The sequence below is a fragment of the Ursus americanus genome, chromosome 14, assembly GCF_024610735.1.
Source record: "Ursus americanus isolate L20-20 chromosome 14, mUrsAme1.1.p, whole genome shotgun sequence".
Classification (NCBI taxonomy): Eukaryota; Metazoa; Chordata; class Mammalia; order Carnivora; family Ursidae; genus Ursus; species Ursus americanus.
The window spans coordinates 53,112,964-53,385,494 of NC_142140.1; the positions used below are offsets into that span (position 1 = coordinate 53,112,964).

The following is a 272,531-nucleotide window of genomic DNA, read 5'->3' on the forward strand; positions in this document are numbered from 1 at the left end:
GAAGCACGGTTTAAGAAAAACGAATGAAGGGAAGGCTATAATATATCACAGATTGGCAGGCTTGCCATTATAGATATGGTTGGTCATGGTATTGGGCTGTAGATGCAAGCGCAAAGCAAAGAACACGACTTTGCAAGGACAAAGCCGCGCCTCCAAGTGGGAGTGAATTTAACAATTGTAAATACCTATGCACCCAATATCAGAGCACCTAAATATATTAAGCAAATACAAGCAGATATGAAAGGAGAAATAGGCAACAAAATAATACCCCATTTTCTACAATGGATAGATCATCCAGTCAATAAGCAAACACTGGACCTGAAATACACTTTAAACCAAATGGACCTAACAGCCATATACAGAACATTTCATCCAACTGCAACAGAATACATATTCTTCTCAAGCACACATGGAATATTCTCCAGGACAGATCATGTTAGTCACAAAAGAAGTCTTAGCAAAGTCTTAAGTCAAGAAGACTTAAATCATGGGGCGCCTGGGTGGCACAGCGGTTAAGCGTCTGCCTACGGCTCAGGGCGTGATCCCGGTGTTATGGGATCGAGCCCCACATCAGGCTCCCTCCGCTGGGAGCCTGCTTCTTCCTCTCCCACTCCCCCTGCTTGTGTTCTCTCTCTCACTGGCTGTCTCTATCTCTGTCGAATAAATAAATAAAATCTTAAAAAAAAAAAAGAAGACTTAAATCATACCAAGTGTCTTTTCTGACCCCAATGGTACAAAACTAGAAATTACCGGAAGGAGAGCTGGAAAATTCACAAATAAGTGGAACTTGGACAGCACACTCCTGAGCAACCAATGAGTCCAAGAAGTAAACAATAGGGAAACAAAAACAGTCTTTTTATGTAATTAATATATGTTTATTGTAAAAAACAAAGACAAGCAAAAAGAGGGAAGTAACCCAAAATTCCATGGAGTAATAAAACCACTATTAATCATTTTCCTATGCACATATTTTGTAATAAAATAAGGTCATATTATAATGTATTATAATTTGCTTTTCAAACTTAATAACTTACCATATATTTAAATATTTTATGACATCATTATAGAATCCATTATAGTTGCATTGTATTTCTTCACATGAATAAGCTATATTTTAGCTAATGCCTGTCGTTAGAGACTTGCTTCTAATCTTTCTTGTTATTGTTATAATACTATAGTGAATGTTCTTTTTTTAAAATTTTTTATTATGTTATGTTGGTCACCATACAGTACATCATTAGTTCTTGATGTAGTGTTCCATGATTCATTGTCTGTGTATAACACCCAGTGCTCCATGCAATATCTGCCCTCTTTAATACCCATCACCGGCCTATCCCAATCCCCCACCCCCTCCCCTCTGAAACCCTCAGTTTGTTTCCCAGAGTCCATAGTCTCTCGTGGTTCATTCCCCCTTTTGTTTACTCCCCCTTCATTATTCCCTTCCTTCTCCTGCTGATCTCCTTATGTTATTCCTTATGTTCCATAAATGAGTGAAGCCATATGATAGTTGTCTTTCTCTGCTTCACTTATTTCACTCAGCATAATCTTCTCCAGTCCCATACATGTTGCTGCAAATGTTGGGTAATCGTTTTTTCTGATGGCTGAGTAATATTCCATTGTATATATGGGCCATGTCTTCTTCATCCAGTCATCTGTTGAAGGGGATCTCGGCTCCTTCCACAGTTTAGCTATTGTGGACAATGCTGCTATGAACATTGGGGTGCATATGACTGTTCTCTTCACTACAGCTGTATCTTTGGGGCAAATACCCAGTAGTGCAATGGCTGGATCATAGGGTAGCTCTATTTTTAACTTTTTGAGGGACCTCCACACTGTTTTCCAAAGTGGCTGTACCAACTTGCATTTCCACCAACAATGTAGGAGGGATCCCCTTTCTCCACATCCTCTCCAACATTCGTTGTTTCTTGCCTTGTCAATTTTTGCCATTCTAACTGGCGTAAGGTGGTATCTCAATGTCGTTTTGATTTGAATCTCCCTGATGGCTAATAATTTTGAACAATTTTTTCATGTGTCTGTTAGCCATTTGTATGTCTTCATTGGAAAAGTGTCAGTTCATATCTTCTGCCCATTTTTTTATTTGATTATTTATTTCTTGGGTATTGAGTTTGAGAAGTTCTTTGTAGATCTTGGATACCAGTCTTTTATCTGTAGTGTCATTTGCAAATATCTTCTCCCATTCTGTGGGTTGCCTCTTTGTTTTGATGACTGTTTCCTTTGCTGTGCAGAAGCTTGTGATCTTGATGAAGTCCCACAAGTTCATTTTTTCTTTTGTTTCTCTTGTCTTTGGAGACATGTCATGAAAGAAGTTGCTGTGGACGATGTTGAAGAGATTACAGCCTATGTTCTCCTCTATGATTTTGATGGATTCCTGTCTCTCATCGAGGTCTTTCATCCATTTGCAGTTTATCGTTGTGTATGGTGTGAGAGAGTGGGCAAGTTTCATTCTTTTGCATAGAGCTGTCCAATTTTCCCAGCACCATTTATTGAGGAGACTGTCTTTTTTCCACTGGATGTTTTTTCCTGCTTTGTCAAAGATTAGTTGACCATAGAGTTGAGGGTCCATTTCTGGAGTCTCTATTCTGTTCCATTGGTCTATGTGTCTGTTTTTGTGCCAGTACCATGCTGTCTTGGTGATCACAGCTTTGTAGTATAGCTTGAAATCAGGCAACGTGATGCCCCCAGCTTTGTTTTTCTTTTTCAATTTCACCAAGGAAATATATTGAACATTCTTGTAGTTAAATTTTTTACATATCTATTGTATTTTTCCCATAAGATAAATACCTAAAAAGTGCCGTTGCTGGGCCAAAGATATTCACAGTTTAGGATTTTCTTATTTGAATTGCCTCCAAAAAATAGCAATTTATATTGCAGCCAGAAGTATAACCTGGTAATAACAAACCCTAGCTTTACCATATATAAAAAATATCTTGAAACAAAAATGAAAACACAGCCCGCCAAAACTTATGGGATGAAGCAAATGCGGGTATAAGAGGGAATTTTATAGCAATAAATGCCTACATTAAGAAAAAAAGAAAGACCTCAAATCAACAATATTACTTTACATCTCAAGGTACTATGTAAGGAGGAACAAACTAAGCCCAAAGTTAGTAGAAGGAAGGAGATAACAAAAATCAGAGCAGACATAAATGAAATAAAGAAAAGGAAAACAATAGAAAAGATCAATGAAAATAAGAGTTTTTTTTTAAAAGATAAACAAAATTGACAAGTCTTTAGCTAGGCTTACCAAGAAAAAGAGACAGGATTCAAATAAATAAAATTATAAATGAAAGAGGAGACATTACAAGTGACATCACAGAAATACAAAGGCTGGAAGAGATTAATATGAAAAATTATATGCCAATAAATTGGACAACCTAGAAGAAAAGGTTAAATTCTTAGAAACATACAACCTACAAAGACTGAATCATGAAGAAATAGAAATTGTGAACAGACTAGTAATGAATGAGAAATTGAACCAAGAAGCAAACACCTCCCAGCAAAGGAAAGCCCATGACCAGATGGTTTCACAGGTGAATTCTACCAATCATTTACAGAAGAATTAGGGGTGCCTGGCTGGCTCAATTGGTAGAGCATGCAATGCTTGATCTCAGGGTCGTGAGTTCAAGCCCCACATTGGGCAGAGTTTAAATTAAAAAAAAAAAATAAAGAATTAACACTAGTCCTCAAACTTCCAAAAAATTAAAGAAGAGGGGACACTTTCAATTTCTTGTTATGAGGCCAGCATTTTCCCTATACCAGTCAAACAAACAGAACACAGCAGCAAAGGTCAAAGTTCAATCATACCAGCAGGCAATGGTGTCTTCCAGCCCTCCTCTGCCATCTAATGAATCCCTTTAGTAAGCCAACAGCAGTCTAGTGGCATTTCTTTCTCATTTGAAGCCAAACAATCCTGCTCAGTGTCCAGATGTTTTAACCATATTACCTTGAAGGGTGAGGTATAGTGTAGCCAGATGCAGACTGAGAGAGTAACAGAGTTTTAAACTTAATGTTATATTCACAGTTCCCGGGGAAAACAGTACTCCATACGGGGCCACTTAATGTAAATATTAGGGTTGGTCACAAGGCAGAGGAAGGGAATGGAACACCTGGGTAAACACCTGTATTATGGTATCCATGGGAAGGAAGTGAAGCCACCTCGGCCCTTCTTTAGGCTTTAGCAAGCATCCCTAGCCCATGCATTTGATTAACTAACCTTTCTTTGTATATCTGTAGATCAAACATTCTTGCCTAGAAAAGAACAAAGCACTTCTGCACGTCCTAAAACAGAAACCAGACCCCCTTTTACAACCTTCAAGCACCAAGATAATGTCTGTAGCTGGTGCCATCGAGTCTGTGTGTAATCAAGAAATGTTATGGACCACTACACTCTTTTTACTGACTAACTTCCATAAACACCTTTAAAAACTCCGGGGCCAGGCAGAAACCTTGGAGTTGGCCTTTGGACAACAGTCTGCCTTCTTCCCAGGTGACCAATCTTCTGAATAAAGCTCCTATTTCTTTCCATCAAAACTTATCTCTTGAGTATTGGCCTTTCAAGCAATGGGCAGCCAAACTTGGGTTTTGAAATAGAATGAGCAAGGCTGAATAAGCAGGCATAAGATCGGCCAGCTATATTTGAAAGTGGTTCCTCCATGAAATTGATATTAACTGTGACTGTTAGAGATTATGGTTTGGGGCTGTCTAAAGTCTCCAGATGTTTTTGGGTGAGCCAGGGTTTACTTGGGAACAGCTAACAGCTAGTAACTATTTTGTAGCTGTTAAAGCATCAACATGCAGAAATTAAAAGCAGGTTAAAACATTGGTGTGTTTGGACATAGAGACCAATGCAATAGAATTGAGAGGTCAGAATATACCCATGCACGTGTGGCAAATGGATTTTTTTTTTTGTAGTTTCAAGTTTTTATTCAAATTCCAGTTAGTTAACATATAGCATAATATTAGTTTCAAGAGTAGTGATTCATCATTTACGTACAACACGGAGCTCATCACAAATGCCTTCCTTAATACCTATCACCCATGTAATCCATCCCCCTGCCCACCTCCCCTCAAGCAACCCCCAGTTTGTTCTCTAGTTAAGAGTCTGTTTATGGTTTGCTTCTCCCTTTCCCCCACTATGTTCATCTGTTTCGTTTCTTAAATTCCGCATGTGAGTGAAATCATATGGTATTTGTCTTCCTCTGACTGACTTATTTCACTTATTAGCATAATACACTCAAGCTCCATCTATGTTGTTGCAAATGGCAGGTTTTCATTTTGATGGCTGAGTAATATTCCACTATGTGATTTCTTTTTGATGGCTGAGTAATATTCCATTATATATAGTTTCTTTTTTTATGGCTGAGTAATATATTTTATATATATCTTCTTCATCCATTCATCAGTCAATAGACATCTGAGCTCTTTCCACAATTTGGCTATTGTTGATAATACTACTGCTATATACATCGGGGTGCATGTGTCCCTTCAAATCAGTATTTTTATGTCTTTTGTGTAAATACCTAGAAGTGTGATTGCTGGATTGTAGGGTAGCTCTATTTTTAACTTGTCAAATGGATTGTTGATGAGGGTGCCAAGTCCATTTGATGGGGGAAGAATAATCTCTTCAAAAGATGGTGGTGGGACAACAGGATTTTCAAATGCATAAGCATGAATTTGGACCCCTACCTACTACCATATACAGAAATTAACTCAAAATGAATAAAAAACCTAAGTTTAAGAGCTAAAACTATGAAACTCCTAGAAGAAAACATGTGATAAGAGCTTCACAACATTGGATTTGGCAATGATTTCTTCGATAAGGCATCAAAAGGACCGGCAGCAGCAACAAAAAAATAGATAAATTGAATTTCATCAAAGTCACAAACTTTTGTGCGTCAAAGGACAATAACAAGAAAGTGAAAAGACAGCCCGCAGAATGGGAGAAATATTTGCAAATCATATATCTGATAAAGGGCTAACATCCAGAATCTATAAAGAACTCCTACCACTCAACAACAAAAAACAACCATCCAATTCAAAAATGGGGAAAGGACTTAAATAGACATTTCTCCAAAGAAGATATACAGGTAGCCAATAAGTACATGAAAAGATGTTTAACATCAGCAATCACTAGGGAAATGCAAATGAAAACCACAATGAGATACCACTTCACTCCCATGAGAGTGGCTGCTGTCAAAAAAAAATTGAAAATGGTGCAACTGCTGTGGAAACAGCTTGGACGTTCCTCAAATAATTACACAGAGAATTAACCATATGATCCAGCAATTCCACTTCTGGGTATATTTCTAAAGGAACTGAAGTCAGGGATTGAACAGATATTTGCACAGCAGTGTTCACAGCAGCATTAATCACAGTAGTCCACCGGTGCCAAATGCAAATTTTTACACATTCTGTTGTTTTAAACATAGTTCAAACAAGGAGACTTTTTAGCCATTTAGAGCCTGCATGCTTAGTATATGCCACAAAATTATGACCAAATCCAATAGGTGTAGATAAAATAAATCCTGGGGCTATAAAGACCCCAAGCTGCTCCTGCCTTCAGAGCTTTGTGACCCAGAGACTCCGCACTAGCTGCTGAATAACATACCCTAGACACATAAACCCCCTCTGTGACCACCTCCCGTAGTAGGAGTTTGCCTACTCCCCCTTCTGAGTAGTAGCTTTCATGCTATAGCTTCTGTCTTTTTTCATACCGTGAGGGTCTTTCCCCACGTGAAAACCTGTCAAAGTTTTGCCGCAATAAAGCTTTGGCGTGCTATCGCCACCTCACGATATTTCTTTTTCCTGAATCATCCCAGAAATAATTTGAATAGCCTACATAGGTCTATGGCTCGCCACCACAGCACGCGCGCGCGTGCGAACAAACACACACACACACACACACACACACACACACACACACACACACACACACACACATCCCTGATCCATTTGAAGTTTAGTTTTGTGAGTGGTGTGAAGTATATATGTAATTTTATCTTAGCACCACTCATTAAACAGTTCATTTTTGTCCTGGTGATCTGAAATACCCGTTATGAACTAAATTTTTCATGTTTTGGTGTTTATTTCTAGATATTCCATTGAATTAAATTTGTTTCCTATTCATGTGCCAATACCACTGTTTTAATTATAGTGGCTTTATAGTATGTTTTAATGTCAGTAGGGCATCATCACTTGTTTTTCCAGTGTTTTCTCTGACAACATGTTTGTTCTTCCATATAAACGTTAGTATCAATTTGCCTAACTCCATTTTATTTTTATTTTTTAAAAAGATTATGTATGTATTTTAGATAGAGAGGGTGCATGAGTGGGGGAAAGAGAGAAAGGGAGAAAGAGAATCCTTAAGCAGACTCCCCACTGAACAGGGAGACCAATGCAGGGCATAATCCCAGGACCCTGAGATCATGACCTGAGCCAAAATCAAGAGAGGCCACTCAACATACTAAGCCACCTAGGTGCCCCTGCCTAACTCCATTTAAAAAAAGCTTGTTGGCATTTTTAAAAAAAGATTTTATTTATTTATTTGACAGAGAGAGACAGCCAGTGAGAGAGGGAACACAAGCAGGGGGAGTGGGAGAGGAAGAAGCAGGCTCATAGCAGAGGAGCCTGATGTGGGGCTTGATCCCATAACGCCGGGATCACGCCCTGAGCTGAAGGCAGATGCTTAACAACTGCGCCACCCAGGTGCCCCAGCTTGTTGGCATTTTTATTAGAATTATGTTACATTTCTGAATTAGCCTGGGGAGAATTGATATCTTTATGATGTTAAGCATTTTTATCAAAAATGAGGAATGTTTTTCCTTTTGTTCAAGTCTATTTGTGTCTTTCAGGAGTATTTTAAAAGTTCCTTAGATGGGTTTTATACATTGCTTGTTAAGTTTAATCCAAAGGTTTTTTTTTTTCTATTATAGATGAGGTTTTCTCTACCTTACTGGTTATTGGTTGAGTAAATGAAGGCTTTGATTTCTAGACGGCAATTTTTATATCCTGCTAAATTCTTTATTGTTTACCACTAATTTTACCATTAATTCTCTAGAGCTTTCCTTGTATAGTACAGCATCTGTAAAAAGAGATGGTTTTACTTCTTTTGCAATTCTTTTTTTATTTTTTAAGATTTTATTTATTTATTTGACAGAGATAGAGACAGCCAGCAAGAGAGGGAACACAAGCAGGGGGAGTGGGAGAGGAAGAAGCAAGCTCATAGTGGAAGAGCCTGATGTGGGGCTTGATCCCATAACGCCGGGATCACGCCCTGAGCCGAAGGCAGACGCTTAACCGCCGTGCCACCCAGGCGCCCCTTCTTTTGCAATTATTGTGTTTCTTATTAGTTTCTCTTATCTAAATGCATTAACCAAAACCAACAGTACACACCCAGACACACATGTATATACACACACAGAGCTATAAATATAGGCAATCATCTTTTTTAAAAAGATTTTATTTATTTATTTATTTATTTATTTATTTATTTATTTAGAGCATGAGCAGGGAAAGGACAGAGAGAGAGGGAGAGACAGAATCTCAAGCCGACTCCAGGTGGAGCATGGAGCCCAACGCAGGGCTTGATCCCACAACCCTGAAATCATGACCTGAGCCAAAATCAAGAGTCAGACACTTAGCCAACTGAGCCACCCAGGCGCCCCGATATAGGCAATTATCTTAAGATATTCATCAATTTCTATTTTTTGATTGCTTTTATCAGTAATGGGTATTGATTGTCAAAGGCTTCATTGGCATCTATGGAGATAATCATATGACTTGTTTTCTTGTATTGATATGGTATATTATTTAATAGATTTCCTAATAACTAAACAAACCTTGAGCTTCTGGAGTAAATTCCACTTGCTCAAGGTTATTATTTTCTTAATGTGGTTTCATATTCTTTTTTAAAAGATTTTATTTATTCATTTGAGAGAGAGAGCACAAGTAAGGGGAGCAGCAGAGAGAGAGCAGGGAGCCTGACGTGGGGCTTGATCCCAGGACCCTGAGATCATGACCTGAGCCGAAGGCAGATGCGCAACTGGGTGAACCACCCAGGCCTCCCTCATATATATATATATTTTAAAGATTTATTCATTTTGGGGGGGGCAGAGCGAGAGGGAGAGAGAATCTTAAGCAGACTCCGAGCTTAGCCCAGAGCCCAATGTGGGGCTTGATCCCACGACCCTGAGATCATGACCTGAGCCAAAACCAAGAATCAGATGCTTAAAAGACTGCACCACCCAGCCACCCTTGTGGTTTCATATTCTTTTTGCTAATATTTAACATAGCTCATTTGAATCAATAATCATAAGTTATATGGCTTTGTAATTTTCTATTTTTGTATTCTATTGGTTTTAAATGAATGTTATCTTCATAAAAGGAATTAGGAAGTTTTTCTTCATTCTCATTGGTCTTTTTTTTTTTTTTTTTAAGATTTTATTTATTTATTTGACAGAGAGACAACCAGCGAGAGAGGGAACACAAGCAGGGGGAGTGGGAGAGGAAGAAGCAGGCTCCCATCCGAGGAGCCTGATGTGGGGCTCAATTCCAGAACGCTGGGATCACGCCCTGAGCCGAAGGCAGACGCTTAACGACTGAGCCACCTAGGCGCCCCCATTCTCATTGGTCTTAAACAACTTATAGAGTAGTACAAGTATCTGAACTTTGAAGGTATAGTTCTCCTAACTAAAACACCTGGGCTCACAATTATGGTCCAGTGATGCTCGGCGAGGGTGCCAAAACAATTTAGTAGGGGAACAAATAGTCTTTTCAACAAATGGTGCTGGGACAACTGTATATCTGTACACCAAAGAATGAAGCTGTATGTCTACCTCACACCATATTTGAAAATTACTCAAAGTGGATCAAAGAACTAAATGTAAGAGCTAAAAGCATAAAACTCTTAGGAGAAAACATAGTGGTAAATCTTCAGTGATCTTGGATTTGACAGTGGTTCTTAAATTTCACACTAAAAGCATAAGCAAATGAAGAAAAAAATAGACAAGTTGAAACTTCACCAAAATCTAATTGTTTTATACTTCAGAGGATACCATAAAGAAGTGAAAAGAGAATTGGGAGAGAATATTGGGAAAGTCTGTATCTGAAAAGGGGCTGACATCTTGAATACATAAAGAACTCTTGGAGTCCAATAATAAAATGGTAAATAACACAATTAAAACAGTCAAGGATTTGAATGGACAATTCTCCCAATAAGACAAAAATGGCCAATAAGTACATGCAAAGATACTCAATACCCACTAGTCATCAGGGAAATTAAAATGAAAACTACAATGAAATACTACTTCACATCAACCAGGATGGCTACAATAGTTTTAAAAAAACAAAACCAAACAACACTAAATATTGTAAAGGTTGAGGAGAAATTGGAACCCTCAGACATTGCAGGTGAGATTGTAAAGTGGTACAGCCACTTTGGAAAACAGGAAGTTCCTTTAAAGCTTAAACATAGTGTTACAATATGACCCAGCCGTTCCAGTCCCAGGCATGTATCTAAAAGAAATGAAAACATGTCCACATAAAAACTTGTACGACAGTATTTCATAGCATTATTCACAATGGCCAAAGACCGAAAACAACCCATATGTCCACCAACTGATAGGAATATTATTCATCAATTAAAAAGAATATTATACTAGGGCATCTGGCTGGCTCAGAAGAGCATGCAACTCTTGATCTTAGGGTCGTGAGTTTTGAGCTCCACATTGGGTGTAGAGATTACTTAAAGAAACTTAAAAAAAGAATAGAGTACTGATAAGTGCTACAATATAGATTAACCTTGAAAAGTTTATGCTATGTGAAAGAAAGCAGTCACAAAAGACCACATAATACTTTTGTTTAAACTTACATGAAATTGTCAGAATAGGCAAATCTACAGAGACAATAGATTATTAGCTGCTTAGGGTTGGGGTGGGATGGGGAGTGGGGGTGGTACAATTGTTCTAAAACTGATTGCGGTAATGGTTTCACAACTCTATGAATATAATAACCACTGAATGTACACTTTAAATGGGGGAACTGTATGTGAATTATGTCTCAGTAAAGCTGTTACCACCCCCACTCAGCCAAAAACCAATCCATGTAGGCTTGAAGCTCTTCTGTAGTGTTAAGTTCCTATATAACTTTCTATGGTGGTTTGCAATGATATTCTATTTCTACGTTTTTTTGTTTTTAGCTTGATATATATTATTATCTCATTTTTCAGGATAAAAACATTTAAGAATATGAATTTTCCTCTGATCACTGTTCAAAAAATATCCCATATTATTTATAATAGTCAAAAAAAGGGGAAGTAACCCAATGTCCATCAACGAATGAATGGATAAATTGTGATACACCCATACAGTGGAATTTCATTCAGTAAGAAAAAGAAATGAAGTACTGGTACATGCTACAACATGGGTGAACCTTGAAAACGTTATGTAAGTCAAAGCAGCCAGACACAAAGACCACATGTTGTAATATTTTGTTTACATGAAATGTGAGACTAGGTAAATTCCTAGAGACAAAAAGTAGATTAGTTGTTGCCTTGGGCTTGGGGTGAGGTGGATTTTATAGCCAAGAGGGTACTGGGTTTCCTTTTGTGATTATGAAAACGTACTAAAATGGATTGTGGTGATGGATACACAGCTCTGACTATACTAAAAGCCACTGTATGGTGCATTTTAAATGGGCTCGTTATGTGCAATGAGAATTCTATACCAAACAAGACTAAAGATCCAAAAAGAGGACTGAATGAGCGAGGAGTTCATTTTAGGGACTAGCAGGATTATCTTTATAAATATGCATGGTGCTACGTGCAGCGGAACCAACAAGGAGAAAGACCTGTAGAAAAGCACTTGCTGAGCTTCCTTGTCCCGGAACCCGGAGGCAAACCCCGCTCACCGCGTCTGTCCCTCTTCCAACTCGGTCCCCTGCGCTCCGCTCGGCTCTCCGGCCCGGTTGGTGAGGAAAGCCTGCTGCGGATGCAGGTGGAACCTCCTCCCCGGAGGTCTGGAAAAAGCGGCGGCCACCCGCAACCTGACCTAGATGCTCCTGAGCCTCCGCCCCTTACGCTGACCTCGTGGCGGAAACCGGAAGCGGAAGTGCTCGTCGGATAACAGCTCACTTCCCGCTCCGCCCTGCGTGGGAGGTAGGTTTTGCACCCCGTTGGCCTTCAGCCCGGCGCTCAGCCCCGGGGGTTTCGAACTTCCCGGGCTGGTCGGGGATCGCGGCGCCTCCTCCCCGCCGGTACACTGCGCCGGAGGAACTGCGGACGCCCCGGTCCCTCCGAGAGCCTCTGTCGGCTCCGCCCGCGCGGGTGGGGGTTGGGGCTGTGGCTCAGGGGCCCCGGTGGAGGCAGGGTCTTTTCTCAGTCCGGTGTGTGCCTCTCTTCAGAAGCTGCCGGAACAAACACTGCTCTTTCTCCAGAGGAGAAACGTGTACGCAGTGGTGGAAAACGGCCGCAGTGCCCTCTTCTCACTGACCTGGTGATTGCGGGCCGCTCTGGTGAGCATTGGACGGAAATGCTCTGGCTGTGGGCAGCCGTTATTGAAGGTTGATGAATTATTCGGGTTGTTACCTTGTTGCACATTGACCGTTAGTATTTTGCATGCGTAGTGTATCTCTTTCTACATCTCTGTCCATGTGTATAGTGAAATGTTTATGATGAGCTCTTTGAAAGTAAGGAGATTAGAATAATTTGCAGGCATGATATTCGACCTTTAGTACTTGGTTAATTGCCTCACATGTAACGACAAAGGAGTTACGTAATAACTCCTACAAATTAATACCCAAAGTGAGAAATGAGTAAGAGGTTTGGATAGGCTCTTCAATAAAAGAAAAAAATGCAAATGGACAACAAATATATGAAAAGGTGCTTTATATCATTAGCAACCGGAGGTTTGCAGATAAAAACCTCAGCGTAATACTACTGCACACACAATGTCTACAGGTAAAACTAAAAAGAGTGACGGTGCCAAGTGTGGGTTGAGATGTGCTTACACTGCTAGTGGAAACACATTTTTAAAGTGTATCAACTAACTTACACACCAGTAATACACACACATGTCCACTGTGACGTTTATGAACAGGCACACTATTTGTAACATCATTATTTGAAATATCCCTAAATTGGAAATAACCCAAAGTGAATCAAGGGACGAGTGGATGAACTGTGGCATAGATTTTTTGTGGCATACTGTTTAGCAAAACGAAGGAGCCCAGATGCAACAACTTGGATGAACGTCGCAAACATAATGCCGAATGAAAGAAGCCAGACATAAAAGAATGCGTGCTGTTTGATACTCTTTCTTTAAAACTCAAAAACAGGCAGAATATAGAGTGTTAAATGTCCGGATAGTGGTTGCAGTTGGGAAGCATGGAGTGAGTGATTTGGAAAGGAGACAGGGAATACGTCTGAGGTGCTTGATTTGGATATATTCTATTTCTCAGCCTGAATGATGGTTATATGGAGCTGTTCGTTTCTTAATACCTCATTGAAATTTTTATTCATGATTGCCTCCCTTAGTTGTATGTATGCTGTAATTTAATAAAAGAAGTTCGAGAAATGGAACTAAGCATGCTACTTCATAAGGTTGAGCAAGAAATGTAGAAGTAAAAGAAAATATACTGAAAGGATGAATAAAAATTAATGATGGAAAAAAGTAGAACTAATCAGTAATTTAAAAAGGTGAAAAGATACACGGTATATTTGTAGACTAGTCTTTGTGGTTAACTGTGAGAGAATATGGAAAGCCTTCAGTTTCAACATTAAAATAAAAATGACGACACGATTCAGATGCTGTTGCAGTAGCTAACATGAGAAATGTATTTTGAGTTTTTCTAAAATTAGATATTTCCAGTGTGGATGTCTTTGGGTCAAAATTTGAACACTACTTTTTAAGTAAGTGAGGTATCAATTACCACAGTCCTCTGAAGTGAGTATTTCCCTATTCTGTCTTTATCCTGCCTTTAGCTAGCCTTGTGTCTGCATCAGGAACGTATTTGCGTATGTGCAGTACTCCTTATACTTTAATGGGATTGATTCTTTATACCGCTCATCACCACTGATAATCAGTTATCTGTTTATTACCTGCATTGCCCGATTGAACTGTGAGATACCTAAGAACTGTTCCATCCTCATTGCTTAGTAGCTGGCCTGGCAGAAGGAAGGCCCTTACTAAGTATTTGCTGACTGAATGAAGGAATAAGAGACAGCAGGAGGCAAAGGTTTCAATCCAAGCAAGCTCCAGCAGGGGGCTCAGAGCGACTTCTCCTTTCATAAAACCTTTTGTATTTCTCATCTCCATTATGCCTAGCAGAGGATGTGGATGAATTCTGGTCATGTCAGGAATAACAGCCACCACAGGAGATAAGGCTCTTGCCATACCAGTATGTGTCTGCCTGGCTTACCTTTCCAAACGGGTGATTTGAGACAGTTATTAATACTGTGTGAACCTCCATTTTCTCAGTTATTAAATGATAGTTATTAATACCCAATCTGGAGGGTTATTAGGGCAACTAGAGGAGTTTGTATATGTAGAACTACTAAGAGTGCTCAGTAAATAGAGGTTGGTATTAATATTTGCATGGTAGGATGTTCGAGTTTTTAATGCTGTCACATGTTTCATCTACACAGAGGTGGCTAAGGAGTGATGTCTGATGATTGAGGGAAAATGTCTGTTGCTTAATGATGGATATTGTGAACCAGTTACCCAGACACTCCAGTGTTCAAAGAGAAATTGAGATCAAGCTCTTTTTTTTTTTTTAAAGATTTTATTTATTTATTTGACAGAGAGAGACAGCCAGCGAGAGAGGGAACACAAGCAGGGGGAGTGGGAGAGGAAGAAGCAGGCTCCCAGCAGAGGAGCCCGATGTGGGGCTTGATCCCAGAACACCGGGATCACGCCCTGAGCTGAAGGCAGACGCTTAACGACTGAGCCACCCAGCTGCCCCTGAGGTCAAGCTCTTAATTTAAACTCAAAAGCTTCTCTGAAGTGGTCTTCTTAGCAAGAAATGGGGAATATTCTGGAAACTCTCACTATCCTATTCACAGGATGGCAGCCCTTGATGTGAATCAGGTGTGTGGTGAGTTCTTGTTGATGCTTCTTTTCATATAGTTCCTTCACAAATGGCAGATCCAGTGCTCAGTGGCTGAGTGATCGTACAATGGGCCATATAAGAGCTACTGAAATGAGCCGAGCTTGTCTAAGTCAGGTTCCTGGGATTTGGGAGGCAAAAAGGTGTGTGTGCTTCTTGAGGGGGTAACATATTCATGAATTCTGTTGTGTCAAACAGCTCTGCCTCTCTGTACTGTAATTTGAGTAACTCTAAGATGGAATATTTAACCTGTTCCTCATGCATAGCAAGATCCAGAAAACCATTTTCTTGCTCCAGGTAACTCAGAGTACTTTGCCAGTTTATGGAATTAGTGCATTTGTGGTACGTTCCATGCATGGTGTGGAATAGCTTAGAGGCATGTGATTACTGGAATTGGATTGGCTTCAGAGTTCATGGCATTCTTCTTTCTGAGGTCATCTTTCTTGGGACCCTTTCTGTCTTCATGAGCGGAAAATTGAGGAGGCAAGGATGGTGGCTGGGTTACTGATGGATCCTTCTCAGGTAAGTGGAAAGCTGACCTTTCTTCAGAATAGGCTTATTTGTCAGGTGGCCGTATCTCCTTGTAATGTCCCCAGGCTTCTTACAGCGATTAATGACCCTGCTTAAGCAATGAGTCTCAGGTCAATTTCTTCAGGACTCATGCCATCTCAGAATATATAGGGATTACACTGGGTATGATTCTTTTATCTCAGTATTCATTAATTCTTTCTGATCCTCAGTCTTGCTTGTTGGCTTATCGTTTTGCTAAGTGTTACGATAGATACCGAGGAGTGATATGAAGGTATCTAATCTCATGGAATGTGTGTGTTACTACGGAAATAATTCATCTGTTAGTAGATTTTACAGTGTTGCACTGTGTTCAGTGCTAACTACAGCTTATAAGTAGAGGACGAATAAAGCAAGAAGAGCCCACAGTCAAGTTGTGGTAACATAAATTTAGTCACATGTCAGTGATGCTGGTAAGTCCATGTGACTGGCTGTGATCACCAGGCAGGATCTGTAGCTAGAGAAGAGGTCAGGGCCCAGGAGTATTGTAGGCTTCTGGTCTACCTTCCTCAGTCCCTCATGCATCTTCCTGAGACCCTCAGAGAAGATGATGGTTAGCTGAAGCCAGCATGTATTTGATGGTTTAGCACTTAGTGACCTTCGAGGATGTGGCTGTGAACTTTACCCAGGAGGAGTGGACTTTGTTGGATCAAACACAGAGAGATCTCTACAGAGATGTGATGTTGGAGAACTACCAGAATCTCATTATACTAGGTAAGGCTGGCATCATTTCTTCACTGAGCCCTTTATGAAATGAATGTTTCTTAAGTATCTTTGCTGTCAAATGGGAATACGGTGGTAAACAAGACAGACATAATCCCTGGCCTCAGGGGCCTTACTGTCTAGAGGATTCCCTGTGAGAATAAATGACTTTATTCCTTCTAGGGACTGAAAACCTTAGGACTTTAAATGTATGTAGATGCTGGACATGATTTTCAGGTCTTAGAGCTCTCTAGTCATTTGAGGGCACAGAAAGAATGTACTTACAGTTTTGTCCTTTTAGAATAGTTTTATTGCATCGATTTAAATTTTTGTTGATTATTTTGCTGTTTGTAAAGTGAGACTTCACCCTCTACAGAAACCCTGAAGCTAAAGTGTTGGTTCCAATCAAAGAGCCACGTTTCATGTCTTGCAAGGTCCTCTTTATATGTTTTTCCGTAAGCAGGATACGAATCATGCGGACCTGATCTCAACTCTCCAGTGGGAGGAGCAGAAGAGCTGAGGACAGGAGGGAGAGGAATTCTGCAGGGTAAGTTCATGAATATGGTTTTGGGGCGAACGATGCTAGCCTGGGAAAGGTGCAGTACGTTTGGAAATGCCACTTGGCAAACTTTCAAAGGTATATTCTGAGAAGGCTGAAGCCATTCGGTTTCTCAGTTTGCTTATTAGGAACCTTCAACTCCCTTTACCTTTAAATTTCCATTGATCTCAACCTTTTTCTATTCTCCCAGAAAGATGTGTCTGACTCAATTGAAAATTTCATTATTTTTCAGATAGCTTATTTTACAGTATATGCTGTCTTGTTTTCCTGATTCTATCAGTGTATTTTGTTTACTGTCAGCCTTAGTTTTCCAGAGTATTAAGCTTTGTTAATTGCCTACAATTTTGACACCATACCCTTATCATTGCCAAACTCCTGTGTTGTCCAACTTCCCTTTTGTCTCAACCTTTTGTCTTGTCTCATGCATATTTAGACATACGTATGTGCCATATTTTTTTTAAAGGTAGAATACACAAAAATTAGCCATTTTAGTGAATGTGATTTATTGGTATTGAGTACATTCACAGTGTTGTGCTACCATCAGCTCTTTTGAGTTCCAAAATATTTTCATCACTTGAAAAGGAAAACCTTTAACCATTAAGCAGTCAGCCTCCCCTCAGCTCTACCCCCACTCCCTGCAACCACTAATCTACTTTCAAATCTACAGGTTTGCCTATTCTGTACATATCAGATGGAATCTGTATAGATTCTATACAGATAAGAATTCTGTATAGAATTCAATTTCATGACTGTGACTTACTTAGAAATAGAATTGTGGGGGCATATGGTCATTTTATGTTTAACTTGTTAAGGATTACCAACCTGTTTTACGTAGAGGCTGTACCATATTCCATTCCCTCCAGCATATTCCATTCCCTGCACATCCTTTTCATCACTTCTCCTTTCTTCCTCCCTCGCCCCTTTCCTTTTTTTTTTTTAATAGCGACCATCCCAGCAGTAATGTAGTATCTTACTGTGGTTTTGATTTGCATGTCCCTAAAACAAATGGTGTTGGGCATCTTTTTGTATGCTTTTTGACCATTTCTATGTCTTTGGAGAAATGCCAATTCAAGTTCTTTGCCCATTTTTTTACCTTGGGTTGTTTGTTTTGTTGTTGTTGAAGCATAGGAGTTCTTTCTGTACTCTAATAGTGGACCCGTGTCACGTGGATGATTTGCAGATATTTTCTCCCATTTTGGGGGTTATCCTTTCACTTTTTTGATAGTGTTCTTTGATGTACATTTTTCATTGCGGTGGGGTCCAGTTTATCTTTGTTCTCTTTGGTGCTTTTGATGTCATATCTAAGAAAGAAAGATTGGACACCGTCAAATCCAAGGTTCTGAAGATTTACCCCCTTGTTTTCTTCTAAGACATTTATGGGTTTAGCCTTTACATTAGGTTTTTGATCTGTTTTGAGTGAATTTGTGTATATGGTGTGAAGTAGGGGTCCAGTTTGATTCCTTTGCATAGAAATATCCAGTTATCCTAGGACTGTGTTGAAGAGACCATTCTTTCCCCATTGAATGGTCATGGCGCAATTGTTGAGAATATATTGCTTCTAGATGTGTGGGTTTTTTTCTGGATTCTCTCTTCTATTCGTGTATATGTCTGTCCTTTGGCCTGTACCACACATTTCTGATATTGTACTTTATGGCTCCAGAATTTTGTAAAAAAAAGATTCTATTTATTTACTTGACAGAGACAGCAAAAGCAGGGAGCCTGATGTGGGGGCTTGATCCCAGGACCCTGGGACCATGACCTGAGCTGAAGGCAGACACTTAACTGACTGAGCCATCCAGGTGCCCCTTGGCTCCAGAATTTTATTTGGTTCTGTTTTGTAATTTCTGTCTCTTATTTCACAATCTCTTAAGTGAGACATAATTCTTCTAATTTCCTTTAGTTCTCTGTCCATGGTTTCCGTTAGCTTTTTGGGTATGTTGAAACAGATTGTCTTAAACTTATTAGTAAGTCTGATGCCTTGGCTTTCAGGAACAATTTGTATTAATTTTTTTATTGTTCCTTTGCATACCTCATATGTGTTAGTTGGAAATGTAAATTTTAGGCATCATAATGTGGCGATTTGAGAATCTGATTCACCCCCTCCCTGGGTTTGTTATTGCTGCTTGTTGTGTATTGTTGGTGTTTGTTTAGTGGCATTTATAAATTGTTTTTGTATATTCTGCTTTCTTTTTAGTGCAGTCCCTGAAATCTTTCTGTTAGTTCAGTGGTCACCTTAGAGTGACAGAAATTCCTTAAATACCTGGAGCCAAGAAAAGAAAACCAAAAATATTCTTTTGGTTTTCGTTGATTGGCTATGTGTTGGGCCCCTGTCAGTGTTTAGCTAGGCCATCTACAGCTCTTCCGTAGCCTTCCGTTCCTGGCTGAAGGTCAGCCAGAGGTGAAAGCTTTGGGTCCTCTCCAGCCTTTCTGAGCATGCATCCAGCCCTGGGTGTGCTTGTGGACTTCTTAATTCCCTGGTAAACACTCGAGCTTTTATTTATGTACATATCGACATTCCCAGTCTGTTCCTTCTAAGGCTTTTCAGGCTGTCTTTTGTTTGTTGCCAGTGCTTTCCCTTTCCTTGGACTGCTGTAGACGATACTTTGCCTTTAGACACTTTCATCAGTCGTTGTCTGAGATGCCGCCTTGCTCCTGGGAACTCTCTGGAGTTGGGTGAGATAACGGCACAGCGTTGCAGCAGTGATACTCGAGGAAGCTGCCAGACCGATGGAAACACACAGTGGCAGTTCTTTAACGGAGTCCACAGTGCTCCTCTCAGCGCTTGTAACTTGCTCGGGGATGCATCCTGCTGTGTGCGTGGCTGCAGCTGATCTGCAGAGTGGGGATGGCAGGTGTGTAATTAAAATGCCTCGGCGCACTCTTGGTGAACTATAGCTGCTGCTTCCTTCGAAGTGTTCCGTTGGCGGTTGTTAAGTTTTTGGCTAGATTCCAAAGTTCTGTAATAGTTGATTTGGATAGTTTTTGTAAGCTCGTTAGTTTTCCGGTGGGAAGGAGTCCTGGCGTTCCCTACTTCACTGTAGTTTGTGGTGTCGTTCTCTATGCTGTATGCTTTTACACCACTTTATCCCAGGATTTTTCCCCAAAACTAAATTTGTCTACCTTTTTTCAGAATTGGATTTGCAGCTCAAAACCAAAGGTTCCACACCCCTTCAAGATATTTCTTTGGAAAAAACATCAAATGGAATACAGTTGGTAAGCTCTCCAAAAGTAATTCCTTTCTTCCACACCTGGACCAGAAGTACAAAATCTATGCGAATGATATGAAGTAAATGTCATTTACCCAAAGAAAGCAGAATCTGTGAAGAGATTCTTTGAATATCAAGAATTTGAGGAGCACTCTAAACCTACTTCAAACCCGTTTCTCCTCAGAGGCCTACATAATATAACTCAGATGTCCAGTGCTTGATGTACTGGGATTTAGTCGGAATAATTTAGGTTTGAAATGATTTAGTATGAATAATTACCAGGAGATACTCTGTGAAAGTAGAGTATAATTCAGGGTCCTAGCTTCAGAGTCTGTTTATTCAACTTAAAATAACTCAAAAACAGGGCAGGAACTCCATACACTGAAATGGAAAAAACACTTCAATTATGATGATGTTTCCAATGCATTAAAGTTGTGATGAGGGAGAAATTCTTATAGTGAGGGTGCAGAAGTCTTTACTTATTATTTAAACCTTAATTAACGGGAGAGAAGCAACGCTGGAGCAAAACAGTATGGCTCTAAGTTGTGTGGAAGAGCGTTTAGTGGGTACTCATTTATGACTCACAGTAGACAGAAAACTTCTAAGGGTAATCAGAATGGAAAAGCCTTTAAAAAGAACTTCATTTGTACTTTGCTCAAGGAAATCCCTGTTCAGGAGAAAACTTCTGAGAATGTTCAACATGATAAAGCCTTTGGTCAGCTTTCAGATCTTACTGGGCACAAGAAAACTCAGACACGAGGGAAAGCGTGTGAATGCAAAGACTGTCAGAGAACTTTTGTTAATCAGTCATCCCTTAAGGTACACGTGAGACCCCACACTGGAGAAAAATCATATGCATGTAAAGAATGTGGGAAAGCCTTCACTCATGCCTCATACCTTACCGATCATAGAAGAATTCACAGTGGACAAAAGCCCTATATATGCGTGGAATGTGGGAAAGCCTTTACTCGATCCACAGGACTTATTTTACACATGAGAATTCATACTGGAGAAAAACCATATGAATGTAAGGAATGTGGAAAAGCTTTTATTCACTCTTCATACCTTACAAAACATGTGAGAATTCACAGTGGAGAAAAGCCGTATTTATGTAAGGAGTGTGGGAAAACTTTCACTCGTTCCTCTGGACTTGTCTTACACGTGCGAACACACACTGGAGAGAAACCCTATGTGTGTAAGGAATGTGGGAAAGCCTTTAATAATTCTTCAATGCTGAATCAGCATGTAAGGACACACACTGGAGAGAAGCCATACGAATGCAAGCAATGTGGGAAAGCTTTCACTCAGTCTTCAGGCCTTACCACACATTTAAGAACTCACACTGGGGAGAAGGCCTATGCGTGTAAAGAATGTGGGAAAGCTTTTGCTCGTTCTACAAATCTTAGTATGCACATGCGAACGCATACTGGAGAAAAGCCGTACAAATGTAAAGAATGTGGGAAAGCCTTTAGGTACTCCACGTGCCTTAATATTCACATGCGAACTCACACTGGAGAGAAACCATATGAATGTAAGGAATGTGGGAAAGCCTTCACTCAATCTTCGGCACTTGCTAAACATTTAAGAACTAAGGCATGTGAAAAAACCTGTAAATGTTCTTCAGGCCTTAGTAGTCACATCTAAACTCATCTGGATAAAGTACCTTATGAAAGTAAATAATGTGTGGGAAAGCTTTACTCATTTTTCATCCTTACATGATAGGAACTTCCTGGGGCAGAATTCCCATTCATATAATGTCTGTGGGAGAGCAGTAATTGTCCATACTTTACAGAATGTGTAAGAACTCACATTTGAGAGAACCTTCCAGTTATAAGGTATGTGGAAGAGCCTTTTTGTTGTTGCTCTTACATGAATTTTACACATCTAACATTCCTGTAAAAGTCAGGGGCGCCTGGCTGGCTCAGTTGGTAGAGCAGGCAACTCTTGATCTCAGGGTTGTGAGTCTGAGCCCCACGTTGGGCATAGAGATTACTTATAAGTAAGAAATTGCTATAAAAGTGATGTGAAGGTCAGAATGAGATACAGCCTTAAAATATGACCACATGCTGTGACAGAACATGAAAACTCACACGAGGGATAAATCACCTGTATGTAGGGGATGCAGTAAAATCTTAATGCCCAGGCCTTAATATCCACATGAGACTTCGTACTGGTATAAAACCCCACAAATGTAAAGGACCCAGGAAGACCTACAGTTGTTTTTTTTTTTTTTTTTTTTTTTTGTATCTTTTAAGAACTCAACATTTTAAAAAAACAGTGGAGAGATTTCTAGGCATGTAAGAAACATGGGAAAGCTTCAGGAAAGCTTTTAGAAATTCTTGATTGCTTCGTATGCAAGGAGACTCAGGAATATGAGAAATGTTGAAAATTTTTAGGTGTTAATGAGTAAGTCACAACACAGTGAAGAGAAACCCTATGATGGTAAAGTCTGTGGGAAAACTTGGCCCTGTGTGTTAACATTCTTTGGTAATCTCACAAAGGGAGAAAATGCTATGAATGTTAGAAATCATGAGAATGACTTCGCGCGTGTGTGTGTGCGTGTGTGTGTTTATTTTTTGGCTTTTGACCTTTAGTAAAAATAATCCACACTGGAGAGACAGTGGTTGTAGGAACATGGGAAATGGTGTATCCATCTTACCCGTCTTACTCTACAGCTTCATCTGCTTCATGCTGGAAAGAAGCTGAATGAATATAAAAACATGGGGATGATTTTTGGTAAATACACATCCCTTAAGGGACTCACAAAATACTCACTGGAGGAATGAAGTGTGAATGAGAGGAACTGGGGGAAGCTTTCAGGTACTGCTCTTCACCGACAGTACGCAAGAGAACTCTTGCTGGAGGTCGTAGGAAATAAATGACATAAATGCAGTCGCCTTCCTGTGTGTCTTGTTCTCGAGGAAAGCACCTGGCACTGTGGTTTGCTGTGGTGGTTTTGTATTACAAAGTTTGAGTTGCTTTTAAAGATACTCTAAGTAAAATTTCTGCAGTATTATACTCATTTCATGTAATGGTGTTTTCATTATGGTTCAGATCTAAAGACTTCCCCATATATATATGTCTTCATTGAATTATATGAGATATTTGGAACTTTATTTGGCAATGTAAGAGCATTTTTAAAAAGATTTTAATTATTTGACAGGGCACAGGCAGGGGAAGCAGCAGGGAGAGGGAGAGGGAGAAGCAGGCTCCCCGTGGAGCAGGGAGCCCGATGTGGGGTTCGATCCCAGGACCCTGGGATCATGACCTGAGCTGAAGGCAGACACTTAGCCAACTGAGCCACCCAGGTGCCCCTGTAAGAGCATTTAAAAAAAAAAACAAACTTATTTTGAGAGAGTGTGTGTGTGTGAGCTGGGGGAGGGATGGAGGGAGAGAATCTTTCAAGCAGACTCCAGTGCAGAGCTTGATCTCACGACCCATGAGATCATGACCTGAGCTGAAACCAAGAGTTGGACACTGGACTGACTGAGCCACCCAGGTGCCTTGCAGTGTAAGAGCATTTTATTATGTTTTTAGGTACTGCTTTCTAGTGTATTTGCAAGTGGGTTATAAAATGGGGCTCTTGATATTTGATGATAGGAAAATTCTGGCTCTGTAGGGCAAGTAGTATTTAGTCATCTCAATATGCCTTGTCCTTTACACATAGAATCCAGATTATCTCCAGGCACATAATTTAAAAAAAAAATCGTTCCTACTTCTCAGGTCTCCTTGGGTTCGTGGGAAGGTCATATTTCACAGCCCTGGCTAACAAGAAGTAGGCAGAAGTCGTCAGTGTGGATTCTGGGAAAGCTGTCAAAAGGGACAGTCTCCAACGGCTTTTTCTCTTCAAGGATTGCTCTTACACATCGTGTGCTATGAGGACAAAAACTACAGGCAAATAGGTTATGGCTGAAAAACAGATGCTTTCCGCTCATAGTGCACCACACGGCTTCTGTGTAGACTTTCTGGGACACAAGAACAAGCTTATTAGGCTGAGCACTTCTATTTCAGAATCATCAGTGTATAGGTGGCACTTAAAACCACTCAATTAGATAATTTCGCCTGAGGATCGGCAAGCCCTGGGACTCAACTTTGGCAGTTGGGAGTCATGAGAGGAAATAACGAACGAACGGAGAATAGTGGCCCATGAAATAGGAATAGAATTACACTGGTGTCCATGAATCCAAGGCCAGGAGCAGTGACCGATCAACTATACCAAATGCTGATTTGGGTGAGTTGAATGAGGATGGGATTTAACCGTAAAAGTCACTGGGGACCTTTTTCAAAAGTTGGCTTTATAGAACAGGGTGTGCCAAGGTCTTGGAATAGATTTCTGAGGAATTGTCCATCCTAGTCTACCCTAGCTGTTCTATCCTAAATAAAGACAGCTGCTTCTCTTTGCCCTCACAATCTGTACCTGAAGATTCCAGCTTCACGTTGTTACTAGTTTACTCTTGCTGCTGTAACAAACCACCGGACAGGGTCGTAAGACAGCTAACATTTTACTACCTTGCAGTTTTGGAGTTCAGAACTCTGAAAAGAGTTTCAGTGAACTAAAATCAAGATGTTACTAGGACTGTAGGACTCCCTGGGAGGCTCTAGGGATGAATCCGCTTCCTTTTTCCAGCTTCTAGGATGCCCTTCTGCTTTCCTTTTCTCCTGGATCTTTTTTCCTTCTCGAAGGCCAGCAATGTCAGTCCATCTCACACTACTGTCTCTCTGACTCTTCTGCTTTACCACCTCCTTTTTCTTTTCTTTTCTTTTTTTTTAAAGCTTTTATTTATTTATTTGAGAGCGAGCACAGAGGGAGAGGGAGAGGGAGAAGCAGACTCCCCACTGAGCAGAGAGCCCAACACAGGGCTCCATCCCAGGACCCTGAGATCATGACCTGAGCTGAACGCAGATGTTTAACGGGCTGAGCCACCGAGGCGCCCTCCTCCTCCTCCTTTTTTTTTAAAAGTAAACTCTACTCCCCAACGTGGGGCTCAAACTCAAGACCCTAAGATCAAGAGTTGCATGCTCTCCTGACTGAGCCAGCCAGGCACCCCACCTCTGTTACATTATTTTAATGCTGTTCGGTGATTTTTTTTTTTCCATTCTTAAAAATGTATTTGAGAGAGACAGAGCTTGAGTGGGGGAGAGGGAGAGGGACAAGCAGACTCCTTGCTGAGTGCAGAGCCCAACACAGGGCTTGGTCCCAGGACCTGAGATCATGATCTGAGCAGAAGTCAGATGCTTAACTGACTGAGCCACCCAGGTGTCCCTTTATTCCTCCCATTCTTAAATTTTATAATTCTAGCATACATACAGAAAATAGTGTGAAAATGCGTAAGTGCTGCTAAGAAACTACAAAATAGTGTGTCCATAGGTATCCACCTTCCAGATAAAGAAATGGAAGTTTACCTTACCCATGTGAATCTCTTCCATCTCGAATCACCTTCCATCCAAGAGGAAACCATTGTGTGTGGATGTTGGCTTAACCATTGTATTAATCATGCTTTTAATTTTTTATGTATTATATAGCTTTAACATCTTTAGGGTCTTGCTGCCTGGAGAGACTGCCCCTCCCAGGACTAGCTTTTTTTTTTTTTTTAAACCTAAATTGTTTAATAGGTAAGGATTTTACAGACATTACTTACATTAGCGGTAACAGTGGAGCTGGAGAATATTGTGTCCTCTCCGTTCTGCCTGGTGAGAACCACTAATAATGTGGCGGAACTTGTGACTCTTTCCAAGACCACGGCTCTTGCAGCCTGCCGATGTCAGCTCTCCCACCTCCCTGTGCTTGTGGACCGGTTTAGTGATCCACTGGGTGTCAGATTTCTTCTGATCGCTTTATGGAATGGATCAATGAGGATAACCTCAAAGAATTTGTATGTGGAATCTTCACCATCCCAGTAAAATTCAAGACTCTCAGAGCCCCAGTGGTGTCCAGCTTGCTTCTCTGCAACAGACTGAAGGTATTGGGCAAAGTTTGCTGGCTAACACCATGACGGACAGGCTCGCCATAGGTTGCCCCTTTAGGAACTGGGTATTTGTGGTCACTACATCACACACGAATCCAATATATGTCATAAACTTGCTTGGCCTTGTACCCTAGTCTGCTCACTTTATCAGGCTGGGTTGGGCGGAGGGCCCTGTGAGGTGCAGAGACTGGCGGTACTGCCAGCAGTGCCCCCTGAGAAGAAAGTGCATTAGGTTGGACTGCTTCCTCCTCCATAGCTCCTAGATGTACTTGTAAGTGCCCCTCTTGGCTTGCCTTTCAGCCGATGGCTGCCTCCAAAGGACTAGCTAATTTTTTTTTTTTAGGATTTTATTTATTTATTTGACAGCACACAGAGGGGGAGCGGCAGGGAGAGGGAGAAGCAGGCTCCCCCAGGGAGCCCAATGTGGGCTTGATCCCAGGACCCTGGCATCATGACCTGAGCTGAAGGCAGCCACTTAATCCACTGAGCCACCCAGGTGCCCCTGGACTAGCTAATTCTTAAAGATAGTAAATAACTTCTTTGGAAGCTCACCTTTCATATGCAAACCAACCACTCCAGAGCCCTATTCCAACCACCTCCTTTATCTTAACTCTCACACAATAATCCAGTATTTCTCCTGCCCTAAATCAACCTAGGGCTAGGTAATGGACAACTGCTGTGATCCAGAGCCCACGGGAATTATTCAAGCTCCACAATATTTAGCTATTCCCAGTTCTGCCTTGCCTTTCCTGAAAAAACCCCAACACAGCTCTGACCTATGCTTTCCCCTCACTCCTGTTTTCTGCCTCCTGACTGACCTGGTGCTTCCCTGTTGATCCTGCATTACCTGGTGTGCCCCGTTCTCTTGGAACTGTAGGTAATCAACCTCAAATGGCATTAACCTGTCTGTGTTATCCAGTCACCTTTCTAATTTAGGACCCCAGCACAAATCAGTTGGCACAGGGTGACTCTCTTTGGGGGTGGGGGGCATGCCTCTGGACAGCTCTGGGCTTGCTCACTGTCTGTACCACACAGCAAGCCCTGCCTGAGAGTACTGCCGGCTCCTGGTGCACCTGCACTTTGACCAGTGTTGCCTTGTGCAGTGTCTGCACGTTCTTCTGGGCTTTTCCAATCTAAACTGGTAAGAGATGGACCCCAGATTCTAGCTTTGTATAGTTACTATGATTGGGTGTATGAGAGGTCCCCAGTCGACATTTTATTAAGGAAGTGTTCTACTGGATGGGAAGTCAGGGACGCATCCAGGGATAACTGGCATTTACTAAAAGAGGCACAGTGGAAGCTTCCTGGAAAGCGGGAAGCACAGAATGGTTATCCTCAAGACTGCTGTGAGGGTGCTAAGACTGGTCCACTGGCCTGCCAACACCGTAGAGCACCACCAAGAGCCACCATGGACGGCTCAGGAGCCAAGCTTTTAGTCCCAGGTGCTGTTCCTTCTTTGTGAGAAATCTACTTTGATGGACAAATGAGTCTGGGGTGAGTATGTGTTCCACTGACAGGCCAGTTCCAATGCCATTAAAAACTGTCATTGAATGTTCCTTGGAAAATTGTGACCCTTGGGAAAAACTCATCCATTTGATTTGAAATTTGGACAGGCCCCTCTCAGTCATCAGTTGGGGGGGGGGTCCATCCTATGGGTAATCCTGGCTTCCAGAAATTTAAATGCTGCTTTAAAGGCAAATCCCTTTGTTGATGCTTGCTTTGCTGCTTTGTTCTCTGACCTAGTGGGATGAAGAAGATCCCATCCATGGAGACTGGTGGCCCCATGTCTAATGAAAAGGGAAAGAAGGAAGGAACATTTTGTTTTTGCTTCCCTAACACCTTTGAGGAGGTTTCTCAGCTCCTATGAGGTTGTCAGTCTTGGGTGACACTTGGGCACTCGTGAGTGCTGGTGCCTATCAGCCTGCTAAAAGCATCCTCCTGAAAATCAAATTATCACAAAAACAGGATGCTGCCACTGTTTTTCTCTTGGATTTAAACCTCAGCCCCTCTAACGTTGATAGGGATCCCCTAGAAAGAGAAGGTGATGCTCACAGGAGGGGCCACTTGGGACCACCAGGAGCTTATCAGGTAAATGATTTTTTTTTTTTTTTAAGGGAAACATAATCGAGGTCAGACAGGAGACTAATAAATAAATAAATAAATAAATAAATAAATAAAATAAGGGCTGTGGCTTTTTTGGGAAGCACTCAGAGATAAATAAATAAATAAATAAATAAATAAATAAATAAATAAAAATAAGGGCTGTGGCTTTTTTGGGAAGCACTCCCTCCCCAAAAAGAGAACTTTAAATTTTATGTACCCAGCAAATGTCAGTTATAGAAACCATAGTGCTGCTCTTACATTACTTACTGATTTAAAAACAAGAAATCCCTAGATGCAGGGAGAGAAAATGAAAGGTAGCTAAATTAAAAAAAAAGTATACATAATATTTTAATATAGAACTGAAATTATATAATAAAGATCCATAATTAGATCCAAACTAGAATTCCAAAATTTGTATGTTAAAATTTCATATCCCAAAAACTTACATAACTAAACTTGTAATAATCATATGTATAAAGCTATGTGATAACATTTATATGCTCAAAAATTATGGAAGAAAAAAAGGGACAGTGATTGGCTTTTGTGCGTTTGTGTCTTCAACGTAACTTCTGCGTTAACGTTTGCTAAAATGCACTAATTGAAAAAGCTTCATAGGCTTAATCAATACTGTGTCTCAAATATAGTTACACCTGGGGATCACACCAAATTTAAACATGATATCCTCTATAATCTTTAAAAAGTAATTAAAAATAGGGGTGCCTGGGTGGCTTAGTTGGTTGAGCATATGACACTTGATCTCAGGGTCGTGAGTTCAAGCCCTGCATTGGGTTCCATGCTGGGCATGGCGCCTACTTTGAAAAAAAAAGTAATTAAAAATAAAATAGAGGATAAAGATGTGTGCCTTACTTAAACTGTAGCCTTACCTAAATTTCCCATAGTCCTGGGGCACCTGGGTGGCTCAGTCAGTTAAGCGTCTGCCTTCAACTCAGGTCATGATCCCGGGGTCCTAGGATTGAGCCCCGCATTGGGCTCCATGCTCGGTGGGGAGCCTGCTTCTCTCCCTCCCTCTGCTGCTCCCCCTGCTTGTGCTCGCTCGCTGTCAAATAAGTAAAATCTGTAAAAAAAAAAAAAAAAAAAAAAAAAAAATTCCCATAGTCCTAGTACCTATTGCCCTAAAATATATCATGTTGGGTATGACAACAATAAATAATAAATGATGGTAAGTAATTGGCACTTACAAGTTTTCTTGATAAAATAGGACCCTATGAATCCCTCATTAAAATAATATGGCCCAATGTAAGTTAAAACAGGGTCACCAAGGATTAAAACTTATTATATAAACCCCATTACTAAAGAGGTGATCGTCTCCACTGCTTCAAAGCTAAATAACCCAGTTTTGCCTTTTTTCTGAGAGAGAGAGAGAGTCCAAGTGTGCTCCCGAACAGGGGGAGGAGCAGTGGGAAAGGGAGAGAGAATCTTAAGCAGGTTTTATGCCCAGTGTGGAGCAGATGCGGGGCTCAATCTCATGACCCCAAGATCATGACCTGAGCCCAAAGCAAGAGTTGGATTCTTAACCAACTGAACCACTCAGGTGCCCCCAATTTTGCCTTTTCTTAAGGCTGAAAATAAGTACATAAATGGATAAATAAATCCATCCATCCATCTATCCCTTGGCTACCTGGGGAACCCCTTGGGATTAACTGAGTAAACAGCAATGGGGGTTCATGGACTATATGAACTGCTCTGCCAACCACCCAATGTGATGGAGCACAGTGCAATGTTATTGCTTTCCATCTCTCTCTCTTTTTTTTTTAAAGATTTTATTTATTTATTTGACAGAGATAGAGACAGCTAGCGAGAGAGGGAACACAAGCAGGGGAATTGGGACAGGAAGAAGCAGGCTCCCAGCAGAGGAGCCCGATGTGGGGCTCGATCCCAGAATGCCGGGATCACGCCCTGAGCCGAAGGCAGACGCTTAATGACTGCGCCACCCAGACGCCCCTGCTTTCCATCTCTCTTTTTTTTTTTAAAGATTTTATTTATTTGACAGAGATAGAGACAGCCAGCGAGAGAGGGAACACAAGCAGGGGGAGTGGGAGAGGAAGAAGCAGGCTCATAGCGGAGGAGCCTGATGTGGGGCTCGATTCCGTAACGCCGGGATCACGCCCTGAGCCGAAGGCAGACGCTTAACCGCTGTGCCACCCAGGCGCCCCATCTGCTTTCCATCTCTTAACCAGAATGTTGCTAATAAAAAATAGGACCCCAGGAAACACTACACTTGGCCAAATTTCAGGCAAGCAGTCATTTTGGCTCTGGATGCCCTGGCCAATGAATTGCCCTATTCATGTTTATTATGAACCACTGGGCCATCATCTAAAAATTATCCCCTTCAGGGCCAACAACTCTGAGAATCTCTTGCCTCACAGATACCCAAATTATATATCTCTGATATATACAGAGACCATAATGCAAGGTCTTGTCAGGATACTCCTTAGTCCCTTTGAAGTTATTGATATCACTAATAGTAACCAAGGCACACATTTCATTTCTCAAAATACCTAATTCTAGGCTCTTGGAAAAGGCGTTCATTGAAACTTTTATGTCCCTGATGGATCCCAGACAGCCAGTTTAATTGGGAGAGCAATGAACTGGTCCTTGAATTGTGCAGTTCCTATTTTTCTTTTTATACTCAGTACGTTGTGGGAGATCCATTTAGACACACACACACACACACACACACACACACACACACACATCTATATAAAACACACACACACACACACATATATATATATAACACATATATATAACATATATATTACATATATAAAAAAATATATTTTTTAAGATTTTATTTGACAGCCAGTGAGAGGGAATGCAAGCAGGGGGAGTGGGAGAGGAAGAAGCAGGCTCCCAGTGGAGTTGGAGCAGGGAGCCCGATGCGGGGCTTGATCCCAGGATCCTGGGATCACGCCCTGAGCGGAAGGCAGACACTTAACGACTGAGCCACCCAGGCGCCCCCCATTTATATTTTTGTATCTTTTTTTTTTTTTTTTAAATTTTTGGTTCTCCAAAAATACTTGGTCTACTTTTGATTAGACATTTGCTGAAACTAAATCATTTTTAGAATTGCACTTTTTGCATTTTTTTGTATTGCACTTTCCAATCCAAGACCAAGGTCATCCTCCCTGTTTAAGTCTTCTTCAAAGAGGTCCAATTTTTTATAATTTTCATCCCACAAAAGCTCTGCATGATATTAGATTCACTCTTAAAGCACTTAAAATTTTCTTACCACAATTTTATTACACATGTATCTCATACATTTTAATTTAAATTTCCTGATTGTCAGTATACAAAATGCAGGTGGTCCTTATATATCGAAATTAGCAGCTTTGCTAAATTTTATTTACAATTCTTGTGTTTGTGTTTTCTTCTGGGTTTCCCACATAGGCAATCATATCATTTAAAATAACGACAGTTTTATTTTTCCATTTCAATCCTTAGAACATTTGTATCTTTTTATTGCTTTACTGACTAAATAAAATCACCAGTAAAATAGTGACTAACAGTAATAAAATAAGTATACCTCTTGTTAATATCAATGGGCTACACATTCCATCTTTACCATTTACTTTATTGGTGTTGTAAATTTGATAAGGTTAAGGTTTTTTTCCTACCTTTCATAGTTTAGGGAGGCTTTCTCATGAATGACCACTGAGTTTGTTATGTGCTTTCCTCTGATTGCTTTGAAATGGTGAAATTTGTTCCATTATCTAATTCAGGTCCTTAAAACTGAATATTTGAATGACTGAATGAATAAAAGGACGCTTTTAAAAAATAAATGTGAATTAATTGAATTTCCAAAGTTATAGCAACCTTGTAATTCTAGGAAAACACAACTTGGACCTAAAGAATTACCTTTTTAAATTATTTGAATGTATTTTATATACTGGTATTTTAGATATATTTTTTAAGTATGTTTGATTAATATTAGCCTGTAATGTTCTTTTCTTACTCTATTTTCACCTGTTTTCTCATGTGAAGATAGGAGTATTTCCCGTCTTTTAAAAAAATGTTTAAGTAGTCTCTGTACCCAACGTGGGGCTCAAACTATGACCCCGAGATCAAGAGTCACATGCTCTTCTGACTGAGCCAGCCAGGTGCCCCCCCCTTTTGATAAACTTTAAAAGTATTTCCTATGATAAGAATGGTTTTTTATATGAGGAAAAATTCACTGGTTACATTATCTGCATCGGGATTAGTTGTCACTAGTTACTGCATTTTGTTTTCCTTTTTTGGAATGATTTTAAAGCAAGTATCAAATAGTTCTTAGTTTTTTAGGACGGCTGAGGTGTCCAGTTTCACCTTAAGTCAGTTTGGGCAAGTTGTGTTTTCCAGGCATTTTTCTATTTCAAATTTAGAGTAAAAATTCATAATATTTTCTTATAGTTTATTATTCGTGGGTTTTGTAAATACTGCCATCTGTTTCCACATGCTGTCTAGTCCACCCATTAGAGACCTTAGCGCCTTAGTCACGATATTTCTATTCCAGTTTGATCATTCCAACATTCCTGCCATCTCTGAACCTAGTTTTGATGTTTGTACCATCTCTTCAAAATGTAGTTTTCCCTTTTAGTGTGTTTTATATAATTACATTATAATTAACGAGGCAAATAAAACTGCTGTAAATAAGTAAGTCTAAAGCTATGTGATGATGGTAAGGGAAGCACTGTATACGCCCTACGAGCAGATCTCATTCTTTCAGTGACCCTTTACCTCTGAATTGTGAATTTCTCAGGTGCTCCTCGGTTTTTCTCGCTCTTTGGTGGGACAGGATTGCTGGAGTCGGCTGGAGGTGTTTTCCTCCTCCTGTTCCCATGTGGAGGCTATCTGGGGTGGAGTTGTGTGTCTCCCTTCCTTTAGGTGAGTTAGGCTCCCATAAATCCGCAGCAGGTCAGGCTCTGGTTAAGCAGTCTCTCCTTAGGGCCGACCTTGTGAAGAAGGTGAGAATGCTCTGGCGTTTTTCAGCATGGTTCCTTTTACCTTCACCTTTCCAGAAGTTCGAGGGACTTTTTCTCCAGTTTTCACAGTGAGAACCTGTTTGAGCTCCTACAGGTAAAAGCCACGAATGTGTGGGGGCTCCCAGTGACTGGCCCCCCCTGGAAGTTTTATGCTGCCCTCCATCAACTTGTCAATTGTAGTTCGGTTTTCTCGATCTTGGTGTTTGTTGCCAGAGTTCGTGGGCCCTGGGTTCTATCTAGAGTGTTGTGATTCTCTGTCGTTCTCTCCAGGTGCTATTTGCCCTGAAATGTCCGTGTCTCCACGGGCTCAAGAATTATTGATTTTTCAGGTTGCTCGGTTTTTCATTCCTTGTTGGGACAGAGCGACCACTCCCAGGTTTTTACGGAACAACCCGGGAATTGGCATGTTCTCATTTACTTTTTAAAATGAGAAAGGAGGGGCGCCTGGGTGGCACAGTGGTTGAGCGTCTGCCTTTGGCTCAGGGTGTGATCCCGGCGTTACGGGATCGAGCCCACATCAGGCTCCTCCGCTATGAGCCTGCTTCTTCCTCTCCCACTCCCCTGCTTGTGTTCCCTCTCTCGCTGGCTGTCTCTATCTCTGTCGAATAAATAAAAATAAAATCTTTAAAAAAAATAAATAAATAAAATGAGAAAGGAGTGCTGAGTTTTATCAAATGCTTTTTCAGCTTCCCTTGCAATAATTCAGTTTTCTTTCTACTGTACTAATCAATTGTGTTAAGACAATTTCTGAATATAAGCCACTCTTGCAATCCTGGAATAAACCCGGTTATAGTGCGTTATTCTTTCATGTCACAGATAGATTAGTTTTGCTAGTATTTTATTTAGAATGTTTGCATAGAAATAGGTGTTCTTTTAAAATATCATTAGGTCTGGCTCATTTAAACTAGTGCCCTCACTTGAGATGGTGCATTGTTCTGTGTCAGTCTCAGCGCGTTGATAATGATCTCTCAGCTAGAAATGCCTAGGGGCACCCATCTGGGCCTGTACCACTTGTTGGGTGCCCTGCAACATTCCCCCATGAAGTCAGTGCTGTAGCTGGACCGGCCCTTGTGGTTGTTACGATTGCAAGGTGTACTTAGCAACAACCATCAGAGAACTTTCAAAAAAGAAAAAACAGAAAACAAGGTCCTGGATGGTACAAGGCATGCCCAGGGCCACATACCAAGGTGGGGGCAGGAGGAGAGGGGGAGGGAGAGGACGGGCATGCATGCACACACCTGGGACTCTGTCTTTATTGGTGTCAAGCGTGGGGTGTCTAGGGTTTCATGGATTCACTTTTCCCCCCTGCATTCACTCTTTATTGGTGAATTTAAAACATAACAAGAATTACTCGTGTCAGTTATCTAGATCACCCGGGGCTTTCTGAAAGGGGAACTTCATAGGTGGGATAGCCAGGCTCTTTAGTTGTGCAGCTGGCAATATGTTTATTCAAGATGGATGTCTTTTTTTTTTTTTTTTTTGAGAGAGAGTGCAAGAGAGCCTGGGGGTGGGGGGAGGGACAGAGGGATCAGGAGAGAGAGGGAATCTTAAGCAGGCTCCATGCCCAGTGCAGAGCCTCGATTTCACAACCCTGGGGATCATGACCTGAGCCAAAATCAAGAGTCCGATGCTTAACGAGCTAAGCCACCCAGGCGCCCCAAGATGAATGTCTTTGAATTAGATGCCTCAGCAATTGAAAGCTTAATGTTGTTAACCTTAAAAATAGACACTGCCTGTTCTTTTACCCCCAAAGATGAGTTTATTTGGGAATAAGAGAGAACTACAATCCAGGATAAACAATCTGCAGCAAAACTGTAGGCAAGTCTGGGGAACAAAGGAGAGGCACATTTTTTTAAGGAGAAAATAGTGAAGTTGGGAAGTTTATTATGAACTAAAATCCCCTGTAGTAAACTGGGAGTTTGAAGTGTGGCAGCTTTTCACTGGGGAGCTGTTTTTCTTGGGGGGGGGTGAGGAAAGCGTTTCTTCCTTCTGCGGGAGTAATAGAATAGTATCCATGTGCAAGGTCAAGTCTGTCTCTTCCTGTTGGGTCTGTAATTGACCGTGAGTGGCAGTGTTACTGGCAGTGTTACTGGACGCAGGTCCTTGGACTCAGCAATGGTAGAAACAAGGCTGGACCCAAAGTGTACAAACACAGGCATGGCTTTACTGGGGCAATGTCTGGAGTGTCCAACTGGCTCTCTGAACAATGGCCAGATAAAGTTTTAAAGGGCCTGAGGAAAGGAGGGATGTCTAAGGATGTAGGGGTGGGGCAATAGGATGCACAGGTGCAGCTGACAGAACATGCTTCTTCATACATGGCATGTTTCTCTTGCATATTAAGTCTCCATCTCTGGGTGTGATTTTTAGCATTGTAACGAGGGAAGAAGTCTGTGAAAGGTCCTATTTGGTGGCTGTCTTGGACTCGTCTGAATCAGTCTGGGCTTCCTCCGTGGTCTGTGCTTTGCTGTGCAAGAAAAGGGGTAACAGCCAGCAGGAAGTGCCCAGGGTGCATAGGGGCTTGTTCTTAAGGTCTCTATCTCAGTAGGGCAAGAACTCTCCCTGCCGAAGCCTCCTGACTCCTTTTCTTTTTCTTTTTAAAATATTTATTTGTCAGAGAGCACACACGAGCAAGTACGAGCAAGCACAAGTAGGGGGAGTGGCAGGCAGAGGGAGAAGCAGACTCCCTGCTGAGCAAGGAGCCCCATGCAGGACTTGATCCCAGGATGCTGGAATCGACCTGAGCCAAAGGCAGATGCTTAACCAACTGAGCCACCCAGGTGTCCCACCTCCTGACTCCTTTTTAGTGATGTTTCCCATTACTAATTTTCACAATCTCAAGCACTTATGTTATAATTTTAAAAACTTACTCTCACAGGGGCACCTCAGTGGCTCAGTTAAGTGTCTGACTCTTGATTTAGGCTTAGGTCATGATCTCAGGGTGGTGAGATCCAGCCCTACTTTGGGCTCTGTGCTCATCAGGGAATCTGCTTGGGATTCTCTCTCTCCCTCTCTGCACTCTCCTCCCCTGCTCTCTCTCTCAAGTAATAAATCTTTAAAACAAAAACAAAACCTTACTGTCATGTACTTATACTGCAGTATTGTCACACAGCCCCCTGAAGCTCTGTTTCTCATATAGTGTCTATTTTGGGATTATATTCTGGACATTTTATATATTATGCTAGGACACTCTGGGTCTTTAAATCCTATAAAGAATGCAGGTATTTTTCTTTTACCAGGCAGTTGACCAACTTGGGTTCGTCTCATCAGTTTCAATCAGCATTCTGTGCGTTGTGGTTTCAATGTGAATTTTCACAACATGTGCAATTTTGTGTCTCCACCTAGAAGACCGTCTACTTCGAGGGTCATCTATTTTATATTCCAGTTCTCAAGGTCTATGGTGTGTCTCTCTGCTATCACAAGATCTCCTGAAGCCTGGAGTATAAGTAAATGTGGAAAACAAAAAACTCATATTTATCTTATTGAGCACTGAGAGACTGCCTACCTACTGCTTGTGCCAAGACCAAAGGGCATTTTCTGAAATAATCTCTGCTGTTGCTGATACTTACTTTTGGATTTTCAACTGCATTGAGTCCAGGCCAGGTTATACCAGAGGGAGAAAAATGTAAATTTGCTGCCTGTTCACCTGGGTGGCTCAGTTGGTTAAGCATCTGCCTTCGGCTCAGGTCATGATCCTGGGGTCCTGGGATCAAGCCCCATCTCAGGCTCCTTGCTCAGAGGGAGAGTCTGCTTCTCCCTCTCCCTCTGCCTGCAACTGCTTTCTCTCTCTCTCTCTCTCTCTCCCTCTGACAAATAAATAAAGAAAATCTTAAAAAAAAAAAGACTTAAACAATTTTAAAAAATTGCTGCCTGTTTCGTGATACTTTGAAATCTGGTGTTTTTCATCAGTCTATCTGCAAATATTTATTTTTTGGGTTCCTCAAATAGCTGCTCCAGGCATTGTGTCCAAGCTTTATACCTTCATTCAGTGGGACAGAGTAGATAAATTGTGCTTATTTCATCTTTCCCAAAACTAGTACTAATTTTGCCTGGTTTTGATTTTTTTTCTTACACACAAACCAGTATAGTATGCATTCTTTTATGTCTGGTTTCTTTTACAGCGTGTTTGTGAAATTCATCCATGTTCTTGCATGTACTTGTGTAGTATGCAGAATTTTGAGATGGTCCTTATGATTCCTACCCTCTTGTGTGCCTTTGTTTAATCTCCTTCAGTTGCATGTGGATGGGATATACAACCTCCTTCTCAGCAAGAGAATGGCAGAAATGAGGAGATATCACTCTTGTTGCATTAGTAGGCAAAATATATAAAGGATTTTCGCACACATTTAGTCCATAATCAGCTGAATGTAAGCTCATCAAAAGGGAGTGTCTTGGAGATGGCCTGACCTAATCAAATGGGCTCCTTCAAAGAGGGACTAGAGATCGGAGATTCAAAGCCTCTCTGTAGCTCTCCTTCCTCTTTCTGTTGCTGGCTTTGATTTAAAAAGCTGCCAAGAATTCCACAGCCACAACAGATTAATTCTGCCAACAACTGGAGGAAAATTGGAAGCATATCCTTTATTAATTGAGCCCCCAGATAAGAATGCAGCCTGGCCTACACCCTGGTTTCTGCCTTGCAAAATCCTGAACAGAGACCTGGCTAAGCCACGCCAACACTTCTGACCTACAGATATTGTAAAGTAATAAATGAGAATAGTTTTAAGCCACTTAATTTGTGGCAAGAGTAGAAAGCTAATACAAATGTATAAACTATCACTTTTCTTTGTGGTAGTGTTCCATGAAATAAGCATACCAAATTTATTTTTCCTTTTCTTCTGTTGATGCAAGTTTGGATTTTTTACACTTAAAGGTGTATGTTTTATTTTCTTCAATTTGATTGAGCTGTAACTGACATACAGTACTGTATAAGCTACAGCATAATGATTTGACTTACATACATTGTAAAATTAATTACACAATAAGTTAACATCCATCATCTCCTATAGATAAAAAAGATTAAAAAAAAAAGAAAAATATTTCCTTTGGCATGAGAACTCAGGAATTACTCTTGACAACTTTCAAATAGACCACACAGTGTTAAATACAGTCCCACCTTATTTTTATTTTTGTTGCCTTTGCTTTTGGTGTCAATCCCCCAAAAATTATTGCTAAGACCAATGTCAAGGAACTTACCAGCAATATTTTCTTCTAGGAGTTTTATGGTATCAGGTCTTAAGCTCAAGGCTTTAATCCATTTTGAGCTAATTCTTGTGTATGGTGTAAGAAAGTGATTCAGTTTCCCCAGCACCATTTATTGAAGAGACTGTCCTTTCCCCATAGTATATTAACTCGGTTGTCATAAATTAATTAAAAAAATCTGTGTGTTTATTTCTGGGCTCTCTATTAGGTTCCACTGAAATGTGTGTTTTTATGCCTATAACGTACTTTTCTGATTATGGTAACTTTGTGTAACTTTTGCATAATTTTGATAACACTTTGCAATCAGGAAGTGTGATACCTCCAGCTTCCAGCTTCATCCTTCTGCCTCAGGATTGCTATGGCTCTTCAGGGTCTGTTGTGGTTCCATTCAAATTCTAGGAATGTTTATTTTATTTCTGTGAGAAATTCCATTTAAATTTTGATAGGGATTGCACTGACTCTGTAGACTGCTTTGGGCTCTATGTACATTGTAACAATATTACTTTTTCCAATCCAAGAACATGGAATATCTTTCCATTTATTTAGGTCGTCTTCAATGTCTTTCATCACTGTCTTATAGTTTTCACCATGCAGGTCTTTCACCTGCTTTGTTAAAATTATTTCTAGGTATTTTATTCTTTTTGATGCAATTGTACATGTGATTATTTTCTTAATTGATCTCTCTCTCCTTAAACTAGGCTCCATGCTGGGCATGGAGGGCCCAAACTCATGACCCTGAGATCAAGACCTGAGTTGAGATCAAGAGTTGGATGCTTAAAAGACTAAGCCCCAGGTGCCCTCTTAATTTCTCTAATAGTTCATTATTAGTGTATAGAAACACAATAGACTTTTTTGTATATTGATTTTATATCCTGCAACTTTACTGAATTCATTTATTCTAATAGTTTTTTTCTTTTTGGTGGAGTCTTGATATATATATCATGTCGTCTGCAAATAGTGACAATTTTACCTCTTCAGTTCCAATTTTGATACACTATTTGTTCTTGTTCAGACTAGGACTTCCAACACCATGTTTAATAAAAGTGGTGAGAGTGGGCTTTGCTTCTTTTTCCTGATCTTACAGGAAAAGCTTTCGGATTTTCCCTAGAGTATGATGTTAGCTGTGGGCTTGTCATAAATGGCCTTTAATATGTTGAGGTACATTCCCTCTATATGTACTTTGTTGACAGCTATTATCATGAATTGTAATTTCTTTTTTTTTTTTTTAAAGATTTTATTTATTTATGTGACAGAGAGACAGCCAGCGAGAGAGGGAACACAGCAGGCGAGTGAGAGAGGAAGAAGCAGGCTCCTAGCGGAGGAGCCCGATGTGGGACTCGATCCCAGAACGCCGGGATCACGCCCTGAGCCGAAGGCAGACGCTTTAACGACTGCGCTACCCAGGCGCCCCCATGAATTGTAATTTCTTAAATGATTTTTTTTTTTGCATCTATTAAGATGATCATATGGATTTTTTGGTGTGATTTTTAAGAAAGTCTTTATTTCCAGCTGGTTAATACACAGCATTGTATTAGTTTCAGGTGTACAATATAGTGATTCATATGGTTTCTATGCTTCATTTTGTTAATGTGGTGTATGAGATTCGTAATGTTGAGCCATCCTTGAATCCCTAGAATAAATTCCACTTCATTGTGATGTATGATCCTTTTCATGTATTGTTTTAATGTATCGTCAGTTTGCTAATATTCTGAGTGTTTTGCATCTATATTCATCAGGGATATAGGCTTGGAATTTTTTTAAGTTTATTTATTTTTTAGTAATCTCTACACCCAACATGGGGCTTGACCAGAGATCAAGAGTTGCATGCTCTTCCAACTGAGCCAGTCAGGCACCCTTGGAATCTTCCTGTGGTACCCTTGTTTGGTTTTGGTATCAAGATAATGTCAGTCTTATAAAATGAACTTAGAAGTGGTCCCTCTTCTGTTTTTTTGTAGGCTTAAGAAATGGAATTCAGGGACGCCTGGATGGCTCAGTTCGTTAAACATCTGCCTTTGGCTCAGGTCATGATCCTGGGTTCCTGGGATTGAGCTCTGCATCGGGCTCCCTGCTCAGCGGGGAGTCTGCTTCTTCCTCTCCCTCTGCTGCTCCCCCTGCTCATGCTCTGTCTTTCTTTCTCTCTCAAATAAATAAAATCTTAAAAAAAATCAGAATTCATTCTCCTTTAAGTGTTTGTTAGCATTCACTAGTGAAGTCAGCTGATCCCGTACTCTTGTCTGTTGGGGTGTTTTTGATTCCTGATTCAATCTCCTTACTCAGTATTGTTCTGTTAGATTTTTAAATTCTTTATGATCCAGTTTTGATAGGTCATATGTTTCTAGGAATTCAACCATTTTTTCTAGGTTGTCTAATTTGTTAGTGTATAATTGTTTATAGTAATCTCTTAAGATCTTATGGGTTTGGGGTGCCTAGGTGGCTCAGTTAGTTAACCCACCAACTCTTGGTTTTGGCTCAGGTCATGATCTCAGGGTCACGGGATCAAGCCCCACATCGGGCTCCAAGCTGAGCGCGGAGTCTGTTTGAGATTCTTTCTCCCTCTACCCTTTCCCGCTTGTGCGTGTTCTCACTCTCCCTCAAATAAATAAATAAAATCTTTAAAAAAGAAAGGTCGTTGTCTTTCTATGGTATATATTGTTTTGTCTCTTTTTCATTTCCAATTTGACTCTTCTCTTTGTTTCTTGATGCGTCTAGCTGAAGGTTTGTCAATTTTATCTTTACAAAGAAACAGCTCCTGGTTTCATTGATCATTTCTACTGTCTTTTTAGTCACCATTTCCTTTATTTCTTCTCTGATCTTTGTTATTTCCGTCCTTCTACCACTTGGGCTTCACTTTTCTCTTTTTACTGAGTATAATTAACATACAAAATTATATTAGATTCAGGTGTACAACATTGATTTGCCAATTGTATACATTACTTAATGTGCACAATGAGTATAGTCACCATGTGTTAGCATACCGTGTTATTACAGTATCGACAATATTCCTCATGCTATACTTCATATCTCTGTGACTTATTTATTTTATAACTGGAAGTTTCTATCTCTTAATCTCTTTTATCTGTTTCACCCACCCTCCTTCTACCTCCCCTTGGGCAACCACCTGTTCTCTGTATTTAAGATTTGTTTTTTGTTTGTTTTGTTCTTATATTCCACATATAAGTTAAATCATATGGTATTTCTCTTTCCCTGCCTGACTTACTTCACTTAGCATGATGCCCCCTAGGTCTATCTATGTTGTCACAAATGGCAAGATCTCTCTCTCTTTGTTTTTAACTAATATTCCATTGTGTGTGTGTGTGTGTGTGTATACAGTTCTCTTTAATTCTGAATCTGTTTTTGTTCATTTTTTAAAGATTCTATTAGTAGAATCATGGTATTTGTCTTACTCCGACTTATTTCACTTAGCATTATACAGTCTAGGTCCTCCATGTTGTCTCAAGTGGCATGATCTCATCCCTTTTTTTGGTTGTGTAATATTCCATTTTGTATATATACCACATTTTTCTTATCCATTTGTCTACTTAGGGACACTTAGTTGCTTCCAAATGTCTCAGCTATTGTATATAATGCTGCAATAAACATAGGGGTGCATGTATCTTTTCATTTTCCCTGGGTGGGGAATTCCACCCAATAGTGGAATTATTGGATAATATCATTATTTCTATTTTTAATTTTTTGAGGAGTCTCCATACTGTTTTCCACAGTGGTTGTACTGATTTACATTCCCACCAACAATGCACAAGTGTTCCTTTTTCTCCACATTCTTGCCAACACTTGTTGTTTCTTGCATTTTTTATTTTAGCCATTCTAACAGGTGTGAGGGTATATCTCATTGTGGTTTTGATTTGCATTTCTTTTTTTTTAACATTTTTTTTTTAAAGATTTTATTTATTTATTTGACAGAGACAGAGCCAGCGAGAGAGGGAACACAAGCAGGGGGAGTGGGAGAGGAAGAAGCAGGCTCATAGTGGAGGAGCCTGATGTGGGGCTCGATCCCATAATGCCGGGATCACGCCCTGAGCTGAAGGCAGACGCTTAATGACTGTGCCACCCAGGTGCCCCTGATTTGCATTTCTTTGATTAGTGATGTTGATTAGTGATGTTTTCATGTGTGTATTCACCATCTGTATGTCTTCTTTGGAAAAATGTCTATTCAGGTCCACTGCCCATTTTTTTTAAATCAGATTGGGGTTTTTTGGTGTTGAGTTTTATAAGCTCTTTATGTATTTTCTATGTTAACCCCTTATTGGATATATCATTTACAAATACCTTCTTCCATTTAGTAGGCCGTCTTTGTTTTGTTTATGGCTCCTTTTGCTGTGCAAAACCATTTTATTTTATTGTAGTCCCAATAGTTTATTTTTGCTTTTGTTTTCTTTACCTGAGGATACATATCCATGTCTCCATGACATATCCATGTTGCCAAGGGCAATGTCCAGGAGATTACTGCTTATGTTTTCTTTAGGAGTTTCATGGTTTCAGGTTTCACATTTAGGTCTTTAATCCATTTTCAGTTTATTTTGTGTATGGTGTAAGAAAGTGGTCTAGTTTAATTGTTTTGCATGTAGCTGTCCAGTTTTTCCAGCACCATTTATTGGAAGAGTCTTTTCCCTATTCTGTATTTTTGGCTCCTTTGTCAGATTAATTGATGATATAGGTGTGGGTTTATTTCTGGGTTCTCTGTTATATTGACCTATGTGTCTAATTTTGTGCCAGTACCATATTGTTTGATTACTATAGCTTTGTAGTATATCTTGAAGTCTGGGATTGAGAGATCTCCAGCTTTGTTCTTTTTTTCTCGAGACTGCTTTAGCTATTGAAGGTCTTTTATGGTTGCAAACAAATTTTAGGATTATTTGTTTTAGTTCTGTGAAAAATGCTATTGGTATTTTGATAGGCATTGCACTGAATTTGTAGATTGCTTTGGGTAGTATGGACATTTTAATGATATGAATTCTTCCAATCCATGAGCACGGTATATCTTTCCATTTGTGTTGTCTTAAATTTCTTTCAACAGTGTCTTATAGTTTTTACTGTAGAAGTCTTTCAGTTCCTCGGTTAAATTTATTCCTAGGCATTTTATTCTTTTTGGTGGAATTGAAAATGGGAATGTTTTCTTAATTTCTCATTCTGTTACTTTTTACTAGTGTATAGAAATGCAATAGGTCTCCGTGTATTAATTTCATATCCTGCTACTTTACTGAATTTATCAGATCTAATTTTTTTTTGGTGGAGACTTTAGGGCTTTGTATGTATAGTATCTTGTTATCTGTAAATAGTAACAGTTTTACTTAACAATTCCGTTGCCTCTTTTTCTTTTTCTTGCCTGATTAATGCAGCTAGGAATTCCAATACTGTTTTGAATAACGGTGGTGAGAGTGGACATCCTTGTCTTGTTCCCGATTGTAGAGAAAAAGCTTTCAGTTTTCAGCACCGAATGTGATGTTAGCTGTGGGTTTTTCATATACGGCCTTTATTATGTTGAGGTATGTCCCTTTAACCCCCCCCCCTTTTGAGAGCTTTTTAAAAACTATTTATTTATTTTAGAGAGACAGAGAGAGTGAACACAAGTGCAAGGGGTGCAGAGGGAGAGAGAATCTCCAGCAGACTTTGTGTGTGGAGCCCATCAGGGGGCTTGATCTCACAACCTGAGCCAAAACCAAGAGTCAGACGCTTATTAAGATTGTGCCACCCAGGTACCCCTTGAGACTATCATGAATTGATGTTGGGTTTTGTCAAATGCTTTTTCTTCATCTATTGAGATGATTATATGGTTCTTTTTGAAGAAGTAAATGTTTTTATTAATCACAACATGAACTTGACATGATGTACCATTAGAATTGAACTAGGATAAATAATGCTTTCATAAAATTTATACTTGTATCTTGGTGTGACCCTTGGGTTCATCTTTTTAGGGGCACTCAGTGCTTCTTGGACTTGGATGTCTGTTTTCTTCCCCAGGTCAGGGACCTTTTCAGCTGCCATTTCTTCATATAAGCTGTCTGCCTCCTTCTTTCCTTCTGGGATCCCTATAAATGAATATTATTATGCTTGATGATGATGTTGAGTTCCCTTAACCTATTCTCATTTTTAATGCTTTCTCTATTCAGCTTGGTTGCTTTCCATTACCATGTCTTTCAGATCACTGATCTGCTCTGCAGCCTCTAAGTTGCTGTTGATTCCCTCTGTTGTACTCCTTTCAACTGCTGAATTCTTCAACCCTAACTGGTGGCTACTACTGCTCTTCCTCATCTTCCCCTCTTCCCCCCCCCCCTTGTTCTTAAAGCTTTCTGTCTGTTGAAGTTCTCAGTGAGAACATCCTCTCAAGTATTATGGCCGTGACTTTAAAATTCTTTATCAGGCATATTGCTTATCTGTTTCATTTAGCTCTTTTACTGTGATTTTGTCTTGTTCTTTCATTTGGCACATATTCTTCTGTGTCCTCATTTTGTCGAAATGTTTGCTTCTGTGTATTATGTAGGTAAGCTACATGTCTTGGTCTTGAAAGTAGTAGCCTTCTGTAGAAGTCCTATGGTGCACTGTAGTGCAGTTCTCCCTGGTCTCCAGAATCAGGTGCTCCAGGGTGTCCTGTGTGTGGGCTGCTATTCCCCTACAATTGTGGCTGAGACACAATTGGCTTGAGCCCAGTCAGCTTCAGTGACCCATTTTGCCTGCTATGAGCATACTGGGCAGGGTTTGAAAGGACAGAGGTCGCCATGGACTTGGTGACGGACCAGGCCAGCAGTCAGATTAGGTGCCTTCTCTGCCACAGCTTCAGGTGCCCCAAAGGACAGGGCCTGCTCCCTGGCATCCGAGAGGCTCTCACTGGTGGTCAAGGCCAGCCACCAGATTAGATGTCTGTAATTAGCCTTTCTGCCTCAGTTGCAGGCTCACTGATGCTGAAGTCTTGTTCTCTGCACAGCCAGCTAAGAGGCTGGGCTACTGGACTTTGGGTTTGCTGGTGTGTGAGGCTATCTCCCCCCTTCCCAGGGCAGGAGTCCCTTTGGAGTGGCACTAGTCTCTGCCAGGGTTGCCTGTATAGAATAGCAGGGAAGGAGTTGCTTTGGAGGAACACCTCCTGAGGTGGGTGAGTTGGAAGGGGTGGGTGAGCAGGGCACATGGGGGCAGGGCACACACTGCTAGAAGGTAGATTGAAAGTATTGGTGCTGGCTCCCACAAGCATCTGGGAGAGAAATGGTGTTGACCAGCACTTTTATTCCTGGATAAATCTCCTGAAGACTCCTGCCTTCCAGCACATGCTCTAAGATTAGTCAATACATCTCCTTCACTTACACCCCAAGCACTTTTCAAACTGCTGCTTCTGTGCTGTTTCTTGGGCAGAGTTATTTATTATGCTGGCTCTTTAAGGGCAGGGACCCAAGTTTCCTATCACCCTCTGGCGCTCTCAGCTTTAAGCTTGGTGATTTCTGAGATAGGGATTTTTAAAAAGATTCTATTTTTTAAATCTCTGCACCCAACATGGGGCTTGAACTGACAACCCTGAGATCAAGTGTTGCATGCTCTACTGACTGAGCCAGCCGGGCTCCTCTAAGCCTGCTAATTTTTAAGGCTCCTGGTTTTCAAAGCCAGATATTGTGGGAACCAGTGCAGGTTCCTAGTGCTGCCAGTGCCTCATGTGGGGTCTGGTCTCTTCTCTGTTTGTGGTGCCCCTCCCATTTGTGGTCAGTCCTCCCAGGGTTTTTGTTCTCAACCGTGTCTCTGCCCCTCTTACCATTTTCAATGTAGCCTCCTCTCTTATGATTAACCATGGAAAGTGTGTTGTTGCGAGTTTTCGGGTCATTTCCAGTTCGTTGTATAGATGTAACTGTTATCTCAGTGTGTCCATGGGATGAGGTAAGCCCTTACTCCTCCATCTTCCAAGAGTCTCCTTCATTTACTTATCGAATTCCTTTGGGAGTAAACTTAGGTTCTTTATTTGAAACTTTTCTTCTTTCTTGATGTGGCATTTGTTTGCTGTTGCTTTTGCTACATACCGTATGTTTTGGTATATTTTCATATTCATTTGTCAAGATATTTTTAATTTTTAATTTTTAGTTTAACCCCTTTGTTATTCAGTAGCTATTATTTCATCACCACAAATTTGTGAATTTTCCAGTTTTCTTCTTGTAATTGACTTCCAGTTTCATATCACTGTGATTGGAAAAGATGCTTGATAGGATTTCAACATACTTATATTTATTGACTTGTTTGGGGACTTAAGATGTGTTCTATCCTGGAGAATGTTCCATGTGCAGTTAAGAATACATATTCTGTTGCTTTCGGATGAAATGTCTGTTAAGCCCATCTGGTCTAATGTGTCAACTATGACTAATGTGTCCTTTTTGATTTTGTGTCTGGATGATCTATCCATTGATGAAAAGTGGATATTAAAGAACCCTTCTATATTGCTATTTCTCTCTTTAGGGTCGTTAATATTTGCTTTATATATTTAGGTACTCCTATGTTAGGTGTGTAAATACTAATGTTGCATCTACTTGTTTGACCCTTTTATCATTAGTGCTGTCCTTTGTCTCTTCTTACAGTCTGTTTTTAAGTCTGTTTTGTCTAAGTAAAGATAAGCCAGCTTTCTTTTGGTTTCCATTTACATGGAGTATCTTTTCCCATCCTTTCACTTTCAGTCTGTGTGTATCCTTGTATCTGAAGCGAATCTCTTTTAGTCAGCGTATAGATGTGTGGACTATGTCTATTTTCATGCCAACATCATACTGTTTCTATTACTCTGGCTTTGTAGTATGGTTTGAAATCAGGAAGTATAATTGCCTCCGGCTTTCTTCTTTTTACTCAAGATTGCATTAGCTCTTTTGGGTCTTTTGTGATTACATACAAATTTTAGGGTTGTTTTTCCTATTTCTCTGAAGAATACTATTGGTATTTTGATGAAGATTGCATTAAATCTATCGATCGCTTTGGCTAGTATCGATCACTTTAACTATTATTTCTTCCAGTCCATGAACATGGGATGTCTTTCCATTTGTTTGGGTTTTCTTTGATTTCTTTAGCTAAGTCTTACAGTTTTCATCACACGGGTCTTTCACTTCTTTGGTTAAATTTATTCCTAGGTATTTTTTGTTTTTGATGTTGTGAATGGAATTATGTTCACTCTTCTTCAGATGTTTTATGATTAGTGTATAAAAATGCAACTGAGTTTTGTATGTTGCATTTATATCCTGAAACGTTACTAAAATCATCGATTAGTTCCAACACTTTTTGGTTTTGGTTGAGTCTGGGATTCCTTATATAAAAAATTCATATGATTTGCAGATAGCAAGTATTTCTTTTCAAATTTAGATGACTTCGATTTCTTTGTTTTGCCTAATTGCCCTAGCCAGGACTTCCAGGATTATATTGAATAGGAGTCCTGAGAGTGGGTAGCCCCGTTGTTCAGAATCTTAGAGGAAAACCTTTTTCTCTGTGGAGTCTAATGTTAGCTGTAGGTTTGTCACTTATGGCCTTTATTATGATGATGTATGTTCCTTTCATACCCAAGCTTTCAAGGCTTTTTAAAATAATATTGTATTTCCTCAATACCTTTTCTACATTAAGATGGTATTTTAATGTTTCATTAATGTGACATTGCATTTACTGATTTGTGTATATTGAACCATCCTTGCATCTCAGGGAAAAAATCTCAACTGGTCATAGTGTATAATCCTTTTAATGTATTTTTGAACTTGGTTTGCTAATATTTTGTTGAATTCTTGAGTCTATATTCATCATGGTATTGGAATATAACTTTCTTGTAATGTCCTTACCTGGCTTTGGGTATTAGGGTAATGCTGGTAGATGCCTTACAGAATGCATTTCAAAGTGTTCCTCATCTTTAATTTTTCTTGAAAGAGTTTGAGGAGGATTGGCATTAATTTAAGTGTTTGGTAGAATTAGCTAATAAAGCCATATAGTCCTGGGGTTTTGTGTGTTGGGAGGTTTGTGATTACTGATTCAATCTCATTAGTAATTGGTCTGTTCAGATATTCTATTTCTTCATGTTTCATTGATTTGTTTCTAAGATTATCACATTTCTTTTTAGGTTATCCAGTTTTTTGGCATATAGTTGTTCATAGTAGTCTCTTATCCTTTCTATCAGTTATAATGTCTACATTTTCATTTATAATTTTGTCAATTTGGGTCTTTTTTCATTGGTTAAGTCCAGCAAAAGATTTGTCAATTATGTTTATTTTTTTAACAGAATGAACACTTACTTTTATCTTTTCTATTGTTTCCCCTTTTCTATTTCTCTCTCTCCTCTAGGCCTTCTATCTTTCCTTCTGGTAACTTTGGGCAGTTTGTTTTGTTCTTTTTCTAGTTCCTAAAGGGTTGTTAGGTTACTTGATTTTTTTTTTTTTAAAGATCTTTCTTGTTACTTAATGTAAGCATTTATTGTTAGGAACATTCTTATTAGAAATCTTTTTGCTGCACCCTGTAGGTTTTCATATGCTGTGTTCCCCTTTTTGTCTTAAGATACTATTTTATTTCCCCCTTATTTAACTCATTGTTTATTCAGTAGAGGGTTTAATTTTGAAGTGGTTTTGAACTTTCTAGTTTTCTTCCTGTTTTACCTTTTCTTTTCATGCCATTGTGGTCAGAGAAAATTCTTGGTATAATTTCAATCTTTAAATTTGGTAGGATTTTTTTTTTTTTTTTGGTGGCCTAACATATGGTCTTAGATAATATTCTAGGAGTGCTTAAGTAAAATTTGTATTTTATTGTCAGATAGAATGTTCTGTATATGTCTGTTAGGTCCATTTGGTTTGTGGTTTTGTTAAAATCTATTTCCTTACTGACTCTGTCTGATCTATCCATTGTTGAGAGTGGGGTATTAAAGTCTCCCAATATTAATGCATTTCTGCTTTTAGCTCTGTTAGTTTTTGCTTTGTGTATTTGGAGGCTCTGATGTTGGATGCATACTTACATTAGTTATATCTTCTTGAATGATTAATCCCTTTATCATTAATGTAATAACCTTGTCTCTTTTTACCATTTTCAGGTTAAAATGTATTGTCTGCTACAAGTGTACTTAACCCTGCTTTTTTCTTTTTTGGTTACCATTTGCTGAGTATCTTTTTCAATCCCTCCACTGTTAGTCTGTGTGTATCTTTATGGCTAAAGTGAGTCTCCTGTATGAAGCATATTGACAGATCTTGTTGTCTTAGCCATTCAGCCATTCTACGTTTTTTGATTGGAGAATTCAATCCATTTATATTTAAAGTTATTGATAGGTAAGGACTCACTATTGCCACTTTGTTCATCGTTTTCTGTCTTACCCTTTAATCCTTGTTTTTATCCTGCTCTTGGGTTGTTGTTTTTCTCTGCTATCTTTTGGTATCAGTTTCTGACTTATCAATGTGGGGCTTGAACTTATGAACCCGAGGTCAAGAGTTGCATGCTCTACCAACTGAGCCAGGCAGGTGCCCCTATTTACTTTTACTACAGGTTCCACCCCCCCATAGGGTTAATTGAGACTTACATAAAATATCTTAAAATTTTAACACCCTGTTAAAACTGGTAACAACTTCAGTGGCATTTCTAAATTCTTTACTTTTACTTCTCCCTCTCACGTTTCAGGTTAATGAAGGTACAGCTTACATATTTTTAAAACATATTGTGTACAGAACAAATTATTATACTTATGGATATTTTTACTGTATTTGTTTTCTAACTTTTATATTGGGGTTGTAAGTGAATCATGCACCACCATTACCATATTACAGAATCCAACTTTGAGTATTTACTGTTACCAGTGAGTTTTACACTACCTTCTTATGTTTTTATGATGTTAATCAGTGTCCTTTTACTTCCACTCAAAGAACTCCCCTTAGCATTTCTTATAAAGCAGGTGTAGTGGTGATGAATTTCCACAGCTTTTGATTGGTCAAAAGAGTCTTTCTCTCTCTTTCCTTTTTGAAAGGCAGCTTTGCCCAGTATAGAAGTCTTGGTTGACACTTTAGTTCTTTCAATATTCTGAATATATCATTCCATTCACTCCTGGCCTGAAAAATTTCTATTGAGAAATCCACCCATCATGGGAGCTCCCTTATATATATCAATTATCTCTTTTCTCTTGCCACTTTCAAAATTCTTTGTCTTTGACTTCTGACAATTATGTGTCTTGCTGCAGCCCTATTCATGTTCAGCCTAGTGGGGGTCCTATGGGTCTCATGGATCTGGATGTCCATTTCTCTCTGGGTCTGAGAAGTTTTAAGCCCTCCGTGATTTAAATCTTCTTCTTCTGGATTTCCCATAGTGCAGATATTGTTTCTTTTCATTATGTTCTTTTTCTTTTTGCTGCTCCGATAGTACTTTCAACTGTCTAGTCTTCTAGGACACTGATTCATTCTTCTGCATGGTCAAATCTGCTTTTCAAGCTTTCTATTGAATTCTTCAGTTCATTAATTGTATTCTTCATTTCTAGGATTTGTTTTCTTTTTTTCTTTTTCTTTCTTTTCTTTTCTTTCTTTTTTTTTTTTTAAGTTTAAGTAATTGCTATACCCAGTGCATGGCTCAAACTCATGACCCTGAGATCAAGAGTTGCATGCTCTGCCAACTGAGCCAGCCTGGCACCCCTCTGTTTGACAAAGAAATAGAAACCATCAAAAACAACCAAACTTCTCATCTTCTCCATGCATTGTTTTTCTAATTTTATTTAGTTATACATCAGTGTGTTCTTCTAGTTCACTAAATTCGTTAAGTGGAATATTTTGACATTTTATAGATTTCCATTTTTTAGGGTAAGTTATCAGAACTTTCTTAATTTCCTTTGTCAGTATCACATTTACCTGGTTTTTCATGATCCTTGATTACTTACATGGGTATCTGCAAATTTTGATTAAGTGGTCTCCTCTTTCAGGATTTACAGGTTCACTTTGGCAGAGACAGTCCTTTACCAGTCAGGTCAGTTTAGCTTTCTGGACTGTTTGCTGGTAGTGTCCTTGGGCAGATGGGACTGCTAACAATGGTATAGGAATGCTAGCTTAGTTACCTGCCCAAGCAAGGCTGTAGGATGGACTCTTAGTTGCCTGGGTTCCCCAGTCAGGCTTACTAGCTGGTAAGGACTGGGTATTATACTCAAGAGGAAGGCAGGGTTATGAATTATCTTCTCTGTCTTGGTTGGGCAGCCAGACAGACTTCAGTGCCTACATGGCTCATTGTTTGAGGACCCAAATCAGGCAAGACTAGGCACTGAATTTTCTGGGCACTTAAAGCTACTCAAATCAAGTTCCTATGAGTAACCTTTTACATTATGTTGATGGTCACATTTCGTTGGATAGGGTGTACCTATGTTACAATTCAGTAGAAAATGCCAAATGGATTTTCCAAATATATTGTTCAAGAAAACACACAAGGTCAGCCAATGAACAGCGGGGGAGGATACAGAAACATCACCTTAATGGAAAGAAGTACAAATAATCTGGAGCCATTCTTCATATATCACAGTATGTATCTGGGCTTCAATGTCTGCATCTAGGGGACTGTCCATTATGTTTGCCTATTTATCAGTTTGTTTCCTAGTAGTTGTGTCCACAGGTTTGTGGTTACTATTATATTTTATCTTGTGTGATTCTGGACTTGTCTGTAAGTACTGTATCTAGGTATAATTCAGAAGGTAATTGATTAAAATGACTGTATGCAAAATTCTTTGTATGCTTTATGAGAGAGGAAAGATACCGATTAAAACTTTTAACTTTTTTTTTCTTATCTCTACACCCAATATGGGGTTCGAATTCACTACCCCAAGATCAAGAGTTGCATGCCCTAGTGACTGAGCCAGCCAGGTGCCCCTAATTAAGACCTTAAACTACAAAGCTTTCAGTGTAATACAGTGTATACATTTTAGACATCAAGAGAAAAAATAAGTGAGGAAAAAATGGAATTCAAAGAAAGAAAAACAAAAATAAGACAAATGAAAAGCATAAAATTAGATAACTGAATTAAATCCAAATATTAGTAAATATATTACAAATAAATGGACTAAATGCTTCCATTAAATGAGATTGTTATTGTGGATTTAAAAACTATCAATATTGGTGCAACGTGTGATTCTGAATGCACCCTGGCCCAAAAAACAGGCCAAATAAAGTTTGAATAAGGTTTGTAGATTAGTTGATAATATCTTATCAATGTTAATTTCCTAGTTTCATAATTATACTATGGTTACCTAAGAAGTTAACCTTCAGGAGACGTGGGTGAAAGATCTACAGGAACATAGGTCCTATTTTTACCTCTCTGAATGCCTGAATTTATTTCAAAATGAGAACTTTATTTAGAGTTTTTAAATGACAGTTATGTTTTTAAAAAGTCATCTAAAACGTTTAAAAAACCAGGTTGAGAAATACAGGAGAAACAATATGATAAAGATACATAAAAGTTGACAAGAGATTTTAATAAAATGGGCATTTATAGAGATAAAGGGTTACTCGTAATATTTAAAAGTTAATTCACCAAGAAGCTACAGCAATTCCAAAATGGAATATAACACAGCTTTCAAAAACAGAAAACAAAAATGGACCAAATAAACAGAGAATTATAAAAGATACCATCAGAGTAGAACATTTTTTATACACCCCTCTCTGGAATAGAATAGAGGAACATTCAATAACCACAAAGGCTAGAGCAAAACAATTAATGAACTGGACCCAGAGACACAGAGCACTGCTGGCTGCAAACATTCTTTTCAAGCTTGCATGGAATACTTCTGAAAATTGACCATATACAAGGCCAGAAAGCATATCTCAAACATTTCAAAAGATTAATATAATTCTGTAAAGACAATGAAACTTGGTTATAACCAGTAACAAAAACATTAAAAATACAACATATGGTGGAATAGGCACATTTTGAAACAATGTCAAACGGTACACCACAGTGCAAATTAAATATTTATAACTGAAAAGTAACAAAATTACTAATCATCCAAACTTTGTTAGAGATTCACCTCTAGAAATACAGAGATAGCCAAAAATTCAAATGCTTACATAATAGAAGAAAGTCTGAAGAATGGGCTATGTATTTGATTTGAGGTAGGAAAAGAATAATAAACACAGAAGCACCTGGGTGGCTCAGTTGGTAAAGTGTCCAACTCTTGATCTCAGCTTAGGTCTTGATCTCAAGGTTGGGAAATCAAGCCCCGCACTGGGTTCCATGCTGGGTGTGGAGCCTATTTAAAAATACATACTCGGGGCGCCTGGGTGGCTCAGTTGTTAAGTGTCTGCCTTCGGCTCGGCGTGATCCCAGAATCCTGGGATGGAGCCCCGCACTGGGCTCCCTGCTCCCCTGGGAGCCTGCTTCTTCCTCTCCCACTCCCCCTGCTTGTGTTCCCTCTCTCGCTGGCTGTCTCTCTGTCAAATAAATAAAATATTAAAAAAAAAAACACACATACATATAAAGAAAGTAGAATGGCCTAACTACAACGCTGCTTATTGACAGGCCAAGACTGGCATAAAACAGATGGAAAAAGATGTTCTATGCAAAAAGAAACCAAAAGAAAGCTGGGATAGCAAAATCAGACAAAACAGACTTTAATACAAAGACTGTAACAAGAAACAAAGGTGTGGAGTTATTCTTAGAAAATATATTGTAAGCCCTAAGGGGTGATCGTGGAAGCAGCTGAAACGTCAGCAGCATTCCTGTTCTCAGGTTATTGAATGCAATGGCCCAGTGGTCGCAGGATCCCATGATCTCCAGGGGCAGGGCACAGGTTAGGAGCTATGGAAGAATGTAACCCTCAGTGCCCCCCTTTTCGCACCTGGCGATTGCTAGCCCAAATATCCCTCTCCTCCCTTATCCCGTGACTGCCTCCCTGCATGCCTATGCGTAGGGGAGAATGCAAGCCTGCTTTATGGCTTCAGGATATTTGCCATCTCTTTGAACTCCTTTGCCACACTTTGAGGCATCTGTCCTTGCTTTTCTGATAAAATAAAAGCTGTGTGCAGGATTCAGCTGCTGCTACTCTCCCTCGCAGAGGCAGCCCTGCATGGCCGCTCAGATTGGTGTCTGAGAACTTTATTTCAGTGCACGACGAAAAAAAGGTGACTACAAAATGCTAAAAGGTTCAATCAGCAAGAGGATAAGACAGTTGTAAATATGTATTCATCCAACATAAAAGCACCTAAATACATAAAGCAAATATTAATAGACCTAAAGGGAAAAACGGATAGCAATACAATAATAGTAGAGGACTTTAGTATCCTACTTTCATTAATGGATTATATCACCCAGACACAAAATCAGTAAGGACATATTGACCTTAACTGACATGTTAGACCAAATAGACTTAACAGATATATACAGAATATTCCATCCAAAAGCAACAAAACATTTTTTTTCAAACACACATGGAATATCCTTCAGAATAGAGATGTCAGCCATAAAACAAGTCTTAATGAATTTAAGTAGACTAAAATCCTATCAGGCATCTTTTCGAACCACAATGCTATGACACTAGAAATCAATTATAAGAAAAGTGGGTGGGGGGGGAGAAGTGGAGATTAAATAATATGCTTTTACTAAAACAATGCAAAGAAGAAATCAAGAGAAAAAAAAAACACACCTTGAGACAAATGAAAATGGAAATACAATATACCAAAACTAAAAGGATGCAGAAGCAGCAGTTCTAGGAGGGAAGTTCACAGCAACAAATGTCACATTGTGAAACAAACAAAATCTCAAATTACCTTAAGAACCTACAAAAAGAACAAGTTGGTTAGATGCCAAAGAATTGCAAACCTAGAAGAAATGGAGAAATTCCTGGAGGCATACAACCTATCACGACTGAGTCAAAAAAATCTCAAAAGATCAATTACTAGACTAGTGAGGAGAATCAGGAATCAAAAACATCTCTACAAACAAAAGTCCAGGACCAGATGGCTTCACTGTGAATTCTACCAAACATTCTAAAAGAATGAATATGAATCCTTCTCAAACTATCCCAAAAAATGAAAGAAGGAACACTTGCAAATTTATGTTAGGAGGCCAGTATTATCCTGGTACCAAAACCAGGTAAGGACGCCACAAGAAAGGAAAATTACAGGCCAATATCCCTGGGAAATAGATGTGCAAAAATCCTCAACAAAATATGAGCAAATTCAACAATACATTGAAAATATCATATATCAAGGTGCCTGATATATGATTCTCTGCTAGAGAAATTAGACAGGAAATAGAAAAGGCATGCAAATTGAGTAAGACAGATGCTCTCTGCAGATGCCATGATATTACATAGAGAAAACCCTAAAGATACTACCAAAAAACTGTTAGAATAAACCCAGTAAAGCTGCAGGATACAGAATCAATATATAAAGGTCTGTTCCATTTCCCCGCACTAATGAAAATTAAAACAATTTACAATTGTCAATAAAAAACAAAATGAGGTACCCTTTTGTACCTGTTTGAATGGCTATTCTTAAAAAGACAAGAAATAACCGCGGGTAAGACTGTGGAGAAAAGGGAACCCTTGCATACTACTGGAGGGAATGTAAATTGGTGCAGAACGATGGAAAACACTATGGAGGTTCCTCAAAAAATTTACACGAAACTATCCAATGACCCAACAATTCAACTTTGGGAATTTATCCAAACAAATCAAAAACACTAACTCAAAAAGATATATGCAGCCCCAAGTTCACTGCAGCATTATTTACAATAGCCAAGATTTGGAAACAACTTAAGTATTTCCACCAACCAATGAATAAGAAAAATGTGATACACACACACACACACACACAAACACACACACACACTGGAATATTATTCACTCATCAAAAGAAGGAAATCTTGCCATTGTGAATGGTGAATGGTCTTTGAGGCATTATGCTAAGTGAAATAAGTCAGACAAAGAAACACAAATACTTTATCATATCACTTCTAAGTGGAATCTTAAAAAAAAAAATCAAAACATAAAAACAAGAACAAAGCTCATGCATACAGAGAATAGACTGGTGGTTGCCAGAGGAGGAGAATGGGGGTTGAGTGAATTGGGTGAAGGGGTTAAAAGGTGTAAACTTCCAGTTATTACAACAAGTAAGTCATGGGAATGGAATACACAGCATGGTGATGATAGTTAATACTGTATTTTATTTTATATTTCAAAGTTGCTAAGAGTAAATCTTAAAAGTTCTCACCACAAAAAATTTTGTAGCAATCTAAATTTATTGTGGTGACCATTTCAAAATATATACAAATATTGAATCATAATGCTGTATCTGAAAATAGTATGTTATATGTCAATTACACCTCATAACTTTCTCGTTACATTTCCAAACATACTGAACTTCTCCTTGATGAGGGATGTTCTTCACACTCACCTTGAAGACTACCTCTCTCTACTGTCCTCACTCTTCTTGTTCCAACCATGAGATCAGAATGGGTTTAGAGAGTTGATAACCTACTGATGGGGAAAATACATTAATGGAAGAGGCTCATGCAGGAGATGAACCTTCCCATGAATCAGATGTTATATTACTAACGACAGACGTAAAATGATTTCAAATGAGATAAAAATGCAAATACCCTCTCTACTGTGAAAGACTGGTCATTCATGAAACCCACAGTCAGCTTATATATACATTTACAAGCCCTAGTACTTTTAATGAGATAGGAAATACAGTAAGGGCAACAAAGGATTTTCATTTTCATAGAGGAAACCAGTAACCAGTGGTTCTCGATTTTAGTGTGCATCAGACTCACACAGACTGTCTGTTAAAAAACAGATTATTAGGTCCCACTGCCACCGTTGCAGCAGATGGAAGTGGAGTGTGAGAATGTACATTTCTAACAGAGAGACAGTGATGCTGTTTGTCCAAGGATCACATTTTGACAGCAACCACACTGGATTAGAACACTAAATCAGTGAAGTGTCTTTGTGTTGTGTTCAGGTCTGACATCACCCATCCTGCAACACAATAAGTACGTAATACATATCTGTTCAGTAACAGGCTATAGGGATGATGGCAGCCTTACTCCTTGTGCTCAGGTTCTTGGAGTTCTCCAGTATTGTGTCTCTGTGTAAGTTTCTCTAAGAGGAGTCCAGAAAAGTCCACTCCTCCAAGGTGAAGTCCACAGCCACACCACCAAAGGTCACAATCCAAATAATCATACATATGGTGACTTGAACCAAGGAACATTATCCATGTTCAACTGGAAAGAGGATGAGAAAAACAGCGGTAATAAAGAGTTTCAAGGTCTCTCAGACTCCAAGGTTCAGTGGTCTAGATCTTCTAATAGCTACATTCACTCACTCCAGTCACATGGCTTCGAAAGAAATTCGAACTGGTCTCACCACACCTGGACAAGGAGCTCTTGTCTCATGTCCCTCTAATGCAGCACACACCGAGCACATTGCAGACATCTGATAAATGCTCGTGAATGAGTCAATTCTCTGAGAAAAGCACACCTTCATCTTCTTTATCATCTGTGAGACTGTACAGCAAATACAAAAGGTCACCATCACGAGAGTCAAGTTTAGTGAGTACTTACAGAAATGCTGAGATTATTTTCAGAGTATTCCCTCACCACCAATACGAAAGGCTCTATTTTGTGGGGAAATTCAACAGGGAATCAGTCTTTGAGTGACTTTATTTCTTTAAGAAGCTCTGGAGACAGGTCCACCTAAAAGGAAATGTGTCCATCTGGTGAATACGAGTATGTCATTTTGTACAAAGATACACTTTTTTCTTAGCCAAGAACAATCTCTCAGCCAATCAACCACCATCCTTTCTGCTTTTATCTTTTCCTCAGGAAGGCAGAAAGGGACCTTAAAAAGACATAGAAGAAAACAAAGAAGGCAGGTACACCCAGAGAGGACCATGATTCCCACATTTACCTGCCCAGAAGTCACTGTATTCTAGTATGAAATTCCCAAATATCCCTTCAAGAAATCTTACACAAATACAGACTACTGCCATGGGATATCAGAGTGGTCCTGTCTCACCCAGAGCCCGGAAAGAGGACAGTGAGTCATGCTGCCCATGAGGAAAATAGGCTCAATTGACAGGGAAGGAAACTTAAAGCCCTGAGAAATGTGACTCAGTTTTTCCTCAAAGCAATATAATAAAAAAAAGTTTGTAGTATCTCTTCCCAATGTACATATATTAGTAAGGTAACTTAGAGAACAGCAGTCACTGGCTCACTTTGGCTCCTCCTAAATGAGCCAGCAGTAAGTGGCTCAGACTACTGATTTCAACTGTGCAAGAGGGACTTAAAGCAGAGTCTACTGAAAACAAAGGGTATTGACAAGGACTTATCAGAGGACAAATCAATGGCTGCCATCCTGTAAGGGTGACATGATTTACCTGACATTCCTTTCTTTGATCCCAAGATCATTTCAGGGTATCTTATGAATGTAAGTATATATGGCCATCTCCATCCCTCTGGGGACAGGGTTATCTGGAGTCCTACTATGTAATGATCATTAATAAATATCACTCATCAAATATATGTTAGCTCTGTGCAGATGATATGAGAAACCCACTAAAAATGGTAAGCTCTTCCACTCTGGACAACAGGATGGAGCTTCCTCAAAAAGTTGAAAATAGAGCTACCCTATGACCCAGCAATTGCACTACTAGGGATTTACCTCAAAGATACAAATGTAGTGGTCCAAAGGGCCACTTGCACCCCAATGTTTACAGCAGCAATATCCACAATAGCCAAACTATGGAAAGAGCCCAGATGTCCATCAACAGATGAATGGATAAAGATATAATAAACACACACACACACACACACACCAGAATATTACTCAGCCATCAGAAAGAATGAAATCTTGCCATTTGCAATGACATGGATGAAGCTACGGTATATTATGCTAAGCAAAATGAGTCAGTCAGAGAAAGACAAACACCGTATGATCTCACTCATGTGGAATTCAAGAAACAAAACAGATGAACATATGGGAGGGGGAAAAAGAGAGGGAAACCATAGAGACTCGGAAAGAACAAACTGAGGGTTGATGGAGGGAGGTGGGTGGGAGGTAGGCTAGATGGATAATGGGTATCAAGGAGGGCACTTGATATGATAACTGGGTGTTATATGTAAGTGATGAATCACTGAATTCTACTCCCGAAACCAATATTGTACTATATGTTAACAAAATAGAATTTAAATAAAAATTAGGGAAAAAAAAGAATTCAAAATAAGTCATAAAGATATTCAAGAAACTCAGAAGAATGGATGAACACAGTAAACATTTCAACAGAAATAGAAAATATCAAGTAACAAATAAGGCTGGCTGTGTTGGGGCTGCCTCTCTCAGAGAGTGTGACTTCTTGGGAGAGACTACTTTTCCTTAAGAGGAGGAGAAAAATGTCTCTTTCATTTCTAAAGATGATATCCCAGGAGTCAGTGAAATTTATTTTTTTTTATTTTATTTATTTATTTTTTAAAGATTTTATTTATTTATTTGACAGAGATAGAGACAGCCAGCGAGAGAGGGAACACAAGCAGGGGGAGTGGGAGAGGAAGAAGCAGGCTCACAGCGGAGGAGCCTGATGTGGGGCTCGATCCCATAACGCCGGGATCACGCCCTGAGCCGAAGGCAGACACCCAACCGCTGTGCCACCCAGGTGCCCCTGGAGTCAGTGAAATTTAGAGATGTGGCCGTGATCTCTTCTCCAGACCAGTGGGCTCATCCGAGCCCTGAAGAGAGAAAACTGTATAAAGATGTGATGCTGTGATTACCTTGTATTTTGGGGACACTGTGTTTTGGGACACTTATAAGGTAGAAGTGATAGCCTCTTTGAGGCACGGAAAGGAGCCTTGGATGGGGGAGAGATGTAACAAGTGCTCCATGCCCAGTGTGTCAGCAAGCTCTCACCACGCTAAAGATAGAAAACTTCGTACTTCTGCCCAATGTTACGAACATGACGAGTGCGTCATGACTTTCTTTTTCTTTTTTTTTAAAAGACTTTATTTATTTATGTGACAGAGAGACAGCCAGCGAGAGAGGGAACACAGCAGGGGAGTGAGAGAGGAAGAAGCAGGCTCCCAGCGGAGGAGCCCGATGTGGGACTCGATCCCGGAACGCCGGGATCACGCCCTGAGCTGAAGGCAGACGCTCTAACGACTGCGCTACTCAGGCGCCCTGCGTCATGACTTTCAATCACGTCTTCCACCTTACTGAACATCAGTGAATTCACAAGGTAGAGAAAGCCCACAAACACAGTCAAAACACAAAGGCCTTTAGGCACTGCTCATCATTTAGAACACTCTAAATAATTTATATTCTAGATAAATACTAGGAAGTGGCAAACCCTTTAATGGAGCTTCAAAGTGTATTCAACACCAGAGCATACACACAGACTGCAGCCACACAAATGTGATGTATATCAGAAGGCCTATAGATTTCTCTCATCCTTTCACACACCCCAGAGGTTTCATGTTGGCAAGACTAAACCTGACTCACCACCAAAAAATTCATACTCAACAGAAACTCTTTGCCTGTAAGTCTTGTGGACCTTTTACAATTTCTCAGGAAAAAAAAAAATTCCACACCAAAAAATCCATTTTAGAAGGAAGTATCACAATTATTTTAAAAAGGACTTCAGCCCATACGATTTATCCTACATCAAGAAGTTCATACTAGAGAGACCCTACCAATGTAACGATTGTGAAAAATCCTTTAAAACCAGCTCAAATCATGGGGCACCTGGATGGCTCAGTTGGTTAAGCATCTGACTCTTGGTTTTGGCTCAGGTCACGATCTCAGGGTCATGAGATCAAGCCCCGTGTCAGGCTCCTCACTCAGTGAGTATGCATGGAATTCTCTCCCTCGTCCCTCTCATGCTTGATTGTTGTCTCTCTCTCTCTCAAATATTTAAAAAAATAAAAATAAAAAAGAAAAACCAGTTCAAATCTTCATAAACATCAGAAAATTCAAACTGGAGAGGTTTTTCTTTTTTTATTTTTAAAGATTAATCATTTATTTGAGAGAAAGAGCACAAGTGGGAGGGACAGAGAGAGAGAGAATCTCAAGCAGCAAGGGGCTGACATGGGACTTGATCTCACAACCCTGAGATCACGACCTGAGCTTAAACCAAGAGTCAGATGCTTAACTGCTGTGCCACACAGGCACCCCAGCTTTTCCTTTTTACATTTTAATTCCAGCATAGTTAACATACAATGTTATTTTATCTTTTTTTTTTTTTGAGAGCGAACAAGCAATCGAGCAGGGGGAAGGGGGAGAAGGAGAGACTCTTTTTTTTTTTTTTTAAAGATTTTATTTATTTATTTGACAGAGATAGAGATAGCCAGCGAGAGAGGGAACACAAGCAGGGGGAGTGGGAGAGGAAGAAGCAGGCTCATAGCGGAGGAGCCTGATGTGGGGCTCGATCCCATAATGCCGGGATCACGCCCTGAGCCGAAGGCAGACGCTTAACCGCTGTGCCACCCAGGCGCCCCGAGAAGGAGAGACTCTTAAGCAGGCTCCTCACTCAGCGCAGGGCGCAACACAGGGCTGGATATCATGACCCTGAGATCACGACCTGAGCCGAAATCAAGAGTTGGACACTAAACTGACTGAGCCATCTAGGTGCCCCGTATGCAGTGTTATTTTAGTTTCACGTATACAATGTAGTGATCCAACAGTTTCATGTATTACTCCGTGCTCATTAGAATAAATGTACTCTAAATCCCCTTCGCCTATATCACCCATTCCCCACCTCCCCTCTGGTAACCAACCATCTTTGTTCTCTATAGTTAAGAGCCTGTTTCTTGGTTTGTCTCACTTTTCCCCCTTTGTTCATGTTTCGTTTCTTAAATTCCACATGTGAGTAAAATCACATGGTATCTGTCTTTCTCTGACTGGCTTATTTCCCTTAGCACTGTACCTCTAGATTCATCCATGTTGTTGCAAATGGCAAGATTTCATTCTTTTTTGTGGCTGAATAATATTCCATTGTATATACACACCACATCTTTTTATCCATTCAACAAACGTCCTTTTTATGTAATGAATGTAAAAAGACCTTTACCCAGCTCACAGATCTTCAACATGACCAACAAATCCATACTGGAGAGGAACCTTACATATGCAGTAATTGTAAAAAGACTTTTGTCTGTTTCTCAGATTTAACTTGACACTGAAGAACTCATACTGGAGAGAGACCATACCAGTGTAATGTTTGTGAAAAACCTTTAAATATCACTCAAATGTTATTAAACATCAGAAAATTCATTTTGAAGAGAGGCCTTTTACAGGTAATGAGTGTGAAAAGATCTTTTGCTATTGTTCAGTCCATAAGTGACATAAAAAAATTCATACTAAACAGAAACCCTATCAATGTGGTAAATGTCAAAAAAATTTTAACAACAGTTTAAATCTTGGAAATACAAAAAAATTCATACTGAAGAGAAACCCTTTGTGTGTAATCACCGTGGAAAAGTTTTTAGCTTAAAACAAAAAATTCTTGACATCAGAAAATTCATGATAAAAAAAAGCTCTAAAAATATGCAGGATGCAGAAAGGCATTTAGAAATAACTTACATTTGGTTTAATTTCCAATTTCTAGGAAAAGAAATGTGGAAAACTTTTTAGTCAAAGCCCCATGCTTCTGCATGCATTCAACCTACAAAGAGTATTTTAGAGATATAAATACATACATGGTGAAGAAGTCACAGGGAGATGTGACTACAAATGTACTTTCTATATTGCACTGAATTGACTCTGAGCAAAACTGGCTAAACATGTTCAACCAAAACTTGAAATTGAATAAGGCTGTTCCTATAATAAGTAGTAGGTTAAGATGCAGCAGGAAGGGTATAGTGAAAAGAACATATTCATTTTGCTGTCTGTTCATAATCTATTTCCACCAGATGAATACAACCATATTTTTAATACAGGCAGATCTCTAAAGATGTAAACTTTTGTAGGGAGAGGACACAACCCTAGTCTAAGCATAAGTAAGGAAAACAAAAGCCATCTCTTTGGAATTAGAACTATCAGAAAAGAGGGGTGCCTGGGTGGTTTAGTCGGTTAAGCATCCAACTCTTGATTTCCGGTCAGGTCATGATCTTGGGGTTGTGGGACTGAGGCCCATGTCATGCTCTATGCTGGGCATGGAGCCTGCTTGGGATTTTCTCTCTCCCTCTGCCCCTCCCCTCTGCTCTCTGTCAAAAAACAAAACAAAACAAACCCCACAAACTATCAGAAAAGAAGAAACTTTGCCAGTGGACAATGAAAAATGAAAAGTTGATTATGATGAAAAAAACTAAAGAGTTAAGAGGGTAGGAGGATGAAAAAAGATGGCGGAGGAGTAGGGGACCTTTTTTCAGCTGGTCCCCTGAATCAAGCTGGATATCTACCAGACCATCCTGAAAACCCGTGAAATCAGCCCGAGACGCAGGAAGAAACTAACATCTCCAGTGCTGAGTATTGAGGTACGAAGCAGGGAGCTGTGAATCTGCGCAGAGATATCGGAAGATAAACGGAAGGGGGAGGGAGCCGCCGCGCTTGGGCGCCGGGAAGTGGTAGCCACCTGCACTGGGGAGCAGGCTGGGACCAGGCGCTCCGGAGTGTTCGTGTGACCAGACTGAAAACTGGAGCTCCGGAGCACGCGCGAACCACACTGAAGCAGGGAGCTCGGGAGCACGCGCAGGAACCGGGGCGGCTGGAGGTGTTAGAAGCACAAAGGACAGAGACGTGCGGGCCCTGGAAGTGAGGGCTGGGACACGGGTTGCCCGGGACGCTGCGGGGTTTTTAGCAGCACCGAAAGAAACAGTTTCCCCAAAAACAAGAGTCCAGGGCCTGACGGATTCCCCAGGGAATTCTACCAAACATTCAAAGAAGAAATAATGCCTATTCTCCTGAAGCTGTTTCAAAAAACAGAAACAGAAGGAAAACTACCAAACTCAATTCTATGAGGCCAGTATTACCTTGATCCGCAAACCAGGCAAAGACCCCATCAAAAAGCAGAATTACAGACCGATATCCCTGATGAATATGGACGCCGAAATTCTCAACAAGATCGTAGCTAATAGGCTCCAACAGTACATTAAAAGGATTATCCATCAAGACCAAGTGGGATTCATCCCTGGGATGCAAGGGTGGGTCAACATTTGCAAATCTATCAGTGTGATAGATCATATCAAGAAAAGACTCAGGAACCATATGATCCTCTCAATTGATGCAAAAAAGCATTTGACTAAATACAGTATCCTTTCCTGATTAAAACCCTTCAGAGTGTAGGGATAGAGGGTACATTCCTCAATTTCATAAAAACCATCTATGAAAAGCCTATAGCGAATATCATTCTCAATGGGGAAAGGCTGGAATTAAGATCAGGAACATGACAAGGATGCCCATTCTCGCCATTATTGTTTGACACAGTACTAGAAGTCCTTGCAAACAGCAATCAGACAACAAAAAGGAATCAAAGGTATTCAAATTGGCAAAGAAGTCAAACTGTCTCTCTTCGCAGACGACAAGATACTCTATATGGAAAACCCAAAAGACTCCACCCCCAAACTACTAGAACTCAGAGAGCAATTCAGTAATGTGGCGGGATACAAAATCAATGCTCAGAAATCAGTTGCATTTCTATACACGAGTAATGAGACTGAAGAAAGAGAAATTAGGGAATCCATTCCATTTACAATAGCACCAAAAATCATACTATATCTTGGAATTAACTTAACCCGAGACAAAAAGGATCTATATTCTAGAAACTACAAATCACTCTTGAAAGACATTGAAGAAGACACAAAAAGATGGAAAAATATTCCATGCTCATGGATCATAAGAATAAACATAGTTAAAATGTCCATGCTACCCAGAGCAATCTACACTTTCAATGCCATCCCGATCAAAATACCAATGACATTTTTCAAAGAACTGGAACAAACAGCCCTTAAATTTGTGTGGAACCAGAAAAGGCCCCAAATCGCCAAGGAATTGTTGAAAAGGAAAAACAAAGCTGGGGCATCATGTTGCCAGATTTCAAGCTATACTACAAAGCTGTGATCACCAAGACAGCATGGTACTGGCACAAAAACAGACACACAGACGAGTGGAACAGAATAGAGAACCCAGAAATGGATGCTCAGCTCTTTGGGCAACTCATCTTTGACAAAGCAGGAAAAAACATCCAGTGGAAAAAAGACAGTCTTTTCAATAAATGGTGCTGGGAAAATTGGGACAGCTCTACGCAAAAGAATGAAACTTGACCACTCTCTCACACCATACACAAAGATAAACTCCAAATGGATGAAAGACCGCGATGTGAGACAGGAATCTATCAAAATCATAGAGGAGAATATAGGCTGCAACCTCTTTTTTTTCTTTTTAATGATTTTTTATTATATTATGTTAGTCACCATACAGTACATCCCCGGTTTCCGATGTAAAGCTTGATGATTCATTAGTTGCGTATAACACCCAGTGCACCATGCAATACGTGCCCTCCTTACTACCCATCACCAGTCTATCCCATTCCCCCACCCCCTCCCTTCTGAAGCCCTCAGTTTGTTTCTCAGAGTCCATAGTCTCTCATGTTTCATTCCCCCTTCTGATTACCCCCCTTTTCTTTATCCCTTTCTTCCCCTACCGATCATCCTAGTTCTTATGTTCCATAGATGAGAGGCTGCAACCTCTTTGACATCGGCCACAGCAACTTCTTTCATGACATCTCCGAAGGCAAGAGAAACAAAAGAAAAAATGAACTTGTGGAACTTCATCAAGATAAAAAGCTTCGGCACAGCCAAGGAAACAGTCAAAAAAAACTAAGAGGCAGCCCACGGAATGGGAGAATATATTTGGAAATGACACTACAGATAAAAGACTGGCATCCAAGATCTACAAAGAACTTCTCAAACTCAATACATGAGAAACAAATAATCAAATCATAAAATGGGCAGAAGATATGAACAGACACTTTTCCAATGAAGGCATACAAATGGCTGACACATGAAAAAATGTTCACAATCATTAGCCATCAGGGAAATTAAAATCAAAACCACATTGAGATATCACCTTATACCAGTCAGAATGGCAAAAATTGACAAGGCAAGAAACAACGAATGTTGGAAAGGATGTGGAGAAAGGGGATCCCTCTTACACTGTTGGTGGGAATACAAGTTGGTACAGCCACTTTGGAAAACAGTGTGGAGGTCCCTTAAAAAGTTAAAAATAGAGCTACCCCATGATCCAGCAATTGCACTACTGGGTATTTACCCCAAAGATACAGACGTAGTGAAGAGAAGAGCTGTATGCACCCCAATGTTCAGAGCAGCATTGTCCACAATAGCTAAACTGTGGAAGGAGCCGAGATGCCCTTCAACAGACGAATGGATAAAGAAGATGTGGTCCATTTATACAATGGAATATTACTCAGCCATCAGAAAGAACGATTACCGAACATTTGCAGGAACATGGACGGGACTAGAGGAGATTATGCTAAGTGAAATAAGTCAAGCAGAGAAAGATGGTTATCATATGGTTTTACTCATTTATGGATCATAAGAAATAGCAGGGAGATCGGTAGGAGAAGGAAGGGAAGAATGAAGGGGGGGGGTAAACAGAAGGGGGAAGGAACCATGAGCGACTATGGACTCTGGGAAACAGAGGGCTTCAGAGGGGAGAGGGGTGGGGGATTGGGATAGGCTGGTGATGGGTATTAAGGAGGGCACATATTGCATGGAGCACTGGGTTATACACAAACAATGAATCATGGAACACTACATCAAAAACTAAGGATGTACTGTACGGTGACTAACATAACATAATAAAAAATTAAAAAAAAAGAGTTAGGAGGGTAGACAGAAGAAATACAAAGGTCAGTGGATGAGCTGGTTTCTGTTGCCTTGTCTAAATGGATATAACTCTAAGACACCTAGCCTCCCTGTATAATTACACCATTCCTAGATGGATCTAGAGAACAAAGAGGAGATGAGCAAATTGCAACAATTCTATTTAGTTTCAGGACATGGAGAATCTATTACTTATACGGTTATTTGAAATAAACTGATTTCTAGTATGCTTTAATGAATAAATGCTAGGGCTTTTATTTATTTATTTGAGACAGAGAACATGTGAGCAGGGGGAAGGGCAGAGGGAGACGGAGAGAATCCCAAGCAGACTTGTGCTGAGCGCAGAGCTCATGCAGGGCTCAATCATGACCTGAGCTGAAACCAAGAGTTGGATGTTCAACCGACTGAGCCACCCAGGCGCTCCAAATGTTGTCTTTTTTTTTTTTTAAGGGAAGTTAATGAAGTCACAGAGCCGAGGAGTACAATAAGTGTACTGAAAAATACACTAGAGAGGTTCAATAGCAGACTAGATTAAGAAGGAAGGATCGGCAAACTTGAAAACAGAGTAGTGGAACTCACCTAATCAGAGCAGCCAGAAGAAAAAAGAATGGAAAAAGGAGTGATGATTCCTTCAGGGACTTATGGGACAACAAAAAGTGGAACGACATTTGCATTATAGGAACCCCTTAAGGATAAGAAAGAGAGAAAGGGGCAGAAAGCTTATTCAAACTAATTATGGCTGAAAACTGGAAACAGTTTTCTGGAAACAGACATCCAGGTCCAGGAAGCCTAGAAGAGTTCCAAATAAGATGAACCTAAAGAGATCCAAACCAAGACACATTATAATTAAAGTGTCAAGATAAAGACAAGGAGAGAATCATAAAAGGAAAAAAATCGACCTGTTATATACACAGAAGCTCTATGAAACTGTCAATTTTTTTCATCAGAAACTGCAGGCCAGAAGGTAGTTGCACAATATAGTCAAAGTGCTGAAAGGAAAAACTGCCAACCAAGAATATTTTACGAGGTAAAACAATCATTCAAAATTGAAGATGACAGTGGCACCTGGGTGGCTCAGTCAATTAAGTGCCTGACTCCAGCAGGTCCTGATCTCAGGATCCAGGTATTGAGAACCGCGTCCAGCTCTGCGCTCAGCGGTTGAGTCTGCTTGTCCCTCCCCCTCTCCTTCTGCCCCTCACCCTACTCGTGCTCTCTTTCTCTAACAAATAAATAAAATCTTAAAAAACAAAAACAAAACTGAAGACAGTTTTCCAGACAAACAAAAGCTAAAGTAGTTAATCATCAACGGACCAGTCTTACAAGAAATGTTAAGACTTCTTCATGCTGAAACAAAGGGCACTAATTAATAACAGGAAAGCATATGAAATGTAAATCTCACCAGGGAAGAAAATATATAATAAATTCTGAACACTCTAACGTTGTAAAAGTGGTGGGTTAACAATTTAAATGCTAGAATAAAGCTTACAACACAAAAGTAGGAAAAAACTATACAATAATTAGTTAAGGGACACATGAGATAAAATATATATATTGTGACATAAAAACATAAATCATGGAGGGGAGTAAAAGTGTAGAGCTTTAGAATGCAATGAAACTAAAATATAAGCTGTTATATGTACGCCCCTACCCACACGGTAAGCAAGGAGCCTGATGAGGGACTTGATCCCAGGACCTGGGATCATGACTTGAGCTGAAGGCAGACACTTAATCGACTGAGCCACCCACGTGTTGTGGTGACTATAGTTAATAATACTGTATTGTATATCTGAAAGTTGCTAAGAGTAGATCTTGAAAGTTCTCATCATTTAAAAACAACCAAAACCTTGTAACTAGATGTAATGGATTTAATTAGTTATTGTGGTTATTGTTTCAAGATATATACAAATATCAAATCATCACTAGATGATTGTCATACACCAGAAACTAATGTTATATGTCAATTCTACCTAAATGGAAAAAAACCCACCAAAATGTAAATAGGGGAAACCAACAATTAGCGTACGACATTCCCTAGAAAGGACAAATCAGCCTCTCGGTGCAGGTGGGTAACACTGGACCTCTTCTCTCATGGTGATGGCAAAGATTCACTCTCAGTAGAACAGATTCACACTCTGGATATGGATTTGCCTTTCCACTTACAGTGCTTCTACTGGTACCACTTTGTATGTAATCACAAAATGCCTTATCTATACATGGCACTCGCACATTTTGTTCCTAATTAAGAAACACATTTCACTGCAAGGTGAAACAAAAGCAGCATGTCCTCAGAATCAAATGTCCTTATTACATACCTCCATGACTCAGGAGCTGAAGCAAATAAAAAGTCAAATAGCTTACTGAAAACATAGTTACAGTGCCATTAAGAGACCGCCCTCTAAAGTGATGGGCTTCTGTCTCATGGGACACAGTATATGCTTTGAGCCAGAGAGCATTACGTGGTACCCCCTACCCACAGCCAGAATACATGGATCCAAGAGTTGATCGGTCAACATAGGAATGGCTCCATCAACAGAGTATCTGCTTCTGAACCCAGCAATTTAGAGGGCTGAGGGCTGGATACCTAAGTTCCTAATGAGGAATGATTTCCTCAGACAACACAATTATAGTTCCACTAAATGGGAAGATGAGATGGCAACATGGTCATTTGGAGCTGTTTTGTTTTTGTTTTTTAAGATTTCTTTATTTATATTGAGAGAGAGAGAGAACCTCAAGCAGACTCCTTGCTGAGTGCCAAGTCTGACGCAGGGCTCGATCTCATGGTCCTGAGCCAAAATCAAGAGTCCACTGCTTAACTGACTAAGCCACGCAGGCACTTTGTCGTTTGGGGCTTCTTCTAATACCACTAAGCCAACTGTTAAAAAACCGATGCTTTTTTTGTTTTGTTTTTTAAAGAGGGAGAGTGAGTTCATACACTGGCTGGGGTGACTGATCCCATTTACCAGAGAGAAAATGGGTTACTGCTATACAAGTGAGGCAAGAATTTAGTGTAAGAGGTTTCCTAATACTTCCATGCTCCACAGAAAAGGTTCAAGGAAAATTACAGCTGGGAAGAAAAAGCAAGACCAGAGACTTGGACCTTTTCAGACTGAAGAATGTGGGTAACTACCAGGCGCAGAACCCAGAGTTGTTGATGTTCTGTTAGAGGGTAAGAAAAATATTGAGTTGGGCACTGAAGAAAGCCACGCATATCAACTACCATGCCAACACCAATTTACAGAAGAACCGTAGTTTTGCAAGTTTTTTTCTTTCCTTGTTACATATCTTTATATGCATGTGTTCACTTTTATAAACCACTGACTTCTTATTTTTACTTACATACAAGTATTAGAGTATTTAGGTGACAGAATATCCAGTGAGACTGTGACTAAACCTGGAATAATTAATAGGGCCTGCAATGGGGACACAATGATTATCGGGATTTTTGCATCTCTCACTTTGGGGAATGATGAGAAATTCTTCACTTGAAGAAATAAAACAACTTAGAGTTGTTTTATTATTAGAAGGGATTGCAAAGGTGCACACAGAAGGGTACATATGAATGCCAGTTACCAATTCATTCATCACAGCTCCAAAATCCCTCCAGTACCTCGTATGAAATAAAGCAGTGGATTCTTTAAGGCTTTTTATCTTTTACACTGAACATGTGAAGCTTTGTCAATTGAGGGCAATGCGGGAGCACTGCATAAAGCAGGGAATTTCTCTTGCTATAGGATTCTTCCATCAGGTGCAGGATGGGTCAACGGTGTGGGCTAAAGACATCTTGCGATGCTTCACCCGTGCCATGTAACCAGAACTCACAGTCCCCAGGTAATCCTGAAACCTTGGTACAGTCACCACCTTCCTGGGCCCCTTGCAATAGTAACAACTTACGCTAAAAAGCTTCCCTCTTGCAGACACACTCTGTATCCCTCTGGACATAGGTGAACTCCTAGCTTCTTTACTATATCCCTCATGACATGTGACACTGTGTGTTCCAGGATGCATACCGCATGCTGGCCCAACTCCCTCTCTGCACTAAACCACAATTAGCCCATGCCCCATGGACTGTCCTCCAAGTACTCCAGGTGTGGACACGGCATTGGACAATCTCCTCTTCTTAAGTGGATCCAAGACCTGTGACTTGCCTTTAAGTGATACAATATAGCAAATATGAAGAGATTCTATAGGTGTAATTAGGGTTCCAAGTCAGTAGATTCTGAGTTCATCAACAGGAAATTATTTGGTAGGCCTCACTTAATCAGATGGAAGTCTTTTAAAGAGTATCTAGGCTTTCCCTCAGATTATTTCCCTTAACTGGCCAACTGGCAAGGAAATACCCGTGGCTTCTAGGAGCTGGGGCCAGCCCCCAGCTGCAAGGAAATTAATTTTGACAATTACTAAAGTGAGTGTGGAAACAGATTCTCCCCTAGTTAAGCTCTAGTGACTCTTCCCTACTTAAACCTGATAAAAACAAAACCCAAGCAATATCCTGACTGTAGCCTTTTGAAATTCTGAGTAGAGAACCTGTGTAAGCCATGTATAGACCCCTGACCCAAAGAAACTGTGAGATAATAAATGCAAGATGCTGTAACCTATCAAATTTCCCATATTTTGTTAGGCAGCAATAGATAAATATATACCTACCATAGTAAGGGCTGAATTCTTGCCTTGGGGAGGGGCATCCACTTCTGTACATAGCTTCTGTCACCTGACATTATGTTTGGTCAAGTTCATCCACATTGTTACAAAGTATTTCAACAGTATGAAAATACAACAATTTACTCATTCTTCTATTATTCCATGATTGGAATTTATTTGATTTAAGGCTCTTTCAAATAGTGCTGGTATCAAAAGTATTTATGTTTACTTGATATACATGTGCACGCCTTACTGTTTTGTCATAGAAAGATGCATATGTAAAAATTTAGTACATACTGGAAAACTAAAAAAAAATTTTTTTCCCAATACTCTCCCAAACCAGCAGTAAATGTATATCCTCAGCAACTCTATCTTTAAAACATTCATCGGGGCGCCTGGCTGGCTCAATGGGAGAGCATCTGACTCTTGATCTCAGTGTCACGACTTCAAGGCCCATATTGGGCACAGAGCTTACTTAAAAAAGAAAACCAGGGGCGCCTGGGTGGCACAGCGGTTAAGCGTCTGCCTTCGGCTCAGGGCGTGATCCCGGCGTTATGGGATCAAGCCCCACATCAGGCTCCTCCGCTGTGAGCCTGCTTCTTCCTCTCCCACTCCCCCTGCTTGTGTTCCCTCTCTCGCTGGCTGTCTCTATCTCTGTCTAATAAATAAATAAAATCTTAAAAAAAAAAAAAGAAAACCAACCAACCAACTAACAAGACTTCAGCAATTGTTTCCTTATGGCCAGCTAGCTCACTGGAATGTCTAAGTGATAAGCAGAGAGGCTGACAGCAATTATTCCAAGCCTCATGGACCCTTGAGAGATTTCTGGCAGTTTGCATGGGCAGGGAAATCTAGTCATTTACCTATGGACTGATTCCAAACCCCTAGAGGTGTGTCTATAAGGAGTCACAGGTGTATGGTTACTACGGACATTCCTTAAGGCAATCAGAAATCCAGTTTGCATAGGAAGAGAAACCCAAGAGTGGACTGCCAAATCACTAAAAGAGACTGTGACTTTCTGTTTATGAAAACAAACATGTCTAAAAAAACAAAAACAAAAAACCCAAAAAAACCCACATTTCTAAGATTGATAATAATGTGTGAATTTTCACGGAGAATTTTTTTTTAACATTTATTTATTTGAGGGAGGGAAGGACGAAGGGAAGAGAGACAGCGCACGGGCTTGGCGGGGGGTGGTCATAGGGAAAGAATCTCAAGCAGACTCCCTGCTGAGCATGGAGCCTGGATGTGGGGCTCGAGTTCAGAACGCTGAGATCATGACCTGAGCCGAATTCAAGAGTCGGATGCTCAAGCACCCAAGTGCCCTGAGAAATTATTTTTAATGCTCAGTCACAAGGATTTTGACTAAATCCTTGAATGAATGTCCTATTTATCAAAATAAATCACAATCATGTTTTTTTCTTATTCTCTCTTGATTCACATAATTTGAAGAGGTATCACTTACTTTTCCTGTCAGTAATACACTGATAATTAAATTCCTCCCTCGGCATTTTTCTCAACCAATAAAACGTCTCTATGAATTCTGGGAGTGGGTCTTGACACACTCCCCTCTCTCAAACTTCAATGTAATCAACCAAATATAGAAGGCTTTCCCAACGCCTACTCTCATCACTTCCACATCGGCTAACTCCTATGCTTTGTCTTTTTCAGATTTCAATACCGATTCTCTTTTCTTACCTCTCCCTACTCCCACATAGAGAAAACAATACTATTCTCTACTCCGGCTCCAGAACACTAATCAATTTTTATCCAATTTTCTTGGATAGATGTTCACCTCCTCTAACAGTTGACAAGTTCCCTAAGAACTGCCCTGGATTGGATTTTTCCCCTAAGCACTAATCAAATATTTAAGCATTAACTAAGTGAGGCTATATCCTCTAGTACAGGTATAAATGAAGAAAAGATTGCATTCTCACTCACTTTCCCCTTCTACATGGCTCTCAAATCATTTCCTATTTTTCTTTTCCGTAACAAGCATCCTCACCTAGGGGACCAAGATTGTATTTTAAAACCTACACATCCTAAAAAACAAACAAACAAACAAACAAACAACTTACGCATCCTAAAATTCTATCCTGACTCCAAGCCCTCATTCTCATCTTTCCCGAAGTCCATTCCCAAAGTGGGAGTTAGTGGATTCTGTTTAAGTTGTAAATGGATTCAAATCATTCCCAGGCTTAGGCACTTCCGAATGGTCTTAGAATGTTGGCTAGACTGCCTCACTTGTTCCCCTGGTCCTGTCCTTGCTCTCCACTCCATCTCCCACCACTTGCTGTCTGTTCACCTTCTGCCAACACTCTTGCCTCAGTTCAAGAAACACACTCATCGGGGCGCCTGGGTGGCACAGCGGTTAAGCGTCTGCCTTCGGCTCAGGGCGTGATCCCGGCGATCTGGGATCGAGCCCCACATCAGGCTCTTCTGCTATGAGCCTGCTTCTTCCTCTCCCATCTCCCTGCTTGTGTTCCCTCTCTCGCTGTCTGTCTCTATCTCTGTCGAATAAATAAATAAAAATAAAAACTTAAAAAAAAAAAAAAAAAAAAGAAACACACTCATCTTCCAACTAGGCTATATTTTGCTCACAAAGTTCCCTTCATCTGACATTTTTCTTATCCACTCTACAAAACCTCAGGACCACTCAAAAACCTGCTTACGTAAATCCCACTCATGCTTCCCTTCACAATGTAAATATCAGTCCCTTCCAATAGGTACTACCACCTCATATTAACCCATTCTTATGTTCCTATTACAAATGTGCCAGTATTTATCTGAAGTCTCTTTCCCAGGAAGACTGTATACCCTATGGTGGCAGTACTATGTCTGTTTTGATGGTCATTGTTTCCCTGTCCCTGGCACACAACCTAGCTCATTAAAAGAATTCAATGACCCTTTGTGGAATGTGAGACAATTGCCACTCACCACCAAAAATGTTACAGTATAGTACATAAAAAGAAAAGGAAGACAAAAATTGAGTTATAACATGAAAACCACTTAAGTCTCACATAAAATGTTGCCACACAATATAACATAAAGCAAAATACTGTACTTCTGCAGTATATTACTCAGAATTGGACAGGATATTTTTTTTGAACAAGTAATAGGCAATGAAAATAAAATTTGTTCTTTGTATTTCTCCATAATTTTTAGAAGTTTTTAAAGAGGTGATTCACTGTCATGTGTCACAAGAATTATCTAACAGAATTTACAATATCCAGCAAAAAGTATGTATACTTGTTCTTTGACTGAGAAAACCAACCTGAGAAGCTTACCCTTACCTTGAAACACATCCCCACAAATGTGAAACACTATATACAAGAGTTTATTCACACATGTATTAACAGAAATAAAGCAACTGAGGCACCTGGGTTAAGCGTCTGCCCTCGGCTCAGGTCATGATCCCTGGGTCCTGGGACTGAGACCAGTATAGGGCTCTCTGCTCAGCAGGAAGCTTGCTTCCCCCTCTGCCCCTTCCCCTGCCTGTGCTCTCTTTCTCTCATAAACAAATAAAATCTTAAAAAAGAAAAAGAAAGAAAGCAACTGTTACAAAGGCTGTTGTGAAATAAGATATTCTGAGTATCAAAGTATCACCCCATATGTGACTTTTCTTCTACCAAAGGAAAAGTCTATCTTTAAAACAGAGTGCTCTGGTGATCATTAAGAGGCAAGCAATCAAACCTGGCATCCGAGGAATGGTATAAATTTAAGTCTTCTTGACAGAATATGCAATCTGATGTATAAAACATCACCTATAGAATATTCTGAAATGATGTTCTGAAGCCTCTGCAACAGGAATTGGCACACTTTGGTCACAGGCCTGGCTGGTAAACAGTTTTCTTGGAACACACCTAACCCTATTTGTTGCCTCAGGTCTGTGACTGCTTGCACACTACAAAGGCACAGGTGAGTAATTACTTTCTGGACATTTCCAGACAAAAAGTTTGCCACCCTCTAGTCTGGACCCAATTGCCAGCTGACAGAAAATACAAGAAATGGAAGAAACACCTAAACACATTGTGAAAATAAATTACAAAATTTCAAAATGCGTGTCTTTCTAAAAGAACACAGATGGTTCATAAAAAGTCAATATAATGCACAAACAATAGGGAATGGTGTAGGTTAAAAGACTAAAACAATCACCATATATAAACCTTGCCTGGGTCCTAGGTCCAAAAATCACCAAAAAACATACGTTAGAACAATGTGGGGAAGTTCAGCTTTTACACAGACTAGAGGTAAGATGGCATTATCCTCCTTAATTTTCCTGGATCAAAGAAAGACTGTGGTTTTAGTAGGATAATGTCTTTATCTTCACAAGATACATTACCAAGTATTTAAAGATCAAGTATTATGTCCGCATTTTATTTTCAACTTACGCTCTCAGTTCACCATAAAATGCATTCAGTTATCCAGAGAAAGAGCCCACATGCAAAATGGTAAAAATGGGTGAAACTACTGTAACGAACATTCACTGTACTGGATATTCAACTTTTGTTGAAAGTTTCAGATTCTACAGAAGAAAAACTGAGAGGAAAAAAACCACACTTAGTCCAAACATCCCGTTAAGGGTATACTCAGTTATTTTGGAACTGGTGTCATAAAGCCCCCATCTTTTTCTCCTGGAGGCCTTCTTATGATGGTTTGTGGGGGATGCACGGTCATTCAGAGAACGAGATAGCGGAGTATTCTTGCTTTCATCTGGAAGAATGACTTGTGGCTCACATGTTCGTACTTATATACAGAAATATGCACACCCTTGAACCTAAGTCTCTTTTCTTTCTACCTGTAGGTAACGTTCAAAAAGAACAGGCAAAGACAAGGCCAAACTCTCGCAAGAAACTTTCTCTTGCATATGAAAAGAGCAAAGGCCCACCGAACCAATGGATTCCCCAATACTCACCAGAACGGCCAGGAGCGCCAGAGTCGTTGAGAACCGCAGGGCACGGGGCCGGAGCAACCTGCCTCGCTCAGCGGACATTCGCTTCCTCCTGGAAGAGTCACAAAGGTTACCTGGGCGTCTGAACAGGGAGGCACCGTGGCCGAAAACACTCTGCAGGCGCGCCCTCACCGCACCTCCCGGCCGGCCCAACGCAGGCACCAGCGACAGCGAAAGGCGCGAGCTCAGGGGGCCCGGCCCCTCTCAATAGGCCCCTTGGAGACTGGGTCACACCTGTGTTTTAACGCCCTCCTTGCACGCGGCCTTACCGAACACACGCTCAGACCCACGACGACCAACACGAATTATCCCGGAAGACGCTGAGCAACCCGGCAAAGACAGCCGCGGGCGAATGACGCCACTTCCGCTTCCTGCCTCTCGTCCTAAGGGACGGGGCTTCAATTCGGACCGCAGGCCTCGTGGTTCCCTTCACGCAGGGAAACTGTAGCTTCGTCCCCCGTGGGTGCGGAGGGCCCTGGAGTCGGCCTAGCGCGGGGGCAGAGGGCAGGGACAGACCCGAGGGACTAGGATGGGGCTCGAGGCAGGCCCCTGCTGTGTTTGGAAGTCAGAAGGGCAAGGCTGGAGGGGGGGGTCGGGGGCTCCCCTCAGAGGATGCTTACTTAACAATTTTGAGGGTTCCCGCCTTACCTTAAAAATTCTCTTCAAACTCTAGATTCCATACAGATTTCCTAATTTTCTTCTAAATGTATTACTTTTAGTCACATTTTAAGAATATATTTTCGTGGGCTAGTGGATCCGTCTTTCCTTTTTCTTCAGAAATAAACCCTTCTGTAGTATTATCTATTGATAAACTATCCTTGACATACTGATTTGAAATTCCACTTTTGTTACATAGTAAATTCCTCTATATACACTTGCATCGTTTTCTATTTTTTTTATTTTTCAAATTTTTTCCATACAATCCAGGGCTTCCCATACTAAGTTGTGGATACCAGGCATTTTCAGTTATTCAGCAATGGTTCCAAAGTTTCTACTACTGTCATGTGTGATGTGGATTTCAGTGGGTGGTTGTGGTGGAGTTAATAAAGGTCCTTTTAGATCCTGATTTATTAGCACACACACATTTACTGAGAATGGTTTATGTGGGTTATCAAATGTGTTTTACTCATTTCTTGAATTCATAACTGTTTTGCTACTTTAATGTTTCATCTGTTTCTGTATAAAATATTTCATTTTCATGTAGCCAAAGGAGTCTTTTGAAAAAAGTCTCTTCGGGTTTGGTTTTGTTTTGCCTTGCCTTGAAAAATTCTCTCTAAACTCTAGATTACATACAGACTTCCTATTTTCTTTCTTAATGTAGAAGTTTTAATGACATAATGTTTATTCCTCCAAGAATGCAGTTTAGCATGTGGTGTGAGATAGTGGATCCATTTTTCCTTTTTCTCCAGAAAGACAGTCTACTGTAGTATGATCTATTGATAAGCTATCCTTGACATACTGGTTTGAAATTCCACTTTTATCAAACAGTGAATTGCTCTACATACACCTGTATCAGTTTCTAGACTTTTCTATGAAAACAATATATACTTAGCATCATATCATACTTTTTTTCTTGCAATAATTTTATACTATGTTTTAGCATTGAGTGGTAAAAATATAATGGCAGTTAATGGTTATTACATCTTTCTCCTCAAGGTTCTTCAGAGACATAAAATTATTTATGAATTTACTTATGTAGCTATTATCATGATGTTCCCTTTTGTGTTTTGCAACATCTCAATTATATCGAGATATAATTCACATACCATATGATTTATTCTTTTAAAACTATACCAATCCATGTTTTTTAGTATGTTCAGAGTGGTGCAAGCATTACATTTTAGAACCTTTGCATCACTCTGTAAGCACCCTTGGCTGTCCAACCCTTATTTTCCTCCTCCCTCAACATCTAAGCATCCACAAATCTTTCTTTCTCTATCAATTTGTATTGTATAGTCATTTCATGGAAATGAAATCATATAATCTTTTGTGAATCATTTTTCACTTAATATGCTTTTCAAGATTCATATGCTTTGTAGTATACACCATTTTCTAAAAGATTTTATTAATTTGAGAGAGAGAGAATGCGTGAGCATGCTTGAGTGGGGGAGGGGCATAGGGAGATGGGGAGAGAGAATCTCAGGCAGACTCCATGAGCACTGAGCCTGGCTGGGAGCTTGATCCCAGGACCCTGAGATCATTACAGCCAAAATCAAGAGTTAGCAGCTTAACCAACTGAGCCATCCAGGCGCCCCCATCATTTCTTTTTCTTGGAAAATGAATATTCCATTGTGTGAGTACATTACATTTTATTTATTCATAAGTTGATGAATGTTTGGGTTGTTTTCACTTTGTGGGTATTAGGAGTGTGTATTTTTTTTTTTTTTAGTATGCTCTATGCCCAAGGTGGGGCTTGAACTCATGACCCCGAGATCAAGAATCGCATGTTCTTTGTTTTTTTTTTTTTTTAAGATTTTATTTATTTGTCAGAGATAGAGAGCACAAGCATGGGGAGTGGCAGGCAGAGGGAGAAGCAGACTCCTGACTAAGCAGGGAGCCCGATGCAGGACTCTGGGATCATGACCTGAGTTGAAGACAGACACTTAACGGACTGAGCCACCCAGGTGTCCTAAAAGTTGCACATTCTATGGACTGAGCCAGCCGGTGCCCCCTGTGGGTATTAGGAGGAAAGTTGCTATGAAAATTCATGTATATCTTTTAGTGCAGAAGTCTTTTTATTTTTATTGGCTATTGTATTAGTGGTCGCCAGAAAACAAAACACACACACACACACAATCAGGATTTAGAACATTAATATCACCTCCCCCTAAACTCTGAGTTTCTGTCAGACGGGCCTCTTAAGGGGTTTTGAAGGGTGTGAGAGGGTTGCAGCTGTGCCCATGAGGGGTGGGTATGGGAAGGGGGTTGCCTCTTGGTCAAGCAGAGAAGGAGGTTGCAGGTTTTCGAGGGGCTCTGTTCAGGGCTCATCTGGGACATGGGTTGTGGTCAGGCTAGAGAAGAATATGTTTTGTAGTTGGGGTCTACTTTCCAAGAATGTAGGGTACTGTGAGCTAGAAAAACAAAGAGTTAGGGCCAAGTGCATATACCTGTCAGTTTTATCTGTAAGCTTGGTGGGGGGTGGTGGGGGGACGGGGAGTGGCTTTAGTAGATTCCTTCCAAAGGATAATGCACTATACAAATTTCATCCAGTGACAAATATTGTTTGTGTATGTGATATTTAGTATCAGGCAAAAATTGATACTAGAGAGAGAGCGAATGTGAGACAAGTCTGCACTCCAAAGATCATTCTATCAGCATTGGTACACTTGACTGACATACACATTCAAACATTTATTAACTGCTAGAGTCTATGTACTTGTATGACATTTGAAACAAAACGAAGGCCCAATAGAACTTACCTTTCATTGGGAGAAAGAAAATAAACATATATAAATAAAGAGTAATAATGGAATTTCTTATAAGTGCTAATAAAAAAGTAAAGACTATATAGGAATCCTATTTTAACCTCACATTATTGTTACTTAACCATCTAGGACATTCCATATGGAGATTTGCTGATGTTGTTGATGCTGTTGCTCTCTCTGATATCACATGTTAGAAGTAAAGGAGGGAAAGAAGTAAAGAAGGAGAAAAGGAAGGAAAGAAGGAAGGAGGGTGGGAAGAAAGGAAAAACACTGGGTTTGTTCTTGAGAGGTACAGTCTGACGTACCTGTGGAACACCCCACAAATAATTTCCTCTTGGCAGTGGCATGGATTGACCTTGTGTTGTGTCTAATGACAGTAGTGGGAAATAGAATTGGGTTACAGAGGAGCAAATCTGAAAGACAAGATTATGCTTGGCTCAGCCTTCCTCAATGCTCCTTGTTTGAAAGTGGAGAAAGCAGGGGTCCTCTTAACTGAGAAGGCACTCTGAGACCCAAAAACAAAGCTGATGACTCCATAGTATTTCTTTTTTTTTTTTTTAGTTTTTTTTGTTTTGTTTTTTTAACTTATTTGAGAGAGAAAGTGAGCAAGAGAGAGCACGAATAGGGGGAGGAACAGAGGGAGAGGGAGAAGTAGACTCCCTGATGAGCAGGGAGCCTGACACTGGACTTGATCTCAGGACTCTGGGATCATGACCTGAGCCAAAGGCAGATGCTTAACCAACTGAGCCACCCAGGTGCCCAACTCCATGCAATTTATACAGGGATTTTACTCAGGACAACTTACAGATGGGGGTGGGGGGGGTCGGGTGTGTGACAGTCCAGGTGCTACACAGCTATTCTCTGCAAAGTCCGGACCTTACTCCACAAATTTTACAAATCAAGAGGATGCCCCCCTTTCCTTTTCCAGGGGGGAACTGTAGTGAAATCAAAGGTTTCACATGCACCCAATTGACAGCTAACTTTTAGATTTTGTGGTGCACTCTGTGTTTCACAAAGGGGAGAGACTATGTTACCTTTAACAAATTTACAGAGGACCAAAGCAAGCCCCAAGAGAGGCCATTACTGGAACATGAGCAAAAAGGAGGGTCAAAACTGCAGTCGATATTGTCAGCAATCCTACAGTCCTTCAGTTCTCACTGTGGCTCCCACTTCCTAAGGACAGCCCTTCCCAACTAGTGACCCTCATGCATCACAAATAAACTCTCATGGACACTGTACATATTGTTGGTCATGAACCAAATGCTAATGGGGTGGACTGTAGTAAACCCTGTGTTGGGTCACCTACTTCTCCCTTCAAAATTAAGGGCTTATTCTCCAGGTTCAGGGAGTACAGTCATCTGACAGCCCTCATCCTTTAACCCTCTTAGAATTGCCCTCAGCTAAAGGAAGCTGGCTCACTTACCCCCTTAGATCTCCTGCTGTGGGAGCACAACTGCCTGACAGCCATCTGTATCCACTACCGTCTTTGCTCTGTGGACGCTGCTGGGCTGCTCCCATCCACGGACTGATCACAGGTAGATACCAGTGCATGCCCACTGCCACACTCACACAATGACATTCATGACCAGGGTTAATGAACCCTGCCAAAATGGTGACTCCTCTTTCTGGCATGACGGACCTCAAGTGCTAGGCAGCTGGAAAGCTTCAAGTTCAATAGGACCTTGGCCATGTCTCTGGAAGGGCTATCCTTGTAGGTGTCAAGACCTCTAAACCTGCTGAGGCCAGAGTTGAGGAGACCTGAAGCAAATACTGCCCAATTGGCTCACTGGGCATTACATTAGACAGGGCTGCTTCTACTAAGAAGCCTTGATTTCTGGACCCACGTATCCCATATATTTGAGTTAGAGCATATTATGATTGTCACTGACTTAGAGTGTACATGCATCCTGTGAATTGTGTAGCCAGAATATCTACCGTATGCAAATGTCTGCTCTAAATGTGATCATACTCTTTGAAATTAAACTTGTTGCATATTTTCCATTAAACAAACTTTTTAAAACTAACCATACTTCACATTTTTTTTTCTCTCCACAGTTTTACCTCTATTCTCACGTTCCCTGACAAACATTATAGGTGGCTTATATTGGCACCTCTATTTCCTCCATACTCACTCATCAGCCCACTCTGCCTGGATTACATATGCCCCTATCCCTTATGTTAGAGGTAAAAAATGGAGTCCTCCCTAATATCAACAAAGACCTTCATGTCACCAGCAAATGTCAAGGGATATTTTCAGTCCTCATTTGGTTAGTCCTTTCAACAGAACCAAAACTATTAACCACTCTGCTTTTCTTCAGAAAGACCTCTTTGCCTCCACAACACTGTGGACTAAGTGATCTTTGAAATCTCCAAAGATTCTTCAAGGAATGAGCATCCCATAAAGTTGATTCCTGGTTTTGGTTCTTGTAGGAGTTAAATGTTTCTTACGGGGTATTTTCTCATTTTAAGTCAAACCGTAGAAAGAAGAATTCCTTTTTTTGAGAATATACCTTTATCTTTGCCTACTGTTGCCTACACAGACATGACTGAAAATTTGCCATTCTTTCATCTTTGTATCCCATGGGACCTGAATTGTTTGCAGCGAGGAATCCAGAACAATTTATTCAATGAAGACTTTTGAGAATTCAGCCACTGAGATGATAATAACATGTCCTGTTGCCCCTTTTCTATAATTCTCTGATGGGAGCCTAGGGGAAAACCCAAATGGGCTCTCCTGGGACAGACTGCAGAGAAAAGAAAGCTTCAGTGATAATCATCAGAGAGGGTAGGATCATTGCTTCGCAGTCAGGGCTAGAGTGAGAAAGTGGGCACTGGGCTTATCTCTAGAGTAATGAGACAGGTACAGTCCCACATTTAGTCTACAAAGCTTAAGTCTCTGTAGTTTGAAGGTGCTTTACTTGCTACTTAAACCAGTCTTCCCCAGCTCTTGTTCTGTTTACTTCTCTCTCTTTCAGAATCCAGAGACGCTCTGCAGTAAGTTATTTTCCAGTGAGTCTCCTCTTTATTCTTTCCGATGAATTCTAGGTTCCTGTTCCATTTCCTGTCCCATCATTTATCATTAACTACTCACTCGACATGTGTTATGCATGATGTGTTGTCCTCTTTGTTCCTCAAGTGATTGGATTTTTAAAAATTATATTCCCTGTTTTTGCTGGCAGATTTGTCTTACTGATAGCACTTAATAGTTCTGTACTGTTGTCTTCCTTTAGTGTCCACAATATATCTACGAAGAATGTAATCATTTCTGACATTCAGTATTCGGGCTAATATCCATTTCCTATCTTACTAATCTCTATAAATATTCAAGAGAATATCGAGTGATTAAGTTGGAGTAGATTGTCTGGGCCTGCTCACAAATTTAATATAAATAATTTAGTGTGTTAATGTAGAATACCCTGTTAGCTGCAGTTTTTTTTTTTTTAAGTGATCTCTATGCCGAGCATGGTGCTCAAACTCACAATCCGCATGCTCTACTGACTGAACCAGCCAGGTGCCCCTTGGTTGCAGTTTTAAACAACTATTTTTTATTGGGTTAAGAAACTGACTGAAATTTCTTCATGTAGTAAGAGGCTCTTTCCAGGCAGCTAACCACAGTAACGACTGTTACATTTTCTCAAATACTTTTTCCATTGTGATTATGGTTATGATTCCTCTTTATTTCTCTATTTTCGTGATGTATACTTTTAGCAACAGCATTAATGAGCTTTCCATTCCTAAAATACTTGTGTTACTTGTTTAGGATATATTACTCTTCTTAAATAGATATGACTGCATTGTTTTTAACTTTACTATTCCATGTTGTTGTTGTCTGTCTACATTTAGTCATATGATGAGCTTGAAGAGTCCTTTTTTGTGTGTTATAGTGGATGCTTTTGGTCTCAATCTTTATTATACACCTAACGTTTCATGTGTTAACACCTAGTATGTGCAGGCACCATGTAAATCTTTAGAAAGACAATGGAGAGCAAAAACAGTCACAACCTCTGACCCACAAATAAACATAAAATCACCAATGTGAGAGGCACATTAAGCAATAGTACAGGTTTCTCCACTTGTGCTCCTCACATACTCTGTTCCTCCTGAACCTCACTGTCTGCTCTCCATCTCACTGGCCTATCAAATCCCTTCCATTACCAAGCTCACCCAACCACGGGGAAAGTGCAAATTCTGTTCTCAGGACCTGAAATATGTGCTCTTTCCCTATTTCCCTTGATTAACAATTACCCATCCCTCCTCCTGCAGCTCAAGTATACCTGTTTCAGAAAAGACTTCTATGTACCTCCTCAGACTAAATTGGTTCTCAATATTTTTTCTCTCTTTAATTAATTACAATCTCTAGACATTAGGAATAACAAGGACCTCCTTTCTATCATGATAATGTAAACATTAATTTTCATGTTAAATTTGCCTTTTAATTTTTTTGCCTTTTAATTATTTAAGGATAATTTCCTTTACAGAATTTTTTGACTATTTTAAATCAAATCTACCAATCATTTTTTTTTTTTTTGCAAAGAAAGTGCTGATTTTTAATACAACAGACACCTGCTCCAGAGTGAGCACACAGGGGCACACACTCCCACACAAACTTCGTATTTTACTTTAATAGTTGTGTGCTTCTGTTTCACCCTATTATCTATGTAGTACACCTGCTTTTCTCTCTTCTTAGAAGAATCCACCTGGCAGGTGGTATCTGAAAGAGGGAGGTATAGGCTATTCATTTATGAGAAGTGCTGGAAGGTGGTCAAAAGAGGTACCAGACCTATTGTCTTTTTAATGATCAGAATTCCATCTTTGATGGCTGTCTCAGTTTAATACTGATAAGCAATAGCCATACAAGACAGATTTATTGTGATGGTAAGGACAAAAGCTCACATTTTTCAAGTGTCCACAGAATATCACAAGAATCACAGTGTAAACATTACATGCACCATCTCATTTAATTCACTAACCAGGTTTACAGCATAGGGAATATTTACCACTCCCATTGTAGAAGTGTACTATCTGCAGCTACAAGAGATTAACTAACTTTCTCAGGGTCACACAGAGAATAAGTTGGTAGACCAAATTTCTGTTCTAGAAAGACTGACTCAAGATCCCATGTTCTAAATCACAGCTCTATACTGAATTTGGGGATATTTATCTACCAAAGGGATTGACAAATAAAAATAGCTATCATTTATTGACATCCTACTGTGTACAAGAGCACTTTGAATCCTCACAAAGAAGCTAATAGCAGTAACCACATATTTAGGATGAAAAATAATAAGACAATAGTTAACCGTCACATTGATATGAAGCATCACCTCATCGAATTAAGGCTATTTGAGTTGAATACATATTGTATAAATAGTATAGAGATATTTGAATTATGGAGATTATCAAAGAAAGACATTTGAAGTCTTCACTTATTTTGAATGCTCATATCATAGAAAAAATTGGTTTATGTCCATTGCCTCAAATAGAACTAGACCAGTGAATAAGAAATTTAAAAAAAATAGAGATGTAAGCTAAATTTTTAAAAGGATACCTAAGTACATTTAGATTGAAAATGAGCTGAGTGAATGAATTATTGCCTTTGAAAGGACTGACGGAAGGTGAAAGATGTCCACCTAACGGTGTTATTATAAAGGTGATGACTGGCTGATGTGCCAGTTGGCTATTCACTGAATATTGCTTTCAACTCCTTCTCTAGCAGGCACATTGGCTACATGGAAGCAGGAAATCATACCAGAGTATCAGAATTCTTCCTCCAGGGCCTCTCAGATGATCCAGAACTGCAGCCCCTGGTCTTTGGTTTGTTTCTGTTCATGTACCTGGTCACTGTACTGGGAAACCTGCTCATCATCTTGGCTATCCTCTCTGACTCCAATCTCCACACGCCCATGTACTTCTTCCTCTCCAATCTGTCCTCTGTTGACATCTGTTTCATCTCTACCACCGTTCCAAAGATGCTGGTAAACATCCAGGTACACAGCAAAGACATCTCCTACACTGGATGCCTCATTCAGGTGTATTTTTTTATGATTTTTGCTGGAATGGATGGTTTCCTCCTGACTGTGATGGCCTACGACCGGTATGTGGCTATCTGCCATCCCCTGCACTACACAGTCATCATGAACCCACGACTCTGTGGCCTGCTGGTTCTGGTGTGTTGGTTCATCATTTTCTGGGTCTCCCTGATTCATGTCCTACTGATGAGGAGGCTGACCTTCTGTCCAGGCACAGAAATTCCACATTTCTTCTGTGAAGTGGTTCAGATTCTCAAGGTGGCCTGCTCTGACGCCCTCATCAATAACATCTTCTTATATGTGTCCACTGCCATACTGGGTGTGTTTCCTCTCATTGGGATCCTCTTTTCATACTCTCTGATTGTCTCCTCTTTAATGAGAATATCCTCTGCAGCAGGAAAATATAAAGCATTTTCAACCTGTGGGGCTCACCTCTCTGTGGTCTCCTTGTACTATGGGACAAGCCTGGGGCTCTATTTCAATCCCTCTGCAACTCATTCTTCCCAGAGCTCAATTGGCTCAGTTATGTACACTGTGGTCACCCCCATGCTGAATCCCTTCATCTACAGCCTGAGGAATAAGGATGTGAAGGGGGCCCTGGGAAGACTCCACAATCGAGGAGCCCTTTGTCCATGATGGGCCACTGGCCTCAGAACCTAGGGGACATTGTGGGCTCCAAAGGCAAATATTGTGCATGCAAATCTTCTGGGTTTTTTCCTTCCTTAAAAGACAGGCCTCATTGCTTATATTCCCAAAGTACCCATGGGTTTGCTTTTGTTAGGTTTTTTTTTTTTTTAAAGATTTTATTTGTTTATCTGACAGAGAGAGAGATAGCCAGCGAGAGAGGGAACACAAGCAGGGAGAGTGGGAGAGGAAGAACCAGGCTCCCAGCGGAAGAGCCTGATGTGGGGCTCGATCCCAGGACTCTGGGATCATGCCCTGAGCCAAAGGCAGACGCTTAATGACTGAGCCACCCAGGTGCCCCTGTTAGGTTTTGTTTTTATGTTGGTTTCTCCTTAACAAACTCCTCAATGATTCTTTTTCTCCTTTTTCTTCCCTATTTGCAACCCATAACATTCTTTGGTCAGCTTTCCTATAGCCATTCCTGAGATTTCCAATATTAGATGTGAAGTGCTTATATCAAGTGCTAGTATGGTTTACTCCTAAATGGTCCTCTGGAATGCTGATATCCTTTACTTTAATTTGGTTGTACATTTGCTTTTCCCTGGAAGAAATGGAATGGAAATCATACAATACTCATAACCAAAGTGCCTGCCATATCAATACTGTACTTGTTGCTCTACATCTGTAAATGTATGTATCTTGACATTTCCTTAAGATATTTTCTCTTTTTTAAAAGATTGAGATTGGGATGTGGAAACCTGACTCTGAGCCCACACTCCTAAGTTTGCTACCATAGTGTTCCTGAAAACACTGCTGTCATTTTCAACTTCAAAAGTGGGGATGTTGATTTGAAATCTCATTTGTTCAGGTTTTTTTAATAAAGATTTTATTTATTCATTTGTCAGAGAGAGAGTGCACAAGCGCAGGGGGCGGCGTGGCAGAAAAAGGGAGAGGGAGAAGCAGGCTCCCCACTGAGCAAGGAGTCCGATGTGGGATTTGGTCCTAGGACCCTGGGATCATGACCCGAGCCGAAAGCAGACACTTAACTAAGCCATCCAGGTGTCCCTCATTTGTTCAGGTTTGTAGGTAATGTATTGCGTATCACTCAGATATTGCCTCCTATTTGTCTTCTTTCCTCTTCCTTCTTTCCTTCTTATCCTCTGCCCATTCTTTGTTCTATTGGACCTTTATTTCCCATTATTGTGATTTTTAGATACATCCTCAAGATCCTAATACATGTAATAATGACTATAATAGACTAAGACTATTCTGGGGGGAGAGTATTCACAGTAGGTGTAATCAGGAATTGTAGTTCCACGCTTGTGAAATGTATTCAGAATTCACTTCACTTGTTAAAAAGAATTTTGATACAGGGCACCTGGGTGGCTCAGTTGGTTAAGTGTCTACCTTTGGCGCAGGTCATGATCCCAGGGTCCTGGGATAGAGCGCCATGTCAGGCTCTCTGCTCAGTGGAGAGCCTGCTTCTTCCTCTCCCTCTGCTTGCTGCTCTCACTGCTTGTGCACTCTCTCTGTCAAATAAATAAAAACAAAATCTTAAAAAAAAAAGAATTTTGATAAAAATGAGCCTGCAGTGAGGAGTGTAGTAGTAGAAGCTGTCAGCATTTCTCCTTCATTCCCAGGGATCCTTTCACTTTCTCCATTGCATACCAATCTGACTGCAAATGTTCAGCAACAGGTGCATGGGGTAAGAAGGAACAGGGAATTATGCCCCACCAAGGCCAGCTCTTGATGGAAAGGTGTGAAGTATACCATCTTCTTCACCAATTAGCTAGGATAATTCTCATATTTCCATTTTGCACCACTTTCCAATATTTCCCCACAGGATGAAAACCGCTCAGTTGTTGTGGGAGCTGACTAGGGCATATTTTATTGGATGTATTTTCCTCCCTATATCACCTCCCCTCTCCCTAACCCACGTCCTTGTTCCTTGCTTCTTCCAGTAATGTGCTCACTAATGAATCGTTGGCTCGATGTCTTCTTCTGAGGAACCTAAATGAAGTGAGGTAGTAAAGATTGTGATGGGTATTAAAACAATATCACGGATGGAACTAGTAACTTTTGGGACAAAACCAAACTGAACAAAAAACAAGTATTCCATATATAATTAGATCTTCAAACTACTGAAAAAATCATCACATTTCAGCAATATTGGGGTGGCTTCAATTTACTTTGATTACACTAAGTTTCAAGCAGTGTTTAATTACTGTCTATGTGTACAAATTGAGGAGAGGACCAAAGAGGTAAATAAAATTACAATACAGAATTGTGAGCGTAATACAACCTGTTGAAAAGAAAGGTAAAAGTTTTCGACTCGAGTATCCAGAGGAAATATTTACTTAATGAAATTATTGAGCTATAATTTGCATACCATGAAATTCACCCATTCAAAATGTAAATTCAGTAATTTGAGTAAACTTATAGAATTTCTGTGACCATTACCACAGTGCAATTTTATTTTATTTTTTTAAAGATTTTATTTATTTATTTGAGAGAGAGAGAGAGAGAGACAGCCAGCGACAGAGGGAACACAGGCAGGAGGAGTGGGAGAGGAAGAAGCAGGCTCCCAGTGGAGGAGCCTGATGTGGGGCTCGATCCCAGGACTCTGCGATCATGCCCTGAGCTGAAGGCAGATGCTTAATGACTGAGCCACCCAGGTGCCCCCACAATGCAATTTTAGAACATTTCTATCACTCTAAAAGTTCCCTTGTCTCCAGTTGCAGTTAATGTCCACTCCCACCTCAGTCCTAGTTAACACCTTATCTGCTTCCTGTCTCTGTAATTAGCTTTTTCTAGATATTTTATGTAAATGTAATCATACAATATGTAGTCTTTTGATTCTGGCTTCTTTCACTTAGCATAATGATTTTTGAGGGTTATCTATGTGGAAAACTCATATCAGTATTTTGTTTCTCATAACTGCAGAATAATATTCAAACATATAAATATACCTGTATTTGTTTATTCATTTATCAGCTGGTAGACACTTGGATATTCCAGTCTGGGGTTATCATGAATAATTCGGTTATGAACTTTTGCATGTGCATGTCTGTGTTGACATGTGTTTTCATTTCTTTGGGGTAGATAACTCATGGTGTAATTACTGAGTCACATGGTAAACTGATGTTTCATTTTTAAAAATCTGCTAGACTGTTTTTTCAAAGTGGCTCCTCTATTTTACATTCCCACGAGCAATGAATGATGGTTCCACATTTTCCACATCACCAACACTTGGGATTCAGCAAAAACTTCTAATGGGACAATACTCTTGAGCACTGGGTAACAAATAATCAGTAGAAATTTAACCGAAGAATGGTTTGGGTAAGAAGTAGAGAGGAGAGCTGGAACTACAGGAGAAAGGAACTACATACACACAAACATGGAAAATTCAAGACTAAGGCATTCCAGGAGGATATATGGAACTGATGACCGAGTTATTAAATAAACTAAGATATGTAGATGGAGGACAGCCTATTAAGAATCTAATTTGAGGGACGCCTGGGTGGCTCAGTCGGTTAAGCATCTGACTCTTAATTTTGGCTCAGATCACGATCTCAGGGTTGTGAGATTGAGCCCTGTATTGGCTCTGTGTGGGGAACAGAGCCTGCTTGAGAGTCTCTCTCTCCCTCTGCCCTTCCCCTCTCCTACTCGCTCTGCTGTAAAAAAAAAAAAAAAAAAAAAAAGAGAGAGAGAGAGAGAGAGAGGGAGAGAGAGAGAGGGAGGGAGAGAGAGAGAGAGAATCTAATTTGACATACCAAGGATTTTGAAAGCAATGGAACGCTAGGGCCATGCTATAATCACAGGTGTAGTAATTTAGGATTGCTCTGAGTGGGAGAAATTGGAGGCAGAGAACATTTAGGAGACTGTTGAAGTAGTCGAGGGGAAAAGGTGATGGGGACCTGACCTAGCCAGTGGCAATAAGACGGGAATATTTTGGAAGAGAGGTGTATTAATTTCCTATTGAAGCTGTAAAACATTGCCATAAGTCTAGTGGCTTAAAATGACACAAATTTATTATTTTACATTTCTGGAAGTCAGAAGTCTAAAATGCATCAGCAGTGCTGCTTTCTTTCTGGAGGTGCTTGAGGAAGTCTGTTTACTTGCCTTTTCCAAATTCTAGAGACCTCTCCATTTGTGGGAGTTTTGGAATTCATGTATAAGACTACAAAGCCCTAGTAGAGACCAAGAACAAGGAAAGACATTTTGAGAAGAAGACCTACGCCCAGGCAGTTGGCTTGCTGACCATGGTCCCAGCCACACATGGGGAAACAGCCATATCCTCATGTGGACTTGGCTACAGCCCCATTTGGCCTTGGCACCAGCACCACCCCTAAGGCCCCAGAAGGAGACACATCCACCCATGCCTCTCAGGTAACAGGCTGCTGGCCTCACTCTGAGACGCAGACCTTGAGCAGCCAGCCTGTGATCCAGCACCAGTCTCTCTGATCTGTGGTCTTCTCCACATAAGAATCCAGAAGGACATGTGTCCATCTGTGACTTGGGAGGCAAACCTACTGACCTGGTCTGACCACAGATCTTGAAGCAGCCCACAACCCAGCTCTAGACACTCTGAGCCACGATGTAGGAGGAATCATGCCCACTCAGAGATCCAGGGGGAGACTCATCCATCAGTGCCCACTGAGGCAGACCTACGGAACTCTGTCATGGATGTGGACCCTAAGGCAGTTCTATGACATGGCTCCAGCCCCTCTCAGCTGTGTTGTGGGGTCATTCATGCATTCCTAGTTAGAGCCATACTTTTCTACACAACTGGGAAAATAGCCCTGCCACCTGTGGATCCTGAAGAGAACACTCGTCCCAGGGCCAGTCCTACTGACCGAGGTCCTGGAGGCAGTCCTGTCTACCCAGGGACCAGACAATGTTCACTTCTCTACTAATAGGATTTCCAACCACAGATTGTACTATAGATCCAGGAGCAGCTGTATTACATGGCTCCAACCCAACTCAACTATGACCCCAGAGGCAAAACCCCCAGTCCTGAAACCCAGCAGGAGAAGGTCTTTATCTAGAGAAAGCAGCCTCTGAAGACTGAAAGAAGTGTTTGCTCCTTCAAATGCACAGACCCTAATACCAATACCACTTGTCTGCATGCTCTACCAGCTGACCTGTGAAGAACGCTAAGCTAAATACATACTGCAGTTACATGCAACAAATATTTACCATGAAACATTAAAATATATAAAGCTACCATATCAAGAGTGAGATATGTTTATATATAAACACATTACTAGTACACAAGAGTTCTAGAAACTGATACAGGTATTTATAAGAAATTGTTTTTTAAATAAGGGTGGAATTCCAATTCAGTATGCCAATTAGTTTATCAGTAAGTGGTACTAAAACAATTAGCCATGTTTTCGGGAGGAAAAAATGTGACTGGATCCACTACCACATACTACATGTCAAAATACAGTCCATGCAAATTAGAGATTTAAGTGTCTTTAAATATATTTAAGAAGAAAATGATAAAATCCAAATACAATCTATAGTTTAAAGAGATTTTAAAATTAAGGCAAGAAATGCAGTCTTTTAAAAACGGACTTCTTGGGGCGCCTGAGTGGCACAGCGGTTGAGCGTCTGCCTTCGGCTCAGGGCGTGATCCCGGCGTTGTGGGATCGAGCCCCACATCAGGCTCCTCTGCTATGAGCCTGCTTCTTCCTCTCCCACTCCCCCTGCTTGTGTTCCCTCTCTCACTGGCTGTCTCTATCTCTGTCAAATAAATAAATAAAATATTTAAAAATAATAATAATAAAAATAAAAACGGACTTCTTTGGGGGCGCCTGGGTGGCTCAGTCAGGTAAGGGTCCAACTCTTGGTTTTGGCTCAGGTCATGATCTCGGGGTTGTGGAATCGTGCCCTGCATCAGGCTCTTTACTGGGCAAGAAGTCTGCTTGAGATTCTCTCCCTCTGCCCACCCCCATGCTCTCTCTCTCTCATAAATAAAATCTTTAAAAAACCAGACTTCCACGCCTAAGTAACACTTATACCTCTGTACAGGGGGCCTGGAGAGCAGGGTGTGAGGCATGCAGGAGGCAGAGGGGCTAGGCTGGGGCAGTGCCAGGAGCATGAGGGCCACAGTGCTGCAGCCCTGGGGTCCTGGCATTTTTTAGCAACTGTGAAGGCTTCCTTGCAATTCATTTCTTCTCACTACACTATTAAGAATCATACCAAATTGAAAAGATATGAATGAATATCCTAAAACAAGAAAAAGTAACACATTACACTCTTCTTGCTAGATTCCTCTGGAATAAGCAGAATTGCAGATGGCTTCAATGGAATTTTTTCTGACAGTTACAGTATTTGTTCTATGAGAAAACCAGACTTAAAATATTTTGACAACTAAGATGATGACTCTGATACACAGACATCAAATGATTTGCCAAAATTTACAGATGGAATCAAGGCCAGATATAGAAATCATAACTACCTGGTTCCCAGTCCTGTACTGAGAATTCTAGACCACACTACCTTTTGTGGAAAAAAAAAAAAAAAAAAAAAGAGCTGATACTGAAGTGTGTGATGAAGAGTGTGACTCACCTGAACTGGTCAACCAACACACTCAAGAGGAGAGTCCCATAGAAGTTCACACTGCTGAAGATGTTCCAGTTGTTGCAGAAGTGCATGCACTTTCTGAAGGTTATGATATAGAGACAGAAAACAATTCCTCTGAGAGGCTCCAAGACCAAACTGATGAGGAGCCACCAGCTAAAGTTTGCAAAATTCTTGACAGGAGCCAAGCTTTGAATGTGCCTGCCCAGCAGAACTGGCCTTTACTGAGAGCTAATAGCAGTGACTTCTATAAAGGCGAACTTTGTGAGTTCAACAGCAAATATTTTTCTGCTATAAAGCAGCATATGATGCCGAAGCACAAAGGTACTGATTCAAATGTGTGTCAAATATGCAAGGAAAGTTTCTCTACCCACATGATTCTGATTGAACACAGCAAACTGCATGAAGAGGATCCCTACATTTGTAAATACTGTTATAAAACAGTGATTTTTGAGAACCTCAGCCAGCACATTGCAGACACCCATTTTAGTGACCTTTATTGCTGGGAGCAGTGCGATAAACAGTTATCTTCAAGCAGTGAACTCCACCTACATTTCCAGGAGCACAGCTGTGATGAATAGTACTAGCGTCAGTTTTGTCAACGTGAAACCAATGATCCAGAAGACTCGCAAAGCCATGTGGTAAATGAACATGCATGTAAATTAACTAAGTGTTAGTATAACAATGGAGAACATGGACAGCACAGACTCTTAAGCAAAATTACCTTTTTTTGGAAAAAGGTTTTATTTATTTATTTAGAGAGAGGGCACGTGGGGGGTAGGGGCAGAGGGAGAAGGAGGGAGAGAGTCTCAAGCAGACTCCCCACTGAGCGTGGAGCCAGACACAGGCTCGATCTCATGACCCTGAGGTCATGACCTGGGCCTAAATCAAGAGTTGGATGTTTAACTGACTGAGCCACGCAGGCGCCAGCAAAATTCCCTTTGACAAATGTAAAAACTTCTTTGTATGTCAAGTATGTGGTTTTCCGGGTAGACTTAATGTGAATGGTAACAGGCATGTTGCTATTGAACATACTAAAATTTTTCCTCAGGCTTGTGATGACTGTGAAAACAGCTTTTCAAGTATGCTTAGACTATTGCAAACATAAAAATTCACATTTATCTGAAGGGATTAATTTATGTCAATACCATTAACATTCAACACGACAAACTGAAGATCTTAAAGTTCATCTAGATTTCAAGCATTCAGCTGACTTACTTTATAAACATAGTGACGGCTTGACGAGGTTTGGAAATGAGAGGGATTAATAAGTCACCTTCCAGTCCATGAGACAACTTATTTACTTTAACTTCTACAACGTTGATGTAAACTAATAAATTTGACATTTTTGGAGATATTAAAAAAACAAATGTTTGTATAATAAAAGACGAAACATGAACATAACAGAGATTATCAATTCAATCAATGCGTAAAACACATTTGATGATGTGCATGAACAAGACGTTTCTCTTTTTATTGATGAACAACTGACATACAATATTTGATTAGTTTCAGGAGTACACAGTGATTTGACATATATACATCTCATGAAATGGTCACCACAGTAAGTCTAGTTAACAGCTGTCACAATACAAAGAATGGTGAAATGTTACACTGACTATAATCCATAAGTGGGTACATTACACCTCCTATCTTAATTATTTATAACTGGAAGACTGTACCTATTAATCCCCTTCACCTATTTCGTCCATTACCCCCCCGCCCCATAGTTTTGAATAGATGGGATACCCAACCGTGTTTAAAAAGATCTTTATTTAGGGGTGCCTGGGTGGCTCAGCCGTTAAGCGTCTGCCTTCGGCTCAGGTCATGATCCCAGGGTCCTGGGATGGAGCCCCGCATCGGGCTCCCTGGTCAGCGAGAAGCCTGCTTCCCCCTCTCCCACTCCCCCTGCTTGTGTTCCCTCTCTCGTTGTGTCTCTCTGTCAAATAGATAAAATCTTAAAAAAAAAAAAAAGATCTTTATTTACTGCACAAAGGCCACCCACTGAACACCACAGCAAACAAGAGTCCGGGGAGACTTTATAACCTTGCGTGAACACGACAACAATGCCTGGCATCAGTGCTATGCCACAAAACCAAAAGCAGATATACATGCTTGACACAGAAAAAAGATTTACAGGAAATGTCATGACAATGAAACAAAGGCGTCAACGACCTGAGCTTAGGAGGGTGTCCGACGTAAATGACACTAAGAGGAAATAAAGGCCCCCAAACGGGATGGACTGCTGGGGTCTCGGGCTTATCGATATGGGACAGCGACCGTAAAAGTTCTAAGATGTGCAGGGAGGCAGGCAGGAAACCTTTCACCGTGCAGGTTGTGAGGTGAATACGAGGGGTCCTTCCACCGCCCAAACCGGGGCTGAACCTCGCCCCACGCAACTCCGGCCCGTCCCCGCGCCGGGGTCTCGCCCTCCGCCCATAGTCGCGCCCACATACCTGCTTCCAGCTCCAGCCGCGTCCTCCGAGCCGCATCCACGCCTCAAACTAAGCGCCCAGCCCAGCCCGCCACGCCGAGCTCGCGCGGGAGCGAACCACAGTTTGGCGGTCTGAGGTGGAAGCCCCGCCCCTCGAGCCCCGGCAGGAAGCGGAAGCGGCGTCACACGCCCGCCGGGGTCTCTTCCGCTGCGTCCTCCGTGCCGCGTTTAGCGCATCGGGATGGTAGTGGTCACCAGGGGCCGGTTGTGGTGAAGGTGGCGTGAAGGGGAGGGATGGAAGGAGGAATCCAGGGACAGGTTTAGTCAGGGTCGCCGATGGGCCTGTTGAGGGGCCGGGCCGCGCGGGTTCGCATCCGCCTAGATCGCCCGAGAGGCCGCTGGGGCCGGCGGTTCCCGCCTGGAGCCTCTATGGACCTGCTGTGAGGGCGCCTCCGTGGGGTCTTTGTATCCGCTGTGCAAGCGACCTTTGTGACTTTTCTCCTGAAGGAAAGGAATTTCCGCTGTTGGGAGTGACCCAGACTCCGCCCCGCGTCCTCGTTTCCTCCGGGACCTGACCGGTGAGCTTTGGGAAAGTTGGTTCACAAGGGCCCGTGTTTCCTTTTCGTGTGGAAGAGAATGTTTCACCTGAGAATGTGGCTTTGTCACGCTCGTCTTTTATTTTGGACACACAGTATCTTAGTAGGAAGGTAATATGCTTGCTCGGATGTCTGTAGTGTGCGTATTTCAGTAGCCAGTTATATACACGTACACCACAAGTCTGTACTAAAGAGAAACAGTTTTCATCTACCTTAACATCCTTCCCTCCCGAACCCGCCCATCCCCACCAAGTTTCAAACCAGGGGACTCCTGGAGAAAAGAATGGAGGCTTTATTACCCCACTTTCAGAATAATTGAATTTCACAATTATAGGACTTTTGGATTAAGTGTGTATTTTCCTGACATTTTTGTTTCGTAGGATCTTAACCCTAAAGGAAATGTAAATACTACTGCTATGGATGTGCGTCGAAGTAGATTGACCCATTTTCGCATTTTGCATGGTTGCTCTCTCTGGCTAAAGAAATGTATTTTTTAGTGGACTGTTGGAGAGTAAAAAGGAAATAAATTGCAGGCATGATATTTGGCCTTTAAATACTTGGTAATATGTCTCCTAAAGATAAGGACATTTTGCTACTAAAATAACACATTGATTTTGCCCCCCAAAATTAAAAATGTTATCTAATGTCTGCTCTGTAAAAATTAAAATCTTACACATTGTTTCAAAATATGCTTTTGGATCTAGGACATGATCAAGGTTCATATATGACAATTGTTTCTTTCAGTCTCTTAAGCTAGAGCAGAGCTATTATTTCTTCATAATACTGACTTGAGTCACATGTTCTTTGAGAAACTCATACTTTCTGATATTTGTGGTTTTATATCCATGGTGTGTTTAAATATTTTCTTTATCTTGTAATTTTGTAATATGGTAATCGGGTCCAGTACAGAGGTAGATAGACTTCTGTCAGAAACGGCCGAGGTAGTAATGCAGCAGGGGCTTAGGAGTGCAAGAGCACCTGTCTCAGGGTTTCTAAGAGACCAGGTTCAGCCACTGGTCTCTGACAAAATCAAAGATAGAGAAAGGAGTGGTGGTGAAACAAGATAGAAATATACATCAGTGAGGCCGATACCAGGAAGAGAGGGAACTAGCATCTCAGAGATGGTCTCCAGAGTTCTGAAAATACTTCCGTTTTTTTATAAGGAACATGTGGAACAAAGGTCAGTGTGCACCTCAGGTGAGCAAAGAAAATCCGGTCAGTCGTTGCCTTGGAGTCAATCACAAGGGGTCTTGCTGGCTCAGGGCAGCCCTTAAAGCTTGAGCGGGAAGTTTCAGTTCCCATCTGGGATGCTTTGTCCGTTTGGACTTTTGTCCGAGTTAAGAAATGAGCTGGAAAGAAGACCTTAATCAATTAGAAAGTTTGAGGTCAAAATGGAGGTGGTTGCAGTCCTCTTTCAGTGACTGCATTACGATTTGTTGGCTCTAAGGCCCGGAATTGCTCGGCTCTGCCTTCATAGTGCACAAGCAACCATACACCTTAGTAAATAAATGGATATGGCTTTGTTCCAATAAAGCTTGATTTACAGAAACAGCCCTGTGATTGATAGTTTGTCAGCTTCAGGGCCAGAGGCTTCAAAAGATCTGTCACTAACTATTTTGTGGGTGATATGTACTTCAGATTATGTTGCATAGAGGAGTTATAAATGTACATCAGGAAGAGTCATTTTATCTCCCCCACAGTCCATAGTAAATGCTCTTCAAATTTAGTTACAGTTTCACAAAAATCAGTTAGTTATCTAAAGAATAAATTGTAATGTTATCCTGTAATAACTTGTATATTAATGAAAATGGGAAGGATATGGAAGAAGTGAATGGCTAATATATATAAATAAACACATGCACATAAATAAATACATACAACATGTCAATCCAGTACAGTTTAGGTTTAGTTTAGGTTTCTGGAATTGGTCTTGGGGTGATTGTTGATGTCCATAGTTTACTTCTTCAGGGCCAATCCCCTGTTTTCCAGTCTTGACGTTGGCATTAGTCTTTGCATTTCCCCCTGCAGTGTTGCATTGTTTCTGGGTTATTTTGTCCAGTGGTGGGGAATTCCAGGATCCTCTTTTTAGCTTTTCCTACCATGGTGGTCCTTACCCTATGGGTCAGAGATAAAGGAATTCGGCCGGTTGCCAAAAATTCCAACTATATATTTAGGTTTTGGGGAGAGAAATAAACATAGGGTGGGTGCTTACTGCAGCTGGGTCCAGTGTGAGTTCATTGAAGTTAAGACTTTTTAAAAAATCACCTGACTACCATAAGTCTCCACTTTGGTGGTGTGCAACAATGATATTTTGGATCCTCAGGAATTAGTGCCTTAAGTGTCCTCTTAGAGACTGTTTCCTTTTCCCCCATGCATAGTCACTTGTAAATGACTGTACATCCCTTCGCGAAGAATCTGTAGGAAGGTTTATAGTATGAATAGTGGTGATGGTGCAAGATCCTTCCTTTTTGAAGGAGTTCTATGTTTGTGATATGGCCTATGTCTGGAAGTTGGATAGCGGGCTGTGCTGTTCCACTGTGGTCAGTCAGGTCAGAGTTTTGGTTACTGTACTTGAAACTACTTGTTACAGACATCAAATAAAATTCTAGTACATAGGTTGGCAAACCTGGACCCTGGGCCAAATCTGGCCCTCCACCTGTTTTTGTAAATATAGTTTTAGACAAACTTAACCATATTCATTGGTTTACATATTTTCTATGGCTTCTTTGAAACCACAGTGACAGACTTGAGTATATATAGCACAGAGACTGTTTGGCCCGCTATGCCTAAAATGTACTGTATGGACTGTTAGAGCGGCTTGTTGACTTCTGCCGTAATAGGGTGCATATCTGTTTCATTGCAAGGGACCGATTAGGCTGGGATCAGTGAGCCACCACTAGAGATCTCTGCAGGCCAAAGCACTCTGATTCCTGTTTCATTCCCACTGCTCTTGGTGGTTCATGTGCCCACTTTGTCTTTGGCAATTAAGTGCCGCCTACTTGATTTCTGCTACTTTGGCTTCTCATCATCCGCATTGAAACCAGGGAGTTCGTCTCAGTGATGGTATAGCCCCTACAGTCATACCTCACCTATCATGGAGAATAACCACAGAGGCTTCTAGGATGGAAGCCGTCCACTTATCGGTTTCTCCGTACCTTTGTGGAGAATCTTCTGTTCCCTCAACGTAGAATGGGGAATGGGGCTGTGTATCACACAGGATAAAGCCAATGCCACATTGCTATCTCCCTAGGATTTGCTCCTTCACGTTTTGTTGTGGAAGTTCTGGCATGTGAACTCATTACTGTAGGTCACCATTGAGTCTATGGTACCATCCAAACAAGTAAGTTGTTAGAGCTTTCTCCAGGTCCATGAGCTAGTAAATATTAAACACAGACTGTCTAATAAGTGCCCCCATGTCAATGAATTTGGCCCAGTTTATTGTTACATTCCACCCTTATGGGTCTGGCATGCTTACAGTTTATTCCCCCATAGGGTACCCAGTTTTCTTCTACATACTATCCTAGTTGGAACTGTTTTGTTGTACAGGCTGTTTTGTCTTGCACAGTGTTGTATCGCTGTTACTCTGGACTGTGAATTCCTTATGTCACTGGAGGCAGTAGCAGGTGGTTTGGGTGGATTTTGAAGAGAAGGAGCATTTCCTTCTAAGACTTGTGCCCCAAGTGAGGTTTCCTCAGTATTTTTAAGCAGAGGAAGGCTCATTTCAGAAACCAAAGGGCAGGAGACTTCCTGATAAGGGAGAGTTAGTGTCTTGTGGATTTAAGATTGTGAGTTTCATCTTGGTCTGACTTGATATCCCCATTCGTTTTTTATTTTCTCATGTTTGATTTTTTGCTCCATAAGCACTGATAAACAGATGTGTCCATTAATAATTGACTGTCTTGTCCCTTAGGAATGTTGGGCCGTTAAGCCCCAGAACATTTTCTTTTTTTTTTTTTTTTAAGATTTTATTTATTTATTCGACAGAGATAGAGACAGCCAGCGAGAGAGGGAACACAAGCAGGGGGAGTGGGAGAGGAAGAAGCAGGCTCATAGCGGAAGAGCCTGATGTGGGACTCGATCCCATAACGCCGGGATCATGCCCTGAGCCGAAGGCAGACGCTTAACCGCTGTGCCACCCAGGTGCCCCCCAGAACATTTTCTATGTTTCAGTGTTTTCTGCATAGTGCCTAGCACGAGACCACAATGTCTTAATTATTTGTGGAAAGAACAAAGGAATAAGCCTGTTACGATAAATTAAAAGGAGGCACAGGGCTCCAAGCCACTCTAAGCTCCGTCAAGTGAAGCTCAAGGGTGTTAACCAAGTTAAACACTTCATTTTTCTCCTCTTCATAATATCCGGCAGTATTCTAGGCCAGTGCTGGTCCATGGAAATATAATATGTAGGCCAAGTATGTGATTAAAGCTTTTCTGTAACTGCAATAAACAAAAAAGAAGGAAATCATATGTAATAATATACTTTATCCCATCTATTGAAATTCAGCATGTAACCTATATAAGAATTGAGGTTTTTAAAATTCTTCTCATCATACCAAGTATTCAGAATTCATTGGACACTAAAGTTTCATCAGATGTATTTTATGTGTTTGAATCATGTAATAAATACAGTTGAGAAAGTAGATGTATTTAAGTTTATGCAAACATATTTAAGTTTTCTAATAAGTAAATCTGCAAAAAGTTTTAAATTTAAAATTTAATTAAAAATAAATAAAATCCAAAATCCTGTTTTACTAACTGCGTATCAAGTACTCAATAGTGTATGTGGCTTCTGGCCACAAAATGGACAGGGCAGTTCTAGAATGATGTCTGATCATATTTGGGAATAAGAACCTCAGAATCTCAAACATTTGAGAGAAGCCTATCTGCATTCAACTGTGGCTCTCTTTTTTTTCTTAATTGCCTGGTATTGGACCAATGATTAGAGTTCTGTGAATCTAGCTGTATCAGCTATGGAATAGGGCTATGACATTTATTGTAAAGGGTTGTTATGATAATTAGGTGAGCTGATGCACGTACAGCTCCTAGTGAGACAGGCATCTGTCATGTATCTATCGTCAGGAGATGGTAATAGCTGTTACTGACTTTCATGCCAAAGGTTATAACATTTTTGGTGAGTTTCCCATATATCATCTACAGAGAGCTAATGTATGATGTTTGATGATGAATTAGTAATGCTTACTGATTAATGATTGATATGAAAAGTACTCTGGGTAACACTGTGTCAGGAGCAATGACTGCCGTATTTACTTAGATTCTTAAGTTGCACTGAAGTGATCTTGGCATCAAATTTCTCATCAGGCAAATTTCATCACTCTCCCAGGATGGCAGCCATTGATCTGACCCCTGGTAAGTCGTTGATTCTCATTTTCAGAGGATTCTTAAAGGTCACCCCTACACAATATAGGGCCCAGGGATCTGGGCCGAAGCAGTCAGGCTGCTGGTTCAGTTACAGCTGAAATATGCTGGAGAATGCTGTTATCTAAGTTAGCTTCCTTGTGTGTATGGTTTGGGACTTGGTGTCGGATAATCCCATTGATGAGTTTTATTATCTTGGGCAAATAAAGAATTGGATTTCCCAGGGATTAGGTTTCCATATACCTGTAAAATAAGATGATGACCCGTTTCCTCGTGGGCATTATGTCTAGCATGTCCCTTTTATGGTTCCAGGTGAGGCAGGGCCACTCTGATATTTTATGGCAGTAGTGTGAATTTGAGATTTCTTGAGTGTGCAGGGATATACGGGAATCTGAGACTATGATGCAATGATTTTCAGGTGGGTGAATCTGGGAAATATGGTCATGCTGTGTTCAACGTATTCTTTTTTTTCCTCGAAGATCTTTCTAGTGGTCCTTTTTCTCTCCCTGAGGAAAATACAGAGGCAGAAAGGATGGTGGCTGTCTGGCTGAAAAATTATCAACAGGTAATAAAAAAGCGTATCAATCAACAGAATGCCATATTTATATCTACCAGGTGGGTACATTCCTTCTAGGCACATCTGTGTCCTGAGCTCCTGACAGGAAATAAACCCCACACAAGGACTGGATCCCCAGTTGCATTTTCCCTGGGAGTGGAAACTCTCATATTGAAAAGGGAGTAGCCTGAAAATAATCTTAGTATTTCAGTAATCATTTATGAACCTCATGAATACCAGGGGCAAGTTTCCACCTTGCTAGGTGCTCTGCCATGGTAAGGAAGGTGTAAGTGCCTTTTTCTCAATGAATTTAGTCATTCTACGCTCCTTATCAAGGATCTTTAGTGTGCTCAGAAGTCTGCTGCAATATAGGGAAATAAGAAGAACTGCTCTGGTTTTGCTGAGATAAACTCAAAATCTTAAAAGGTGCCATTAAAGCCATATGAGTGGAGATGAGCAGTGAGTGAGTCTAGATGGGGAGAAGAGGACCTAGGAGCATAGACCTGTGGGAGGATAATGAGAAATCTCATAGCCCTGCAGGGGTATTGAGTCTTGCACCCTCATTCTCCCATGAACGTTGGTGTAGATCTTTCTTGTCTCAAGCCAACATGGGTGTGATGGTTTAGATTGCAGTGACCTTCAAGGATGTGGCAGTGGACTTCACCCAGGAGGAGTGGCTATTACTGGACCTCACTCAGAGAAACCTATACAGAAACGTGATGCTGGAGAACTACCAGAACCTGGTCGCAGTAGGTAAGGCTGCCAACATTCCAGATACGTGTCATATACTTCATGTGTTTCCAGCCTTGATGATGCCCTGTCTGAACATAATTGGAAAAAAGAGGTGCACAGTCCCTGCCCTAATGGGTCATAATATGCAGCGGGTGTTCTGTAAACGTGGCCCTGAGGCCAACAGCAGCACCATCACTCTGTTTGGAATTTACCATCTTAGACTCCACTTTTGGCGTTTTGAATGATAAAGCTGGGATTGTTGCCCCATCTTCTGTGTTTCATTAAGCCATCCTGATAATTGTGATGCACTCCAGTGTTTGAGGACCACTGTTCTAGTGGTTTCCCCATCAGAACGAAGATCCCCTTTCTTCATCTCCTTTATTTCCTATTTGAATAAGTGTCTTTATGCCTTTTGAACACGTGCATACATTCAAATTTGGCTTTCAGGGGTCAAGAGATAAGTACTCTAGTCACAGAAGGGGAGTATTTGCCTCTTTTGTGGTCCTTTCGGGATAATTTTTCTGCTTTCATTAGAAATACAGTTCTGGATTCATCAGAGGCTGTGTCATCTCTTGCATGAGGCTCTCCTGTTAATGTATCTTTTCCTGTGGACAGAATATCAACTGTCGAAACCTAAGCTGATCGCTTGGTTGGAACAACAAGAGCTGAGGACAGTGGAGAAGGGAGTTTTCCAAGGTGAGTGTTGTTAACAGACTTAACTGGTCAATCAGAGGGATGGCATCTTTTCAACTTTAATGTGTAAAAATTTTAAGATACATTTGTCTCAGAGGGCTGAAACTGTTTATCTCTGATGTTTTTGGATATCTTCAACTTCCTTCAGTCTTCTACTTAAAATTTCTATGATTGCACAAATGACTTGTCCTAAGTCTTTAAGTTTATCATTTTGGTGTATCCTCCTTGTCCAGGTATTTTTCACGTGTCTACTTGATGATACGTTACCTTGATAATATTTTGTTATTGTTTACATCATGTTTGATTTTCAGAAAATTATTTTTTAGTAAGCCACTGAAGTCTGTCCCTACACACTTGTTGTATTTTTCCCATAAACAAATTGGTGAACCTTTTTTCTTGTTATTTTATCATTTTTAATATTAAATAAAACTGAGTCTTTTTTTAACTTTCTTTTTTATTATGTTGTTAGTCACCATACAGTACATCATTAGTTTTTGATGTAGTGTTCCATGAAAAACTGAGTCTTAATTTAAAATTGTTTAGCCTGTGATTTCTTTCTGCAAATACTTAAATTTGTGTTTTTGTTTTACTTCAGAATGGGAAACACAACCTCAAACTGAAAGGTCAGCGTCTCACCAGGATTTTTTTGGAGGAAAAACAGCCATTGAAATACAAAAAGTAAGATTGATATGTGACATTTCTTACATTCCACGTTGAAAAAAGATTGGTGGTCCTATTATAAAATTCAGTGCAAGTGTGAGATATTTGAGACAAATGGCATTCACCAAAAACAGAGAATGAGAGATACTCTGAATGTGATGATTTGGGATTTATAATCCAAATCTGTCTGGAAAATTATTATTCCTTAGATGCCACAGGTACACATTCCCAGATATATAACTTGTCATGGAATCTTTAAAACATTTTTATGAAATTTTAATGGAATGATCTTAAGAGTAGATGGCATCAGTTTTTGGCAGAAGAGTTCCCTGGTTTAACTTGAAAGAAATCAACAGGAACTGTATTTATGTAATGAAAATGCTAAGAGTCATCATCATCATGTTTCTTGTATTATAAGGTTGAGATTTATAATCAGTCTGAAAATCCTCTCATCAACTTTCATCCCTTCATCCACAGGAAAGGACCCGCCATGGAGCAAAACTCTCTGACTGTGAGCAACGTGGCAAAGTCTTGAGTAAACATTTAAACCTTAAGACACACATGAGAACTCAAAATAGAGGGAACAGTTTTGAGTGTAATCAGTATCACAATGGCCTTCTTAATCTGCAAAAGAAAAACTCTGCTAGAGAGAAACTTTCTGAGTTGAATCAGTGTGGTAAAGTCTTTAGCCGGACTCCACATACAGTGTATGAGAGAACCAGCGTGGCAGAAAAGACTTTTGCATGCAGTGACTGCGGGAAAACATTCATTAGTCGTTCACACCTTCAGGCACATAGGAGAACTCACAGTGGAAGAGAGTTCAATGAATGGAAGCAGTTTATAAAAGCTTCCGTTTTCTCAGCAGGCCAGAATGAGCATGTGCAGACACACGCTGCTCAAGAACTCCATGAATGTAAACAATGTGGGAAGTCTTATGCAGATTCCAAGTGCCTCAATAATCACATCATCCGACTTCACACTGGAAGAAAACCCTTTGAATGTAGTGAATGTAGGAAAGCCTTCACTACATCCTCACGCCTTTATGTGCATTTGAGAATTCACACTGGAGAGAAGCCCTATCGATGTAAAGAATGTGGGAAACACTTCCAGTGGCCCTCACTCCTTCGTAAACACGTTCGTACTCACAGTGGCGAGAAGCCCTATAAATGTAAGGAATGTGGAAAAGCTGTCAGTCGTTCTTCAGTTCTTAATGAACATTTGAGAATTCACACTGGAGAGAAGCCCTATAAATGTAAGGAATGTGGGAAACACTTCGCTTGGCTGTCAGTCCTTCGTAAACATGTTCAAACTCACAGTGGCGAGAAGCCCTATAAATGTAAGGAATGTGGGAAAGCCCTCAGTAGTTCCTCAATTCTTAATGAACACTTGAGAATTCACACTGGAGAGAAGCCCTATAAATGTAAGGAATGTGGGAAAGCCTTTACCAATTCCTCACGACTTAGTGTACATTTGAGAATTCACACCGGAGAGAAACCCTATCAATGTAAGGAATGTGGGAAAGCTTTTGTTTGGCCCTCAGTCCTTAAAAAACATCTACGAACTCACAGTGGAGAGAAGCCCTTTGAATGTGGTGAATGTGAGAAAGCCTTCAGTAATTCCTCATATCTTAATGAACGTTTGAGACCTCCTGCTGGAGAGAAAACCTTTCAATGTGGTGAGTGTGGGGAAGCCTTTCGGACTTTCTTATATTTTAATAGCCATTTAAGAAATCACTCTCGAGAGTAGCCCTATGAACGGAAGTACTGTGGGAAAGCTTTCACTAGTGTTGTCCTCCTGATTTGACATTTAAGTATTTGCACTGGAGAGAAACCGTGTTAATGTAAGGAATATGAGAAAGGCTTCACTTGGTCTTCCACGCTTCATAAACATATACAAATTCAAAGTAGACAGAGACCCTGTAAGTGTACGGACTATGGGAAAGCCTTCACTACTTGCACATTTGAAGTCACACCGGAGATAAACGGTATGAATGTAAACACCGAGGGAAAACCTTCTCTGTTTCCTCAAGCCAAACTCAACATGGAAAAAATTGATACCAGAGAGCAACCCCTTGAACGTAAGGAATGTGGGAAAGGCTTCACATCGTAGTCATGATTTAACACCTAAAAATGCACAATAGATTGAAGACTTAACATACATAATAAGTGTGACAAGGTCTGTTATTCCAGTGCATTTCAAAAGATAAAAGAAGCCGCATTGGAGGGAAACCGTATGAATAAATATGAGGAACGTGGAAAGGCCCACAGGTGTCCCATTGAGTACATGAAAGAACTCACTAGTTAGATGCCTATGATGTTAAGCAATGTGGAAAAGCAATCAGAGTCTCCTACAAACCATGCTGGAGGAACACAGTGAAGTTGTTAAATGTGAGAGACGTGTGGGACTCAGCTTACAGGCTCACTTCATAGATCTGTTGTGAACACGTGCCACTCTGCCCTGGTCATTGGCTTTCTGGCCCTGATAGCCATGCTAGTCCAGTCTCGTCTCTATGCCTGGTTTGCAGCCTGGCCCCACGTGGGACTGCCACCGTTAGACTCGATGCTATACAAGGCACCTGGATCCTCTAGATACACTGACCTTGTCTGATGTGTGAAGATGGTGAACACATGAATCAGTTCACTGCTTACAGAGTCCCATCTACAGCGCCTCATGCTGGTGAAGGGGGAGGATAATCAGGTTTCTATAAGTTTCCTGAAAATGCTCCGTTTCTTTCTCACACCTGATCTTTCTGGGTCAGGAAAGACGTTAGAAATGGTGAGGTTATACACCCTGATCTCATAGCCCTGGAAAGAGAGCAACACACGTAATACTAGGTTAGAAAGTATTTTTAACCTCGGGCAGTACGTGGAGAGGCTGGGAACAGAGAATGTTCTCTTTGTTCCTAAATCACCACAGCCTGGAAGAGCAATTATGTCCTTTGCCTGTGACATGCTGGCATGTGACACGCTGGTTCGTTTACATCACATCAAATGCTGTGACATAGGAAACCTTGTGAATAGGACCCGTCCTGATACTCTGTTATACTTGATGCTCCACTGGCAGTTCTTGAAAGTGGCCTTTGGACAGAGACACAGAATCCATCAGAACCTTGTTTCATATTTTGAGTTAACACATTCATATACTTGTAACACTTGAGCAGCCTTTAGTTACATCATGGGTGGCCTTGGAGGGTACAGCAGCTTATTGTCACTTCCCTTCTGGCTTAATCAAATCAGTGCAGTACACTCCAAATCAAGTTTAATGATAACTCCTGATCAGATGTGACCTGGATAGGGGCACCTGGGTGGTTCAGTTGGTTAAATGTCCCAGCTGTTGATTTCAGCTCAGGTCTCGATCTCAGGGTTGTGAGTTCAAGCCGTGCATTGGGCTTCAGGCTGACCGTGGAGCCTACCTAAAAAGAAGTGAGCTGGGTACATTCCTCTCTGTGCTTGAAGGTGACTGAGATATGAAGTGATTCTCTTTAAGTGTGGGTATAGTCGTAACTGCATTGTGTGTATTGCAGTATATAATAACACTGGCCTTAAGTGACATTATCTCAAAACCCACAAGTCCTAATTCCATCAATTTGATACCACCATCAGTAACATCTATGTGTGCCAATAACAATGCTCGCTGACTTTCGTCTCAGTGGGATCCTCTTTTCGTACTCTGGGATTGTCTCTTCCTTAATAAGAAATATGAAGCATTTCCCACCTGTGGGTCTCACTGCTTGTGATCTCCTTTTCCTATGGGAGAAGCCTGGCAGTCTAGCTCAGTAGAGAAGCTCAGTTACCTCAGTGATGTGCGCTGTGGTCACACCCATGCTGAACTCCTTTGTCAACAGCCTGGGCAACAAGGATGTAATGGGGATCCTGGGAAGACTTCTCCACCTAGGAGAGAGAGTCTGTGTTGGGCCACTGGCCTCAGACCCAAGAGGACATTGTGGGCCCCAGATGCAAATATTGTGAATTTAAGTTTTCTGGTTATTTTACTCATGTAATAGGTGTATTTATTTTCCTGTATTCCCAGAGTACCTATGACTTGCTTCTATTTGTCTTTGTTTCTCAACAGCCTCTTCAGTAACTACTTTGTTACCTTTCTTCCCAACTTACAGCACCAAATTTCCGTCTTGGTCAGATTTCCTATAGCCATTCCTCATATGTCCAACATTAGATAATGAAGCACATCAGATGTGGCATGATTTTCACATTCATTTAGTTGGGTGTGTTCTTCACAGAAGTGGAATGAAAAGGGTACTACGGTTGTAATTGAAGCGCTTGCCATATCCAGACTGTTCTTGCGGTTTCACATGTGTCATTTTATGGAATTTGGAGATTTCTTAGAGATATTTTCGCATTTACCCTATTTTTCACAAAAAGTTTGTGATTGCAATCTATCCTACCCTGGACACAGTGACATAATTTTGAACTTCCAGTGTAGGAATTTAGATTTGAGTAGTGCTTTGCTTAGGTGTTTTTATGTGGCATATTGCATAGGGTAAGTCTGACATATTGCCTCATTCTTTGTCTTCTATCCTCTTTCATCCCCTCTCTCCCTTTACTATCTTTGTTAATTGCACCTTTATTTTCTTATTGCCAACAAGACCCAGGTGGAAACTACTTTTCTCAGTGCATGACTGGCAGCTGGTGGAGGGATAGAAGAATGAAAAATGAATGTTTAATGGGGAGAGTATCCTTTTGGGAATACGAAAACATCTGGAAATGGATAGTGGTAATGGTCGCACAAAAACCAATATACTTGATGCCAACTGAATAGAATTGTACACCTAAGTGTTTAAAATGGGGAATTTTGTTACATGTGTTTAAACAATAAAAAAGTGACTAAATGGAAAGAGATTGTGAGATTTCTTTCTGATAATATCTTTAATTCCATAATGTAATTGATGGTTGCTGGGATTTTTTTAAGAGAAATTTTTTAATATTAGCCCTCAATAGTCTAGACCAGGATCTCAAAACATCAATATTGACGTTGATGTTTAATAGTTTGTTGTAAGGGCTGTCCTATGTATTGTAGACTTTTAAAAGAACCCTGTCATCCATGCACTAGGTGCCAGCGCATAGTTGTGATAACTAGAAATGATTATAGACACTGCCTATTATGGTGTAGGGGGCAAAACTAGTCTGTCTGACAACCACTGAAGAACAGTTCGCAGGTGCTAGAGTTGATGGTGTTAGCGTTTACATCAATGGGAATAAGAGGAAGAAGAGAATTGCGGGGAGGATAAAACATTAGCTTAATACTGATTAACAGTGAGTTGAGGGACCTACAGAACACCTCATTGGTAATAGTGTATCAGTTGTACTGGTGTGTTCATCGGTCTGCACTGGTGCTAGTATAAATTAAGTACATACTTCTCCAGTTTGAGAGCCTGCTTCTCTCCCCTCCCCTAACACAACATACCACCATATGCAGCAATGACTGAGAAGTGATCAAATACATTTTGGATACTATAGCCCTAGTCATCTTTTGCTTTGATCTAGTTATGTGATAAATTAAGATTTCCTTAAGATGAAAGGTGGCAGAATATGAGGTCCCCACTTGAATACCCCCACCGCAACAATAATTAGGGAGCCTTCTGTGAACAAAAGTGCCTTCATGGAAGTTTTGAAATCAGTAGGAGACTGCAAAACCCTGGTAGAGCCCAAGAACAGGGAGGGACATTTTAAGAAGGCAGACCTGTGCCCAAGTGGTCAGCTTGCTGACTATGGTCCCAGCCACATACCTGAAAACAGCCATATTCCCATGTGGACTTGGCTACAGCCCCATTTGGCCTTGGCACCAGCACCATCCCTTAGGCCCCAGAGGGAGATAGATACATCCACCCATGCTTCTCAGCTGTGGTCTTCCCCACAAAGGAATCCAGAGGCACTTGTGTCCACCTGGTTCCTGGAGGCAGGCCTGCTCACTCTGGTCTCCCTGCCGACCTTGAAGCAGTGCACAACCCAGCTCCAGACACTGAGCCATGAAGGAGGAGGATTCCTGCTCACCCAGGGGAAGACTCACCCATCAGTGCCCTCTGAGGCAGGCTGCAGAACTTGGGTCATGATGGGGCACCATCACGCAGTGATCCCTGCATTCTGGGATCGAGGCCTCCATCAGGCTCCTCCGCTATGAGCCTGCTTCTTCCTCTCCCACTCCCCCTGCTTGTGTTCCCTCGCTCGCTGGCTGTCTCTCTCTGTCAAATAAATAAATAAAATCTTTTTAAAAAATGAAGCATTTCTACAGTTAAAAATAAAACATTAACATAGCAATAGACATAACAACTCAATCGATGTATAAAGCACATTTTGTGCTGCACACGAACAAGGTCAGTCTTTACCTTTTTATTGATGAACAACTGACATACAATACTGGATTAAGTTTTCAGGCATACACCGTGATTCAACATATGGACACGTCATAAGATGGTCACCACAGTCAGCCTAGCTACCATCTCTCACCGTACAATGTTGTTACGTGTTAACGTTGACTTCTATTCTCTATGCCGAACATTACATCTGCTGGGAATGGCCAGTAATCCCTGTACATGGACAGAAGAATACTCCAGACTTTGCTGTGAAAGAGAGAAGGCAAGGGGGTCAATGCTCAGAGATGAAGGCCCTTTGCTCTTTACTCTTTACTTATTCTTCTTTACCTTTATTCATACCTCAGGATAATCATAAATCTTTATTACTCTGTTTCTCAAGCAAGTGATGTGTGGCAAGGGGTCTTACAGAAAATGGAAGTCTGATTACAGGAAAGATACACGTGCTAATCAGGTTGTTCTAGGGGTTCTGTTAAACACAGCTTTAGGGGACAATGCATACATCTCTTCGTCTCTTCGATCATGGGGCAGCTGTTTGGGCTCAGAAAACTTCGGGGAAGGTAACTCCCTGTGGCAATCCTGTGGCAGACTGGTCGCACAGGCCTCGGCATTCCTTCTTGCCCCAGCAGCCTCCGTGTTACATTTTAGCAAGCCAAGTATTATGAGTTCATATACGTTAACCCCAACATACACCCAGTGTTGTAGCTTGTTATTTTAGAACTGGAAGACTGTACCTCTTAATCCCCTTCACCTATTTTGTCCATTACCTCCCACTCCCTTCTCCCCTGGGATCAAGAAGCAGGGAGCCTGCTTCTCCCTCTCCCTCTGCCTGCTGCTCCCCCTGCTTGTGCATGCGCACGTGCACGCTCGCTCTGTCAAATACATAAAATCTTAAAAAAATTAAAAATGGAAAAAGTTAAAAAAAATTTAAAAATTACCCCAAAAATGTATATATACAAAATAGAAGAAAGAAAGAAAAAAAGGGGGAGGGTAAAGGGGGCTATAATCTCTGAGTGTGGACAAAGCAGGGTGTTTCAGTTGTTCCTGGGTGTACTTTTGTTTCTGTGTTAGAGGATACTATGTCCCAAAATCGCTAGAAAGTAAAACTTGTATATATAAAACGGTAAAACTGAGAAGAGTGAAAAATGGGCTAAAATAAAGCATAAATTTATAAAAAATATAGATGTGTAAAAATATAAGTTAAAAAGCACCTATAAAAAAACGAGTTGGTATAATAACCATCTAGTTGAAATGAAGAATAGGCATAAAGAAGAATACAGCAGGGGAAAATGGCATGAAAAAAGGAAAAAAAAAAAGAAAGAAAAGGAAAGTAAAATTGTATCTGAAAAATAAGTCGTGAGGCCACATCTGGAGCTCAATATACAATTTTCCCCTTGTGTTGGGATTTTATAGTCGTATAGGATTGTCATGCCCCCCCCCCTTCTTCCATCCTGTCTTCTGGGGGAGGGGCCTGCTGCTCTGTTTCTCAGGTAATCCTGCTGTGCAGAGTTGCATCACCCCCAGTCTGGGGGATGGGCTCAGTGGAAACCGGACTTCTGAGTCTTTTGTACCCTGGGGCCTTTCCCCTCCTCTTTAGGGGATCAGAGCAAAAATGGCCATAGCCAAATCTCTGGCCCAGAGCAGAAAATTCACAGTCTGCCCTCTTTAATAAACTCTGCAGGACAGTCCTCACTTCTCCTTGTTCTGCTGAAAACCGCAGCTTCCCACGGTGAGCACCCACACTACTGTCTCAGGAGTGTTTTCAGGGGCCTGGGTGGCCAGAATTAATAAGACAGGAAACAACACGTGTTGTCAAGGATGTGGAGAAAGGGGAACCCTCTGACACTGTTGGTGGGAATGCAGGCTTATATAGCCACTCTGGAAAACAGTATGGAGTTTACTCAAGATGTTAAAAATAGAGCTGCCCTATGACCCAGTGATTAGGTATTTAGCCCAAAGATACAGATGTAGGGAAAAGGAGCACATGCACCCCAATGTTCATGGCAGCACTGTCCACAACAGCCAAACTGTGGAAGGAACCGAGATGTCCCTCAACAGATGAATGGATAAAGAAGATGTGGTCCACATATACAATGGAACATAACTCAGCCATTAGAAAGGATGAATACCCACCATTTGCATTGACAGGGATGGAACTGAAGGGGATTATGCTAAGTGCAATAAGTCAAGCAGAGCAATTATCATAGGACTTCACTCATATGTGGAACATAAGGAATAGCATTGAAGACCATAGGGGAAGGGAGTGAAAACTGAATGGGAAGAAATCAGAGAGGGAGACAAACCATGAGAGACTCTGGACTCTGGGGAAACAAACTGAGGGTTACAGAAAGGAGGGGGTTGGGGGATGGGGTAACTGGGTATTGGGTATTAAGGAGGGCACGCGTTATGATGAGAACTGGGTGTTATACGCAACTAACGAATCATTGAACACTACACCAAAAACTTATGATGTACTATACAGTGGCTAACTGAGCGTAATAATAAAAAAAGATCTTTATTTCCTGCACAGAGGCCACCCAAGGAACACCACAGCAAACGAGTACGGGGAGACTTTATAACCTTGTGTGAAGAAGAGAACAATGCCTGGCATCAGTGCTATGCCACAAAAACAAAAACAGATATACATACCTGACACAGAAAAAAGATTTACAGGAAATGTCAAGACAATGAAACAAAGGCGTCAACGACCAGAGTTTAGGAGGGTGTCCAATGTAAACGACAAGAGGAAATGAAGGCCTAAAAACGCGATGGACTGATGGATTTTGGGGTTTATCAACATGGAACCACCACCATAAAGGCTCTAGGATGTGCAGCGAGGCAGGCAGGAAACCTTTCACTGTGCAGGTTGCGGGGTGAGTACAGGGGCGTCCTTCCGTTGTGGGAAGCAAAGGCAGAAGAAAGCATAGATCAAATTAACTGTCCTTATAACTTGCAGCCCATTGACAAATACTTGAGGTTGGCAGATTATAGCATTCCTCTAGGAAACTCTCAACAGTCTTAAAGTTACTACACGCTGGAGGGAAAATCAACCTTAGTTTGACAATACCAAGGCCTCCAGAATCCCGAGTCTTCTTTAGCATACCAAAGCCCTTTTGGAATTTCCCTTATCTTTACTTCTCCTAACCCCAAGGTAGAGAATCATTTGTTTCTCACAATCCCAGGGCAGCAGCGCAGATCAGCCTCCGCCCACGCCCACCCCAGCCCGCCCCTGCACTTGGGTCCCGCTCTCTGCCCACAGCCTTGCCCATATGCCCGGTTTCTGCCTCCGCGTGTCCTCCCGGCCCAATCCGGGCCTCAGCCCCAGCGCCGAGCCCAGCCAGCCACTGCTCTGCCTATACCCCCCTACCCCAGGGAACCACAGTTTGGCGGTCGGAGGTGGAGGCCCCGCCCCTGGAGCTCGCAGGAAGCGGAAGTGGTGCATCACATGCTCGCTGGGGTCTCTTCCGTTGCCGCCTCCTCGTCTTGTTCTGCACTTTGGGATGGTAGTGGTCATGCTGGGGTCGTCTGCGGTGAGGGTGGCGTGACGGGAAAGAGGAGGGAATCCAGGGATGGGTTTAGTCAGGGTCGCCGATCGGTCCGCTGTGAGGGCGCTTCTGTGGGGTCTTTGTATCCGCTGTGCAAGCAACTTTTGTGACTTTTCTCCTGAAGGTAAAGAATTTCCGCTGTTGGGAGTGACCCAGACTCTGCTGCGCAGTCCTCCGGGACCCGACCGGTGAGCACTGGGAAAGTTGGTTCACAAGGGCCTGTGTTTCCGTTTCGTGTGGAGTGAGAATGTGGCTTTGTCGCGCTCGTCTTTCTTTCTGGACACACAGTATCTTAGTAGGAAGGTAACGTGCTTGCTCGGATGTCTGTAGTGTGCGTATTTCAGTAGCCAGTTACACACACGTACACCACAAGTCTGTACTAAAGAGAAACAAGAGTTTGCACCCACCATTCATGTAGTTTGGGAATATAGGTGAGGCCCGGAGCCGACGTCTTCAGTGCGAGAAGGTGGTTTTATTAAACATGGGGACAGGACCTGCCGGCAGAAAGAGCTGCTGCGCAGGGGCTGTGAGGAGTGACTGATGGTGTACTTGGGAGTTGGGGGAGAGAAAGGAAAAGGGAGGTTTTCAAAAGAACTTTCGTATGCTAAGGAGGACCTACAAGATGCTGGAGGCTTTGGCATGGTCAAGTTAAGGCTGTTTTTCCCTCTAGTAAAGCAATAACTTTAAGATAGTTGGGAGTTTCCTTCTGGAAGTTAGGCTTTTTTCTTGTAAATCACTAAGACATTGGTAAACTGAGCGGGACTCTTGTCTTGCTGGATTGTGATGTCTATTTCTGTTAGTTAACCATTTGTTTTTTTTTTTTCCCCTTCCCTTAGTTTTAGGGCAGGGAGGAGTGCCTGAGGAATGTTACACACATCCCACCTGGGAATGGGGGAGATTGGGGGGTGTCAGCTTGTGCTTTGTCCTCAGCTTGCTTTCTGCTCCTTCATCATTTCCCCCCTGAGCAATTCTGAACCTTAAATCTTGTTGAAGGTGGAAGGTCTTATCTTCTGTAACGTCTTCCTGCTGAATAGGAGCATAGAGATGTCCCTACCTATGGGTCAGTACTGGTCACTTGGAGAACATATAGGGGAGTTAGGAAAGGGGGAGGCAGCTGAATGAAATGAGGACAACGTGTATGAACCTCCTTGAGTAGAAAAGATCATCTGTCAGCTGGAAGTTATGGTAGTGAAGGAATCTTGGCACTAGGCCAGGAGACGCTGGCAACGACGACAAAGTAAGGTTAATAATGAGAAACAGAAGCCTGAATAGAAGACCTTTACTAGTTGACCATAATTTTTCTCCAGTCCAGGAATTTTAACCAGTTATAAATGAAGGAGATCATTTAAAATGCCCATTTGAGTATTCATATCAGAAACCCAGCAATATTTTTGTGATAATCTGAAATGTATAAACAACATTCTGTTCTTGTGATAGCACACATTCCACTTTGTGCAGCAGTTGAAACATCTGATGCCGTCCTGTTTTGTAAAGCTGCTTTGTGCATCTGTGCAACTTCAGTATTAAGTAAGGAGATGCGGTTCAGTGAATCGTTGAGTGCCTGCGTGGTGTATTACATGCCAAAGAACATCCTCCAGACTCAGAGGGAACAAAGAAGGATGCTAGGTGGTCATACAATGAGACACAGAACATGTCCACCATCATTTTAAATTTGGAAGTCTGGCTGGGTTGGTGATGGTTTTAATAGTGTGTCCATGCATCCAGGCAAAACCCAGCGTATGGTGGCCTATCCAGCCTGAGGGAAGCCATGGCCACAAGTTAGTCACATAGAGGTCGGGTCCTGTTAGGAGCCAGCCATCTAATACTGGGCCTCACTGAACTACAGTCAGGCTATCAAGGGCTGTTTGGTGTTGGAGGGTGATTGCATGTCAAGCTTAGTGAAAGATGGTCACTGTATGCAAGGCTAAATAAGGCCTCTACTTGCAATTTTACCTCAGCAGAGGCACTTTCTGGGACAACTAATGACTAAGGGATAAAACCATCAAGAAGCCCTTTTTGTTTGTGGTACAGCCTTAATATCGTAATTACAAGGAATTACTGGCAAGTGGGAGATTTGTTTCAGTGGATAAGAGCATCCCCAAGTGCATCATCCAATCCAAACAAAGTGGGGTCATCCATTATCTCCACAAGTCCATAGTTAACCCCATGGGGTGGGGGTACACTCTAGCTTCTAAGGAAAAATTACATCATCCCAGCCATATAGACTGGGTCAAGGTGCTAGTTGTTCAAATAATCATATGCCCATCAGGTCCTGTTATCCCCACAGAATAAGAAGCCAGAAGATTGTCTAGGAGCTGTTGTAGCAATTTCTCTGTGAAGTTCACCTCAAGTTGTCCAGCATCAGTTTTTAGGGCTTTAGGAAAAGGCAGTTTTAGTTTTTAATGAGTAAGTCAAGAGAATGTAAGAAGATTAGAAACCTAATTTGGAGAGCCATAGCCAAATATTTGAGGAAACCAAAAGAATTCAGGATCTAGTCTAATTTATAATAGTATTAAAATTTAATATTTACAAAGATGTGTTACTGAAACATTTTCTCCCATTTTTAATCAGAGCCAAATCACGACTCATTTATTCAAAAAACAAGTCCAGTTTTAGGAAACGTGGCCTAAGCTCAGCAGGAATAATGATTTATCATACAGATTCTTTTTTAGAATCTGCTTTGCTGGAACTTTTAATAAGGAATCTCTAGGTTGAACTTTTAGTAGCCTCTCCAGGCCAGAAGCCAAGCCAAGTACTTGCCATCAGACATGCCCGTAATACCTGTAGATGTGGGCAGATTCCTCTTAATGAGGTCCCCAATATATCCTGAGGTTCCTGCACCTGCCAGGAGGTGACATTCTTTACTCACCTGGTGAAGCAGCTGGGAACTCTGTAAGCAAGGTGTCAGGCCAGCAGTTCCAAGGGGCTTTATGGCTCCATGTTTCCTAGTCAATCTTGGTTCCTTAAAGCTGTATGGTCATATTTGAGTCTATGCGTGTCTCAAATATGACAGTCCAGGCAAAGCCATGGTAAGGTAACCAATGTTTCCAGTGGTGTCCTGTTACAAGGAGAACAGATTCTTACTGAACTTAGGCAAATGACTGATGTCATGGAAGAATACTTATTGAGACCTTTCAAATTTCAGAGGGTTCAGGTAGAAAAGTTAAATGCTTCAATTTGTTCATCATGTTTCTGTAAGTCAGATATTTTAAGGAAAAGTTTCCTTAATCTTCAAGAGTGAAACATGAGAGAACCAGCAGTGTTTCAAACAAGAATCACAAAAACTACAATCATTTTCCCCAATTCATTTAGTTCCGTGTTACTCTTCTTGTTCAGTTTGAATGCAGCTTTACCTAGTTCTGGAAATTTTTATCTATTTTAGGTTTATGATCTTACTGAATACCTGTATTTGTCTTAAAAGTTCTTTTTATGAATCTCCTTGAAGATGAAACGCATTTTGCAAGACATTAAGAACAATTGTAAATGACGAAAACTCAGAAATGGGACATTGTTATGATCCAGTATGAGAGTTCATTATGATGCAGTTGACAAGGAAATCGGTTATTTCTGTGACACATAACATATTAATAATCAGAATATGGAGTGATGATGACCTGCTACCAGAATGTAACATACCAAAGCAGCCTAAATAGTCAATGAGACTTCGTTTACGATTTAAATCTTGGGAAAGTTTGTTAAAGCCTTAGAAAGTTTTAAAGCACATACCTAAATAGGATTAGGGATCATCAGACCTGATAAAGGCAAAACAAACTGTTATTTCTGGGCAGACTTCACATTTTCTTATCAAGCACACCAATAATTCAAGAAAACTTTGTCTTTTTAACAGAAAGCAGACTTTTAATCTTATGCCAGTTTACTTTAAAATCCATTCATTTCAATCTTAGTCTGTCCTGACCATACCTAAAATTCCTTTCCAAAGACTTCCCTACACAACAAACCTTATACAACTCTCCTTTGCATTCAGAATTTGTTCCAAACCACTTCTTTCTAAACAACCAGTCTCATTTAGGACAAAATTACCTTTGTTTACCATTCCTTGCATCTTTTTTACACATACCAGAGTTTCCCTATTTTTATCAGTCTTAATTACATTTAGCAGAATTCTGCACTCTTAGAAACCTTAGTCTCCAGTGAAAACTAAGTAGTAACCAATTGTGAACTGTCACATCAGAATTCTTTAAACAGCAAATTAATGAACTGGTTAAGCACAAAGTAGGTTTACCAACAGACCCACATATTTCTGAATATTTGAATAAGAAGTCAGAAGTGTAAACCTACATCCAGTAATCAGTGTTTTAGCACTTTATCCTATTTGGAGAAGACCTAGATGTCCGATGAGTTCAATCCCATTTATCATCCAAGCAAGACTTTGAAAGTTATCTTAGCAATTACCCATGAAGACTTTGAGACAGATAAGATTAACCATCATTTTAAGTCTTCTTTTTGCTAACATTACAACAGAGATAACACCAAGCTTATTTGACCTTTAGCAAACCTCATCAGAATAAAATTTCACATTTAATGCTAACAACTTTAAAGACATGTCTATTAAATCAACAAACTTAGTTTAAATACCAAATTATGTTCCACCTGGGTCCACTAAAAGTTACTCAATTTGTTCCCATTGTCAATTTTTTTACCTGAGACACTGGTAGGGAAATCGGAAGTGGGCGTTAAGTCCGGGGGGTGCTCTTCTTCCCTCCTTGATAGTGAGGGTAGGAGGAGGAGCCATTGGTGCTGAAGGCACCAAGGATGGTACAGAGTGAGTTGTGCAGGCCGCACCCGAGGTGGTGCAGAAACAGGAGGAGGAGGCAGAGAGGCGAAGTGGTACCAGAAAACCATGTTTTCCTGCCAACAAGGGGGAATAGGCAGCCCGTATTGGGCTGGGGAAGACAGATTCTCCCCCAAACAAAGGGAGTTTTGGCAGCTGCTAGGGAACATTCCTTAAAAAGTCCCTGTCCTAAGGTAGGCTAACCACAGTTGGCTCCAGTTGTTACAGGATTTCTTTTCCTCTTGTGCCCGCAGTTCGTGGTCACACTGCTTCCAAGAATAAAGAGGTAGACAGCAAGGCAAAGTTTATTGAGGGATAGTACAAAGCTCCCAAAGAGGGAGGGACCTAAGAGGGTTGCCGATTTGGCATTTAGATCTAGGGATTTTTATGGGCTTGTTGGCAGGCTGTTTTAATCTGATGAACCCTCCATGTGCCCATCATCCAGTCAGGCTTTATTACGTGGGAAAGGGGAAGCCTCCTTCCGGGGTGGTGTAAAATCCTTTTAAGGTCGGTTTCCTCTTAAGGCCCAGGGCCCCTTGTCCCTGCCTGCTTTTCTTTCAACTGTCCTTCATTTCCCTCTCTGAAGAGGTAACCCTAGTTGCCATTAGGGAAGAAGGGTAACGACCAATCGTAGGTACTTGTGCTGGCCGGGGGCGTTGGATGGGGTGGCACTCAGGGTTCCTCTATTCCCTGCCTATCAAGGGGTCCCTTTAGAAGTCTGGTTTGACCTCCATATGAGACTCCACCATTTGGAGTTTGATGACCTTTCTTTTGGAAGGCATAAAGTGGGTTAGGAAACATTTAGGAGGCAAGACCCAAAGCACATTGCAAAACAGAGGATATACCAGTTAAGTAGCATTTAAGAAAACTTACCTGTGTCTTGCCACTTCAAGACTAGTTTGAGGTCCTCTCTGCGTTCAGAGAGGGATTTTGGGTCCTCGTTGTTAGGCCCTCCTGGGGACCAGGGTTTGACTCTGGAATGATGGATCCAGGCTTCAAATTCAGGCATTTTGACTGCTGTTGGAGAGGCTAAAATCACTGTATGTGAGCCTTCCCAGACTGGCTCCAGGGAGATAGATAGAGAAGGAAGAATTTTAACAAGCACTTGGTCCCCAGGGTGAAATGGGACAGGTTCGTTATTTTGGGGCTGGGAGTTGGGAAGCTCCCTAAGAATTTGTTGAAATCTTGAAAGAAGGATGACATGACTTACCAAATGAAGGACTTGTCTACCAGCAGGACATTGACAAGGAAGGGTCTCCCATATAAGGTCTCGAAGGGGCTCAACCCTTTTCATGAGGGTGTTTCTAATTCGGAATAAGGCAATAGGGAGTAGAGACACCCAATTTTGACTTGTTTCTTGTGCTGCTTCATTAGTCCCCCTGAGGATTGAGGCCTCCTGGCACAGTGTAAGTGATAGTTAGTTTCTGAAACCTTGGGTACTCCCTCTGTTACTTGGAACTTGACAGAGGGACCATTATCACTCTGAAGGGACTGGGGGAGTCCAAACTGAGGGGTGATTTCCTTGAGCACTTCTGAGGCTTTTTAGTTTCAGCAGGGGAAGGCCTCAACCCAATGTGTGAAGGTTATTTATCCAAACCAGGAGGTACTTGTACCCATGCCTTTTAGGCAATTGTGAAGTCCATTTGCCAGTCTTCCCCAGGGTAACTTCCTACTCGCTCTGTGCCTCTGGGGATTTGTGGATGGAAGAATGGGTTATTCTTCCGGCAAATGTTTTTTTTTTTTTTTAAAGATTTTATTTATTTATTTGACAGAGATAGAGACAACCAGCGAGAGAGGGAACACAAGCAGGGGGAGTGGGAGAGGAAGAAGCAGGCTCATAGCAGAAGAGCCTGATGTGGGGCTCGATTCCATAATGCTGGGATCACGCCCTGAGCCGAAGGCAGACGCTTAACCGCTGTGCCACCCAGGCGCCCCTCTTCCGGCAAATGTTAACACGTTCTTCCTGTCCCAGAGTTCATAGCACCGGGAATCGAGGGCAGGTGGCTGCCGCCGCCCTAAGGCATGCTGGCCAGCCACAAGCCACCATGTCCAGCTCTTAGCTTTAATATCCCACTGGCTATTTAGCTGGGTCCCAGACCTGGGTTAGGATGCCCAAGGCCATTCCCTTTCTTTCTGTCACATACAAGTTGTAAGCCCTCCTGGTAGGAAGACTTAAAGCTGGGGCCAGAACCAGGCCTTCTTGAGATTTTTAAAAAGCTTACTCTGCCTCTGGATCCCACATTAATAGATGGTTACCAGCTGTCTGGGTGTCCTTGATCAACTGATATGGGGGCGTGCTATTTCTCCATATCCTGGTATCCACAAGAAATAGTATCCTGTTCAATCCAAAAAACCTTTCTGAGAAGGGATATTTGTGTATGGTGTATGGGAATGGGCACTGCAGCTGAGGCCCTATCTCCTTCTCCCTGAGTTGCCCAGACCTGGGGATTAATACCAGCCTCTATTAAGGGAAGGCAATTGCTAGTTTGCCCGTGGACTACCTAAGAGAGGTGTGGGACTCTTGGGCATTAAGAAAGAGTGAGAGGGGGCGCCTGGGTGGCACAGCGGTTAAGCGTCTGCCTTCGGCTCAGGGCGTGATCCCGGCGTTACGGGATCGAGCCTCACATCAGGCTCCTCTGCTATGAGCCTGCTTCTTCCTCTCCCACTCCCCCTGCTTGTGTTCCCTCTCTCGCTGGCTGTCTCTATCTCTGTCAAATAAATAAATAAAATCTTTAAAAAAAAGAAAAGAGTGAGAGAAAATACATCTCCCCAGGTGCATCCCAGAAGGCGAGAGAAGAATTTGGCTTATGGGTCACTCAGTGATGCCACTGCGATTGGACAGTTGGCTCGGGGCAGAGAGTAGAACAGAAAAGGTGGTTGGAGTATCAAGAAGGAAACCAACTGGTTTTCCTTCTATTTCCAGAATTACCTGAGGCTCTGGGTTCCCTGTGGTGAGCTGTTTCAGAGGAGCCACCGCATGGAGACCTGAGCCCTTGCAGACTGACGTCCCTGAGCGCATTCAGATTTCCAGTGTCCCCCTCCACCAGCGGGACAAGGGTTATGGGGCTTGGTTTTTGCCATTGGGGACATTCTCACTTCAAGTGTCCCAGGTGGCCACAGAGAGGGCATTTGGTGCTGAGGCTGAGCTGGCAAGGCGTGCAAGGCCACAACAAAAGCCTCAGACGACTTCTTTAGCTTCTGTTTCTTACTCTCCTCTTGGTAGTGATTGTAAAAGACCTGCTGGCAGCTCATAAGAGGTCTTCTAGTGTCCCCTTGGGGCCAGCAGCCAACTTTGGCAGTTTTTCCCAAATATCAGGGGCCAGTTGGGTCTTTAAGAATGATCTTGGCCTTGGGAGGAATGCGGGGGAGACAGTGAGGGGAGATAGTGGTGTATTTAATGAGAGCCTCTCTCAATCTAAGAAAACTGTTGGGTTTTCTTCCTGAGTTTGGGTTGACAGTTAATTTACCAACAGACCCAGATATCCTTTACCAGAGACTTTGAAAGCTACCTTAACAATTACCCATGAAAACTTTGAGACAGACAAGATTAACCACCATTTTTTACCAACATACCCAAATATCCTTCAAAAGTACGGACCTACTTCCAGTAATCAGTACTTTAGCACTTTATCCTATTTGGAAAAAAGACCTAGATGTCCAAGCAAAACTTTATTTATTTTTTTTAACGATTTTATTCATTCATTCATTCATTCATTCATTCATTCATTCATTCATTCATCTGACAGAGAGAGAGAGACAGAGAGGGCACGCGCGAGCCAGCGAGAGAGGAAACACAAGCAGGGGGAGTGGGAGAGGAAGAAGCAGGCTCCCAGCGGAGGAGCCCAATGTGGGGCTCGATCCCAGAACGCTGGGATCATGCCCTGAGCCAAAGAGAGGTGTGGGACTTTGAATACTTTGAGACAGACAAGATTAGCTGCCATTTTACCCAAGCTTATTTGACCTTCAGTAAACCTAGATAGAATCATTCCCAGTTCTAAAGTTTGTCAACTTGTACAGACAAGCAGACACCATGTTTGTTTCCACCAAACTGGAAATACGCAGTCCATGTTAGGCCAGAGATACACGGTCCATGTTAGGCCAGAGAAGACAGGTAATTTCCTTGAAACAAAGGGAGTTTTTCAGCAGCTGCTTGGGAATATTCCTTAAAATCTCTGGCCTGAGGTAGACTAACCACAGTTGGCTCCAATTATAGCCATTAACCTGGAAATGAATGAGGGAGAAGCCCCCCCATGTACTGCTCTATCCCTCAAGATGCAGGCTCAGAAGTGACGGCAATACCAGTTGCCAAGGGGATCATCAGGGTCCCAGTTGGGGTCTTGAGGTGGTACAGCCTGGGCTCCAGTTTGAAACTGAGCTCACCCATCCCTTGATCCCCATAGCTTTCAGCAGTGGCCAGAACCCCACGTTTCTCTGCCTTGGAGAGGGTCTGATTTAACAGAACTTCCAGGTTCAGAAAATTTTCCAAGGTCCCCCTTTGTCTCATGTCTTGTAGCAGCATCTCCCCTTGGTCCCCCTCCAAGCACTACCTGTTCTTACAGAGAGTAAAGCCCTCGAGCACTGGCAGGGGGTAGCTTGGACAGGTAAGGGGATTCTTAAATCTGGATAAATTGATCTGACTCTACTTTTGATGTGGGTGTGGTGTTCCTTTGTTCCTCTCCTCCACCCCACCTGCCCAATGGGGGTTGGGGGGTGGGGGGTGGGATGCATGGAAGAGAGCAGCCAGGAGGCTGGGATCAATCCTACACTGCTGAGATCAGAACAAAAATGAGCCGCCTTTTTCCTGGTTAAAACCAGGAAGGCAAAAGTCCCTCAGGTGGCCAAGTCTCATCCTCCAACTTATACTGTGGCCATGCCTCAGAACAAAAGAAAACAAGGCACTTTGGCCTAGGTAAAACCAGGAAGGCATCCAAGTAAACGTTACTGAGCATCTTAACGGGTCTGATACTCTTCGTACAGCCTACAATACTCTTCCTACAGCCAGGAAGGGACTCTAAAGGAGTACAGGTCTTGGTCAGGGAATTGCCTGTCTTCAAGAAAAGAGGAAAAGGCGTCCCTTACCTCTATTTCTTACAGTTGATCAGGAAGACTTGGGGAGAGGAAAAGGCGTCCCCCACCTCAGTTCCTCATTTTGTCCTAACTGTGGCCCCTAGCTACTCATGCAACTGACAGCCAGAGCCCCTGTCTTCTCTGCGAGGTGCTGGGAGAAGTTGCACTTACCCAGGCTTGTCTCTACCTCCAGAGAGTGACCCTGGTTTCCCCCACCCTTAAGACTCTCTTAGAAGTCAATGAATGTACTAGACTTCTTTAAGTAGAGTTGTTCTGTCTGGCATCGCCGCATGGAAGAACAAGATAGGGCACCCAGGGAGGGGACATCCACTGGGATAAGCCCGGATGGAATCAGAAGTTGGGAGATCCCTTAGATAGACATTAATTCTTTTGCCCTGCTTGGGCTTTACTTCACATAGGTGGTGTCACCAGTCGGGGTGGGGGGGTTCCTAGTAATGCCCAGGATAGGAATCAAACAGGAGACTATTCCTCACTGTAACAGGGAACTGTGAGTGTGATTCCTTGGCGGCCACCTGAACCACTCACAAGAGAAATGTCCGGGGCACTGTCCTGGGCTGTCCCACTCATTCTCCTAGGGGAGGAATCAGCTGAGAGAAGGCTAATAGAGGAGTTTCTTTCCAGATGCCAGGACAGGCAAGTAAGGAACCAGGTCCTCTGAGAGCCTTCAGGTGTCCAACAAAGGCTATCCTTGGTCAGTCCCCTCAATTGCTGTTCAGTTTTCCCTAGGCCCCTCACATCTGTAATCTGCTTTGAAAGGAGTTCTGAGTCCTTACCAAACCGACATTCCCAACTTCTTTTGGGGGATCAGTGGGAAAGGAGTCCAGAGAGCCTATCACCCGAGACGGAGAATGGCAGCTGTGCTAATTGCTCTTACATTGCTGAGGGGTGCCCATTGTTTTGACAAACAAAATGGAGAGAGGGAGAGAAGGAGGGAGAGAGGGAGAGAAGGAGAGAGAGACAGACTTGCTGCCCACTACTCATGGTTAGTTGTCTTTAACAATGGTGGAGATCCCAGATGAGCCCCCATAAAGTGTTGCAGGATTTCTTTTCCTTTTGTGCCCACGGTTCTTGGTTACACCACTTCAAAGAATGAAGAAGTAGACCAGATGAAAAATGGTAGGCAGCAAGGCAAAGTTTATTGAGCAATAGTAAAGTTTACTGAGAGATGTAAAAGCTCCTGAAGCGGGGGGGACCCAAGAGGGTTGCTGATTCGGCATTTAGATCTAGGGGGTTTTATGGGTAGGCTGTTTTAATCTGATTAATGCTCCATGTGCCCATCATCCAGTCAGGTTTTATCACCTGAGAAAGGGGGTTGGGCTCCTTCCAGGGTGGTGTAAAATCCTATAAAGGTTGTTTCCTCTTAGGTCTGGGCCCCCTTGTCCATACCTGCCTTTCTTCCAGCTATCCTTCATCACAGTTATAGCCAGGTAGGGAGAAAAGTTAAATGCTTCAATTTGTTAACAAAGGACTATTTTATCACATTGCTGTGTAAGCAGTTTCCTTAAATCTGGAAAAGCAAACAGTACAGAACCAGCAGTGTTTCAAACGAGGGTCACAAAATCTATAATCATCTTACTTAACTCATTCAGTCCTATGTTAATAGTTTTTGTTCTGTTTGCAGCATTTTCAGGAGTTCTGGAAATTCACGCCCATTTTAGCTTTAATGCTCTTAAAGAGCAGAAACCTGTATTTGTCAAAAGTTCTTGGGGCGCCTGGGTAGCTCAGTCACTTAAGCGTCTGCCTTCAGCTCAGGTCATGATCCCAGGGTCCTGGGATCAAGTCCCACATCGGGCTCCCTGCTCAGTGGAGAGCCTGCTTCTCCCTCTGCCTCTGGCTCCCCCTGCTTGTGCTCTCTTGCTCTGTCAAATAAATTAAAATCCTTGAAGAGAAAGAAAGTTCTTTTTATGAATCTCATTGAAGATGAGACACATTTTGCAAGGGCTTTAGAAGAAATAAATGACAGAAGACTCAAAAAATGGCATGATTAAAGATCTGATGAGAGTTCATTATAATGAAGTTGACAAGGAAATTAGTTATTTCTGTGATAAACCACATTTCAGTAATTAGAATGTCAAGTGATCACATGAAGAACTGATCAAAACTTCAGGAATTTCCTATATTTTCTAGAACAGTTACAGCACTTACTCATGTGATATAACCTAAGAAGGTATATCATCATTTGTTTGACAAGTAACTGAACATACTGAATAAACAAGCCTAATTAGTCAAAAAGATTTCTTTTAGAATTTGAATCTTGGGAAGTCTGTTAAAAACCTCAAAGTTCTAATATATATATTTTAAAGATTTTATTTATTTGACAGAGAGAGACAGTGAGAGAAGGAACACAAGCATGGCAGGTGGGAGAGGGAGAAGCAGGCTCCCCACTGAAAAGCGAGCCTGATGCAGGACTCGATCTCAGGACCTCGGGATCATGACCTAAGCCCAAGGCACATGCTTAACTGAGCCATGCAGGTGCCCCCAAAACTTGTTTAACAGAAAGAAAACAGAATTTCACTTTTATACCAGTGTACTTTTAAAATCCATTCATTTCAACCCTAGTCCCGACCACACATAAAATTCTTCTCCAAAGTTTTCCTTTCACAAACCTTCTCCACCTTTCTCTTTCATTCAGATTTTTGTCCTAAGCTTGCTTGCTTTAAAGATTTTCTTTTTCTCATTTAAGAGAGAGAGCACGAGCAAGAGCATGAGTGGAGAGGGAGGGGTGGAGGGCAGGGAAGAAGTAGACTCCCTGCTGAGCAGAGCGCCTGAGGCAGGGCTCAATCCCAGGACCCCCCAGATCATGACCTGAGCCAAAGGCAGCTGTCTAACCGACTGAGCCAGCCACGTACCCCCTAAACTTGCTTTCTTTAAATAACCAGTTTCATTTTAGGACAAAATTACTTTGTTTTTCCCTCAAAAAAATGTGTTCCCATTCCTCTTACCTTTCTTACACATCTCATACTTACTACCTACAGCGTTGCTTTATCATTTCCATTACTCTTAATTACATATGGCAGAATTTTAACTCTTAGAAACCTTAGTCTCCAGCGAAAACTAGTAACCAGTTTGAACGGTTATGCCAGAATTCTTTAGATTGTAAATTTATGAATATATTTAATAATTTCTAGAAATGTGTTTTTCCATTGTACAGTTTTTTAATAAAGCATAAAGCACATTTACCAACAAAGCCAAGTATCCTCCTAGGAAGCCAGAGCAGATAAACCGATGTTCAGTAATCAATGCTTTCATATTCTTATTTGGAAAACACTTAGCTATCCAATGAATTCAACCTAATTTATCATTGAACTTAGCAAAACTTTAAAGTTTCAGGTTACTAAAGATTTTGAAAGCTATAAACTTTTAAAATTTATTCAACCTACCTGTTCTTAACAGTTACCCATGAAGAACTTATGAGACAACATTACCTATCACTTGAAGTCATCTTTTTGCTGACACATTGCAACAGATACAACATGAGTTTAACTTAATAAATGCAGGTAGAACAAAAGCTGATTATCTTTATCATATGCAGTGCTGCTAACTCCAGAAACATGCCTGTTTTAATTAAACCAACAACCTTGAAGTACCTTTAATATTGAGTGTGTTGCACCTAAAAAGTCAGTTGATTTGTTCCCACTGTCAGGTTTTATTTGGGGCACCTGCAGGAAGATCTGAAGTGGGCAGTTCAAGTTTAGGGGAGCTCCGGGATCCCTTCATGCTTCCATGGTCTTCTAAGTTAAGAGATGAGCTGGAAAAAAAGCCTTAATCAGAAAGTTTGGGGTCAAAAACAAAGGTAGTTGAAGTCCTCTTTCAGTAAGTGCATTAATCTTTGCAGGCCAGAAGACGGAATTACTCAGCTCTGCCTTTGTGGTGCACAAGCAACCATAGTCCTTACTAAACAAAGGGGTATGGCTTTCTTTTTTTAATTTAAAAGATTTTATTTATTCATTTGAAAGAGAGCAAGAGAGGGGTGAGGGGCAGGAGAAGCAGACTCCCCACCGTGCAGGGAGCCCAATATGGGTCTTGATTCCTGGACTCCGGGATCATAACCTGAGCTGAAGGCAGACACTTAACTGACTGAGCCAACCAGCTGTCCCGAGAGTCATTATTTTTTTTTTTTAAGATTTTATTTATTTATTTGTCAGAGACAGAGCACAAGCAGGGGGAGTGGTAGGCAGAGGGAGAAGCAGGCTCCCTGCAGAGCAAGGAGCCTGATGGTGGGACTTGATCCCAAGACCCTAGGATCATGACCTGAGCCAAAGGCAGGCACTTAACTGATTGAACCACCCAGGTGTCCTGAGAGTCATTAATTTTTAACAAGAATTATCGTTTAAGGGGTGCTTGGGTGGCGCAGTCAGTTAAGCAACCAACTCCTGGTTTCGGCTCAGGTCATGATCTCAGGGTGCTGGGATTGAGCCCCGCGTTGGGCTATGTGCTCAGCGTGGAGTCTGCTTGAGATTCTCTTTCTCCTTCTCTCTCTCTGCCCCTCCCACTCGTGCTCTCTCTCTCTATAAAATAAATAGTTTTTTTTAAAAAAAGTTATCCTTTAAAATGTATAAGGTTGAAAGATAACAAAATAAGAAGGGTGGGTGTCTTATTAAAAAGGAATCAAAAGAAAAGGAAGGGATGCCTGGGTGGCTCAGTTGGTTGAGTGTCTGCCTTCAGCTTGAGTCATGATCTCAGGTCCTGGGATCAAGCCCCCAGTCAGACTCCCTGCTCAGCAGGGAACTTGCTTCTCCCTCTTTCTCTGTCTGCTGCTTCCCCTGCTTGTACACTTTCTCTCTCTCTCTCACTGTCAAATAAATAAATAAATAAATAAAATCTTAAAAAAAAAAGAAAAGGAAAATTTAGTGTAAAAAAAAAGAACTGATAAATAATACGAAAAGGAGGTACTCTGGGAAGACTCAAAATAGAGCAGTGTGGAGCGAAGTCTGACTTGGCATTGCTCCTTCACCAGGGTGAGGGGCAGTGGGCAAACGTGCTTGAACGGAACCTCATTGAAGACCCTACTGAGGCTGTTCAATAGTTGAAATGTCTTTTGAGTTTTGTAAAAGCCTTCTAGCATTATTTTTCTTATCTTTTTGGATCAGATTAAGACTAGTCAATGGTTACTTTTCTTTAATGTCATCACCATGCACAAGAAGCATTACAGAATATTTGTTTCTACTTTCTGTTTGTATATAGGATACTCTTTATATTCTCACCTATTTGATTCCCCCGCCATAAGAACTGCTGAATGAATTAGTGTTCATCAGTTGCATATAACACCCAGTGCTCATTACAAGTGCCCTCCTTAATGCCCATCACCCAGGTACCCCATCCCCCCACCTCCCCTCCAGCAACCCTCACTTTGTTTCCTGTGGTTAAGAGTCTTACTGTTTGTCTCCCTCTCTGATTTCATCTTATTGTCTTTTTTCCTCCCTTCCCCTATGTTCATCTGTCTTGTTTCTTAAATTCCACATATGAGTAAAATCATGCTATTTGGCTTTCTCTGACTTACTTCCCTTAGCATAATATCCTCTAGTTCCATCCTTGTTGTTGCAAATGGTAAGATTTTTTAAATGGATGAGTGATATTCCATTGTATATATACCACATCTTTATCCATTCACCTGTTGATAGACATCTTGGCTCTTTGCATATTTTGGCTATTGTGGACACTGCTACTATAAACATTGGGGTGCGTGTGCACCTTTGGAACACTATTTTGTATCCTTTGGATAAATACCTAGTAGTGGAATTGCTGGGTTGTAGGGTAGGTCTATTTTTAACTTTTTGAGGCACCTCCCTACTGTTTGCAGAGCAGCTGTACCAGCTTGCATTCCCACCAACAGTGGGAGAACAGGGCTCCCTGTTCTCTGAATCCTTGACAACATCTGTTGTTTCCTGACTTGTTCATTTTAGCCATTCTGACTGGTATGAGGTGGTATCTCATTGTGGTTTTGATTTGTATATCCCTGACCACAAGTGATATGGAGCATTTTTTTCATGTGTCTTTTGGGACATTTGTATGTCTTTGGAGAAATGTCTGTTCATGTCTTCTGCCCATTTCTTAACTGGATTATTTGTTTTTTGGGTGTTGAGCTTGATAAATTCTTTATAGATTTTGGATACTAGCCCTTTATCTGATAAGATGTTTGCAAATATCTTCTCCCATTCTGTAGGTTGTCTTAGTTTTGTCGACTATTTCCTTTGTGCAAAAGCTTTTTATCTTGATGAAGTCCCAATAGTTCATTTTTGCCTTTGTTTCCCTTGCCTTTGAAGACATGTCTAGGTAGACGTTCCTGTAGCCGAGGTCAAAGAGGTTGCTGCCTGTGTTCTCCTAATTAAAAGTAAAATCCTCTCTTACTAACTGCATATCAAGTACTCAATAGCATATGTGGCTGTTGGCTATCAAAATGGACAGTGCAGGTCTAGACTGATGTCTGATCATATTTGGGAACAAGACCCTCAGGAGATCAACCTTTTGAAATGAGTCTATCTCTGTTCAGTTCTGGATGAGGGTTGTTATGATAATTAAGATGATTTAGGTAATCTTAGATAATTATGAAGCTAACTGTATATATATTAAGTGAACTGATATATAGCTCCTAGTGAGAAAGACATCTGTCACCTATCAGTCCTCAGTGAATACTAATCTATGTTATTTTCATGCCATAGATTATACCATTTTCAGTTAATCTCCCATATATCATCTGCAGAGAGAAAGCTAAGGTATGTTTGATGATGGATTAGTAATGCTTGCTGATTAATGATTGATACGAAAAGGACTCCAGGTAAACTTGTGCCAAGAGTAATGAAGATTGCCATGTTCACATAGATTCGTAAGTTGTATGGAAGTGATGAAATTTTCCATTAGGTAGACTTCTTCACCGTCACTGCCAGGGTGGTAGCTATTGATTTGACCCATGGTAAGTCAGGTTGGTTCTCGTTTTCAGAGGATTCTATAGGTCATCCCTACACAACATAGTGTCCAGAGATCTGGGTCTAAGCAGTCATGCTGCTGGTTTATTTAGAAAGAGCCAACGTATTCCAGAGAATGCTGTTATCTAAGTCAGTTTCCTTGAATGTGTGGTTTGAACATGGTGCCATATAATTCCATTGATGAGTTTTATTACTGGGGCAAATAAAGAGTCACATTTCTCAGGGATTAGTTTCCTTACTTATAAAATAATACTATTACTCCTTTCCTCATGGCTACCAGGTCCCTTTCCTGGCTTCAGGTGAGACAGGTATACTCTGGCAGTGTTGTGTATGTATGCAAGATTTCTTGAGTGTGCAGGGATATATGGGAATCTCAGACTAGGATGGAATGACTTTCTGGTGGGTGATTCTGGGAAATAGGGTCAATCTGTATTCAGAATTGTACTTTCTTTTCTCCAAGGTATTTCTAGGAATCCTTTCTCCCTTCATGAAGAAAACACAGAGGCAGAAAGGATGGTGGCTGGCTGGCTGAAAAATGACAATCAGGTAAGTAGTAACCATATCAATCAGAAAAATGCCGTCCTTACATCCGCCAGGTGGATACATTCCTTCTAGGCACACCTGTGTCCTGAGCTTCCTAAAGCAAATAAAGCCCCATACAAGGACTGAATCCTCAGTTGCATTTTACCTGGAAGTGGAAACTCTCATATCAAAAAGGAATTACCCTGAAACAAATCTCAGTATTTCAGTAAGCAATCCTGAAGCTCATAGATACCAAGTACAGGTTTCCGCCTTGCTGCTTGCTCTGACATGGTAAGGTTTAAGTGTTCTTTTCTTAAAGGATTCAGTCATTCTGTGCTGTTTTTGAAGGTTCTGTAGTGTGCTCAGATGTATGTTACAGTAGAGGGAAATAAGAGCTGTTATCGTGGTTATGTTGTCATAAGGTCATGTTTGAAGGATGCCATTAAAGCCATGAGTGGAGATGAGTAGTGAGTGAGTCTAGATCAAGAGAAGTGTACCTAGGAGCATAGAACCATGGGAAGATAATGAGAAAGCCCATAACCCTGCATAGATATTGAATCTCCTGTCCACATTTCTCCCATGAACTTTGGTGATGTTTCTTGTCTCAAGCCAACGTGGGTGTTATGGTTTAGATTACAGTGACCTTCAATGATGTGGCAGTGGACTTCATCCAGGAGGAGTGGATACTACTGGACCTTACTCAGAGAAGCCTATATAGACATGTGATGCTGGAAAACTACCAGAACCTGGTAGCAGTAGGTAGGGCTGCTACCATTCCTTGTAACTTCTCAGGAAACAGATATGTATCACATACTTAATATGTTCCAGCATTGGTGATGCCTAATCTGAACATAATAGGCAATCAGAGATGCATCTTCTCTACACTAATGGTTTATTTATTTAAAGATTTTATTTATTAGAGAGAGAGCAAGGACAAACAGGGGTGAGGAGCTAAGGGAGAGGGAGAAGCAGACTTCCTGCTGATCAGGGAGTCTGATACGGGGCTTGATCCAGGAGCCTGAGATCATGACCTGAGGTGAAGGCAGATGCTTAACCGACTGAGCCACCAAGGCACCCCTTCCCTACAGTAATGGGTTTTAATCTGTTTCTGTAAATGTGGCCCTGGGGCTAACAGCAACACCATCACTCTGTTAGGAATTTACATTTTCAGACTCTGCTGTTGACATTCTGTATTATAAAGCTAAGGTTGTTGTTCTATCTTCTCTGTTCAGTTAGCCATCCTGATAATTGTGATGCACTCCAGCATTTGAGCACCATTGCTCTAGTGGCTTCCCCATCAGAAGGAAGATCTCTTTTTCTCATCTCCTTTATTCCCTATTTGAATAAATGCCTTTATGCTCTGTAATATGTACATACATTTGAAATTGGTTTCTGCGGGTCAGGCATAACTAATCTTTTTGCCAGAGAAAGGGACGTTTCCCTTGTTTGTCCTTCTGTAACAATTTCACTGGTTTCATTACAAATATAATCTCGGGTTTATCAGAAGCTTTGTCATCACTTGCATGAGCCTCTCCTACTAATGTACCTTTCCCTGTGGATAGGATATCAACTGCCGAAACCTAAGCTGATCACTTGGTTGGAACAACAAGAGCTGAGGACAGTGGAGAAGAGAGTTTTCCAAGGTGAGTTAGAAACTTCACTGGTGAATGAGAAGAATGTCATGTGGTCAAAGTGATGTATAGTATGTTTGAAACTAATGTGTAAATTTTTAGGATATGATTTGTCTCAGGGGTCTGATGCCATTTGTCTCTGATGTTTTTGGATATCTTGAACGTCCCTCACTCTGTTACTTAAAATTCCTACGATGTCAGGGCACCTGGGTGTCTTAGTTGGTTGGGCGACTGCCTTAGGCTTGGGTTATGGTCCTGGAGTCCTGGGATTGAGAGCCATGTGGGGCTCCCCACTAGGCAGGGAGTCTGCTTCTCCCTCTGACCCTCTCCCCTCTCATGCTTTCTCTCTAATAAATAAATAAAATATTTTTTAAAAAAATCTATGATGTCACAAAATGACCTAGTTCTGTACTGTTTTGTTATATCCTCCGTGTCCAGAGGTTTCCCAGTTGTCTTCCTTGATATTCTGTTACTGCTAACCATCATATTTAATTTTTAGGAAGTTATTGTTTTAGTAAACCACCAAATTTTGACCATCCACACTTAGTGTCAAAGTTTTCCCATATACAAATTGCTGAAATCTTTCTTTCTTTCTTTCTTTTCTGTCTTTCTGTCTTTCTTTCTTTCTTTCTTTCTTTCTTTCTTTCTTTCTTTCTTTCTTTCTTACCATTTTTAACATAAAAATAAAAAAAAACAAGACTTTTCTTTTTAAAATTGTTTAACCTGTCATTTGTTTGTGTGCTTAAATTTGTTTGTTTTTGTTTTTCGTTTTTTGTTTTTATTTCAGAATGGGAAATGCAACATCAAGCCAAAGGGTCAGCATCTCACCACGATTCTTTGGAAGGAAAAACAGCCAGAAAAATTAAAAAAGTAAGGTTTAGTTGTGATTATTTCCTTTTTTCCACATTCAAAAAACATTATAAAATCAGTGCAAATGGGAGATATTTGAGACAAATGTCATTTACCAAGAGAAAGCACTTCAGAGATACTCTGATTATGATATGGGGGGTTAATGTAAATCTATTTTGAAAATTATTGCTTCCTAGATACCACAGGTACACAGTCCCACATACGTAATGAGGGATTAAGTCTAAATATTTTAATGAAATTTTAATGGAATGTTAGTAAGAGCAGAGTAGATGGCATCAGTTTTTGTCAGAGGGGTTCCCTCATTTCACTTGAATGAAATCAACAGGAATTGTGTTTATGTAATGAAAATGCTAAGTGTAATCATCATAATAATGCTTTTAGGTTGATAAGGGTTGAAATCTATAATGAATCTGAAAATCCTATAGTCATCTTTCATCCCTCCATCTACAGGAAGGGACCCACCGTGTCGCAGAACACTCTGACTATCAGCAAAGCGGGAAAGTCTCAAGGACACACTTAATCCTTAAGCCACGGATGAGAACTGAAAATAGAAAGAACACTTTTGAGCATAATCAGTATGCCAATGGCTCCCATACTCTGAAAAATAAAAGCTCTACTAGAGAGAAGCTTTCTGAATTTAATCAGTGTGGTAAAGTCTTCAGCCTGACTCCACATACCATGTATGAGAGAACCAGCGTGGCAGAGAAGTCTTTTGAATGCAGTGACTGCAGGAAGATGTTCGTTAGTCATTCACGCTTTCAGGCACACACAAGAATTCACAGTGGAGGAGATTTTGATGAATGGAAGCAATTTAAAAGAACTTCAGTTCCCCCACCCAGCCATCCTGAGCATGTGCAAACACACACTGTTAAAAAAGCCTATGAATGTAAGGAATGTGGGAAGACTTGCACAGATTTGAAAAGCCTCAATAAACACATCATTCAACTTCACACTGGAACAAAACCATTTCTGTGTAGTGAATGTGGAAAAGCTTTCAATACTTCCTCTTGCCTTTATGTACATTTGAGAATTCACACTGGAGAGAAGCCCTATAAATGTAAGGAATGTGGGAAACACTTCTCTTGGCTGTCAGCCTTTCATGATCATGTTCGGACTCACACAGGTGAAAAGCCTTATAAATGTAAGGAATGTGGGAAAGCCCTCAGTAGTTCCTCATATCTTAACTATCATTTGAGAATTCACACTGGAGAAAAGCCCTTTGAGTGTAAGGAATGTGGGAAAGCCTTTACAACTTCCTCACAACTTAATTTACATTTGAGAATTCACACTGGAGAGAAGCCATACAAATGTAAGGAATGTGGGAAACACTTCTCTTGGCTGTCAGTTCTTCGTAAACATGTTCAAACTCACAGTGGTGAGAAGCCCTACAAATGTAAGGAATGTGGGAAAGCCCTCAGTCGTTCCTCAGTACTTAATGCACATCTGAGTATTCACACTGGAGAGAAACCCTATGAATGCAAGGAGTGTGGGAAATCCTTCCCTCTTTCCTCAAGCCTAATTAGACATTTAACAATTCACACGGGAGAGAAACCCTATCAATGTAAGGAATGTGGGAAAGCTTTTGCTTGGTGCTCATTACTTAAAAAACATTTACAAACTCACAGTGGAGAGAAGCCCTGTAAGGTGGTGAATGTGGGGAATTCTTCAGTACTTCCTCATACATAAATGACCATTTGAGAACTCCAGGTGGAGAGGCACCCTATGAATGTAAGGATGGCAGGAAAGTCTTCACTACTTCTCAAGCCTCATTCAACATTTAATAATTCACACTGGAGAGAAGCCCTCTATGTAAGTAAAGTGGGAAATTCTTCACTACCTCTACATCTCTAAATACACATTTGAAGTCACACTGGAGACAAGGCCCATGAATGTACATATTGAGAGAAAGCTTTCAGTGTTTTACTCAAACCTAACTCAGTATGTAAAAATTGACGCCAGAGAGAAACCCTGTGAACATAAAGAATGTGAGAAAGTCTTCACATCATGGTCGTGACTTAGTAAACACCTAAAAATGCTCAATGGATAGAAGACTTACATACGTAATAAATGTGGGAAAGCCTCAATTTCAGAAACATGAAAAAAGCCACACTGGAGGGATACCATGTGAGTATGAGGAATGTGGCAAAGCCTACAAGTGTTTCACTGATTCTGAGTACATGAAACAACTCAGTTATTGGATGCTCTACGAAGTTAAGCAATGTAGGAAAACAATCAGGATATTCTACAACCCTTGCTGGAATGACATTGTGAAGTTGTAAATGCGGGAGACGTGGAACTCAGCTAACAGGCTGGTTTTGTAGCTCTGTTTTCAACATGTGTCACTCTGCCCTGACCATTTTGGGGAACGATCTGGCATTCTTTCCTCAGGTATCCATGCTAGTCCAGTTCGGTTTTTACGTATGGTTGCAGCCTGGCCCCACACAGGACTACCAGCTTAGACTTAATGCTGTTCAAAACCACCTGGATTCTCTAATTGTATTGACCTTGTCTAATACTTTGAAGATGGTGACCACTGTAATTAGTTCACAGCTCATGGAATCCATCTACAGTGCCTCATGCTGACTAAGCTGGGGGATATAGATTTCTAAATTTTCTGTCCCCTCTCTCATACTTGGTCCTTTTGGCTCAGGAAAGACTTTAGGAATGGTGTGGCTATACACCCTGATGTCATGGCCGTAGAAGGAGAGCAAGATGCCCAGCACTAGGGAAGGAAATACCTCTAATGTTGGCAGTTCGTGGAAAGGCTAGGAATGGAGAATATTTTCTTTGTTCTTAGATCACCACAGCCTGGAAGAACAACCATGTTTGTCTTTGTTGAGGAACAACTGCAGCTGGCATGTGACTTCCTGGTTAGTTTCTTATCCTTGTGTATGCTGTGAAGGAGAAAACCCTGTGAATATGGCAGGTCCTGATACTCTGATGTACTTAATGCCATCACTGGTAGTTCCTGAAAGTGGCCTTTGGATAGTGACAGAAACCATCACAACCTTGTTTCAATTTTGAGTTAACACATTGGTTATACTTAAGACACTTGAGGGGCGCCTGGGTGGTACAGCGGTTAAGCGTCTGCCTTCGGCTCAGGGCGTGATCCCGGCGTTATGGGATCGAGCCCCACATCAGGCTCCTCCGCTATGAGCCTGCTTCTTCCTCTCCCACTCCTCCTGCTTGTGTTCCCTCTCTTGCTGGCTGTCTCCATCTCTGTCGAATAAATAAATAAAATCTTTAAAAAAAAAAGACACTTGATTAGCCTTAGATATATTGTGGGTAGCCATGGAGGCTGCAGCTGCTTAATGTCACTTCCTTTGGGGGTTAATGAAACCAGGGTAGTAAACTCTAAAGGTTAACGATAAATCCTGATCAGAAGTGACCTCGGCATATATGTGGTATATATGTGTTTGGAGGCAATTGGGTTACAGTGTGATTCTCTTGGGTATGGGCGTACTGTTCACTGCTTTGTGTGTGTTGCAGTGTATACACTGGCCTCAGGTGACATCGTTAGTCATGTCAAATCCTACATGTCCTACCTAGCATAACAATGTCCTACCTAGCATTACTTGTTATAGTTGAATGAGAGTGAGCCCCTGAGTTACATGGGTGAGGTCCATACTGCAAGTTGTCCTTATCTAACTGCTTGGATTTGCAGTAATAGCATTACTAAATACTGCATGAGATAAATCAAACAGATGTGCTGATAATCTCTGTTAGTGGATAACAAAGTGGTATATTGATGTGAAAAACTGCCAGAAGTTTTTTTCCCCCATGTTTTCTTAATGAAAAGGAATTCTTAATTTTGTGCGAGCCAGATTTATAATTTTGTCATGTATGCAGATATTTTACCTTGTGTTTTATATACTGTTACCTCCATCTGAATTTTTTTTTGTTTATTTTTATGTTTATTCTTTTATGTTTATTTACTCCATCTGAATTATATTTTATGTTTATTTACTCCATCTGAATTATATTTTAATATGTGGTATCACTGTATGTCTAGTTATCTCTTGCTTACTACTGCTTAGATACTGAAATTACCTGGACCATTTACTGAAAAGACAATCTTGCCTTTCATCTCTGTAGTGATGTGTGAGAAGGCAACCTGTGCCCTGGTGGCAGGCTTGCTTACTATGGTCCATGTTCCCATATGGACTGGGCTACAGCCCCATTTGGCCTTGACAGGATCATCCTTCAGGCTGTGATAGGAGTCACGTCCACCTGTGCCTCAGGGAACAGGCCTGCTGACCTCACTATGAGATGCAGACGCTGAACAGCCAGCCTGTGACCCAGCTCCAGCCTCTCAGCTCTTCTTTCCCATGTAGGCATAAGAAGGACATGTGTCCCTCTGTGTCCCTGGAAGGAGGCCTGCTGACCTTTCTGACTACAGACCTTAAAGCAGCCCATAACCCACCACCAGACACTGGTCATTATCTAGGAGGCAACATCCTTACCTAGAGACTTGAGGGGAGACTCGCCTATCAGTGCCCCTGAGGCAGACCTGCAGAACTCAGTCATGGATGTGGACCCTAAGGCAGCTCGGTGACATGGCTGCAGCCCCTCTCAGCTGTGTTCTGGGGCCAATCATGCATGCCTTGTAAGAAAGCCATCCCTAGGGGCGCCTGGGTGGCACAGCGGTTAGGCGTCTGCCTTCGGCTCAGGGCGTGATCCTGGCGTTATGGGATCGAGCCCCACATCAGGCTCCTCCGCTATGAGCCTGCTTCTTCCTCTTCCACTCCCTCTGCTCGTGTTCCCTCTCTCGCTGGCTGTCTCTATCTCTGTCGAATAAATAAATAAAATCTTAAAAAAAAAAAAAAAAAAGAAAGCCATCCCTTTCCACATGGAAAAATAGCCCTGCCATCTGTGGACCCTGAAGCGATCCCATGTCCTAATGTCAGCCCTACTGCCCAAGGTTTTGGAGGGACCTGGTAATGGGATTGTGTACCACAGACTCCCAATGCAGACCCAGCAGCAGCCATGTAACCTGGCCTCAACCCCACTATGATTCTGGAGGCAAAACTATCAGTCCAGGGACCTGACATGAGACAGTTTTTATCTATGAAAACAGTCTATAAAGTCTGAAAGAGTCAGTTGCTCCTTGACATGTAGAGACCCAAATGGTAGGCCCAGTTACCTGCAGACAACCAGCAGAGCATTAAATAGCCGTTAAAAAGCTATTAAAAGCTGAGCTGACAGGTGAAGGACTTTACCTACTAATGGAAACCTGTAAAGACTGGGGGAGAGATTACTCAAATGTGCAGACATAATGCAAAGAGGCAATGATCACATTGGTAAAGCATTAGGTAAACATGCTATCACCACAGGAAATACCCCCAAGTGAGCATCTATAATGGTAAATGCAACAAACATTAGCAACCTTTATATATTTACCTCTAAATATTAAGATTTACAATAGCACTAAATCAGAAGTGTGATATTAGCATAAGCAAATATATTATTAGCACAGAAGTGTCTAGAGCCTGAAACAGGAATTTATAAAGTTGGTATTTCAAATTCATTTGAACCAGGCCAAGAAGAGTTTATAAGTGGTACTGAATCATATAGCCATCTTTTCCTGGGGGGGGGGGAGGAAGAAGTGGCTGGATCCAGTACCCCACCCCACATACTAAAATACGTTCTTTGAGGATTAAAGAGTTCAGTGTTTTGGGCACCTGGGTGGCTCCATCAGTTACGCCTCTGACTCTGGCTTGGGTCATGGTCTTGTGGGTCCTGGGATGAATCCCTGCATCAGGCTCCCTGCTTAGCAAGGAGTCATCTTCTCCCTCTCCCCCCACTTGATCTCTGTCTCTCTCAAATAAATAAAATCTTAAAAAAGAAAGAGTTCAGTGTTTTAAAACAGATTGTACTTATGAAGTAAATTATAAAGCCTGTATATAATCAAGTGTTTGAAGGGACTTTTTAAGGCAAGGTAGGAAAACCAGGTAACATTTCAAAAATGCTTCTTTGCCTATATAATAATAATTTTGTGCCATTAAGTGTGACTCTCTACCATAACAAAATAGGTATTTCGGCTGATGCACAGAATATATTTAATGGTGCACACAAGTCTTGATGAAATGTGTAACTTACCCAGCGTTTTAGAAGATTTTTATTAATTCTACAAAGACAACCCACTCACAGCAAACAAGTTCAGAACCATACCTGAATGAGGGAAGAATGCCCAGTGTCATTGCTTTAAAAAAAAATATGAAAGATTTACAAAAATATCATTACACTGAAAACACAAGGAATCAGTGATTAGAGTTTACCACTGTGTCCAACATAAAAAGAAATAAGGGGAAATAAAGGCTTAAATATGAGGTCGATGGGCTAGGGGCAATATACTGGTTCATGAATTAGGGGGAAATAAATACTGGAAAAAAAGATGTAAGATATAAATCCATATTTATTAGTAACTATGTTATATTATGGAGTAATGTTGTGAAAGAAAAGGATTTTAAAGTGTGATTTCAGGGGCGCCTGGGTGGCACAGCGGTCAACCGTCTGCCTTCGGCTCAGGGCGTGATCCCAGCGTTATGGGATCAAGCCCCACATCAGGCTCCTCCGCTATGAGCCTGCTTCTTCCTCTCCCACTCCCCCTGCTTGTGTTACCTCTCTCACTGGCTGTCTCTATCTCTGTCGAATAAATAAATAAAATCTTAAAAAAAAATAAAGTGTGATTTCAAATAGATAAATTCCATGGGGTACCTGGGTGGCTCAGTCAGTTTAGAGTGTGCCTTCGGCTTGGGTCATGATTTTGGGGTCTTGGGATCCATCCCCACCCTGGGCTCCCTGGTCAGCGGGGAGTCTGCTTCTCCCTCTGCCTTTGCCTCCCCTCACCCGCCACTGTGTTCTCTCTCTTAAATAAAATCTTTTAAAAAACACAACTCCACATCCAGAATGTATAAAAAGACTATCACAAAAGCATATGGAAGATTAACAGATTAAGGACGCATGAATCATGTAGGTTCACTTTTGGGCAGGTTGCAACGTGGAAGATGCAGGAACTAGACTGGCCTGGCCAGGCCTATCAGGGCAAAGATACATCATGCCCCCAGAAAAGGTTGGGACATGATAAATTTCTAAAAGAGATCTTACAAGTACCCATAAGGCTAATGCCTGTCAACAGACATAAGATTCTTGTTTTTAAAAAGATGTGAGAGAGTGAGCGAGCGAGCACGAGCAGTGGTGGTGGTGGGGGGAGGCAGTGGTAGAGAATCTCCAAGCAGACTCCCTGCTGAGTGCGGAGCCCTATGCGAGGCTCAATCCCGAGACCCATGAGATCATGACCCGAGCGGAAACCAAGAGTTGGACGCCCAAACAACAACTACCCAGGCGCCCCAGCAGAACCTAAGATTCTGACTCAGTATCATTTCCAGTATTCCGTAGTTTCTCTTGAGTGTGAGTCTCCTTGTGTTTATTAAGGATGAGGAATTATCTAATGTAAAATGATAAATATCTTACACCAGGGGCACCTGGGTGTCTCAGTCGTTAAGCATCTGCCCTTGGCTCAGGGCATGATCCTGGAGTTCTGGGATCAAGTCCTGCATCAGGCTCCTCCACTGAGAGCCTACTTCTTCCTCTCCCACTCCCCCTGCTTGTGTTCCCTCTCTCGCTGCCTCTGTCAAATAAATAAAATCTTAAAAAAAAAATATCTTACACCAATGGAACATATTGCACAGTGAGATCATGAGTGAACACTGAGGAATTCAGGAGAGATGAAGTTTTCCCACATATCATATAGAAGATTCTCTGCACTGCAGGATCTACCACATTTAAGGAATTTATTTCACTGAGGAAGCAGTAAAGTGCTCCAGATGCTTCTTAATAGAATGGCTTCACTGTGAGAGCTAGCATATTGGGTTTTCAGGAGAGTGATGGGTTTACTACATTCTTTACACATGGAGACCATTCCTCCAGTTTTCCTTTTGTATCTTCAAAGTCAGGGGGGAGTACTGAGGCTTTAGCACATTCCTTACACTGATGGAATTACTCTCCAGGGTGCTTTCGTGACAGTTAAAGGAACTGGGGAGAACTGCTGGTTGTACCACAGTTTTAACATTCATAAGGGTGAATTTTCATGTATCTAATATTAATTGGAGTAATTGGAAGACTTTCTCAAAATGTTTACGTTCTGGGTTTCTTTGCATGTGTTTATGTTTTGAAAGGCTACATCACGGAGAAATCTGTCATTTATAGGGTTTCCCTCCTGTATGAATTCTTACATGTTTAAGTTAGTCTTCAGGAAAAAGGGAAGGGTTTTATGCATTCCTTATATTGAAAGGCTTCTCTCTAGTGTGAGTATGTCTGTAAGTGATAAAGCACGAACAACAGGCATATGCCTTCCCCCAACATTATACCTTTTCTCCAATGTGATTCTAAGGTAAATAGGATTTAAGTGGCAAAGGTTTCCCGCATTTGTTATATTTTGAAGGCGTCTCAGGGCGCCTGGGTGGCTCAGGTGGTTGAGTGCCTGACTCCTGGTTTCAGCTCAGGTTGTGAGCTCATGGGTCTTGGGATCAAGTCCTGTGTCGGGCTCCACGCTCAGCAAGGAATCTGCTTGGGATTTTTTCCCTTTTCCTCTCCCTCTGTCCCTCCCCTGCCCTATCTAAAATAAATAAATCTTTTAAAGGCTTCTCTTCTGTCATTTTGTTATGTTCAGTGAAGCTTGAGGATGCATCGTAGGCCCTCCCACATGCTTTATACACACAGGGTTTTAATCCAGTTTGAATTCAAATGGGATTAAAAGATGAATAATCTTGGAAGGGTTTTCTGGATTCCTTACACTCAAAGTACTTCTCCAGAGTGCAATGTTTTAATGTTTACTAAGAGAAAAACTACTAATGAAGGTTTTCCCACATTCTTCACATTTACAGGGGTTTTCTCCAGTATGAATTCTTAAAGGTCTTGCTACTTTTGAGACATCGATAAAAGCTTTCCTGCATTTCTTCACTCACAGCATCTCTCTCCAGTGTAAGTACGTGAGTGATAAAGTCAAAACTGGCAAATGCTTTCCTACACACACTACAAAGTTTCTCTCCATTGTGAGTTGAGAGGATTAATAAAACATGAGAAAGTAGTGACGTGTCACATTTAAACGGCTTCTCTCCAGTGTGAGCTTCTGTATGTTCAGTATGTTTTGAGAATGCAGTACAGGCTTTCCCACATTCCTTACGTTGGTAGTAGTTTATTCGAGTGTGATTTCAAATGTGATTAAGACATGAGGAACTTTTTATAGCTTTCCACATTCCTTACATACAAAAGTACTCTTACCAGTATCCGATTTTGTGCGTCTCTTAAAATTGGAAGATGTAATAAAGGCTTTCCCACTTCCTTACATTTATAGGGTTCCTCTTGTGTCAATTCACACGTGTATGTAAAGGTTTGCACAACATGGGAGTATTTTTATCATGTTCCTTACACTCAGAAACCTATTAGCAGGCAAGTTTCTTCATGCACTCATGAAATAACAGGTGTCTCATCACCTTCCTTGCTTCCATAGACTTTCTTCTCCATCATGAGCTGTCATATGTTCTTTGAAGTAAGACTGATCATGGAAGTCCTTCCCATTGTCACTGCAAGTGAAGGCTTTCTCTTGGGTGCTGGTTTTCCAGTACAAAATATTTAGAGTCAGATAGATGGGTTTTTCTGTACAGATTAAACCCAGAACGTCTGTCTCCATGTCAGGTTTTCTTTTGCAGAGAAAGGAAGCTTTTTCCGTATTCCCAATCCCCGTAAGCTCTCCATTTTGAGTTCTCCCGTCTTTCTAAAGGCGCGAGCATTCACTGAAGTCTTTTTCCACGTGCTCACAAAGAGTTCCCATTCAACATGGTTTCTTGCTTGTCGGGGAACAGGTGAATGATGCTTCAAAGATTCCTGAGACTCATTAATTGATCCTACCCATCTCAAAATAGAAAGAGCATTCCCATGCTGACTAGGATTCTCACCATTTCCAGTGTATTCATAATCCTCCTGCCCTGTTTCTTTCTTTCCAGCAGGATGATGGATTCCTTCTGCTATAATCCTAATCTATAATTCCATCTCCTATAATCCTAAAGGGATTCCTTTTGTTTCATGGAATTGTTTTAAAAACTCAACATCCATTTATATATGTGGGAATGAATACTTGTGGGAATTGTGAAGTGACAAGTTTCAAGGTAGGTTTAGTATATCCCCAAATTCATCACACTGAGAATATCTCACGAGATACATTGTTTGGCTTTGGAAAATGTCCCTTATCTCAAATATCTATCACTTGGTGCTAATGTTCTACCTACGGAAAATCTCAATCTTTTCCAAGTGTGGAAAATAAAAAAAATATCACTTTATAAACATAGTGATTTTACTGTTCCTATCATAGTGGATGTTTTTTCTACCAAAATATCGTGCTGAATTATTGTTTGGTTTTATGCTGCATTTCTTGTTTGACAGTAAGAGAGAATACAAGAAATTGTAGAAATAAATGTAGGTTAAAGGAGTTAAAAATAGTGAGGTTCATTTGAATTTGTTACAAACTTTAACATCCCAAAAGACAGTACAATAGATTTGAAGAGTTTGGCTATGTCAACGATTTAGTAATGATATTGAGGAGTTGATGAAAAAAGTGACTATGAAATTAAACACCATGACTCTCTTCTTGAAGGGCAGCATGGCTCACAATGCCCTTCTCTGGCTACATGTGAGAAAGGACTACTGCGGCACTGTATGCAGTAGTGTCTGTTTGTGTGGGTTTACTTGAACACAGAGAGAGATTCGGGAATTTCAAGCTAGAATGGGATGAATTCCAGTCAGGTGAATGTGGCAATTATAGTCATCTCTGGTGTTCAGCCTTCTTTCTTTTCTCCTAGGTTTTCCTTCTAAGGACATGTTCTTTCTTGAAACAAAGATAGAGGCAGAAAAGATGACTGTTTAACAGGTTCTTCTCAGGTAAGAAAAGCTTGTCCTTCAACAAAAATGACATAGTACATCCACCAGATAACATACATTTCCTTCTAGGTAGACCTGTTTCCACAGCTTCCTAAAGGAACAGAGCCACTCTGAGCCCTGCTGAATTTTCTCACAAAGTAGAGCCTATCAGAATGATGAGAGAATATCAAATAATCTCAGTATTTGCATTTTGTAATGGTGACTGCATGGTATTTTGGTAGATGCTTTGACATAATGAGGCTGAAAGTGTGCATTCCTCAGTTTATGTATTCATCGGCGCATACAGATGTCTCTTTTCTCAGGAGTTTGCTGCAAGAAGAAAATTGGACAAGAGCTTCTAGATTTGTATTAAGTTTATGTGCTGGAGGTTTCATTAAAGCCAGGACTGAAGTATATCAACCATGAGTTATCAAAAGAGAGAAGAATATTTAGGACTGTTTTCTGAAAGGCATATGCAAAACAAACTGCAAAGGCCAAAAGAGATGGGAGACCAAAGAAGGCAGACAAGTGTAGTTTGATGAGAAATGGTTTACTAAGGGGAGTCACAGACAGAAGTGTGCCTTGGGTAGTCACAAGACAAAAAGGTCTCCCCAACCCCACGAACCTTAAGATGTGTTATTATAGCCCTAGAGGCTGGGAGTACATTCTGGGGTACCACACAAGAGGAGAACGTTTCACAATGGAAGTATGCCATCATATCTCCAGGGCAGGAGATATGATGCCCTGAAGGTATACTTAAGGGTGTGGTTAAACAAAGGGGAAATAATTTGGGGGTTGCTGTGAGCAAGAAGAGCTGAAGTCACAGAATGGTCCCCAAGGAGGATTGTCCAAGGGACACCTGGGGGGCTCAGTCAGTTGGGTGTCTGCTGCCTTCAGTTCGGGTCATGATCCGAAACCTGTGCTGGGCTCATTGCTCAGCAGGGAGTCTGCTTCTCCCCCTGCCCCTCCCCTTGCTAGTGCTCACAGTCATGCTCTCTCTCAAATAAAATCTTCAAAAAAAAAAAAAAAAGGGAGGATTTGTTTAAGATGGCACATTAGCCTGGTTCACACAAGGAACACTATGCCTTGGGGGAAAATGAAGAGACCTTGAAACCTTCTACTGCCATTGGGTCTCCCATCTTAATCCGCCAGTGAAGGCTGATGGCAATGTTACTTTATTAAAGTCAGCACATATGTGATAGTTTAAAATTCATGACCTTCAATGATGTGCCTGTGGACTTCACCAAAGAGGAGGAGACTTTACTAAACCATCAGCGAAACCTATACAGAGATGTGATCTGGAGAGTCATGGTTTCATGTCACAGGTACACACACTTAGGCCTCAAGTAATGTGATTCTTCTTTTGTGAAGGCAATAAAATTAATAAGATTATGCAGCAATTCTACCCCATGTACACGTAACAGGAACCTGACATACAGAAGAGCATTCTCTGGCCCACTCCAGCTCCTGTTAGAGGAACCAGAAGCACAATCAGGCTCTGACCTCAGGACTCTGTATTGTGCAGGCAGAACCTAAAGCAGAATCTCTGAAAAAGGGCATTAACAAGGACTTATCATGGGACAGATCCCAGGCCACCATCCTGCAGAGCTGAGGGTGAAATCTGCTTGAATGATGCAGCTGAGGGTGAAATCTGCTTGAATGATGCACTGTGTGAACCAAGATCATTTCAGAGCAGCTTAGGAATTTAAGTGGATAGGGCCACCTCCATCCCTCTGGAGATCAGCTTACTTGGAGTTGGGTTCATATTAATTAATTAAAAATATTGATTAGTAATGATTCTATAGGATCGATTACTTTTTCTGTGTAGATGACATGCATGAGAGCTACTACAACAGTATGGTGTACAAAAGATTATTAATATCAACTGTCATTAACTGAGAACCATTATGTATCAGATGTCTTACTAGGAGTTTTTAGGTGACATATCTGTGGAAAAATTTATATATCGGAATCTATTTTTTTAATGATTTTATTTTATTTATTTATTTATTTCTGTTGACCATCTTTTTTTTTTTTAATGATTTTTTTATTATATTAGGTTAGTCACCATACAGTACATCCCTGGTTTCCGATGTAAGGCTCGATGATTAATTAGTTGCGTATAACACCCAGTGCACCATGCAATACGTGCCCTCCTTACTACCCATCACTGGTCTATCCCATTCCCCCACCCCTCTCCCCTCTGAGGCCCTCAGTTTGTTTCTCATAGTCCATAGTCTCTCATGTTTCATTCCCCCTTCTGATTACCCCCCCTTTCTTTATCCCTTTCTTCCCCTACCGATCATCCTAGTTCTTATGTTCCATAGATGAGAGAAATCATATGATAGTTGTCTTTCTCTGCTTGACTTATTTCACTAAGCATTATCTCCTCCAGTGCCCTCCATGTTGTAGCAAATGTTGAGAACTCGTTCTTTCCGATAGCTGAGTAATATTCCATTGTATATATGGACCACAACTTCTTAATCCAGTCATCTGTTGAAGGGCATCTCGGCTCCTTCCACGATTTAGCTATTGTGGACACTGCTGCTATGAACATTGGGGTGGATATGGCCCTTCTCTTCACTACGTCTGTATCTTTGGGGTAAACACCCAGTAGTGCAATGGCTGGATCATAGGGTAGCTCAATTTTTAACTTTCTAAGGGACCTCCACACTGTTTTCCAGAGTGGCTGTACCAACTTGCATTCCCACCAACAATGTAGGAGGGATCCCTTTTCTCCACATCCTCTCCAACAATTGTTGTTTCTTGCCTTGTCTATTTTTGCCATTCTAACTGGAGTAAGGTGGTATCTCAGTGTGGTTTTGATTTGAATTTCCTTGATGGCTAATGACTTTGAACATTTTTTATGTGTCTGTTAGCCATTTGTATGTCTTCATTGGAAAAGTGTCTGTTCATATCTTCTGCCCATTTTTTGATTTGTTTATTTGTTTCTCGTGTATTGAGTTTGAGAAGTTCTTTGTAGATCTTGGATACCAGTCCTTTATCTGTAGTGTCATTTGCAAATATCTTCTCCCATTCCATGGGCTGCCTCTTAGTTTTTCTGTTTCCTTGGCTGTGCAGAAACTTTTAATCTTGATGAAGTCCCATAAATTCATTTTATCTTTTGTTTCTCTTGCCTTTGGGGATGTATCATGAAAAAGGTTGCTTTGGCTGATGTTGTAGAGGTTGCTGCCTATGTTCTCCTCTAGAATTTTGATGGATTCCTGTCTCACATCGAGGTCTTTCATCCACTTGGAGTTTATTTTTGTGTATGGTGTGAGATAGTGGTCAAGTTTCATTCTTTTGCATGTAGCTGTCCAATTTTCCTAGCACCATTTATTGAAGAGACTGTCTTTTTCCCACCGGATGTTTTTTCCTGCTTTATCAAATATTAGTTGCCCAAAGAGCCGAGGGTCCATTTCTGGGCTCTCTATTCTGTTCCATTGGTCTATGTGTCTGTTTTTGTGCCAGTACCATGCTGTCTTTGTGATCACAGCTTTGTAGTACAGCTCGAAATCCGGCATTGTGATGCCCCCAGCTTTGTTTTTCCTTTTCAACAGTTCCTTGGAGATTCGGGGCCTTTTCTGTTTCCGTACAAATTTAAGGACTATTTGTTCCAGTTCTTTGAAAAATGTCCTCGGTATTTTGATCGGGATAACATTGAAAGTGTAGATTGCTCTGGGTAGCATGGACATTTTAACTATGTTAATTCTTCCGATCCATGAGCATGGAATATCTTTCCATCTTTTTATGTCTTCCTCAATGTCTTTCAAGAGTGATTTATAGCTTCTAGAATATAGGTCCTTTACGTCTCTGGTTAATTCCAAGGTAACGTATGGTTTTTGGTGCTATTGTAAATGGGATGGATTCCCTAATTTCTCTTTCTTCGGTCTCATTATTCGTGTATAGAAATGCAACTGATTTCTGAGCATTGATTTTTTTTTTTAAGATTTTATTTATTTGACAGAGATAGAGACAGCCAGCGAGAGAGGGAACACAAGCAGGGGGAGTGGGAGAGAAAGAAGCAGGCTCATAGTGGAGGAGCCTGATGTGGGGCTCGATCCCACAACGCCGGGATCACGCCCTGAGCCCAAGGCAGACGCTTAACCGCTGTGCCACCCAGGCGCCCCTGAGCATTGATTTTGTATCCCGCCATGTTACTGAATTGCTCTATAACTTCTAAGAGTTTGGGAGTGGCTTCTTTTGGGTTTTCCATATAGAGCATCATGTCATCTACAAAGAGAGACATTTTGACTTCTTTGCCAATGTGGATACCTTTTATCCCTTTTTGTTGTCTGATTGCTGTTGCAAGGACTTCTAGTACTATGTTGAATCATAGTGGCGAGAGTGGGCATCCTTGCCGTGCTCCTGATCTTAAGGGAAAGGCTTCCAGCTTTTCCCCATTGAGAATGATATTTGCTGTAGGCTTTTCATAGATGGTTTTTATAAGATTGAGGAACGTACCCTCTATCCCTACACTCTGAAGTGTTTTAATCAGGAAAGGATGCTGTATTTTGTCAAATGCTTTTTCGGCATCGATTGAGAGGATCATATGGTTCCTGAATCTTTTCTTGTTGATATGATGTATCACGCTGATTGATTTGCGAATATTGAACCACGCTTGCATCCCAGGTATGAATCCCACTTGATCGTGATGGATAATCCTTTTAATGTACTGTTGGATTCTATTAGCAAGTATCTTGTTGAGGATTTTGGCGTCCATATTCATTAGGGAAATCGGTCTGTAATTCTCCTTTTTGAGGGGGTCTTTGCCTGGTTTGGGGATCAAGGTAATATTGGCCTCATAGAATGAGTTTGGCAGCTTTCCTTCTGTTTCTATTTTTTGAAATAGCTTTAGGAGAATAGGTATTATTTCTTCCTTGAACGTTTGGTAGAATTCCCCAGGAAAACCGTCCGGGCCTGGAGTTTTGTTATTTGGAAGGTTGTTTACCACTGACTCAATTTCTTCATAATTAATTGGCCTGTTTAAGAAATCAATTTCTTCAGGTTTCAATCTTGGTAGTTTATAGGTTTCCAGGAAGGATTCCATCTCTTCCAGATTGCTTAGTTTATTGGCATATAGCTGTTGATAAAAATTTCTAGTAATCCTTCCAATTTCAATGGCGTTCGTCATGACCTCTCCTTTTTCATTCATAATTTTAATAATCTGGGTCCTTTCTCTTTTTTTTTGGATAAGTCTTGCCAGTGGTCTGTCAATTTTATTGATTCTCTCAAAGAACCAGCTTCTAGTCCTGTTGATCTGCTCTACTGTACTTCTGGTTTCTGCTTGATTGATTTCAGCTCTAATTTTGGTCAACTGCTTCCTCGTGCGTGGATTAGGCCTGTCCCTCTGTTGCTGTTCCAGCTTCTTGAGGTGAGAATATAAAAACTGCATTTTAGATTTTTCTATTCTTTTGAGTGAGGCTTGGATGGCTATGTATTTCCCCCCTTAGGACTGCCTTTGCAGTATCCCATAGGTTTTGGACTGTTGTATTTTCATTCTCATTGGTCTCCATAAATTGTTTAATTTGATTTTTGATTTCCTGGTTTATCGAGTCATTCTTGAGCAGGATGGTTCTTAGTCTCCAAGTGTTTGAGTTTCTTCCAAATTTTTCCTTGTGGTTGAGTTCCATTTTCAGAGCATTGTGGTCTGAGAATATATAGGGGATAATTTCAGTCTTTTGGTATCGGTTGAGACCTGTTTTGTGTCACAGAACATGGTCTATTCTTGAGAATGTTCCATGGGCATTAGAATAGAATGAGTATTCTTTGGTTCTGGGGTGTAGTGTTCTATATATATCTATGAGGTCCAACTCGTCGAGTATGGCATTCAAAGCCTTTGATTCTTTGCTTAGTTTTTGCCAGGGTGTTCTGTCTATTTCTGGTAGTGGAGTGTTGAGGTCCCCTACTATTAATGTATTTTTATTTATATGTCTCTTTATTCTGGTTAAGAGTTGGCTTGTGTATCTTGCTACTCCCCTGTTGGGGGCATATATATTTATAATTGTCATATCCACTTGTTGAATACTTCCTTTAAGAATAATATAGTGCCCTTCTGTGTCTCTAACTATAGTCTGTAGTTTAAAATCCAATTTATCTGGTATGAGAATTGCTACCCCAGCTTTCTTTTGAGGTCCATTTGCGTGAAAGATGGTACTCCATCCTCTCTCAGTCCGAATGCATCTTTGGGTTCGAAATGAGTCTCTTGTAGACAGCAAATGGATGGGTCATTTCTTTTTATCCAATCTGCAACCCTGTGGCGTTTATGGGATGGTTCAAACCATTTACATTAAGACTGATTACTGAGAGATATGATTTTAATGATGCCATGTTGCCAGTAAAGTCTTTGTTTGTATTGGCTGTGACTTTCTGTTCTGTATCACTCTTGGGGCCTTTTTACTTTTATAGAACCCCCCGTAATATCTCCTGTAGGGCTGGTTTCGTGGTTACAAAATTGGTTAGTGACTGGTGATTCTGAAATGTCTTTATTTCTCCATCAATTCTGAATGACAGCCTTGCTGGATAAAGGATCCTTGGCTGCATGTTTTTCTCTGAAAGAGCTTTAAATATGCTCCCCCAACCCCTTCTCTCATTCCAGGTCTGTGTAGACAGGTGTGACGTAATTTTGATGCCTTTGCCTTGGTACGTGAGAAATTTCTTTGCCCTGGCCGCTTTCAATACTCTATCCTTGGATCTAATATTTGCGAAATGCACTATGACGTGACGTGGCGTAGGTTTGTCGTGGTTGAGCTTGGGAGGGGTCCTCTCTGCCTCTTGGACACGAATGTTTGTTTCCCTCGCTAGATTAGGGAAGTTTTCAGCTACAATTTGTTCGAATATCTCTTCTAGACCTGTTTTTCTCCACCCCCTCGGGGATGCCGATGATTCTAACATTGGATCGTTTCATTGAGTCAGTAATCTCCCGTAACCTACATTCGTGGGCGTGGATTTTTTTAAGACCATCTTCTATTTTCATTTTTTCCTCTATTAACCCATCCTCCAATTCACTAACCCGTTCCTCTGCTTCTGTGACCCTGGCCATCAGAGCCTCTAGTTTTGCCTGCATTTGGCTCATAGAATTTTTAATTTCTGTCAGATTCGCTCTCATTTCTGTCCTTAGGGATTCTGTATTCTCAGTAACCTTTTCGTTAATACTTTTTTCAATTCTACTCATCATTTTGACCATCATTACTCTGAATTCCATTTCTGATACTTTGGTTACATCCATATCCATTATTTCTGTGGCAGAGGCCACAGACTGTCTTTTCTTTGCTGGTGGCGGGGGGGCTTCTCCTTCTTGTCATTCTGAGGAGGAGAGGTTGCGGGGTTGTTCAGAGCCCAAATTATTGACTGGGTCTCAGGCCGTGCCCCTTGTTTTATAGGGATCTTAGGGATGTGGGCTTCTTCTTTAAAGATTTTATTTATTTATGTGGCAGCCCATCAGCGAGAGAGGGAACAGAAGCAGGGGAGTGGGAGAGGAAGAAGCAGGCTTCCAGCGGAGGAGCCCGATGAGGGACTCCTTTCCGTAACGCCGGGATCATGCCCTAAGCCGAAGACAGGCGCTCAATGACTGTGCCACCCAGGCGCCCGGGTTGTGGGCTTCTTGATTTTTCAGCCTGCCTTCTGTGTTCTGGGGGAGGGGCCTGCCGCGCCAATACTCAGGCAACCCTGTTTGGGTAGAGTCTCCGCGTCCCCTGCGAGGGGGGATGGGGATGGGCACTCTCTGAGCTGGTATTTCCAGGCTTTTGTTCTCTGGCAGCTTTCCCTGGCGGTTTGCTATGCCTCTTCTGAGAGTCAGAGCAGCAGCGGCCGAATTTCAGCCTCTGTCACAGAACAGAGGGATTGCGGCCCGTTCTCCACTGATGTTCTGGCCACTTTAACTCTGTTACTGTTGGTGCTGCTCAACCCTGCAGCGTCCCGGGATGTGTGCCCAGCGCGTCTCTGTCCTTTGTGTTTCTAATGCCGCCAGCCGCCCCCGCGCGCTCCGGAAGCTCCCGGTCTCAGTCTGGATCCAGTGAGCGCACCGGGATTCCGGTGTTCCGGGAGATGCCTGGTGGCGCGCGCACCCGGCTCACAGTCTCAGTCTGCTGTTTTGCGGGTGCTGTCTGCGAGCCCCGCCCGCTCTCCTATGCAAGTGACTACCGCTTCCCGGCGCCCGAACACAGCGGCTCCCTCCCCTTCCATTTATCTTCCGATATCTGTGCACGGTTTCATGGCTCCCCGCTTCGTACCTCAATACTCAGCGCTGGAGATGTTCATTTGTAGAGATCCAGATGCATCTTCCTGCATCTCAGATTGGTTCCGTGGTTGTTTAGGCTGGTCTGGTACCTATCCAGCTCGACTCGGGGGACCGGCTGAAAAAGGTGTCTCCTACTCCTCCGCCATCTTAACTCCTCCCCTAATGATTTTATTTTTAAGTAATCTCTATACCCAACATGGGGCTCAAACTCACAACCCTGAGATCAAGAATTGCATACTGTACCCACTGAGCCAGCCAAGCACCCTTCCCCAACCTTTTTTTTAAAAAAGATTTTAAGGATGAATCTATTCTTTCAACTGTAATGATCTAAACACAAATCAAGTACATCTGATAAAAATTTAGTGTCCAATGAATTTTTAACTTTGAATGTAGAAAACACAAAAATATCTCAATTTTTGGTACTGAATGCATGCTTTAGTAACTATTTTATTATATAAAGAAGTAAAATATTCTTCAAAATAATCGTTTTCATTTTTGTTCATTGAAGATATTGAAAATAATTATATACATGGTCTACCTATACTTTTACTGGACAGCACTGGTTGCGACTGCTGCTGGCCATATAAAGGAAGAAAAAAAGGATATTTTTTTTTCCGGTCAATACCACTGAGCTTGCCTTGTTGGGTGGTGAAGTTTGAAGCTCTTGTTTCAATTCTTATAGCTAATTCCTTTTTTCCTTTCAGTATATAATTATTAAATTATATCTGTGGCAGATACTCATGAGAACAGTTACGTATACAGAAAAAGTCCCAGGGATAAAAGATTCAACATTCTTATTGTAGAAGATAGACAATAAAGTAATAATTGACATATCAATTCATAAGTGACTTGGGAAAATAAACAGGTAGGGGGAAAAAAAAAGGATGTCCTATATACACACCCCACATACATTCTGTTGGTTTCTGGGCAAGACAATGGAGAAAAAGGGAATCATTAGCTCTTCCATATTTAACCTAAAAAGATTAGAAAAGGAATATCAAAATTTTTACGAAATAACTCAGAATATATTAAAGTGCTGAGAAGCTCCCACAGGTGTTGGCTGGAATCTCCAATCAGAGATGTGTGCTTCCCCTTGCCTTGGGGGAGGGGCAATGCCATGCCACACTTTGCTCAATACATGGGCATTTTATGTGTCTTTCCAGACAACCACCATTATAATATAATTTGATATAATTAATGTATAATTAAATGCAGAGATCTTAAGTATTTAGATGAGTTTTGACAACTGCATGTATCATGTGATCACAAGCCTCAGCAAGATACAGAACATATTTATTTCCCTAGAAGTTTTCTTGCCCGTTGCAGTTCATTCCTTCCTCCTCACTCCCAGACAGACACTTTCTTTTTTTTCCCTTTTTCTATAAGCAAGATTTATTTTTTTAAGAGAGAGAGAACACAAGCAGGGGGTGGGGGCAGAGGGAGAAGGAGAGAGAGAATCTTAAGCAGACTCCCTGCTGAGTGTGGAGCCTGATGCAGGACTCAATCTCAGGACCCCGATATCATGACCTGAGCTGAAATCAAGAGTTGGCTGCTTAACTGACTGAGCCACACAGGTGTCCCAGGCACTTTCTGATTTCAATCAGTTAGTCAGATATACTATTTGGATATGTATAGAGATTTTCCTGCTATCCAAAAGTAGAGTTTTCTTATGAAACTTCTCTGCTAGGGGCACCTGGGTGGCTCAGTCAGTTAAGTGTCTGCCTTCAGCTCAGGTCATGATCTCAGGGTCCTGGGATCCAGCCCCATGTTGGGCTCTCTGCTCCTCCCTCTCACTTGCTCTCTATCAAATAAATAAATAAATAGATAAATAAATAAATAAATAATCTTTGAAAAATTTTCTTTTCTGTGCTGAAATGACACAAAGCAAAGAGTAACCCCCAGGTTCTGAAACTATGTTATGCCACTTTGCTTTTACAAAAGACCTACATTAGTTCCCATTTCTGCTAACTGAAAGAAACCTGAAGAGGATTTTCAGTTTTGTGAAAAAAAGCCCTTACCGTACTAATGCAGATCTTTTGTAATAGTGAAATGGCCCAACACAGCCTTTCATAAAGTGGGCGACACCTGCATTAGGCAGTTTCCATGTCATTTTCAAATGTCTATCCTGATTTTTCTAGTTTAGTGAAATATTAGAATTCTCCCATTAGACATGTCTGTCAAGCCTTTGGACTTGAGCAAAAAGCTGAGCTCCTTGTCAATGGGAACAACATTCATATTATGAGAAGACAGGCATACTTTGGAGATATTATGGGTTTACTTCTGCACCACCACAATAGAGCAAGTATCACAATAAAGCAAGTAAAATGAATTTTCTGTTTTCCCAGTGCATGTAAATGTTTACACTATAGTCTATTAAGTGAGCGACAGCATTATATCTAAAAAAAAATGTACTTACCTTCGTTTAAAAGAACTTGGGGACGCCTACCTGGCTCAGTTGGTAGAGCACGTGACTCTTGATTGTGGGGTTGTGACTTCGAGCCCCATGTTGGGCAAAGAGTTTATACACACACGCATATACATAAATAATAAACAAAAAATATTTATTTATTGCTAAAAAGTGCTCACCACTGTCTGAGGTTTCAGCGACTTATAATCACTGATATATGTTATGGTAATAACATAACATGTATTAGTAATGTAAAAGCTGGAAATATTGCTAGAATTACCAAAATGTGACAGAGAGACACAAAGTGAGCAAATGCTGTTAGACAAAGGAAACTGACAGACTTGCCCAGAGTACATAACTCCCCTGGTCCTGTGTCCACCAGTCAATTTACCTCCTATCATTCTCTGGTTGTGCTGTTCAGCTAACCAGTCTTTCCTCAGCTTAGGAAATACACTAAGATCTCAACTGTTCTAGTATTTTCCTTATAAAGTTCCCTTCACCCGAATTCTCACTCTATACCTTTTTCTAGTTCAATCTCAACTTTAGTATCAACACTGCCCACTACATCTTTTCCCCTCATATTAATCCGTTATTATGTCCAGAGAACAAACTGGCCAGTACTCATTTAAAATCTGTTTTCCTAGGGGCGCCTGGGTGGCTCAGTTGGTTGAGCATCTGCTTTCAGCTCAAGTCATGATCCCAGGGTCCTGGGATCGAGCCCACATCGGGCTCCCTGCTCAGTGGGGAGTCTGCTTCTCCCTCTGCCCCTCTCACCCCTGCTTGTGCTCTCTCTCAAATAAACAAAATAAAATCTTTAAAATCTGTCTTCCTCAATAGACTGTAAGGCCCATAGTGGCGGTACCATCTCTGCTTTGATGGCCATTACTTCCCTGCCCCTGGCACATAGCTTAGCTCATTAAAGTTATTCAATGATCATTTGCGGATTGGCAGAGTATTGCATTCCCCATAAAAATGGTACAGCATACGCATGTACAAACTGAAGTCCCCCCACAATAGAACTAAAACACAAAAGTTAAATAGGAATTATACAGAATGTCAGTGCACAATACAATATAAGCCAAACACTGTACTTCTAAAAAGGTATTGGGTATTGTTACTCAATACTGCAAGCTGGTGCCTTGCAGTTAAAATTTAAATTTGTTCCTTATGCTTCCTGAGCAGTTTTTTTTAAGTTAAGTTATAGGCCCTACAAGGGGCTTCAACTCATGACCCCGAGATCAAGAGTTGCACGCTCTACTGAATGAGCCAGCCAGCACCCCCTGTGCATTGTTTTTTAGGCACAATGCTACTGCGCGGGTAAGGACTACAGTAGACTGCAAACATAACTTTCACGTACACTGGGAAACCAGAAAGTTAATCTGACTCATTTTACCAATATTCACTTTATTGCAGTGATATGGAACCAAAACTGTGACATATCTGAGGTACGCCTGTACTTTCTTATTCAAGAGGCCAAGTCTAGCTTTAAAATAGACAGGCCAGGTGATCACTACCTTTTTTTTTTTTAAAGATTTTATTTATTTATTTGACAGAGACAGAGACAGCCAGCGAGAGAGGGAACACAAGCAGGGGGAGTGGGAGAGGAAGAAGCAGGCTCATAGCAGAGAAGCCTGATGTGGGGCTCGATCCTGGAACGCCGGGATCACGCCCTGAGCTGAAAGCAGACACTCAACCAGTGTGCCACCCAGGCGCCCCAACTACCTTAAGTAGTCATACACAGCATCGCTAACAGGAAGATGATACAAATCTATGTCTTCATGATGAAATGTAACTTGCGATACACAACATCACCTACAAAATATTTTGTAATTGATTTTTTGAAGCCTTTAGACCAGGAGCTAGCAAAACAGTCACAGGCCTGTTTTTGTAAATAAAGTTTTATGGGGAAACAGTTATATCCATTCATTTACTAAGATCCATGGCTCCTTCATGACAAAGGTAGAACTAATTCAAGACTTTCTGTCTTGCAAAGCAAAACACACTTCCTATCTGGTCCTTTTCAGACAGAGTTCACCAACCACTGTCCTGGACCCAATTACCAATCGTCGCAAAATAAGAGAAATGGAGTAAACATTTAAACCAGGAAAATAAAGTCATAAATATCAAAATGCTCACAACCTAACTTTACACCTCAAGAAACTTGAAAAGAACAAATGAAGCCCAAAAGTAGTAGAAGAAAGTAACACTGATCAGAAAGGAGACAGAGATAAAAAAGGCAATAGAAAGGATCAATAAACTAAGAGCTGAATTTTTGAAATGATAAAACAGACAAACCTTTAGCTAGACTCACACACACAAAAGGGAGATAAAATTAAATATGTAAGAGGAGGTGTTACAATTGATACCACAGAAGTGTAAAGGATCCTAAGAGACTACCATGGACAACTGTACATAAAAAAACTGGGCAACCTATAAAAAATGGATAAATTCCTAAAAACATACAACCTATTAAGACTTCATCATGAAGAAACAGAAAATTTGAGCAGACTGATTAAAGAGAATCAAGAATCAAAAACCTCTCGGTAAACAAAAGTCCAGGACCAGAAGGCTTCACTGGTGAATTCAACCCACATTTAAAGATGAATACCAATCCTTTTCAAACTCTTCCAAAAAACAGGAGAGAGCACTTATGTACTTATTTTATGAGGCCAGCATTACCCTGATTCCAAAACCAGACAAATACACCACAAAAGATAACTACAGGCCACTGTCCCTGATAAACACAGACACAAAAATACTTGACAAATTATTAGCAAACCTGGGGCACCTGGGTGGCGCAGTCGTTAAGTGTCTGCCTTCGGCTCAGGGCGTGATCCTGGCATTCTGGGATCGAGCCCCACGTCAGGCTCTTCCAATTGGGAGTCAGCTGCTTCCTCTCCCACTCCCCCTGCTTGTGTTCCCTCTCTCACTGGCTGTTTCTCTCTCTGTCGAATGAATAAATAAAATCTTAAAAAAAAAATTAGCAAACCAAATTAAACAACCATTAAAGGGATCAAACACCAAGATCAAGTGGGATTTATCCAGGGAGGTAGGGCTGGTACCATATCTGCAAATAAATCAATATGATAAACCACATTAACAAAATGAATAAAAGTCACATGATCATGTCAATATATGCAGAACAAGCCTTTGACAAAATTCAATACCCACTTATGATAAAAACTCTCAGTAAAGTGGGTATAGAGAGAATGCCTATCAAAATTCCAATGGCATTTTTCACAGGACCAGCACAAACAATCCTAAAATTTGTAGGGAACTACAAGAGACTCTGAATACCTGAAGCAATCTCGAGAAAGAACAAAGCTGGATGCATCACATCCTGATGCCTGATTTTAAACTATACTAGAAAGCTATAGTAATCAAAATAGTATGGTATGGGCACAAAAAGACACATAGATCAAAGGAATAGAACAGAAGGCCCAGAAATAATCCCATGCAAATATGGTCAATCAATTTATGACAAAAGAGTGAAGAAACACAATGGGGAAAGGAAATGGTTGAAAAACTGGACAGCCACAGGGAAAAAAAAAGAAACTGGACTATACACAAAAATTACCTCAAAAGAGACTAAACACGTGAATTTAAGACCATAAAACTCCTAGAAGAAAACAAAGGTAGTAAGCTCCTGGACCCTGGTCTCGGAGAGGGGTTTTTGGATTTGACACCATAAGCAAAAGCCACAGAAGCAAAAGGAAACAAGTGGGACTACATCAAACTAAAAAACTTCTGCACAGCAAAACTGGTTGTCATAGGTGTGAGCGGGGTGGAGAAACTGGTGAAGACTGTCAAAAAGTACAAAGTGCCAATTATAAAATAAGTGCTAGGCACGTGACTATCGCTAATATAATAAGAGACGGTAATAACACTGTATTGCATATCTGGAAGTTGCTAAAAGAGAAGGGCTTAAAAGTTCTCATCACAAGGAAAAGAAGTTGCAACCACGTGTGGTAATGGATGTTAACAAGACTTACTGTGGTGATCATTTCCGAGTATAAATGATACTGAATCGTTGTGCTGTACACCTGAAACTAATATAAGGTTATCTCAATTAAAAAAGAATCAAAATGTGTGACTTTCTAAAAGAACATGTGACTTTTCAAAAAGAAAATGGAGAAACAATAATAAATACTGTAGGTTAAGAGACTAAAAGACAAAAAAGCCACCACATATAATCTTTGATTGCATCTTAGATCCAAAAATGCCCCAAAGCTTATTTTGGAAAAATATGGAGGATTTCAGTTCTTTCAGAGTAGATAGAGGACATTATTATATTTTTTTCTTTCTTTCTTTTTTTTTTTTTTTTTTAAGATTTTATTTATTTATTCGACAGAGATAGAGACAGCCAGCGAGAGAGGGAACACAAGCAGGGGGAGTGGGAGAGGAAGAAGCAGGCTCATAGCGGAGGAGCCTGATGTGGGGCTCGATCCCATAACGCTGGTATCACGCCCTGAGCCGAAGGCAGATGCTTAACCGCTGTGCCACCCAGGCACCCCTCTTTTTTTTTTTTAACTGTAGATCACAATTTTATTTTTTTTAATAATATTTTTTTATTATGTTAGTCACCATACAGTATACCCTCAGTTCCTGATGTAAAGTTCCATGATTCATTACTTGTGTATAACACCCAGTGCACCATGCAATAGGTGCCCTCCTTACTACCCATCACCAGCCTATCCCATTCCCCCGCCCCCCTCCCCTCTAAAGCCCTCATTTTGTTTCCCAGAGTCCATAGTCTCTTATGGTTCATTCCCCCTTCTGTTTACCCCCCTTCCTTCTTCCCTTCCTTCTCCTACCGATCTTCCTCCTTCTTTTCCATAAATGAGTGAAACCATGTAATTGTCTTTCTCTGCTTGGCTTATTTCGCTTAGCATTATCTCCTCCAGTCCCATCCATGATGACATTATTATTTTAAATACTCATGGGAGAAATACTACTACTGTGGTTTTATTAGCACGATGTCCTTATCTTTAGCTGATGCAGTCCCAATATTTAAAGGCCAAGTATCCTGCTTGCAATTTCTTTTGAATTTACTCTCTCCTACCGTTCACCAAAAAATACTTATTTATCTAGAGGGCAAACACGCAAAATGCTGTAAGTGGGTGAATCTACTTCAGTGGAAATTCATAGTACTGTATGTTCATATTTTATTTAGGTTAAAGATTTTTCAAAGGAAAAAATACACTTAGTCAAAATATCCTGTTACTGGGAAGTTCAATTATTCCAGAACTAGGACAAAAAAGCCTCCATTTGTTTTTGTTAGAGGCCCTTCATTTAAAGTTTTGTGGGGCTGTAGTCTTACGACGTTCAGATGAAGAGACAGGTGAGTATTCTTGTTTTTCTTTAGCAAAAAGACTGTGGCCTACATATGCTTCCATTTCCCTGCAGAAATATGCACACCACAGACATCTAAGAAAGTATATTAATTTCCTACTTGAACGTAATGTTTCAAAAGTACAGAACGCGCAAAAATAAAGCCAAACCATCAGGTGAAACATTCCTTTGCATCCAATAGGAAAAACAGGCCCTTCCGGACCAGCTCCCCCCACAATGCTCACCAGAATGCGCTGGAACCGCGTGGTCCGCAAGGACGCGAGGACACGCCCAGAATCGGCCAGCTCGACCGGCGGAAGTTCTTTCCCCCTGGAGGAAAGTCACAAAGGTTGCTTTGCAGGCTCCTGAAGAGGGAAGCAGTGTATGAACCAAGCCCCCAGAAGCGCCGTTACATTTCCCGGTCCAGCTGCTCCCGAAGACACCCCAGCGGAAGGAAGTGGTGCGCGCCAGGTCTTTCTTTTTCTTTTTTAAAGTTTTTCTTTTCGTCATCCCTACACCCAAGGTAGGGCTCGAACTCACGACCCCAAGATCAAGTGCGGCACGCTCCACCGACTGAGCCCGCCAGGCGCCCCACGCGCCAGGTCTCTTTAAGCAGACTCCTGGGAGGCCCGGGCCAAACTCGTCCTTAACTGCCACCTTCCAACCCCTTCCCTCTCCCTCGCGGTGACTTCCAAACCTGGCCTGCGCGGACCCACAGCCAAAGCGAAACCTGACCAGCGGCGGAAAAGACCCCTGGGCCTGTGTGACCCCACTTCCGCTTCCTGTCTGAGGCCGGAAGGGGCGGCCCCCGCTTTCTGGCCGTCGGCCCAGTCCGACCACCTCAGGCGGGAAACTTCTAATTTCCTCCCGCGTGGCTGTGGGCGGACCGGGGTGGGCCGGGCGCAGGAGCCGGGACGGAATTGGGCCCGCAGACTTGGCGGAAGTTAGAACCAGCGCCGCGGCCGGGGCCTACTCCTGAGGGCGTGGCTGCACGTTGGAACAGATCCAGTACCTGTTAGGACTGCTGAATATTTGAGCCGGAAAGGCGAGTGTGCGGGTGGGCGCGAACCCCACAACAAGCACCGGGGGGACCTGCCTGCCCCTCCCCTTGTTCCTGGAGCCCTTGCAAGGATTCTCCCCTGACATTCTTGCCAGTCCTTTAAAGTGGTCTAGCTCCTCCAGTCAGTCCTTCTTTAGGCCTTTATTTGACCACCATGGTAAGCTCCAATTAAGTGATTCCTTTAGATTTTCAATGTAGTGAGATTTTCTGCAAATCTTTTTTTTAAAGATTTTATTTATTTATCCATCAGAGAGAGAGGCAGAGGCAGAGAGAGAAGCAGGGTCCCCGAGGAGTAGAGCAGGATGTGGGACTCAATTCCAGGACCCTTGGGATCGTGACATGAGCCGAAGGCCGACACCTAACCAACTGAGCCACCCAGGTAGGTGCCCTTCTGTAAATCTTCCCCCTGCCCTTTACTAATGTGTAATTCTCTTCTTATTTTTATTTTTGAAATAGCACTGATGCCGGGCATTCTTCACTTCTTAGGAATACATCTGAAGTGTCTCCAGTAATCATGTTTGCTGTGGTTGCTGTGGTTTTCATTGGTCGGCCTTTGTGGAGTTAGTAAAAATGTTTGTTTTATTTTTAAGATTTTTATTTATTTATTTGACAGAGAGAGAGAGAGAGAGAGAGAGAGAGAGACAGCCAGCGAGAGAGGGAACACAAGCAGGGGGAGTGGGAGAGGAAGAAGCAGGCTCCCAGTAGAGGAGCCTGATGTGGGGCTGGATCCCAGAAGGCCGGGATCACGCCCTGAGCCGAAGGCAGACGCCTAAGGACTGAGCCACCCGGGCGCCCCAGTAAAGATTTTTAAACTCTGATTTTATTAAGACATTTTATTAAGACTTGTTCATGTGCATTATCAGATGTGTCTTATGCATCTATTGATAACTATTTTGCTAGGTTGTTTCATGTGTTGCTGTACAAAATACTCAAGTTATGTAGCCAAAGAATGTGTTTTTTAAAAATAATTTGTTTAAGGGACGCCTGGGTGGCTCAGTCGGTTAAGTGCCAGCCTTCAGCTCGGGTCATGATCCCACCAGGTTCCTGGGATTGAATGCCACGTCGGGCTCCTTGCTCAGCAGGAAGCCTAATTCTCCCTCTGCCCCCTCCCTGCTTGTGCTCTCTCTCTCTGAAAAATAAATAAATAAAATCTTTTAAAAAAATAATTTAAGATTTTATTTACTTGAGAGAGAGAGCATGAGCAGGGGGAAGCACAGAGGGAGAAGCAGACTCCCTGATGAGTAGGGAGCCCTATGTGGGGCTCAATCCCAGGACCCTGAGACCACAACCAGAGCTGACGGCAGAGGCTTTTTTATTTTATTTTTTTTTAAAGATGTTATTCATTTATTTGACAGAGAGAGTGAAAGAGCACAAGCAGGGAGAACAGGGGGAACAGTAGAGGGAGAGGGAGAAGCAGGCTCCTTGCTGAGCAGAGAACCCGATGCAGGGCTCCATCCCAGGACTCTGAGATCATGACCTGAGCAGAGGCTTAACCACTTGAGCCACCCAGGTGCCCCCAAAATAATTTGTTTCTTGCCTTTAAACGTCTTCAAACTGTGTATATTGAATTTGTTTCTTACATTTATTAAAGACATTATTTTTTTGAACACTTTTATTTATTTGAGAGTGAGTGAGAGAGGGAAAGAAGGGCAGAGGGCGAGGGAGAAGCGGACTCCCCGCTGGGCAGGGAGCCCAGTACTGGGCTCAATCCCAGAACTCTGGGATCATGACTGGAGTTGAAGGCAGACACTTAACCGACTGAGCCACCCAGGTGCCCCTATTAAAGACATTTAAATCTTTAATCCTCTTAAAGAGTTTATTTTGCCATGTGGTATGGGGTAGTGGATCCAATTATTTTATCTCCTCCAGAAAAGATGGCCAGTTGTGGTACTGCTTACCAGTAAACTTTTTTTCACCTAGTCATGAAATTCCATCTTTATTAAATAAATTCCTGTATGTGCCAGTATAAGTTTCTAGACTCTTCTGTGCCAGTAATACTAATGCCCATATCATACTTTTTTTATTATAATAGCTTAATAGTAAGTTCCAATATTTAGTGGTAAAAATATAATGGCAGCTAATATATGTTGCACCTTACTGCTCTAGGTGCTTCAGGGACATGACATTTTTATGCTTCTAAGGATGCAGCTATACCATGATTTTTTTCTTTTGTTTTTTGGAACAGCTTTATTGAGCTATAACTCATATAACCTATAATTTGTGCATTTGAAACTTTAACATTCAGTTTTTTAAAAAAATTAAATCCCAGAGTTGTGAAACTAGCACAGTTTTAGAACTTTTTTTTTTTTTTGTCACTCCGAAAGAACACTTTGGCTGTCATAATCCCATTTTCCTCCTCTCTTGATGTGTAGGTAAGCATGAATGTATTTTCTGACTGTACACATTTGCCTTTTCTGGACATTTCATGTAAATGAAATCATAAAATCCTTTGCCAATAGCTTCTTTTCACTTAGCGTGTTTTCAAGGTTCATATGTGTTGTAGTGTATATATAGTGTATTTTTTATTGCTGAATGATAGTCCATTGTATGGATATACCATGTATTATTTACCGGTTGATGCACATTTGGGTTGTTAACACTTTGTGGGTATTATAAGTAATGCTGCTCTGAATAGTCACATATTTTTGTGTGTGTGCAGACATATTTTAATTTATCCTGCATATTGTATTAGTCAGAATTCTCCAGAGAAATAGAACATATAGCCCTGAACTTTTATGGTGAGCTCAGAAAGATCTGTTATGTACACACACATACAATGGACATAACATACATTATATGTACTTCTTATCTACACAAAACATGACTTTTATGTAAGGAACTACTTATATAACTATGAAGGCTGAGAAGTCTCACAATCTACCATCCCCAATCGAGAGACCTATGAAAGTAGGTGGTGCCGTTCAAACACCTGAGAGCCAGGCTGCCAACGGTGTAGATTTCAGTCCCCGTCTGAAAGCCCGAGAACCGGGAGCACCTAGAGCAGGAGCTCACTATCCCAGTTCAACAATCGGACAGAAAAAGAGAATTTAGTCATCCTCTGCTTTTTTGGTCCATTCAGGCCCTCAATCGGACAGGAGGATGTCCACCCATGATGGGGAGGGTGATATGCTATGGTCAGTCTATTGATTCAAATGTGAATCTCCTGAAACATGCTCACAGACACCACCAGAAATTACATTTAATGGGATAGCTAGGTAATTCATGACACAGTCTAGTTGACACATAAAATTAATTACCATAGGTATCTACCTAGGAGTGGAATTGCTGGGTCATAGAGTAACTATATATTTGACATTTTGAAGGAGTACCAGACTGTTTTCCAAAGTGGCTGCACCATTTCACTTTCTACCCATCCGTGTATGAGTTCCTATTTCCTGATGTCACTTGTTAATTTTTGTTTTTATATATTAGCTATCCTAAGTGGTGAGAAGTGATATCTCCTTGTGATTTGGGTCATTTTTCTACTGACCAGTGATGTTGATGACTAGTGGTGTCTTTTCATGTATTTGTTGCTATTTGTTATCTCCTTGGAGAAATGTCTCTTCAAAACTCTGGTCCATTTTAAAATTGGATTATTTTTTTATTGTTGAGTAGTAAGAATTCTTTATATATTCTGTACAGAAGTTGCTTTTTGCATATATGAATTGCAAATATTTTCTCCCATTCCATGGATTGTCTTTCACTTTCTTGATGTGTCCTTTGGAGTACAAAAGTATTTAAATGTTGATGATTGACCTCTGATGTACAAAAGATCTTAATTTTGATAAACTACAATTTATCTATTTTTTCTTTGATTGCAAGGCGCTTTTGGTATCACATATAAGAAATCATTGCCAAATTCAATGTCAAGAAGCTTTCCTCCTGGGGCGCCTGGGTGGCTCAGTCGTTAAGCGTCTGCCTTTGGCTCAGGTCATGATCCCAGGGGCCTGGGATAGAGCCCCGCATTGGGCTCCCTGCTCGGCAGGAAGCCTGCTTCTCCCTCTCCCTCTGCCCCTGCTTGTTTCCTCTCTCGCTGTCTGTGTCAAATAAATAAATAAAATCTTTAAAAAAAAAAAAAAAGCAGCAGCTTTCCTCCTATGCTTTCTTATAGGAATTTTGCAGTTTTGTCTTAATGGTTGATCCTTGATCCACTAGTTTTTGTATATAGTATAAAGTGGGATGGAAAGCAGTAACATTCCAGTGCTTCATCACATACGGTTAGCAGTGCCATTTGCACAGTCCAGAACTCTTAACTTCTCTTTACTCAGTACCAAAAGATATAGTTATTTATTTATTCTCAATTTTTGAAATAGGCTAAATTGAATTATTAAGTGGAGAAGCCACAGAGATAAGCACCTCTTTATTAGTTATGTTTATATAGTAAGTTTTAAACCTTGCAGGCCAATTTTAACACATACTGAGCCATATTAATTATTTTAACTAAGTGTCCATGGAATCACATTTTATCAAGGAATAAAGCCAAAGACCTTAATTTATTTTTCATTGTTGTCAGGGCATCTATGCTCAAGATGGGATATTTTAGGGCAATGGGAAATTGAGACACAACTACAATTGCAGTAAAGTAGACCTGTTTTCCTCTATTTTAATTATTTTTTTTATGATTATAGGAGGAATAATGTTTAAATTTAGTGGGGTCCCCAGGTATAACCATAATTTGAGTCCTTGTATTGATTACAATTTATGAAGCCTTGTCAATTAGTGTATTTTAGCAATGTTATGTTTAATTTAGAACTTACATTATAAAGGCGCAAAAGCCTTAGTGCCCCTTTTATCTTTTTGGTATGTAAATTTTAATATATAAATTTGTTACATATTTGTTATATATATGATAATTACATATAAAACTTAAGTTTTTAACATATAAACTTTACTATACAAACTAGGTTTTCAATTGGTTCAAATTATGGATCTTTGTTTTAATTTAGTTTTGTATTTTATAATTTACATATATACATCTATATTAAATGTTACAAATGTATATAATCTACTTTACCTTTTATTTTCTCCCCTGTATCTATGGGCTTATTTTTTACTGTTGTTTTTAAATGAGTAAGCAATTGAAGACTAACATTATGTTTCTTAGACCTGACAGTTACTTGGTACAGAAGATTTAAAGTTCCCATTCTTTGGGAAGGGAGGGATTACTTGTAGCCACGTAAAGCCCCTGCCGCTATACTTTTTTTCTTTTGATCTCTTATCTTCCCCCTTTTTTTTCTTTAGGTACTTACCTATAAACTCCTGATGGTCCTGAGTGGACCTCTGCTACGTGCATTGACCTCCCTTTCTAGACTGTCCCTTTAAACTTCAGAGGGACTGGAGTCTCTCTACAGGAGAGCAATATGGGGGAATCCTAATTTTATAGCATTTAGTTTTCAAGAAGATACTCTTACATATTGATAGGCAGTGGTACTCGAGAGCCCATGCACACTGACCAGGAGATTTACAAACTGGTTTGAGTTGAGAAACCTCCTGAGGTTTCTTAGCGGGAGCAGGGAAAAATGTTCTTACCCTTTTCCCTTTTTCATGAAACATGGATCTCATCCCCCACCAGGTAGGCAGGAGAACAAATCACGACAGAAGCAAAGCAAGGAACGAGAGACATATGTGAGGGCTGCCGCTGTCTTTGGCAGGGAAAGCTGCTGAGGACCTCCTGCTCTCTTTGTCCCCCACAGGAGATGTGGTAGCCAAGGAGATCCCCCTTGGTGTTCTGGGAACACCACCACATAGTTTTGAGGAGAGGTTGTTTCTGATTGTCCTTACATACTGGTAAGGAGAAAATGTTACTGGCTAGGTCAAGAGTCTGCATTTACACCTAGTGAATTATAACATTATTAGGGAAATGGGCCCTATATAAGAATGAAAGGACAGGGGTGCCTGGATGGCTCAGTTGGTTAAGTGTCTGTCTGCCTTCAGCTTAGGTCATTGATTCCAGAGTCCTGCGATCCAGCCCCAGATCAGGTTCCCTGCTCAGTGGCGAGTCTGTATCTCCCTCTGCCCCTCCCCCCTTCATGCTTTCTCTCTCAAATCAATCAATCTTAAAAAAAGAATGAAAGGACAATTAATCAGAAATATAAAATGAGGGGCGCCTGGGTGGCTCAGTCTGTTAAGTATCTGCCTTCGGTTCAGGTCATGATTCCAGGATTGAGCCCTGCATTGGGCTCCCTGCTCAGCAGAGACCCTGCTTCTCCCTCTGCCCCTCACCCTCCTCGTGCTCTCTCTCTCTCTAATAAATAAATAAATAAATGAAAATAAAATCTTAAAAAAGAAATATAAAGTGACTACATTTGTATGCATCTAGCTATAGTGCCTCAAAGTGAGACAATTTAAAAAAACAATCCGACTAGCCACAGTGATAGTGACACATTAATAAAGGACAAACGAGGAGAGAAGGTTTGTAATATAAATTTTAAAAACACAAAAGATTCATCCATCAGACACACTGATTATACCAAATAATTACAGATAGGCATTGTTTTCAACCATACTTAAAGGATTCATTAAACTTGACCACATATGAGATGTTATCAGTTAACTGAAATCCCTTGTAACAGAATCTTCCCTCCAGAGTGGTTTACATCAGTTAGGAGTTTATTCTTCTCGTGTTAGATGAAACCCAGAAATAAGCAACCCAAGGCTGGTACAGCCAAATAATACTGTATGTCCCTGTGTATAATTAGTAGCCTCTGACTATCATCCCCTTGGTCTGTTTTCTAGGAAAGAAAAAGAGATGAGACCCAGGGCAAATGGTGAAGAGAAAATGCAGCTGAGATACTCCCATTGCCATGGGCTTCTTTAGAACCCACAAGCAGTGACCTCTGCCTGTTTCTCACTGGCCAGAACCATGGGCTCATGGGCACTCACGGCAGCAAAGAAAGTTGAGAGAGTTCCTTAAAAAATTGTCCACACTGCCAACTTGAATACAATTGTAGTTTTGTTACTTTAGGAAAGGGAGGGAGGAATGGATCTGGGGATACTCATTGTATCTGACACATTGGGCCACACAGCAAGTCTCCAACAATTTTGTTTGAATAATGTCATACAGAATCCACATCATGAAGGCCACACATTTGTGTATCATCCAATTTAAATTAAAAATCTATAAAAACATAACTAAAATATGCAGAGTCTGCACATTAAAAACCACATTTCTAAATACCCTACAGGTCCAAGGCATCTTGATGAGGATTGGACATTTAGTACTAAATTATGGTGAAAACATCATTTATCAGAACTTTTGTGATGTAGATTAAGGGGAAATTAGAGTGCCATATAACCTTTAATACTCATCAGTTAACAAGCTGTCACACTTTCAGGATGAGAAACTCACTGATAAAAAGACAATCACAGAACAATAACATTTGTAAGATCGGTCCCAGTATAGTGTAAGTCAAGAATTGTGCCTCGGCTTTCTACATTGGTCACAACAGGGCTGCTCTTCAGTGTGAGTTCTAAAATGAGGAATGAGGTGTAAAGGCCCAATAAAGGCTTTCCTATAGTCATCTCACTCATACTTTCTGCCCAGTATGTATTCGCTTGTGCATTATAAGGTTAGTGCTGGTGCTGAATGCCTTTCCACACTGAACACATTGATAGGGCTTCTCTCCCGTGTGAGTTCTCACGTGTACCCTTAGGCACGAGGAATTCCTAAAGGCCTTCCCACATTCTTTACACTCATAGGTTTTCTCTCCAGTATGAGTTCTCTTGTGCACAATGAGGTAAGAGCCTGTGCTGAAGGATTTTCCACACTGACTACACTCGTAAGGTTTCTCTCCAGTGTGAGACCGTGTGTGTTTCTTCAGGGATGACTGATCGATGAAGGCTTTCCCACAGTCACTGCATTCGTAGGGTTTCTCTCCAGTGTGGGTTCTCATATGCTTCTGAAGGGATGAAGGAACAGTGAAAGCCTTGCCACATTCCTTACAGTCGTAGGGTTTCTCTCCAGTGTGAGTCCTTTTGTGCACATTAAGATGGGAGCTCTGGCTGAAGGATTTTCCGCAGTGATTACACTCATAAGGTTTCTCTCCAGTGTGAGATCTCACGTGCTTTTTAAGGGAAGACTGGAAAATGAAGGCTTTCCCACAGTCACTACATTCATAAGGCTTCTCTCTGGCGTGAGGTCTCACACATTTCTGAAGGGATGAGGAGCTGGCGAACGCCTTCCCATGCTCCTTACATTCCGAGCTTTCTTCCATGGTACACATTGTTTTGTGGACACCAAGGGAGGCTCTTTCTCCATGATCATGGCATTCACAGAGTTCCTCTCCGGTAGGTATTTGCACACGTACTGAAAAGGAAGGGTGTAAGCTGAAGGACATAAGACACTGATTACACGCATGAGATTTCTCTCCTGTGAGAGTCCTGAAGTGTTTCCTAGGGGATGCCTCTTCACTGAAAGCTTTGCCACAATCATTAAACTCACGAGTTTTCTCTCCACTGTGAGTACTTACATGACTGCTAAGAGTTGAGGGGTGGCCAAGGTCTTTCCCATATTCTTTATATTTGTAGCATTTCTCTCCCTCACAATATCTTGTACATGTAAAGTGATAATTCTTTCTGATCAATTTTCCACAATGATCAAATTTCAAGGGTTTCTTGCCAGGTTGAGTTGGTGCCTGCAGAACAAGGAGTAAGTGGTGACTGAAGACTTTCTCACTTTCTTTACATTCATGGGAATTTTTTTCTGTGTGGATTCTGCCATACATAGGAAGCACATGATTATGACGGACATTTTTACTATTTTCAGTGCATGGATGTGATTTTTTTTTTGCCCTATTAGTTCCTTCAAGTTGAATCAACTGAATGCTCTAACCCAGGATTCCATCATTCCTAACAAAGGGCATCCTAAATACAGAGTTTTGCCAATAATGAGTGAAGAATGAATTAACTGTGTATTCAATACTTAACAAAGGGATCATATTTAAATAAATGTTTGCTTTTTGGTATTCTCTGTGGGGCAGCAAGTGTTGAGCTTGGTTTAGAGATTTCTCTAATTTTATGAGATTCAGGAAGACTTTCCCGAGACAGCTTTCTGGGGAGTGAATGCCACCTGCCTCACTGTCTCGCCTCATTTGGAAGCTGGTGCTTTAACTCAGTGGCATTCAAAAGCTTCTCCTACTGTAAAAAATCAGAAATCATTCCTGGTGAATCTTACCGGTTTTATGCCATTGCAAGTTTTTTCCCCAGGAACATTCTGCATAGGAATTCCATCTTTTGATTTCAGTTGAATATCCCAGTCTGAAATTGAAAATTTTTGTAACTATTGGGATAAATAGGGGGGATAACAGAAAAAAGGAGGTGGGCACCCTATGGATTTGTTTTCAGTAACACTATATATGGAAAGGAAACGTGAAAGAGAAGATGTAACCTGTGACCAGAGGAGCTGTTGTAGGAACTTCGCTCTGGAAGAAGATGCCAATGATAGGAACAAGCAATGGAAATGGGAAGTATTTTACTTGGAAAAGATTCTGGAGGTTTGAGATAAGGAGATAAAGGAGAGTGTATTACCTGGAAAGCAAAGTAGGGAAAATGGAACAAAAAGTAATCAAGGAAACGTCAAATTGAAAGAGGAATTAAAACAGCTTTTTCTCAGAGACATAAAAATGTGAATGGATGGCAAGATGGTGAAAGACGGAAAGCTCACATTAACGGCCTTTCTCCCACAAACTGATGCTCCCAAATGGACCGTCCCTCACCATGGCTGCTCCATGTAATGACTCCTTTCTGCCTGGGGCTCACCTGTACAGGCACCTTGGAGAATTCCCCCCTCCTCTGTCCCCAGCGCTTCCTGCTTCACCTCTGTGATCAGACTGTGTTTGCAGAGAGGATACCCTGCTCATGGAGAAAGACACATGAGGTGGGGGAACTGGCAAGGAGACAAGAAATCTGTCCATGAAATGGATTCCAATACTTTGATATTAAGGGATTCTGAAGACAGGTAAGTAAAACTTCAGGAGTTACCAAAGAATCATATCCAAGCTCTTTTACAAGGTCCCCAAAACAGACACCTACACGTGGCCTATTCACAGGGAACTGACGTTGAAATCCAAGCCCAAGAGCAGATACATACTGCAAATTACCTAAATCTTGTAATAATAATGAAAATGAAATCAGTGTGATTTTACGGGAGGCCGTGAGACTGCCCCACAAGGGCAGGGGCCATTCATTTTGTGTTTATCATGTACTGCCATTCTTTTCACATATCCTGGAACACGATGTGAGGAAGGACCATCTGCTGCATGAAGAAATGAGAAAATGAAGGAATGAGGCCACTCTTACCCACGGAGGCCAGGTTCCTGTAGTTCTCCAGCATCACGTCTCTGTACAGGATTTTCTGAGCAGCGTCCAGCAGTGCCCACTCCTCCTGGGAGAAGTCCACCGCCACCTCCTCAAAGGTCACTGAATCCTGAAATCACACACACACTGTGGCTCAGGCAAGGCCCATCTCTAACAATGTAACAAAAGAACAGTGGGGGAGGCTGCCAGCACTGGGGAAGGAGACCAGCACACTGCAGGCTCACATGTGCCTGGAGGCCTCCCATTATCTGCCCCGCCCTGAGGCTCAGTTCTTGGAACTCTCTTCTTTCACTCTCCCTGCCTGGACCATCTCATCCGGACTCTTGCTTTCAGCAGCTTATCTAATACACAGTTGACCTGATCTTTCCACTACTAGGTTGTGAGGGCTCTTCCAGTCTTAGTCAAGATTGAGTGTAGACTGTACTGCAGGATGAGAAAAATACTTGGAAAATGAATGATTTTCCTAGTGAAAAATCTCTCTTGTCCTGCATAGCACCCAGCAGAATATGGAACTAATACTCAACCTGGAGAAAGATCTGGGAAAAAAAAGACATTAACAAATGTTGTAATAACAGAAGTCTTTCCTAAGGCATTCTTTGTCTCGTTCTAAGAGGCCCAGAGAACTCGGGAAGCCTGAGGCCAGCTCAGTTGAAGCTGTAGGTCATGGGCAAGAGCTGTGGCCTTTGGGAACAGCAATGATTTTTGGAAACAGAATAATTTCCTTTATAATACCTGTGACCAGGTTGTCAGCAATCCTGCAGCCATTCTTCCTCTTGTATGTCTCCCTCCTTACCAGACAGGGGTCTGAGCAAGCAGACCTAGAGAAGAAAGAAGCCATAAGAGTCTAGGCTTGACAGATATTCAACTCTTACAACCTAGAAGCTTCCTCATAGTAGCTTCAGAGGGACCACACACACACATACATACCCACAGTACAGTTCACTGTTAGGAATCTACCTCCCTGTCCAAGAACAACTAGGAATTAGGAATACAGTATGCACTTATTTTTAGTTTTTAAACTTTTCCTAGACTGAACTACTAAAAATATCTACACTTAATAGGCACTGTGGGGAGCAATGGGCCCCCCTAGTACCAACATGCCTCTTAAATGTCATTTGCCCATGAAAGAAACCAGGGCTCATTTGAGAAATAGCTGAGTCCAGTGTAGAACATGAAATGTTCAAGGTGAGTCTGCAACATCTTACAGCAGAAAGCAAAAAACCCAGCAAAGACTAATGGGGTTGTGTTAAAAAGACACAAGAGAAAACTTAAAAAAAGAGCTCCCCTGGGCTTAAGATGGAACAATTTAATAAATAATGACTGTGGTCTGTTGAAATCATCAAATCTAAAACAAATCATGAGTTTGTAATGATATTTTAAAACACCCCTTACGGTCAGTATTAGCAGAGGCCAGGATATCAACTCATAATGCTGAAAATTCTAAAAGGAAAGAATCAAGCATATATCCCTCTCTCCTTTGTGAACAGTATTTTATGATTGCCAAACTGTTCTGATGAGGCAAAGTTCTTTACAGAAGACTCATGCAAGCTTTATAAGAAGCCTCTTTTATTATAAAGAAAATGCTAGTCCGAAAGTCACCATTTCACAAGCATAGTAAATTAATGGATCATGGCAACGACAATCAACAGCTACTAAATTATTGGGTGAAAAGTGAATGGGGATGTTTATTTTTAACTTTTAATTCTGAAAAAACTCTCAAACTGAAAGAAAAGAAGAATGGTGTGAATATGATGAACTTTCACAGACTTTTCATCATTAAAATTTGCTTTCTCTGTTTCAGCATTCCATGTTTCAGCAAGAATTGAGAAGAATCTGTTTGAGGGGAAACAGCAGATGTCATGACCCTTTCCTCCTATATATCTGAGTGACACAGGAACTTGGACATTCTCTAACATAACCACAATGATCAAAATCTGGAATGTTTAACATGAATTTAATATTATTATGTAACATATACTCCACATGCAGAATTTTACTAACTGGTCCAATAACGTCCTTTATAGCAGTCACTTTGTAAATTTCCCATGTGGGACCATGCCCTCAAACCATAGTGTTTTTTTTTTTTTAAGATTTTATTTATTTATTGGACAGAGAGAGACACAGCAAGAGAGGGAACACCAGCAGGGGGAGTGGGAGGGAGAAGCAGGCTTCCCGCTGAGCAGGGAGCCTGATGCGGGGCTCGATCCCAGGACCCTGGGATCATGACTGAGCCAAAGGCAGACGCTTAACGACTAAGCCACCCTGGCGCCCCTCGAACCATAGTACTTTACTGTTCTTTAATCTGGACCCATCCCTCAGCCTTTCATCTTTCAAGAAATGAGGAGTCCATGTCAGATGTTTGACAGCCTCCACCTCAATTCTGGCTTGTCTGGCGTTTTCTCATGATTAGATTCAGAAAATTCATTTTTGGGTGAAGGATTACATGACTGATGCATGTCCTTTTCAGTGAGCCACTTCAGGAGGCACATGATCCAGTCTGTCTCCTTGCTGGTGATAACTTCAATCACATGGTTAAGGTGGCATGCCACAGGTTCTTCTATTAAGTAATCATTTTCTCCTGTTGTAATAAGGACTCTTATTAACTAGGGGTAAATGAAGACTGTATAAACAAGCTGGAGAACTTTATAAAGGAAGGATCAATCTGACACTGGAACTAGCTGATAAATCTTAACATCACAAAGTAGGTATCTGGATCGCATGGAAGTTCTGGTATGATGTAAGAAATAGCACTATCTGTGAAGTATTTTTGCCAAAAATTCCTGACAAATCCTTTCATGTAATTAGCAGTTTATAGAAGAGAGAGAAGAGAAGAGACTGAGGGACATGTTAAAATTACATCATGATGGGGCACCTGAGTGGCTCAGTCAGTTAAGCGTCTGCCTTCAGCTCAGGTCACCGAGCCCCATATCGGGCTTCCTGCTCAGCGGAGAGGCTGCTTCTCCCGCTGCCTCTGGCTCCCCCTGCTTGTGCTCTCTCTCTCTCTTGCTCTATCTCCAATAAATTAAAAATAGTAATATAAAATGACATCATGAAGATATAAACAGCCAAACCCAGACTGGAGGACAGAGCGGGAGGACTGCTACGGGCAAAGAGACTGGTTATGAAGTATAACAGCCCACTGCAGCATGTGGGACTCAGACAACACCAACGGTAAAAACACATTTTGAGACATTTCGGGGTAACTGAACACAGACTGGGTATTAGATGATACTGGTAAAGAGAAAAGCAGCCTGACATCCAGGAGCTGCCCTGGTACTGTCAGCTAAGTCTGTGTGTTCTCCCACTGAACATAAGCAACTTCACAGAACAGCAACAGCAGACAGGGCCGCTCCGAGACCATGACATACTAAGACTAAACCAAGGCCATTCTGTAATCATGTCTGAACACAAATGATACATAAACATTATCTAGGCCTAAAAAATGACCAAACATCCCCTCTTTCTGGCCAACATGAACCACTGCTGCTTCTTTATCAATTACAGCTTGCCCCTGGGTGTAGTCTTCCTTCCTTCTAGGAAGCTTTACAGATGAACCCAATCACAGAGTTGCTCTCACTTCCCGACATCTATCCCAGAACCCTCAAAAGCACCTGGCACGACAGGTGTACAATGCTATGTGTGCTTCCTTGCTGCAAGAAGTGATAAACCCAACTTGTGGAACTACATGTGTAGCCCAATTTGTTTAGCCAAAGACAAATAGAAAATATCAAGAAATACTATTCATTAGCGTGGTATGATAAGGTATTGTGATAATGCTAAAAACTTCCCATTAAACATTTATTTTCATTTGTGGGACTGCATCCTTAGTCTCTTAATCTGTAACAGTTCTCCCTGAAATTTTAGCTTAAATTTAAATAGCCACATGTGGATAGTGTATTAGATGGTCAGACTATGATGATCAAGATAGGTAAAATATTGGTAATTGTCAAAGCTGAGTGTTGATGAACTAAGGATTCACTATACTATTCTATTCTTGTGTATGCTTGAAAATTTCCATATGAAAAGCTTAAAAATTTAGAAGAAGGATAAAATAAAGACATTCTTAAGTAAAGACCTGAGAGAGTTTACCCATCAAAAGATCATCACTAATGTAAATTCTCGGTATTCCAGGAAATGGGAATTTATGCAACTGAAATGTTAAAAAAGTAGACTGAACAAAAATCAAATGGGTAAGACTAAGTGAAGCTTGATCATATAAAATGGTAATAATAGTATCTAATTTGTGAGATGGAACAGCAAGCTAGAACCCTAATACTGAATAATAAAAACACATAAATTTGGAGGGAGGTGATTGCAATTTTATGTTCCTTGTATTCTTGCAGGAGGGAATAGAGATGTTGATTAGCTTTTGACTTTAAGTGTGCCTGATAAATAGCAAGGGTGACCACTAAAGGACTCAGCAGATTTAACTCAGTCTAGAATAAAAAATGGAATGGAAAAAAAAAACTCAATTATTCCAAAAGTAAGAAAAATAAGCAGGAAAAAGAAAGAAACAAAGCAGGTAAAATAAAAAGCACAATGAAAGACAGTAGAAAATACTGTTATCAATAATCACAATGGATATACAGGTAAATGGATTAAACCTTACAGTTTAAAAGCAAAGACTGACATGTTAGATTAAGATGAATTCCAGCTCTATGCTCTTTCATGAGATGCATTTAAAACCAAAACAAGGGCATCTGGGTGGCTCAGTCAGGTCATGATCCCAGGGCCCTGGGACAGAGCTCCGCGTCAGGCTCTCTGTTCAACGGGCAGCCTGCTTCTCCCTCTCCCTCTGCTGCTCCCCTGGCTTGTGCTCTAATAAATAAATAAAATCTTAAAAAAAAAACACACACAGAAAGACTGAATCTCAAAACCAAAAATGATACACCAGGCAAATATTAGCCAAAATTGTTTGATTTCACACTTTTTAAACATAGGCTCTGTGCCCAGTGTGGAGCCCAATATGGGGCTTGAACTCACAACCGTGAGATCAAGACCTGAGCCAAAATCAAAAGATGGATGCTTAACCGACTGTGCCACCCAGGAGCCTCTGATTTCACACATTTTAAAACAAAAGGCATTGTGAAAGGCAACTACATTAGGATATAAGGTTCAATTCACTAGGAAGACATAAAGATTCTGAAGTTGTGCACACTCATAGTCTCATAAGAGCTAACAGAATTAAAGGAAGGAGAAACAAATCACCATCAGTGTCATAGACTCTAACACACTACTGTCAGTGATACAGAGATCAGCGGGGAAAAAAATAATAAAGACTTGAATAGTAACATGAACAAGCTTCAACTAAAACACTTATGAACACTATATTCAATAAATGGATACACATATTTTTTTTCAAGCACACGTGCAGTGTTTACAAAAACTAGCTCTCTTCTATAATATACAGGTAGTCTTAAAGCTTTCAATTTTAGTATATGTGCTGTCGATACAAGCACTAGTTTTAAAGCTTTCAAAGGATTTATATACAGATATTTTCCTTTAGCAAAATGAAATTCAGTTAAAAAAGAATATTATGTTGAGCCATATGACACTGCCATTTTTTTTTTAAAAGATTTTATTTATTTATTTGACACAGAGAGAGCAAGCGAGCACAAGCAGGGAGAGTGGCAGGCAGAGGGAGAGGGAGAAGCAGGCTCCCCTCTGAGCAAGGAGCCCGATGTGGGGCTCGATCCCAGAACTCTGGGATCACGACCTGAGCTGAAGGCAGACGCTTAACCCACTGAGCCACCCGGGCGCCCCAACACTGCCATTTCTATAGGTAAAAAAATGGTGAAAGTTAGCCGGTTCATATGGTTCAATCTAATATTAAAAGCCATACATTTGGAGTTCAGAGAACATCATATTTATGAATAACTCTGAATAAAATATATAATTAATAAATTAAATTGGAAATCAGAAAATACGTAATACTATGGTTATCGATCAGTTCTAAATACCAAAATTTGTAAGCTGCAGCTAAAGTAGATCTTAGGAAAAAAAAAAGTAAGCTTCATATACTTACATTAGAGAAAAATGAAGTTAAAGTTAGTCCAAGTTTCCAGTTTAAGAATTTAAAGAAAAAACTTAGAGAAAAAATTAAGAGAAAAAAAATTCCAAAATAAAAGAAGGAAAGTTGAAGGAAGGAAAAATAGGAAAAAAACCCAAAGAATTAGAAAACAAAAAGTAGGGGCACCTGGGTGGTACAGTCGGTTAAGCAGCCAACAACTCTTGGTTTCAGCTCAGATTATGATCTCAGGGTTGTGAGATCGAGCCCCGCCTCAGGCTCCAAACGGAGCACAGAGCATGCTTGATTTTCTCACCTTCTCCTTCTGCCCCTCCCACTTGTGCAGTCTTTTTCTAAAGCAAATAAATCTTAAAAAGAAACAAACCCCCCTAAAATTAGGTCCTTTGAAATTGATAAAATAGGAAGAAGTCATGCAAGATTATTCAAGAAAAGGGAGAAGGTTCAGAGAAAATTAAGAACCCCCCCAATTCTAGATGCTGCAGAGATTAAACATATAAGATATTATGATTAACTTTATGCCAATCAAGCTCAAAACTCACAGGAAATAAACCAATTTCTTTAGAAATAAAACCAAAAAATGACTCAACAGAAATAAAGTGAGTAGTGCTAAAATTACAAAAAATGAACTAGGCAGTGATGGCTATACAACATTGTGAATGTGATTAATGCCACTGAATTGTATGTTTAAAATGCTTATAATGGCAAATTTTATGTTTTCATATATATGTATATAACACATTTATGTATATAACGTGTGTATATAACACACATTATGTACACACACGCCATATATACGTGATAAATGTACACGTGTTTGACATATATATACATACATTTGTATACAGCATTTATTTATTTAACGGGGCCTGAACTCATAACCCTGAGATCAAGACCTGAGCCAACACCAAGAGTCAGACACCCAAACAACTGGCCACCCAGGTGCCTTATATTATATATATTTTTCATCACATTAAAAAAATGCAGGAAAAAAACCCAAAATAATCTGGGCTGACGCTGACCTTCTCAAAGAGATTTCAAGCCTCCCCTGCTCAAACAACTTACTGCCTGGATAGATATCTTTAACAAAACAAAATATAAGACAAAAAAAAAAAAAAAAGAGATAGGCATTTAAATTTACCCACAAAGAAAACACCATGCTTGGGTTGTATAAGTTGGTTCTGTCATTCATTGGAGAGAATTCCAATCTGTTTCAAAATTTTCCAGGGATCAGACACACTTATGAAGACTTCGGTTATACCACGTATTTGTATATTACTAAACATTAGTAAAGATAATAACTTACTGAATTTATAAAGCAAGAGTTATATATTTAGAAGGTTTAATTTATAAATTTAGGCATCGTGCAAAACTCCAGAATTGTGCATGACCCAAAATGTCATGTTTGCATTTTGATTATTCTGTTCCAATATCTTATACAATTACCACCTGGGAGAAAGGGGAGAAGATGGACATGCCTTTTTTATAACAATTTTACAGAACAGTTTAACTTTACCAAAGGGATTACCTTGATAAAGGGTATAAAGGGAAGAAGAACGTTCTTTGTGACTGGTATAATATTGACATCAAACATTACACAGCCATGATTTTAAAAAAACCAAAATGATAGGCAAATCTCATTAATAAACAGATATAAACAGCCTAAAGTTCAAACCAAATATATCAATAAATGACAATGTTAATACATCAGAACCAAGTTGCATCTATCCCAGGAATACCAGAGATGCTTATTAGAAAATCAATTAATATAATGTTTTATTCATAGATCAAAGGAGAAAACAGTGTGATCATCTCAATGACATAGTAAAAGTGTTTTGTAATAGTCAACATTTCACATAACTTAAAAATAATCTTAACCAGCTCTATTAAAAAACACAATTCAAGGGGCGCCTGGGTGGCTCAGCTGGTTGAGCACTGCCTCTTGATTTTGGCTCAGGTCATGATCTCAGGGTTCTGGATGGAGCTCCCCCCTGCCCTCTGTAGGGAGTCTGCTTCTCTCTCTCCCTTTACCCCTCCCCCCTTGCTCATGCTTTCTCTCAAACAACATCTCTAAAAACAAAAACAACTAACACAAAATAATCTTAGTAAATAAAGCAAAGAAAGGATAGAAATAAATGTCTTTAACTGGAAAATGTATCAGAAGGCAGAACATCTAACTTCCTAGTGGTAAGCTGAGGGCCTTTATTTTGAGACATGGAAAAAGACAGAGGTGACTCCTCTAGTCAAGTCTGAAGTCTTAACCAGTGTTGTGTATTAGGGAGGGTTGGGGAGAAATGCGAGGTGGGGAGGTGGGGACAAGGACAGGGAGACATAACAGGGTGGAAGATTACAGAGGAAGAATAAACCTGTCATTACTCATAGACGATATGAGCGTTATGTAAACATCCAAGAATCTACAGGTAAATTACCTGAGAACCAAAGAGGTCTGCAGCTTGCTGCAGAGTGGAAAACAAACACTCTGAATGTCCAAAATAGAACAAGCTCCATGGACCGGGGCGGTTGGCAATACCTAGAAATACTACACACGACCCAACAACTTTACCTCTAAAAATCGACCCTGGTGCAGAAATGGGAAGAAATACGCACAAGCCCGTACAGAGGGGAACAACACAATCGTCCGTCCACAGGGGACTAGGATGCATCTGCAGAAATCCAAGCCAGGTGGGGGGTGGGGGGAAGACCTTTGTGAAGTGATGAGTATTTCAAGGTAATGCCGTTAACGCAGAAAATGAGATACAGAAAAGGGCATTTTCTTGTGGAAAAATAACTCTAATTTGGGGGAGAATTTTTAAGAGACGCGTACAGGGGCTAGGTTGAAGGCTTCGCCGACGCACCCTGACCGCACCACCCCACCTGCCTCCTCGCGGGGCCCGACGTCCAGAGTGGCCGCGGGTGGAAGGGGGTCGAGGCTCAGGAAGGAAAGGCAGGGACGGCCGGGACCCCCGGTGCGGAAACGCGCGCGACGAGGCCCGTAAAAAACGCCGTGGCCTCGGAGCGGCTGCGCTGGGAACCGTGCCCTTGACCTCTCCCCAGTCTCGCACAGCCCTCTTCAGCCCGCAGAATACACACCTGGGGTACAGCCAGGAGAGGTAGACCACCAATGGGCAAAAACACGGGTCTGTTTCCGTAGCAGCCCCGGAAGAGGGCACCGACCAGGCGCGCTTCCGGCCTCAGCCTCGGCCTCCGCCGGCGCGAGTTCAGAGACTGGGGCCTCCAGCGCGGCCCTGCTGTGCAGGAGAAGGACTGGGAGTCACTGCTGGGTAAAAGTCCAGGAAAGAAGTTTTTATTCCCTTAAAAAGGGAGGGGGGGGGTTGCGGGTCCTGGCTGGCTCAGTGCGTAAGGCCCGGCACACTTGATCTCGGGTGGTGAGTTCGCGCCCCACCTTACGTGCAGACATTAAAAAAGAGTGAACGGGCAACACGAAGAGTGGAGCAACTGCTCTTCATCACAGAGCGGTCTTTGACGCTATACGATCTACCCAAGGGGAAAAAGTAGGAGTTCCCCAACACTGAAAAAGGAGCTGAGCGGCAAAGGAAAAAGGGGCCTAAAACCTCACTTCTAAACTATTATGCATTCACTTATGAAGTCACGGCCCCTCCTGTCTTCCTAACCAAAATAAGCCCCCACCGAGGTCGGACTCAATTTAAACAATTATATCCTGGTATTTAAAAACAAAAAGGAAAACTTAAGACGCTGGGTCTCAATCAGCGGTTTAAGTTACCCACCAAGAAATGGTATTTTATTAGGGCCCCAAGGATTTAAATCAGCATAAACGGAGTCCATGATCTAAAAGTGAAAATCCCAATCTGGTAGAGGAAAGGGGGGTTTTAGGTCCTTTGGGGTTGTTGTTCCTACATTTAGAAACTCCAAACTCAGGATTTAAAAAAATCTCCATAACCCCCTCTCTGTGACTTTTCCTGAAACCCCCATGAATAAAACATCTGCCCAGACACCGAAGGATTTAAGAATTAAGAGAACCATCATTACTATTTAATGAAGCTACCCAGAAGTGGAGATCTGTGGTTAACAAGAAATCTCAATCCCTTCCTGGTGGGCTTGTGATTCTTAGGCAGATGGCTCCATAGTAACACCAGCCAGTAAACAGAAGGCCCTTTAAGTGCTAGGAACCTAGTTACTAATATTAAATTTATAGATTAGAACCATGTGTTTAAAATGGAAAAATTTCCAGCACCTGGCTAGCTCAGTTGGTGGAGCATGGGACTCTTGATCTTGGGGTTATAAGTTCCAGGCTCATGTCCGGTGTAGAGATCACTTAAATAAATTTAAAAAAAAATTCAAAAATGTAAAATTTTCGATCTACATTTCCCTGAAGAGAGATTTCAAGGAGGCTAGGGTCTTTACCACATAATGAGCACAGCCTTACTGCTAGCTTAACTGTGAGGATGTTTACACACTTTTATTGACCAAGGACTGTTGGCTTTGCTCTGGACACAAAGCATGACATTTTGAGAAAGAAGTAAAACGTCCACTAGCCCTCCTAAGCTCCACTGTACACACATACACACACACACACACACACACACACCTTGGGCAACAACTGCCCTGGCCATCTTTGTTCATGCACTGCACTGGAAGCCCAGAGCCTCTTGTTCCTACAGAAAATGATAGAGCTGCACATGCAGATGCACAGTCAGGCTGCTTGTTCATAGAAATACAGCCTAGAAAAGAGTTCACTAATGAAATTTGATTCCATTGTTTAACAATTTTGGGGGGGCTGGGGGAAAAAGGAAATTCCAGAGTCAAATGGTCCAGAAACTTAGTGGAATGTCTCTTCTCACAACCAGCTCTGCTCCTTGCTGTCAGTGAACCCTGGGCCCTCACCTCAGAGCTCTTCTACTCAGAGGACTACCAAGGGCCAATCCTACCTCCCATGGCTGCAAACATTTGGGGAGGGGAGTGGGTATGGGGTGGGACACTAATTTTTATATCAAAGATAAACAGAAGGAACCCACATAGATGCCTTCAAGGTGTCAAGCAGAACCTGGGGACACGAATGGGGCTGGCATAAAACTACTGCACCAGATATGAATTTCCATTTGGATGAATCTCGTTTGAGACCTAATGACACAGGTTTCTCTTACTGGGGCCCCTATGGGCTTTGACAGTCCAGTCAGATTTGGGGTAAGTAGGGTAGAAATGCTAGAGATTTCCTCACAAGCATTTACAAAAAGCCAAGTTAAGATAACTGCATTTATTCTAGCCACCACTGGCTCATACAAATACAGTAACACTTTGTGATGCATTTGCCTAAAATCCTTGCACTCTTAAAGCAAAAGGACCTCAAACTGAGAACAGGTTTCAATCTCAATGGGTAACTCTTCTTCCATTAGAAATCTTTGCATTTGTATTTCTGGTTTGTGTATTATTGACCAGACTTTCAGATTAAAAAAAAAGAGACTACTTCAGGACTAGAAAAAAAAAAAAAAAAAGTCCCTCTCACTATTTATACCAAGATCAAAACCTGGCAAAATTGTACCACATATGGGTTAGGAGCAGAGACATCTATCTTTTCCTTCCTTCCCTCCTTTCTTTCTGTTAAGAGCAGAGACATCTTTTTTTTTTTTTTTTTAAGATTTTATTTATTTGACAGAGAGAGACAGCAGAGAGGGAACACAAGCAAGGGAAGGAGTGTGAGAGGGAGAAGCAGGCTTCCCGCAGAGCAGGGAGCCCAATCTGGGATCATGACCTGAGCCAAAGGCAGACGCTTAACGGCTGAGCCACCCAGGTGCCCCAAGAGCAGAGACATCTTTCAATAAAAATTCCCAGAAACTAAATCTGGGGGATTTCAGGCTTCCAAAATTAAAATCTCCAGCTTCATTAAATACTCATGTATCCTTTTAACAAATTATCTACCTGCCCTTGGCAAATGCTTTTTTTTTACAACAGACAAATGAAGATTTATTTCCTCTTATTTTGATGACAACAAATTTTTCATTTTCTTGAAATTCCTGAAAACCAACACATAACTGTGATAACCTGAAATTAAATCATTTGTACTGTTACAGGTGCCAAAACAGTGGAGAAAAATAAACATCCCTTCTATTTGTGGCTCTGAATTTGAAGAATGATTACTAAAAAGCAAAATGAGAAGCAAAAAGGTCAGTCTTGTTCTGATATGATTTTACTGTGATTTAGTAGGTCTCTGGTGCCAGCCATGGGGGTTTTCAGGTTCATTTTGGGATCTGCAGAGTAAGTGGATTAATAATAAAATCATGTGCTTAATTACTATCATGCCTATCTTCATTCTGTAATATTTAATGTTAACAAGACTGTACACGATATGCATATGCAATCAGATGGATGAAATTGCCTGTGTAATTTCTACAACAAGAGAGGGGAAAGAAACGGGAGGAGTAAAAATAAGGAGAAAAAAATTATTCATTAAAATTACTCGAAAAACTCACCGAAATTACTCAATCACAGCTGCAAAACCATGGGCCAGTCTTCACTCCTATCAAGGTCCAGCCTACGACTATCTACTACCACTTCTACCAAAATGTGTGTTTCACATTCTTTACAATTAGTAGTTGGCCACATTTTGAAAGCAAGGGCAGACTCGTTCTGCTGGCAGTTCTGGGTCAGCTGCAACATCAACAATGGGTTTCTGTATGGAGATATCTGTGTTCCAATTGAATTTTGAGTGCTCTGCTGATGGGAACACAGTAATTCCGAAAATGTGGCCACTTGTAATACGGAACACAGAGGAACAAAATTTGGCTGCTGTTAATTCTGGATGAGGCCAGAAAGCCTGGAGTCAGTGGCTAGGGTTCCTCTGTTAGCTCTAAGTAGAATAAGAACAGTGGCTCCCTCAGAGAGCTGTAATGAAGATGAAGTGACTCAGTCCATGGAAAGCTTTCAGGGCATAGAAATAAGTGCAAAAATAACTGGGAGCTCTCACCAGCCCTTGTGAGTCACGACTGTTAGCAAGTTTCCACTGACATTTGGTAACAAATCATTTGCCTTAATAATGATCTCATTTAGCAAATGGAAATGAGGCTTGGGAGGAGAGGCTAAGGGAAGTACCCAAACACACAGCTCAAAAGCAACAATGGCAGGACCCACACTCTACCAGTCAGGCTCTAATCTGAGCCCTTAACACCCAGGCTCTACTTGGGCAAAAAGCAAGCCAAATTCTGAAGCACATTAGGAGCCTGGAATTTTCCCAGTTAACTGTCTAGGCCACTGAAGAGACTAATCATAAAAAAGAGAAAGCCTGTTATGGTTATTATTGCTGTGTAACAAACCATCCCAAAGACAGTGATATATAACAGCAGTTCTCAAAATGTGGGTGCCAGACTGAGGGACCCCAAGACAGTTTCAGGCAGCCCGTGAGGTCAAAACTATTGTTGTAATAGTTCTATTATTTACCATTTCATCATGCTGACATTTTTATTGATGATATAAAAGGAATGGTGGATAAAAGTGTTGGCGCCTTGGCAGAAATCAAGGCAGTGGCATCAAGTGCCACAGTCACTGTCATTGTATTCTTCTTTACCATATACTCATGATAAATAAAAAATCCAGTTTTCCTTAAAAATGTCCTTGAGGCAACAGAAAAATCTGGAAAATGTATATATCTGCAACCATGATGTTGGCAGTTTCTCAACATTTACAAACTTTTCTGCTACTATCAACGGTTATATTAGTGTATGATGCTAGATAATAAAATAGGTCAACATTTGAAAAATATGCATAATGTAGTGACCTATTCCCTATACCAGTAACACATGATGGCACAAAATCATGTATGGGTAAAATATCCAAAGTGCAAGAAAAGTCAATGGATTTTAATATAACAGAATGGGAAGATTTCACTGATAGAACTTCATACTCCACAGTGCAACTAAATCTTTAAGAAATTACCATTAGTTGAATTTTGGCAAAGTATCAAAGAGCCAGAATTATCTGAAAATACTTTACTTTTCCAACTATGTATCTCACTGAAGCCAAATTTTCTATATATAGTTCATCTAAAATAACTTACAGCAAAAAAATTGAATGCAGAAGCATGTATGAGACTCCAGCTATCATCAACTAAGCTAGACAAAATGATTTATAAAGTCTTTTTGTAAAGCTTGTCATTCATCTGGTAAGGAAAAATACTTAGTGACACCTGTTAAAGACGGTGAGGCAGACTTTTTTCAGCCATTGAGATAGGTACAGGGACCACTGCAACAAGACTTTACAGTGGGAGAGAGAATGGGCTCAAGTTCAGGTATAGCAAGGTAAGTGGGAACCTATAGCCAAGGACCAGGATAGGGGTCAGTGGATGGAAAACTACTAAGAGGAAATAAGAGGGGTTAGGGATTCTGGCTGAAGTGACCTAACAGAATCTTTGCTGAAGACAGGCCAGGGTGATTAGAAATCACTGAAGGATGGTGGAGGATGAGGGAACTCTCGCTAAACTGACTTATAGCAGGGTTCTTGCTAGAACTGGATTTTTTTTTTTTTTTTTTTTTTTTTAGAACTGGATTTTATAAGGAAGTGCACAGATGGACCCTGGAAAAGGTTCAGGAACTTACTAAAGCTTGGTCAAGAAGAGACTCTCACTTCTCATGCTTTTTTGTTTTCATTTTGGAAAACAGTTATTTTTCATAAACATGTACATTATGAAATGAATTATAAATATTTGAAACACCTGTCTTAACTTCTAGTACATCAAATACTCATACAGTGTCCATAAAATAAAGCATTTTGGATGCTCAATTTTAGAGTATACAGGAGTCCTGAGGTCACAAAGTTTGAAAACTGCTGGTGTGGACCCACCACCATTTTATGATTTTCACATATCACGAGTCAGGAATTTGGACAAGACACAAAGGGAATGAATAGACTGTCTCTCCCCTACAAAGACCAGGGCCTTACCTGGGAAGACTCACACAGCTCAAGGTGACTCCAAAAAAAAAAAAAGCCTAGAGTCATTTGAAAACTCACACATGCATCTGGTTGCCTTCCTTGAACTAGCTAGAGGGCTGAGAACAGCTGGTCACTGCTGAGAGGAGCATCTCCATGCAGCCCCTCCATGTCACAGTGTAACTGCTTGTTTCCAAGGGAAGTATATCTGCTGGGAGTATCCCAACAGAGAAAGATGCCAAGATAAGCAGGAGGGACTAGCATGGCCTCTTATGGCCTAGACTGGGAAATCACATGGCATCATATGTTGTATTCCTCCAGCAAAAGGTTAAAAGTATGCCCAGATTCAAGGGAAGGGAACAGTGTCAAAGAATTTGGGGGCCATATTTTAAAATCATCAGTCTGCCACAAATTATTTACGTACCTTCCACATACACAAATAGTCACCGCCTATTAAAAACCATGCCAAAATCTTAGGCCCATAGTATCAGACTCAAGCTCTACATCCAGAATCTTGACATCTAAATCAGGTCCAATCTGACAAAAACTGCTTGGGTTTGGTTTGAGTATGATACTCTTGATTTGAAGATTTGTGAAGTAAAGAGACAAGTTAATTACTCCCCACACATACACTCTCTCTCTCTATATATATATATAGTTGTGAGAGGAGGAAAGGATAATCAGAGTAGACATTCATATTAAGAAAGGGGTGGGGGCTGGCTGGCTGGCTCAGTCGCACACTGGGTGTAGAGATTACTAAAAAAAATAAATAACCTTTAAAAAAATAAAATGCTGGCTGCTTATCATTAAAAAAGGAAGGAATGAATCATGGAACACTACATCAAAAACTAATGAAGTACCGTATGGTGACTAACATAAAAAAAGGGGGGGGGGGGGAAGGAAGGAAGGAGTGAGAGTAATGGGAGGCCTACTGCAGCCAATGATCCATAGCAATTCTGAAAAACAGGAACATCTTGTCTATTCCTTTCTTAAGGAGCATCACAGGAATGATTCTCTGTGGAGTTCTGCTACCTGAATCATACCTGCTTTCCCACAGGACCGTATTTTTAATGGAGTAGTTTTACAGACCTATTTCATCTTGCTCCCTGCCCACAGTTTGGGGATTCAAAGGTTTCTATTCACTTTAAGACCTTACTTTCCCCCAACAGTTTTAGGCTCACAATGGAACTGAGCAAAATACCCATATACCCCTGCCCCCACATATGGGTAACCTCCACCATTACTAACATTTCACACCAGAGTGGTAAATTTGTTACAACTGATGAACCAACACTGACACATCATCATCACCCATAGTCCCTTAGGATTCACTTTTTGTGTTGTGCGTTCTAAGGTCTGGACAAATACAGAATGACATATTCACCATTATAGTATCATACAATGTATTTCACTGCCTTCAAAATCCCTTGTGCTTTGCCTATTCATACCCCAAGCTGCCCCTCCCCCAACCCAACCACCACTGATCTCCACAGTTCTGCCTTTTCCAGGATGTCATACAGTTGGAATCATACAGTATGTAACCCTTCCAGATGGGCTTCTTTCATTTAGTATTATGCATTTAAGGTGCTTCCAGGTCTTTTCAAGGCCTGATAGCTCATTCCTTTTTAGTGTTGGATATTCCACTGTCTGGATGCACCAGTTTATGTATTCATTTACCTACCGAAGACATTCATTCACTGAAGTTTTGGCAATTAGGAATAAAACTGCTATAAACATTCATGTGCAAACAACGAAAAACCCCAGAAACACCATGCATGTGTTGGTTTTTGAAGGAACGTAAGTTTTCAACTTCTTTGGGTAAGTACCAAGGACCCTGGATACTGGATCATTTGGTAAGAGTATGTTTAGTTTTACAAGAAACCACCAAACTATTCCAAAGCAGCTGTACAATTTTGTTTTCCCACCAGCAAAGAGGCATTTGGTGCTGTTAGTGTTCCAGATTTTGGCCATTCTCATAGATGTGTGGTAGTATCTCACTTTAATTTGTATTTTTCTGATGACACGATGTGAAGCATCTTTTCATAAATGCTTATTTGCCATCTGTACATCTTCTGTGGAGAAGTGTCTGTGAAGGTCTTTGGCCCATTTTTGATAGGCTATTTCTTACTGTTGAGTTTTAAGAGTTCCTTGTATATTTTGGATAATGGTCCTTTATCCAAATGTGTCTTCTGCAAATATTTTCTCCCAACCTGTGCTTGTCTTCTCACTCTCTTGACAAGGTCTTTCACAGAGCATAAGTTTTTAATTTTAATGAAGTCCAGTTTATCAATTATTTCTTTTATGGATCAAGACTTCAGTTTTATATTTAAAAAGGTACTGCTACATCCAAGGACATTTAGGTTTTCTCCTATGTTATCTTCTAGGAGTTTATAGTTTATTTTCCACTTATGTTTACAATGCATTTTGAGTTAATTTTTGTGAAGAGTGTTCAGTGTCTAGATTCATTCTTTTGCATGTGCATGTCTAATTGTTCTAGCATCATTTGTTGGAAAGAATTACCTTTACTCCATTCCACTGCCTTTGCTCTCTGTCAAAGATCAGTTGACTACTTTTGTGGGCCTATTTCTCAGCTCTCTGTTCTGTTCCATCAATTTGTCTATTCTCTTACCAACACCAGCTGTCTTAATGTAGCTTTATATTAAGTCTTGAAGCCAGGTAGTTTCAGTCCTCCAACTTTGCTCTTCTCCTTCAATATTGTGTTGTCTATTCTGGGTCTTTCTCATCTCCATAAAAACATTAGAATCAGTTTGTCAATATCCACAAAAAAAGTTGCTGGAATTTTGATTGGACTGAATCTATTAGTCAGGTTGGGAAGAACTAACATCTTGACTATACACAGTCTATCCATGAACATTAAATCTCTCCATTTATTTAGTTCTTTGACTTCATTCATCAGAGTTTTAAGTTTTCCCATATAGACTTCGCACATTTTTTGTTGTGCTAATATAAATAGTATTGTGTTTGCAATTTCAAATTCTATTTGTTCATTGCTAGTGTATAGGAAAACAATTGATGATTTCATGGATGTGTGTATGCATCAAAACTTAAGTCATACACTTAAGATATGTACAGCTTATTGCATGGCAATGATACCTCAATAAACCTGTTCATTAAGAAAACCAAATGTAATAACAAACTAAAGACTCTAACAAGAAAAAAGATATTTGAACATACATTTCGCCAAAGATAAATGGATGACAAGTATGTGAAAAGATGTTCAACATCACTGGTCTTTAAAACTGTGGGTCTATTTTGAGAAAAGATACACACACAGGGACAACTCATTTAAATAAAAATGGTTTTCTTTTCCAGTATCAATTTTTTTGTATGCAGTAAGTGAAGATTTGCACTCTAAAACTCCCAAAGTTTTACACTTTTAGGTCAGAACTCTTGTAACAAAACAAAACAAACAAAAAACCTTTTGTAACAAAGGTTTTTTATTTAAAAAACCCTTTTAGAACTTTAATTTTTATAAAAAATATATGTAAGGTATTTACTGAAAGCACCACTTTTACATTCACACAGAATCTCTCCAATGTGACTTACATGTAACATAAATTAACATAGTCTTTTCCACATTCCCTACAATTATAATTTACAGTTCCTCTCCAGTGTAAATTATGTTTCCTAATAACAAAGAATAATCAAAGGCTTTCCTATATCCCTTTCACTCATGGGATCTTTACTAATGTATGCTTTCATATTCTCCCAAAGTGGGGGATAAAAATTTAAAAAAAAATCCTACACTTTTTAGATTTATAAGATTTTTCATACCTGTGAAATCACAGCTGAATAGTAAAGTATAAGGCAGAGCTAAAGGCTCCCTACATTCCTCACTAATAAGGTTACCTTCACTATGAATTTTGTATGTGTTTTCTAAGTATTAAAAGCTTTCCCATATTCTTTGCAAGCATAAGCTTCTCTCAAGTGTGAAATCTTTTACATTAAGTCATGAAGAAGTAGTAAACGTTTTCCCACATTCCTCATCTATATATGGCTTTTCCCCACTGTTGAGTTCTTAAATGCTGAATAAGATATGTGGACTAAGGGACACCTGGGTGGCTCAGTCGGTGAAGCGTCTGCCTTCGGCTCAAGTCACGATCCCAGGGTCCTGGGATCGAGACCCACATCAGACTCCTTGCTCAGCAGGGAGCTTGCATCTCCCTCTGCCTGCTGCTCCCCCTGCTTGTGCTCTAACAAATAATAAATAAAATCTTAAAAAAGAAAAAAGGTACGTGGACTGAGTGAAGGCTTTCCCACAGTCCTTACATTCAAAAGGTCATCCACCAGTGTGAGTTCTCATGTCTACCATAAGGCCTGATGAAATAGTGAAGGCTCCCCCACACTTTTTACATTCACATGGCTTCTCTCCAGTATGTGTTATGTTGACTAAAGTACGAGGAATATCTAAATGATTTCCCACATTCCTTACATTCAAAAGGTCTTTCTATACTGTGAATTCTTAAATGTTGAATAAGAAATGAAGATCAAATAAAGGCTTTCCCACACTGATTACAATTATAGTTCACTCAAGGTGAGTTTGCATGTGACTTTTAAAGCGAGATGAGTTACTAAAGGCTTTCCCACATTCCTTACATTCATAATGCTTCTTGCCAGTGTGAGTTCTTATACGTACAGTAAGGTGTGAGGAACTAACAAAGCTTTTCCATATTCCTTACATTCATAAGGCTTCTTGCCAGTGTGAGTTCTTTTGTGTTTTATAAGATCTGAAAAATCAGTGAAGGTTTTCTGACATTTACTACACTCATATGGTTTTTCTCCAGTGTGGACTCACATGTGAATATTAAGTTTTGGGAAACGAGTAAACTCTTTACTACACTCCTTGCAAACACAGTGTTTCTCTCTCATATGAAACTGTGTATACAATTTAGCAAGATTTGGGGAACAAGGAAAGGCTTTCTCAAATTTCTTACATTCCATAGGCATCAGTTCACTTTGAGTTCTTAAATGATGAATAAGACAGGAAGATCAAATAAAGGTTTCCCCACATTCTTTAGATTTGTAGGACTCGTTTCTATTGTTCATTTGCGTATGTACAAAAAGGTTTGTAGAATGAGAAAAAGCTTTCCTACATTCCTTAAAGGTATGTGGCCTTTCTCCACTATGAATTCTTATACATTCTCTAAGGTGTAAGGAAGAAGGAATGCCTTTCCCACAGTCAGTGCATTTATAGGGTTTCTTTTAAGTTTTCTCACGAACAGGATGTAGATTTTGGCTGGAAACTGTTTCACACTGATTACATTTAGGAGGCTTTTCTCCATTATGGGTTTTGTTGTGTAGATTAAGGGCAGAGCTCTTTGTGAAGGCTTTTACACACTGGTTGCACTCATGAGTTTTGTTTCTAATGTGCTTAATCTGTAAATCCTAAAGCAGGAGTGTTCACTCAAGGCTTCTTCCCAATTGTTAAAATTAGACAATTCCTCTCCAATATGGCTTCTCTCCTGTTGATGAAGAGATCAGTGTCGACTTATAAAAGTTTTCCAGCTTTACTACATTCAGAGAGCCTCCACTCTGCCTTAAATTCTGTTATACTACACAGGAAACAAATCAGTATAACTGAAGTTTTTTGTTTTCTTCCATTTTCACCACATGCAATGCATGGTTCCAGACCTGAGTGCTTTCAAGCAGAATGAAGCGACCATTCTGCTAAAAAGTTCTGTTGTAGTCTTTACTTTCACAGGGATTCTTATAGCGTTTAGCTGGTAATTGCTTGAGATGAAATTACTTATCCAAAACTTTATCTGAGTTATATATATGGAAATACTGAGTGAACACTGTGTGACTATATCTCAGGGAGTATTTAAGGGGTTTGTCAAATTCATAATGCTCAGACTCTGATCACAGTTTTGTTTGGGATGAGTAACACTAGCCCCAAAAGTCTGTTATGGTTATCATGCTGCTTTTCTATCTTATGGAATTTCCAATCTTCCACTGGTGTGGAAGGCAAGGAATTACACACTGTGAATCTTACCATTTCTACCACACTGGGTGTTTTCCCCTGCAAAATATTCTGCTGAGGTGCTGACTTTTGGTATTAAGACAAATCTCCCAATCTGAAATAAGATTAAAAAAAACATTAAGGTCTTGGAGAAATAAATGATGGAAGGAAAGTGTTAAAAATAAAGGCCAATGTCTACTTACTTTCAAAGACTGCCTTAAAATATAAAATAAGAAGAAATTAATATACAGAGATTGAGAAATCTGACTATCTTAAGAGTTTGGCAACGATAAGGTGCTGGTCAAATTGGTAGTGATTTCCTAAGAAATGATTCTATAAATGTTGAGACTGATGGTGAACAGAAAGCAGCATGACCAGGAAAAGCAAGATGAAAGGAAATGAATAAAGAGCTACATGCAAAATTTAAAGAAGAAATAGATCGTACTGTCAGGCCAAACGGAAGTTTCAGAAAAGTGGATTAAAAGTTAAAGAGAAGTCTGGGGCGCCTGGGTGGCACAGCGGTTAAGCGTCTGCCTTCGGCTCAGGGCATGATCCCAGCGTTATGGGATCGAGCCCCACATCAGGCTCCTCCCCTATGAGCCTGCTTCTTTCTCTCCCACTCCCCGTTTGTGTTCCCTCTCTCACTGACTGTCTCTGTGTTAAATAAATAAATAAAATCTTAAAAAAAAAAAAAAGTTAACGAGAAGTCTAAAGTACCCAAGGAACCACAGAAACCGAAGACACCAGCATTCTCAGTAAAAATCCATCTTCAAAAGCTTCCTATTTAACACTTCCAAATAGACTGCAGCTCTCATGGATTCCCGCTGTTTTTCATAAAGAAATCACCTCTCTCTTTTCCCTTACTTTGCAGAAACCTTCCCACTATCCTCCACTCTCCTTTTTGTTCCACCTTAAAGATCAGACCTGGTCTGCACAGCTGGGACCTGGCTCTCAGAGAAAGAAGCCTGATACAAGAAAAACACTCAAGGGATGACAAAAAATTCCATAAATCAGGACCAAGATTCTGCTCTCCAAGGATACCAAATACTGTCAGGTATACTTGAGAAACAAAAAAATGTTTGTGACAACTTTATCAAACCAATAAACTTTGTTTTTCAGACCAATAAACTTTCAAATGAAACTAAAATGCAAACACATACTCTCATTGTTCACCAAAAGGCGTGCCAATCTTTCCCCTGAAATCCAGGCTCAAACTTGTATTTCGAAACATTTTTGAAGTCCTAAGCCTTTCAAACCATAGAGAAAATAAAACCAGACAACAAACACGTCTTCATTTTCAAGAGGAAGCCACTTCAAGATAAGATCTACAAGAACAGAAACAACATCTGCTCTTTTTTCCACTGCATTGCCATTAGTCAGCATAGAATCTAGAATACAGTCGTTTAAGAAAGATTTGTTCCAGAAAAAACTAAACGAAGACATGGCACCAACCTTACCTATTGCAGCCAGACTCTTGTAGTTCTCCAGCATCACATCTCTGCACAGCCTTCTCTGAGTTTGATCCAGTAAAGTCACTCCTCCTGGGTGAATTCCACAGCCACATCCTCAAAGGTCACTGGGTCCTTAACCATCACAAACATCCCAGCATCAGGAAACTGCATCTAAACCCGTGTTCACTGAAGAAAGAGAATGGGAGACCCAAAGCTTAGATAGCATTCCGTGTTCTCCCATCATCTCTCCCAGGGCTTGATGGTCCTCATGTCCATTCTCCTCTCTACCTGGACACATTCACTGGTGACCTCATCCAGTCATATAGCTTTAAGAGCACCTCTTTCACCCAATTGAATGTATCTCACCACAAGTACATCGTACACTTTTCTAGCCTTTTTCTTCTCTATTGACAGGACTTACCACAGTCTGAGCACATTACAGACACAATAAATGCTGGTGAATAAATGAATCATTCCTCCAGCGATAGCACAAATTGTGAGAAACACATGTCCCTCCCTCACAGTGCATCACAGCACACTGAGAGCACACAACCAGCATGGATGACGGTTGGACTGAATTAGTAAACACTGGGATAATAGTATCATTTCCCTATGTCATCTGTCAACCACATAAAAAAATCCCAAAACCTGAGGAAATTTAACTGGGAACTCAGTCCCTAGGCAGGCCCTATACACATAAGGAAACTCTGTCCCACTAAAAGAAAACATGCCTACCTGGTAGAAAGAAGCATGTACTTTTATAAAAGAAAAAATTTCCTACTTACCTGAGAATAATTTGTCAGACACCTGGTCATTGTCCTTTCCTCTTCTGACTTTTCCTCACAAAGACAGAAAAAATCTTGAGAAAGGTGACCTTGGGGAGAAGAAATAAAACCTGAGAACCCAGGCTGCCCAAGATTCCCACTCAGGCTAGAAGCTACTCCACACTAATTCTAAACTGACACACATGCTGTTGCCATAAAATACCAAGCAGCCTGCCTCATCTGAAATCAGAAGGGTTCTGAACTTTGGGAGGAAGAGTTTAATAATTCCATTTTATGGAAAAAGAAATTTGAAGTCCAGAGAGTTAAAGTTGTTGATTTCTTTGGCCAACAATAATGAATCTCATTATGTGATTAAACAGACTCTCTCCCAGAAAAATACCCATCCTCACCCCTTCTTCCCAAATCCCAGGATGTAGACATCAGAATGTTCTTATCTACTTAAGACCCCTCCTTGACAGCATAGAAACAGGACTGCTTAGACCCTGACCACAAGACAGGCTGTTCACAGGCCAGGTAAAACATCAACAAGGACTTACCAAAGAGAAAAGATCAAAGGCTGGCATCTCGGGGGTATGACAGTAAAATCTGCCTGAATTCTTCCTGTTCCCAAAGTCCTTCAAGACAGTGTCTGAATTTAGTGGAGACAGGTCAATCTCAATTACTCTTAATTAAGTAGTGGAGTCGTCTTGCCACATACCATCAGTTTTTAAGCAACAGGCACTACTCAGCTGTCATGAAGCATCATTCATTAGTCAGCTCTCTGTAGAAAATGAAGTTACACTATGTGAAAGCCATTAAAAATTGCAGAGTATACCACATGAAGATAAATAACAATTGTCATTTACTGAGAACCTATTATGTGCCAAAAGCAGTGGTAGCTCATATGATTACCAACATAGCTATTATTATTGTCATTCCACAACTGAGGCAACCTGCATTGAGAGAGCAGCAGTCACTGGCCCAAGATCACCAATTAGGAAGAGTCAGAGTCTGAATACAGGTTATTCTATCTCAAAAGCCTGAACTCCTGAGGATATCGTTATTTGCCAACATACCTGGACGATTATAAAATGGTGTACAAGAAATGATTAACTCAGCAGGTCTGGGTTGCTCAAATCCTGCACTTTCCTGAGAAAAGCTTGTCTTCAGACCTACTCTTGGTGGGGCTTGCGGGAGACAACCTGAGACCATGGAATACACTGCCTGATGTGTTTGTATGCCTGAAGCCTTGGGCCAGTTACCAGTTGGACCAGATAGTTTATGCTAACAATATAAATTATGGTGAACATCTGTTTTTAGATGCCTGAAGCTTTGGGCAACGTTCTAACAGTCTGGACTCAGGCTGGAGCTTAAGTGGCTGAAGTCAGTCATGCAGGTGGTGCGTGCCTCTGGGACTGACCAAAATAAAAACCTGGACACCAAAGCTCAGGGACTATAGACTGAATGTCTGCACCTCCCTGACTCTTCATACATTGAAACCTGATCCCCAATGTGGGAGATGGGGACTTTGAGAGGTAATTATGGGATTAGTGCCTTTATAAGAGACCCCAGCGAGCTACCTTGAACCTTCTGCCATGAGGTAACACAGTGAGAAGACTGCCTTCCATGAACAAGTAGGTCCTCACCTGACACCATATCTGCTGGCATTTTGATCTTGATTTTCCCAGCTTCCAGAACTGTGAGAAATTTCTGTTGTTTATAAGCCACCCAATCTATATTTCTGTTACAGCAGTCCAACTGAATAGTCGAATGTACCGGGTGAGCTTCCTTGGTTGGCAATATTTCACATGCGATGTTACACATTATTACTAGGAATATTAAACAATGCCCATTTGACTGCACTGGGAAAAGACACTTGGATGGTTGTGCCTGGTTTGTTCTGGAATTAATCCCATGTGTCTTATCCCTTTGATGATTCTGATCTGTATTCTATAAACTATAATGGTGGGTTTAACAGCACAAGTCTTGTGAGTCCTACTGCATTGCTGAGCATGAGGGTGGTCTTGAGGATGCCCGGCACAAACGGTTTATTTCAGACATCTTTGAGCTCCTCCAGTTGGCAAAACCACATAGGTCCAGTTGCCTTCCTTCAAGCCCTTATATCAGCTTATGTCTTTATTCATTATGCAAATATTTATGAAGTGTCCTTCCCTCTGCTACATAATATACTAGGCACTGAGGAGAGCACAGCAAACTAATAGAAAATGCCCCATACCTTAGATTTTACACATTCCAAAGGGCTAAGCAGTTACTAAACAATAAATCTGTATTCCAACAGTCGGTGTTAAATATGAACAGATAAGGAATATTATCTTCGGCCTTCCCCAATACTCATACACACACACACACCCCCCCCAGGATTTTTCTTAGCAAGCTCAGGACTAGCTCTGCGAAAGATAAAGACAGAATAGGAAAAAAAAAAAAAAAAAAATTTCAGGAGGCTCTTGAAAAACTAACATCTGACTTGCCTAAAAAGTGATATTCCACTTTTGATCCAAAGCACTAGAACAATTCCATGGTAAACACAGAATACATTTCAAATACTGCTCTACTTCAATGGCATATCAGCTCAGAAACACTCATGTAAGATATCTGACCAATCCCCTAAGTCTTACCATAGGGTATGTTGAGAGTAGGTGGAGTGCTAAATCAGACTCTGCCCAAAGTTTATCTGCTTTTTTCCCTAAAAAAACTCACCTCTTAGTTCTTTCTTCATTAAATTTGCCTTTTTAAAATTCCTTCCTTTCATATACACACGCACACACACGTATTTTTTAACTTATGCCTTATGTTCATTTTGTTGGTCCTTTCAAACACTTGGAAATTATAGTTAAGTTCATTTTTCAAACATTTTATTGAATTATACATTCAAACAAGTGTAGAATTACAAGCGTACATTATCATGAATTTCTCCACCCCGGAGCACTCATATGCCTCATCTAAATTACTCCTTTCTCCTCTCCGAACGGAAGCACTATCCTGACTTCTAACACTGTAATTTTGCCTGTTTTTGAACTTCATATAAAATCACATGATATGCATTAATGTGTCTAGCATCTTCCATTCAACATCAACATGCTTCTCACTCTCCCTCGGCCCCTCCTCCTTGCTTGTATTCTCTCTCTCAAATAAATAAGTCTTAAAAAAAAGAGTACAAAGTAAACTGGGGGTTTATTTTACACTTAAAGACTAATAGCGTTTAAAGACTAAAGGACTCATGTTGAAGGGACACAGGATTCAAAAGGACTACCCCTGGGCAAATTTGGGACCGTTTGAGTATCAAAATAATAGTGAGTGAAAGAAAAGTCCAAGAACATACTGTGATATTCCAAAAAGAAAAAAAAGTATAGAGGACAAGGGAGGTGGGGAAAGAAAGCTGCATAGTTAAAAAATAGAGAAGGAATGAGAATTGGGAAAAATATCATTTTGTAACTCCCCCCACCATGTAAAAAAAGATTGAAGCAAAGACTGACCAAGTGTTGTGAAACCCTTGGATGAAAGGCTGTTAGGAAAAAGATTTCCCTGTTGCCAAGTATCACCCAAGGATTACCTCAAAAAAAATATGTGACTATGAGAAGCGCACCTTGACTAAATGCTTCTCATTCCTAATAAACAATGGGACAACTTGCACTTACCTGCTTCCGGATGAGATACAATACAAAGTACACAGAAACGTTCAAGTGTCTAAATTTGCAGTCTAACTAGGCAGGCACTGGCTGGTTCTTTGGGTACTGTGAACATGACATGTGGCTAGTGTGACCAAGGGACTAGATTCTTAAATTTACTTTTAATTAACTAGAATTTACAAATAAAATTGATTCAGTTACTAAAAAAACTTTTCACTATGTTTGAACAATCTGGGTTTGGAGCTCTTTTTCCACAGTAAAACAGTTAAGAGAATCAAGAATTAAGTAACAGATCAAGAATTTCCAATGAAGGGGCGCCTGGGTGGCACAGCGGTTAAGCGTCTGCCTTTGGCTCAGGGCGTGATCCCGGCGTTATGGGATCGAGCCCCACATCAGGCTCCTCCGCTGAGAGTCTGCTTCTTCCTCTCCCACTCCCCCTGCTTGTGTTCCCTCTATCACTGGCTGTCTCTCTCTCTGTCAAATAAATAAATAAAATCTTAAAAAAAAAAAAAAAGAATTTCCAATGAAGGGGCGCCTGGGTGGCTCGGTCGTTAAGCATCTGCCTTTGGCTCAGGGCATGATCCCAGGGTTCTGGAATCGAGCCCTGCGTAGGGCTCCCTGCTCCGCTGGGAGCCTGCTTCTTCCCCTCCCACTCCCCCTGCTTGTGTTCCCTCTCTCGCTGGCTGTCTCTGTCAAATAAATAAATAAAATCTTATAAAAAAATTAAAAAAAATTTCCAATGAAAACTCAGCAATCACACTGAGATCCAGCATACACACCCGGTTCCAGCAACTTATTACAAAAGGAAAGAAATGTAAAATTTCTCATTAATAATTCTCTATTAACTACATTCATCATTAATTTCACTAATAAATTTAAACTGATAACCGGATAAGTTGAATTAAAGAAGACACACCAAAATTTCACAGGTTAAAATCTTTCTTATTTGGTTATTAAAAATTATTTTAAAAAATTACATCTGTACCTCACAATATATACGTATTAGGCCGTACTGCTCTAGACCCAAGTCTACTTTACAAGAGATAGACAAGTTAATTAAATGAAATCATAGGAAGGGACGCCTGGGTGGCTCAGTGGGTTAAGCGTCTGCCTCCCACTCAGGTCATGATCCCAGCGTCCTGGGATGGAGCCCCACATCAGACTCCTTGCTCAGGGGGGGAGCCTGCTTCTCCCTCAGCCTGCCGCTCCCCCTGCTTGTGCCTGCGCTGACAAAATAAAATAAAATAAAATAAAATCTTAAAAAAAAATGAAATCATAGGAAAACAGCATCATATTGAAATACCAATATTTCACAACAAAATTCTGAAACGTTCAAGAACCAAATGCAGGCAAAATATTTTAGGTAAAAGAGATCAGAGAGCTAAAACATAATGCAATATGCAAATTGTTAGGATCCTAGCTCCAAAAAAATCCCGACAGCTCTAATAGATACTTGAGGAAAACTGGAGAAATTTTACTTTCTTGGACCGACAGTGGAGTTCTGTTTTTAGCAGAAGATTGTCCTAATTCTTAGGAGATGCATGCTTACCATTAAGGGATGAAGTAAAATGTCCGCAATTTACCATTAGTTGGTTTATCATAACAATACATAGGACGAGAGACAAAATCTTAACAATTAGTGAACGTGGATTAAGGTTCCGCGGATGTTCGTTCTATTGCAGCTGCAGATTTTAAGGACGAATTTCCAGATGAACAGCCGAAAGAAAAACCCACCTGTCCAAATTCATTTTACTTAGGGTTAATTCCATTCCAGCTAACGGCCACCAGCCAGCCTCGTCCTTCCCCTCAAGAGACTCCTACACTCGAAGCTCCGGGCGTTGGCAGCGCTCTGCCGCGCTAGGTTTGGCACTTAGGCGAATTCATTCACTTCTGCATTTATTTGTCACACACACGTGCTCCCTAAGAACCTGCAAAGGTCCCTCTCTTCACCGGAGAACTTACCGAATTTCAATAACCGACACCCACAAGCGCACCGCGTGCCTGCCCGCAGGAAACAACCGCCAGGCTGCCGGGGCGGAGAACGCTGGAGCCGGAGTCACCGCGACCAGAAAAGCCCTGGCTTGCACGCCTCCCCCCGGGGCTACTGTCACCGCCCCGGGGACCCAGCCAGCCCAGCTCTCGGAGGAAGGGACCTTCAACCCCGCGCCTCCCCCTTGGGGTCCTTCCTTTCCGCGTTGGCCCTCCGAGGCCGTGCGCTCAGAAGGGAGGACTTTGCCTCGGACGCGGGAGTGGCGCGCTGCCAAGATGGCCGCCGCCCTGCGCATGCGCTTTTCCGGTCTCCGCGAACCGCGCAAGGGGCGGGGCCGCGCGGGAAGGGCGGGGCCGCGCGGGAAGGGCGGGGCCGCGCGAAGCCGCGCGGACACCTGTTCTGCCAACCGCTGGAGAAGGAGAGATGCAGTTTTCCTCCCGCGCGGACCAAGTGGGCCGCTGGGTCCGGAGTGGTCTATTTTCCTCCCCAGCCCGGTGCTCTTACACGTCTTAACTGATTAGCATTTGCTTTCAAATCTTGGTGCATACGTGAACGCATCATACTCTTCACTGCACAGCTGTTGTTGCCCGGTTCCCCGTGGAGATAATGAATACAATCCCTGTATAGCTGCACTTGATCTTTTCCTATGGCCACATAAATTCACTATTCATGATTCATTTTTTTCAGTATAGTTCATCCCCTACCTGTGATTCCCCTCAATCTGGGAAGGGAGCTGCAAACTGCACCTCAGGCAAGAGAGAGAAAACGCTATAACAGCACCTCAGTCCAGAGTCTCTAACACTACACTGGAGGTGAAGAGGTGATCTTAAATTTAAATAAGATGGCCTGTCTAGGTATGCGGCTGAGGCTACTGTCTTCTTTCCTGGGTTAGGAGAGCAACTGTTATGCCTAATGGGCCTCCGATTTCCATTAGGATTTTGAGTTAAAAATCCAAGAGCTTGGCCATCCCTTTCAGGCACCAAGAAAAAGAAAACCGCTTATTATAATTTGGGAGACCCAGAGTGGGAGAGTTCTCTATATTAGTCATGGCTTCAGGGATGTCATGAGTCGTGTCACAGGCAGATAATTACAAGTTGGAAATGGACAGTCTACAGTAAGTCTTAGGAATCCTCTATATTGTCTTTTGGTGAAAGGGGAGGGAATTCTGAATTGCTGTAATTCTTCTTAGCTTGAGGGATTTGCTTCCCAAGGATATGTCATGGACTAGGTAGTGAACCTGGTGATCTGATACAATTGTAATTTATTCTCAGAAACTTTGTCTTGTGCGAAGAGAAACCTTACTAAAATGCAGTTGGGAGGCCAGAGGGAAACTCTCACAGGGTACCACTCCTCAATCACTGTAAGAATGATCAATTATAGACTCCCCAACAGAATCCTCAACAGGAAATTACAGCCCCCAACAGAAGATGTACGTTGCATCTCCTACAAGAAACAGACTACCTCAGCAATTCAGTCAATGAGAAACTATCATCGCCCTGAACTCTTCGTTTTCTCCAGTGGACTCTTGTTCAAAACAACCTCTCCCAACTTTCTCTTTCTCCATAAAATCATGTTCCTCTCCTTTGTTTGTTGGACTAGCATATGGTTTTTGCTGTAGGTTGCTTGTTCCAAATTTCAGTTCTCTGCTATCCCCAAATAAACCTTTGTACACTTTCCCCAGCTCCTTCCTATGCTCCTCCTGGGAGATCAGAAAGCATGCGTAGCCAACATACTGATCAAAGAAAAATGCACCCAATGAGATAAGATAGTGAAGGACAACGAATGTTTTTAAAACCTGCGGTAAAACTTAAACTTACTACTTCAGCCATCTTTAAGTGTACAACTCAGCGGCATTCATTACGTTTACAAAGTTTGTCCAACTATCCCCCCATTGTCCAATTCCAAAACTTTCTCATCACCCAAACAGAAACTCTGTAGAGAAACAAATATTTCTGTAAGATCTGGCCAATGTTTTGTTCTCCAAGATCTCTGGAGATGGGAAAGTGTGAGTAAAATGAGGATGCTGAATTTGTAATGACCCAGTAAAGCTCTAAAAAAGTCTCAATCCATAAACTTTCTCTCCATGCCCCAAGATAACCTCTGGAATGGATGCTCACACTTAGACACTTCAAAGAACCTCTCGGGAGGAGCAGCCTCCTTTGATATTGAACATGAATTAACAGAACAAAATTAACTTTCTGGACACTAATATGATTCCCTTTGGCCTCATTCTATTATTATTGGCCTATTTTGTACATGTCCCACAGACAATGACAGTGTTCTAAACACTTTAGTGTGAGTGGTAATGAACAACTGTGTTACCTTGGACTTCCTGCTGGCCAGCTGAAGCAGGGTATGTTCAGCTGCTAATACCTCTTGCTGCACCCAGTTTAACTATTTAATTGGCTTGGCTCTGCATGGGGAGCCTGGCTGAAGTATATCCTTCATGTACCCCTCATTACCCTACTGGGAGTCATGGTCCTGGTCAGTCTCATCCGAAGTTCCCTAAAAGAACAGAATCAAGGGCACCTGGGTGGCTCAGTCAGTTAAACGTCTGACTCTTGGTTTTAGCTCAGGTCATGATCTCACCATCCTGGGATCAAGCCCCACATCTCACTTAGTGCAGAGTGTGCACTAAGAATCTCTCTCTCTCTCTCCCTCCTGCTCACTCTCTTTTTCTCAAATAAATCAATACAATCTTAAAAAAAAAAAAAAAGAAAAGAATCAATTTTGGTATAAGCCCCTATGGGTACAATTCATTACAGTTATCTATGTTCACCTCCTATTGCTGCTGTAGCAAGTTACCAGAAACTCAGTAGCTTAAAACAAAACAAATTCATTATCTCATGGTTGTGAAGGTCAGCCATTTGAAATGGGTCTCACTGGGCCAAATTCAGTGTGTCCACAGGGGCTGTGTTTCTTTTGAAGACTGTAGGGTAGAATTCCTTTCCTTGCCTTTCTAGCTTCTGGAGGCTATCTCCATACCTTGGCTCATGACTATAAATCATTCTGATCACCGCTTCCATTCTCACATTTCTTCCTCTGACTCTGACCCTACTGCCTCCCTCTTTGACTTCTAAAGATCCCTGTAATTACACTGGGTCCACCTCAATAATCCCCCCATCTCAAGAACCTTAATTTAGCCATACCTGGACAGTCCTCTTTGGCATACAAAGTACTACATTCACAGGTTCTAGGGACTGGGACATGCACATCTTTGGCCTCTGCCGTGGCACCCTTGAGACTTTGTATCTATCTACATAGGCCATGCAGGCAGAGGCTTGACCTGTGGCCAATATGAATGTTGGCAGAATGCCCTGTGATTCTCCCAGAAGATGAGGGGATGGGAAGCCTGTAAGGAGCTGCTATGAGGCCATCTGCCACTCACCTCCCCTGGCAAACTGTCAGAAGACAGTTTCTCATTGCCTCCTAGGTTCTGATGAGCTAAGGGGCTTTTTGCCCTGCCCCTTCAGCAGAGAAGCGCAGAATACAAAACTACTTAGCTGCAGTCTAGACTGGGCTCTTCAGCTACGGGCAAGAGGCACAGTCACAGAGTACAGGTTAAAGCTGATGGTCATCTGTGGCTGGCATTATCTATTTAGTCTGAGGGGATTTGGTCTACTTCCTGGGTATTGGGAGCAGGTCGGGGTGTCTGGGTGGCTCAGTTGGTTACGTGTCTGCCTTCAGCTCAGATCATGATCTGAGGGTCCTGGGATTGAGCCCCTGCATTGGGCTCCCTACTCAGCGGAGAGTCTGCTTTTCCCTCTCCCCCCACCCCCATTCGTGCTCTCTTTCTCTCAAATAAATAAAATCTTAAAAAAAGAGAGAGAGAGAGAACACAGCATGTGGGCAGTGGGTGAGGATGCCTCTTTCTCCTGTGAAACCTTCTTTGAGTAGAACATATTAGCCAAATTTATAACTTCGGCTCAAATGTCATCCATTAAGGCAGTGATATCTGTTTGGGGTGCTCTAATGAAGGGAATAATCATGTTTCGCTATAGTCTACAGTCAGCTTCACTTATGGTTACTGGCTTTAAGCACAAGCTGTACCAGGAACTAAAAGGCGAAATGGCAGGAACCGGTGTCCCCTCTTTCCCTAAGTCAGCTAGGATGGGCCGAACCCCTTCAGTGCCCTTCCTCAGCCAGGAGTTCCTGCGGTGTACTGACCACCTCCACGGGTAAGGGAAAGTTAACTGGTTCTCAACAGCTGGCGCCCACCAATAGCAAAAACTTTTGGCTTGTTTCATGAAGTTGGCTCAGCAGGTGCCATTCTAATAAAGGGAAAAGGGACTGTCTGGGAGGGACAACCAGGAAAGAATCACCTTTAAGCGACAGTGGGCCAATTTTACTAGTTAAGCTGATAATCGTTAATTCTCCTCCCAAGGCATTCATTTCCTGGGGTGGGGGAGAGAGAGTGGGTCAGGCCCTTAAAGATGGAGATGATGTGTATTTCCTCCTCCAAGACTCAGCCCTTCCTTTTTTTGCCTTCCCCTTTGGCCTTTTTTGTCTTTTACTACTTTTTGGAAGGTCACTGGCAAATTGGAGGATAAAACGTCTCAGTTTTTACAGTACTTTTTTTTTTTCTTCTTTTTTTCCAGCAGAGGGGACAAGTCCAATCCTTTTTTTCTGGGATCCTGCACTCTGTCATGTCTCATCTCCCCCAGAAGTTTGGGCTCTTTCCTTCTCTGGGTGGCATCCTGGTGAGAAGCTGTGGTAAGCAGGACCCAACACCCATCTATGGTTTAGAACACTCTTTCAGTAAAATAGCCACCTTCTTTGGGCTCCTGGGCAGGGTAGGGATATAAACTACTTTTTTTTTTTTTTTAAAGATTTTTATTTATTTATTTCAGAGAGAGAGAGCACGAGCAGGGGGAGGGGCAGAGGGAGAAGCAGATTCTCCCACTGAGCAGGGAGCCCGATGCGGGGCTCAATCCCAGGACCCCGGGACCGTGACCAGAGCTGAAGGCAGATGCCTAACAGACTGAGCCACCCAGGCGCCCCTTGACTTTAGTTACTTTAGGTAATGTTTTAGCTGGCTGGGCCCAAGAATTGGGGGTCTTGATGTTCTTCTGGGGAAGGGCTGGAATGCCATCCTTGAAGCAGATCCGAGTGGGACAAGCCTGCTAGCTGTGAACAAAGGCACAGCTGTGCTTAGAAGACCTGCCATTTCTGCCTTCTGGGCTTATTAACCTGTTGTACAATCCCCAGGGACATGGACAACCTCTTGTCTCAGAGTACCCCAAAACACCAGCCTGGTCATGGGGACCTCCTCTTGCTACAGCCCATGATGGGGTCAGAAGCAGGCCACCCCTGGTCCAGAGGTGGGCACTCCTCCCCTCTTCCTATTTGGATCCTTAGTCCTACAAGGCCCAGCGGCTGCTTAGTGGGGGACCAGGCAGGCAGGCTGACCTCTCTCCTCAGGCAGCCGGACCTCTGACCCCAAAAGTCAGTTCCAGTGGTGTGGGTTCACTCAAATACCTGTGAGGTAGGGGAGCTGAAGGGACTCCATTCTAGAATGGCTCCATCTCTACTGTTTTTCTGTTAGGTCGCATTTACTATGTTCAATATTTTGCCTTTGAATAAGCCAAAAAAGCTATGTTCCCACTTCAAAGGGGATACAAGGAAGTTAATTATTCTGAGTTTTGTCCTAGGCCCCAAACACCTGATCACACCTAAGAAAAGCCAGATCCCAAACACGTTCCAGGATATTCGCTTTGAATAAGCCTCGGCTGATATTGGCATCAGTACCCCTACCTTTAGTAATTTAGGGAATGGTACCTATTGCTCACCTGACACTTGCCTTTGAATGGCCCCATCCTGGATTCCTGAAAAAACACATACTCTAGACCCTTTTCCAATATCAACCCTTAACCCCAACGAAGCAAGGACAATACTCATTCATTTTTCCTTTGCAAGTCTCCCAGACACTCCATTTGCTATTTTATGTTACTCACACTCTTCAGTACACTGTTTCTCTGGCCTGCGTCTGATTTCTGTCCTTTGAGAAGCCAAGGACCCTGTTGGCTGGTCCCGTGGGACCCTCCTCTGAGTCCTTGGACCCAGCATGCCTGCTTCATGTGCACTACCGCTTATTGAGGCTAATGACACATAGTGGGAGATCACAAAAAATATACAGAGTAAAACAGCACAGAGCAACACCATGTCAAACAGACAACAGAGGTGTTTTGGAGTTTTGACCACTTGAGGCTGTCCAGTATAGTTTTGCCGATTGATTGCCCTATTGACTGGGTGGTCCCTGTACCTATTTCCCGATTACCTCAGTCCCAGCCTGATCACCTGTAAGGAATTTGACAGATTTGGAGGCTGATCTAGGAAGAAGATAGGACCACAAGAAGCAGTAACATCCAGTGAGCTTTACTGGATTAACAAAGATTCTCTTCCTCCCCAAACTCTACTCAGGCCCCCCTGACCTCCTCTGCCACTAGGTCTTGACTTTTGGACTTCTGTGTTTGTCTCTGTATTGCCTAATTTTAGCAAGTCAGTTTAGCCAGAATTTCCCATCCTCTGTATCTGATCATTCTTGATATCTACTCGGGTTCCTCATCCCCCACGTGATATCTGATCACCTGGCCTGCCTTCAGCAAGAGTCCTGTTAGGTTGATTTAGTCAGGAATCCCCCTTACCTCTGATGTTTCCTCTTAGTAATTTTCCATCCACCAACTTCCACCGTGCTCCTTGCCTATAAATTCTCATTTGCCCATGAGATATTTGGAATTGCACCTGGTTCTATTATATTGAGATCTCTTTTTCCGGGGTGCAATAGTGCTGATTAAAATGTTTTACCACTTTCAATCCACCAGTTTTTCCTTTGACAGGGTGGCACTTGGACAGAGTTGCATGAGAGGGTAAGTCCCAGCATGAGACCATCCGAAGGCTTATGGCACTGGAGCCACCATCCACAAGGGGAAGAGGGCAAGGGAACCCCTGGGGGAGGGCACCTGGGAGGGAGCCTGGATGTAAGTGATTTGCTCAGGAGAATGGAGCGGTCACAGAGCTCTGAAAGGCCACAGTAGCTCAGTGTCTTATAATCACAAGGCTCTATTTTACCAATGTTCAGTAGATGCTGGGTGATGTTTTCACAGAGTATATAGGAGGCTCTGAATAGCTAAAAATATGCTATTTTGGATATGTAAAAGTTTGAGTTTGGCCCCAGTTGGCTTCTGAGTTAATGTGTCTTAGCCTGTAGTGAAGAAATAAACCTAGGGGCCAATATACTGAGTCCTACTGTGCTTATTAGCATAACAAATCTCTACTTCACACTACATACCAAAATGCATTCCTGGAGGAGCAAAGATTGAAAAGTTTTAGGGGCGGCTGGGTGGCACAGCGGTTAAGCGTCTGCCTTCGGCTCAGGGCGTGATCCTGGCGTTCTGGGATCAAGCCCCACATCAGGCTCCTCCACTATGAGCCTGCTTCTTCCTCTCCCACTCCCCCTGCTTGTGTTCCCTCTCTTGCTGGCTGTCTCTCTCTCTGTCAAATAAATAAATAAAATCTTTAAAAAAAAAAAAAAGATTGAAAAGTTTTAAAAATAAAATGTGGAAGAAAATTGGGAAAATACTTTTATACTCTAGAGTTTGGGAAGACTTTTATAAAAGCAAGCTAGGAAACCCAAAAACCAATTTTTAAAAGGTATAGATTCATCAGGTTATATAAAATTAAATATTTTATACAGCTATGATACCAAAAGAAAGTTAAAGGAGCAAAATTACATTATCAGTTAAGGGGGCGCCTGGTGGCTCAGCCGTTAAGCGTCTGCCTTCTCAGGTCACAATCCCAGCATTCTGGGATGGAGCCCCGCATCGGACTCCCCTCTCAGGGGGAAGCCTGCTTCTCCCTCTCCCACTCCTCCTGCTTGTGTTCCCTCTCTCGCTGCCTCTCTGTCTGTCAAATAAATAAAATCTTAAAAAAAAAAAAACCTTCATAAAACCAGATTTTAAAAGGGACTTCATTAACTTGATAAAGAACACAACCTAGCTTACCTAGGATTCTTGATAATGATTACTGACAAAGACAAGAACGCTTGCTTGCTTTCCGACTTTGTAACAATTTGAGGCCCTGCACAAACAAGAAAAGGAAATGAGTTAGTATTAGAACAAGAAAAAAGTATGAACAGAAAATGTTATTTACACGGAAAGTCAAAATAAGACAACTATTAGAGGAGGGCAAGGTTTCCAGGTAAATGGACCTACATAAATATTAACTGCTTTTCTCTAAAAGAGCAGTAATCAATAAAACAATGAAACGGAAAACTAAAGACCCAGTGAAAGGACTGAACGAATGGGAGATCTCAGGAATCGGTATAGACTCAAAATTCTTTTTTTTTTTTAAGATTTTATTTATTTATTTGAGAGAGATAGAGACAGCCAGAGAGAGGGGGAACACAAGCAGGGGGAGTGGGAGAGGAAGAAGCAGGCTCATAGCAGAGGAGCCTGACGTGGGGCTCGATCCCATAACTCCGGGATCACGCCCTGAGCCGAAGGCAGCCGCTTAACGACTGCGCCACCCAGGCGCCCCTAGACTCAAAATTCTAAGTATTGTGTTCTGTGTACAACAACGTGGAGAAGGGCATAAACGCAATTGATGAGCATCCAGTTTTCTAGCTCCGGAGGCTGGATGGGAGGCCCTAACCCTATCCCCGCCGGTAGTCCCATTCACCTCAGCCATCCCCTGGACCTTAGCTCCCCAAGAATTTTCAACCAAGTCCCGCCTTGTCCCACCCTAAAGCCTGCCCTTCGGAATACCCAACTAAGCCACGCCCCTAGGCGCTGTCTCGCCCCAGCTCCGCCCCACAGGCCTAAGCAACCAAACCCCGCCACCGACCTGAGCCCCGTCCAACCCCAAGTCCTGCGCTGATCCGGCCCCAGGGCCCAACCGCGTCTCTCTGCAGGACGAAACTAGCATTCCTCTTTCACTCGCGGATGGAACAGCCGTCTGCCGTCTCACCGCCCACCCTAATCCTTATGGCCGAGGCCCCGAGGCCCCGCCCCTTACGCTGTGCGCGGCTCAGAAACCGGAAGCAGAAATGCGCTCTTGCGCGTGCGCGAACTGGCGGCCATCTCTCCGCGGTCCCCCACTAGCGTCTGGGGCAGTTTTTTTGCCTCAGTTCGCGGCGTCCTTCCTGGCTTGGTCTGGCCAGTCCCAGGTCCGGCCTGCGGGAGGGGGAGAGGTCAGCTTTGGGAGGACGGCCGCTCTGGCCGTGCCCTTTGCCCCCGCAAGAACGCAGCGCCGGGGGCCTCACCCGGCCGCGGCTTGTCCCAAACTCACTGAATCAGGAGCTCTGGGCTGCGTGCGGCAGCCGGGGTGAGTCGGCTGCAGGCCGGAGTTAGAGGACCACCCTCCTATGTAGTCGGCCTTACAAAGCATCCTTTGCTGTCTTTTCGGAAAGTAAAAGCATCCCTGCCATTCGGTCACGGGGACGAGCGCCTCCACCTCGTCTGTACGCTGGTCAGTGGATTTCGGCGTGTTCGGTGAGCACGGGGTGACGTTTGCCTCAACGCCGTTCCCATCTCCCCTCCTGGTACAGGAGATATTTATTTCATCGGTGAATTTTACCTTGCCTGTGGGCATCAGTTTGATACATTATATTCAGGTACATAAACGTGAACTGATTACTTAGTATCTCTGTAACCCCCTTCGTGGTCGAATGCAGCTACAAATTTTAGTTATTTATCTGTAGATTGTTTTGAAATTCACACCGAGAGTGAGATCTTGTGCCATTTTCAGCGTTTTCTCTTTTATTCCTGTACCTTGCGTTCCTTTTTATTTTTTTAGTGCGTTTGCTAGGACCAGTGGACAGACAGTACTAGAATAGCATATAATTTGCATCCTTGCCTTGTTCCTGATCCCAGAGGGAATTATTCTGTCATTTCAGCGTTTAAATAAGATATTTGTGGGCGCCTGGATGGCTCAGTTAAGTGTCCGACTTTTTTCTTTTAGAGCGAGGGAAGGGAGAGAATCTTAAGCAGACTCCCCACTGAGTGGGGGAGCCCCACCCAGATCCCTGGGATTGGATCTCACAACCTTGAGATCAAGACCTGAACCAAGATCAAGAGTCCGGGGCATAACCAACTGAGCCACCCAGGTGACCCCAGCCTCAGACTCTTTGTCCCAGCTCAGGTCTTTATCTCAGGGTGGTGAATTCAAGGTTCACTAGGCTCCACACTGGGCACGGAGCCTCCTTTAACGAAAAAAAAGTTTGCTGTAGCTGTTTTAGGTAGTAATTATTTTTTCCTAATTAAAGCTATTCTCCTCTAGTTCTAATGGGTTAAATGATCAGCAATGGATATTGATTGATATAGATCGGTCACTATTTTGTATCTAAGGGGAAGAGTCATAATGATCTTTTTCTGTTAATGTGATGATTATATTAATTGAGGATTCAATTATATATAACCACCTTTCATTCCTAGGAGGAAGTGAACTGGGTTTGTGATTATGCCCTCATTATTCAATTCTTGACTGTACTAATACTTTTATATTATTTTGCGTTCATATGTGTGAATGAGATCTTTCCTGTTTTGAGTTGTACTTTTTTGCCTTGGAAACACGCAGGAAAAACAGTATTTTCCACTCCTACAGTGGAATTATGAATCCTTTACTTGTTTGGTGAACTTGCCTGTAAAACAATTTATAATTCATATTTCCTTTGTGGGCATGTTTTAAACTACTGGGTTTTGTTTTGTTTTCCTTTTAGGATTGCCTATAATCAGATTTTGTATTTTATTTTATTATTATTTTTTAAAAGATTTTATTTATTTATTTGTCAGAGAGAAAGAGAGCACACAAGCAGCAGGGTGAGGGGGGAGAGGCAGGCAGAGGGAGAAGCAGGCTCCCCACTGAGCGGGGAGCCTGATGTGGGACATGTGGGACTTGATCCCTGGAGCCTGGGGTCATGACCTGCACCAAAGGCAGACACTTAACTGACTGAGCCACCCAGGCAGCCCTAAGTTTTGTATTTATTTTAGATCATTGCCAGAAAGTTGTACTTCTCTCTAGAAATTCATTCATTATCTGTACATTTTCATATATATTCTCCTAACTTTTTTGTTGTATTCTCCCTTCAACATCTGTGATTATGACTCATTCATAACTCTTTGTCTATGCTCTGTTGTTAAAATTGCTAAAGCTTTGTTGATTTCATTAGTTTTCAAAGGGCACATTGCTCGTTTTATGTTTCTTTTTATTAGTTTTTTAAAATATTAATTTTGTCCTATTTTCATTTTTCTAAACCTTTATGCTGTTCTTTTTCCATCCTTTAAGTTAAAGGTTAGCCCACTCATACTGATTTTATTTTCTCTGGGAGTTGACGATATTCATATAAATATGTAAACATATGTACCATACCAACTGTGGACTTCCAGTGTTATCTGAAACACTTCTTTCAATTTTCTCCTGCTTCCCTGCCACAAAAGTAGTCCTAACTGGCTAAAAATAAATGTGTGTTGTGATTCTTTATCCCTGTAATGTGCTACATTATTATGTGTCATATACCACACCTGATAACATTTTGGTCATTTACTGCCCTCCCTCAAATGATTATAACATCTGTATCCTTCAGGATTTTTCTGTTTTGTTCAGTGCTGTATTCCCTGTGTCTGTATATAGTGGGATTGGGGTAAATATTAAACGAAGGATCAAGAGGTAGGGAGGGGTCTTAAGGGAAGCATCCTTGCTCAAAACAGGGGGCTTAGTCAAGAGGAGCTCAAAGATAAAACATTTATTTTTTTAAAAAATTTTATTTCTTTATTATTTGAGAGAGAGAGGAGCAGAGGGAGAGGAACAAGCAGACTCTGCGCTGAGCAGAGAGCCTGATGGGGGGGCTTGATCCTACGACCCTGAGATCATGACCTGAGCTGAAATCAAGAGTCGGACACTTAACCAACTGAGCCACCCAGGCACCCCAGGATAAAATATTTAAATAGAATACTTCATTTGTCTACTTTCCATAGTGCACAGTAGGATTCTAGGCTAGACTCTGGTAATGTTAGTAATAACAGCCTCACTGACAACTAAATTGTAAGGTATATGTTCAGAAATACACTTTTGGGGAGTTTAGGCTTTGACGACAAACTGGCCTGCATTCACACACCTGTCTATGTAATACACGCTGTGTTACATACACCTCAGCAGCTTTCTGACTGGGTAACATTGAGTGTGTGGTTAATTGACTCTCAGATTTCTCAACTATAAACTGGTTGCAATAATACCTGATTTGCAGTGCTTCAATGAGAGAAAAGCTCTTTGCAAGGTCATTCTCACATCATGGTTACTTAAATGGCATGTTATTAATATAGTGAGGGATGTGATTTTTATCAGTTTTAAAATGTACTACTTGATCCACTGCATGGAAAAAAACTGTTGTGTTTTCGTTATTTTAAATATATGTAATAGAGCTGCAGAAACCACTAATGGGAGAGGACATGTTGCTAACTTCACTTCAGGTGTTCTTGTTCTGCTCTTCTGTATTGTGTAGGCTCAAGTTAGCACGAGAGTCATATCATGGCAGTCTTCTCTGCCTCCTTTGTGTGGAATTCAGTCTGTTGATGCTTTTTGGAAAAAATCAAGTTTCAGAGGCCCAAAACCCGTGGAGGGGAGGGTTCAATGGTCAGGGGCTGCGCAGCAATGCCTGTTAGCCTGCCAGTGGTGCAGAAGTAAGAAATACTGGGAGCAGGGCCCCCAGAAGTCGCATCTGTAAGTGCTTTTTTGAATTTGACACAGTGTGTATTTTTATGGTTGCAGGCCTTGTCTGCTTTTGTTTTGTTTTGTTTTTCATTATCATGGGAAAACTGACAGCTAAACTTTTTTAGATTTCAGTTAACTTAGAATATGGGACTTTTAGCTTTTTTTTTTTTTTTTTTAAATTAGCAAGGACCCCAGCAGTATTTTTTTTAGCTCTCGAGGAGATAAGATTACTCCACCTCCTTACAAGATCAGTGTGTGTTTGGTTGGGTGTCTTGGGGGTATGCTTTGTGTGTGTGGTGTGTGTTTTGAGGGGAGTGATCCTTCATAATGGATGTGCTACAGCATTCAGGCTCATGAGTTGTGGAAATTGTAGGGAGACCTGGATTCTTGTGTTTTCTCTCTCCTTCCTCAGCTCTAACTTCTCAGTGCTCTGACTTCCTTCATGAAGGGAACATGGAAGAAGAAAGAAAAGCTGCTGAGTTACAGAAAAATATGACACAGGTAAGTAGGAGCTAGTAATTCTCTAAAAGATTTTCCATTCCACCAGGACCTTGACCTCCTTAATTGTTTAGAGTAGTGGTCAGCAATCTATTTCTCTATTGGGCCACATTGTAAGTATCTTAGGCATTGAAGGCTATAGAGTTTCTGTTGCAATTAAACTGCCAGTTTAGTTTGAAAGCAGCCACACATAGTGCATAAACAAACGCTTTATTGTGTTCCAAGAAAACTTTACTTACACAAGCAAGTAGCAGGCTGGATTTAGCCCATGTGCGGTAGTTTGCTGACTCCTGGCCTAGAGTACAAGACAGTGTGGCCAGCTGTGGGCCTGAGTTGAAAGTTATATTTCTGTAAGCTCCTGGGCCTCAGATTTCTGGGAAGAAAAAAAAGAAAAGCTCCCTGTTCCTCAGTGTGTTTTTATGCGTTCAAACCTCATTTGGATTTGACCCAGTCTTTCATGTTGTGCTAATTGCGTGGGAAAGAAGGAAGCAGGTGAAATTGTTTGTGTAACAAGGAATTGCTGGTGTCAGTGTGGAAATTATTTCATCTCTAGAGCATTTCTGTCATTTCTCCTATAGGCTCGGGAGTGTCCTTGATCTTTATAAGACTGGAATTGTTCACCATCAAACTGTGCAAGGGATAAATTTGGTGTTTTAGAAATGTGGTTAGATCCATGAGACTGGATGGGGTCAGTTAGGAAGGATGTAATGGGTAGAAAGAGAAAGTTCTGGTGTCTGAATTCTAGGGTAGATGTTGGGAGACTATAAAATCTTCAGAACTTCCTGTGAATTGATTCTCAGTTCCCCAGTATTAACAACCTCATCAATCTTCCTGCACATGTGGGGAGAGTTGGTACCTTTCTGAAAAGAATATATGTGGGATGTTTTAGGACTCCGTGGTCTTTGAGGATGTGGCAGTGGACTTCACCCAGGAGGAATGGGCTCTGCTGGATCTTGCCCAGAGGAGCCTCTACAGAGATGTGATGCTGGAAAACTTCCAGAACCTGGCCTCATTAGGTAAGAAATGGCAACATTTCTTCATTTAGTTACTTAGAAGACAACTTTACTAATTGACCTTGTTCTAGGCTGAGGAATTGGAATAAGTTGGTAAATAAGACCGACATGGTCACTGACCCCAAGGAACTTAGAATGTAATGGCTTCACCATGAAAATAAACATCTGTGTAGTGAACTGCCTTTTTCTTTTGGTTAAAAGCCTTGAGGCTTATTAAGTGTTGGAAGTGTGGGCATTGACTTCAGGGGTCATTTTGGGCCTTAGGGAGGTTTGTGGTTTGGGTCCTTATGAGAATTTTACTGATGTCAAAGCTCTTTACTCAGAAACATACCCGTAAACAAGGGGGGTTATTACGCAATGCAGGGAGAGAGAGCACATGACATGGGGAGCTGTGATGGGTCTCAAAAAGAACGTGTTAAAAAGTACATATTATAGGGTTTGTACTTTGGGTAAGTGATTTGGAGATGGGTCTGTGGAAGCAGGCTGTATTGGTTTCCTGGCCTTTCATAACAAAGTACCACAAACTGTGGCTAAAAACAGCAGAAACTTCCTCTTTCACATTTCTGGAGACTGGAAGTACAAACAAGGTGTCAGTAGGACCATGCTCCTTCTGAAGGCTCTATGGGAGAAATCTCTCCTTGTCTCTCCCTAGCTTCTGGTGGTTGCCAGCAGCACTTGGTGTTTTTTGATTTGTAGCGATATCATTCTTTTTTTTTTTTTTTAAGATTTTATTTTTAGGTGATCTCCACACCCAACGTGGTGCTGGAACCCACACCTTGAGATCAAAAGTCGTATGCTCTACCAGATGAGCCAGCCAGGCGCCCCATGCAACTAGATCATTCTAATCTTTGCCGTTACCTTCACATGGCCTTCTTCCCTCTGTCTCTGTGCCGCTCCTTGTAAGGACACTAGTCAATGGATTTAAGACCCACTCTAATGCAGTATGCCTCCATCTTTACTTGATTAAGCTACAAAGACCCAACTTCCAAATAAAGTAACATTCTGAGGTTTCAAGTGGACATGACATTTTGTTTTGATACGCTTACTTTTTTTAGAGCAGTTGTAGATTCACAGCAGGAGTGAGTGGTAGATACAGGGACTTCTCATGTACGCCCTGCTCCCTACAGGTACAGCCTCTTCAACTATCAGCATCCTACCAGAGTGGTACATTTGTTACAGTTGATGAACCTGAATCGGCACATTGTCATCACCCTGAGTCCATAGTTATACATTAGGTATAACTTTGGTGAAGTCATTCAACACAGAATACGTTCTGTGGTTTGGACAAATATGTAATCGTATATATTCATCATTATAGTATCTTATAGAGTAATTTCACTGCCCCAGAAATCCTCTTTGCCTCTCAGTTCATCTCTCCTTCCACGCTAATCTGTGGCAACCACTGATCTTTTTGCCATCTCCATAGTTTTGGCTTTTCTAGAATGTCATGTAGTTGGGATCATATGGTATAGGTTTTTCAGTGGTTTCTTTCACTTAGTAATACGCATTTATGCTTCTTTCATGTCTTATGTGGCTTGATAATTCATTTTTTTAATTCTGAATAATATTTCATTGGGTGTACCACAGTTTTATTCATCCATTCACCCTCTGAAGGACATTTTAATTGTTTCTAAGTTTGGGCAGTTGTGAATAAAGCTTCAGTAAACATTCATGTGCAGGTTTTTGGGTGGACGTGTTTGCAGTTTCTTTGGGTAAATTCCAAGGAGTGTGATTGCCTGACCATATGGTAAGATAAGTTTTGTAAGAAGTTGCCAACTATCCTCCAAAATGCTGTACCGTTTCTCATTCCCCCTGGCAATGAATGAGAGTTCCTGTTCCACATCCTTGCTGGCGTCAGTGTTCTGGATTTCAGCTGTTCTCATAGGTGTGTGGTGATTTCTTATTGATTTAATTTCCATTTTCCTGATGACATATTAGGCTATCTTTTCACACGATGTTTTCTTCAAGGAGTTTCATAGTTTTGTATTTTACATTTAGGTCTTTGATCCACGTGATCCGTTTTGAGTTGATTTTTGTGAAGAGTGTAAAAGTCTGTGTCTAGATTAATTTTCTTGCATGTTGATGGCTAGTTATTTCAGTCTCTGTTGACAAAAGACTATCTTCTCTGTATTGCCTTTGCTCCTTTGTCAAAGATCAGCTGACTCTATTTATGTAGCTCTATTTCTGGGCTTTCTGTTCTGTTTCATTGATCTGTTTGGATATAAATTTTCAGGGGACACCGTTCAACCCAGTCCACAGGTGGTCACTTTAGATTGAATGCTGATAAAAAGAAGTAGAAATCTTATTATTGAGTATTTTGTGGGTGGCACAGTGACTTTTTTGGGGGGGTCATTCTTAGAGTTAATTATGTACTGGCTTTATTTTGTTTGATTTTATCATGGTCTCAGAGTAATCTTGTTTAAGATGGGTATTCTGTGAGATGATTTGTGTGCAATAGGAGAACAAAATGTCCTGGTTGTATCAGACCAGCTTCTGATATTGAAGTTTAGATAATGAATGTCACATCAGTTCTAGAAATCAGAGGCCGTGGCGTTGTCTTTGTCATTGTCTACTCCCCCGCCCTGCCCCTGCTTTAAAAAAAGCTTGACAAACATTTCGTAGAAATTCAGTTTGCTCTTGCTCATAATTACAGTATCAGAAGAGCAAAATTTTGAGCCTGTCTCGTGGAAATGTTTATGGTTCCTCATTGTTTTCCCTAATGATAAGCCTTTCTGCATTAACAGGGTATCCACTACACACACCATATCTGATCTCCCAGTGGAAACAAGAAGAGGACCTGGAGACAGTGGAAAGAGGACCCATCCAGGGGGAGCACCAGGAAGGCAAGAATCCTTGGGAAAAACTCCCCTGGTTGGGGGGTATGATGTTTGGAAAAAAACAAATAAAAGCAAAACAAAACTTTGTTTTGTTTGAGGAGTCTGATCTTCCAGATACCTTAGATTACTATTTTGACTTTTTATCAGTATTCTCACACTTTCCTTGTTCTCGGGAAAGACTGTCCATATTTCTTCTTGTAAGTTAGTATTTGGTCATGTGCACTTCAGGAAGGAACTGGTTCCTTTTTGTTTTCCTTTTTAAGTTTTATTTATTTAAGCAATCTCTACAACCCGCATGGGGCTCGAGCTCATAACCCCAAGATCAAGAGTTCCATGCTCTTCTGACTGAGCCAGCTAGGCGGCCCTTTTTCTCCTAATAATACCTTATTTGTGTTACTGTCGGTCTCAGTCTTCATAGAGTAATTTCTTGCTTACCATTTGACCCTGTGTGTATTACCAAAGTCCTGAAACAGCCACGTTGCCAGAAGTCCTTTGCTTATAGGTGCCTTTACTTCTTTGTTTCAGGTTTTGAGATTCAACTTAAAACTAATGAAGCAGTAGCTCCACAAGATATTTATGGACAAAAAATATCCAGTGAACAGAAAATAGTAAGATTCAAAAGGAATGACTCTTGCTCATCCATTTTACAGAAAAACTGGGAATACCACGGTATTTGTTATCAGAACAAAAACCATGAGAGACGTTTGAGGTGAGTGCCCTTCATAAAAGAAAAAGTAATGCCTCAGGAGAGAATCTTAAAATGTCATAAAACTTAAAGAACATGTACCTAGAACTTGATCAAAAATTTTGATTCAATAAAGAATTGTTCCAAGATTTTTTTCCCAAAAATGACATTGAGATCTAAAGTGTTTGACACATAGTTCAGTTGTAAGCAAATATCAGAAAAATTGTCTGTTAAAAAAACCTCAGTGATCATATTGGCTATTGTAGATCCTTCAATGAGAACTTTGAACTTGTAACTTGACAGGGCAGAAAAGGTACATAGTCACTAAAAATGATAAAAGTGTATTTGTTACTAATAATGTGCTTTTATTTTTAAAAGAAGTCCAGTCGTGGAGAACATCTATGAATGTAATGAAGAAAATCGATGTGGACAAGCCTTTGGCCAAATTTCACGTCTTAATATACTCAAGAGAACTACTGACGTAAAGTCCTACGAATGCCATGAGTGTAAAAAGGCCTTCACAGATCATTTATCCCTTAAGAATCACATCAGGTCTCACACTGGAAGCAAACCCTATCAGTGTAAAGAATGTGGGAAAGCTTTCCATTTTCTTGCTTGTTTTAGAAAGCATGTGAAAAATCCCACTGAAGGGAAACCCTACGAATGTAAAGAATGTACAAAAGCCTTCGGTTGTTCTTCCTTCTTTAGGGCACATATGAAGATTCACACTGGAAAGACGAGCTATGAATGTAAGGAATGTGGGAAAACCTTTAGCTGTTCTTCATCCCTGACAGAACACAAAAGGATTCATAGTGGAGATAAGCCTTATGAATGTAGGGAATGTGGGAAGGCGTTCAGTTGTTCCTCCTCACTCTCCAAACACAAAAGAATTCACAGTGGAGATAAGCCATATGAATGTAAGGAATGTGGGAAGGCCTTTAGTTCTTCCTCTCACCTTATAATACATATAAGAATTCATACCGGAGAGAAGCCTTATGAATGTAAAGAGTGTGGGAAGGCTTTTAGCGAGTCCTCAAAACTCACTGTACATGTCCGAACACACACAGGAGAGAAACCCTATAAATGTAAGGAATGTGGAAAAGCCTACAATTGTCCCTCCTCCTTAAGTATCCATATGAGAAAACACACTGGAGAGAAGCCCTATGAATGTCTGGAATGTGGAAAAGCCTTCTATCTTCCCACTTCCCTTAATACGCACGTGAAAAATCAAAGTAGAGAGAAACCCTATGAATGTAAGGAATGTGGAAAAGCCTTTAGTTGTCCCTCATCCTTCAGAGCACACGTGAGAGATCACACTGGAAAGATACAATATGAATGTAAGGAATGTGGGAAGGCCTTTAGCCGTTCCTCATCCCTCACTGAACACTTAAGAACTCACACTGGAGAGAAGCCTTATGAATGTAAAGAATGTGGGAAAGCTTTTATTAGTTCCTCCCATCTTACAGTACACGTAAGAACTCACACTGGAGAGAAACCTTATGAATGTAAGAAATGTGGCAAAGCCTTTATTTATCCCTCAGCTCTGAGGATCCACATGAGAACACATACTGGGGAGAAACCCTATGAATGTAAGGAATGTGGGAAAGCCTTTCGCCATTCTTCATACCTTACTGTCCATGCAAGGATGCACACTGGAGAGAAACCCTTCGAATGTCTGGAATGTGGGAAAGCCTTCAGTTGTCCCTCATCCTTTCGAAGACACGTAAGAAGCCACACTGGAGAGAAACCATATGAATGTAAGGAATGTGGGAAAGCCTTTGTGTGTCCTGCCTACTTTCGAAGACATGTGAAAACTCACACTAGGGAAAATGTATAAATGGTAAGAACTGTGGGAATGTCTGCAAGGCACTTGCACCTCGTAGCATAGCTGGAACGTTGTGGAGATGTGTCATGAATGTAAGAAAGCATTGCTTTCTTGTAAGATAAGCCAATGCTTATCTGTTTGAAGACTTGAGAACTTGCAGCTGAGAGAAACCTGTGTACGCACACTGTGTGGGAATGCCTTTGTGAACGTCACTTCCGGCACATAAGAAAATTCACACAAGAATCACAGATCAAGGCCTCACCTGTAAAGTGGATTGCTGGCTCGTTTTCAGTTTCTGTTTTCTGATACGAATATTTGAGGTGATAAATTTTCATCTACTACTTTTTCATCTCTAAGCACATTTTATCATAGATACTTTTATTTTAGCTGAGATGTAAATATTCTTTACATTACAAATTCTTTTGGACCCATGGGGGATTCAGGGTGTTTTTTCATATGCAAGCAGGAATGGTCTTTTTTTTTTTTTTTAAATTAGTATCTAATTAATGCTCATTGTTCTCCAGGTGTGCAGTCATTATGGTAGCAACACTTTGGTACTTGTAATTTCTTTTGTAACTTTTTTCTTATAATTGGTAATTCCATTTTGATTTGGTATGGCAGATACTGGAAATTGCGTAGCCAATATTTTTTTCCTTTTTTGTTTTTAAACTAAAAGAACCTAAAGTTTTTGAGGTTATCAGTTTTTACTATTAAAAACTTTTCCTGCCTAATAAGTCATTTCAACAGAAATTAATAATGCAAAGGTCTCAAAAGAAGAGTTGGATCTAATACACTGTTTTTGTATTTTATTCTTTGTCCTTACTCATGGCTGGGAATTGGACCCAGTGTTTTAAGTTTAAAAAGGGACCTTGTGACAAGAAAGGTAGAAGTAAAGTTGGTTGAGCTGGCTTGTGTGTTAATTTGGACATGGTTGGGACTCCATTTCTCAGAATCATTTCCTTACCCAATCCCAGGTTAGAGTTGTCTGAAACAGAGTTTGCATGAGAATTGGAAGGCAGAGGGAAGAAGCTATTCTCTGTCTAGTGGGGCCATAAGATAGAGACAGATGCATAGGGGCCTGGTGAGCCTCAGTGTCCAGCTCATTTTCCTGATGATTGGACCCACCAATCAATACTAGCTTGAAACAGAACATTAAATGCTTTTTTTTTTTTAAAGATTTATTTATTTATTTATTTGACAGAGACAGCCAGCGAGAGAGGGAACACAGCAGGGGGGGTGGGAGAGGAAGAAGCAGGCTCCCAGCGGAGGAGCCTGATGTGGGACTTGATCCCGGAACGCCAGGATCACTCCCTGAGCCGAAGGCAGACGCTTTAACGACTGCGCTACCCAGGCGCCCCAAGAACATTAAATGCTTTTACTTCAGTAACGTCAGAGGCAGCAGCTCCACAGACCTCTCCATAAGTTCCTTCATCACAGTCATACACAGCTTCCTGGATTCTCTGGCAAGTTCCAGCATTGTCATTTTGCTGATACGACAGTCCCTCTGGCACATCAACTGACTATGTCGGGGTGGCCCCAGTTGGGAGCACGATCGTTTTCTGTGTAGTGCAATCGCATCATGTCACTTTGCTCAAGGGGAAAGACATCTGTGTAAGTCCACGGGTATCTCCAGCAAGAAGGGCTGTGGACAGTAAGGAAAGTTAGGTATAAGTGAGGTAAGCATCAGACAGGGCATCATCCTATTTTAGCGGAGGAAGATTTATGTTTGACACCTTCGGATTTTTCTGCTTTTTTATTTGAGAGACATGAAAGTTATTTGGTTTGTGTTTCTTGAGGTACATCTAGCTGTGCTTCTCCCTTCCATTGTATTTACCCTTTATTTCTGAAAGTAGACCTATGCCACCTTCCCTTCATCCTCTGCTGCTGTTTTAGTAAAGTGTGTGTACACTAATGTACACGACGTGTGCTAATTTTAAGTGTATAGCTTAATGAAATTTCTCTTACGTACACACCCCGATGAACAGAACATTTCCAGGACTCCAGAAAGCTTATTTATCTGCCTTCTCAATAACTGCTCCACAGAGGAAACCACAGTTATGACTTTTATTCAGTTTATTAGGTTCGTTTCTTCTTGATCTTGATCCTTATCTAAGTGCTTAAGTGCAATATGTACAATTATGTGTTTGGCTTCTTTTCTCAGCACGATGTCTAGTTTGCCTTTCAGTTGCTCTTTTCGCTGACCTACACTTATTTCTCTTGGCATATGTTTTGTTTGTAGGAATGAGATCACTGACTCATAGGGTAGACTTTAGCTTTAGTTTTAGTAGGTATTCCAGTTTTTCAAAAAGGTGGATTCCACCTGTCATCCTAAAAGCAGTGCAGGAAAATTCCAGTTGTTCCACCTTAGCTGGTCAGCCCTTTCTAATCTTAGGCATTCAGCAGAGGACATGGCAATATCCTGCTCTGGTTTTAGTTTGCAGTTACCTGATATGTAGTGATGGTAAATACTTTTTTATGTGCTTATTGGCTATTTGGATATCTTTTATGAGGGCACCCTGTTGAAGCATTTCTCCCATTTTTGGTTCCTTTTTTAGAAGAGTTTCCTTCTAGTGACTTGTCTTTTATTGTATGTATGTGTATCATATGTATGTCTAGTTACATACACATATATAAAACCATGTGTTATATATCATATATATATGATATATATAACTTATGTATATTATATATACATATATTGCAGATAACTTTTCCCCATCTCTGACTTCTCTTTTCACTCTTCTCATATGTGTAAGTTATAAAGGGAATTTATTGGTTTGATTATTTGAGGAGTTCTTGGGTATAACTAGCTTCAGGGAGGCTGGGATCCTGGGGCTAAAAAGCCGTTACCTACGTGAGTTCTGTGTCCGTGTCTTGGCTGGTCATCTTGCATTTAGGTATTCTTTCTGGCAGGCTATTTCTCTCTACCATGGGTCCGAGAAGATCCAGGCTGCTTTCTTTCTAGGTTGACGTCTCAGGGAGAAAAAAGCGATGGTCTTTTTGAACAACTCCAATATGATCATTATAATAGAACCCGATTGGCTCACTTGCCAATAGTTACCTAATCACTGTGGCCAGAGGAATGTAATACTCTCATTTGTTGAGGACCTGCTCCTGTGCTCATCCAGAAACCAGAGTAGAGTTTGCACCAACTGAATCAGAGTCCTGACCATTGTGCTGTGTACGGAGAGGGGAGGAGGCAGCAGGGGGCATGTGGGGTAATATTGTCAGCTAGCATGTTGTGCTTACTGGAGTCCTAGCAACAGGAGGAAACTGAAGTCTGGTAACTGAGCAGGGGCTGAGTAGTTCTAGAAATCCTTTCACAAAGGTTAAATGCTGTCTGTTAACATATCTTTGGATTGCTAAAGATGGCTTCTCAACCCTTATGTTGCTTTGTGGTACATTTAGAAATCTGGTAGTGAGAGAGTTACGACATTTTTATTCTTTAAGATTGTCCTGCCTTCTCTATTCCTCATTCATTTCTATATTATTTTTAGGATTTCCTTATCAATTTTCACAAATAGGCTGAGAGTATGCTTGGAATTGCATTGACTTGATGCCATAACCTGAATGAAATTGACATCTGTACAATATTGAGTCTTCCAATTAAACATAATATAATCATCCATTTACCTAGGTTGTCTTTAATTTCTCTTAACAGTGTTTCATAGTTTCATTGTAGAGGTCTTGAATATCTTTGTTTAATTTATTTCTAGGTATGTGGTATGTTTTGCTTTGTAAATATTTATTTCCTTTCTGATGTTTCAGCTAGCATGAATTGGAATTTCTTTTTGTACATTGATCTTTTTATCCAGTGACATTTATAAATTAAATTATTATTACTTGAATTATTCAAATAATTTGTGGATTATTTTGGATTTTCTGTGTACAATCCTGTCAATAACAAAAGAAAGTCTTACTTGATTTCTAAACTTTTATCTTTTTTTTTCCCCTCATTGCTTTACAGTGATGAATAGAAATGGTGAATATGAACATCTTTGCCCTGTTCCTGATCTTAGGGTAAAATGTTCCATATTTCATAAGTATAATACTAGCTATAAGTTTTTCATAGATGACTTATAATAATGAAGAAAATTGTTTTATTCCCAATTTATGAAGTTTTTTTCTATTGTGAGTGAATATTTTATCCAGTGCCTTCTCTGCATGTGTCATGGTCTTAAAAAAAAAAAAATCCTTTGGTTAATGTGAATTACTACATTCCTTGATTTTCAGATGGTTAGATGTCTTCCTGGAATAAACCACACTTGGACATGGGATATGTTGGCTTATTAGCCTTCTCATTTTGCTAGATTCATTACGTGACTTTAAAAAAATTACTTCTGTGTCTCCTAATTAGACATTTGTCTTGTAATTTCTTTTCATGTACTTGTCTGTGTTTTGTGTCAAGTTTATGTTGCTCCATAAAAGGAGTTGGGAACTGTTCTGAAAGTTTTTCTATAAAATTTGAGCTAGTTAGTCCTTACGTGTTTGGAACAATTCACCAGTGAATCTGTCTTCTGGGTGAATTACACCAAATATAAATAGACAAAAGATTAATCAGTTTTTTTTTTTTAAAGATTTTATTTATTTATTCGACAGAGATAGAGACAGCCAGCGAGAGAGGGAACACAAGCAGGGGGAGTGGGAGAGGAGGAAGCAGGCTCATAGCAGAGGAGCCCGATGTGGGGCTCGATCCCATAATGCCGGGATCACGCCCTGAACCGAAGGCAGATGCTCAACCGCTGTGCCACCCAGGCGCCCCAGGTTTTTGTTTTTGTTCTTGTGTTAGTTTTGCTAAATTGTATCTGTCCATTCCAGAACTTCTCAAATGTGTTGGCATAATTTTTGTTGATAATATCCTATAATTCCTTTTAATGTTTGAAAACTGTCATTATATTCCCTTTTCATTTCTGATATTGGTAATATATATGTTCTCTTTTTCCTCATCCTGTTAGGGATTTAGATATATTACTTTTTTCAAAGAACCAACTTTATTCTGCTTTCTGATTCTTTAATTTCTGGTTTTATTCCCTTCTATTTGGGTTTAATTTTTTTCTAGCTATTTGAGACAGATGACCGTATCGCTGCCTGTCTCCTGCTATGCCCTGTCTGCTTACAAACTTATCCAATCAGAACATTCTACCGTTAACATTATCAGTAGCAATGTGCTCAAGATATATTCTGAAAAATGTTTATGTGCCCCTTGTCTTAAGGTCATGGGACTTCCTTGGTGGAGTGGAAAGAAAACTGGCCTGGGAGTCAAGACGCCTGATGGTATTCATTTTTCAACTCTACCTCTGTGACTTTAGAAAAGTCACTTAAGCCTTCTGGTCCTGAGTTTGGTGTGTGTGTATATGTGTTTAAATTCTTTTTTATGAAATAATTACAGATTCACAGTATCCTGTGGAAAAATATGTATGGGGAAATTCCATGTATCCATCACTCATTTTTCCCCAGTGGAAATCCAAGAGCTTATTCAAATTTTGCCAGTTTGAGATGCATGCGCACACACGTGTGTGTGTGTGTGTGTGTGTGTGTGTGTGTGTGTATGTTTCTTTGCAGTTTGAACATGTGTAAATGAATGGACCTGCTACCATAATCGGAATACAGAACCGTTCCATCACACAAAAGAACTCCTGGGCGCCTGGGTGGCTCAGTTGATTAAGCGGCTGCCTTCAGTTCAGGTCACGATCCGGACCCTGGAATGAGCCTCACATCAGGCTCGCAGTTCAGCAGGGAGTCTGCTTCTCCCTCTGCCACTCCCCCTGCTTGTGCTTGCTTGCCGGCTCTCTCTCTCTCAAATACATAAAAAATGTATCTTAAAACAACAACAACAAAGAAATCACAACTCTTTAGCTACTTTGTATTCAGACCCAAACCTCTCTATTGCTAGCCCTAACTGCCAATATGTTCACCTGTATAATTTTGTTTTCTTCGAGAATGTTATGTAAATGAAACCGCATAGTATGTAACCTTCTGGAGATAGACTTTTTCCACTGGGCATAATCCCCTTGCGATACCTCCAAGTTGTGTGAAGCTGTGTCCTTTTTTATTGCTAAGATGTTTTCTTGAGGTGCTTTTCATCAAGTTAATTTCCCCTCTTCCTAGTTTGCCTAGTTAAGAAAGAGGTTTTGGGTTTTGTCAAATGCCTTTTCTGCATCAGTTGGTATGATCATAGCCTGTTGATATGGTGGATCACACTGCTTTTCAGATAATGGACCAGGCTTGCACATCTAGGATACATCTCTAGTCATGGTGTGTAATTCCTTTTATACATTGCTGGATTCAACTTACTAATAGTTGCTTTTTTTGTTATTTACCTCAATTATAAAATATATTTTAAGACTAATACATTAAAAAAATCTTCAAGGTGTTAAAAATAGGCAAGGAACAAGAAGTAAGTTTTTGTGTTTAAGGCAGATATATTATCAACATTGGCCATAAATCAAAGTCATTCAGTACCATCAGATGCATACAGGAGGTGCTACTGGAGTGGCTGGGGTGGGGGCAGGCATCACATCCTTTATGTGGGATCAGAAACACTTCCTTCACTGCCCCAAGTTTTTAGACTGTGGAAGAATTCAGAGGATGAAGATTTGATCGGAGATGATTTGAAGAGAAGGGGGCTGGCTTGGTTTTATGAAAAGAGAGGTAAAAAAATATTTAACATTTGATGAGCTTTTTTTCTGTGTCATTCACTTTTAATTTCCATGTATTATTTGATCAGCACAAAAATTTTATGAGGCAGATACTTATTTTATCAACATAATACACATGGTGAAATAGAGTCACAAATGAGCTCAAATAATTGCCCGGAATTTCACACTATGCAGTGGAATTATGTCTGAATCCAGAACCCAGGCTTTTAAACATGACACTCTACTGTCTCCAGGGACCAAAGAATTTTGAAGAGTCAGGACAGGCGGATTGGGTGTGGCTGAAGGGGGAACTACTAGGGTGGGGCTGTGAGCAGCATTCTGGTGTAACACTCGCTTGACATGTTCTAGGCAAGCACCAGGTATCTCAACCATCTGTGTCATATGGCTCCCTATGTTATGGAAGGAGTGTGGTTACAAGGGAAGAGAATCCAGTCAAAGTATGAAAGACCAAGATTGTTTTATCTTTGAAAACATAGGGCACACTTAGCATTATGTAAATATTGATAGCTTGATTTGACCAAAAGGTTTATTGAGTGACTGTGTCAGGCACTATTTGAAACACTTTATAGCTGCAATGTGTTTACACTTCACAATGACGAGTAATTTCAGATAATTCTACTCAAGAAAAACTAGAAACACTCAGAATAAAGAGTACTAGATAATGGAAAAATACAACTTAATTGTTTTAAAATATGGCATTATAAATCAATTAGCAACAAATGAAACCAATGCTGTCATTCAAATTAGGAAAGAAAAAAATTACCAAGGAATAAACTCCATAAGGAATTAGAAGTACTTATATTAAGAAAAGTATGAAGCTCTCCCTGCAGACATAAATGTACAAATATGGAGATAGTTTCAAGTTTTAGCGTGGGAAATGTTAATAAGGATGCCAGTATTCCTGATATTATTTCATCATCAATGCTATTTCAATAAATCAAAATTGCAATAGAATTTTTAAGTGGAAATAATCTTTACAGAAAGAGCCTTCCTTGTGGGTATGTGCCTAGAGGAGGCTGAATGAACTTCCCTCTGGGAAGAGAGGGCACTCAGAAGTCATTGAGCTGGACCAAAAGCACTTTTTCCTCCTATCGTTCTCCAAGATTGTGTAGTCTTCAGGGAGTGGAGTTCATGGACCAGTTCAGCTAATTATGAGCTCTGCATCCACGTCTCCAGGCCACAATTCCACAATCAGTCTGTGTCTCCAGCCTTCCAGGTTGCCAGTCCCTATCTAGGGGGCTTCATCCCTGTGTCTCCTCCCAGAGTAGTCATCTCCACCAGGAGGCCTGGCCTGAGTCTGTCTGTCTGCCAGTCCTAAGGACAGACCCTCAGCCATTGTTGTTCACCCGGTAGGTGAGGGGCAGCCCCCTTCCTCCTTGCTCATGCACCAGCAAAGTCACAGCGCAGTCAGTGATGCCATGGCGACAGTGGATGGAGGAGGGGCTGGGGGACCATTGTTTCCTTATTGTCAGGCGAGCAGAACATTTGGTTAGACGGATGGTAGGGTACCAACATGTGAAGTTTTCACTCCAAGCACTGTAAAGTTTATGTTCTTTCTAGTGAGAATCTAAGAACTCTCATTCAGATTCTGCTTTCCTCCCACAGTGGTTCTAGCTCCACAATGGCAGGAAACCGGTCTTTCTGAACTGTCCCCGAGTACTCCAAAATCATGAAGTGATGAGGACGATGAAGACCGTAAGCATGATATCGTTAACTTTCATTGGCTTCCTACGAGGAGGCTCTGAGCTAAGTGTTCTGTGTAGCTTGTTTCATCTGCATAACCCCCTCCCCCCAAGGAAGAGGACTGCACATCATCGTCATTTTACAGATGAATTAGGGAGCACAGCATTTAAATATAACTTGTATTAAGTCATGGGGTAAAATGGGTATGAATTCAGATTTGAATCCTCACATCCAGGCTCCAGACACAGGTCATCTAGCCATTATTCCCTCCTACCAACCCAGTCTGTCATTTCTCCTGCCAGGTCACTTCAGGCAGAGACCCTCTGTGCACTGTGATTTTCCCTTTGGAGGTTTCCAGTAGACCTCAGAGGGGAGTAATGGGTACCCCTTGCACCTGCTAGACTATAGTAATAGACTATAAGAGAACAGCTGAGATCAAGATAGGGATCATAGAAGGGTCAGCCAATTATAGTTTAGGGCAGGTCTTTCTCTTGTCCCTGCTCCTACATTTTCCTTACACTGTCCTCTTTCTCCTTCATTCTAGTTGCAAGGTTTAAACAGTATAGTGGAAATATATATGATGAATGTGTATAGAAAGTGCAAAATAGATTTCAGGTATTATTAATAGACTAGTTTCATACTATTTGATTAAAATATCCTGTGATCTGAAGGTACGGATTTCCCTAGATCTTTGACAGGACATTTTATTTTGTCCTCATACACGTAGATACTGAGTGGAGGGAAATACGGAGTCTCACTCATGTCTGATTTCTCAGAGCCTATCCTATCTTTGGCACAGAGTAGGCTACAAAAACAAAAAGAAATACATCTCTGTTAAACATTAAATAACCCCTTAATTTTTAAGTTGACATACATAAACATGAGTTTATCAGTCATCAAATGCATTCAAATGACTGAGCAATTTAGGGAGAATTAGGACTTCTGTATCAAGAAACTGGTAGTATTTCCATTTTCTCAGTTAATATTTGGGAGCTCTAAGAACACTTAACATGAGCCCTAACTTTTTAACAAATTTTGAAGTGTTCATATGTTATCGTTGACTTTAGGGACAATGTTGTAGATCTCTAGAGCTTATTCATCTTGCCTGACTGAAACTTTATGCCCTTTGATTAGGAACTCTCCATTTCCCCCTCCTGCTGCCATTCTACTCTAACTCTATGAATTTGACTATTGTAGATACATAAATGGAATCATGGATTATTCCTCATTCTGTGATGGGCTTATTTCACTTAGCATAATATCCTTAAGCCTCACCCGTGTTGTTTCAAATGACAGAATTTCCTTCTTTTTCAGGCTGAATAGATATATAATAGTATATACTATACAAGTATAGTAGTATATATACAAGATAATATATATATACACATACACTTTTGTATATATATGATTTGCAGTTTTTTGATGAATAGTGATTGAGCACCTTTTATATACTTGTAAGCTGTTTGTATATCTCCTTTGGAAAAATGTCTATTTAAGTCCTTAACCCATTTTTATTTTTATTTTTTATTTTTAAAGGTTTTATTTATTTATTCGACAGAGATAGAGACAGCCAGCGAGAGAGGGAACACAAGCAGGGGGAGTGGGAGAGGAAGAAGCAGGCTCCTAGCGGAGGAGCCTGATGTGGGGCTCGATCCCATATCGCCGGGATCATGCCCTGAGCCAAAGGCAGACGCTTAACCGCCGTGCCACCCAGGTGCCCCCTTAACCCATTTTTAAAATCAGGTTGTTAGTTGTTTGTTTGTTTACTATTGGGTTGTAGGAGTTCCTTATATATTTTGGAGATTAACCAATTTTTTTTAAAGATTTTATTTATTTATTTGACAGAGAGAGAGACAGCCAGCGAGAGAGGGAACACAAGCAGGGGGAGTGTGAGAGGAAGAAGAAGGCTCCTAGCGGAGGAGCCTGATGTGGGACTCGATCCCAGAATGCCAGGATCCCGCCCTGAGTCGAAGGCAGACGCTTAACGACTGCACCACCCAGACGCCCCTGGAGGATAGCCAATTATTGGACATATGGTTTGCAAATGTTTTCTCCCATTCCATAGGTTGCCTTTTCGCTGATGAGGAACTGAAGTGCACTGATTTGCCACAGGTCTTAAATTGTTGCTGAGATCAGGTGGAAATGTGTCTTTAAATCCCATACCCGTTCTATTATCTGTGATGCCATTCCTATATCAAGGATATTAGCACCACTCCTAGATAGCTACTGTGGACCTTCCTGGCACATTTCCATACAGGCTTTCCCCTCCACGAATAGTGTTAATTGATTAGTAGCACATGTTCTAAATGCTGAAGTTTGATGAGGAAAAAGAGAGTGTCACCTGGTGAGAGAATGTTAAATGAGATATCAACAGCAATATTAGTAATGTATTAGGGTTCTCTAGAGAGACGGACCTAACAGGATGTGTATATATTTACATAGAGAGAGATTTAGGAAATTGGTTCACATGATTATGGAGGCTTGCTAAGTCCACGTTTTGCAGGATAGGCTAAGCAGGCAGGAATTACAGGAAGAATTGCAATTCAAGTCCAAAGACAGACTGCTGGCAGGATTCCTGTTTCCTCTGGGAGGTCAGTCTTTGTTCTAGTAAGGCCTTTAACTGATTGGTTAAGGCCCACCTACATTATAGAGGGTAATCTGCTTTACTCAAAGTCCACTGATCTAAATGTTAATCTCGGCCAAAAAATACTTGAAAATACTACCAGATTCTTGATATAGAAGTCCTAATTCTCCCTAAATTGCTCAGTCATTTGAATGCATTTGATGACTGATAAACTCACATGTTTATGTATGTTAACTTAAAAATTAAGTCTGAGTTTTTTATTAAGGTGTATGAAACTTGACAGTCAGAAGGAGTACAGGCGCTATTCCTCCTGAGAAGTGGAAGGCCTCAGACCCTACAAAGGATATTTACTTTTCTTATGATCCTGGTCCATTAATATTAACAAGCCTTCAGAGACTGGGAGAACTCAGACCAATTTGGTTAATTATGAGCTCTGTGCATTGAGCTTTCAAGCCCACACAACCGTAAATAATCGGCTTGTGCCCTGCGAACTTTCAGTTGGCCAGTCCCACCCAGCACAGTTGGACCTGTATGTGTGTCTTCTCTTCCCAGAGCTGCTGTATGCATCAAGGGGTCCATACGTGACTCTGTCTTCCTGCCAGTCCTGAGAACAGAGCCTGAGCCTTCATCACTCGCAGGCATAAGAAGGGTGATGGATCGTCATTCCTTTGTCATGGCCCAGCATAGAGGCCCCACAGTCCAGTGAGTGATGTTGGAGATACTGGATACAGGAACAACCTGGGGAGCATTGTTCCTTCATCATCAGGACAAGCAGGACAGTTGGAGTAGCTGGATGGAAGGGCACCAACATGCAGGTTCAGCTCAGAGGCCTGTGAAGTTTATATTCTTGGTTCTGGTGGGAATCTGAGAATTGTTATTCAGAGTTCAGCTTTCCTTCCACACTGGTTCTAGCTCCTGTAGGAACCTCCCTCACCAGAGCAGGAAATAAGTCCCTCTAAACTGTCCCTTAAGCATTCCAGAATGATCATGAAAGTGATGATGAAGATGAGCCAGTGAATGATGCCAGAAGACCATACACATGTTATCGTGAAACTTTATTAAGGATTCCAGTCCTAGGCTCTGAAATAAGTGCTTTATGCAGACTGTTTCTTTTCACCTGCCTAGGCAGCCCTAACACATTATTGTTTTTTTTACAGAGAGGAGAGGATTATAGCCTTTAATGTAACTTGTCCCAGGTCGTGGGATAGAATGGGATGAAGCCAGGTTTGACTCAAACAGTCTGACTCCAGACGCAGTGCACCTGGCCAGTATTCTCCCTCTGCCAATGCAACCAACCATTTCACTTCTCTGGTCATTTCATCCATGCACTCTTTGCTCACTGTGCTCTTCTCTTTGGAGGTTACTGGTAAACCACAGTGGTCAACTATAGGAAGGACAGCTGAAGATTGCTGGCAGGGATCATAGAAAGAGCTGGCTCATGACAGTTTAGGATAGATTTCTCGTGCGTGCCCCTGCTCCTGGATTTTACCTCAGCTGTCCACTTCCTCCCCCATTCTTATAAGTTAGTCCTTCTCCATTTCAAAGGGAGACAATGTCTCAGGTTCTACCCATACTCAGTAAACGAGAAACTATTAAAAGATGTACAATAGATGTGCTATTGGATAAGACGTATGGATCTCTGCTTTAAAATTTTTTAACAGAGTAAAGAAGTTAATTGCATGTGCCTCAGATCCACAATATAATTTCAAGCCCTATCATCTCTACTTATTATCTAGTGAGCTAGAGGAAGTTCTTAGTATCTCTGAGCCTCAAAATTGTCATCTGAATTGATTCCTAGTTGATACCACTCCACTAAGTAAAGACTAAGTAGATACGAATACTTCCAATGTGGTTAAATATGTGATGGATACATACAGTAAGGGCAATTTAGATATTATTATTGATAATATTAATATTGTTAACACCAACTTTTATACCGTTCGACCAAAATATCCTGTGATCTGATCATTTGGTTTTCAGTGGCTACCTGAAAAAAATTTAATTTTTATCCCTATACAAGTTAAGTACTGAGTGCTTGGAAGGAAATGACTGAATCATATTCATTTATGATTCCCCAGAGCTTATATCATCTTTGGCACAGAGTAGGCAACAACAACAAAACCCCCAAATATGTTAATTGTTGAATAGACCCTTCTCTGAGTTACAAGAACAAAGCATAGTCAGTATGGCTTTGCATGCACTGGTGCTTTCCTGCCTGTACCTTCATCCTTGTTAGGGACGGCCCATTGGACAAGAGATAAGAAAAAACAGCACTTGTTTGTATGTATGTCATAAACATTCAATAAGATCTATTATTTTTTTTAAAGTAGGCTTCATGCCCAGTGTGTTGCCCAATAGGAGGCTTGAACTCACGACCCTGAGATCAAGACCTGAGTCTGAGATCAAGAGTTGGGATGCTTAACCAACTGAGCCACCAGGCAGCCCTCTATTATTTTCTATTTAATAGCATCTACAACATTCAGTTATTCAAAAATCATCACGGTGATTTTTGTAAGTATGTAAAAGAAGAGACAGGATGAGAAGGGGAAGATAAATTTTACTGTGTAGGCTTAGGATTTCTAGTGCCCGGAGACAAGAGAGCGTCCAGATTCTCTGCCATCTAATCCAATAAAAGGTTATTAAAACTTTCTTAGGATTGTATTTCATCAGTAAACCCACAGTTACAATAATGATTCAAATTCTGGTTATAGGGGGGTGTGGGTGCTCTGTCGGTGAAGCATCTGCCTTGGGCTCAGGTCCTGATCCCAGCATCCAGGGAAGGAGCCTTGGATCAGGGCTCCCTGCTGAGTGGGGAGTCTGCTTCTCCCACTTCCTCTGCCCCTCCCCCTGCTTGTGTGCTTGTGCTCTCTCTCCCTCAAATAAATAAATAAATAAAATCGTAAAAAAAAAAAAAAAAGCAAGCAAAAAACCAAATTCTGGTTACAAAACAATGACAAAATATTTATTAAGTTCTACTTCCCTTGGATGCCACACATCTCTGACGATGACTGTTAACCTTTCGATTTCCAGAGAAGTGAGGCCAGCACAGACAGGTTGAGGGATTTACTACGTATTCCTGTGAATTAGAGTACTGGACCAGTGATTTTCAGGAGCACTTAGGGCAGTAATATGGTGGATTATAGGATTTCCTATGAATAGTAACGCACTTTTCAGCCCAGTTTGAAAATCTGACATATGGAAATATTATTCCCTATGTGAATTTTTATACAGAGCTATCACAGAATGACTATTATTAGATACTTGAGAAATATTTTTGATTCTGATTCTATAATAATACGATGTAGTTGATAGCAACTAATTTTTCTGGGAAAACAACTGTAGGCAGTAAGTAGTGAAATTGAATTTGCATTGATTTTTTTTTTTTAAAGATTTTATTTATTTATTTGACAGAGATAGAGACAGCCAGCGAGAGAGGGAACATAAGCAGGGGGAGTGGGAGAGAGGGAGAAGCAGGCTCACAGCAGAGGAGCCTGACGTGGGGCTCGATCCCACAATGCCGGGATCACGCCCTGAGCCGAAGGCCGGCGCTCAACCGCTGTGCCACCCAGGCGCCCCTGCATTGATTTTTATAACACAAACGATATCCTCATGCAGATGTCATATAGAAATTCTCACTTGGATGATATGCAGAAAGACAAAAGGATTTTCAAAGGGTTGTTGAAATAAGGAATTGATAAACAAAATGAAGTTAATTCCTCAGTTAATACTATGTATCACTTGAATTGTTGTCGTAAACCTAGTAATATACTATTTAGGTAAATTTTCAAGAAAACCCCTTGAAAACACACAAATAATAACATTATGGAAACACCAAAAGAAAATATACTCACCTAATTTATGACAGTGGTTGCTCTGGGGGACAGGTGTGCGGGGCAATGAGATCATGCAGGGGTTTAAAGAAAGCTAACATTTTATCAGTAATATTTGAAATCTCTATAAAATATGAGTTTGGAAGCAAATCTTAGTAAATGCTTTTATTTTTAATATAGCTACTGGGTATTTATTATAGTAATAATACATAATATTCATCGAACATATTCTAAGTGCCTGGAAATATTTTAAGGCATTGTTCTTGACCCTGGCTGTATATTAGTACCACCAAGAATTGTGCATGTAGAGATTATTATTTAATTGGCTCTAGGCAGTTGACAGGGCATCAGTACATTTTTACAATATTAACGGGTAAGTGTCATAATCAACTAGGATTGAGAACCAGGGGTCTGAGCACTTTATGTTTTATTTAATTTCCTCAAACAACCCAATAAGGTAAGTTCCGTTGTTATCACCATTTTACCGATGTGGGAACTCCCCAGGTGTTTGTTATGTACTTTTCTATTTGGCATTTTTCTCTAAATTAAATCGTAGTGTGACTTGTCAAGAGAAATGAATATCAGAGTTGCCTTCAGGGAATTGATTTAAAAATAATTGTATTTAGGGGCGCCTGGCTGGTTTAGTTGGTGGAGCGTGCAACTCTTGATCTCGGGGTTGTGGGTTTTGCTTCAGTCGGATGTGGAGATTGCTTCAAAATAAAATCTTAAGAAATATATATATATATATTTAAGGAGAATTGATTTTATTATCTATTTATGTATTTATTTATTTTCAACAACATGGATGGACCTAGAGGGTATTACGCTAAATGAAATAAGTCAGAGAAAGACAAATACCATATGATTTCACTCATATGTGGAACTTAATAAACAAAAGAAATGAACAAACAAAAAAAGACAAACGAACAAACCCCTCCCGGATTCTTAAGGGGAATTAATTTTTATTTTTATTTTATTTATTTATTTATTTATAATAATATTTTTTATTATATTATGTTAGTCACCATACAGTACATCCCTAGCTTTTGATGTAAAGTTCCATGATTCATTACGTGCGTATAACACCCAGTGCACCATGCAATACGTGCCCTCCTTATTACCCATCACCAGCCTATCCCAAGGGGGAATTAATTTTTATAAGAATGAGGTAAGGAGAATTCTCCTTGTTTCAGTCAAGATTGAAGTTAAGGAAGCATAAGAAGGCTGGATTTCAGACCTGGTTTGGGGGGCCTTGTATGGTCCTAAATTCCTTGGTTATAAATAAGAGAGTTGGATTTCATGAGGATGCAGCACTTCCAAATGTTTAGGGTTAGAAATACATATAAGCCCTTTTACCAATTCCAACCACTACAAAAAAGAGACCAAAAAACCAACTAAACAAATAAACAAAAAAACCCCAAAGACATAACATAATAAAAAATCATTGTAAAAAATAAATAAATGTACTTCTATTACTTCAAAAAAAAAAAAAAAACCCAAACCCCAAGGAGCAGTGTCAATTTCCCTGAGATTGTGTAGGGTTGATATTTAATCCTGCGTAAACTGAGAGATAGGAAGAAAAGTATTTTTAAAAAGTTATTGTTTAATGACCCACAGCTGCATTGCACAGGAATGTCAGCTATGGGGTCACTGACACTGCATGATTTTGTGCATTTAACCAACACATACTTATCAAAATTTGAAGTCTGTCTGGCCGCAGTTAAGAGTTATATTTGAAAAGACTTTAAAAAGACAACACACATATTTGAGTGAGCATGTATTTCCATGGAGGAGAAATGTCAGAAAACCAGAGAGTGATGAAAAAACCCCTGAAGATAATTAACACATTAAAAAATCTTTCTGATTGTAAACATTTGATTTTAATTTAGAATGTCAGTAATGTTGGGGCGCCTGGGTGGCACAGCGGTTAAGCGTCTGCCTTCGGCTCAGGGCGTGATCCCGGCGTTATGGGATCGAGCCCCACATCAGGCTCCTCTGCTATGAGCCTGCTTCTTCCTCTCCCACTCCCCCTGCTTGTGTTCCCTCTCTCGCTGGCTGTCTCTGTCAAATAAATAAATAAATAAATCTTTAAAAAAAAAAAAAAAAGAATGTCAGTAATGTATTTCTAGCAATTATACAGTTTATCAATATTCTAAAGGGACTTTCTTGCACTTATTTGAATAAAATAAGGCTGCTTCTAAGTGTCCTTTAATTAGAATGATTTTTTTTCCTTAAAGAGAGAAGAATGTTTCTTATTTGGTATGTTTATTTAAAAGAGTATTTTATGGTGATCATGGATTTATCATTTATCTCTAAATGTTCTTGCTTCTCTAACATTCTTCAGTTGAGTGTCTTTAAAGTGTGTATAGAGAGATGTGAATAACACAGAAACCAATGAGGAAACAGTTCTAAGAAAATTGGATTCTAGACACAGAAATATTGCTGAAGGCACTGGAGGCTATGGCCCCAGCTGTGAATATTTTACTTGTGAACTGCTTGAATACACAACAGGGACACAGTGCTGGATGCCCATTTACTTGATTCACTTTTCCAACCCCCTTTTCTTTTTCAAAAGGTGTCCAAGCTACATAGAACAACAAAATCTAACGAGTGTCTCAGAATTCTTCCTCACGGGACTCTCAGATGATCCAGAACTGCAGCCCCTTCTCTTTGGGCTGTTCCTGTCCATGTACCTGGTCACCGTGCTGGGGAACCTGCTCATCATCCTGGCCGTCAGCTGTGACTCCCACCTCCACACCCCCATGTACTTCTTCCTCTCCAATCTGTCCTTGGCTGACATTGGTTTCACCTCCACCACCATCCCCAAGATGATCCTGGGCATCCAAACTCAGAATAGAGCCATCTCCTATGTGGGTTGCCTGACTCAGATGTCTTTTTTTATGCTTTTTGGGTGTTTGGATAGTCTCCTTCTGGCTGTGATGGCGTATGACCGGTTTGTGGCCATCTGTCACCCCCTGCACTACATGGTCATCATGAACCCCCGCTTCTGTGGCTTGTTGGTTTTGGCATCTTTTTTCATCAGCCTGTTGGTCTCCCAGATGCACAATTCAATTGTGCTGCAGCTTACCTACTTCAAGGATGTGGAAATTTCTCATTTCTTCTGCGACCCTTCTCAACTCCTCAACCTTGCCTGTTCTGACACCTCCACCAATAACATAGTCATGTATTTTGTGGGTGCCATCTCTGGCTTTCTCCCTATCTCAGGGATTTTTTTCTCTTACTATAAAATTGTTTCCTCCATTCTGAGAGTCCCATCCGCAGGTGGGAAGTACAAAGCCTTCTCCACCTGTGGCTCCCACCTGTCAGTTGTTTGCTTGTTTTATGGAACAGGCCTTGGGGTGTACCTCAGTTCAGCTGTCTCACGTTCTCCCAGGAAGGGTGCAGTGGCCTCAGTGGTGTATACTGTGGTCACCCCCATGCTGAACCCTTTCATCTACAGCCTGAGGAACAGGGACATCAAAAGGGCCATGCGGAGGCTCTTCAGCAACACAATTTAATTGCAGTACCCGTGCCATCCATCTGGAGTGTAGGCTGGAAAATGCAGCAAAACTAAGCACCTAGACCTGCAAATCCTGCCTCTCACCACATCATCTTTGTAGTTGTCATGGCTTTCATCTCTCTCCTTGCTTAACATCTGAAAATTGCTTTTTTTCATATGTCTTAAATAGAACTGGGGGAGTGTTCTGGGGTCCTTTGTACATAATAATCACTGCATGACTGAATCCTATTATATCTATGGAGACACTTTGCTCTATCATTGGTGAATCAAGCGTCCCAGAAAAACGAGCAATTCTCTTTTTATATGTTTAAAATTCACATATTTTGCACAGTTCTTGTGTATTTTCCATATAAGTCACTTATTTATCCAATTGGTATATGCAGGTTATGGTGAGAACCATATCACTGGTTCTCAAAATAGGTATTTATTTATTTGTTTATTTTCAAATATAATTAGCATTCAGTGTTATATTATTATGATGATATAATGATTCAACAATTCTATACATTTCTCAGTGCTCATCAAGATAAGTGTGCTCTTTTTTAAAAGATTTTATTTATTTATTTATTTATTTATTTATTTATTTATTTATTTATTTATTTATTTAAAACAAAGAAAGCACATGAGCGGGGTTGGGGAGGGGCAGAGGGAACCAGAGAAGCAGACTTCCCAGGGAGCAGGGAGCCCAACTTGAGGCTCAGGCTCGATCCTAGGACCCTGGGATCGTGACCTGAGCCAAAGGCCGACACTTAACCGACTGAGCCACCCAGGCACCCCAAGATAAGTGTACTCTTAATCCCCTTTATATATTTCACCTATCCCTCCATCCATCTTTCCTCTGGCAATCACCAGTTTGTTCTCTGTATTTAAAAGTCTGTTTTTTTTTTTGTTTGTCTCTTTTTTCCTTTGTTCATTTGTTTTGTTTCTAAATTCCACATATGGGTAAAATCATATGGTATTTGTTTTTCTCTGACTTATTTAACATTATACCCCATAGGTCCATCCATGTTGTTGCAAATAGCAAGATTTCATTGTTTTTTTATGACTGAATAATAATCCATTTTATATATAAACACACACACACTCATGCCACATCTTCTTTTCTTCTTTATCCATTTATCTGTCAATGGACACTTGGGCTGCTTCCATATCTTGGCTATTGTAAATAATACTGCAATAAACATAGGAGTGCAAATATCTTTTTGAATTAGTGTTTTCACTTTCTTTGGGTAAATACCTACTAGTAGAGTTACTGGATCATATGGTAATTCTATTTTTAATTTTTTGAAGAACCTCCATACTGTTTTCCACAGTGACTGCACCAATTTGCCTTCCCACCAAAAATGTAGGAGGTTTCCATTTTCTCTACATCCTCAACAAAACTTGCTATTTCTTATGTTTTTTATTTTAGCCATTGGACAGGCATAAAGGAATTTGTATTTCCCTGATGATTAGTGATGCTGAGGATCTTTTCAAGTGTTTGTTGGCCATCTGTATGTCTTCTTTGGAAAAATGCCCAATTTAGTTGAATTATTTGGGTTTTTTTTGGTGTTAAGTTGTATAAGTTCTTTACATATTTTGGATATTTACTCCTTATTGGATGTATCATTTCCTCTACACTCATCTTTGGCAGTGATTCTAATATCTCATCCACTCTACCCACTATGCTGACTTAAGTTTAATATTTTTGCTACTGTCCAAATATCTTTAAAAACCCCAAAACTCACCTCCCCCCTCTCCAATGTACTTCTACCCACCTGCCATTTGGTCATGGACACTCATCATGGGAGAGGGAACTGTAAATTGGAAAAGAATAAAGCATACATCACATTTTACTGCACAAACATAAATACCTTCGGTTTTTCCTATTCCATGTCCTGTAAATTCATCTTTATCATGACCCTAGTATCCTATCCCCCCTACTAATGTCTTTATACACTGTACTATTTACTAACTTCAGTCTAATAACACATTTTTACTATGGGCTAAGTATTCTAAATGCCTTAACACCCCATATCGCCCTCTCTTATCTACCTCTACATATCCGCCACGTGCTGTCCCCTAGAAATACCCTCTGTCATATATCCACACACAGGTAAATAGCGTCCATCCCTCCATATCCAATTTAATTTGGTATACACCAAAATTTCCTTCATATCACTTAATGACAAACCAATCTCCATATTCCTCAGCAAAGAGATCTCTGAGTCAGGAAAAGATGCATAGATAGGACTTAGAAGGTTACAATGTGCCACTATCCACATCTCAGTTTATCCACTAGAAAAAAACAGATAAACTAAAACCACAGTTTATTTATATTTTCAAGGGCTGAGAACCCAGAGAAATCTAAAGAAAATATACTCTGAAGCGAGTTGATTCCTTTCTAGTTAGCAGAAATCAGAACCACTAGGGACATTTGTTAAATTTGGCCATGGAATGGCTGCAAATTGGCTTACTGTTGGTGGAGGGGCTCTCCTGGTATAACAGAAACCAGGGAGTCTACTTAAGACTGCGTTACCGGAAGCAGTAAAGTGAAGTCTGCAGAATACCCAATGGAGAGGAAGTTCTACCCATTTGGCAATTTGTCTCCTAGGAATTTTCGTTGTGTGGCAAATTTGGGACTATACTGGAAAGCAGACACATATCACATGAGTCTTGAAGTGCTTGGAGCACAAAGTTCTTACAGAGGATGAGACTTGTATGGTGGGCAGTACCTGAGATGCTCCCAGTGATCCCCAACTCCTTGTTTTCTTGCTCTTGCATATGTCCCTCCTATTGAGTGTGAAATAGAGTGACTTGCTTCCAACAATGAGAATGTGGAAGAAATGTTGGGAAGTCACTTCCAGGAATAAAATGGAAAAAAAAAATCTCACTTTCTTCCTGCTGCCTCTCTCTTGGTCTCTTGGTTGCTCATGTTGATGGAACTCAATTGCCATGTTATGAGCTACCCCATCAAGAGGTCCATGTATCAAGGAACTGAGGGAATTCTCTGGCCAATAGCCTGGAAATACGTGAATCCTGCCAACAGCCCCATGAGTGACATTTTAAGTGGACTTCTGCCAGTCAAGTCTTGAGATGATTACAGCTCTGGCCAACACCTTGATTGTGATGTTATGAGAGGCTCTCTGAAGTATTTAAGTAAAGTATCAGTTACCCAAAAAAATATGTAAAAATCAATAGTTTTCTAATACCAATGTAATTCAATTAGAAAAAAAACAGAACTGAAGTCTGATTCAAATTAGCCAAAAAATAAACAAAAGAGATGAACATAGGAGAAGGGAAGGAAAAATAAAATAAGACAAAAACAGAGAGGGAGGCAAGCCATAAGAGACTCTTAACTATAGGGAACAAACTGAGGGTTGCTGGAGGGATGGTGGGGGGATGGGGTAATTGGTGATGGGTGTTAAGGAGGACACTTGTAATGAACACTGGGTGTTGTATGCAGTTGATGAATCACTAAACTCTACCTATGAAACTAATACTATGCTATAAATTAACTATCTTGAATTTAAATAAAATCTTGAAAAAAATAAAAAAAATAAAAATAACCTGTGAATCTCCAACATATAAAATGCCAACCCAAGGAAGAGCTAAGGAAATGAAAATAGGAAGTTATCCTTAGAGCAAATATCGACGGAGAAAAATGGAAATAGTATCATATTCTTTGTATAGAAGACCTAATTCTGGGGCACCTGGATGGCTCAGTTGTTAAGCGTCTGCCCTCAGCTCAGGGCGTGATCCCGGTGTTCTGGGATCGAGCCCCACATCAGGCTTCTCCGCTGGGAGCCTGCTTCTTCCTCTCCCACTCCCTCTGCTTGTGTTCCCTGTCTCGCTGGCTGTCTCTCTCTCTGTCAAATAAATAAATAAAATCTTTAAAAAAAAAAGAAGACCTAATTCTGTCCCAATTTCATGATTCATACGATGGTTTTACAAGTACCAAAATCAAATGATTCAATTGAAAAAAATCTGAATTTTATGTTAAGATCCTACAACTTGGAAGTAAGAAGCAAGGAGTACAGCTGAATTTCTTCCCAAGGAGAGGAAGGACCCAGACCCTCCCAAAAACATTCACTTGTTTCCCTTCTCTCTTCTATTAACATTAGCAAGTCCTGAGGCATCTGGGTAGCTCAGTCTATTGGGTATCTGACTCCTGGTTTTGGCTCAAGTTGTGATCTCGGGGTCATGGGGTGGTGTCCCATGTCAGGCTCCATGCCCAGTATGGAGTCTGCTTGAGATTCTCTCTCTCCCTCTCTCAGCCCCTCCCACTGCTCTCTTTCTTAATAAATAAATAGATAGATAAAATCCTTAAATAAAACAGACAAAAAAATTACCAAGTCCTCAGAGGTTGGGACAACATGGACCAATTGGTTAATTATGTGCTTTGTGCATTGAGCCTCCCAAGTCATACAATTGTAAATAATCGGTGTGTGCCTCCAGCTTTTTAGTTTGACAATTCTAATATAGTGGCTCCATACCTGTGTCTCCTCCCTTTGTGGGCATCTGCATCAGAATTTCTCAGCCAAGTCTGTTTTCCTGCCAGACCTGAGGAGGGACTCTGAGCCTTCATCATACACCAGACAGGCTCATTGGTCATGCTCCAGCAGAGATGCATCCCAGTCCAGTAAGTGCTGAAGGAGACAGTGATTGGAGGAGGGACTATCAGGAATATTTTTTCCTCCTCAACAACACAAACATGATGATACAGGATAGAAAGATGGGAGGGCATCAGTATATAAATTTTCAGATGAGAGCCCTGTGAAATTTATTTTCTTGGTTCTGGTGGGGGTGTGAGAACCCTCATTAAGAGCTCTGCTTCCACTCTCACTGGTTCTGGTCTGGTTGGCATCTCCCCCACCATATCCATAAATGGATCTCTTTAACCTTTTCCCTACGCTACTCCAAAATGATCATGAAGGAGATTATGATGATTGGAAGGAGGAGGATGACATTGACCATTAACCACAACATCATGTACTTTTATTGAGGGCTTCCTAAATGCCAGGCTCTGAGATATGTATTTTACATCTCTTGTTTGATTTCGTCCACATAATCTGTCCCAAATTGTAAGTGCACAAGTTACTATTATTTTACATAAGATGAAAGGAGTGCAGCATTTTATGTAACTTGTACGAGGTCATGAGTTTGAAAGGATTGATGCCATGTTTGAATCGGGGCATCAAACTAGTCTTCTACCCTGCCAAACCAAAATGGTCATGTCACTCCCTCTAGGGGTTTCTGGTAGACCACTGTTGGAGAGCAGTAGATAGCACTTCCTGCATCAACTGCAGGAAGAATGGCTGAGATCACAGGTAATGATCATAGAGAGTTGGCAAATGATTATTTAGGGGAGATATCGCATGCTTTCTCCCTCTCTCTCTCTCTCTCTCTCCCCTGTTTCTGGATAGAACTCCATCCTTTTTTAAAAATTTTTTATTTATTTATTTAAGATAGAGAGCTAGCAAGAGAGAGAGGAGGAATAGGGGAGCAGAGAGAGAGGGAGAAACAGGCTCCCTGCTGAATAGGGAGCCCAATGTGGGGCTCCATCTCTGGACCCAAAATCATCCTGAGCCGAAGAGATATCTCTTTGTTATCTCTTTGGAAGGATTTGGATCCTTTGGAAGGATTTGTTATCTCTTAAGCAGATGCTTAACCAACTGAGGCACCCACATGCCCACCTCCCCTATTCTTATAATCAGCCTACTCAATCACAAAGGGAGACATAAAGTCAGTCTTGGGGTCCATTTCTACTCAGGAAACTGAAAACAGTTAAAAATGTATCTCAGATGTGCCTGTAGTTAAAACTTCTGTGTCTCTGCTTAAAACTTTCAGAAATTCTGGAAACAAGGAAGTTAATGGGACTCAGAGAATGACAATTTAATTTTAAATCCTGTCTGCTCCATTTATTATTAGTGTGCTATGGGGCGAATTCTTGGTATCTCTGAGAATTAGGGTTGTCATCTAAGTTGATTCCTAGTTGATACAGCTCAACTGAATAAGGATTAAACAAATAACAGATGCCTTCTATGCAATAAATATGTGATGAATGCATAAAGTAAGGGCAAATTAAAATTTTTTAAGATTTTATTTATTTATTTGAGACAGAGAGAGAGAGGACAAGCAGGGGGAGGGGCAGAGGGAGAGGGAGAAGCAGACTCTTCGCTGAACAGGGAGACCCATGCGGGGATCGATCCTGAGATCATGACCTGAGCCAAAGGCAGATGCTTAACCGACTGAGCCACTCAGGAACCCCAAGCACAAATTAAATTTTAGATATTTTATTACTAATAATGATAAAGCTAATTTTCATGTCACTGGACTTAAATATCTGGTGACCTGAAGTTTTGATTTCCCTACAACTCTAACAGGACATTTCACTTTTGTTTATACAAGTACGTCTTTAGCATATGGAGGGAAACAACTGAGTCTCATTTATTTCTGAATCCCCAGAGCCTATACCTTTTGGCACAGAGAAGGCATCAGAATTTTTTAAATCTGTTAAATACTGGATAGAACTTTCCATTGTTCACAGAAACAAAGAAGAAACTATCTTCATAGTCATCAATGTTGTATGATAATGTGCACTTAACTAAACCATATTTATCAAAACTTGAAGTCTGCCAAAGCCAATGGTAGGAATTATGTACTAAATAACTTTTAAAAGACAGCCAGCATTGGGTCATAACTTATTTCCATGAAGGAGAGAAGAAAGAAAATCAAAGGTTGATAAAACCCATGAAGATAGCTAATACAAAAAATATTTTTAAATTTTGAACATTCAACTCTAATTTAGAATCCAGGTTGCACAGTTCTGCCTTTCACGGAGTATTTATAAATACTCTAAATGAAGAGAATATCTAGCATTGCATTTGAATAAAATAAGATATTTTTAACTGCTTCAAAATTTCTTTAAATTAGAATGTTTTTTTTTTCTTAAAGGAGGAAGGGTATTTCTAATTTTATGGTTTCTCTTAAAGAAGAAGGTTGTATTTACTATGATCATGGATTTGTTATCTCTTACATTCTTGATTCTCTGATAACCGTCAGGAAGAGTTTCTCTAAGGTAATGTGTATAGAAAGAGATGAATAAAGCAGAAACCAATGAGGAAATAAGTTCTAAGAAATAGGATGTGTCACACTGAGAAATATTGCTGAAGGCACTAGGGTGTATGACTGCAAGTATGAATATTTTATTTGTGAACTGCTTGAATACACAATAGGGACACAGTGCTGGATGCCCATTTACTTGATTCACTTTTCCAACCCCCTTTTCTTTTTCAAAAGGTGTCCAAGCCACATAGAACAACAAAATCTAACGAGTGTCTCAGAATTCTTCCTCACGGGACTCTCAGATGATCCAGAACTGCAGCCCCTTCTCTTTGGGCTGTTCCTGTTCATGTACCTGGTCACCGTGCTGGGGAACCTGCTCATCATCCTGGCCGTCAGCTGTGACTCCCACCTCCACACCCCCATGTACTTCTTCCTCTCCAATCTGTCCTTGGCTGACATTGGTTTCACCTCCACCACCATCCCCAAGATGATCGTGGGCATCCAAACTCAGAGCAGAGCCATCTCCTATGTGGGTTGCTTGACTCAGATGTCTTTTTTGATCCTTTTTGGATGTATGGACAGTATGCTTCTGACTGCAATGGCATATGACCGGTTTGTGGCCATCTGTCACCCTCTACACTACTCAGTCATAATGAACCCCCGCCTCTGTGGCTTGTTGGTTTTGTTGTCTGTTTTTGTTAGCCTTTTGGACTCCCAGCTGCACAATTTGACTGTGTTACAACTTACCTGCTTCAAGGATATGGAAATTTCTAATTTTTTCTGCGACCCTTCTCAACTCCTCAGCCTTGCCTGTTCTGACACCTCCACCAATAACATAGTCATGTATTTTGTGGGTGCCATCTCTGGCTTTCTTCCTATCTCAGGGATCTTTTTCTCTTACTATAAAATTGTTTCCTCCATTCTGAGAGTCTCATCCGCTGGTGGGAAGTACAAAGCCTTCTCCACCTGTGGCTCCCACCTGTCAGTTGTTTGCTTGTTTTATGGAACTGCTATTGGAGTGTACCTTGGATCAGCATTGTTGCCTTCCCCCAGGAAGGATATGGTGGCCTCAGTGGTGTATACTGTGGTCACCCCCATGCTGAACCCCTTCATTTACAGCCTAAGGAACAGGGACATCAAGAGTGCCCTATGGAGGTTCCTTAGAAGAACAGGCTAATCTCAGTATGTGTGCAATCCTTTTTGAAGTGTGGGTTGAAAAAAATTGGCAAAACCAAACATATAGACTAGGAAATACTGCTTTCTTGGTCACATTATTTTTTCAGTCTCATGGTTTTCATTCCTCTTCCTGTTTCATATATGAATATTACTTTTTAAATTTGTTTTTAATTGGATTGGGAGAGTATTCTGGGATGCTTTATACATCATAACGAATGCATGAAGTTCTCCTCACCTGGACCCTGGTATCCAGGTGAAATGTAGAACTCACTCTCTTTTTGAATGATTTATTTACTTATTTGAGAGGGGAAGGAGGGGCACAGGGAGAGAATATCAAGCAGACTCCCCACTGAGCTTGGAGCCTGTCACGAGGCTCAATCCCACGATCCTGAGACCATGACCTGACCTGAGACCAAGAGTTGGGTGGCTAACCAACTGAGCCACCTAGGTGCCCTTACAACTTTCTTTTCACATACCTAACAGTTATTTCCTTTTCCATGGTTTCTGTGTATTTTCCATACAAATTTTGCATCTGTCAAAGCTGTTTATTCAGGTAATGTCTAAGGATGCCGTTTACTGGTCCTTAACCATGGATTTTGTTAGAATCTCCTGAGGAGTCTTGTAAATAATGATGACTGAGTCTCATCACCAGAGATTCTGATTTAGTTGAACAGGTGTGTGTCTAGGTATGAGGATTTTTAAAAAACACCCAAGATGGTTTAGTTGTGAGTCCCTAAAGAGATCAAGTTATGAAAAAACGTGTTGTAGCTCCAAGCGATGTTTTTTTTTAAATGTTTTCTTCAAATACATCGTTCTTCAAATGTTTTCTTCAAATACATTGCTCTTCAACATTGTTCTTATAAGCTTTTCATTGTGCTGGTTAAGTCTCTCTGCTCCAAACTCACCCCTCTATACTTTCTTCAAATTTTTACTTAAATTCCAGTTAGTTAACATACAGTATAATATTATTTTTAGTTGTGAAATTTAGTGATTCATCACTTACATACAACACCCCATGCTCATCCCAAGTGCCTTCCTTAATACGTATTACCCATTTAACCCATCCTCCTGTTCACCTCCCCTCCAGTAACCCTGTTTGTTCTCTATAGTTAAGAGTTGTTACATATTTTTATTTTATTTTATTTTATTTTATTTTATTTTATTTTATTAAAAGATTTTATTTATTTATTTGACAGAGACAGCCAGCGAGAGAGGGAACACAAGCAGGGGGAGTGGGAGAGGAAGAAGCAGGCTCATAGTGGAGGAGCCTGATGTGGGGCTCGATCCCATAACGCCGGGATCATGCCCTGAGCTGAAGGCAGACGCCTAACCGCTGTGCCACCCAGGCACCCCCCTGTTACATATTTTTAATAATGGTCAGCAAGTGTCTTTACAGCCTAAAATTAAGTAAAGTTCACCACTCCCTCTAAACCCCTAAGCCCTCGGTGTTTATTGGCTTGTCTCTCACCACATTGTTCCATTTTTTGCTTTGTCCTGCAGTAGCTGTTTAACCAACTACCACACTCAATTCTTTTTATTAAAATAATTAGCTTGATTTCTTTTTTCTATTTATTTATTTATTTGAGAGAGAGAGAGAGAATGTGAGTGGGGGGAGGGGCAGGGGGAGAGGGAGAGAATGTTAAGCAGACTCCATACTGAGAATGGAGCCCAACTGGGTACTTGATCCCATGACCCTGAGATCATGACCTGAACTGAAAACAAGAGTCAGATGTTTAACCACCTAAGCCACCCACGTGCCCCTGATATCTTTTTTCTTGACTGAACCCTGAATGTTAAATTATAACATGAGGAGAAATGTGTGTTATGGGAGTTGTGTGCAGTTGGAATATTGCAAAATGAGCTCATAAAATTAAGGTGGTTTTAAAATATATCTTTGTTAGGAGTGTACAACTGAGATCTAAGTACTGGTATCATATTTCCAGTAGATGGGTGGCTCTAATGGTATCTGAGGATTACTAAGTCACAAATTTCATCATAAATAAATTGTACTTTGTCTTCATTTTTTAAAAAAATCCTCAGCAGCAAAGGTTTATGTTGTCAGCAAAGGTGAGCTCTTTTCTTTCTCTAGTAATGGCCTGTTTAGGACTCCACTTTGCTACCATGCTTCCTTGTCTTCTGTCATTGATAAATCAGTCTTTGGGCTCCATTTGGTTCTTCAACATGAGTATCCATCTTTCTTTAGAAATGTCATACATAGTTTTTTGGTAATAATCTTGGCTTTCTGAAAACCTGTCCAACAACTAGTTTAATTTACTCGGCCTTTTACCTCTGAGGTAAATCACCTACCAACTACATTGATAAGGAACTTTGATATTGAAGAAGGGCATGAAATTGACAGATGATGAAGCCAAAACAGTTAGCAGGAGGTTACCATCCAATAAAAATCACTACATTTCTATATTTGCATATCCATTTATGCAAACCTAAGTGATAGCCAAAGAACCTTGTTAAGTGGGAAAGTTATGTTGCCATTTGATGTCAAATGGTAGACTTTACTCAGAGGTAGCGCTTTGGTTTTTGTTTGTTTGTTTTTAGATTTAGATTTGGAAGAGTGCATAGGAAAAGACTGGAAGACTCACACAGCCATCGAATGTGGTGTGACAATTTTCGATTAGAGTAGGAAACGGAGATAGTAGAAAAAATGTGGGATAAGAAAATACTCCACTGCCCAAATATTATAACCTATTTCTATTTAAATTTCTCATCTATAGAGTTACGACAACAAGAGCACTTAAATGAAAGTCTGGTTGAGAAGATATCACCGAATGTGCTGAATATAAAATGATTTAGGGTGTAGTAGGAGATCAATGAAGGCAAACTGTCATAATCAATATAGTAACAGGCCAGTGTATAGTCTGAACATATGGGGTCTGTAGGCCAAAATTTGATTTGCAACATCAGCTCTTCTAATGCATTAGCTGAGTGCACTGGGATATATTTCTTTATAACTTTTGTGGCCTCTAATCCTTCATTTTAAGTGATACTTATCTGAAAGCACTCTAGGATTAAACAGACAATATGCACATGGTAAGAACTAAGTAAATATGGATATCCTTATCATCATCATCTACTCTGTGGTTGATATATTTCTTATTTCAACTTTATGGAGCTATAATTTTTTTTTAAAGATTTTATTTATTTATTTGACAGAGAGACAGCCAGCGAGAGAGGGAACACAAGCAGGGGGAGTGGGAGAGGAAGAAGCAGGATTCCAGCAGAGGAGCCTGATGTGGGGCTCGATCCCAGAACGCCGGGATCACGCCCTGAGCCGAAGGCAGACGCTTAACCGCTGTGCCACCCAGGCGCCCCTATTGAGCTATAATTGATATGCAACATTGCGTACGTTTAAGATGTACAATGTGTTGATTTGGTACACTGATATATTGCAAAGCGATTGCCACCATAGAGTTAGCTAACACTTCCATTATGTCACATAATTACCATTTCTTTTTTTGTGGTGAGAACATTTAAGATCTACTTTCTTAGCAACTTTTAAATATATACTACGGTATCGTTAACTACAATCACCATGCTGTATGTTGGATTCCCAGAACTTGTTTCTCTTATAACTGGAAGTTTGTACCCTTTAACCAACATATCCTTACTTCACCCCGACCCCTGATAACTACTTTTTTACTTTTTGTTTCTATGATTTTGGCTGTTTTTGATGCCACATATAAGAGATATCATGCAGTATTTGTCTTTCTCAGACTTATTTCACTTAGCATAATGCCCTCAACGTCTATCTCTGTTGCAAATGGCAGAATTTGCTTCTTTCTTATAGCTAAATAATATTCCATTGTGTGTGTATATATATATATATGTCCCATCTTCTTTATCCATTCGTCTGTTGACAGACACTTGGATTGTTTTTATATTTTGGATAATGTGAATAATGCTGTAGTGAACATGGGAGCACAGATAACTCTTTGACACCCTGTTTTCACTTCCTTTAGATATATGCCAAGAAGTGAGATTGTTGGGTCATATGGTAGTTCTATTTTTAATATTTTGAGACAACTACATGCTGTTTTCCATCATGTTCATACTGATGTACATTCCCACAACAGTACACAAGGGTTCCCTTTTCTCTACATTCTTGCCAACATTTGTTATATGTGTCTTTGAAGATAGTCATTCTAACAGGTATGAGTTGATATCTCAGTGTGGTTTTGCTTTGCATTTCCCTGATGATGAGTGATGTCAAACACCTTTCATGTAACTGTTGGTCATCTGTTAGCCTACTTTGGAAAACTGCCTACTTAGCTCCTCTGCCCATTTTAATTTTTTTATTTTATTTTTGTCATTGAGTTATGTGTTCTTTATATATTTTGGATATTAACTTTTTATCAGATGTAAGATTTCCAAATATGTCCTCCCATTCTCTCATTCTGTAGTTGCTTCTTCATTTTTTTTTGTTTCTTTTGCTATGCAGAAGCTTTTTAGTTTGATGTGGTCCCACTTCTTTATTTTTGCTTTTGTTGCTTGTGCTTTTAGTGTCCTGTCCAGGAAATTGCTGCCAGACCAATGTGAAGGAGTTTTTCCCCTATGTTTTCTTCTAGGAGTTTTATGTTTTCAGGTCTTATGTTTAGGTCTTTTTTTTTTTAAAGATTTTATTTATTTATTCGACAGAGATAGAGACAGCCAGCGAGAGAGGGAACACAAGCAGGGGGAGTGGGAGAAGAAGAAGCAGGCTCATAGCGGAGGAGCCTGATGTGGGGCTCGATCCCATAACGCCAGGATCACGCCCTGAGCCGAAGGCAGACGCTTAACCGCTGTGCCACCCAGGCGCCCCGCTATGTTTAGGTCTTTAATCCATTTCAGTTCATTTTTGTGAGTGGTGTAAAATAAGGGTCTAATTTTATTCCTCTGAATGTGGTAATCTAGTTTTCCCAACACTATTTTTTGAAAAGAATATCCTTTCCCCATTGAGTGTTCTTGGCTCTCTTGTCAGATATTAGTTGACTGTATATGCAGGGGTTTATTTCTGGGTCCTTGACTCTGTACCATTGGTTATCTATATTTATGTCAGTACTATACCCACTTGTGGCTGATATTGGTAGTCCTTACACTTCTTCCTTGTTTCTAACTGTATCTATATATGCAAGCTTTGCCATTCTGTGCATGCATTAAAACTGAAGCATCAGAAAGAACGATTACCCAGCAACATGGATGGGACTGGAGGAGATTATGCTAAGTGAAATAAGTCAAGCAGAGAAAGACAATTATCCTATGGTTTCACTCATTTATGGAACATAAGAAATAGCAGGAATATCGGTAGGAGAAGGAAGGGAAGAATGAAGGGGGGGTAAACAGAAGGGGGAATGAACCATGAGAGACTCTGGACTCTGGGAAACAAACTGAGGGCTTCAGAGGGGATATGGGTGGGGGATTGGGATAGGCTGGTGATGGGTATTAAGGAGGGCACATATTGCATGGTGCACTGGGTGTTATACACAAATAATGAATCATGGAACTTTACATCAAAAACTAAGGATATACTGTATGGTGGCTAACATAACATAATAAAAAATTATTAAAAAAAAAAAACCGAAGCAAGCCCTTTGTGCAGTGCACTGAAAGGCTGGGCAAGCTGGTTACTTGCCCCACTCTCCCCTTCCTGTTGAGGGGAACTCTTCTAGCTGGGGAGTTCCCTCTTGGTGCTAAGCAGTCCTAATTGGGGAGATGGAATGATGCAGGCAAAATAAAGCTGTTCTTCCTTCCCTTTTGTGTGGTTATTCCCAGGTATTTTGTTCTGCTGTTTGCAGAAGTTTCTTAAGTCGACTTCTGAGATCTTCCAGAGCTATTTTTGTGCATGGATAGCTAATCATTGATCTCTGGGGGTGGGAGGGACAGAGGCCGAGGTTGCCTTCTTCACCATCTTGGTTTAATTGATCTTTCTTTGCATCAGATAATGACAGCTCAGTCTCTGAGTTACTCATCAAGAATCCTCTGAGCCAGGAGAACCACGTGGGTAAGATGTGGCAGCTTGCAAGAGACCATCATTTACATACAATTTATTTTGTCAACCAGAAAAAAAAAAAAACCCACAGGCCCAAATCACATTTATTTAAACATTAGGATCTGTGAACAAAAAGTAATCTAAAGAAAATACATTCTGGGGAAAATGAATTCTCGTTGTACAGAAATCAGAAACCACTGGGGACATTTGTTGAATTTCAGCACAGAATGGCTACATCTTGGTGGGATGTCAATGGAGGGACCCTGGTGATAGAAGAGAAATTGCATCAGCTTCTTCTGACTACATGTGCTAAAGCAACATGGTGGGATCTGCAGAAATACCAAATCAGAGGCAATTTCTGCCCACATGTCAGATCTTCTGCAGGGGAAATTTGTTGAGAGCCTTTTAGCATGATGGGTTGTGGATCATGTTGGGAAGGAGAGACGTCTCCAGAGTCTTGTGTTGTTTAGAGACCAATGTCCTGGTAAAGGGTGAGGCGCGTATGGTGGGCAGATTTTAATGCTCCCAATGACCTCCACCTCCTATATTTATGGCATTGTGGAGACTCATCCCCTTAAGTGTGTCCTGGGCTAGTGACTTGCTTCCAACCAACACAACATGGCAAAACTGATGGGATGTCACTTCTGAGATTAGGGTACAAAAAGACTCTGACTTTTATCTTCCAGTCTGTTGTTTCTCTATCACCTGTCTGCCTATTCTGATGGAAGCCAACTGCCAGGTGTGAGCTTCCCCATGAAAGACCCATGTGGCTGAGAACTAAAGAATACCTCTGGCCAACACCCACAAGGGATTCCATCCTTCCAACATCTATGTGAGTGGGCTTGAACAGAGGTCTCCTCTCGGTCAGACTTTGAGAGGAGCGTAGCTCTGGCTGACACATTGACTGCAATCTTGTTAGATACTCTTGTTTATTTAAGAAAAGTAGCAAGTTATAAATAAGCATATAAAATTAATAATATTCTAAATACATACATACATCAACGAAAGAAAAACTAGGACTTGGGCTGTCATTTAAGTAAGGGAAAAAAAACGTAAAAAAGGGAAATCGGAAGTTCCTCTTAGAGACATAAATCCTAACTGAGAAGATGAAAATAGTTTCTGATTCCTGGTATAGAAGACCGAATTCTCCCTGATTTACATGGTCGACATAATGGATTTGCAGATGTCAAAGTCAAAAAGTCATAAATTAAATTGAAAAAAAGGAGTCTGTACTTTATGCTAAGATTCTTGAAATTGGAAGTCAGAAGCAAAGTGTGCAGGTGAACTTTCTCCTGAGAAGAGGAAGGGCCCAGACCCTTCTAAATAAACTCACTTTTCTTCTTTTCTTCTTCTGTTACTAGGAAGTCCTCAGAGATTGGGATGACATGGACCAATTTTGCTAATTATGAGCTCTGGGCATTGAGCTCTCAAGGTCATACAGGAATAAATAATTAACCAATGTCTCCAGCCTTCATGGGTACCAGGACCATTAGACTGCATACTGTCTTCTCCTCCCATAGTCATCATCCGCATAACAGGATTCATGCCTGAGTCTGTCTTCCTGCCAGTCCTGAAGACAAAGCTTCAGCCAGCATCATTCACCAGGAAGGAAGGGGGAGTGAATCTGAACTCCTAGTCATGACTCAACAGAGGTACAGCACAGACCAGTGAGTGCCCAGGGAGATGGTGGATGGAAGAGGGACTGCCGGGAACTGTTTCCTCAACAACTAGATGAGCTGGGGCTGGCCAGATGGGAGGGCAGCGATATGCAAAGTTCCAGCTCAGAGATCCATGAAGTTTACATTCTTTTTCCTGTTGGGGATTTCAGAACTCTCATTCAGAATTCTGCTCTCCTCCAACACCATTTCTAGCTTCCACAGGCATCACTCACATGAGAGCAGGAGACAGATTTCTCCAAACTGTTCCCTAAGCACTCCAAAATAATCATGAATGTGATGATGGTGATCATGATGGTGATGAGGAGAGTAAACCATACTATAAGATTTTATTGAGGGTTTCCTTGTGCCAGGCTCTGATGCTATGTAGCTTTTAATTTTCATTTGCACAATCACCCCCAAGATAGAGGTGCACAGTTGAGGAAAAGAGCACAGCATTCTTATTTAATTTTTACCAGGTCCTGGGGTAAAAAGGGGTGAAGTCAGGTTTGGATCTGAGTAGCAAGACTCTATTCACAAGGCACAGGGTGCGGGCAATGTCTTTCCATACCATTTAGTTTCATGTGGCTAATGAGCCCTTGAAATGTGGGAGGTCCAAATTGAGATGTTCTGTCAGTATAAAATACCAGATTTTGAAGATGTACAGAAGAGAATGTAAAATAATCTCAATTTTGTGTATTAGTGAAATTAAAATATTTTGGGGGTAGTATAGTAAAATTTGGTGTAGTAAAATTTTTTATTTTATTATAAATAAAATATTAAAACAGGGGCGCCTGGGTAGCGCAGTCGTTAAAGCGTCTGCCTTCGGCTCAGGGCGTGATCCTGGCGATCCGGGATCGAGTCCCACATCAGGCTCCTCCGCTGGGAGCCTGCTTCTTCCTCTCCCACTCCCCCTGCTGTGTTCCCTCTCTCGCTGGCTGTCTCTCTGTCACATAAATAAATAAAATCTTTAAAAAAAAAAAAATATTAAAACAATCCCCCCCAAAGCAACCAATGACTCAACCTACCTTTCCTTTCTCTTTCTAGGTCACTCCAGGCAGAATGCCAGCAGGGAAACAACTGAGCCTCATTCATTTCTGATTCCTCAGTACCTACACTGTGGTTGGCACAGTGTAAGCAACTAATACATATCTGTTTATATACATTAATTATATATTATATATGACGTATTGATTACCCTTTGTTAGTTCACACGAACCCAATGTAGTCAATATGGCTTTCATATACTGGGGACTTTCTTGCCTGAGCTTTCATTTCTTCCAAGGATGTCCTGTATGAATGATGAATGAGATTCAGTGGTTTCCCTCCAAGCACTCTTCCAGAGTGACAAATAAAATTAATCAAACCCTGAAGAAGGGGCCATGGGAACCCTCAGTTTTGTAGCCAAATTGGACAGAAGTTGGATGGAACAGGAGGGACCTACTACTTGCGATTGGCATGTGAAGTGGGGTGGGAGCAGCCTTGTGAGATATCCTGTGGGATTTGATGCTCCAGGCAGATAGTGTCAGAATTGAGTTAAATTGTAGGACATTCAGCTGATGTAGACAACTGCTTAGTATGGGAGGAAAACCCCACACATTTGCTGATCAGAAGTTTCAGAAGTGAAGTATTCTGTGTAAAAGTCAAGGAGAAACACAGGAGGTGAAAAACTGGGTAGGTTTTTCCTATACAGTGCCAAAGACTTAATTCAATTTTAATTTATCCCTTATTAGGTAGGGAGTGTCCATGCCCACTATGGGATCTTTGAAGGCAAGGTAATAGTTTCAGTGGTAAAGGTGAGAACATGTTTGTTCTCTGTTCTTATGTTCAAGAACCTCCCAAAGATTCTAGAGGGCACCTTGTTTAAATTTAATGGGATCCCCAGCTATCACTGTAATTTGAGCCGCAGTAGTGATTGAGAACATGGAGGTCTGCCAATTGATGCATTTCAGCAGATATTAAAGTTAATTCAGAATCAACGTTGAAGAGATGTAAAACACTTTTCTATTTTTTGTTCCATAAATTCTTCTAATACATTTCAGACTTCTAACTGGGTCAAATTATATACCTGTTTCAGTTTTTTGTTTCCTCCCCCATATGCAAGTGTCTTTCTTTCTCTTAATTTCTTTTCCTTTTTTCTTTCTTTATTTTTTATCACTGGGTATATTTCAAGGAAGGTCCTCTCTATCCTCCTCATATTTGTAAATCTCTTTCTCCAGAGAGCCTCAAGCTAGTATCTTCAGGGTGAGGGACCTCCTCCATGATGATAATTGTTTCATAGGGTTTATATACCCTGTGCTTAAATCAGGTTTGAATTAACCCCTTTACTGTAATACAGGGGTGCTATGGATGTTTCTCCCTATAACCCTGAGGATCTGGATCTTTGTTGCAACAAAGGTGTAGGCGACAGGAGCAGCAGAGGTACTGAAAGGTCCCAACCTATTTTTAGGAATGCTGACCTCAGCATGACACACACGACAGCTTTTCTTCTCCTTCTCCTTCCCTCCCTCTCCTTCTCACTTCCCTCTCCCTCTCTCTCCTCTCCAATGACATTCTTCCATGAGCAACCACCCAATGGACCTAGATCTTGCACAGGGTATACTCTGAACACCTTTAGAGGCCAGGCCAATGCCTGGTTGAAACACACCACCAATCAGGGTAAGAGTCTTTCCCTGACTCCAGTGTCAGTCACAGCTTCATTCAGAGACCTATGGATAGGTCTGGGCCAAGACACAAGGCCCAGGGCCATATTAAGAAAAGACCCAATCTCACTGTCTTGTCTCTAACAGCCAAGTAATTATTGAAACTTCCAAATTAGGTCATTTAGATCTGTAAGAAAGGATTGGAAGGGCTTATGAAATGCATCACGGTGCAGTCCAGTCTGGAGTGCATGCTTCATGCTCACAGCAGACAGCAGAGCCAGTGAGCAAGCCAGAGCAAGAGAAGAAGGACCTTGTATGGTGGTGGTTATTGTCTCGTGCCCCACTCGCTGCATCAAATAGAACACTCTGCAGAAATAGGATGGACTCCTATTCAAAATTTGGCTTGCATGTGGAGGCTGATAATGCCACACATCCAAGAAGGTATAAAAAGTTTTATTCTTCATATGAAGACCTCTCTGCCTAGAGAGAGCATAGCAGACCTTCTACACTGGTCTGAAATGGCACAAGAGTTCAAGAAAAGTGGATGACTTGGGTTTTTAATTTTTTTTTTTATTGTGGTTACAATGTGAGTTCAGAGTGGGAGTTCCTCCCTATGTACTTATGAGGTATGTCACCAAAGGACAGAGAATCCAGGCTTGCTTGCTTCCTTGCTTTTTTTTTTTTTTTGAATTGAGATATAATTGACATATAACATTAGGTGTACAACATAATGATTCAAAATTTAAACATATGGCAAAATGATCACCACAGATCTAGTTAACATCCATCATCATACCTAGTTGCAAAACTTTTTTTCTTGCAATGAGAACTTTTAAGATCTACTCTTAGCAGCTTTCAAATATGAAACACGGTATTATTAACTATGGTTACCATGCTGTACATCACATCCCCAGAACTTATTTGTCTTATAACTGGAGGACCTAGGCTTTCTTATCACCTAGCCCAGATGCTGTGCAGATGGGCTAAAGAGAGCAATATGCCTTAAACTCAGCAATCAAATATCACACGAAAAAATGGGTCAGACACTTTATTACATAGATCTTATAGGGTGTTTATAAATAGTTCAAATCAAGATAATTAATTTCTCTGCATTTAGATAAAATAAAATACTTTTGACTGCTTATTAGTGTCCTTATATTAGAACAATTTTTAAGGGAGAAAGATATTTCTTATTCCTTTTATTTCCTTTAAAGAAGGGGACTGACTTGTTAGTGTGTTTATGGATTTTTAAATCTCTAAGTATTCTTGCCCTTCTAATTTCTTTAGCCCAGTGTTTTCAAAGTGAATGCACATAGAAATGGTGTATGGAGCAAAAGACAATGAGAAAAGAGTTCTAGGAAGAATGTGTTGCAATGACTGAGAAATTTTACTAGATTTTCCTCAAGTGTGAATACTTTATTTATGAATTGCTTGAACCCAAAATACAGACACACTGATGGATACCTGTATACTTGTTTCCTTTATTTAAACTCTCATTTTGGGTGCCTGAGTGGCTCAGTTGGTTAAGCGACTGCCTTTGGCTCAGGTCATGATTCTGGAGTCCCGAGATCGAGTCCCATGTGAGGCTCCCTGCTCAGCAGGGAGTCTGCTTCTCCCTCTGACTCTCCCCCCTCTCATGCTTTCTGTCTCCCTCGAATAAATACTATCTTTAAAAATAAATAAACTCTCATTTATTTCCTAAAAGCTGTCTGTGCTATGTGGAGCTCCAGAATCTAACAGGTGTCTTGGAATTTCTCCTCCTGGGATTCTCAGATGATCCAGAACTGCAGCCTGTAATCTTCAGCCTGTTCCTGTCCATGTATCTGGTCACCATGCTGGGGAATCTACTGATCATCCTGGCTGTCAGCTCTGACTCCCGCCTTCACACCCCCATGTACTTGTTCCTTTCCATCCTGTCCCTGGCTGACATCGGTTTCACTTCTACCACAGTCCCGAAGATGATTGTGAACATTGAAACTCATAACAGAGTCATCTCCCACATGGGCTGCCTGATTCAGTTGTCTTTTTTAAATCTTTTTGGTTGTTTGGACAGCGTACTCTTAACCGTGATGGCCTATGATCGGTTTGTAGCTATTTGTTATCCTCTGCACTACCCAGTCATCATGAACCCCCGCCTCTGTAGCCTGTTGATTCTGGTATCTTTTTTGATCAGCCTTCTGGACTCTCAGCTGCACTGCCTCATGATGTCACAACTTACCTTTTGCAGAAATGTGGAAATTCCTCATTTCTTCTGTGACCCTCCCCAGTTTCTCAAGCTTTCCTGTAATGATACTTCCGCCGATAAAATATTCATGTATTTTCTTGGTGCCATCTTTGGTGGTATTCCAGTCTCAGGGATCCTTTTCTCTTATACACGAATTGTTTCCTCCATTCTGAGAGTCCCATCCGCAGGTGGGAAGTACAAAGCCTTCTCCACCTGTGGCTCCCACCTGTCAGTTGTTTGCTTATTTTATGGGACAGGCCTTGGGGTGTACCTCAGTTCGACTGTCTCACATTCTCCTGGGAAGGGTGCTGTGGCCTCAGTGATGTATGCTGTGGTTGTTCCCATGCTGAATCCCTTCATCTACAGCCTGAGGAACACGGACATCAAGAGGGCTTTGCAGAGGCTCCTCAACAGAACAACCTAGTCTTAATACTTGGACTTTTTTTTTGGTCTGTTGATTAGAAATGGTTGTAAAACCAAACATATGGGATTGGCAAGCATGCCTCTTTGGTCACATATTTTTTGTAGCTCATGGTTTCCATTCCTCCTGATTTGTCATATCTAAATATTGCTTATCTTGGCACATCTTTGATAGAATTAAGGGAGTATTCTGGGACCCTGTGTATGTCAAAATCACTGCACAAATTGAATCTTATTAAACCTGTGTAATCTTTGGTATTTATCACCCATGACCCACGCATCCTGTAGAAATTCACCACTCTCTTTTAAAATATATACACAGTTCTCATCCATTTTCACTGTCATGTCTATTTCCCATAAAACTATGGCTTTGATCAAATCTATTGAAGCAGGTTGTATGAAAGAATGTATGTCACTGGTCCTCAATCTTGGCTTCATGTTTGAAGCATCTGATACGCTTTAAAAATCCTCATGCCTTAGTCCCACCACCACAGATTAAGATTCAATTGGACTGGAGAATAAAAAGACCATGAACAGTTTTTTAACAGCACCCCAGGTTGGTCTAATGTGCAGATAAGGTGGAGGACTGTTGAATTTTGTCAGACACTTCATTCAAAGATGACTTGCATATGTCGGGTCCTTTATTGTTCATGATCAGACCCTGAACATCTCAAAGTGATCAGAGATCAGAAAGGAGGAGATATGAAAGAGTTTTCCATAGCAATAGCCAATGTGATTTTCCCCCTCATATTCTTTTTTTTTTAAGATTTTATTTATTGATTCGACAGAGATAGAGACAGCCAGCGAGAGAGGGAACACAAGCAGGGGGAGTGGGAGAGGAAGAAGCAGGCTCATAGCGGAGGAGCCTGATGTGGGGCTCGATCCCAGACCACCGGGATCATGCCCTGAGCTGAAGGCAGACGCTTAACTGCTGTGCCACCCAGGCACCCCAATCCCCCTCATATTCTTGGTAATATTTTTTACATATCTTCTCACGCCACACTCTACAGCTGGTTCACTGTGCTGGATATTAAGCTATTGTTTTCTGCTCCAAACTTACCCTTCTATACTTTAAGTTGTGATGCTGTGGTAGGGGCTGGGAATCTTTAAACCACTGCTCTGATTTTTCATCTGGTTTCTCTTTAAGTTCTTCTAATAATGGTAATAACAATCACATGCACTAATGCCCAGTCAATTCCCTATACCTCTTAGCCATGGTGTTACCACTATATCCTGCAGCTATGGGTCTGTTACCATATTTTTCCTTTTGTGCCTTTCACAAAAGTATTTAATCATACCTGTACTAAAACTACCTTCATTAAAATAACTAGAGTGGTTTCTCTTTTCTTGATTGAACTCTGACTGATCAATCAGTATTGGGAATAAAACTACATTGTGAGATGCAATGGGGAGATTGCATCGTGAGCTCAGGATATAAAGGTGGTTGTAATGATATATCTTGGCCGAGGGTATACACCTGAGGTTTCAAGTAGTGGTGATATTTCCAGTGGCTGTGTGGTTCTAATTGTGCCAATAGATTGTTAAGTCACCTAAGTCATTATGGATAAATTTAACTCTATCTTCATTTTCGTTACTCAAGGATAGCAAAGGACCATGTCCTCAGCAAAGGGGTGATCTTTTCTTTCACTAGGAACCACCTCCTTAGGATCCGACTTTGTCAGCATGCTTCCTTGTCTTCTATCATGATCAATATGTCTGTGGGTCCTTCTGTCTTCTGCTACACGCCCAGGAACCACGTACACATCAACCTCTCCTTTACAGATGCTACACGTAGTTTCTGAGGTAACAATCTGGGCTTTTCGAAAAGCTGTCTAGGGGCACCTGGGTGGCTCAGTCACTTAAGCGTCTGCGTTCAGCTCAGGTCATGGTCTCAGGGTGCTGGGATCGAGTGGCAGGCAGTATGCTTGTGCTGTCTCTCTGTCAAATAAATAAATAAAATAAAATAAAAAAGAAAGAAAAATTGTCTAATAACTGGTTTAATTTGCTCTGCCTTCACACTAAGCCAAATGGCCCGCCAACTTCACTAACAATGAACCTGGTATTGGATCGGCTCTTCCTGCTACAAAGTGACTTCAGTTTAATACTAGATTTTCCTCCTGTTCGAGCATTCTAAAACATACAAACACTCACACCTTCTTCTCCAATCCTTCTCTCTTTGGTCATTTGGGCTCTCTAAAATTTTCCTCTGCCATTTGTGCACATACACATAATTAGCACAATTTCTTTCATACCCAGTTTAATTGGGTAAATACTGACGTTTTCTTCATATCAGTTAATGAGAAATCAAGCTCCGAGTTTGTCTTCCAGTCAGGCCTTGAGATGACTACATTCCTTGTCCCCATTTTGAACATAGGGATCTCTGAGAACCCCTGAAGTATTTAAGCAAACGATCAAGTCACCAGATAAAAATATAAAAATGAACAGTTGTCTCATATAATAACATACATTACTGGACAGAAAAATAAAACCTGGGCTGTCTTTCAAAACAGCAAAAAACATACATCTCTGATGCATAAAATTCCCAACCCCAAACTATGACTATAGAAAGAAAAATAGAGGGTGCCTGGGTGGCTCAGTAGGTTAAGCGCCTGCCTTCGGCTCAGGTCATGATCCCAGGGTTCTGGGATGGAGCCCCATGTTGGGCTCCCTGCTCAGCGGGGAGCCTGCTTCTCCCTCTCCCTCTGCCTGCCACTCCCCCTGCTTGTGCTCTCTCTCTCTCTCTGTCAAATAAAAAAATAATAGAAAGAAAAATAATTCTCCTTAGAGACATAAATTTTAACTGAGAAGATAGAAATTCTATAAGATTCTTGGTATGAAGACCTAATTCTCTCTAAATTACCTGATTAAGTCAGTGGCTTTACAGATATAAAAGTCATATGTTTCTTTCTGTAGTTGAAAAAAAATGTGTCTGAATTTTACGATGAGATAAGTAACTTGGAAGTCAGACATGAAGAGTAGAAGTCAGCTTCTTCCTGAGAAGAGGAGGGGTCTAGATACCGCCCCCCACCCATTACATTCACTTTTCTCCTTTTCTTCTTCAATTAATAATAGCAAGTCCTTAGAGATTGGGAGAACATGGACCAAATTGGCTAATTATGTGACATGTGCTTTGATCCCTCAAGGTCGAACAACTGTAAACAATCAGCCTGTGCTTTCCAGGCTTTTAGTTGCCAGTCCCAGTTCAGTGAGCCCCATCCATGTGTCTCCTCCTCCCAGAGGTCTCTGCTCCAGGACACCCATGCCTGCATCTGTCTTCCTTCCGCTCCTGGAAACAAAGCTTCTGTCCTCATCCAGCTCCAGGTAGGGGAGGGGGAGCCAGATCTGCATTTCTCAGACCTGCTCTAGCAGAGACATAGTACAGACTGGTGAGTAGCAAGTACAGTGGGAGTGACTGAATGCTGGAGGGATGGGCAGAGCATTGTTTCCTCCTCATCAAGACCACTGGGACAGTTGGGATAGCCAGACAGGAGGGGACCAAAAAGCAAAGATTCAGCTCACAGCCCTGTAAAGACCTAGTGTTGTTGGTTCTGGTGGGGATCCTAGAAGTCTTATTTAGATTTCTATTTTTGTCTCACACTAGTTCTATTTCCCTTGGGCATCTTCCCCATCAGAACAGGAAATAGGTCCTTTTTAACTGCCCCCTAAGTTCTCCAAATGATCATGAAGGTGATGATGATGGTGATGATGGAAATGATATCAGTAATCACAATGTTACAAACTTTTACCTTGGAACGCTAAGTGTCAGACGCTGAGATAAATTTTCAATGTAGTTCATGAACTTTTATCTGCATTACCAATCCTGAAAGACAGCTGGACAAGTTCTTAATGTCTTTGAGCCAGTTTATACCACTGCACTGAGTAAGAATTAAGATGAGCATTGAACATGTGACTAAATATGTGATCGATGCATATATTAAGGACAAGGTAAATTTTAGGTATTATTGTTGTTGTTTTTGTTGTTGTTGTTATTGTCATTTTCAAGGCTAAGCACCATCTATCCAACTAAAATATCCTGTGATCAGAAGGTTCAGTTTTCCCTAGATCCTGAAAGAACATTTTTTTTTTGTCTGTATGCAGGTAAATACTGAGTGTTTGGAGGGAAACAACTGAATCACATTCATTTCTGATTTCCCAGAGCTTATACTTTGCTTGGCACAGAGTAGGCTACAAGAAAAACAGCGATCTCTGTTAAATATTGAACAGACCCTTCTTTGGTTCTTGAAACATAGAAAACGTGGCTTCCATGCACTGGGTGCTTCTCTTCCTTCCAATGACATTTCATCGATCTAGATGAAAAATAAAACAGTGCTTGTGTGTATCTCTGCCACAGATTTTCTAAGAGAGCGATCATTTTCCACTTAATAGAATCTACATTTAAAAATTACTGGAGATCTTCATAAAGATGAAAATTAAAAGAGAGAAAAAGAGAAAGGGAGGTAATCTTATTGCATGAACTCAGATACATTTTAGGATTTCCACCCATTCTTTTTCTTTCTTTCTTTCTTTTTTTTTTTTTTTTGGAGAGGGAGAGGTGGGGGAGGGGCAGTTTTGATCCCACAACCCTGAGATCATGACCTGAGCCAAAATCAAGAGTTGGACGCTTAGGGGAGGAGTTAAGATGGTGGAGGAGTAGGGGTCCCCTTTTTCAGCCGGTCCCCTGAGCCGAGTTAGGTAGGTACCAGACCAGCCTGAACATCCACGGAATCAGCCTGAGATGCAGGAAGATGCATCTGGATCTCTACAAATGAACATCTCCAGCGCTGAGTATTGAGGCACGAAGTGGGGAGCCGTGAAACCGCGCACAGATATTGTAAGATAAATGGAAGGGGGAGGGAGCCGCCGCGTTGGGGTGCCCGGAAGCGGGAGCCACCTGCACGGGGGAGCGGGCGGACTCGCGGACCGGCACCCGCGAGAGAGCAGACTGAGACCAGGAGCTCCGGGAGCGGGTGCGGGGTGGCTGGCGGCTGGCGGTGTTAGAAACACAAAGGACAGAGACCGGCCGGCCCTGGAAGTGAGGGCTGGGACGGCAGGTGTGGGGCGCACATCCCGGGACACTGCAGGGTTGAGCAGCACCAACAGAAACAGAGTTAAAGTGGCCAGAACATCAGTGGAGAATGGTCCGCGATCCCCCTGTTCTGAGACAGAGGCTGAGATTCAGCTGCTGCTGCTCTGACTCTCAGAAGAGGCACAGCAAACCGCCAGGGAAAGCCGCCAGAGAACAAAAGCCTGGAAATACCGGCTCTCAGTGTGCCCACCCCCATCCCCCCTCGCAAGGGACACGGAGACTCTACCCAAACAGGGTTGCCTGAGTATCGAGGTGGCAGGCCCCTCCCCCAGAATGCAGGCTGAAAAATCAAGAAGCCCACATCCCTAAGATCCCTATAAAACAAGGGCGCACGGCCTGGGTCCCGGTCAATAATTTGGGCTCTGGACAACCCCGCACCCTCTCCTCATCAGAATGACGAGAAGGAGAAATCCCCCCCAGCAAAGAAAAGACAATGAGTCTGTGGCCTCTGCCACAGAACTAATGGATACGGATATAACCAAATTATCAGAAATGGAATTCAGAGTAACAATGGTCAAGATGATGTGTAGACTTGAAAAAAGTATTAACGAAAATGTTAATGAGAATATAGAATCTCTAAGGGCGGAAATGAGAGTGAATCTGGCAGAAATTAAAAATTCTATGAGCCAAATGCAGTCAAAACTAGAGGCTCTGACGGCCAGGGTGAATGAGGCAGAACGTATCAGCGAATTGGAGGATGCGTTAGTAGAAGAGAAAACTAAAATAGAATCTGGACTCAAAAAAATCCATTCTCAAGAATGTAGGTTATGGGAGATTACTGACTCAATGAAACGTTCCAATGTCAGAATCATCGGCATCCCCGAGGGGGTGGAGAAAAACAGAGGTCTAGAAGAGATATTTGAACGAATAGTAGCTGAAAATGTCCCTAATCTAGCAAAGGAAACAAACATTCGTGTCCAAGAGGCAGAGAGGACCCCTCCCAAGCTCAACCACGACAAACCTACACCACGTCACGTCATAGTGCATTTTGCAAATATTAGTTCCAAGGATACAGTATTGAAAGCGGCCAGGGCAAAGAAATTTCTCACGTACCAAGGCAAAGGTATCAGAATTACGTAAGACCTGTCTACACAGACCTGGAATGAGAGAAAGGGTTGGGGGGGGCATTTTTAAAGCTCTTTCAGAGAAAAACATGCAGCCAAGGATCCTTTATCCAGCAAGGTTGTCATTCAGAATTGATGGAGAAATAAAGGCATTTCAGAATCGACAGTCAATAACCAATTTCGTAACCACGAAACCAGCCCTACAGGAGATATTACGGGGGGTTCTATAAAAGTAAAAAGGCCCCAAGAGTGATACAGAACAGAAAGTCACAATCTATAGAAACAAAGACTTTACTGGCAACATGGCATCATTAAAATCATATCTCTCAATAATCGGTCTCAATGTAAATGGCCTAAATGCTCCCATACCGCCACAGGGTTGCAGATTGGATAAAAAGACATGACCCATCCATTTGCTGTCTACAAGAGACTCATTTTGAACCTAAAGATACATTCAGACTGAAATAAAGGGATGGAATACCATCTTTCACGCCAATGGACCTCAAAAGAAAGCTGGGGTAGCAATTCTCATAACAGACAGATTGGATTTTAAACTAAAGACTATAGTTAGAGACACAGAAGGGCACTATATTATTCTTAAAGGATGTATCCAACAAGTGGATATGACAATTATAAATATATATGCCCCCAACAGGGGAGCAGTAAGATACACAAGCCAACTCTTAACCACAATAAAGAGACATATAGATAAAAATACGTTAATAGTAGGGGACCTCAACACTCCACTATCAGCAATAGACAGATCACCTAAGCAAGAAATCAACAAAGAAACAAAAGCTTTGAATGCCATACTCGACAAGTTGGACCTCATAGATATATATAGAACACTACACCCCAGAACCAAAGAATACTCATTCTATTCTAATGCCCATGGAACATTCTCAAGAATAGACCATGTTCTGGGTCACAAAACAGGTCTCAACCGATACCAAAAGACTGAAATTATTCCCTGCATATTCTCAGACCACAACGCTTTGAAATTGGAACTCAACCACAAGGAAAAATTTGGAAGAAACTCAAACACTTGGAGACTAAGAACCATCCTGCTCAGGAATGATTTGATAAACCAGGAAATCAAAAATCAATTTAAACAATTTATGGAGACCAACGAGAAAGAAAGCACAATGGTCCAAAACCTATGGGATACTGCAAAGGAAGTCCTAAGGGGAAAATACATAGCCATCCAAGCCTCACTCAAAAGAATAGAAAAATCTAAAATGCAGTTTTTATATTCTCACCTCAAGAAGCTGGAACAGCAACAGAGGGACAGGCCTAATCCATGCACGAGGAAGCAATTGACCAAGATTAGAGCAGAAATCAATGAATTAGAAATCAGGAGTACAGTAGAGCAGATCAATAGAACTAGAAGCTGGTTCTTTGAGAGAATTAATAAAATTGACAGACCACTGGCAAGACTTATCCAAAAGAATAGAGAAAGGACCCAAATTAATAAAATTATGAATGAAAAAGGAGAGGTCACAACCAACACCAATGAAATTGGAAGGATTATTAGAAACTTTTATCAACAGCTTTATGCCAATAAATTAAGCAATCTGGAAGAGATGGAGGACTTCCTGGAAACCTATAAACTACCAAGACTGAAACAGGAAGAAATTGATTCTTTAAACAGGCCAATTAATTATGAAGAGATTGAAACAGTGATAAACAACCTTCCAAAAAACAAAACTTCAGGCCTGGACGGTTTTCCTGGGGAATTCTACCAAACATTTAAAGAAGAAATAATACCTATTCTCCTAAAGCTATTTCAAAAAATAGAAACAGAAGGAAAGCTGCCAAACTCATTCTATGAGGCCAATATTACCTTGATCCCCAAACCAGGCAAAGACCCCACCAAAAAGGAGAATTACAGACCAATTTCCGTAATGAATATGGATGCCAAAATTCTCAACAAGATCCTGGCTAATAGAATCCAATAGTACATTAAAAGGATTATCCATCATGACCAAGTGGGATTCATCCCTGGGATGCAAGGGTGGTTCAATGTTCGCAAATCGATCTGTGTCTTAGATTTTATCCAGAAGGAAAAAGCCAAAAATCATATGATTCTCTCAATAGATGCAGAAAAAGCATTTGACAAAATATAGCATCCTTTCCTGATTAAAACACTTCAGAGTGTAGGGATAGAGGGTACATTCCTCAATCTCATAAAAACCATCTATGAAAAGCTTACAGCAAATATCATTCTCAATGGGGAAAAGCTGGAAGCCTTTCCCTTAAGATCAGGAGCACGACAAGGATGCCCACTCTCGCCACTATTATTCAACATAGTACTAGAAGTCCTTGCAACAGCAATCAGACAACAAAAAGGGATAAAAGGTATCCAAATTGGCAAAGAATAAGTCAAACTGTCTCTCTTCGCAGATGACATGATACTCTATATGGAAAACCCAAAAGAATCCACTCCCAAGCTATTGGAAGTTATAGAGCAATTCAGTAATGTGGCAGGATACAAAATCAATGCTCAGAAATCAGTTGCATTTCTATACACAAATAATGAGACTGAAGAAAGAGAAATTAGGGAATCCATCCCATTTACAATAGCACCAAAAACCATACGTTACCTTGGAATTAACTTAACCAGAGACATAAAGGATCTATATTCTGGAAACCATAAATCACTCTTGAAAGACATTGAAGAAGACACAAAAAGATGGAAAAATATTCCATGCTCACGGATCGGATGAATTAACATAGTTAAAATGTCCATGCTACCCAGAGCAATCTACACTTTCAATGCTATCCCAATCAAAATACCAATGACATTTTTCAAAGAACTGGATCAAATAGTCCTTAAATTTGTATGGAACCAGAAAAGGCCCCGAATCACCAAGGAACTGTTGAAAAGGAAAAACAAAACTGGGGGCATCACAATGCCGGATTTCGAGCTGTACTACAAAGCTGTGATCACAAAGACAGCATGGTACTGGCACAAAAACAGACACATAGACCAATGGACAGAATAGAGAACCCAGAAGTGGACCCCCGGCTCTTTGGGCAACTAATCTTTGATAAAGCAGGAAAAAACATCAGGTGGAAAAAAGACAGTCTCTTCAATAAATGGTGCTAGGTAAATTGGACAGCTACATGCAAAAGAATGAAACTTGACCACTCTCTCACACCATACACAAAGATAAACTCCAAATGGATGAAAGACCTCAATGTGAGACAGGAATCCATCAAAATCATAGAGGAGAACATAGGCTACAACCTCTACGACATCGGCCAAAGCACCCTTTTTCATGACACATCTCCAAAGGCAAGAGAAATGAAAGATAAAATGAACTTGTGGGACTTCATCAAGATAAAAACCTTCTGCACAGCCAAGGAAACAGTCAAAAAAACTAAGAGGCAGCCCACAGAATGGGAGAATATATTTGCAAATGATACTACAGATAAAAGACTGGTATCCAAGGTCTACAAAGAACTTCTCAAACTCAATACGCGAGAAACAAATAAATCATAAAATGGGCAGAAGATATGAACAGATACTTTTCCAATGACGACATACAAATGGCTAACAGACACATGAAAAAATGTTCAAAATCATTAGCCATCAGGGAAATTAAAATTAAAACCACACTAAGATACCACCTTACACCAGTTAGAATGGCAAAAATTGACAAGGCAAGAAACAACAATTGCTGGAGAGGATGTGGAGAAAGGGGATCCCTCCTACATTGTTGGTGGGAATGCAAGTTGGTACAGCCACTCTGGAAAACAGTGTGGAGGTCCCTTAAAAAGTTAAAAATTGAGCTACCCTATGACCCAGCCATTGCACTACTGGGTATTTACCCCAAAGATACAGACATAGTGAAGAGAAGAGCCATATGCACCCCAATGTTCATAGCAGCATTGCCCACAATAGCCAAATCGTGGAATGAACCGAGATGTCCTTCAACAGATGACTGGATTAAGAAGTTGTGGTCCATATATACAATGGAATATTACTCAGCTATCAGAAAGAACGAATTCTCAACATTTGCTGCAACACGGACGGCACTGGAGGAGATAATGCTAAGTGAAATAAGTCAAGCAGAGAAAGACAATTATCATATGATTTCTCTCATCTATGGAACATAAGAACTAGGAAGATCGGTAGGGGAAGAGAGGGATAAAGAAAGGGGAGATAATCAGAAGGGGGAATGAAGCATGAGAGACTATGGACTCTGAGAAACAAACTGAGGGCTTCAGAGGGGAGGTGGGTGGGGGAATGGGATAGGCTGGTGATGGGTAGTAAGGAGGGCACGTATTGCATGGTGCACTGGGTGTTACACGGAAGTAATGAATCATTGAACTTTACATCAAAAACCAGGGATGTACTGTATGGTGACTAACATAATATAATAAAAAAATTTTTTTTAAAAAAAAGAAGAAACAGCTCTGACCAAAAACATACACAACAAGAAAAAAAAAAAGAGTTGGACGCTTAACCAACGGAGTCACCCAGGCACCCCAATTTCCACCCATTCTTGAATGAACTTCCTGGAACATGATAGGCTTCTACCTCTCTGATATATAATTAAGTAAAACCTTTCTTAGGATTGGGTTTCATCAGTAAACCCACCATTCCAATAACAATGCAAATTCTGATTTACAAACCATGACTGAATATTTAATGGGTGCAAACCTTTTAGGTGCCACACGTATCTTGAAATGGATGCTGTTCTCCCCATTTCTAGATGGGGGATACCAGCACAGAGAGGTTGAGATGTTGATCTGTACTCCATATTTAGTTTGATTCCCATCCCAGGGCTCTGTGCACTCCATCAGTGTGAAATGATGGCTTTCTTTTCAAACGTGCCTTAGTTCCAAATGAGCAAACAGAAAGAGGACCACCAATTCCTTCTCTTGGGATTTTGTGAGTTCACCTGTGAATTAGGGAAATGGGATAAGTAGTTTACAGGGGCCTTTACTACATGAATATTATAGATCATAGGATTTTCTGTGAATAGTAATGTATTTTGCAGCCTATTTTGGAAATCTATGATATGAAAATATTATTCCCTATACAAGATAGGAATTGTCATGTGAATCTACCATGGAAAGACCATGGCAACCAGACTTCAGGGATCTTTCTGATTCTATACCTTGACAATAAAAGCATGAAGTTGATTTTGGGTCTACACTTTTTTTTTTAAAGATTTTATTTATTTATTTGACAGAGATAGAGACAGCCAGCGAGAGAGGGAACACAAGCAGGGGGAGTGGGAAAGGAAGAAGCAGGCTCATAGCGGAGGAGCCTGATGTGGGGCTCGATCCCATAACGCCGGGATCACGCCCTGAGCCAAAGGCAGATGCTTAACCGCTGTGCCACCCAGGTGCCCCTGGGTCTACACTATTTATTAGGAAAATAAATGTAGATAATTAATAGTAAAATTGTGCATATATTGATTTTTACAATTCCTCCCCCTCCCTTTTTTAAAAAAGATTGTATTTATTTATTTGACAGAGAGAGAGACAGCCAGCAAGAAAGGGAACACAAGCAGGGGGAGTGGGAGAGGAAGAAGCAGGCTCCCAGCAGAGCAGGGAGCCCGATGCCAGGCTGGATCGCAGGACCCTGGGATCACGCCCTGAGCCTAAGGAAGATGCTTAACAACCGAGCCACCCACGCACTGCTGATTTTTACAATTCTATCATCTTTTATGCCTATATATTATAGAAATTCTCATTTGTGTAATATGGAGGTGGACACACAAATTTTATTAGGAATATTTTAATAAGGGGCGCCTGGGTGGCTCAGTTGGTTAAGTGTCCAAATCTTGATTTCGGCTCAGGTCACGATCTCAGGGTCCTGAGATGGAGCCCCACATTGGGCTCTGCACTCAGTGTGAAACCTGCTTAAGATTCTCTCTCCTTCTACCTCTGCCCCTCCTCCTACTTGCACTCTCTTTCTCTGTGTATCTCTCAAAATAAACAAAATCTTTAGAAAAACAAAATGGAATATTGTAATAAGAAATTTAAAATAAAATATATTTCGTCTTTCAGGTATTACTATGCCTCATTTGAAGTCCTTGAAATAGATGTGTATACTTCACAGACACTTAAAACACATTATTGTGGTAAGTGAGAACTCGGGAAGCAATATGTGTATTATTAAAGTTTTTAAGAAACCTATTTATGGATACATAAATCAAGACTAATATGGAAACATTGAAAGGAAAATATATCTACCA

At 41.0% G+C, this 272,531-nt stretch overlaps 11 protein-coding genes, 2 long non-coding RNA genes and 1 pseudogene across 35 annotated transcripts; 8 read left to right on the plus strand and 6 right to left on the minus strand.

Annotated features, from left to right (window-relative positions):
* Nucleotides 1–9,436: 9,436 nt before the first annotated feature.
* LOC148108990 (uncharacterized) lies at nt 9,437–12,095 on the minus strand. Its single transcript, XR_015726719.1, has 2 exons — nt 11,926–12,095; nt 9,437–10,533 (listed from the first exon to the last, which is right to left on the minus strand). It is a non-coding gene; the product is annotated as an uncharacterized LOC148108990 (long non-coding RNA).
* A 42-nt stretch (nt 12,096–12,137) lies between these two features.
* LOC123777536 (uncharacterized) lies at nt 12,138–22,397 on the plus strand. Of its 10 annotated transcripts, none has more exons than XM_087867302.1 (7): nt 12,138–12,172; nt 12,418–12,528; nt 14,816–15,642; nt 16,275–16,401; nt 16,850–16,936; nt 20,079–20,161; nt 20,815–22,397. In XM_087867302.1, the coding sequence occupies exons 3-7, from the start codon at nt 15,610–15,612 to the stop codon at nt 21,796–21,798; spliced, it is 1,314 nt and encodes a 437-aa protein (XP_087723428.1). In that variant the 5' UTR covers nt 12,138–12,172; nt 12,418–12,528; nt 14,816–15,609; the 3' UTR covers nt 21,799–22,397. The 10 variants fall into 10 exon arrangements, 9 of the variants coding, with proteins under 9 accessions (XP_087723428.1, XP_087723433.1, XP_087723426.1 ...); XM_087867307.1 differs by having other exon boundaries at nt 15,554–15,642; XM_087867300.1 differs by having other exon boundaries at nt 12,154–12,172; nt 12,453–12,576; nt 15,554–15,642.
* Nucleotides 22,398–25,205: 2,808 nt separating this feature from the next.
* On the minus strand, nt 25,206–26,964 carry LOC123777642 (large ribosomal subunit protein eL15 pseudogene; annotated as a pseudogene).
* A 29,522-nt stretch (nt 26,965–56,486) lies between these two features.
* On the minus strand, nt 56,487–96,052 carry LOC123777539 (uncharacterized). 6 transcript variants are annotated; one of them, XR_015726721.1, is made up of 4 exons: nt 95,883–96,052; nt 93,415–93,507; nt 76,725–76,812; nt 56,487–58,039 (listed from the first exon to the last, which is right to left on the minus strand). It is a non-coding gene; the product is annotated as an uncharacterized LOC123777539 (long non-coding RNA). The 6 variants fall into 6 exon arrangements; XR_015726724.1 differs by lacking the exons at nt 93,415–93,507; nt 95,883–96,052 and adding an exon at nt 77,030–78,402 and having other exon boundaries at nt 56,487–57,568; nt 57,716–57,850; XR_015726722.1 differs by lacking the exon at nt 93,415–93,507 and having other exon boundaries at nt 56,487–57,850.
* Nucleotides 85,866–86,850, plus strand: LOC123777537 (olfactory receptor 7D4-like). The gene has a single exon (XM_045774265.2). The coding sequence runs from the start codon at nt 85,915–85,917 to the stop codon at nt 86,848–86,850; it is 936 nt and encodes a 311-aa protein (XP_045630221.1). The 5' UTR covers nt 85,866–85,914.
* Nucleotides 96,053–96,072: 20 nt separating the features above from the next.
* On the plus strand, nt 96,073–106,216 carry LOC123777595 (zinc finger protein 426-like). Its single transcript, XM_045774357.2, has 7 exons — nt 96,073–96,438; nt 101,773–101,820; nt 102,309–102,394; nt 103,012–103,138; nt 103,733–103,813; nt 104,406–104,488; nt 104,948–106,216. The coding sequence occupies exons 2-7, from the start codon at nt 101,796–101,798 to the stop codon at nt 106,214–106,216; spliced, it is 1,671 nt and encodes a 556-aa protein (XP_045630313.1). The 5' UTR covers nt 96,073–96,438; nt 101,773–101,795.
* Nucleotides 106,217–108,230: 2,014 nt separating this feature from the next.
* On the minus strand, nt 108,231–162,660 carry LOC123777604 (uncharacterized). The gene is made up of 6 exons (XM_087867736.1): nt 162,610–162,660; nt 161,303–162,026; nt 117,210–117,398; nt 110,932–111,044; nt 110,495–110,666; nt 108,231–108,360 (listed from the first exon to the last, which is right to left on the minus strand). Exons 1-3 carry the CDS (start codon nt 162,658–162,660, stop codon nt 117,304–117,306), a joined length of 870 nt encoding a protein of 289 aa, XP_087723862.1. The 3' UTR covers nt 108,231–108,360; nt 110,495–110,666; nt 110,932–111,044; nt 117,210–117,303.
* LOC123777640 (zinc finger protein 426-like) lies at nt 131,657–135,852 on the plus strand. The gene is made up of 5 exons (XM_045774405.2): nt 131,657–131,689; nt 132,298–132,424; nt 133,228–133,308; nt 134,084–134,166; nt 134,617–135,852. The coding sequence occupies exons 1-5, from the start codon at nt 131,657–131,659 to the stop codon at nt 135,850–135,852; spliced, it is 1,560 nt and encodes a 519-aa protein (XP_045630361.2).
* A 5,845-nt stretch (nt 162,661–168,505) lies between the features above and the next one.
* LOC123777596 (zinc finger protein 177-like) lies at nt 168,506–210,168 on the minus strand. Of its 6 annotated transcripts, none has more exons than XM_087867297.1 (10): nt 210,025–210,168; nt 209,184–209,259; nt 196,104–196,327; nt 195,568–195,656; nt 194,789–194,968; nt 173,164–173,249; nt 172,414–172,540; nt 171,874–171,966; nt 171,290–171,372; nt 168,506–170,750 (listed from the first exon to the last, which is right to left on the minus strand). In XM_087867297.1, exons 6-10 carry the CDS (start codon nt 173,194–173,196, stop codon nt 169,644–169,646), a joined length of 1,443 nt encoding a protein of 480 aa, XP_087723423.1. In that variant the 5' UTR covers nt 173,197–173,249; nt 194,789–194,968; nt 195,568–195,656; nt 196,104–196,327; nt 209,184–209,259; nt 210,025–210,168; the 3' UTR covers nt 168,506–169,643. The 6 variants fall into 6 exon arrangements, with proteins under 6 accessions (XP_087723423.1, XP_087723422.1, XP_045630315.2 ...); XM_087867296.1 differs by lacking the exons at nt 209,184–209,259; nt 210,025–210,168 and adding exons at nt 193,365–193,446; nt 201,156–201,463; XM_045774359.2 differs by lacking the exons at nt 209,184–209,259; nt 210,025–210,168 and adding an exon at nt 201,156–201,463 and having other exon boundaries at nt 194,789–194,914.
* Nucleotides 183,915–201,478, minus strand: LOC123777603 (uncharacterized). Its single transcript, XM_087867737.1, is given in 7 exon segments — nt 183,915–191,754; nt 191,756–191,903; nt 191,906–192,034; nt 192,037–192,162; nt 193,365–193,446; nt 193,535–193,547; nt 201,156–201,478. Coding segments are annotated over 7 exon segments (1,074 nt in total). The 3' UTR covers nt 183,915–191,501.
* Nucleotides 210,169–210,249: 81 nt separating the features above from the next.
* On the plus strand, nt 210,250–225,298 carry ZNF699 (zinc finger protein 699). 4 transcript variants are annotated; one of them, XM_045774354.2, is made up of 6 exons: nt 210,250–210,793; nt 214,298–214,386; nt 215,273–215,399; nt 218,141–218,239; nt 218,759–218,942; nt 219,297–225,298. In XM_045774354.2, the coding sequence occupies exons 2-6, from the start codon at nt 214,339–214,341 to the stop codon at nt 220,753–220,755; spliced, it is 1,917 nt and encodes a 638-aa protein (XP_045630310.1). In that variant the 5' UTR covers nt 210,250–210,793; nt 214,298–214,338; the 3' UTR covers nt 220,756–225,298. The 4 variants fall into 4 exon arrangements, with proteins under 4 accessions (XP_045630310.1, XP_087723419.1, XP_087723417.1 ...); XM_087867293.1 differs by having other exon boundaries at nt 219,300–225,298; XM_087867291.1 differs by having other exon boundaries at nt 210,250–210,671.
* A 12,726-nt stretch (nt 225,299–238,024) lies between these two features.
* LOC123777597 (olfactory receptor 7E178-like) lies at nt 238,025–239,017 on the plus strand. The gene has a single exon (XM_045774360.2). It carries the CDS (start codon nt 238,025–238,027, stop codon nt 239,015–239,017), a length of 993 nt encoding a protein of 330 aa, XP_045630316.2.
* Nucleotides 239,018–246,197: 7,180 nt separating this feature from the next.
* Nucleotides 246,198–247,243, plus strand: LOC123777638 (olfactory receptor 7E178-like). Its single transcript, XM_045774404.2, has one exon. It carries the CDS (start codon nt 246,251–246,253, stop codon nt 247,241–247,243), a length of 993 nt encoding a protein of 330 aa, XP_045630360.2. The 5' UTR covers nt 246,198–246,250.
* A 12,000-nt stretch (nt 247,244–259,243) lies between these two features.
* On the plus strand, nt 259,244–260,170 carry LOC123777602 (olfactory receptor 7E178-like). The gene has a single exon (XM_045774365.1). It carries the CDS (start codon nt 259,340–259,342, stop codon nt 260,168–260,170), a length of 831 nt encoding a protein of 276 aa, XP_045630321.1. The 5' UTR covers nt 259,244–259,339.
* The last annotated feature ends 12,361 nt before the right edge of the window (nt 260,171–272,531 follow it).

What these genes read in the sequence shown, in the direction of transcription:
- LOC123777640 (XM_045774405.2), top strand. Translation starts at nt 131,657, where the DNA reads ATGGTGGCTGGCTGGCTGAAAAATGACAATCAG. An exon ending in GGCTGAAAAATGACAATCAG is followed by an intron (nt 131,690 to 132,297) that starts GTAAGTAGTAAC and finishes GTTATGGTTTAG; the next exon opens with ATTACAGTGACCTTCAATGA. An exon ending in GGAGAAGAGAGTTTTCCAAG is followed by an intron (nt 133,309 to 134,083) that starts GTGAGTTAGAAA and finishes TTTTTATTTCAG; the next exon opens with AATGGGAAATGCAACATCAA.
- LOC123777638 (XM_045774404.2), top strand. Translation starts at nt 246,251, where the DNA reads ATGCCCATTTACTTGATTCACTTTTCCAACCCCCTTTTCTTTTTCAAA.
- ZNF699 (XM_045774354.2), top strand. Translation starts at nt 214,339, where the DNA reads ATGGAAGAAGAAAGAAAAGCTGCTGAGTTACAGAAAAATATGACACAG. An exon ending in CCAGAACCTGGCCTCATTAG is followed by an intron (nt 215,400 to 218,140) that starts GTAAGAAATGGC and finishes CTGCATTAACAG; the next exon opens with GGTATCCACTACACACACCA. An exon ending in CCAGGGGGAGCACCAGGAAG is followed by an intron (nt 218,240 to 218,758) that starts GCAAGAATCCTT and finishes TCTTTGTTTCAG; the next exon opens with GTTTTGAGATTCAACTTAAA.
- LOC123777595 (XM_045774357.2), top strand. Translation starts at nt 101,796, where the DNA reads ATGGCAGCCATTGATCTGACCCCTG. An exon ending in AGCCATTGATCTGACCCCTG is followed by an intron (nt 101,821 to 102,308) that starts GTAAGTCGTTGA and finishes TTTTCCTCGAAG; the next exon opens with ATCTTTCTAGTGGTCCTTTT. An exon ending in GGAGAAGGGAGTTTTCCAAG is followed by an intron (nt 103,814 to 104,405) that starts GTGAGTGTTGTT and finishes GTTTTACTTCAG; the next exon opens with AATGGGAAACACAACCTCAA.
- LOC123777597 (XM_045774360.2), top strand. Translation starts at nt 238,025, where the DNA reads ATGCCCATTTACTTGATTCACTTTTCCAACCCCCTTTTCTTTTTCAAA.
- LOC123777604 (XM_087867736.1), bottom strand. Translation starts at nt 162,660, where the DNA reads ATGAAAACCACAGCAACCACAGCAAACATGATTACTGGAGACACTTCA. An exon ending in TTACTGGAGACACTTCAGAT is followed by an intron (nt 162,027 to 162,609) that starts GTATTCCTAAGA and finishes CCTCAGGAGTAG; the next exon opens with GCCCCGGCCGCGGCGCTGGT. An exon ending in CGCGGTTCCAGCGCATTCTG is followed by an intron (nt 117,399 to 161,302) that starts GTGAGCATTGTG and finishes TCCTTGTAACAG; the next exon opens with GACACCACTGGAAACATTGG.
- LOC123777596 (XM_087867297.1), bottom strand. Translation starts at nt 173,196, where the DNA reads ATGGCTGCAGGATTGCTGACAACCTGGTCACAG. An exon ending in TGCTGACAACCTGGTCACAG is followed by an intron (nt 172,541 to 173,163) that starts GTATTATAAAGG and finishes GTGTGATTTCAG; the next exon opens with GATTCAGTGACCTTTGAGGA. An exon ending in TCTCCAAGGTGCCTGTACAG is followed by an intron (nt 171,373 to 171,873) that starts GTGAGCCCCAGG and finishes TTTCAATTTCAG; the next exon opens with ACTGGGATATTCAACTGAAA.
- LOC123777536 (XM_087867308.1), top strand. Translation starts at nt 12,546, where the DNA reads ATGCTCTGGCTGTGGGCAGCCGTTATTGAAG. An exon ending in TACTGATGGATCCTTCTCAG is followed by an intron (nt 15,643 to 16,274) that starts GTAAGTGGAAAG and finishes TTGATGGTTTAG; the next exon opens with CACTTAGTGACCTTCGAGGA. An exon ending in AGGGAGAGGAATTCTGCAGG is followed by an intron (nt 16,937 to 20,078) that starts GTAAGTTCATGA and finishes ACCTTTTTTCAG; the next exon opens with AATTGGATTTGCAGCTCAAA.
- LOC123777537 (XM_045774265.2), top strand. Translation starts at nt 85,915, where the DNA reads ATGGAAGCAGGAAATCATACCAGAGTATCAGAATTCTTCCTCCAGGGC.
- LOC123777602 (XM_045774365.1), top strand. Translation starts at nt 259,340, where the DNA reads ATGTATCTGGTCACCATGCTGGGGAATCTACTGATCATCCTGGCTGTC.